At 38.4% G+C, this 288,358-nt stretch overlaps 1 protein-coding gene across 1 annotated transcript; it reads left to right on the top strand.

Moving 5' to 3' along the window:
- Positions 1-81,644: 81,644 nt before the first annotated feature.
- ASXL3 (ASXL transcriptional regulator 3) lies at positions 81,645-265,146 on the top strand. Its single transcript, XM_065934983.1, has 13 exons — positions 81,645-81,790; positions 82,166-82,196; positions 115,425-115,507; positions 153,505-153,613; positions 154,855-154,963; positions 172,294-172,415; positions 183,682-183,799; positions 184,759-184,878; positions 196,157-196,320; positions 247,928-248,024; positions 250,097-250,202; positions 256,142-258,104; positions 260,923-265,146. Exons 1-13 carry the CDS (start codon positions 81,645-81,647, stop codon positions 264,652-264,654), a joined length of 6,900 nt encoding a protein of 2,299 aa, XP_065791055.1. The 3' UTR covers positions 264,655-265,146.
- The last annotated feature ends 23,212 nt before the right edge of the window (positions 265,147-288,358 follow it).

The raw sequence follows: 288,358 nt of genomic DNA, 5'->3' as shown, positions 1-288,358 counted from the left end.
TTTATTTTTACAACATAGTATTTCTTTATATTCTCAGAACTGGATTAGAAGTTTCAAGCCTTATTCAGCTTACCTTTAAATCACTAAGATAATAAGCTTTCCGGACTTTTAGCAGTAATACTAGATGACAGAATAAGTGGAACTACATCAAAGTTTTGAGTGAATGTAAGTTAGAAACCTAGTATTCTGTTCATGCTTAGTCACTCCGTCATGCCTGACTCTTTGTGACCCCATGAACAGTAGCCCACCATAGGATTCCCCAGGCAAGAATATTGCAGTGGGTTGCTAGTCAAAATATGCCTCAGTTTGTCTTTTAACAGAGAGAACTGTTCCTAATCTTTTGAGCTGGAAATGTGACTAGCCTTTTTAGCAGCAGCAGTGGTAACTGCCACACAGTAAACAAATTATAAAATTAGAATGACTGATATTCAAATTCAAAGCAAGTTCTTTTCAACCACTCAGTGTTGGAGTCAGATAGGCTGGAGTTTGCATCTAGCTTGACGAGAAGCTCTGTGACCTTGGACAAATTATATAACTTCTCCAAACCCTAAGTTCCTTATCTTATAAGGAATCTTATAAGGGTGATTATAGTATTTCCCAAATAGAAATGTGGGCAATAAATGATTTAATACATGCAGAGTACTGAAAAATTCCTAGCACGTAGTATTTTAAGTATTAGCTCTTATACTGTTACACTTCATTACTTCCCCATTCCTGCTTTTCTGCTTTCTTTCTGACAGAGTTACTAGCACTTTAAGTATGGTGCTCTTCCGTCCTGTTGTGACCATAACTGTCATCTCACACCTCTGTCACTGACACTAGTGCAGACCCGAGTGAGCCGCATCTTGGTTTGGGCACGTCACAAGGTGGGTGGGGGCTGTCAGGTCCAGACAGCTGACACATTCCCAGCAGACCACCACCAACTAGCCCAGTGCTTACACAGCTGACAAACCTGGTCCTAGAGCCAAAACATATCACTCAGAGATGCCCCTTTCCTAATATGGGGCAGTGACAGTTCATGGCACTTTGCCTTTAAAACTCTACCCCCTTTCTCCTACCTTGAATTTCTGCCAAGATCCTACCTAGACTCTGTGCTGGGTTAAATTCCCTGCTTGGGAGGAAAAAGTTTTACTCAGTGGTCAATGTTTAGTCTCTAATAGATTTTCTCCTTTTAAACAGTATGTGTAATAATAACAGATTCTTGACATATTTATTTTTCTCCTTGAAAGCTGTGTTAGATTGGTATTGCTACTATTAAAAATTTCCACAAAATCAGTGGTTTAAAAATCACAAGCATATGCTTATAATTCTGAAGGTCAGAAGTCAGAAGGCAGTTTCACTGGTCAAGATGTTGACAGGCCTGGTTCCTTCATGAAGCTCTGAGGGGAGAGTTGGTTCCCTTGCCTTTTTCAGCTGTAGTGACTTCCTGTATTCCTTGTCTTATGGCCTCTTCCTCCACTTCAAAGTCCATCTCTCTACTTCCATTTTCACAATATCTTCACCTCTAACTCCTGTGTGCCTCTTATAAAGACCGTTATGATGACAGTGTGCTGGCTAAATAACCCAGGGTGATCGCTTCATCTCAAGAATCTTTATTCATTCATATCTATGAAGATTTTCTTACCATATCAGGTTATACAGGTTCAAATTGTGATGCTGGAGAAGACTCTTGAGAGTCTGTTGGACTGCAAGAAGATCAAACCAGTCAGTCCTAAAGGAAATCAACCCTGAATATTCATTGGAAGGACTGATACTGAAAGTGAAGCTCCAATAGTTTGGCCACCTGATGCGAAGAACTGACTCATTGGAAAAGACCTCAATGATGGGAAAGATTGAAAGCAACAGGAGAAGGGGGCATCAGAGGAAGAGTTGGTTTCACCAACTCAATGGGCATGAGCTTGAGCAAACTCTGGGAGATAGTGAAGGACAGGGAAGCCTGGCACACTGCAGTCCGCAGGGACGCAGAGTCAGACACAACTTAGTAACTGCACAACAACAATACAGGTTCCAGGGATTATGAGATGGACGTGTTTGGGTGGTCATCATTCAACTAACCCCACATGTATTTCACCTAAGAGAACAAAATAAAAAAGGAAAAAGGGGGGAGAAGGAGAGGAAGGAGGGAGGGAGGAGGAAGCGAGAAGGAGGGAAGGAGGGAGGGAAAAGTGAAAGAGAGAGATGGAACAATAAAGGAGATTTTGCATCACAGGACAAAATCAAATCATACACAGCTCTTCTTTAATGAAGCATAGAAAGAAGCGACCTTCATCATGACCAGATGGATTTCATGTTTTTTTAATAAAAGAGATATGATTTTCTAACATAAAAGAAGAAAGAGGGCAGATGGGGGAGTAAAGCAGATAACACGAAAGCTATCCAATTTGAGAAGTACCGTCGTCAAGGACAGTATGAATTGCTTAGGGAAGAATTTTAAAAGAGCCCCACTGCAGAGATTCAGAATGAAGGAGAAAATAAAAAGCCTTGTTTTATTGTAACTCAAGTGAAACCCTAAATGGCAAGAACCCTTCAAGTAATCCTTTTCCTATCCATGCTTGCTGCTCACAAACATCCATCTGGTTGATCCTGTTGAGAGTTTAGTGGAGAAGAGTGCCACCATCTGCTTGATTTCAGTAATAACAAGTCCAGCAGGATGCTACAGGGGAGGATCCTGTTGTGTGTGGTGTGGTGTGGTGTGTTGTACTCCAGGTAGTCAATGCTGGGTTGTTTGATAACAGCCAATTTTAAGAGATGTAAACGAGTATAAAAGTAATAGATAGATTCACATTCTAGGGATAATTTTCTTATAAAAATTCATTCTTTCCTATGTGGTCAGGCAGAGAAAAACCTCAACAAAAATAATTATAGCATATTAATTTACTCATTGTGAATCCTGGCTAGAAATTTTGGGGGGTTAAACTTGTGTGTTTAATAGAGAAACAGTGTTAATTATTCATAATAATAGGTATCTGATTTAAGCTATCTTGTCATGTCATTAAATTAATCATGAATATGTATTTGTGAAACATTTTCATCATATCTCATGATTTACAGATGCTTCTGCAAATGCCTATAATGTAGTCTTTCATTAACATTGCTGAGCTAAATGCATTTTCAAGAAAGAAGTCTTTAAAATAACATGAGATGTAAGCAAAATAACTAAACTGAATTTTAACATGGAAATTTGTGTAATAAGGATTATGAGAAAAATATTCATGAAGCACAAAATGAGGAGACTATTATTCAAATAAAACAGAAAGAGCTTCTATTTTTATATGCAGGCAAATGCCAAAAAAGGAAAAATAAAACATTTGAAAGAGGAAATAAAACAGCTTCGGGTTTTTCCTCTCAATATAAGCAATAGTTTAACGTCTAGAAAGTTAGAAGAGTTTTTCCCATTTCATTTAAGTCATATTTGTTAATAGAATGAAAGTAGGAATTGAATGGTTATAATTCACATGTATATTAATACATACACATAGTGCTGCCAATTTCAGTTAATACTATTAGTATTTGAAAAATGGACAAGAATGAATTAGACTATCTACTAAACTAATTCACTCTAAAGCATTTGGTTTAGATAACTTCATTCATGTAAATCAATTTATTTCTGAGAACCCAAAGAAAGGGAGAGAATGAAATAGAGATGACATTTTCTGAAATATCTTACTAATGAAAATTGAAAAATGAATGAGTTATACACCTTTATTTTCTTTATTGCCCAGTCAAATACTTATCAAGAACCCATTCTGTGAGTAATGAATAGGTGAGACATCTTGTTAGGTTCTGTTCAGCATAATTGTGTGAAACATAGGGAAACCATCTCCTCTGGACCATCTTTAGGCAAAACTACAAAATACATTAAACTGAAATGCTATGAATACTATCACTACCCAAGTCCCCAGATTCTGGGGTCTCTTCAACCCTCCCACACTCAGGTCAGGCCATAGTCTCAGGCGGTTTCCTGAAGTTCTTTCTCAAATCCAGCATTTGTAAATTTGTCCCATTTTCTCTGGGAGGGGGTGGCTTCCTATGTCACTGGCTAGTTAACTGAGAAGATTGATTCCAGCTGTGACAGATAATACCAGGCTTGTTAAATTTCATTCTAGGCTGGGAAGGCGGCCAAAGCCACAGGACAAATATGGAACATTAGCATTGATTTTAAGCACTTTCAAAATACTTTCATATATATAATCCCAATTTTTGCCCCAGAAAAATTTTGTTAAAGACTGATGTCTCTCCTTCTTGAAAACCTGACTTCAAATTGCATTACCTTAAATATAATGCACTGATGCGTGCTTGCATGTGTGTTAGGTCACTTCAGTCATGGCCAACTCTTTGAGACCCCATGGACTGTAGCCCGCCAGGCTTCTCTGTCTCTGTGATTCTCCAGGCAAAAACACTGGAGTAGGTTGCCATGCCCTCCTCTGGGGGCCCTTCCCAACCCAGGAATCGAACCTGCATCTCTTTTGTCTCCTGCATTGGCAGGAGGGCTCTTTACCACTCGCACCACCTGGGACATCCATAATGCATTAGTATTTGTCTTTAAAATACTCACGTATTACAAGCTAAGAACAAAAATTGTTTCAAGAAATTATAGAATTATTTTTTAGTATAAATTTTGGTTTTTTTTTAAAGTAAAAGGATATTTGATAAGGTACCTATGAACTATAGGAAAAGTTTTGTTTCTTCTGAGAATATCTGCTTAGAAATTACTAAGAAATAACTCAGGAATAACTGCTCAGTTTTATCCTATATTAAGCCATCAGTTGAGTGGTAAATCAGAATCCCAGTTGGAACGACAATAAAAAATACTGGAGAAGAATGTTCAATGAACATTGATAAGTAATCACAAAATAGAATAATTTCCATTTCATAAACATATTTGGAAGAAGTACTGTACTCCAAGAGTATACACATTTTAAAGTTTTGCAGGGACAAATAAATAAATCTTCCCCACATTACAATGAGAAAAGACCAGATTCAAATTTGGACAATTTGGAGCTATCTTAATAGTCCATTCAATCACAGCACAGTTCATTAAGTAGATTGTGCCACGTTAGGATGGACTTAGAAGGTAGATCAACTGAAAAACAGCTGATTTGTTGATATGACCAGGCACAGGCTTTGAATATGTAGTAATTTCCCCAGACTTTTATAAGGACTATTTCACTTGATAGAACTTTGCTAATCCAGATTTATGGAAATTATACTAAAGCTCATATTTTGCATTATCTGCGAAGAAAGGACAGGCTTAGCAAATTCACAGCTGAAGAAGATCCTAGAAATGTTTCATCTATTTGCAAATGTTTTCAAATATTGTGGTAGTAACCATTTGTACTACTGAGGTAATTAATGTGCTATTAAATAATTACAGATAGAAGTGTCTTTCTTCCTTGGAATCAGCAAGATCTCTGTTTGGTAGGGTTTTTCACTTAGTTTGAAGGACTGAATGTCCTTAGAAATAAGGTTGAGTTTTTTAAACAAACAAGGAAAACTTCAGTTTCATGTGGCTGATTATTCCCCAGATTTGGGTATCTCACTCATTAAATTCACCCTGTGGAACATAACAGCACCTAGCATAAAGCTCTATTGCAAAATAATTAATTTATAAAACAGGTGTAACGCCTACTTCTTCTATTCCTCAGTCTCACTATTAAAAAAATAGGCTCATATGATCTATAATTCAAATACTACGCCAGTTCCCTAAGTGACTAAATTTTACCAAGCTTTACTACAGGAGGGCAAAATTGGTTTATGTAATGTTTAAAAGTGATAAATTATTTATCTTTAATGTTAAACACACTACACTCGCAAGCATCACTGAAGATAGAAGAATCCAGGTGGGACAGGAGTTTTTTGTTAGTTTAAATACAGTCTGCTATTTCCCTGTTTGCTGTTTTTGGCAGTGTATGTGGTTTTCTTCTAGTTATATGGGATTTCATTCTCAAAATCATATTTGTAATGCCAACTTCCATAGAACTCAGGTGCTTAGTAATATTGGACTTAGATGAGCAATTAACATTACTGTGATTGTGGCATAACCTTGAAGTGTTTTTCTTCTACATAATAGTTCTCTACTTTAGTACCTATTTTCCTTTATATTGGCCCAAATTTATTAAGAGTAATGGAAGAAAATATTTAGTCAATGGTGGTAGCCAAAGATAAAGGAATGAAGGGAGGGAGAAGGAAAAAGAAGAGAAAAAATGGGGCAAGTGGGAGGGAGGAGTGAAAAACAGAGAGATGAAAACAGAGAAAATAGAATTGGATATTGTTAGTATCATTATGGGCTTTTGAGAGGCACCTGCAGATTATCTAAATATGAAAACCGATTTTACACTATGGGGAGAGAAGAGATTCATGACTGGAAGGGACCTTAATAGGACTTCTGAGGTGCTGGTAATATACCGTTACTGTATCTGCTTACTGGTTATGTAGGTAGATTCAATTTGTAACAATTCATCAAGCCTACACATATGATATGTGTACTTTTGATATATTATATTTCACTAAAATACTTTAAAATAAAACATGTGCTACAGGGGAACATGTATTACTTTCCATCTGTTTTAAGTTTACCTGGACAAAGTGACTTTGAAAGTGACTTAAGGCCATTGATCAACTTCATAGTTAAATAAGATCTTTTCTTATTGAAGAAAACTGCTAAGCTTAGGTTTCAGTTAACTGGCTCTAGCTTTTTCATAACTTAGTTTTCTTAGACAAGTGACCTATGTGTGCAAAATCTCAGTTTTCTGTTTTGAAAAATGTTATAGGATCATTTAATGAAATATTAATTCTAATCTTGTTTTTCCTGAGGTAGGATGGACAGTCATATTCTAGCCTTCCTAACCACCTTCTTTAGATTTCAAGATCCATTCTTAAGAAAAGTTCTCAAACCAGTCCTTGTTTGAAAGAACCAAATTGTGGGGTTTTTTTTTTTGTTGTTGTTGTTGTTTTAAATAAAGGAACATGCAATTACATCATAGTTGTGAGGATGGAGGGAAGCTAGAGCATTTTGAGGTAGAAAGAAGAAATAGTTGGAACTCTGTCTAAATCAAGTGGAATCCTAGCAGGTTCTGTGATCTGCTGAGTTCTGGTCATACTCCTTAGTTCTCAGCAAACAGCAAAATCCCCATGGTTCTGTCCACAGTATCATTGCTAACCCTCAGAGCAGTTTCTCAGCCTTGGCCTGTTGATATATTGGGCTGGATAATTCTTTGTTGTCAGGAGCTGTTCTGGCATTGCCAGATGTTTAGCTGCATCTCTGACTTCTACTCACTAGATGCCATTAGCACCTCCCCTCCAAACTGTGACAACTAAAAATTATTGCCAAATGCCTCCTCAAGGGCCAAATCCCCTTCACCCTGTGGAGAACCACTGGCTTACAGTAAATGTCAGAAGCTGAATTCGGCATTCTTTAAGCTGCAAAGTCACCTGCCTTTAAATGGGTCTCTAAAATTGTGTAATAAGCACATAAAATGATGTACATACAGACTAAGTCCAGCTTCTCTAGACTAAACCTCAACTTTATATCAGTCCCAAGGGTTGTGGGTGGAGGACTAGTCAGATGATTCTTCAAACCCTGGCAGTAATTAAGCTAGAATTGAGTTGATTTAGAAAACTAAAGAAATGTAACAATTATTATATGTAAGTGTTATGGTGCCAGTTTGTAACTGTTATGTGTTTAAAAAAAAAAAAAAAAAACCGCTTTAGCAATGTTCCTAGTGTATTGCAAAAAGCCAACAAAGTAAATGTGTTAGTATCATCCCTACTTTATAGATGAAAGTGAATGACAAAGAGCGTAAACAACCCTTCAAAGAAACAGAGCTAATAAGCAAAATGGATACTGAAATGAATTACTTCTTGTGGCCTTACTCTTTGTACACTGTTGCCCATGTTAAAGGCTAATTTTGTTGGAGAGCCTAGAAAGTACCACTTTATCTCCTCTCAGTTCAACTCAGAAAATATAGTCATCCATTATGATCCTAACACCAGTTTTAGTGATTTCAGGATACATGGCAAATATATAACCCAATTTAATTTTTTTGGAATTGAAGACACTTAAGTAGTAAAATGATGTATATAGACTACAGGCACTAAAAACATTCTGAAAAACTCAAAATGGATTGAGGTAGGTGAGGAAAGCGCCATGGGATTTTAGGTAGAAACTTAAGAATAGGTAAAACAAGTAGAGAAAATTTAGGGAGAGGCTTAGAGATCAGGAAAACAACGTATATACTTCTGTGCAGAAAGACCCCATAATCTGGCACCGACATTTAATCTCTAGCCTCTGCTCTCTTTACAGCCCCCACAACTTCCGCTCTCCATGCACAGTCAAGCCTGCAAATACCATCCTTCAGACATATCAAACCCTCTCTAGATTCATATCTTTGGTACAGGCTGCTCGCCTGACCTGCAATCATTCTGCTCACTCTGAGCTCTTAATTTAAACATTTTTCCCTTTCAAATCCAAAATTCAAATTTACCTCCTCATGTTTCCTAAGAAAATGCCAGCAACTTCCTCTTCTCTGTTCCCAACACTGTCATAGCACTTACTGTATTGTTTGGTTGATTTATATGTGCTATATGTGCCTATATGTGCTCCTAACCATGTGTCTAATGCAAATCTCTGGTAAGTATACCTGTATTAATCCAGCATGACCCATAATTTTGTTCTACCTTTTAACTGAGCACCATCAAAGTCCACTTGTACAAATATTTACCAGACCCTTTGAATTCATTTTTAATTGCACAACTAAGATATAATTACAATTTCCTTTTACATTTTCAAAAACATCATATCTAAATCTAAAGTCCACTTTGACCTCCACAATCATAGTATCATTTCCCTTTCCTCTAGGTAATTAATATTATGTCTTTGGTGCATATCTCCTTTTTAAAAAAAAACCTCAGTGTATATGTGTGCGGTTTTAAATTATTTTATCTATTTGTTTTTATTTAAAGGTTATCATATTCCATGAACTGTACAATATAAAACTTTTAGTGTAATCTATGTTGATAGTTATAGATTGTATATTTTAATTCATAGACAGTATTCCGTAAAATGTACATTTTTTGTCTTAAACTTCTTTGGAAAGATGTGTAGTTTGTTTTTAATGTTTTGATAATTTAAATAATTCTGCAGCAGACATTCTTTTGCCCTCAGGCAGATATCTAGAAATAGAATTGCAAGGTCACAGACTGGAAAATTTACTTTTAATTATACTTCCAAATTTCTACCTAACGTGAGTAAATCAATGTTTTCATACTCTAAAAATAGCTTAGAATGAATTTGTTTTCTACATTTTTTTCCTGACACTTATTACCAGACTTTTTAAAACTTTTGCATAAAATAATCTCACTTTGTTTTCATATACATTTCTATGACTAGATTGATTTGGAGAGGACTGATATTTTTCCTCATGTGAAGAGTTGACTCATTGGAAAAGAACCTAATGCTGGGAGGGATTGGGGGCAGGAGGAGAAGGGGATGACAGAGGATGAGATGGCTGGATGGCATTACCGACTCGATGGGCATGAGTTTGAGTAAACTCCGGGAGTTGGTGATGGACAGGGAGGCCTGGCGTGCTGCGATTCATGGGGTCGCAAAGAGTCGGACACGACTGAGCGACTGAATTGAACTGAACTGATATTTTTCCTAATACTGAATATTGCCATTTATGAACATAGCATATTTCTCCTTTTAGGTATACCTGTATGTATCACTGAATAAAGTTTTATTACTTTCTCCATAAACATCTTGCATTTGTTTTTAAACCAGGGATCTTAACTTTCTGTCACTATTGTAACTATTCTTATAATATATTTTGATTTTTAGTTTTTTACTGATGAAAACTAAATTGATTTTGCATGGGGAATTTTGTCCAGCCAACTTGCTGAGTTCTTTTATCAATTCCATTGTTTATTAGTTGATTCTCTTAAATGTTCTAGGAAGAACATTATCTTTGTAATCTTTGAGCCATTTTTTTCTTTTGCTATTTTAGTTTTATTCTCTAGTATAACAATCAATAATAGAAATGGTCAAAGAATTTCTGTTCTTCTTTCTGCTGTTACTGAGCATGTGTTCAATATTTCATTATTAAATGTGATTTTTGCATCAGTTTTTACCAGATGGTACTTAATGAATTAAGAAACTTTCTACTTCTCATTTTTTGAGTTGTTACCATGAATGTATGTAGATTCTATAAAATTCTTAATCAACATCCATGAAAACAATCATATAATTTTCTCCTCAAGTCTGTTAACAAAGAAAGTTACCTTGATAGAGTTTCTCATTTTGACTCATCTTTTCAACGCATGGATAAGCTTTCTTGGTCAGTATATCATAAAGTATTGCATTCAGCTACTAGTATGAGAGACCTGGCTATGGTGAATTAAACACACGAGGGCTCATATTCCTGATATAATCAGGTCTAGAGTAAAGCAGTTGCTGGCATTGGTTCAGCAGTTTAAGGATATAAGAGGGGAAGTCTCTGTCTTCTTGTTTTTCCTTGTAATCCTAAGATTACCACTAGAAATGTAAGCATCATGTCCTCATTAGAGGCAGGAAAAATGAGGTGGGGAGTTGCTGGGAAGGGATTTGAGTAATGGTAGTTTTCCCAGAAGTCCTAACCCCAAGTTTCTCTTTGCATTTTGTTATCAATTCAACCTCCAAAAGATTGAGAGAAATATAATTTTTAAGCTGGTTATATTAGTCACTGAATTAAAATGAGGGGTTTGTTACTAGGGAAGAAGGAAGCTAAGTATTTAATAGATAGCTGATTATCCTCTTTATGTTTGTAATACATCATCCTTTTAACACATTGCTTGATTTGATTGGCTAATATTTTATTTGTAATTCGGCACTATCACTGGTACAACCCCTTAGAGCTTATTCAGATTTCGCCAGTTATGCACACATTCATTTATGTGTGGGAGGAAGAGGGTATAGCTCTACACAGTTCTAGCACATGAATAAATAATCACTACAACAATCAAGATACTTAATTGAACCATTATGATAAGACTCCTCTCTTCAAGTTTTTTACAGCCACACTCACTCCTGCCTCTGCATCTTAACCTTCAAGAATCACTAATTTGTTTTCCATCCATGTGTTTGCTACTTCACAAGTGTTATATGAATGGAACCATGCAGTATATATCCTTTTGATATTAGATATTTTTCTCAACATAATGTCCTTTACGTTCATGCAAGTTATTGCAGCTTTCATGCAAGTTATTCCTGAGTAGTATTCTATGACACAGATGCATCTTACTTTATTAATCATACAGTAATTAATTGGATGTAGGACATTTGGATAGTTTCTGGTTTGGGACTACTGTATTAAAGCTACTAAGAATATTCATGTCCAAGTTTCTACAAGGAAAAGAGTTTTCATTACTTTGACATATGTACACAATACATATGCCATTTCTAGATCATATGGTAATCCATTTTTTAATTTTTAAGGGAACTAGGAGACTCTTTTCCAGAGTGCTTGCAATATTTTATATTCCTATTAGAAATGTAGGAGCGATTTGGTTTTCAACATCCTCACCAATATTTGGTATTATCACTATTTTTAACTTGGTTCTTTTGACAGTCGGTTGGTTTTAATTTGCATTTATTTAACTGACTAATGATGTTGAACATATTTTTATGCACTTATTTTCCATTTTCATATTTTCTTTTGAAAAATGTCATTTCCAGTCTTTTGCCCTCTTTCTAATTTGATTGATGTTTTTTAAATATTGAAGTTTGAGAGTTCTTTATGTTCTAGATGCAAGTCCTTTATCAGGTATGTGCTTTACAGATATTTCTCTCACTGTGTGATGTGTTTTATTATCCTCTTAACAGAGTCTTCCACAGAGCAAAAAATTTAATTTTGACAAGTCTCAATTTATCCATTTTTAAAATTTTATGGATCATGCTTTTTTGTATCAACTCTAAGAACTCTTTGCTGGATGTCAGCAAGAATGGTGTAATAAGGAGCTCCAATAATCTTCTCCGTCTTAAAAGCAGTGATAACATACAAAATTGTCAAAATCAACATTTTCAGAAATGTGGAAATTAGCCAAAGACATTCAATAACCTGTATGTTGTTTATTCAAGAAAATTGGCTGAATCTTGATAACAACAGTGAACTTTGTGCTATTTTTACTTCTCCTAGTCTCATGACTCTTCATCAACCCCACAGTAGCTCTGAAAATCAATGCTCCATCAGCTTATTGAAAGCAACAGCCTAACAGCCTAGAAGGTGAAATAACAGAGTGAGATCACATTTAAAACCCAATTCCCAGATAAGTGTCATTATTTGACCTGTCTGGCAGTTTTCTGGGCAATCCCAACAGTAAGGCTTATCTTTCTTTGGCCTGACACAGAGCTGGGCCAATGTAGAGAGCCTTTTCCCTAGAGATATTTGTCAGAAACAATCAGCCACAATTGTTTAATGTCCCAGCTGCTTAGGGAGCAATGGAAATTGACACAAACATCAAACAGATAAAAAATCTTAAAAGGGAAGGTTTTGAATGAGATATATGTAGATGACTTTGAAAAGCTCTGAAATATTCCTAGAAATCTGGAAGGCCATGTGCATGCAAAAGGCTCTGGGAACAGCTATGAAAGAGCTGAGAGGGCCCTAAGCTCTCCTCCTCTGAATGTGAAGTTCTGCACAAATAGGAAATGAAAGTTAAGGTAGACTTGTAAACTTCATGTCTGAACATTAAATCAGTGCCTCCCCCAAACCACACAAAGACTTTGTTCATAATCTGAAAGACTTGTTGCTTCATGCATTAAAAGAAATCTTTGTCCAGTCATTAGCTAGCCATTAAGCTAACTGAGCACAGACTTCACTGGCCACACACTAAAAAGAATACAGACCAAAAAGAATTTATCCAGGAAAGCTGTTAAACAAGCAAACAACAAAAAGACAATAACAACAGCAAACAGCAACAATGACAAACTTTTTAATGTTTAAATGTCCAGTTTTCAAAAGAAATTAATAAAGCATGTAGAGAAATGAGAAAGCATGGCTCATACTTGGAGGAAAAAAGTCAATTGATAAAAATTTCCCCTGAGGGTACTAAGTCATTGGATTTACTGGACAAAAACTTTAAATGAGCTATTTTATAAATGTTTAAAGAACAAAGGGAAACCATATCTAAAGAATTGAAGGAAAATGTGCATCTGTGCATATCTCATAAATTTTTGTTCTACTCCAGACATTGTGTGTATAAGGACAATGGAGACTGAGTGTAGGATTTTGCAGAGTTTTTTTTTTCCTCAGAGACTATGAAAGTCTTTCTTCTGTGGTAGCTGATTATTATTGATTATTTAAATTCTTCTTAAGAGTCAAGTTGATCTTATGCTATTCCTTAGTTTTGATTAGGTTAGTTTCTCCAGTTGAGTTCTCTGCATCTAACCTCTCTCACACATCTGCTTTTCAGTATAGTCACTTTTTGACCTGGGAGAGGGTAGCTGTACTTTTCAGTCATTTAGTTTACCTTGGAATTCAACTTAGTTAGGGTCTTAGAATTCAATTATCACATGAATGCATGAGACAGTGTCCCTCCACTTTGAACCCCCTTTCCACTTTTATTTTCTTTGTAGAATTTGGGAGGAGAGAGCATGTGTTGATAAAATTCTTGGACTAATCAATTCATTTGGGCAATTAGGGCTCCAGATCTTAGTATGTTTCCCTCACCCTGTTGACTCTTCCTCATTCCTGATGCTGAGGAAGACTGAGGACAGGAGGACAGAGGATGAAGTGGTTCGATGGCATCACCAACACAATGGTTATGAGTTTGAGAAAACTTCGGGAGACAGTGAAGGACAGGAAAGCCTGGTGTGTTGCAGTCCATGGGATTGCAGAGTTGTACACGACTTAGCAACAGAACAACAACAATCCATCTCAAGCAGACTGATTTTTGACCTGCCTGAACTCAGGCAAGATGTTCACCTCCAGATGTAGAATTTTCCTCAGCTCCGTACACACCTGTGAAGGGTTTGTTCTTCACCTAAGAAGTGGCTATTGCTGTTGGTGTCACCACAGAAGGAAAATTATATCTCAAGCATCCTACATGCTAATCAAAAGAGAACTCTCAGTTTACTTATTATTTTTCTATTTTATAATATATCTAAGTTCTACAATTTTCTCAAGGCTAGAATATCCCACACTGTTCATACATAAGTAGTTAGCCATTATTTATTCTAAATCTAAATGTTAACAATTTCATTTTGATGACCTACCACTTTTTTTTCAAGTTTATAACACTGCTATTGCACAAGATGTTTGGCTTTCATTTTGTTGTCTGAGTAACTGAGCACACACACATCAGACCTTTATATTTATTGCATTTTGATCAAGGCATACAATTCATTGGTTGTTTCTCAATTTTTGGAATAATTTTTCAAGCTCATTATGATTCTAGCACATGATTACTTTTGTCTTGTAAAATTCTTGAATGTTTAAAAAACTATAGCATCTATTTTATGTGCAAATAATTCTGAGTAACTCCCAATTAGGTCAAGCTCATTTATAATATCTAAAACATGTAGAGTTTTATTTACTTCATGGTTGTTAATCTGAGAGATATTTTAAAATCTCAATATAACTTTTTTTGTCATTTTTTTTCATTGATTTTATGAGTTTATTTTGTAAAGACCATGGCTATTGTATTATTTTAAGGCATTGGGTTCCTTTTATGGAAAAAAAGAATGCCTTACCTTGATCCTTTTAATGCTTTGTACGTTAGGTTATTTTCTCTATGTTAGTACTTGCTAGATTTTTTTTTCCATCATCCTGTGTCACTTTGTTTCAGACATGTGTCTGGAAAATAAAATGTAGCTTTATTTCTGACACAAACAAGAAATATCCTTAAGCTAAACACTATTTATTGTTATTGTTAATTTATTTGAACTTATTCTTGCCATTTTGTTTCATGTTTCATGTTTACAGTACTCTTTTCCTTCTCATTTTTAACATTTCTGTCTTTTATTGGCCTGATTACATTTTCTTTGTTCCATTTACTTCTCCGTACATTTTACAGTCCATTTCTATAATAGTGGTTTGCTTTAAAATGTTAATACACACGCAGGATCGGAATTTCTAATACATCAAGATTTAATCTGTTTTCAGTCTCCCTCGTATACTTGTATGCCATCTTGAAGCCAGATGTCTTTCCCAGATATGTGAGGTTATACTTCACTGAAATTTGGGGGGAGATACATTTTATTCACATGTCAGTAATCATTTATGCCTTTAAAATTCTCTTCCTCAGATCTGCATTTCAGCTCCCAATGCTTTGCTGACTTTGTCCTTTGGTTCCTGAACTGGTAAAAATGGCAGTGAGATAAGAGGGAAATGTCTCACCCACTTAGTGAGATAGATATTCTGAGCCAAAATTGTGACAATTAATAAAAAGGAAAGAAAATGAGTAAGTAGTTTGACAAACAAATTTTCGGGTTAAGATAATTCCTTGCTACATGCTTAAAATTCAACAGGAAAATGTTTCAAGGAAAATATATCTTTCCTGCAGGTTGTACATAAGAATGACCGTGCAACAGCCCTAATATTCTAAGAAGTAACCCAAAACTGAGAGATTCAAGATACATTTACCAAATACCTATGACAGTCCAAGGACTGTGCTATGGCTGGTTGTATGATCTAAACAAAACAGGCGTGGTTTAATAAGTACACAAATGCATTTGTAACAGGATGCCCCAGCAGAGACAGAATGTTTCAAATTTTCTACTCTTTTCCATAAAGAAAGATGCCAGAAAAACAAAGCAGAATCATGGAAGAAAGTGCTTCCTTTCCCTAAACAATAAAGTTGGGGATCTCAGAAGCAAGGAATTATTCAATTCAGTTTCCTGGGGGAAAATAATTAGACCTTTTGGTTCTAAGACTTGAGAAAAAATAGTTGTCTCACTTCTAAAGCATGAATTCCCCCAGAGACATGTTAAAATACATATAATCCCACATTCTCCACTCCCCTCCCATGGCTAATGCATGTTCATCAGAGTTACTAAAGGAACTCCTTTTCAGTAGTGGAGTTGATGTCTGTGCATACCAAGACAAAGCTTACTAGATGTTAGTCCTTTGGAAATGTTTAGACTGAATAAAAGGATGAAAAATGAAATGGTTATAGCACTATTTAAAGAGTATCAAATTAGCACATGACTGCAACATGAAATGGTGACAGGTGGGCCATGCCTTGCATTGATAAAAGATCTGCTTTCCGGGTGGGCTTATGAAGAGCTGTGAAAACAGGAATCATATATTTGTCGACATGAACAATTAATTAAAGTAATGTCGTTAGCAAATAATTAAACCAGGAAAACTAAATCCAATTCATTAATCATTTTAAATTAATTATGACAATGATGTTAATAGCAATTTATCATTTGCATTTGTATGAACATTTTAGAAAAGATGTATGTATATATCCCCAGACTTTGAAGTTGTTGCTCACAAGAGGTAATATGAATCAGAATCTCCTTGGGAGAGGAGACTTAAATGTAAATTATTGGGTCCCACCCCCAGAAATTTAAATTCATTAGTTGTGAAAGTGGCCCATGAACCTGGATTTAACAGCCTCTCTCCTCCCTGTATACACACACACACACACACACACACACAGAGAAATGATCATTCTGAGGCAATTTATTGGGTAGATAACATTTGAAAACCATTTTTCAAAAACAAAACATTGATAAAAATAAGAATTGTTACATTATCATGAGTTAGCATTTGTTTGAATATTTATATTTTATTTTAAAATATTTCATTGTTAGACAATGAGCTTTAATTATTTATAGATAGTTGTTTAGTCACAGAGTCATGTCTGACTCTTTGCAACCCCATGGACTGCAGCACACCAGGCTTCCCTGTCTTTCACTATCTCCTGGAGTTTGCTCTGACTCATGTCTATTGAGTTGGTGATGCTATACAACCATCTTATCCTCTGCTGCTGCTGCTTCTTTTGCCTTCAGTCTTGCCCAGCATCAGGGTCTTTCCCAAGGAGTTGGCTCTTCACATCAGGTGGCCAAAGTAATGAAGTATCAGTCATGTCCAACTCTTTGCAACCCCATCGACTATAGCCCACCAGGCTCCTCTGTCCATGGAATTCTCCAGGCAAGAATACTGGAGTGAGTAGCCATTCCTTTCTCCAAGGGATCTTCCTAACCAAGGGATCAAACCCGGCTCTCTGGCATGGCAGGCAGATTCTTTACTGTCTGAGTCACAAGGGAAGCCCTCAAAGGAAAAGAAAGTAAGGATTAAAAAAATAATAATCAGATTTCTTAGTAAAAAAAATAGTCAGATTTATTACTCCTGATTTTAAGGAGGTATTGTTGTCACCTGAGCTGTCCATCTGTAATTGTGGCATTCTTCAATAATCTGAGGTAGGTGAGAGCTTTATGGACTCCTTGAACAAATTTTAAACTAGGTTGTATATCATAATAAAAACTTTTTTCAAACAAATTCTGCCATAATTATGTATTAGCAGGCAATCATAAATATACTAAACAATCTATTCTTTCCAAGTTAATTAAGTCTATTTCTCTATCCTTAAGAAACTGTGATAAGTACTTTGTATGAAACTTTTATTGGAGGCAGATGCTTCAATATTCTAGCAACATGATCAGATATTTAGTCAGATGGGGAACAGAATTCTCATGCCTAACTATACCAGCAATAACAACTATAATAAATATTTCAAGATAAAATTATAACGGAGATTTTTTTAAATTAACTGATTTCTATGCTTATTATGTTGGTGAATAAAAGCAATCTGGTTGAAATGACGGGTAAGTAAAACATAATTGTAAACTATATAAAAGGCAAAGCAAAAGAGTATCCTTGGAGGTGAGATCTCCTTTCTGAAGAATCTTAAAATGCTGTTCAGGCAACAGGCCAGATATTTGTATATTGCTTAGCAATCTGATTTAGGATTACAAATATGGATGTCAGAGGTAACAGAAATTTTAAAGCTATCGGTTTCCTTACCACAGGCTTCCATATGTACCATTTCCTAAAATCATGTTGATTCTTCCTTTTTCACCTGCCCTTCACCCATCTGTAATCTAACATGGTGCATTGCCCCGAGTACATCAAATCTGGATATTTAACAAAGAGGCTGTTATACAGAAGTGTTTCAGGGAAGTGTCCTTTAAGTATAAATCAATGCAACTGACTGTAACATTCTTTCTTTCTTTTTTTTTTTTTTTTTTTTTTTGTAATCCAGTTTTCTGGTTTTGTTATCAGGGCAATGCTTCCTCATTAAATGAGTTGGCATGTGTCCCCCTTTCCTCTATTTTCTGAAAAATTTTGTATGAGAATGGTATTATTCCTTATGGAATGTTTCACAGAATTTACTGTTGAATCCATTTGGGACAGAATCTCCTTGTGAAAGACTTTTTACTTATAAACTCAATTTTTTTAATAAGACTTAGGTATTGAGATTTTCTATTTTTTAATAGAAAGCTGTTTTAAGACATTTTTGGTGCATTTATAGTGCTTTTTTCCTGGAATTTAGCCATCTACAATGCCTCTTTCAAGGGTCTCTTTTGAATGCTTAGGGTATTTTCCAGAGATTCTCTATTTTAACTGACTGGGATGCACATGTCCAGCTCTGTGTGAGCTTTGTGAAATATTCGGTTTACACCTTGTTGGTTACTCTTTGAGCAAGCATGAAGATTTCTGGAGCCATTTTTCTGTGTAGATCCCTCTTCTTTGTGACAATGACGTCCAGATTTCCAGCTACTCTGCCTCCCAGAGCTCTGATCACCTTCTTCTCTTGCTCATTCTTAACCACTTCCTACTGGTTTGGTTCCACTTCCTTGTGTCATGTGTCAGAAACATTTCCACACAAAAAGCTGGGCAAATAGTAGGACGTGCTAAGATAGATTATACCTTGTTTTACACAATACTAGAAGATTTTAAGTACACTTTTCTAATAGTAGTTTACCTAAACCAGTTTCGGTTACTATTTATCTGTTAAAATGCTTTCACTTATTAAAAAGTTTCAAGTCTTGTATGTCTTTATTCTTTAGCTCTTTCTCTTGTAAACAACATATATCTTATCCAATCTGAAAATGTGTCTTGAATAGTGAGTTTAGAGAAACTACATTTAGATTAATTTTTCATATATTTGTATCTAATGCTAATATTTTGGTTTAATCTATATCTCTGTATCTATTTTAAAACTCGTTTCTACTTATTGTCTTCAACTACTGTCTATATCTCTCATTTCAAATAGGATGGTATACACTTTCTCATCCTGCTGGCACACACACCCTCCTTCCTTCTTAATTTGATGTGATCTAGATTTTAATTCTGGGATAATGTGCATCTATTTTCTTTTCTCTGACACTTTTCACTGTGATTTTAAAGAAAATAAACTTCACTGACATATTTTATTTCTTCATATTTCTTGTAGCAGCTCATAGATTTACTGAAAAATAAAAATGTTATTATTTAAAATGCTATTTTTAAAAATAGCCAAAAATATTTTCAATGCAAATCTTTTTTTGGAAAAACTAATGCTTTGAATTCATGTGAATTTTTTTTAATCACATAATATTTGAATTAGTTTGGTTGGGTCTAAGCATCTATGTTCAATTTTTTTTCTTTCAGTGTCTTCAAAATACTGTTCCAACTTCATATGGCTTTCAGTAATGTCGTTGAAAAACGTGTTGCTAATCTGATGACTTTCTTGATATGCTCCTTCTTTCTGAAGCTTTTAGAAGTTTCTTGTTGTCTTTGATAGATTCTTTAATTCCCAGATGGTTTTCTTCTATTAATTTCTCACTTTTAACAATCCATATATGCTTACAATATGAATTTTTTTTCATTTTTTTTTAATTCCAGGAAATATTTTTCTATTACTTCTTTCAGTTTTTGTATGGTTTTCTTGAGACTCTATTATCAGTATTTTTTATTCTTCTTTAATTCTATTTCCGAGATAGCTTAATATTTAATATTTTCTTATTCTTTCTCTTTTAGTTCTTTCTCCTGGATAATTACTCAAGTGGGTCTTCCAATTATTAACTTCTCCCTCAGTTGTGTCAATTCAAATCTTATAGCCATTGTGTTCTTTACGTTGACTATTCTATTTATCAAATCATTTTTTTCCTGTTTGTTCTTTTAATGTTGTCTTACTCCACATTAAAAATACCTTATTTATATTTTACTATACTTTATTAATTTAAAATTTTGTCTGCTCTGATGCTTCTATTTCTGAAGAACTTTTATGCAATGTGTTCTTTTTTCTTTACAAATCATTCTCTTCAAATAGCTTGTTATTTTATTCTGTGAGGACATTTCCTCTGGGGGTATCAGATATCCTGTCAGATAATAAGTATGGGAGGTGAGATCTCAGGTTATAAAGCCTAATAGGTTCCAAGGGAGGAGAGTGGATATGGTCTGTGATTACAGAGATATAGACACCAGAAAGAACACAAATAATCATTCTTCATTTGGGAAAACTTCTCACTAGAGTTCCAAGCTTTGTCTTTTGGGTATAATATAAGTTTACTTAAGAGGGATGACTCCTTATATTGTCCTATTAGCTATTGAAAGAGGCACAATAAAATCTCCTGATATGATTGTAGATTTGTTTATGTCACTATTTACTTTCACTAGGTTTTGTCTGATGTATTGTCAAATATGTAACTGTGCACACATATACTTATGGTTTTTATTTCTAACCTCATTCCTTGAGGTTCAAAAGTTCTGTGCCATGGAATTTACTTCTAATTACTATGTTATATTTAAATCCTGAGTCTGAGAATTTGACTGTTCTACTGAAATATTTTTTCCATTTATTTTAATTATTGATTTACTTGGGTCAATGTCTGTCACCTTGCAATCGACTTTATATGTGACTGATCTCTTTTCTATCCCTTCTTGTATTCTTTGAATTAGCAAAATATGTTAAATTATTTTATTTCCCCATCTTTAATTGGTTAAACATTCTTTTGCTATTTTTTCCTGTGTGTGTGTGTATATCACATTGATGTGACATATTTCAAAGCAAGTGTGGGATTCACCACATTACCTTCCCACTGCTGAGGTGATTGCTAAAGCTGCTATCAAGAGGAGTTATTTAATGGTCACTTTAGAGATCTTTACTTTAGAGGACAGATATGTGGCCTAATGCATCTAGTAAAATGATTAATTTTGTCATTTTCCTGATAATGCTTAGATCCTAGAATGGTTGAATTCTACTTTTGTGCCTTTCATCTTTTGCCCTGCTGTTGTCATGCATGTCAGTTCTGGATGTATTTTGAATTCTACAACATATTGTTATTATCATCTTGTGCAGTCAGTATACATTTGTGTTTACCATTTATTGTTTTTCATTGCTTTCTCTGTTTCCACATAGCTCTTTGGAATCATTTTCCTTCTGCTGAAGGATTTTTTCTTGGTTAGTCCAGCTAGAGGTTTATACAATTTTCAAAGTACCAACTTTTGGTTTCATTGATTCTGCCTATTGATTTCCTGTTTTCAATTTTATTGATTTCTGCTTTAATTTTTCTTTTCCTTTTCTTTCTTTTGACTTAAATTGCTTGCCTTGGCATAAATTGCTTTTCTTTCTCTAATTTCCTAAGGAAGAAGTTTAGATTTTTAATTTTAGATATGTTTCTTCTCCAATACATACATTTTATACTATAAGCTTTCCTGTAAACTTTGTTTTTGCTGCACGCTGCACATTGATAAGTTTTATTTTCACTTTTATTTAAATATATTTTAAATATAACTATTTAAAAAATAGTTAAAAATATTTTAAAATCTCACTTGAGACTTCTTTGACCCCCATGTTATTTACGAGAGTATTATTTACTGTCCATTATTTTTGTTTTTCAGCATTTTTCTGTTATTTTTCTGATCTCTAGTTTAACTCCATTGTCTATGAACATACTTTGAGTGATTACTATTGCATTAAATTTGTCAAGCTGTGTGTTGTAGCCCAGAATATGGTCTATTCCATTTGAGATGGAGGAGAATGTGTATTCTGCTGTTGCTGGATGGAATGTTCTATAAATGTCAATTAGAACAAGGTGATTGAAGCTGCTCTTTCATTCAACTCTATCATTACTGATTTTTTCACTATTGGAAGTCCTAATAAAGAGGTGTTGAAGTTTCCAATTATAATAGTGGATTTGTCTATTTTAATAGAGGCTGCTCTGGGTATATTTAAAAATGGATGCTTTCTTTCATCTCCTGCCATAAATATGTGGAGATTTTCACTCCACTGCTTTACTATTAGAATTTGGCAGAGTTTTTAGAGGAAAAATCCAGGAAATGTGGGGCCCCAGAGTCTTTCACTCTGAAATTAATCTATCCTTAGCCTCCTACAATTCATCAAAATTGTCATTAAAGCATTTCCACCAGAATGTGGCTTTAGTAATTTTTGCTCCAGACAAACCAATCTCAGCTGTGAGTCCTTCTAGATTTCAGGGCGGCAGTTTGCCTTGTGACCCCATTTCTCTGATGAATCTAAGAAAAGTAATTGGTTTTCAATATGCTTAGCTTTTGTCTTATTTTAAGGACAGGAGTGATGACTTCCAAACTTTTACATAGCAAATCTCTAGAATTTTAACTGCTTTATATTTTTCGGGCAAGTTTGTAGGCAACATATTTTTGCAGTTTCTGCTTGTCTAGAAACCTCTTTATTTTACCTTCATGGAGGTATACTGAAGAATATTTTTACTGGGAAAGAATTCTAGGTTGGCAGTTTTTTTTTTTCAGTTCCTTAACTGTGTGTCATTTCACTGTGTTCCAGCTTCCATCATTAGTATTATTCTTCCTTAGAAGGTAATGTGTCTTTTCTCACCTCCTACTGCCTTTAGGACTTTGCCTTTATTCCCAGAAGTTTTATGGTGACATGCTGTGGATAGGTTATCTTTCTATAGATCCTTCTAGGGATTCCTGGCTTCCCTGGTCGCTCAGCTGATAAAGAATCCACCTGCAATGCAGGAGACCTGGATTTGATCCCTGGGTTGGGAAGATCCCCTGGAGAAGGAAATGGCTACCTACTCTAGTACTCTGGCATCTATGGAGACGCCAGAGAATTCGTCCATGGGGTCGCAAAGAGTCAGACACAACTGACTGACTTTCACTTTCACATAGGGATTCCTAAAGATTTTTAAGATACTGAGCTATGACTTTTTCAAGTGTTGCTTCTGGTCCATTCTTTTTCTTGTTTTCTTCTGGGATTCTCATTACACATTTGATAGGCTTTACTTTGTGCTTTATGTTTGGGTTTCTATTGTCCTTCAATTTACTAATCTTGGTGTATGCTACTTCTGGTTTGATGTTAAGCCTAGTAAATAAGTTTCTAGTTTCAGATAATGTATTTTAAATTCTAGAATCTCTGTTATATATGTTTTCCTTGTGTAATCCAAGTATCTGATGAAACTCAATATTTTCATGTGTTTTCTACAACTTTTTCTTTCTTCTCCTGAATGGATTAGTTATAATTGTTTTAAAGTTTTTGATAGCTTCACTATCTAATCTGCACTTTATTCTTTTATTATTGTCTATGTATTCCTCCTTAGCCTGGTCAAATTGTCTTGTTTCTTGGCTAATATTATTTTATTGACTCTTTATGACAATATTATCATATCCTGAGAGTATTTTCCCTTTTTTTATGCTAGGCAGATGGAGTTGGCTGCTTGGTTGACATTTTAATAAGGCTTGGTCTGCATCTGGTTTGTTGTATCATTAGGGCTTAGCCTTCAGAAGCTTTTTGATGAGAGTATGCTTATGTTTGGGCTTCCGTGGTGGCTCAGATGGTAAACAATCTACTTGCAGTGCAGGAGACTTAGGTTCGATCTCTGGGTTGGAAACATCCCCTGGAGAAGGGAATGGCAATCCACTGCATTCTTGCCTGGAGAATCCCACAGACAGAGGAACATAGTGGGCTACAGTCCATGGGGTTGCAACTAACACTTTCACTTTTCATGCTTATATTCATTGGGGCTTCTCCAGTATTTGGTCTTTGTCCTCTCAGCAGTCCAGAATGAGATGAGTACTATGATCCTTTCAGAGATTTGGGGTGTAACTTTTTCATTTTCTGCACTGAAGTGCTTTAGAATTGTGTAAATGTTTAAAAGAAAGAACGTCTTCTTTTGAAACTCAGTTTTCTGTCTTTCACAGTTTTCTATCTTTCTCTCCATCCCATATGCTGGCTAAAAACCCAGCTTTCTCTGCAGAGGCCCTCTGTCCTGTGAAGCCAGAATTCTCAGTCCATAGCCTCAATTCCCCCAAATTAGCAAAGTACCCTCATGGTAAAACTGGCTTCATATCATCAGTTCACTGGTTCTGGTGTATTTGCTGGAGTCATTCCCCCTGAAAGGTCTTTGTTTCCTGCAATTGCATTTGATTCATCTCTGGTTTCCATTACAGCTTGTTTGCTTCACATGCCACATGAATTAAAACTTCAGCAAGTGTGCCATGTCTCCTCTTGTCTCCACTTTTGGCACTTCAGCTGATTTGATGATCCAAAGTTCTGCTATTCCTCTAATGGGAACTACCTCCTGCAGACACCTGCACCAGAATTCTCTATCACTCCTGCTGTGGACAGACATTCTTTCTACCAAGGCAATAGTTGGGAGGAAGCAACAGCAGAACTCTAGCTCCAGCGTTGCTACCTTCCCTCTCTCAATAACCCCAGGCTGCCAATCTTGACCTGGTTAAAGTCTAGAATTGACATCTCTCAAACCCACTGTTTTGCAGTAATTCCCCTATTACCCAGAATTTTACACTTTTCCTCTTTATTTGGTATTTTCCTGCCTAGCTTCTCAGTGGTTACTTTTGGAGAATGGAATCAACTATCATGCTGTTTTAGTATCTTGGGGCTTTTTTGATGGCTTGGACAATAAAGAAGCTGCCTGCAATGCAGGAGACCCAGGTTCCATCCCTGGGTTGGGAAGATACCATAGAGAAAGGAATGACTACCCACTCCAGTATTCCTCCCTGAAGAATTCCATGGACAGAGAAACCTGGTGGGCTACAGCTGATGAGGTAGCAAAGAGTTGGACACGCTGAGCAAATAACACTTTTACTATTCACTTTTCTTCTTCTTTGTATTCCTTCTCCTTTCCTCCTCTAAGACAGATATTCCAAAGTATGCATAGAGATATCCCAACATTTTTAATCCCCACTAAATAAGTCCTTAATGACTTTTCTGGCTGTGAACAACCTCCTCAGAATTACAGCATTTTGATCATTCATAGCTGGGCCATCTCTGCAATGCTGCAGTAGTCTAAAAATATACCAATATTTGTATTAATTTAGAATAGTTAAGCATTAGTAAAATGAATTTTTAGATGTTGATTAATTGCATTGATTTTTCAGTCCCTCATGTGCAGTGATGCTCCTCCTTCTGGTAGAAATATTTCTTTACAAAAGGACACATGCCACATCTATTTCTTCTTTGAAACTTCAACTTAGCTGCCAGCAGAAGTTCCTCAGGGGTTTTAAAAACATCAATCAGTTTCACAGCTGGAGAGAAAGTACCTTCTTAGAGAACAGTTTTAGGTATAAGAATAGGCTTTGTCATTTTTGAAGGCACATAATGAGTTAAATTGAAGAAATTTCAAGAAACAGCTTTTTACTCACAGCTGACTTTATTTGAAAAGAAAAAAGCTAGAGCAGACATAGTGACTAAACACTTTACATCCCAGGTACTCTCAGGAAGCACAGAGTGGACCGTGGTGAGAGCTACTGGGCGCGCTGGGCCTGGGAACCCTGCAACTCCCACCCTGCAGAAAAGCCCGGGCGGACCAGTGCTCAGACAAAAGCACCCTCTGACTCCCGCTTCTCCCTGAGTCGAAAGGCATTCCAGTCTCAGGTCTGAGTCTTAACAAAGGAAATCTGAAATCTCAAGTGGAGTATTGCCTTCAGTTAATGTGCGTGCTCAATCGCTAAGTAGTGTCCAACTCTTTGCAACCCCATGGACTATATAGCCTGCCAGGCTCCTCTGTCCATGGGATTCTCCAGGCAGAAACACTGGAGTGGGTCGCCGTTTCCTTCTCCAGGGGTCTTCCCCAACCAGGGATCAAACCCGCCTCTCTTGGGTCACCTGCATTGGTAGGCGGATTCTTCACCACTGAGCCACCTGGGAAGCCCCCTAGTTAGTTTATTACTTGTACCTTTCACTGAAACTAGATTGTTTTTACTCACAAAAGTGATGAACATGGAGATAATTTTATAAAGAGATCTTGATTGTAATTTTACCTTTCAAATATTTATTGTAGTTGTTATTACTGGTTTGTTTAGGCAGAACATGCAATGAATTAATTGTATCTTGGTGGCATTTTAAAGGAAAATATAGTTTTTAAAAATGGATAATTATTTGACATATCTAATAAAGCTTGGTTTCAGAGTAACTTTCTTTTTACCAGTATTTTAAATAGAATAATTTCCTTCCCTATGTCATTGTCACAATATTTTGATCCATATGCAAAAGAATCAAGGGGATACTTTTAGTCTGTTGAAATAAATGTAAGAATGTACTATTGAATAAACTTGTTCATTTTATACTGGTTCATACATATGAAAGACAACTACCAGTGCTGTATAACAATTGAGCTATTGCCTTTTAAAAAGTTTATAAATCTGTGTGCAAAAATGCATTCATCTATGGCTAAATGTGAAATAATTTGGTAATTAACATTTAATTTCACTCAAAGAATTGTTTTAAATAAACCCCAGAGATTTCCCTGAAAAAAATCTATCAAAAAGCAAAAGAGATGCTTTATTTCTTTTGTAGCTTTAAATACCTTCTAAATGTCTGAAAATGGGGGGGGGGGGGGAATAGCACAATTTGTGAAGATGGATTAATGCTAATAAGATCTCCTGAAACCCTCATGTTTACATTGATTGTATAAATATAAAATTGTGACTAATAAGAAACTCAAATGTACTCTGAAAGAACAACTTGAGACTTTCAGTTCTTTATTGCAAATGTTCATTCGTATTATTTGCCTTGTGTTATTTGTTCTGACTGGCTTTAGTGTTTGAAATTATCCATTTTATCCAGAACATTTTTTGCCAGAATTCTCTTTAAAATTCATATGTGCTGTAATTGTTATCATTTATTTAAATAGTTTACTTTTTCCATTAACAAACGAAATATGGACCGAACTGGAAATCAAGTTAGCTGATGTTGAGTGAGGAGGCAGTGGGGAAGGGCAGGAAGAATAGCAAGTGCTATAAAGAAGAAGAAAGCCTTCCTTGTCATTGAAATGAAATGATTCTGGCCACTTTATTGTTAATCCTCACAGATATATTCTCAGATAAATATCATTTTCTAGTTTTAAAAATAAAGGGACTTGGGATGAAGATTAGGTAACTTACCCCATAGCTATGACATGTGAATCCAGGTCCAGCCAACTTCAAGGTCTATGAGGTGACTAAACACAGAGGCTTTTTTTTTCTCTAGACCTGTAGAGATGAGCTAGGCCCCTCTCCAGTAAAGTCTGTGAAGTGGACAGAACTTTGATTTAGTATCTCAAGGCTTTTTAATGTTTCAATTCCTATACCATGCCATAAATACAAGCATGTCCATCCTAACAGTGACTCCAAGAACCTACAGTCCAATCCTATTTCTTCTTGCCTATCCTCCACTATTCATTTATCTAATGTTCATTCATTCATGTGTGCATTCATTCACCAAATACTGAGTATTTGCTATGTGCCAGGGCTGTCTTGGCACTGAGGCTACAAATGGACTAAAGGAACCCCATCCATGCCTTCATGGAATTTCCTCCTAATAGGACCTGAGAACAACTTTATGGAGGTACTCTAATTACACAATAAATATTTAAATTGTAGTCACCCCGTTTCCCCCGATCTCCATCACCAACCCAGTCAGTGTCATCCCTCAGTCAAACGAAAACTAAAAACTCAAAGTCACATATAAATCTCTAAATTTTATCCTGCCACATTTTCATAAGAGTCTAGATACCAACTGAAAGTGCTAAGGGTAAGGGACCAGGAGAAGGGGAAGGAGAAGTGGAGATGAGGAAGAGCCTCTAGAGAAGGACAAGAAAGGCAGTAATAACCAAAGAAGCAAGAAAGAGAGAGAAAATGCATGGATAATTGGTCAGGGATGAAAGAAAAAGGCAGAAATAGAGCTAGGCTAGAGAAGTGGAGCAGCAGCAACCTAACTGGCAGAATGAGCCATGTGACATTTGTCTCTCTGCAAGGCTCTGAGCCCTTTGAGAGAGGAACTGGGCCTTTTAACTATTTCACTGTGCTTCATGGCCATGTCACCTGGGATTCTGTCTCACACACCGTATGCATTCCATGATATTTGCTGACTGAAAAATGAAAGGAAGAAATCTATTATGTTGCCATAATCTGACTTACAATTTTTAAATTCTACTTAGTGAGAGGGCTTCCCAAGAGGCACAGTGAAGAATCTGCCTGCTAATGCAGGAGACACAAAAGACTTGAGTTTGATCCCTGTGTCAGGATGATCCTCTGGAGGAGAGCATTCCAGCTCACTCTAGTATTCTTGCCTGGAGTATCCCACAGACAGAGGAGCTTGGCAGGCTACAGTCCATGGGATCACAGAGTTGGACATGGACATGACTGAGCAACTAAGTACACACACACACACACACACACACACACACACGTAGTGATAAGTGATGGGCAAGTTGTTAAGTGCATATAACTTCATGCCTTATGACTCCCACAAGCAACAAAGGTTTAAGGAATCTGTTTGTGGCTTTCAACTCTTTGGCCTGGTTTTATGATAATGACAAAGTCTCTGAATTAGCCAGTGCTAAGATTTTTAGCCACGGACTCAGCAGAGGAACACGAATATCTATCATGTGTAAATTTCATAAAAGCCATGATCAATACAGGAATCTCTTGACTCTCTACCCTGACTTCTCAGATCTCCATATGTCCAGCTGGATACAGTGCTTTTAAATCAGGCTGACCCACTCAAAGGGCCTTCCCAGCTGGCTCAATGGTAAAGAATCTACCTGCCAATGCAGGAAACGTGGGTTGGATACCTGGTCCAGGAAAATCCCCTGGATAAGGAAATGGCAACCCACTCCAGTATTCTTGCCTGGAAAATCCCGTGGACAGAAGAACCTGATGGGCTATAGTCCATAGGGTCGCAACAAGTCAGACGCAACTGACCCACTCAAGTGCGTGACCCACTCAAAGGCATCCTAACCTTGTTGGGAGTGATCCCTTTGCTACTCTGGTCTTTCCAGCTGCCTCTGCTTTCCTGTACCAATCCCGTGCACGCCGATCCATGATCTCTTGTCTCAAGCCCATGCTCGGGCATTGCACCAGACAGGACTCAGCAGTCATCCTTGGACTGTAGCACTTGCTGTAGGTCTGGACTTGAACTTGCCCTTCTGTTCTTCCTTCTCTTGGTTGCTGCGGATATCTCAGTAATGTAGAACCCAGTGTCTGCTCCTGAAATTTCAGTGTCTATTCCTGCATTTCAGCCATTGTGACCTTATATCCAACTCAGACCTACTCTAACTCCTCAGGAAGAGAAATTAAACCCTCACACGCGTAGGCCTCTGTATAGTTCTGCCTATGTGGATGAACAGCTTGAATCTTGACTCTGGGTTTGGACTCCACTGTTGGATTCCCTTACCATGGAGTAAGTTCATACCTGCCTTTGTGCTCAAATGCCCACTTTTCCTCTTTATCCTTTTATCTCCTCAGGTTTGACTTAACTGTTCGGGTCAGCTTCACAACAAGTGGCCAGCTTTCCTCAGTCAGAATTTTTTTTACCACAATGCAGTCCTTCTGCTTCTTAAACCTCTGCCTCACATCCTGTGAAAATATCTGGAAAACCAATTGACTCTCAAGTTGAGTAGAGTCATCCAGTAGAATTTCTTGTACCTAAGAAATTCTAATCTATCTGGCAGAATTTAAGATAGATCACGCAGAACAGCATCTTCAGAAAAATCTCTTAGATCTTGAGGATTGAACCCAATCCTCCTAGGAAAAATCTAGCAAAATTACAGAGTAGTTTCTACAAATTTAGAAGAATACAAATACGAGACTTTAGCCTTAGAAAAGTACTTGATAGCTGTAGGAAATACAAGAAGCTCTGTGCTAACTCTTCTCTCAGATGGTATCTTGTGAACTTTCGATTAAAAAAAAAAAGGCATAAGAGAAATATCAGAGATTATCTCTTTCATGACTCTCAATATCAGTGAGTTGAATGTTGGCGTAAATATCTCTAACATCACTGTTATCCCTTCTCTATCTCTGGGGGTGCAGGAAATGGAAAAGAATGGACTCAATTCAACTGCTGTTTATTTCAGTGATGCTGGTACAAATTTATTAAGGTGCAAAAATTTCTTCTAGTCCTAACTGGCATCAGAATTAAGATATCAAATTACTTACCTAAAGACTTTATCAACTAAGAAATATTTGCTTACAAAGAATTAATCTCAAAAATACACAAGCAGCTCCTGCAGCTCAATTCCAAAAAAATAAATGACCCAATTGAAAAATGGGCTGAAGAACTAAACAGACATTTCTCCAAAGAAGACATACAGATGGCTAACAACCACATGAAAAGATGCTCAACCTCACTCATTATCAGAGAAATGCAAATCAAAACCACAATGAGGTACCATCTCATGCCAGTCAGAATGGCTGCTATCAAAAGATCTACAAACAATAAATGCTAGAGCGGGTGCGGAGAAAAGGGAACCCTCTTACACTGTTGGTGGGAATGCAAACTAGTACAGCCACTATGGAGAACAGTGTGGAGATTCCTTTAAAAACTGGAAGTAGAACTGCCATACGACCCAGCAATCCCACTGCTGGGCATACACACCGAGGAAACCAGAATTGAAAAAGATACGTGTACCCCAATGTTCATCGAAGCACTGTTTAAAATAGCCAGGACATGGAAACAACCTAGATGTCCATCAACAGACAAATGGCTAAGAAATCTGTGGTACATATATACAATGGAATATTACTCAGCCATTAAAAAGAATGCATTTGAATCAGTTCTGATGAGGTGGATGAAACTGGAGCCTATTATACAGACTGAAGTAAGTCAGAAAGAAAAAACACCAACACAGTATATTAATGCATATATATGGAAAGATGGTAACAATGACCCTATATGTGAGACAGCAAAAGAGACACAGATGTAAAGAACAGTCTTTTGGACTCTGTGGGAGAAGGCAAGGGTGGGGTGATTTGAGAGAATAGCATTGAAACATGTGTATTATCATATGTGAAACAGATCGCCAGCCCAGGTTCGATGCATGAGACAGGATGCTCTGGGCTGGTGCACTGGGATGACCCTGAGGGATGGAATGGGGAGGGAGGTGGAAGAGGGGGTTCAGGATGGGGAACACTTGTACACCCATGGCTGATTCATATCAATGTATGGCAAAAACCACTACAATATTGTAAAGTAATTAGCCTCCAATTAAAATAAATTAATTTAAAAAAATAAAATAAAGGCAATGGAACTTACAAAAAAAGTAGAGAAATATTTGCTTAAAAAAGAAAAAAAGATGCAAATTTATCCCAAAGAAACTATTGTTTTGAATTGTAGGATATCATCGTGCCTGTGGAAAAGTTGCCATTTCTTCAGTATATATATACATTTCTTTATTGCCTCAGGGGAATGTTACGTCTCCTTTTCCATTGAATACATGCATATTTAGTTGTGTTTATATAAGAACAGAAGAACTTTTGAGCAGAAAAAAAGGAGGGACTCGAGGACAAGTGTGACTTTCTGACCTAAGATTTACAGTCTCCCCTTGATGTGGAGACAGTTATGCATGTAAATCTTTGAGCACTAAGAAGTGAATCTATTCCCTATGCTCTGTGCTATGTGGGGGGAAAAGAGAGCTCAGCAAGAACAGATGTGGCCATTCGCTCACTTACCCAATGAAAACAAGTAATTGCCATGGCAACTGGAGAATATTATGGGGGGCACAAACTGACCTCTAAGACTCAGCATGCTTTATGCTGTAGGAATCACATATGTATACTTGCTTGCGGTGTAGATTTCCTTCCTATGTACGCTACTACAGTATTAAAATACTAAATTTTTTTCCTGCCTCTAATACCCTCTAGTTTTATTTTGATCCCAAACTGAACAAACTGGAAAGAACATTTAGTCCTTGATGTCAGAACTACAAAATGTGCTATTAAAAGATGTAAATAAATGGTGAACTATCACAAAAAGATGAAAGGATGCCTACTTACAAACAACTCAGGAAATAGAAAGCTCAGGTTATGTTTGAGAGCGTTTCAGCTACCCTTTAAAATAGCTGCACACTGATCTAAAGGTGTATTCTTAGTTGTATTTGTTTAATCCCTTTGCCAACCACAGGTTCTTTCTGCTTGAAAAGCAACAACAAAACTGAATGGTTTAACTGATTCCTGGAGCAAATGAAAATGAATGGTATTGATGCACTAAAGGTAAAAGTAAGTAGTTAAGCATCTGCAGTGTTTACTGCTTTTCCTGTTATAGGAACTTGGAAACACACAACAAACATAATTACACTGTAATTACTCTATGGTCAACAGTCTCTATATTGTGAGCAATGTTTAAAACTTAACTTTGGCACATGGAAACCTGGGATTAGTTCAGCCCTACTAGAGAATTTCTCTAAATGTGAAAACAATTTTCTAGGAGCTGGAATGGGTAAAACTTCTGCAAGTTAGATTTATTTCCAGTCCCTGCCACCTGCCGAGTGGAGTCACCAGGAAGAGCGATGTATGTGGTGCGTGTGCCCCCTCACTTGTTTAGAAGAACCTAACTGAATCATGGTCCTACCTTCCCCCATTACAAAGAAAGTTGGTGTTATCTTGAAATATGAGAACTGACTGTCAAATGTTACTCTTTTCTGGAAGGAAAGGAAACATGCTAGTTAAGAATACCAATTACTTTAATTCTGAAACATGAGATTATATCTGTTTGCTCTTGGAGTTGCTTTGTGGTTCAGGGAAACCACCCCAAACTAGTAATAAATAGGCATTGATTTTGGCTGAATGTCCCCATAGATACTGGGTTTTTGGTCACTACATTTTCTTGATTTTAGTTCCAGCTTGTGTAAAGCAAGGAAAAGCTGATCTCTAAGATCGCTTTCAATGCCAAAATGTAGCAACTTTGGGAATCTAGTCCTTAATCAGTACCATATAGTTCCATATATTTTAAGAATTCAAAGCTCATTGATGTCATTGATCAAGGAAACATAATAATTATAATATATTCCCAAGGAGGTCAGTTTTCCAAATATGTTTTTCTTAAAGGTTAAATATTACTTCTCAGCTTGAATATTTAATTAGAGCTGTAAGTCAAGGAGAACTGGAACACAAATTATTGATATACTTCTTGGTCAATCAGAGGAGACATTATATTTAACATTTTTAATAATTAAGATGTTTTATATATATAATCAAAATTAAAAGATAAACAACTGAAAGATATTTGCAACATAGTAAATATATTATTTAAATCTAAAATACATAAGGTTCTCATGTAGATAAATAAGAGAACAAAAGATGCTATAAAAATATGTATAGGGAAGTCACAAAATAGAAAGTCTGAGTATCAGAAACAGTGCAATTAATGTTATAAGAAAATCTCTCACTCATTATGCTAATGTTTTACATCTACTATGATTATACATTGACTAATAAATGAGGAAACTGAAATTTCATTCATAGATTGTGGAAATGTGCATTGGTGTAATCACTTTGTTCAACACTTTGAGGGAATCTAGTCATGTTGAAAATATCCATACCCTATAACCCAACAACTGTCATGATGTCTACCTTCTAACAAGGTCATAAACAGACAGATATGAAGTTGTTCACTGAAAACCTTTTTATAGCAGCAAAAAGATGCTGTCAGTATGGAAACAGGTTTTAAAATATAGAAGATTAGCTGAATGGAAGAGTATACACTAATAAACTGAATAAAATAGGTCTATTTTTTGGCACAATAAATTTTTTAAAAGCCAGTAGCAGAGTGATTGAATAATATGCCATTTATATGCAATTTTTGAAAGAGCTACAAATTGTATTGTATTCATTGATGCACATCTATATGCTAAAATATAAAATAAGAACTGATAGAATAAATATCAAATTCATAATAATGAAGAGTGAAATGGGAATGATGGACAATGGACATTTTTTCTGTTTTTTGGAAATGGAAATGTTAAATGTACTTATAATTTTGCTTTTATTATCACTTATGAAGCAAATAATAAAATGCTAGTGTTTATTAATTTCAGCATGTAATTGTCTATAATACTTGTACTTTTCTGTTTTTAATTTTTTCAAAAATAATTTTGGAAATATGTGGTATTTAAGTACATCTAAATACTTAGGTACTTCAAAGTAAGTAAGGATATTTAGGAATTGAAGAATATATTTAATTGAGTCAGTCATGAAATCTGTACTAAATTCTCATGTATTTTTTGCTCATGCAAGTGACAACAAAAACTAAAATGAACACACTGCCTCTTTACTTAACATAGGACAGAATGAATTTATTCAACAAAATTAATGCAAATTAAGCATTAGCTTAATATATGAAATCTAAAGAATGCTAACAAAGTGTCTAGAATTCCCAACTCCTCTGAGATGGGAGAGAGCTGCAGAATAATCTCCCACATATTTGCACATTAAAAGAGCACCTACAAACTGAAGGACCAAAGAATTCATGTTCTGATAAGTGAGTGTTTCATATTATTATAGTATTTCAAACTTAAAGAACTGATAGATGTGTGACATTTACATTGCCTAAAATGTAGAGAGAAATATTGTGATTATTTGTAGGGTATTCTGGTATTAAAACAGAAAATTTTAAAGTTTTAATTTGTATATTAAAACAGTAGAAATTACAGCATTTCTTGAATGTTATGACCTTCAAAATAATCTGAATAATGTTTTTTAAAAAAACAAGTAAACAATTACCAGTACTTTGTAAAGAATGATAAACAAAATGACAAGAGGTGGGTCGAAGCTCACTTGAGGATAGCTTTAAACTTTTCTGGCTTTAAAAACTTACCTTTAAAAAGTTATAAACCATCAAGTAAGCAAAGGGGAAAAATCCAGCAGATCTTTTTGTCAATAGGGCAAGATTTTTACTTTCTTGATTATCTGAAACCAGGACCAATAATCTTATTTCTAATGTCAGTAAGTGTTTCTTTGAATAGCAGTAGTCCATTTACAAAAAATGTACTTATCTGTGAAGGAGCTTGATTTCAAATATGAATCTTAAAAGAGTAAATATAAGGTTTCTGTAAATGGAGCCAGTCCGTGTTCCTGACAAAGGAACCAGGATAAAACTAGGAGAATGAAATGTAGTAGAGTCAGAACAAGAGAGAAGGTGGAAAATAAAGATTAACTTGGGATAAAATAGAGAAAAGTGGCTTGGGAAATAATTCAAGCTGGAAACAAAGAAAAATATCTGGGAAAAGAGAAAGGAGGAAAGGCCTAGGGAACCTGAGCTTTGTTGACCCTATGAGTTATTGTGGAGACTGGCTTGTCTTACATAGATGAAGCTAGTATTCAGGAAATGTTCCCATCTTCAGCTAACCACACATGCAACAGAGTACTATTTTCGTCTAAATCAAGTTCCAAATGGGGCTTCCGGGGTCCATCAGCTGTAAAAAATCCAGGTGCAATGCAGGAGACCCTAGTTTGATTCCTGGATTGGGAAGAGTCACTGGAGAAGGGATAGGCTACCCGCTCCAGTATTCTTGGACTTACCTTTCCCTCAGTTGGTAAAGAGTCCACCTGCAATGCAGGAGACCTGGATTCAATCCCTGGGTTCAGATATCCCCTAGAGAAGGGAAAGGCTACCCACTCCAGTATTCTTGGACTTACCTTTCCCTCAGTTGGTAAAGAGTCCACCTGCAATGCAGGAGACCTGGATTCAATCCCTGGGTTCAGATATCCCCTAGAGAAGGGAAAGGCTACCCGCTCCAGTATTCTGGCCTCGAGAATTCCATGGACTACAGTCCGTGGGGTTGCAAAGAGTCAGACATGACTGAGCAAATTTCAGTTTCCAAATATTTGGCAACTAGTGTGTTAAACTACAATACTCTGAAGAAAAGGAAAAAGAGGAGTTCACTATTCATTATGGGACTTCAGTTCAGTTCAGTTCAGTCTCTCAATCGTGTCCAACTATTTGCGACCCCATGGACTGCAGCTCGGCAGGATTCCCTGTCCATCACCAGCTCCTGAAGTATACTCAAACTCATGTCCATTGAGTTGGTGATGCCATTCAACCATCTCATCCCCTGTCGTCCCCTTCTCCTCCTGCCTTCAATCTTTCCCAGCATCAGGATCTTCTAATGAGTCAGTACTTTGCATCAGGTGGCCAACGTATTGGAGTTTCAGCTTCAGCATCAGTCTTTCCAATTAACACCCAGGACTTATCTCCTTCAGGATGGACTGGTTGGATCTCCTTGCAGTCCAAGGGACTCTCAAGAGTCTTCTCCAACACCACAGTTCAAAGGCATCAATTCTTCAGTACTCAACTTTCTTTATAGTCTAAACTCACACCCATACCTGACTACTGGAAAAACCATAGCTTTGACTAGACATAGCTTTGTTGGCAAAGTAATACCTCTGCTTTTTAATATCCTGTCTAGGTTGGTCATAACTTTCCCTCCAAGGAGCAAGCGTCTTTTAATTTCATGGCCTCAGTCACCATCTGCAATGATTTTGGAGCCCACAAAAATAGTCTTTCACTATTTCCACTATTTCACCATCTATTTGCCATGAAGTGATAGGACCAGATGCCATGATCTTAGTTTTCTGAATGATGAGTTTTAAGTCAACTTTTTCACTCTCCTCTTTCACTTTCATCAAGAGACTCTTTAGTTCCTCTTCACTTTCTGCCATAAGGGTGGTGTCATCTGCATATCTGAGGTTATTGATATTGCTCCCAGCAATCTTGATCCCACCTTTTGCTTCCTCCAGCCCAGCATTTCTCATGATGTACTCTGCATGTAAGTTAAATAAGCAGGGTGACAATATATAGACTTGACATACTCCTTCAAGGTTTGGAAACTGTCTGTGTTCCATGTCCTGTTCTAACTGTTGCTTCCTGACCTGCATACAGATTTCTCAAGAGGCAGGTCAGGTGGTCAGGTATTCCTATCCCTTTAAGAATTTTCCAGAGTTTGTTGTGGTCCACAAAGTCAAAGGCTTTGGCGTAGTCAATAAAGAAGAAGTAGGTATTTTTATGGAACTTTCTTGCTTTTTTGATGATCCAATGGATGTTGGTAATTTGATTTCTTGTTCCTCTGCCTTTTCTAAATCCAGCTTGAACATCTTAAAGTTCACAGTTCACGTACTGTTGAAGCCTGGCTTGGAGAATTTTGAGCATTACTTTGCTAGTATGTGAGATGAGTGCAATTGTGCAGTAGTTTGAACATTCTTTGGCATTGCCTTTCTTTGGGATTGGAATGAAAACTGACCTTTTCCAGTCCTGTGACCACTGCTGAGTTTTCTAAATTTGCTGGCATATTGAGTGCAGCACTTTCACAGCATCATCTTTCAGGATTTGAAATAGCTCTACTGGAATTCCATCACCTCCACTAGTTTTGTTCGTAGTGATGCTTTCTAAGGCCCACTTGACTTCACATTCCAGGATGTCTGGCTCTAGGAGATAATCACACCATCGTGATTATCTGGGTCATGAAGATCTTTTTTGTATAGTTCTTCTGTGTATTCTTACCACCTCTTCTTAATATCTTCTACTTCTGTTAGGTTCATACCATTTCTGTCCTTTATTGTGCTCATCTTTGCATGAAATTTTCCTTTGCTATCTCTAATTTGCTTGAAGAGATCTCTAGTCTTTCCCATTCTATTGTTTTCCTCTATTTCTTTGCGTTGATCACTGAGGAAGGCTTTCTTATCTCTCCCTGCTATTCTTTGGAACTCAGCATTTAATTAGGTATATCTTTCCTTTTCTCCTTTGCCTTTTGCTTCTCTTCTATTCTCAGCTATTTGTAAGGCCTCTTCAGAGAACCATTTTCCTCTTTTCATTTCTTTTCCTTGGGGATGGTCTTGCTCCCTGCCTCCTGTACCATGTCATGAACCTCTGCCCATAGTTCTTCAGGCTCTCTGTCTAACAGATATAATCCTTTGAATCTATTTGTCACTTCCACTGTACAATTGTAAGGGATTTGACTTAGGTCATACCTGAATGGTCTAGTGGTTTTCCCTACTTTCTTCAATTTAAGTCTGAATTTGAAAATAAGGAGTTCATGGTGTGTGCCACAGTCAGCTCCCTGTGTTGTTTTTGCTGACTGCATAGAGCGTCTCCATCTTTGACTGCAAAGAATATAATCAATCTGATTTCGGTATTGACCATCTGTTGATGTCCATGTGTAGAGTCTTCTCTTGTGTTGTTGGAAGAGGGTGTTTGCAATGATCAGTGCATTCTCTTGGCAAAACTCTGTTAGCCTTTGCCCTGCTTCATTCTGTACTCCAAGGTCAAACTTGCCTGTTACTCCAGGTATCTCTTGACTTCCTACTTTTGCATTCCAGTCCCCTGTAATGAAAAGGACATATTTTTGGGGTGTTAGTTCTAAAAGGTCTTGTAGGTCTTCATAGAATCGTTCAACTTCAGCTTCTTCAGTGTTACTGGTCGGGGAATAGACTGGGATTACTATAATATTGAATGGTTTGCCTTGGAAACAAACAGAGATCATTCTTTTGTTTTTGAGATTACATCCAAGTACTGCATTTTGGACTCTTTTGTTGACTATGATGGCTACTCCATTTCTTCTAAGGGATTCCTGCCCACAGTAGTAGATATAATGGTCATCTGAGTTAAATGCACCCATTCCAGTCCATTTTAGCTCGCTGATTGCTAAAATGTCGATGTTCACTCTTGCCATTTCCTGTTTCACCACTTCCAATTTGCCTTAATTCGTGGACCTAACATTCCAGGTTCCTATGCAATATTGCTCTTTACAGCAATGGATTTTACTTCCAACACCACAACTGGGTACGTGTTTGCTTTGGCTCCTTCTCTTCATTCTGGAGTTATTTCTCCACTGATCTCCAGTAACACATTGGGCACCTATGAACCTGGGAAGTTCATCTTTCAGTGTCCTATCTTTTTGTCTTTTCATACTGTTCATGGGGTTCTCAAGGCAAGAATACTGAAGTGGTTTGCCATGCCCTTATCCAGTGAACCACATTTTGTCAAAACTCTTTGCCATGACCTGTCCATCTTGGGTGACCCTACACAGCATGGCTCATAGTTTCATTGAGTTAGACAGGCTGTGGTCCATGTCATCAGACTGGTTAACTTCCTGTGATTGTGGTTTTCAGTCTCTCTGCCCTTTGATTGGGAAGGATAAGTAGTTTATGGAAGCTTCCTGATGGGAGAGACTGACTAAGAGGGAAATTGGGTCTTGTTATGATGGGAAAAGGAGTACCTCAAGGCTGTATATTGTCACCATGCTTATTTAACTTATATGCAGAGTACATCATGAGAAACGCTGGGCTGGAAGAAGCACAAGCTGGAATCAAGATTGCTGGGAGAAATATCAATAACCTCAGATATGCAGATGACACCACCCTTATGGCAGAAAGTGAAGATGAATTAAAGAGCCTCTTGATGAAAGTGAAAGAGGAGAGTGAAAAAGTTGGCTTAAAGCTTTACATTCAGAGAACTAAGATCATGGCATCTGGTCCCATCACCTCATAGGAAATAGATGGGGAGACAGTGGAAACAGTGTCAGACTTTAATTTTTTGGGCTCCAAAATTACTGCAGATGGTGACTGCAGCCAAGAAATTAAAAGACGCTTATTCCTTGGAAAGAAAGTTTTGACCGACCTAGATAGCATATTAAAAAGCAGAGACATTACTTTATCAACAAAGGTCCGTCTAGTCAAGGCTATGGTTTTTCCAGTGGTCATGTATGGATGTGAGAGTTGGACTGTGAAGAAAGCTGAGCACCTAAAAATTGATGCTTTTGAACTATGGTGTTGGCGAAGACTCTTGAGAGTCCCTTGGACTGCAAGGAGATCCAACCAGTCCATCCTGAAGGAGATAAGTCCTGGGTGTTCATTGGAAGGACTGATGCTGAAGCTGAAACTCCAATACTTTGGCCACCTAATGGGAAGAGTTAACTCGTTGGAAAAGACCCTGATGTTAGGAGGGATTGGGGGCAGGAAGAGAAGGGGACGACAGAGGATGAGATGGCTGGATGGCATCACCGACTCGATGGGCATGAGTTTGAGTAAACTCCGGGAGTTTGTGACGGACAGGGAGGCCTGGCATGCTGCGATTCATGGGGTCACAAAGGTCGGACATGACTAAGTGACTAAACTGAACTGAACTGAACTGATGATGTGAGGGGCCATGTTCAGTAAATCTCTAATCCAATTTTCTGTTGATGGGTGGGGCTGATGGGTGGGGCTGTGTTCCCTCCCTGTTATTTACCTGAGGCCAAACTATGGTGGAGGTAATGAAGATAATGGCAACCCCCTTCAAAAGGTCCCATGAAAGAACCTCTACACTCAGTGCCCCCAGCCCTGCAGCAGGCCACCACTGACCCACACCTCTGCCAGAGATTCCTGGACTCTTACGGGCAATTATGGGGCATTATGGGACTTAAATTTAGCCTAAAGGACCCCATCACATAAAAGTGTTCAACCAGAAATTTCTGGAAGGGTCCTCTCATCCTTTATTAACTACAAAATAAACACCTCTCTAAAAGCCCTAAAGTTCAAATCAACTTGTGGTCTGTTTAAAGTAGAATTAAGTGTAATTTAAGTGGTCCAGACGTCTTAGAAGAGTCAGTTAGCTTTTCCTCGATAGCATGAGTTTATTCCATCACAGAAGTTAATACCAAAGGGTAAACAATATTTGAAGATTTTGGTTAAGAGAAAAAATTAGGAAAAACATTACTGAAAAGGAAAGAATGTTAAGAAGAAAGTAATTGCCCATCTATCTTTCTAGAATTTTATTCATTAAATCAATAGGGGGGGAAAGTCCTTGTGTGTTAAAGATACTTGTCCTAAGAGTGATTTTCAAACTTGAACCTGAATCAGCATCATCTGGAGAGCATATAAATTCCTGGGTTCCACCCATAGAATTTCTCATTCAATAGGTGCCAGATGTGGTGGAGAATCTATTTCCATGTGCTGCTTCTTCTACACCAAGAATCTCACTGTGAAAACCATTGATGTATGAGTTAAACATGGCCAAGTTTGTAACTGGAGTTTTGTAAGCTGGAATCAAAACGGCCAGGAGAATATCAACCATCTCAGATATGCAGTTAATACCACTCTAATGGCAGAAAGCAAAGCGGAACTAAAGAGCCTCTTGATGATGGTAAAAAAGGAGAATGAGAGGGGTGAGTTGAAACTCAACATTCAAAAAACTAAGATCGTGCCATCTGGTCCCATCGCTTCATGGAAAAAAAGAAGGAGAATAAGTAGAAGTGACAGATTTTATTTTCTAAGTATCCAAAATCACTGCAGATGATGACCACAGCCATGAAATTAAAAGATGCTTGCTCCTTGGAAGGAAAGCTTTGATAAACCTAAACAGTGTACTAAAAAGCAGAGACATTTCTTTGCCGACAAAAATCCATAGTGTCAAAGCAATTGTTTTCCCAGCAGTCATGTACCAATGAGAGAGTTGGACCATAAAGAACACTGAGCACTGAAGAATGGATGCTTTCCAACTGTGGTGTTGGAAAAGACTCTTGAGAGTCCCTTGGACTGTGAGGAGATCAAACTAGTCCATCCTAAAGGAAATCAACTCTAAATATTAATTGAAAGGACTGATGCTGAAGCTGTAGCTCCAATACTTTGGTCACCTGATGCAAAGAACAGACTCACTGGAAAAGATCCGTGATGCCGGGAAAGATTGCAGGCAGGAGGAGAATGGAGCAGCAGATGAAGAGGTGGTTGGACAGCATCGCCAACTCAGTAGATGTGAGTTTGAGCAAACCCTGGGAGGTAGTGGAGGGCAGAGGAGCCTGGCATGTTACCGTCCATGGAGTTGCAAAGAGTCAGACATGATTTAGTGACTGAATGACAATTTTGTAATGGAAATTCTAAGAATATAACCTAGATATTTCAACGATTTTTGTTTGCTTCTAGCCTTCTCCTTTTTGGTGGTGTTAGTAGAGGGAACCAGATGGTCACCTAGACAGGATAACTGAAGAGTAGGATAAATTCTCCTCATTGAAGGTTATTTCTCAATAATTTGACACAAGACAGCCCTCCCAGGTGGAGAGTATAGTCACTTAGAACAGATTTATTCACCAGACCTTCCAGGAAAACTCTCACCAGAAAACCATTTGGAATTGCTGTGGATTGTCATCACATAGGATCATCCAGACAGAGAAGAGTCAATTTTTAATAACTTGTTGAGTTAAGGAGCATTGTTCCAGTTCACATAAAGTTATCATTCAGAAACAATGTGCCAGCCTAATCCACTGTTAGTGTTCATAAAACATGTTGAACATATCAATTCCAGAGAAAAACCTAAATTAATTCCAATGATCACAAGTAACTCATTGGTCTGGGTGAAAAGAAAGACCAAGAAACATTAGGGACATTCTTGGTGGTCCCCTGGCTAAGACTCCCTGCTCCCAGTGCAGGGGCTACAGGTTCAATCCCTCTAGGGATCTAAGGAACTAGATCCCACTGCCCCGACTAAAGATCATGCATTTGGCAACAAAGATTGAAGATCTCACATACCACAACTAAGACCTGGTGCAGCTAAATAAATAAATAATTTTTTTTTAAAGAAAGAAACAGACTTCAAAAATTGATGTCAAGTGAGTAGGCAGTTAGAGATTTGCTACATCAAAGCTATATAGACTTAAAATGCTTGCTCTTAAAGACATGCATTATTGGTACTTCTGTTTAAGTCCTTCTTCCAGGTAGACTGTAGACCCCTAGAAAACAGAGAGCATGCCTGACTTGTCTAATATTTTTCCATGACCACAACTAAGTTCTGACTTTTAAGAGGGAAATCCTACTTGTGAAACACAAAGAAGGTCTCTTTTATTCATTCAGACTCAGAAAATATACACTCCTTTGGAGCTCTGTGGACTATCATATTTCCTGTGGTACAATTTCGACTAAATTCTTAGTTGACTCATTACATCAGAGCTCTACTGAAAGTTTTCTGGTAAAATGGGAGAGGAAACATTCATCTTTGTGCTTTTATATTCCTCCGGTCTTAAGATGGCTGTGGATTAGGTGAAAATATCAAGTGATTCAGGTAAAATACAGAATTTAATCTAAATACAAAAGTACATTCTCCACTACCTCTTTTCCAAAAGCCACACTTCAGACACTTGGAAATTAATGGTGACTTTCAGCCAGTGATATGTTGGGTGGGGCTGAATCACATCTGCTGATAAGAGTGGATGGTGCCTATCCCTTCCCAGCTCTGTTCAGTGATGTTTGAAGTTTGAAATTAGCCTTGGTGAGAATATTTACAGAGATGGCAAACCCTGCAAATCAGGACTTCTGGTTTCCTAGAGAGCCAGTTGCTAGACATTTGCAATATATGACTGCTTCCAGCTCAATACAATAGTACAGCATGTGTTTGTGGCAAGTCAACAAGTTTCTGGACTGATTGCCCAGAGGGTGTCCCTGTTTCTTATCTGTGTTCAGAGTCATAATGTTTGGTGAAAGTACATATGCACTCCAACTGATGCACTGCTGAACCCTGCCCAGCAGTGGTAGAAATATCAGGGAAACTCTTCCCTGAAGCTTTTGTTGATTTGGTAAGGATATGATAGAATCTAAATTAAAGAAGCCAATGCCAACTGATTGTTTTCTGCATGTAGCAACAGCTTTTCCCCAGACCAGTTAATAAATCAACTTTATTTTACATAGCAGCACTTTAGAAAGTGTTTGTCGCTCAGGCGTGTCCAACTCATTGTAACGCCATGGACTATAGCCCACCAGGCTCCTCTGACCCTGGAATTCTCCAGGCAAGAATCCTGGAGTGGGTTGCCATTCCCTTCTCCAGGGGATCTTCCCGACTCAGGAATCGAACCTAGGTCTCTCACATGGCAGGCAGATTCTTTACCGTCTGAGCCATCAGGGAAACCTTTAGTTTATAGGAAAAGTTCAGCAATATCAGCTGTATGATCTTATGTCCTTAACCTCTTTTAGATCCTTTGTTTTCCTGTCTCTAAAATGGAGAAAACCCTTCTTTGTTTACCTTGAATGTTTGTTGTAGGAATCAAGAGATAATGCTATGTCAAATGCTATGTAAACTTCAAATCAGTATGCCCATATTTAGTGTGAGAGCTATTTCCTAAAAGTAGGAAAGATAACCATGCAATTCTTCTTATCTCTAATGACATTTTGAAAACAACACAAGTATTTCTATGGTTAATACAAGTAAAGATTGCAGCTTTTTCTACTTTACTATTCAGATACATCTGTCAAAGTTACATAATAACATCATGCACTTGTTTTATATAGTTTACATGAAATCATCTTGGAACAAAATCTGGGGCCCTCCAGGCACCCCTGTCCATAGGATTTCCCAGGCAAGAATACTGGAGTGGGTAGCCGTTTCCATCTTCAGGGGATCTTCCCATCCCAGGGATCAAGCCCACGTCTCCTGCATTGCAGGCAGATTCTTTACCATATGAGCCTCCAAGGGAAGCCCCAAAATAGCAATAGATAAAATAAATTTATCAATCCAATATTCAGGGAGATAAGACATAGAAGGAAGCGATTAATGACAACAGTGACCTTTTCATTTGAAGGATTTCAAAACACTTTGTAAACAATAAAATTGTGATTTTTTTTACTTTACAGTATTTATTGTGTTTATTCCCTTTCAACTTGCCTCATTCAATGAAATAATCCGCTTAACTTCCTAGTGCACTTCATTAAATTAACTCTAAAATATCTTGTTAGAGGTAATTTAGCCAACAAAAAGCTCAATATTGTATTCATTAACATCCATTTAGTCAAACAGACTGTGGTGGATTTACCCATGGATTCATCCAGAATGTGTAGTAAAACTTCAAAGACAGAGCAGTAAATTGATTAGGGGATGAAGGAAAGAAATTTGTTTTTAAAACCTGAATCACCTGGCCAATTAGCATAAAATCAGGCTGGGGATATGACTTCTGCAATCAAATGATTCTCAGTTCAATTTGCCAAAAGACAATTTTGCCTAAGGCACTGAATTTACACCTACATTCTGTATTCTGGGTTTAGTACTACACTCATATGTAATTCAAATAGTGTATGCTTTCTTTTAAACTACCACATGAATGATTCTATATGAAAGGCATAATTATGACAAGGAAGTTTCATAAAGAAAGTGAATAATTGCCCTGGTCCTTCTAGACAGTCACTATGAAGCTACTGGTCGTTCTTTATATATTAGGGATGTGTGTGTGTGTGTGTGTGTCACTCAGTTGTGTCCGATTCTTTGTGACCCCATGGATTATACCACATGAGGCTCCTCTATCCATGGAATTCTCCAGGCAAGAATACTGGAGTGGGTAGCCATTCCCTTCTCCAGGGGATCTTCCCACCCAGGGATCGAACTCGGGTCTTCTGCATTGCAGGCAGATTCTTTACCATCTGAGCCACGAGGGAAGCCCATATATTAGGGATACTAGCCTTTAACTATGCTGTACACTTAAATTTTTCTCCAGTTTCCTTTGTTTTTAGATTACTTTATTGTGTTTTCATCACCCAAAAGTTTGGCTTTTTCTAATATAATAGAATTTGGCAACTTTTCAATATTGCATCTGGATTGTGAGTCATATTTAGAAAGTCTTTTCTCCACCCAAGTTTTTGAGGAACTTGCACAACTTGTCTTTTTCTATTTGTATGCATTTTTTATATAGATGTCCCTGATACGTTTGAATTCTTTTTTACATATCGTGTCTGGTAGGAATCATCTTCATCTTTTTTAAAATGGCTAACCAATGATCTCAGCATCATTGAGAAAAAGCCTATCTTTGCCCAATGATTTGTGATGCCATGTCTGTTATGTATTTAATTTCCATATGTACCTTGGTCTGTTCCTGAAATTTCTGTTATACACTGGTTATATCTGTTTATGAGTTAATACTATACTGCCTTCATGGTGGGGGCGATTTTGTGTTTTAATATCTTGTGAGTCTATTACAAGGTTTCTTCTGTTTTTTTTTTTTTTTTCTTGTTATTCTTACATTATTATTTTTCCCATGAAATTTAATATCAAATTTTCTAGCTGCATAAAACTAGTTTATTGGTTTCAAATACTTTAAGAATTTAAGAATACTTTAAAGAATTGTATAAAATTTAAAAATTACTTTAGGGAGAACTGACATCTTTGTGATGTTGACTTCTTCTGCTGAGGAAAAGGGATGTGTTTTCTTTGTACAAATCTACATTTGTGTCTTTTAGGACTATTTTGGTTTTGCTCATTATGTGTTAAATTAATTTCCAAGTATTTTAATTCTCTTTAGTGATTAAAAATGAGGTGCTTGCTAACATTTTTGCTAGGTGGCTACTTACATATATGAAAATCTGATTTTTTTAAATATCATTTGTATACCTTGCTACCTTACTCATTTTTTGTGTTTGACAATGTGATAATTGATTCTCTCATGTTTTCTAGGTATACTATAGTATCTTTGCTAATGGGGAATTTTTACTTCTTTTTAATTCAGATGTCTCACTGCTTTCTTTTATCAACTTACATTAGGTAATACATCCAATACGGTGTTGAATAACTAAATAACAGAGAGACAAGAGAGGGGAGAGTAGGACTATTTCTCTTTACCTAACATATGTCTATGTCTGTATTTGTCTCTAACCTACATAAATAATCAACCTTGCTTTCCTGAAATAAATACCACTTACTCACTCCAGTGCTCTTGCCTGGAAAATCCCACTGACAGAGGAGCCTTGGTAGGCTACAGTCCATGGGGTCGCAAAGAGTCGGACACGACTGAGCGACTTTACTTACTTACTTACCTTTCATTATGCCTGTGTGTGCGCGTGCGCGCGCTTAGTCATTCAGTCATGTCCGACTTTTTACAACCCTTTCAGCTGTAGACCACCAGGCCATACGGTGGGTAATGAATATTCTATTTACTGGTTTGTAACTTTTTGTGCTATCTTTATTTGGTTTAATTATTGATTTTAAACTAGTTTCAAAAAAATTGGGGGCATATTTCTTCATTTACCCCACTCAAAACATTTTATTTGGCATTGTGATTATCTGTTCTTCAGAAGTTTGTACGTTTCTTTTGGGAAACTGACTGGACTGGGTGCTTTATTATAGAGTTGTTGCTGTTTAGTCACTAAGTCATGTCTGACTCTTTTGCAAGCCCATTAACTGTAGCCCACCAGGTTCCTCTGTCCATGGGGGTTTCCAAGCAAGAATACTGGAGTGGTTTGCCATTTCCTGCTCCAGGGGATCTTCTTGACCCAGGGATCGAACCCACATCTCCTGCATTGGCAGGCAGATTCTTTCCCACTGAGCCACCTGGGGTGCCTTTATTGTACAGTAGTTTATTAGTAATGTTTAAAATACCTTCTACAGAAATTAATGTGCTAAGCTTCTTACCTCTAAAAGAGCAGTTTTGTTAAAAGTTATTTTCCTATATGTATTAATTTAAGCAAGGCTTTCAAATCTATTTTCATAGAGGCTTTCAAAGAATCCTCTTTCAATATTTTATTAAATGCTTCTTCTATTTCAATGTTATTACCTTTATGCCATTTCTTACTTTGTATGTCTGTGTTTTTTCCATTTTCTTTATTAATTAAGTAGAAGTCTACCACCATTAGGTAGAAGTTCATTATATTAGGTAAATATTCTGCTGTTTTCCAAAGAACCAATATATTTATTAGTCAAAGTTATCATTTTTTTGTGCTGTGTCACATTAAGTTCTTTTTTAAAAATACACTTTATTAAAGTATGATCATCACACAAAAGGCTATTCCTATTTAATACATACCAGTTAATGATTTGGAGACACATGTACACCATGAAACCATCATGATGTTTGTCCTAAATATGCCCATCACCTATATAAATTTCCCCTAGCCCTCTTTATTTGTTGTTATTATTATTTTTGTGATAAGAGTACTTAACATAACGTATACACTTTAAGGCAGTTTTTAATTTGCAAAAAATTAGCAGACACAAACCTCACTTAAACAGAGTTGGGAGATCAGAAAGGGAAGCTCTCACATCCTGGGATAACAGAGCCCAAGGGGAAGAAGAAAGACTCCTCCTTCCTTGCAAGGACTCAACCAATGAAAAGCCATGTACTCTTTGTGTACTAAAGTCATCCCACCTCTCTTTCCCTCTCTGTATAAGTGTTTTCTTTTGCTGTGCGGCGGCAGCTAACCTGTAGCTTGTCACCAGGGCTTCCCTGATGACTCAGTCAGTAAAGAAACTGTCTGCATGCAGGAGACCTGGGTTTGATCCCTGGGTGGGGAAGATTCCTCTGGAGAAAGGAATGGAAACCCACTCCAGTATTCTTGCCTGGAGAATCCCATGGACAGAGGAGTCTGGTAGGGTCGCAGAGAGTTGGACATGACTGAGTTACTAACACTTTCACTTTCACTTGTCATGGTTGTAGACTCCAAACTGTAAATCTCTGCTGATCCCAAATAAACTCATCTTTGCTAGAGACATACCTAGCAGGCTGTTTGTTTTAGGTCTACATTTGGTGGCCCCTGCAAGGGATGGAAAGAACCCCCAACAGCTCTGAGCCCAGTGAGAAAACAGGCCTGTTACTCACAATTGAGCCCATTGCTGCTCACTGCTTGTCTCTCCAACCCTGGATTTTGAAGGTACCTCTTTTTTTTGGATCCAAGCTCCACTCTCTGCTTCTGGAGCTCTCCAGGCTTTGTTTGGGATCTATTATAAGGTTTTATTATTCTAGGTAAGGCTTTGATCTGTAGGCAAGTATTCATTTGGCACTTTGGTCAGATTTTGAAATCAGACTGTTTCAACCAAAGCTGGCTGAAAATGCTTTTCACTCTTTCCTTCTGGAGCAGGGCTACTTCTCTGAATCTGTGTTGGTTTTTCACCCTTGGCCTATAATTTTGAAAAGGGCTATTCTCTGAAAACTGGCTGGGAAAAAAAGCCTTTAGCCTGACTTCTCCAGGACCAAGCTGTCTCTTTAGAACTGGCTTAGATTAGCTGGTTTGAATTGAGTTGTTTGAGCTGTAAATTGTTTGAGCTATTTGAAAATTGTTCTTTAGAGAAAACTGTCTGAGAAAAGAGATCCAAGTTATATAAATATTTTAAGGATGCTCCCCTACAGGGACTTGGCAGATTTTATTTTTAAAAGCTGCAGTCATTCCTGATGCATGCTTTCAACAAAATGGACAAAGGAGACCAAACATAATTTAGAATATCAATAGTCATTATGGGAAATTTTTGAAATGCACAAACTTAATTTCCTTAAAACCGAATTGGACTCCAGAAGCTCAAACATTTCCAGGACTGAATGGGATGCTTATTTCATTTGTTTTTTTCGAGGCTTCCCAATGTTATCAGGAACCTATGATTGCCTCTCCACAAAAGATTTTGAGATTAACTGAGGCAAGCAAAGTATTAAAGGAAAATAAAATTGATCCCAAAGCTGCGAGTTCTTTTTCCTTGGCTTCTCTGTCTCGGGCTGTGCCTCCCTCACCATCTTGAGTCTCTTCTTCAGCTCCTTGCCCTCAGACTCACCTCTGGCTCCCTCTTTGTCCTTCCCTTCTCCACTATCTATGCCTTCTCTAAACCTCAGCTTCCCCAAGCTAACTATCTTGTCAAACTTCGCTTTCTCTCAGAAACTCTCTTCTACTCACTTTTCCTCTGAACTTGTCAGAACTTGCCCCTTTAAAAGTAAGCCTTATGGGGATCCAGAGGGGAAACCCTTAATTTCTTGTATTTCCTGGGCTCAAGCTGAACTGTGAGGCATAGTCAAAGATTTTCCCAAAGTAACCAAAGATCTTCCCAGATCTGATAAGGATTTTAATAGTCATTCAAACTTATCAGTCTGGTTTCCTTCACTTATATCGTCTGGTTCATATACTTAGTGAAAGTCAGGCCTAGCATTAGATGACTGCTAATTGGGAAAATCCTGAAGAGTTGTTCAAATTACAACCGGCAGACCAGTCCATGAATTATTATCTGACTAGGCTCCATTATTGCGCACTTCTGAGGGCTTTTCAAGAGTCTGTTGATTGGAACAAAATTCAGGCTTGCATGCAAAAATCTCATGATACTGTTCATGAATATTACAATCCACTTCAGAGAGTTTTTAAGGAAACAACTGGGTAGCTTTTAATTGTTATGTTTATTAATGGACTGAACCATGACCTTTTCCTTCTAGTAAAAAAGACCAGGATGGAATAGGAAACTGTGTGTACTCCAGATTAAGTTAATCTGGCAAACGAGCCCACTCCCAGTCTAGATGATTAATCTCAAAGGAAGACCACCAAAACTCTTGATCATCAACTGCAGTAAGTGAAGGCTCCTAAATGAAACCCAAACCCTCCTAATTTCTGCTGTTATTGCAAAGAGTCAGGACATTGAAAATGAGATTTTTACAAATTTAAGCAGTTTAGTAACTTTTAAGCCCCCTAACTATACTTTCCAGTGTCCTCCCAATTCTTGGTGATAGGGCTCTGAGAAACTGCAAGAACCTTCCTAGTCTTCTCTCAAAATCAGTTCAGAGAAACGTTTCTCTAACTGGGGATGAATCTCTTTCAGTCCTAATGTATATCAGAGCCACACTTTCGATGTTCAACCCCACTGCTATAAAGCAGCCCCTGCCTCAGAGTACTCAAATAGCTAAAACAAACCTCACAAAGTTCCTGTCTCTGATCCTATTCCCATTTGTTTAGGCTCTTTGAGATAGACACATTCTTTTCTCCTTAGTTTCTCCACCCATGATCCATTTATTAGGCCAAGAGTTCTTTGAGAAGTATCATACTGGAATTTATCCCAAAAGAGAACAGTGGGTCTAGAAACTGGTGATAGTTATCGAAGTAACCAACCAGGTGAATGAAATGAAACTTGGACATATGTTATTTGTTCCATCTCTGATGATACTGAGCAGATTCAGAAAATACCAGTCATTTGTCCCTGTTGAATTCACTACCACCTTTCTTATGGGCACAGTCTTTAACTGATATTGGCCAAAGTCACAGAGCACCTACCATCAAGATTGAAATAGATCTGTCAAAACCTCTTCCCAAATTAATCAATACCCTATAAGTAAATAAACCCATTATAGGAGATTACTAGTGTCAAGACCTCATTATCCATTGTACTGGCCTTTGTAACTATTCTCTTTTACTGGTGAGAAAACTTATAGGCTGAGGGTGGAGGTTTGTCCAGGACTTCTGAGCAATAGCACTGTTATCCCTTAATACCCTATTGTTCCTAAACCTCATACATTTCTAACATCCTTGGGAATTACCAGAAGTAAATTCTTTACTGTAACTGATTATGCAATGCATTTTTTAGTATTCCATTTGATAAAGCTCACCAATATCTTTTTGCCTTCACTTGGGAAGAAAAGCAATTCATCTGGGCAGTAATGCTTCAGGGTTTTCTGAGAGTCCTTTTTGTTTTTTTGCAAATCCTGAAGGCTGATCTGAATGATATAAAGTTCCCCAGTGGTTTGATTTTGTTGCAATATGTGGATGATTTGCTTCTTTACTCTCCTTCTCAAGCCTCCTCACAGAAATACAGCGTCCGCTTGCTGAAGCTTTTAGCCTTAAAGGGACATAAGGTCATCAAAGAAAATTGCAGTTTGACCAAACCTAGGTTCGATATTTAGGGCATGTGCTATCAAAACAAGGGCTATATCTAAATAGACTTCATGGTGTCCTAAGTTTTTCAAAGCTCAAAGCTAAGAAACAGGTGTGAGGTTTTCTCAGACCAGTTGGTTACTGCTGAAACTGGATTTCAGTTTTCTCTCTTATAGCCAATCTCCATATGTTTTATTAAAATAAAAATGACCCCAACCCAGTTTTATGGGAAGAACCAAATGACATGGTCTTCAAGATTTTAAAGGAGAGTTTGATGAAAATACCTGCCATTAGGCATACTGATTATTGTATTCACTTTTCCTTTTTGTAGATGAAAACTACCTTTGGGGTATTCAAGCCAGCTTGCTTCCTATGAAGTCTTTTTGTTAATTGTTCCTCACACAACTCTTTTACATTGTAAAAACCTTAACACACAGACACACACCCACCTCATAGATCACAGCCTTGTTGTGGCGAAGGGGCTTACATAACTCAACAAAGCTATAAGCCATGCCTGGCAGGTCCACCCAAGACAGAGTGATCATAAGTGGAGAATTCTGACAAAACGTAGTCCACTGGAAGAGGGAATGGCAAACCACTTCAGTGTTCTTGCCACAAGAACCCCATGAATGAAAAGGCCAAAAGTACAAAAACACAAAAAGAAATGACCCTGGAAGATAAGCCCCCAGGTCAGTAGGCATCCAATATGATACTGGGGAAGAGCGAAAAGCAGTTACTAATAGCTCCAGAAAGAATGAAGTGGCTGGTCCAGAGCAGAAACAACATTCAATTGTGGATGGGTCTAGTGGTGAAAGTAAAGTCCAATGCTGTACAGATCAACATTGCATAGAAACTTGGAATATTAGGTCCATAAATTAAGGTAAATTGAATGTGGTCAAGCAGAAGATGCAAGACTGAACATCAGAATATTAGGAATCATTGAACTAAAATGGATGGGAAAGGGTGAATTTAATTCAGATGATGATTATGTCTATTACTGTAGGTAAAAATTCCTTAGAAGAAATGGAGTAGCCCTCATAGTCAACAAAAGAGTCCGAAATTCAGTACTGTGTGCAGTCTCAAAAATGACAAAATGATCTTGGTTCATTTCCAAGGCAAATCATTCAGCATCACAGTAATCAGTCTACGCCCCAGCCACTGATGCAGAAGAAGCTGAAGTTGACCTGTTCTGTGAAGACATACATCACCTTCGAGAACTAATATCAAAAAATGATGTCCTTTGCATCATAGGGGATGAACCCAAGGAAACACGCCAAGACCCATGCTAATCAAGCTAACAAAGACTAAACATAAAGAATATTAAAAGCAGAAAGGAAGAAGCAACAAGTAACATACAAGGGAAATCCCATACGCTTAACACCTTCTCTCTCAGCGGAAATTCTGCAGACCAGAAGGGAATGGCAGGATACATTTAAAGTCCTGAAAGGGAAAAATCTACAACCAAGATTACTGTACCTGGCAAGGATCTCAAAATTGATGGAGAAAGAAAAAGCTTTTCAGACAAGCAAAAGGTAAGAGAATTCAGTACCACCAAACCAGCTTTACAACAAATGTTAAAGGGACTTATATTGTTAAGAAATACAACAAAAGAAAAAAGATCTACAAAGTCAACCCCAGACAACTAATAAAATGGCAGTAGGAACATATATATCAATAATTAGTTTAAATGTAAATAGACTAAATGCTCCAACCAAAAGACACAGACTGGCTGAATGGATGCAAAAACAAAACCTATATGTATACTATCTACTAGAAACCCACTTCAGACCCAAAGACACATATAGACTGAAAGTGAGAGGATGGAAAAATACATTCCATACAAATGGGAAACAAAAGAAAGCTGGAGTAGCAATCCTCATATCAGACAAAATAGACCTTAAAATAAAGAAGACTGCAAGAGATAAGGAAGGACACTACGTAATGATCAAGGGATCGATCCAAGAGGAAGACATAACAATTGTAAGTATCTATGCACGCAACATAGGAGTACCTCAATACATAAGACAAACATTAATGGACATAAAAGGAGAAATTGACAGTAACACAATAATAGTAGGACACTTTAACACCCCACTCACACCAATGGACAGATCATCAAAAAAGAAAATTAATAAGAAAACACAAGTTTTAAATGATACATTAGATGAAATGGATCTCGTTGAAATCTTCAGGACATTCCATCCAAATGCAGAAGAATAAGCCTTCTTCTCAAGTGTACATGAAACTTTCTCCAGGATAAACCACATCTTGGGTCACAAATCAAACCTCGGTAAATTGAAGAAAATTGAAATCATATCAAACATCTTCCCTGACCACAATGCTATGAGACTAGATATCAATTACAAGAAAAAAAAATTGTAAGAAACACAAACACATGGAGATTAAACAACACGTTTCTAAATAACCAACAAGTTACTGGAGGTATCAAAAGGGAAATCAAAAAATTTCTAGAAACAAATGATAATGAAAACATGACAACTCAAAACCTGTGGAATGCAGCAAAAGCAGTTCTAAGAGGGAAATTTATAGCAATACAATCCTACCTTAAGAAACAAGAAAAACATTGAATAGACAACCTAACTTCACACCTGAAACAACTGGAAAAAGAAGATCATAGGGGATTGCAATATAAAAGTAGGAAGTCAAGAGATACAAGGAATAACAAGCAAGTTTGGCCTTGGAGTACGAAATGAAGCAGGGCAAAGTCTAACAGAGTTTTGTCAAGAGAACATACCAGTCATAGCAAACACCCTTTTCTAACAACCCAAGAGATAACTCTACACATGATCAACAACAGATGGTCAATACTAAAATCAAATTGATTATGCCCTTGGGAAGTCATTTAGAAACTCTATACAATCAATAAAACAAGACCTGGAGTCAACTGTGGCTCAGATCATGAGTTCCTTATTGCAAAACTCAGGCTTAAATTGAAGAAAGTAGGGAAAACCTCTAGGCCATTCAGAGATGACCTAAATCACATCTCTTATGATTCTACATTGGAGGTGATGAATAGATTCAAGGGATTATATCTTGTAGACAGAGTTCCTAAGAAACTATGGACAGAGGTTAGTAACACTGTACAGGAGGCAATGATCAAAACCACCCCAAAGAAAAAGAAATGCAAGAAGGCAAAGTGATTCTCTGAAGAGTCTTTACAAATAGCTGAGAAAATAAAAGAAGCAGAAGACAAAGAAGAAAGCAAAAGTTATACCCATCTGAAGGCACAGTTCCAGAGAATATCAAGGAGGGATAAGAAGGCCTTCTTAAATAAACAATGCAAAGAAATAGAGGAAAACAAGAGAATGGGAAATATTAGAAATCTCTCCAAGAAAATTGGAGATACCAAGGGAACATTCCATGCAAGGATGGGCACGATAAAGGACAGAAAGAGTAAGGCCCTAACGGAAGCAAAAGAGATTACACAGATTACAAGCAAAAGAAGTGGCAGAATACATGGAAGAACTATACAAAAAAGGTCTTAATGATCCAGATAACCATGATGGTTTAATCCCTCACTTAAAGCCGGACATCCTGCATCCTGGAGTGTGAAGTCAGGTGGGCCTTAGGGAACATTTCTTCAAGCAAAGCTAGAGGAGGTGATGAAATTCTAGCCGAACTACTTAAAATCCTAAAAGATGATGCTGTTAAAGTGCTGCATTCAATATGTCAGCAAATTTAGAAAACTCAGCAGTGGCCACAGGACTGGAAAAGGTCAGCTCTAATTCCAGTCCCAAAGAAGGGCAATGTCAAAGAATGTTCAAAGTACAGTACAACTGTGTTCATTTCACATACTAGAAAAATTATACTCAAATCCTTCAAGGTAAGCTTCAGCAGTATGTGAACTGAGAATTTCCAGATGCACAAGCTGGGTTTCAAAGAGGCAGAGGAAGCAGAGATCAAATAGCCAACATTCATTGGATCATAGAGAAAGCAAAGGAATTTCAAAAAAACATCTGCTTCATTGACTACTCTAGAACCTTTGACTATCTGGATCTCAACAAACTGTGGAAAATTCTTAAAGAGATGAGAATACCAGACCACCTACTTGTCTCCTGAAAAATCTGTTTGCAAGTCAAGAAGCATTAGTAAGAACTCAACATGGAATGACTGACTAGTTCAAAATTGGGAAAGGAGTATGACAAGGCTGTACATCATCACCCTGCTTATTTTTTTTTAATTTATTTATTTTTTTTCATCTTGAATTCTTTTTTTTTTTTTTTAATTAGTTGGAGGCTAATTACTTCACGACATTTCAGTGGGTTTTGTCATACATTGACATGAATCAGCCATAGACTTACACGTATTCCCCATCCCGATACCCCCTCCCATCACCCTGCTTATTTAACTTCTGTGCAGAGTACATAATGCAAAATGCTGGGCTGGATGAATCACTGGATGGAATCAAGATTGCCTGGAGAAATATCAACAACCTCAGATATGCAGATTGATACCACTCTAATGGCAGAAAGTGAAGAGGAACTGAAGAGCCTCTTGATGAGAACGAAAGAGGAGAGTGAAAAAAACTGGCTTGAAACTCAACATTAAAAAAACTTATATCATGGCCTCCAGTCCCAAAGGTTCATGGCAAATAGAAGGGGAAAAACTGGAAGCAGTGACAGGTTTGATTTTCTTGGAGTTCAAAATCATTGCAATGGTAACCACAACCATGAAATTAAAAGACTTCTGCTCCTTGGAAGGAAAGCTGTGACAAACCTAGATAGCATATTAAGAAGCAGAAACATCACTATGGCTACAAAGGTCCGTATAGTCAAAGCTATGTTTTTTCCAGTAGTCATGTACAGATGTGAGAGTTGGGCCATAAAGAAGGCTGAGAACCAAAGAACTGATGCTTTCTAATTGTGGTACTGGAGAAGACTCTTGAGAGTCCCTTGGACTGTAAGGAGATCAAACCATTAATTCCTAAAGGAAATCTACCCTGAAAATTCTTCAGAAAGACAGATGCTGATGCTGAAACTCCAATATTTTGATCAACTGTTGGGGAGGGCCAATTCATTAGAAACGATTCTGATGCGGGGAAAGACTGAAGGCAATAGGAGAAGGGAGCAGGAGAGGATGAATTGGTTAGATAGTATCACTAACTCAATGGACATGAATTTGAGCAAACTCTGGAAAATGGTGCAGGACAGAAGAGCCTGGTCTGTAGAGTCGGACACGACTTAGTGACTAAACAACATCAAACCTTAACCTAGCTACTCTTCTCCCTTCTTCACTGACAAAGCCCCTCATGACAGTTTTAAGTTGAGGTATCATCTCCTGATTCCTCATGCTGATCTGCAGGAAATTCCTCTGGGTAATGCTGTCTTCTCATGGATCACTGATGGTTCTTGTTTAAAAGGTGACATGGCAAATATTGTGTTACTATTCCTTTTGATACTGTTAATGCAACATCTTTACCTATGCCTACTTTGGCTCAACAGGCTGAATTAAGTACTCTTACATGGGTTTCACATTAGCCAAGAGCAAAGCTGCCAATATTTATACTGATATTGGATGTGCTTTCAATGTAGCTCATGATTTTGGAATGTTGTGGAAACAGCATGGCTTCCTCACTTGAAGCAGATAAAAAATTTTAAATGTCCTTAATGTATCCGAATTATTAGACCCAGTACTTTTACCTGCTGCTTCAGCTATTATTAAGATTCTAGGGCATTCTAAACATGACCATCTGGGAACTGGGGAAATCACCTTGCTAGTATTTCTACAAGGAATTCTTCCCTTAAAGGAACCAGTGGCAGCCAAATCTCTGTCATGGCCCAAGGGAATAGTTCCCTCAATGATAATTTTTAAAAACTGTCTAGAGAAGTCCAGAAATTGACCTCAAAATATGGAAAACCAAGCCTGAAATTCAACAATTATTAGTTTGATTAAAAAAAAGAAAGCTTTGGTTATGACCAAATAACAACCCAGTCCTTCTGGAGACTAAAATCACCGCTCCTTGCCAGTGTACATGCATTAAACCATTTGTCTACTGACAAAATGATATCCTTCATGAATTAGTACTGGTGGGGTAACATTAAAAAGGCCATGAAAAGTGCCTACTTCATTTATTCCACTTGTTCAAAGTACAATCAAAGGATGCCTATTTGTACAGCCCCCAGGCATTTTTAACTGCCTAATGGACCAGTCAAGGTGTGGCAAATGCATTTTATACAACTTCTTCCTTCAGATGGATATAAATGTTTTAGTCATGGTCTACATGTTTTCACCCTTGCACACAGGCTCCTGCCTCTTGGTTGACTAAAGTCCATTTGGAAAAGATTATCCTTACATACAGAACTCCTCTTAAACTTCATAGTGATCAAGGTACCCATTCTACTGATAAGGTATTTTGACAAGTCTGCAGAGTTTGGACAGTTCTACTCTTTTCCTGTTTACCACCCTCAATCCTCTGATTTAGTTGAATTCATCAACACCATTATTAAGACTCATTTGGCAAAATGTGTATAGGCCCTACAAATACCTTAGTCAAAAGCATTGTCATTGGTCCTTCTAAATCTCAAATCCACTCCCTATTTATAGAAAGATAGTTTATATAACTTTCTACATAACAAAGAAAGATGTAAGTTTCATACTTCATGCAAGTTGTAAATGGTGGCATTTGATCCTAAATCCAGGTCAAAATCTGAAGTTCTTTTTATCCAGTAGCCCCTCTACCATGGCTTCCCAGGTGATGCAGTGGTAAAGAATCCTCCTGCAATGTAGGAGATGCAAGTTCAATTCCTGGGTAGGAAAGATCTCTGGAGTAGGAAATGACAATCTGCTCCAGTATTCTTACCTGGAAAACCCCATGGACAGAGGAGCCTGGTGGGCTACAGTCCATGGGGTCACAAAGAGTTGGATGTGACTGAGCAACTGAGCGCACACACACAGATAAAGATAACCATGAAAACTTAATAGTTTTACTGAATATGAAGCTTGACTGAGTTGGTAGCTTTCACCAGACTTCCTTCCAATGGCTCACAAACATTTATAGTATCTTACAAAATGTTAGTGCATTTAGTGTCTATATTTTAATCAGCCTCCTCTTGTTCATTCTCTCACATGCTGTAGGCATAATAATCTCCTTCAAATTTGGAGTAATCCTGACTGAGGAAAGAATTGTATAGCACAGCTGCTACTGCAACCTCCAGTGGGTCTTGGACTAGTCAAACTCATCCTCGGGATATAATGGCCTGTCATGGCTACTGTGTTCCTTCGTTCTTCCCCACTCCTCTCCCATCAGGCTTCTCCAGAGTTAATTAAAGCCTGATCAGCTATGCCAGGGCAAGCCCACGTGCACACTTGGCTTCTGGTTTTCAGTGCGCTCTGTCTGATGCCCTCGTCTTGATTTCCAGGCCTTGAGTTTCCTGGTGTAATGCTCTGTCGTAGCATAAACAACAATTTCCTTGAATGACGATCCTTGCTCTTTTTTGCCCTGCCCTCTTTCCAAAGGGCTGGATCTGCCCGGTTACTGCTCATCCTGACAGATCTTCTGGAAAGATGCCTTCTTGAACCCTGACCCAGTGTAAGACTTCCTGAAATAGATGTTCTTCAGGACATACTGTACCTCCTGTTACTAAAGACTGAAATCACACCCAAGTTTGAAATATCTTTCATATTTGTGATCTCTAAAAGAAGGATACACATGTCCCAGGGAACATGTAAAATCAAGTATTGAGGATCTGGAAACAAAAATTAGGTTGTCCATATTTATAACTTTTTATGATAAAAGAAAAAATAATGGGTACATTCCTATTGCTAATACTCAGAGAGAGACTGGGATACATGTCATGAAGAGACTGTCAGGTATCCTGAGAGAAGAGAATGAAAAATTATATGACACATAGGATCTCATAGAGGCCTTCTAAGTTATTGATTCAGTTTCAAATCATTCATTCATTCACAGTGTACTGTGAAGTAACTGATTGATCAAAGAGAGTCACCCTTGGTATACACAGGGAGTTGGTTTCAAGACCCGCACTGAAAACAAATTCTGCAGATGTGTAAGTCCCTTATTTAAAATGGCATAGTATCGTAGATGACTCTATCCACAAGGATGTGGAAGCCACAGAACAGAGGGCCAACTGTACATGATTTTAAATAGAATCTTTAGAACACCTTGTAAAGAAATCAGGAGGGACCATGAAAACCTTTTGTACCATACAGGAGTTTGAAGTTTATCCAATAGTGAGATACTTAAAGCAGTCATTGAGCTTAAAGAGTTATGTATTTCTTTTGTTTAACAAAAATACATTTGTTCCAATTTTTCATATTTTTATATGATATACATGGCTGTCAACTGTTATAACTGTATATATAGTTACAGTTATTGCTTTAAGGGAGAAATGCTATTTAGCAATACTTGAAAAAATAGCTGCTTTTCCAAAAGAATCTTAAGAATAAAAGAGAATGCTGAAAATAGATGTTTGAAAATGTTACTGTCATTATGTGAATTTTGTGACTGATGTGATATTAAGTATTTCAACTCTGAATAAAAGATTTTCATGTTTGGTTGTGTTAATAAAAACACTTGGAAATAGACTTTTCTAACCTGCTAATATTGCAAATGAAGAATTTCAGTAATTTACTTATAACCAATTTGGTAAAGTGATCAATCAAAATCCAACATCTTCCAATTAGTTTGCTAAAGCAAATCATTGGCATTGTATGGAAATACATTAACTGAACTAACATACATTTTTGCATTCATTATTGGTGAATGTGGTTGAAAATGTACATTATCTTGCAATTGACATGTACACATTTCTATATTTAAAACAGATAATCAACAAGGACCTGCTGTATAGCACAGGGAACTCTGCTCAATTTGAAAAAAAAAATAGATACAGGTATATATGTAACTGAATCACTTTGCTCTACACCTGAAACCAACACATTGTTAATCAACTATTCTCGAATATAAAATAAAAATTTAAACAAGAATAAATTAAAAAGAAAATGTGCTTTATCTTTTAGTAAGTACAGTAATTGAAACTTTTCTTCCTTTAGTTTTATGTATATTTGCAAGTTCAATAGCCACTAGAAACAGGACTTGAAATAAAGCTAATTTAGAACTTAACTATCTTTGTTTCTAATTTAGTTAATTAATAAGTTTAATTCAAATTTAAACTACATTTTTAAAAATGAAATATTTTATTACATGCTGTCACTAAAACCCAATACTGATTATTTGACATTTCAATGAGAACAAAAATGTAGTACCTTAATGAATTAACAAAATGAAAAATGACAAGTATCTTATTTAATCTTTAGAACCTTCATATTTTGTGATTTGTGTATGTTTGATAAGATATAAATTGCTACTATTCTAGAGAGTAAGTATAGCAGTGCATGTAGTTTTAAGATTTTTTTAAATTCTTTAGGATGTGCCCTTAGGAATCTATATTGTAAAACCACTCCATTTGACCTTGTAGGTATCCTCTAGGTGTTTCCTGAGGTTAATTGTACCCTAGGACTCTATACCAATGTGAACAGAAGACCAAAAAAAAGTTCAATTCCTCATCACAAACTCACAAATTTATGGCTAAAGTTATTTATACATAAAGACATAAGCACATACACAGAGAGCAAATTCAGAAGTGACAATACAGTAACAACAATTACTGAATATAAGTGAACAATATATGCGTTCATTCTTCCCAGTTTTAGCCTTATGGTAATATTTTAAGGTAAAAGGTTTGAAGAATAAAGCTCTCTATGTATACTTCATGAAAAATTAATTTCCACTTTGAATTATCTCCTAAATATCACTTCTAGTGAGCAAATAATTATTTGACTCCTGTGATACGAAGACACATATTTGAAAGGAAATTTTTCTATTTGCCTTAATTTTTCACTTTAATCTGCATACATATTTATGTGTGTATTTATATATACAGTTCTAAGTTTCAACTACAGCTGGAGAGGAATCTTTACTGAATAGGAAATATCATAAAAAGCATTTTTTTCTCTGTAAAACAGTTCTAATACATTAGCAATTCTAAGACAGGATTTGTTCTTGGCAAAATACATTCTACAGCTGCTATTTATATTCATTCCATTTTAATATTTTCTTTATCAATTTGTAAACAAGAGGCCAGATAAAAAAGATGAAAAATTCAAGAGGGTTGATGTTGCCTGAAAAAAAAGGTGCTGAATACCCTTCACCATGGGAACCATCCAGAAGACAAAAATGTACACAGATTTCTAAAACGGCCTTCCAAACCTTCAATGGCATTGAAGTTGAATTTTGTAGCTTTTCTTCCTTCTGCATATGTATAAACTGAGAATAGAAACCATCCCTTGTAAGGAGGTTTCTATACATATATCAAAGGATTTTGATGACATTATAATAACCAATAGAGTGAAGCTGGGGCAGTTTGTGATGATTTTGGATTCTCAAGACATTTACCTTCTGTTATAAAATATTAATGAAACAGCTGACAAGCCAACAAAATTCTAAAGGAGCTCATCTCACAGGAGAGAAATTTGTTGACATTGATTTGGACTGCGAAGTGGGCTTTATGAACTCCCAGATATGTACGTGCCTACTGTTACCTTTGTGTTAATTGTGTATTCAAGGGAGAGATGCAGAGCTTTCAGAGGTGGACATCATCATAACCTCTTTCATTATTCAATGCATTTCAAAGCTATGGGGCAAGACAGTGCTTGGGCTGTTGCTATTTTTATTTGCTTTTAAATAGAAGTGACTTATCTTGCAAAATGAAAGTGAATAGGTTATTGTTGTTTCAGTATTAAATATTTGTGGTTTAATTTTTTTATTGCTGCAAGAATTTCAGGGCATGGTGATTTTTATTAGGTAGAAAAATCTAGGCAATGATGATCAGAAACACTTTCCTCTAATAGTAGTAAAATTTGCTATAACTGCAAAGTTTAGGGCAGTTGAAAAGTGCTGGGAAAAAAAAGCAGCAGTGCATACATACAGAGAGAGATAATAGTAGGGCTTTCGGTTCAAGATGGCAGAGTAGAAGGACATGCACTCATTTCCTCCTGCAAGAGCACTGAAATCACAACTAGCTGTTGAACAACCATCGACAGGAGGATGCTGGAACCTACCAAAAAAAGATTCCCCATGTCCAAAGACAAAGAAGAACCTGCAGGGAGATGGTAGGAGGGGCACAATCACAATAAAATCAAATCCCATACCTGCTGGGTTGGTGACCCATAAACTTGTTGTTGTTGTGCAATTGTTCTGTTGTGTCCAACTCTTTGTGACCCCATGGACTGCAACACGCCAGGCCTCCCTGTCCCTCACCATCTCCTGGAGTTAGCTCAAACTCATGTCCACTGAGTCGGTGATGCCATCCAACCATCTCATCGTCTGTCATCCCCTTCTCCTCCTGCCTTCAATCTTGCTGAGCATCAGAGTCTTTTCCAATGAGTCGGCTCATAACCAAAATATTAGAGCTTCAGCTTCAGCATCGGTCCTTCCAATGAATATTCAGGGTTGATTTCCTTTCGGATTGACTGGTTTGATCTCCTTGCTGTCCAAGGGACTTTTAAGAGTCTTCTTTAACATCAGAGCTTGAAAGCATGAGTTCTTCAGCCCTCAGTCTTTTTTACTGGCCAGCTCTCACATTTGTACATGACTACTGGAAAAATGATAGTTTTGACTATACTGACCTTTGTTGGCAAAGTAATGTCTCTGCTTTTTAACATGCTGTTTGAGTTTATCATTGCATTTCTCCAAGGAGCAAGGTCTTTTGATTTTAAGGCTGCAGTCACCATCCACAGTGATTTTGGAGTACAAGAAATGTCACTGTCAAGTCTGTCATTGTTTCCATTGTTTCCCTATCTATTTGCCATCAAGGGATGGAACCAGAGAAGACTCTTGAGAGTCCCTTGGACTGCAAGGAGATCCAACCAATCAATCCTAAAGGAAATCAGTCCTGAATATTCATTGGAAGGACTGATGTTGAAGCTGAAACTCCAATACTTTGGCCACCTGATGGGAAGAACTGACTCATTGGAAAAGACCCTGATACTGGGAAAGATTAAAGGCAGGAGAAGAAGAGGACAACAGAGGATGAGATGGTAGGATGGCATCGCTGACTCAATGGACATGAGTTTGAGCAAGCTCTGAGAGTTGGTGAAGGACAGGGAAGCCTGTCGTGCTGCAGTCCATGGAGTCACAAAGAGTCAGCCAAGACTGAGCAACTGAACTAAACTGAACTGATGGGACTGGATGCCATGCTCTCTGTTTTTTGAATGTTGAGTTTTAAGCCAGCTTTTTCACTCTCCTCTTTTACCTTCATCAAGAGGCTCTTTAATTCCTCTTCACTTTCTGCCATTAGGGTGGTGTCATCTGCACATCTGAGGTTATTGATAGTTCTTCTGGCAATTTTGATTCTAGCTTGTGCTTTATCCAGTCCAGCCCACAAACTGGAGAGCAATAATACCAAAGAAGTTATCCCACTGTTGTGAAGCTTCGGAACTCCATGTCAGGCTTCCCAGCCTGGGGACCTGACAAAGGGACTGGGAATCCCCAGGGAATCTGACTTTGAAGGCCAGCAGGATTTTATTAAAGACTTCCACAGGACCGGGTGAAGCAGAGACTCCTGTCTTGGACAGTACAAACAAAACCTGCACACACCAAGACTCAGAGGAAAGGAGAAATGATTCCACAGGAGACTGAACCAAAATACCTGCTAGTGTTGGCGAGTCTCCTGTGGAGGAGTGGGTTGGCAGGGGCTTACCACAGGGACAGGAGGCTGGCAGCAGCAGTCTGGGAAGGTCCCCTTTGATGTAAACCCTCTTGGAGGTCACCATGAATCTGAAGGCTGGGTCACCTCAGGTCAGAAAACTACCAGAGAGGGAGCCCAACCCCACCCATCAACAGATAATCGGGTTGCAACCTTACTGAGCATGGCCCTACCCACCAGAACAAGCCCCGGTTTTTCCCACCACTCATCCCTCCCATCAGGAAACTTACACAAGCCTCTTAGCCTCCTCCAGCAGAGGGCAGACAGAAGAAGCAAGAAGAACCACAATTCCACAGCTGGTAAAACAGAACCACATTACAGAAAGTTAATATATAATATATATAGATGTGTGTGTGTGTGTCTGTATGTGTGTGTGTGTGTATGTGTGTGTGTGTGTGTGTGTGTGTGTGGCTTCCCTGGTGGCTCAGCAGTGAAGAATCCGCCAGCAATGCAGGAGACACAGGCTCGATCCCTGGGTCAGGAAGATCCTCTGGAGAAGGGAATGGAACCCACTTCAGTATTTCTTTCTGGGAAATCCCATGGACAGAGGAGCCTGGCAGGCTCTAGTCTATATGGTCACAAAGAGTCAGACATGACTGAAGCGACTTAACATGCATGAATGCATATATATATATAATTTCTTCAATTCTTGGCATCCCTTCCTCTAGCCCTAGGGCCTAGAATGCTGCTGCTGCTAAGTCACTTCAGTCGTGACCGACTCTGTGAGACCCCATAGACGGCAGCCCACCAGGCTCCCCCGTCCCTGGGATTCTCCAGGCCAGAATGCTGGAGTGGGTTGTCATTTCCTTCTCCAATGCATGAAAGTGAAGTCGCTCAGTTGTGTCCGACTCTTAGCGACCCCATGGACTGCAGCCTACCAGGCCTCTCCGTCCATGGGATTTTCCAGGCAAGAGTACTGGAGTGGGGTGCCATTGCCTTCTCCGAGGACCTAGAATAGTGATCTGCAATATCAAAGGTAGCCAGCAATTCTGCATACTGAGAGAGAACAAGATGTCCAGGGTATTTAATATATATTGACTACTAATCCAGCACCTGGTTGCTTATCTCTGGATATTTTTTGTTATGTTTTGTTTTCTATCAACAGAGTGATAAAGACTCACCATTTTATAATATTTTCTTTGTGGCATCGGGTTTCATCTGAGTAAGCTATCTAGAATACTTCATCATGTTGTAATCAAGCATGTGCATCTGCAAGTCAGCAGGCAGAGTTAGAGTAAAAGGCTGGACAACTCTCAGCATACAGAGGCACATGTGTCCAGACATTTAGTGTGTATGCATCCAAAGTGTTTGAGTAAAATTTAACTTCAATATTGACCTCTTTAGCACCAACTTTTCAACAGTCAAATTAGCTACATACACATATTAAATAATTGTCTCTCAAATGATCTTTGACAGAGTTTCCAAGATATTTCAATGGAAAAGGAATAGTCTTTTCAACAACTGGGCATGCATAGGCAAAAAAAAAAAAATGAACTTAGATATTATTCAAAAATTTTTGAATTATTCACAAAAATTAATTCAAAATGTATTATAGATTGAAATGTAAAATGTAGTACTATTAAACTTCAGAAAAAAAAAGAAAAAATCTATCTGACCTCGAATTTGGTGGTGAATTTTTTTAATTAATTAATTTATTTTAATTGAAAGATAATTATTTTACAATATTGTGATGGTTTTCATGGTGGTGAATTTTTAACAACACACACACAAGACCTACAATCCATAAAAGAAAAATCAGTTTGGATTTAATTAAAAATTTAAAGCTCCTGCCCTGAGAAATACTCTATTTAAGAGAATGAAAAGACATGCCACAGACATGGAGATAATGTCTGCAGATCATATCTGATAAAGCACTTGCATCCAAAATATACACAGAACTCTTAAAACTCAGTAATAAAATAACCAATAAAAATTGGGCAAGAGGTACACACAGAAAATTCACCAAAGAAAGTATACAGATGGCAAAAAAGCCATCTGTATATACTCAGTCATTTGTCATTGGAGAAATGCAAATTTAAACAACAATGAGATAACCACTACATACTTATTAGAATGTCTAAAAGCTAGACAAAAACTGACAACTGGTGATGATGCAAAGCCACAAGGAACTCTCATTTACTCCTGGAGGGAATGAAAATCTTACAGTCACTTTGGAAGACAGTTTGACAGTTTCTTACAAAGTGAGAACAATAGTCTTACTGTTTGATACATCAGTTGCATTGTTAGGTATTTACCCAAATGTGTTGAAAACTTATGTCCACACAAAAACTAAGTGTTTATATCTGCATTCATAATTACTGAAAACTAGAAACAACCAAGATGCCTTTTGATAGTCAAAGTATGGTACATCTGTATAATGGAATATTATTCAGCAGTAAAAAGGAATGCATTATTTAACCAGTAAAAGAGAGGAATGAAACTTAAACACATATGGCTAAGTGAAAAAATCCAATCTAAATTGGGCGAATGCTGTGTGATTCCCATTAAATGGCATTCTAGAAAAGGCAAAACTATAGAGATAGGAAACTGATCAGTGTTTGCCAGTGGCCCAAGAGGCTTGGTGAAGACAGGTTTGAACACATGAGGCACAGGGTGTTTTTTTAAGGCAGTGAAAATATTCAGTATGATTCTATAATGATGGATACATTATAGAATGCAAAGTGGAATGCAGAATGTGACAAAAGAATCATAACTTTATTACAAACATGTGAAACAATATCATTGAAGGGGCTTAAAGTAGACACTGGTAACCTAACTAACCTAGGAGATATGTGGAATTTGTAAGATTAAAGGCAAACTGAACTATACGTGAGTATTGCACTCCACCTGTTGAAGTATCTTTTCACATGGGGGTGCTGGTTAACGATTCAAATATAATTATGTATATGTCAAGTTGAACAATTAAATAGATGGCAGATGGTTGGAGTTGTTTCTAACTGTTGTACTGGAAGTCTATAAATAAGCAAGAAGAGACCAGAATGATAGATGTGGTAACGAATTAGTTGAAGACCAATTATATGAACTGGTGTTTACCTTAAATAGACACAGATGTGTACATTTAGAAATATAGAGAGCTGGTATTTATAAATAGTATATACATTAGTATTCACACATGTATTTCCTTGCTCTTTCAGCTGAGAAGGGCTGGAAAAAAGACCTGAGGAGTAACAAGCAGAGCTAATGCTAATCTTCATTTTGAATACCTTTCTCTGAGAAAAGAACCAGGGCTTCTTGGAGAAATGGCTGATTCTAAGATTGGAACAGGAAATATACAAAGTGAGCCTCAAGCACCTTGCGGTGTCAGAAGGTAAGGAGGTGTTTCTTAAAACAACACAAAGCAAAATATTTTTAAAAGCAAAAAAATAGGAGTATGTTAAAAACAAACAAACACTGAAGCCATCTGAAAGAGTTCTCAATGGCTAAAACTGGAACAATTTGAACATCAATATAAACAAAGTTTTATGACTTGTAACCCAAAGCATAAAATATCCATTATTCTATAATGATACTAATAATGATTGAATAAGTAAAACATGGAGAATAAAGCAAATATCTCATGCAGAAGAATTCAGTAATATATGCCACCTCTCCTTAAGTGTGGGCTGTACACAGTAATGACTTCCCAAAATGTACAAGTATGGATGGGAGCAGGGAGAAAAGGGAATTTGCAGTGGAGAAATCTGACAAACACTACCTCAGCCAGGTAATCAGTAATGTTGATAGCATATCAACATGATCCCCTGGACTGCAGCCCATCAGGTTCCTCTGTTCATGGGATTATCCCAGCAAGAATACCAGAGTGGATTGCCATTTATCCCCCAGAGGATCTTCCCCACCCAAGGATCAAACCCGTGTCTCCTGTGCTTCCTGCATTGGCAGGCGGATTCTTTACCACTAGCGCCACATAGGAAGCTCCATATTTTTTGGATACAGTGTGTTAAAAATGGCAATTTACCTCCGTGGTCTTAATCACACAGTTCTGTAACAGATTCCAATAGAGGGACATCCTACAAAATACCTAAAAATATTTCAGACCAGAAGTCCTCAATACTGCCAAGCTCACCAAACCCAAGAGTAGTCTGAGGAATTGTCACAGTTGAGAGCAGTTAAAGGAAATACGATGATTAAATGTAAAACAATATTCTTGTTTGGATTCCAGAAGAGAAAAAGAACATTAGATAAAACAATGAAAATATTTTTTAAAAGTATTTAGTTAAAAACAATGTATCAAAGTTAATTTGTCAACTTTCACAAATGTACCATAATAATAAAACATACTAGTAGCATGGGGCATTAGATATGGGCTATAGAACTCTGCAGATCTTTGTGATTTTTTTCTATAAGTATAAAATGTTTGAAAATACAAGATTTACTTAAAAAGAAATTTCTTAAAGGTCTTCAGGAAGTTAAACACATGTTGGGTATGCTCTCTAAATAAACATGGATATTCACACACACATGAAGAAAATGGAGTCACATATGTGGATAAATTTTACAAACATATGTGGATAGACTGTGTTAATAACTTAACTGACTCAGTATCTTTATTTGTGAGATATATATATATCGGCAGAATCCTATATATAATAAAAACATAACCTGAGTTTCACTTTTTAACAAAAGAAGAAGTATTCTATACTAGAATATTTTGTACTTTAAAAAATCACCCATCATTGTGCTGAGGTGTGCTTTGTTGGAAGAGGTGAAAGTAAGAAATTTTGACTCACATTGCCTGAAATTTCATCTCAGCTCTGTCACTTGCAAGTTATATGAACTTTTGCAACTTACTGGGTCCCTCTGCAATCAAGCTTCTCATCTGTAAAAGAGACATGATAATCATATGTATAACTCATACTCTTCTTGCAAATAGCAAGTTCTTATAACAAGGTCCTATGGCACATGTGCCCAATCTATGTTGGTATTGTCACAGTTGGTATAATGCCAAGAACTATTGCCACATATATATTGTCCTTAACATGGACAAATATTTGACACCATTGATACATAAAAATAAGTCAATAAAATTTCTCTAAATATAGCATTGTAGATGTGACAGTCAGAAAATTCCATATTGATCATTAAGGGATTCAAAGGGAGAATTCAGATGGATCTCCTCTCTTCTTCCCATCCACCCCTTTCACTCTGGTTGTTTTTTCCTTTCTTTTTCATGCTCCTTTTGAAGGTGGGAGTGACAGTAATTACAAAAGAAATATAAGGAAAAATGAAGACGTTGTATTAGAGTGTCCTGGCCTGAGATGGTTGGACTTAATTGCACAAGTTTGAGAAATATGTTAATCCAAATTTGTGGATATATAATCACTTAATTATTTGTAACTAATGCAGTTGTATTCAGAGACACACTGTTTAATCAAAGTAAGTGCTGTGTTTGTTGCTTGAAAGTTCATGCAATTAGTTCATTCATATATTAGTTAAAAGCTAATATGTACTGGACCCTGGGCTAATCATGGTGCTACAATGCTGGCAAAAGAAACCGCATTGTTTCTTTCCTTATAATGAATCCAGTTAGAGGGGAGAATGGCAAGGGTTAAATACTAAACAGAAAAGCCATTTGAATGCATGGTTGAATCACTTCCAACTTTGGTGACCACTGTACATTCAAATGGGCTTCCCAGGTGATGCTAGTGGTAAAGAAGCCACCTGCCAATGCAGGAGACATAAGAGACATGGGTTCAGTCCCTGGGTCGGGAGGATCACCTGGAGGAGGAAACGGCAATCCTCTCCAGTATTCTTGCCTGGAGAATTCCATGAACAGAGAAGCCTGGTGGGCTCTAGTCAGGGAATGGAAAGAGTTGTACACGACTGAAGAAATTTTGCACACATACATTCAAATGGAAGGCCTTCAATGGATGCCACACACAGGAACTATGAAGTAACTATACCAATAAAATTTATAATAAGGTTGCTCAAAATTCACTGACAAATTTTAAAAAATTTAAAACCTCCAAGGAATAAAAGATTCCTTATGAAGAAAGAAACAAAGATACAGACTACTTCAGAATCCTGAGCAAAAAATAATGCAAAGGAAAAGACAATGGAAGAATTTCATAGAGATTGTGTACTAGTACCCTCCTCCCAGTCCTTTCTTGGCAGAAATTGACAAACTGATTCTACCATTGATGTGAAATCTGAGAAATCTTGAATAGATAAAACAGTTTTTATAAAGGGGAAGAAAACTGAAGATCTTATACTACCTGGTTTCATGATTTATAATATTATGGTAGTTAAAGCAGTCTGATATTGGTATAAAGTATATATCTATATATATCAGAGCAATATATTAGATAGCCCAGAAAAATAACTACATAACTGTGGCTGATTGATGTTCAACAAATGTGTCAAGATACTGCAATAGGGGAAGGAACTTTTTTTCAATACAAGGTACTAGAAAAATTGGATATCCATATGTCACAAATAATAACTGATATCTTTTCCTTATACCATATTCACACCATAACTCAAAATTAGTTGTGTACAAATATTTACAAGCTGAAACTAGAAAAACTCCTATAAGGAAACATAAGAAAATTGTGATCTTAGGTAAGACAAAGATTTCTCAGCTATGATGCCATTAAGGATACAACATTAAAAACTGGTATATCAAATTTCATCAAAGTTGAAATCTTTTGCTCTTCAAAATATACCATTAAGGAAATAAGAAGATAGATCATAGACTAAGAGAAAATATATATCTGATAAATAATTCAAATACATATTATATGAAGAACTCTTAAGACTCAATGATAAAATTTTAAGTAACATGATTTTTAAAATGGCTAAAATATTTGAATACACATTTCATCAAATAGAGTGCCACTTTGGAAACCAGTTTGACAGTTTCTTTAAAATGTAGATGTATACTTAAAATAAGGTACAGTAATTGGAAAACTCAAACATGTTCTTAAGATATAATAATTCCACTCATAAAGAAAATCAAAACATGTCTACCCAAAGATTTGTATACAAATAGTCATAACAGTATTATACATAATAGTCAAAGGCTGGAAACATTCCAGTTGTCCTTGAACTGGTGAGTGGATAAACAAAATGTTTATGATGAGATGGTTGGACAGCATCCTTGATTCAATGGACATGAGTTTGAGCAGACTCCAGGAGATAGTGGAGGACAGCGGAGCCTGGTGTGCTGCAGTCCATGGGGTCGCAGAGTCAGACACAACTTGGGAACTGAACAACAACAGCATCCATACAGTGTGGAATACCATCTAGAAATGAAAAGAAACACACTATTGATACATGCAACAAGACTGACAAATGTAAAATAGATTATGTCTACATGAAAGAAGACAGACACAGAAGGCTACACACTGTGTAATTCCATGTCCCGGAGGTAGAACTGGGGTTTGACTTCAAGTGGGCATGAGGTTAATTCCGGGGATGACCAAAAGTTTCTAAAATTAGACTAGGTGATGGTTGCACAACTCTGTAAATTTTCAAAACTAAAAACATCAAACTGTACAATTACCTTGGATTCATGTGTGGTATGTAAATGATACCTCAATAAAACTGATAAAACTTTAATAAAATAGAATTCAAAAGAATCAGTGGAATGCTTTAATGAACCGGTTTTCATGTATTATTGTTGCTGTTCAGTCATTAAGTCATGTCCGACTGTTTGCGACCCCATGAACTGCAGCACGCCAGGTTTCCCTGTACTTCACCATCTCCTAGAGTTTGCTCAAATTTATATCCATTGAGTCACTGATGCTATCTAACCATCTCATTCTCAGCATTACAGAAATTGAATTTGTTCTCAAAAACATTTACACACACAATTATAAGTCCCGTTCCAGGTGGTTTTATCAATGAATTCTACCAAACATTTAAGGAAGAAATAACATTAATCCAAAAAATAATCCTCTTAGTATTCTGGCATACAAAGGATGAAGAAACTTTCCAATTTACTTTATGAGTTCATCAATACCATGATAGCAAGATAACTCAAAACATTTCAAGGAAATAAAATTAAAGATCAATATTCCTCATGAGCATGAAGACAAAATTAATTCACAAAATACTAGAAAAATGAATTCGGCAACATATAAAAATATAATAAAAAAGAACAGGTGAGATTTATTGTAGAAATACAAGCTTGATTTACTTTTAGAAAATCAAGGAGGCTCAGTAACAGCTCTGCCTGCCAGTACACTAGACACTGGTTCGATCCCTGATCCAGGAAGATCCCACATGTTGCAGAGCCATTAGGCATATGTGCCACAACTATAGAGCCTGTTCTCTACAGCCTGGAGCTGCAACTGTGGAGCCCGCATGCCACAACTACTGAGGCCCACGTAGCCTAGAGCCCATGCCCTGCAACAAGAGAAGCCACCGCAAAGAAAAGCCTGTGCACCACAACTAGAGAGAAGCCCCACTTGCTGTAACTAGAGGGAAACCCACACAGCAATGACGACCCAGCACAGCCAAAAATAAATAAAAATTAAAATAATAGGAAATCAGTGTGACACAATATAACGGAATGATAGAAAAAAATCTTTTGATTATTTCAATAGATGCAGAAAAGATTTAAATAAAATTTAAAACTCACTCATAATGGGAAAGGGAGGGACTCTTAGTCTTCAAGGAAAAGAAGAAAATTTTCTCATTCAGAAATAAAGGCATCTTTAAAAAAATCACACAGCTAACATGATACTTCAGGGAAACATGAATCTCTTTACTCCAAAGTTTGGGGATAGAGTAAGTGTGTTTACTCTCATAAGTTATATACAGAATTGCTGCAGAGGCCCTAGCCAGCGCAATAAAGCAAGAAAAAGAAATAAAAATATTAAATCATAAAAGATGTAGAATGTCTATTATTTGTAAGCAACATAATTATAGACACAGAGACTCTACTTGACTCTGTAACATCATAAATGAATTTAGCAAAGTGACAGTGTACCATATCAATATTAAAAAACCAATTTTATTTTTATATGTCATCAGCAAATAATCAAAAAGTAAAATTAAAATACTATTTCCAAAAATGTAAAAAAATATCAAAACTGGAACTAAAAGATAGGAGAATATCTTCTTGAAGTTGGAATAAGCAATGATTTCTTGCACAACACTCAAAAGCCCTAATCATAAAAGAAAAAACTGATAAAACTGACCTCATTAAACAGGCCATTACAGAAAACAAATAGACAAACTACATCCAGGGGAAAATATCAACAGTCCGTTAAAAGGGCGAACTCATCTTTGGTGATTGAATTCTGAAAGTGGTTATTTCTGTGAGGGACATTCTGAGAATGATGGAAATGTTTTATACTTTGTTGTGGATTATAGTTATTGAGATGTATACGATTATCAAACATCATTAAACAGGGCACTTGAGACGTGTGTATTTTATTTTATGATGATTATATTACACCTCAAGTTTAAAAAAAGCATACAATTTTTTAAAATATTTAAAATTTACAAAGCAAACACTTCTTGCCCAAGAAGTGAAATTAGCAATAAACCCACATATAGAAAGGGGGAAGGAATTAGATTTATGAAATGGAAATTAAATAAATGATTATGGGTTAGGCAGAAGAGTTGTGATCTAGACATTTTGGATCTACTACAGAGTTAATCACCTCTGGGTGATTAAGGGGGAGAGTCTCTAGAGAAAAGAATTTTCTACTAAAAAATGCGCATTGATCAAATTCCTACCAGCAACTCAATCCAGGTATTGTTAAAAATGCATGATTCATTATTTTGACATCTAAATGTCATAACTATCTTTGATCATTTTCCTAGGGGATACCTTACTTAAATGTGATAGAGTAACAGAAAAATCAGGGGGAGTGGGTGAGTAAGAATCTCTTTTTCTGCATCTCTGTGTTCTCACAAAAAGGTAAATATGCTTAGCTCCACCCTTCCCCCAAGCCTCAGGGGGGCTGTGAAAATCCTGGACAGATTTCAGACACTTCAAGATCATTGTTCTCTTTTCTGAAATGCATACTGCTGCTTTCCCTCACTGCTAGGTGGGTCCCTGAGTGGAGGTGGAAATTCCTGTGTGTGCATACGCACGCACACATACACACACACACTTCTTTTCTGTCATCACATAAACTGGTAAACAATTAGATGGTATTTCCCTGGCTAAATGGGCTCCTAAGAGATCTTCCAGTTATTCCTGCTATTTAGCTAATCAATCTTGTCACCCCATGGTTACTGGAAATGTGTTGGCTAAGATGATCAGCCGTGTCCCCGGCAATAAAACTCAATGGGAAAGCAATAAGAATTCTTCAGTTACAAAAGGAGTCCTATCTCCCCATCACTGCAGTCCGTCCTTGTAAAAGTTTCAGAATGGCCTTATATCTTCATTTGAGCTTTTGGTGCTATGAATGGAATAGAGAGGAAGTCCTACCACTAGATAATATCCACAGTGTATACTTTATATACCTTACTGTACAACTTAAAATAGCAGCTAGGTGAAAAATTATTGGAATAAATTGCTTGTTTGTGATTCCTCCAAAGTTCTTTTTCTAGGAGTCTCAATCACAACAATTATTTTTCTGGTAAACATAGAAACTGAGGCAAGGGGAGTATCAGAAACATGCCCAAGATTCCTTTGAATTAGAGTCTGAGATAGTAGTTGTAATCAGAATTCTAGTCTTCTCCCTTGTGAACCAAGAACATTCTTTCCACACAAAGATGAATTTAGCAGCATGTAATTTTCCTTCTTATCCACTAAATGTGGGATTGAATTAGAGTTTACCTAGAGAAATCTAATTTGTAGTTTGGAAAATAAGCAAAAAGCTGTTAGACTGCAATGTTGATATTCTGATCACATTACATATGCATAAGAAGATAGTATCAAGCCAAGCTTTATTTACATTTCCTAAGTGTCTTTTTTTTTTTTCACTTTGTATAAACTAATGAGTGTTGCTGTTAGGGAATATGTGTATCCCTCTTTGTGTAATGGATTAAGTGTGAGTCCTGTTAAACACTAGGTCATAAATCAGACTGTGTTCTCTATGCCTAATTAAGGGTTTAAAGGGGGAAAAGGTAAATTCTTGAATGAAGGGCTCTACTCAGAAGCAGAGTTTGTAATTTCACAAAGGAAGTAGAGAGATAAAGCAGAAAAATAGAGAGCAATTTAAGATAATGGAAGAGGAAAACTATGAAAGTGCTTTAGCCATTTTATTCTACTTTTCCTCAGATTTAAGAATGCTTTACCTGCTAAAAGGACTAGATATAAAGTGAGCATTTTTTTAAATTTAGTGCACTTAAATGAACAATACTACAAACTGACCAGATAATTTAAAATGAGCATCAAACCATTCTAATCAACTAAAGAAGGAAAACTATATATATTGACAATGCAAATAAAATTAGTTACAGAGAGGTTTTGATGAAAATTTACAATCTTTTTTTCTTTTTAGCTACAATATTTCTATAATGAGAGCACATTGAAATCTTAAAATATTAAGCTGTTGTAAATTTCCAAAACAAAAGCAACCACAGTTAACCCACTTATTTCCTAGTAGAAGAATTGTCAATAGTTTAGATAAAATTAGTCTCAGACAATATTTTTAAAACACTTCTGTGTGTTCTGGAGTGAAGCTAATGTTTATCAGCATTTTGACTATACGTAATTAATAATGCTGATACTTGGCTCCATTTCACTTTGCTTTGTATTACTCCAAACTGCTCAGTTGAAATATTTGGGGAGGGAACATTTTGCTATCAAGAGGGAAAAAAAAAAAGCAAATATCTTGATTGGCTGGATTTTTATCATATGTACAATGAAAGGAATTATTTTACTCAGTTTCCAATAATTTATTTTTTACTCAGTAAGTATTTATTGTGGCTTGGATTATGACAAGTAATTTGCTTTCTGCTGGAAATTCAGTGAATGGGGCAGGGGACAAAGAAGATAAGACACCACTTTCATGGAATTTCCAGACTACTTAGAACTTAATTGATCATTAACAAAAGATATGTAGGAAAAAAATAGGATTATTAAATATTATTATTTGTAGAATTCAGAGATTCTCAGCTTCTGCATTATATATATATATATTTAAGAAATAAACATTGCATGGTCATCAAGACCACCTAAGACTTCTCTCATCTCCCCTGCAACCCTTGACTCTATTCTCTTCAACTTTTATTACTCCTTCCCCACCCCACCTTCTGCTCTGTGCTGTGTCTGCTGGTGGGCATGTGTGGGGGAGGGGTAGAAGAGATTTCCTTTCATTCCAGACGTCCACAGGCAATGGGATGTGGGATGGCTGGGGAAGCAATCTCAGTCCCTTATTCCTGCCTCAAACACCTAAATTTTCTCATCTATGGTCAACACTTTAATTAGCATCCATGGTGAAAATTTGTATTCCCTAACAGATCAGTCACGACACAACAACTTCTGTCCCCAGATTCTGAAGTCTCTCTTGTGTTAGTGTTGGATTTTCATATGACATGAACCCTTTTACAGTACAACATTACTTCTGTTTTGTTTTATTTCAAACTGATATTGATTACTGTTTGGATTTTATCAGTACCGAATGCTTATCAATGGTTAAATATCTTGTAATATAAAATAAGGGCTTCCCTAGTGGCTCAGATGGTAAAGCGTCTGCCTACAATGCAGGAGACCTGAGTTTGATCCCTGGGTTGGGAAGATCCCCTGGAGAAGGAAATGGCAACCCATTCCAGTACCCTTGCCCAGAAAATCCCAATGTCCTAGGACATTAAAGGCTCTGCTGGGATTGATGAGGGGTGACATGCACACATGAGGTTGAACTGTTGACTTCTGAACCTAGAAGCAGGAATGGGATTTTATTTTATTTATTTATTTTTTTAAATTTTATTTTATTAGTTGGAGGCCAATTACTTCACAACATTTCAGTGGGTTTTGTCATACATTGACACAAATCAGCCATTGAGTTACACGATTTTAAAAAGCAGGGAAACGCAGGGAAGGTGCTATTAGATGTCAAATGAATTTCCGCGCTATCCCTATTGCTATGTAATTGGGATGGAAATCTTAGAAAAAGAACAATTTATAAGGCAGTTCTGACTGGAACCTGTACTCTTTTTGAGTTACTCTTCTCTCCTCATTTGAAGGAAGGGTTCATGTGATCTTATATGAAATTTAAATGAATGCTAGCAGTGCTTGGTGGATGTCATCTTTCTGTTTGAATATTTTCCTAGCTCTGAATTGTCCTGACTTTTTACTGTACTTATATTTGGAAAAGCTTCTCTTAATTCCTACAAATTTGAACGTTCAAATCCTATCCATCCTTCGAATCCCATTTCAAAGAACATCTTTCTTAAAGCCTTCTTTAATCTCCCCAGTAGAGTTCTCTTACTAATTTTCATAAAATTTCACTTTACTTCTTGTGACATTCATCACATCACATTCATCTGTTAAAAAAGATACTCATGGAATTTAGCAAGCTATAAAAGATCTATATTGATCCATATATTCCCTCTTCACAGCACATTTATTGAGAGATTGAGTTAGTCATAAGGAAAAGTAAGGTTGAATGTAGATAAGTATACACAGAAGAAAAGAATGTAACAACAGCAACAGCATCAGCATCTCTGGAAAGGGGCCCACCTCTATTCTGGTGCTATGTGAAACATATGCTATTTGGGTAGAGAATACTGATCAAATCTTTAATCAGACTTAGTTTCTATAGACTCATTGTTGTTTGGTTTCTAAGTGTTTGACTCATTGTGACCCCATGGCCTGCAGCTCACCAGGCTCCTCTGTCCATGGGATTTTCCAGGCAAGAATACTAGAGTGGGTTGCCCTTTTCTTCTCCAGGGGATCTTCCTGACCCAGGGAACCCCTGTCTCCTAAGTGGCAGGCAGATTCTTTACTACTGAGCCACCTGGGATAGGTAGAATCTAAAGTGTCAGTTCATAATACTTTGCTCACTGTCAAAGAATGGATGTATAAACAACTTTTGTTTTAGTTTTTTAAAATATAATCGTCTACATCTGCTTAAAGTGGATGATGGACTTCCCAGGTGGCTCAGTGATAAAGAATCCGCCTGCCAATGCAGGAGATGCAGGTTCAGTCTCTGGGTCTGAAACATCCCCCGGAGAAGAAAATCACAACCCAGTGGGATTTCCGCTCCAGTATTCTTGCCTGGGGAATCCCATGGACAGAGCCTGTTGGGTTACAGTCCAGAGGGTCACAAAGAGTTGGACATGATTTACCAACTACACAACAACAACAAAGTGCGTTGATATTTTTTCTTTAATGATCAGAATTGGTTATTAAAGAATAACAATTTGCTGCAAAGGAACTGAATATGTACGTTTTCCAAAAGTTCTTAAGCACTATTTCACAAACAAATAACAAATTATATGTTTATATATATATATGCTATGGTCTGATTGCTTTAAATAAGTATTTCTGAATGGAAGAGAAAACATTGGGATGAGCATACAGATGCAAATGTAATATGACTTTAATGTATATGAAATGTAAAGTTTAAATGTAATACACAGGAATAGAGTTATACAAAGGGCTTCCCTGTTAGCTCAGATGGTAAAGAATCCACCCGCAAAGCAGGAGACCTGGGTTCAATCCCTGGGTCAGGAAGATCCCCTGGAGAAGGAAATGGCAACCCACTCCAGTAATCTTGCCCGGAAATCCCACGGCCAGATGAGCCTGGCGGGCTGCAGGCCATGGGGTCACAAGAATCTGACACGACTTAGAGACCCGACTACCACTACTTTCAGTCCAGGGATAACTTCAGTGTGTTCTCTAAATCCATTTTTAAAAAGAAAAGGAAAAAAATGGAGATAATCTTTTGATATTTAAAAACAATGAATAGATTTTTATTCTAATGAATTAATAAGGTAAATATTTTTAAACAATTAACATAATCAGTTCTTTATGATTAAGTACTGCCTCTGCTTAATTTCAAATATTTTTATTACTTCAGTCATTTGACACTGTTCTCAAAGGAATCACCTTACTATAATTGTTTCATTCTTAGACATACATCTTTTCATTAGACTTTCAAGTTAGGAGTATTTATTTTTAAGCATTGCAGTTTAGAGTAATAGAAACAATATGGGATTAGGGTCAAAAGACTTGAGTTTGATTCAGAACTGATTTAGCTAGAGACCTTGAGTGCAATGTAATGTTTTTAAGCTTCATTTCCTCTTTTGTGCAGTAGAGGGAAAAATATATGTTTAACTGCGTTGTTTTGAGGATGAAATGAGATAATGTATATGAAAAAACAAGACTACTATTTAGATACTTTATTATTAGAGTCAGGAAATAACCGTACATAAATCATCCAGAATGAGTGCTCCTTTTGTTTTTTTAGATACCCAAGATAAATACCCACATAATTAATGTGTGGGTCACAGAGCCATTTCTTTCTTGGCGTAAAAATAACTTTACTGACCTAAACACTTCACCAGCGATCTAAGAAGTTGGAAAGGTTACAATAAACTTTCAAGGCTTAACACTTTTTTTTTTTTTTGGTAGTTCACTAGCAAGGTTAACAGTCCAACTCTTCACGCACCCCAAACCTGGCCATTACAAACAATTTTCAAATACACAAGCGTTAGATGAGCAGTTGTTTAGATTCTCATCATGTTTTACGCTGTAGAATGATGACTGGACACTATTTAAAATAACTACTGCTAAGACAACGCACGGCACTGATCCACGGCCACCGCGCTTTGGTCTCACATCGATTTAGATGATGTAGGGGCTCAACATTGTGTCAAGTTGCACCTTCAGTATTAGTTCTATATTAGAAGAGCCCCGCCCCACCCTTGCAGGCTCTAGGAATCTACCTAGCCCAGCAGAAAAGGGTTAAAGGAGTCTAGCAGAGGGGAGCAGTGCAGAGAGAGAGAGAGTGAGTGTGCGAGCGAGTGTGAGCGCACAGGACAGAGGCGTCGAGTTGTGGAGCGGACTCGTACGCAAGTTCCGAAGGCCCGCGTGTTCGCGGTGGCTGGCCCAAAGGGGGCCGGAGAGGCTCGGCCTGCGCGGAGCGGGCAGCGTCCGGAGGGGCTCGGAGTCTGGGTGGGAGGGAGAGGGGTCTCGCGAGGGTTTCAGGGCGTGGCTGGAGTGGGGGGCGCGCGGCGAGTGTGCGCGGGTGTGCGCGCGCGAAGACGAGTGTGAGCGCGGCGAGTGTGAGCGCGGCGAGTGTGCGGCCGCGTCGCCATTCCCCGTGACGTCAGAGTGTATTGTTGTGAGCGGGGCCGAGCGGAGCATCCCCGGAGCTGTCACCGCGGCGGCGGCGCAGTACAAGCCCCGCACGAGCGAGCCCGGCCGGCGCCGCCCCCGCCCCCGGCCCCGGCTCCGGCCCGGCCCCGGCCGCGCCGCCGCCGCCGCCCCCGCCCCCGGCCCGCCCGTCGCGCGCCGCCGCCGCCGCCCGCGCGCCCCCACCCAGCCACCCCACCCCCTCGCTCCATCCCTCCCACCCGCCGCCCGCGCGCCTCCCCCCGCGGAGCGAGTGCGGGTCACCGGGTCACTGGGTCATTGTCTCGGCGCCCGAACCCCGAGCACCCCGTGGAATCCCCCACGTCATCAGCAGAACCATCAATGAGATGCAAACATGAAAGACAAGAGGAAGAAGAAGGACCGCACCTGGGCCGAGGCTGCCCGCCTGGTACGTACCGCCCCCCGCCCGCCGCCCCGCGCCGGCCCGCGCCGGCGGAGACGGCCGCTTCCAGCCCGAGCCGCCGCCAGCTCGCCGGGCTCCCGCTCTTTGTTATTCTGCGGGAGTGGGCTCGCCCGGGGGCCCCAGTGTGTGTGAGTGTGTGTGTGTGTGTGTGTGTGTGTGTGTGTGTGTGTGTGTGCGTGCGCGCGCGGAGGGGCACAGCGATTATCTCGGGGAGCCCGGCGCCCGCCGCGCCCGGGACCGCCCGGGACACTTCTCCGGGTACTTCGCTCTCGGGGCTCGGCCGTGCCTCCTCCGCCGGGGAATTTCCGAGCGCTCGGCCGCGCTCCGCTTCGCTCTGCCGCTCCAGAGACCTTTGTGTGGCAATTACCACTCCCTCCCGGCCCCTCCACCCCCCGGAATTCCATCGATAACTCTCCGTGCACGGTCTGTGTGGGTTTCGACGTTTGTGAGTGCATACATTTCACACGTGCATGCCCGGCGTGTGTCCCACCCGGACTTGTGGGGCGTGTTGCATGTGGGCTCCGTCGTGGCGCCTCCGTGTGCCGTGTCGTGTGCATTATGTATGCACACTGATACGTGCAGGTTTTGTGTGGCTCAAGTTCGCTGGTGTTTGTAGGTATTGTGCTCAGCCCGATGTTTGTGTGTACATTCCGTGCACGTGTGTGTGTCCGGGTGTGTGTGTCTGTTCCTTGAAGTTGAGTCAGTGTCATTTGTAGTGGAGGGTTATTAAGAGTGTACAGCTAGGTGTGTTTCGCTGCTGGCTTCCTGGGCGGTGTTACTTCGCTGCTTTTCCTTTTCTTTAACCTTTCGGAGCTTACGTTTTAATCAGCGAAAGAATGTCTCTATAGAAATGCTGGTGGGCAGAGGGGCGTCGGCGTCTTTGGTTTGATGTCTGTGTACGTGTGGGTTTCTCTATTTTTTTTTTCTTCATCTTCTTTTAACGGACAGCTGTAAACGGCTTTTTGTCTTTTTTTTTTTTTTTTTTTTTAAGGATATTTCTGTACAGCGTGTCTCACGGGAATGTAAGGCATTACATTTGAAGCTTAGCCTTTCAGGCTTTCGGTTGCATAAATTAAATATTTATTCACCAACTTAGTGTCTGTTATAAATTGACCAAAAGAAAGCAGATTGCATGCAGCGGGGGTGGGGGTGGGGGTGCGCGGAGCTGAAAACCCCAGGATATGTTACTGGGTTGACTTCGTAAAGATTGTTTTACTATAACTGTGTTTTGTTTTGTTTTGTTTTTTAAGCTTTTGAGTAACTACATCATGTTCAAGGAGAACATTTGTCAAAAGTAATTATCTGAGTTTGGTTGAAGGGCCTTGCTGGTATGTTTCTGGATTCTGGCAAAGGGTTTTAGATAATTGGCCCTATTGCCCTGCGCAGAAGTGACAGAAGTCCTTCTTAATTGCAGTCTAGTTATTGGTAGCTGAAGTGGCCGGGCCCCTTTATTCATTTTTAGTTTGTAATAGTGTATGCTATGATTTCACTCTTTATCTGCGGTCCTGTTAATCGCTAAATCACTCAGTCTCCGTGGATGAATGGGCAGGTAATAGTCATTCTCTAATGAACTGCATCTGGGAGAGTGAACTTATTTGTAAGGAATATGTGAAAAGTAAGCAGTGTTAAGTAAATGCCAGATTGATGTTATCACTGGATTTTTGCTAGAGGAGAGTAGATTATTTATTGTTTGCTCAGCCATTAATTCAGAATTGTATGGGGAGTGTGCACCGCTTCTGAAAATGCGTTATTCCACTTCCTTGGAGTGGCAGTCAAGTATTATTATAGAGCTTCAGTGTATGTATTTTAAACAAGTGAACAATGAGTTGATTTATAAATATTTTAGAATAATGGTTCATGAATTAGCTATATCTGCCTGCAGAGAATTCTTAATAAATAACAGTATTCTGATGGAATTTAAAGCTAACCATTTGTATTCAATCAGTATATGTTGCTATTCTTGAAAGTGCTACACTTTATTTGATTTAATTGTCTTGTAGTGGTAAATCTCAAAATAGGTTTCAGAGTTACATGTTTTTTGTTAAAAGTTTCATTTTCCTCTTGCAAAGTTCATTGATGGGAAAAGACACACTAGGAGTCATCAACACAAAAGAATTAATGATAGACCAGATGTCTGTTTTAACCAGACATATTGAACTAGTAGTTATGGTAATTTTTCAATTTGGTTCAAGTTATTTTTCCCCTGGTAGTTGTACAAATGTGTATGTATTCAAAATGTGACAGTTGAAATAAAATACTGAATAAAGTAGCAAATAATTGTTACTGTAAATATCTTTTTCAGAAATTTGCCATTTATAATAGTGACTTATGATCATTCTTAACTTATTTGGTAAAAAAGAAGAAATGATTCCATTTGGGTAATAATGACAATTTTTCATATTTTCTTTATAGTTATGTGAATGCATATAGACAAACTCTCTTCCAAACTTGCATGAAAAATATTTTTACTCTTTAAAAGTGGTAGTATTATACTCAGTGAAAAAGAAATGCCTTTTTTTGTGTGTGCATTTCTGTGATAGAAGTCCTATTTTATATTTCACACTGCCACTGCTGATTTTGCTGTGGTGGTGGTGAAGAATTTTTAGCCTTTTCTCCATCAAATGTTAAACCAGATGTCTGATTTTAAAACTAAAGACTAAAGATCGATAGAAAATATGCAGCTCAGTGTGTGGTTCTTACAATATATGAACTAAAGAGAAAGTATCCAAATTAACATTAAGAATAATCTTTGAAAATATGCCATGTATACTTTTATATATCTATATACATATGTGTGTATATCTATATATATGTGTGTGTGTGTATATATATATGTACATATATACATCCTACTGGTGTGTATGTATGTGTGTTTGCATGTGATTATCTTGAACGAAAGGATATCAGGGCAGAGGAAATGCAAAATAGATTTTTTGAACTGAGACCAAAAGCTTATATTGAAGTGTAACTTGGTATTCATTTTTAAGAAAAATGTATATGGAAGAGCAGTTCTTTCCAGAGTAACTGAGAACTTCCCTTCGACAACAGAATTTTGGTTTTCTTTCTTTGTAAGAAAAGTATCCGGCATCCAAATCTGTAAACTGAGTGGCAGCTCCAGGGATTTTCTTTTAGATGGAGATGTAGCTATCAAGCTTCACCAATTTTCTCATAGAAGTATGTCCTGTTTGGATGTGGTGGGCTTGTTTATCTTAGGAAAGAAGGACTGGTAGCATAATTCCCCTGTATTTTCAGGAATGTGGTGATTATTAACAGGCTGCCATTTTAAAATAGTAATATGACATCTTTGCCCCCCCCCCCTTTTTTTTCTTTCTGCCCTGCATCAATTGCAGAAATTTCAGCCTTCAGCCTCTCCCCCTCCCCCTCGGCCTTCTGCAGTTGTGGTTGTTACTTAGCGCAGGGCCATTTAATATGGAGTCTGCTCCCAAACCAGATGCATTTTCATCTGTTTTATCTGCTCGTCTAAGGTTGTAGAGTCTCAGAGGATCCCACAATCACTGGAAGTGTCTTCTGTCTTAATATTTGTAGCCCACAATAAGAATAAAAATCAAAACCATAACTCATGTCGAGCTGGGGCTTTGACTTTAATCCTTTTGACTTTTATCTCAAGTCTTCACTCTGTTACTATAAATACAGTTTAAACCATTGTGAAAGGATCTTCATGCTTCTTTGTAAAAAATGGGAATTTGACAGGACTTTGTTTTACTGCACTAAGGGGTTTCTTTGTTACTGGCTTAACACAGAACATACTGTTATTTATATATTTAGTCTAGGTTAATTCTTTCTTTTTTTTTTTTTGACATGCAAAAATGTTGTTGCTTTGAGAAGTGCTTTTTGATAGTTTCATCAGTTTGTTCTATAGGGAATGCTGCTGTTAAGATAATGGTTCAATGTATTAATTTGTTCCCTGAGTTTCCTTCTATTTGTTTTGTTCCTTACAATCTTTGTTTAGTCTCACTGGCACCTGAAAATAAATCTTAACAATCTTCAATAGCTTTGTGCTTGGTAACATGGCTGATTTATTTGCTTGTGGTTTAGATACATTCACACAGATAATGAATATCGGTGGGTTTTTTTTGGGGGGGGGGGTTCAAGGTGACCTTTGGAAAAAAATTTTAATGGCAGATTTACCTCATTGTTGGGAAAAAAGCAGGCACATACTCCTTTATGCCCTAGCAGAGTTACTGAAGGTTTTAAGTAAATTGAACTTTTGTAAATCATACTGTATTAAAAATTAAGTAGGGGTTTATTAATTAAAGGAAATCTGTGTGAATCTTTTGCACAGTGAAGATTCTTTTGCATAATGCATTATATTCTAAATAAACTGTTAGGGTTTTTATCAAATAAAACTGAATGGTAATGGTCGCTGTTAAACTAGAAAAGAATTCATAATTGTTAATTTACAGATTGCCTTGCCTTTTGTTTTTGTGGTTTAGAAATAGGGGTAATTTTTCAGGGGTGATGAACATAGTGTAGAGCAGAGAGCATTGGTCTTGCTTTTGGCATTTTCTCACTGTGTTAGTGGTGCTTAGATTTTAGGTTAGGACCAGGCCTTTGTAACAGAGGAGAACATTTTGGCTTGTGATTTGGGGTAAGCCCCAAAGGTGTCCATGAGCGTAACTGTGACAGTGCTTACTGGTGTAAGAGACTGGCTGATGTGTTTGGCAAATGGAATTTTATTTTCAATAGCTTACATTTCAGTTGGCTTACTTCAGCTGTTTTCTGTGATTCACACATAGCATCATTTCTTTATGTCTATATCATCATCTTTCTTTCAGATATGGAACCTAAATTTTCATTTTGTAATTTCAAAGATGGAAAAGAGTTAGCAAGCTCTGTGCCTCTCTGAAAAAAAAAAAAAAAGGAGTTTCAAGTTGGGGGGGGGAGGGAAATGTGTTTGAAATAATGAGGGATGTGAACTTGGGGCAGTGTATAGGTTGTTAATTTTTTATTTCCTGCTGACATGAAAGAGAATTTTAAGAATTCTTTCTTTTTTTCTCTTTGACAAATTCTTTGGTCGCAGATGAGCAAATGGTAGCTTTTAGATTTGTAGAGTTATACCTGTAAAGGAATTTCACCACAGAACAACAAACTGAAACAGTAATTAAATTTAATTTTTAATAATGTAGTCATTTAACATGTCACTGAAATGCATTGGAAATGTGAAGTTTGGTCCCTAAATGTTCTGAGGACTCCTACATAGCATATGGGCCAAATGCCAGGGGTGATACAAACTTATATTCTGAAGACGTGTAGAGTTCAGTGGGGGAGATGAGTGAACCTGGAAGGTGACTGATCAGACAGACACCATCCATGGGCATCACATGGATGATCAAGAGGTGCTAGTTTATAGATTTACAGAAGGGAGAAATTGACTGAAGAAGGCTTACTGGATTAAGTGAAGCTTGATTTGTCCTTGGAATATGAGTAAGATTAAACAGGTGATGATAGAAACTTTCTAGGAACAGAGAACTATATGGACAAAGGTATGGTGTCAGGTGAGAGGAAGTATTCAGGGGACAATGAACAGGCCAGTCTAGAAATCTCAGAAGACTTGAGGGGAACTTGCACTGCAATAAAGTTGAAAATTAGATTGTGACTCAATTGGGGAGGGGTTCAAAAAGTCATTTTAAACTAGTTGGACATTGTCAATTGTAGTATGGGGCTGATGGGGTAGTGGGGTAGTAGAAACACAGAGTGTACATACATACTCCCAAATGACTATTCCTTATAGAGAGGGAACTCCGTCACTTGGAGAATCTAAAACCAAAATTGATGTTAGAAATATTTTATTAAAAAAAACACAACTTTGTTCTGTGACATAGTCTTCCAAATGAGGAAAAGTAAACATTAGTAAGTACTATACATTGCATTTGTAGAAAACGTATGCAGAACACTCATTTACCGAATATACTCCCTTGAGATCTGTGGGTAGCAGGGGTTTGCTCAGTAACTCATTCTCCTAGTGTGTGGTTTAATGATGGGTCCAGTATCTTCACCTTGTTTTTTAAGGAGCATGGCTGGCATAAGTCCTTTGAAAAATTCTGTGCTGTCTGATATTTTAAAAGTAATACAAGCATTTTAGCTAATGTAAATTTAACTGATTTGTAGCGTGGAGGCATAGGGAGGATGCCAGCCTCCATCAGACTTACTGACCACCTTTCAGATTGCCTGTCTTTCATTTCTCTCTCTCCCCCCTTTTTTAAGCATCAAAACTTTGCATGGCGACTACTGCTGCTGTTGTTAATTCATAATTTAAAATACACTCTCCCCCACCCCTGAGGTCCTCTGGAGCAGATCCTGGCTCCTTTCTGGTGGGACCGGGAGGGGAGGCATCTTATAGAAGGACTTTCTGTTATTTGCCAGCACTGAGAGCCTTGATTGTTCTGCCTTTGTCCAGGCACAGTTGGTAGCTGTGGAAATCTAGCCCTGACCGAAACTTTCCCTGAAGAGCCCTTGGGGAACAAATAGAAACATTATATGATTAGCCACATTGTTTTCATTATTAAACAAATCTACATAAAAGGGTAGCAATTAACAGCTTTATCTGCCTGAACTTAGACACCTATCTCTTCTCTTCCCTCCCTAGTCCCACTTGAAACGGGTAACAATTAACTGTTGCTGGTTTTAATGTCAGCAACTGACAACACCAAATTGGGAATAGGCACTTCTCCTGGTTGATTGACATGTAGCCCTCTGACACATTCTTATGTAGTTTTAGGGCAAATTCATGCCCTGAGGTTAGAGCCAAAGGGCTTGTCAGAACACTGACTTTAATAGCTGCAATATACAACTTAAATGACATCTAAGACCTTAGCTTCTGTGGAACTTTTAGAACCTGAGAAATTTTCCAAGGCAGTGGAATTTATACTTAATGGACAAACTTAGAACTTGTAAGATTTTTGTCTAAGTATATAGATGTATAATTGACTTTACGATAACAGTTGTTTATTATCGGTTTGTCTGTAGCATACATTAGTCCATGAAAAACTTAATGATTTTTAAAATAATTCCAAAATTGATTTTTGGGGGGCAAATGTTCTAATTTTTTTTTACTAATCCAACAGCTGATTTCTGAGTGTATGATTTATGACTTAACAAAGGGAATGGGAGGGACCCTCTTCATCTTATTCAGAGGACAGATGGCATTTTCAGGATTTTGTTAACTTTCATGTAGTGAAACCTGTTTTAATGAATTCAAGAAATTAGAAATTGAGATTGGGTCTTTGGGCTTGTTTTTCAGCTTAGTCATGAAGAAGACATGATATATAGTGAGGCTGTCGGTTTTTTAAAATTTTTTTTTTTTTTAAATTTCGGGAATAAATGACTACACATGTAATTTGTGCATGTATAGAAACCTTGTTGACATGGCTGCAAAACTAAGTCCGTGTCTGGACCATCAGGACTTTGTATGCCCCACCAATACCCTCCCCTTCCTCCCCCTCCTTACCATGCACACACAACAGACAATCATTATTTGAAAAATTGTTTATAAGAAAATCTCCTTCCTTTACAATATGTGTTGTCATATCTTCAAAATCTCACAATCAGAAATTGTCATTCCTGAATTCCCTGTTTAGTCTACTTTGGTCCTCTTAATCTCTTTTGAGTCAGTTCTGGAAATTCAGTTGAACTTTCTGAATTAAACTCTTTCGATATTTTGCTTGTTTTCTTCGCATCACTATTGCTCTTTCCTGCTTGCTGTAGGGTCTCGTCTCAGTTTCCCTCTTCATGTTGCTATATCTCAGAATTACGTCTCCCTCCTCCTTTTTGTTCTCAGTTTTCTCCTCTCTGAGCAGCCTCACCCACTTCAGTGGCAGGTATCCCATGACAAGAACTCTAGCCTTGGTTTTTTCTTTAAATTTGGATTTATGCTAACAATTTTTATTGTTTATCTCCTTGCACTATGGATATTCCAAATGAAATTCATACAGTTCAGTTAAATATTCACTGGCGACCTCCCACAAATATGCACAGCAGGAAAGGGTATCATTCCTGTCTGGAGGGCACTTATTTGTATGAGCATAAATAATGTCTGTGAAGGGTGGGAATTCTAATTATAGCTCACATTTAGCTCCTCCTCTTTTCATTCTCTGTTTTACAGAGCGCTGACCTTCCAACTAATTCTGAACCTAATTTGTTTCCCAAATTTTTACTTCGTGAAACTGTATTAATCTTTCTAGAACAGATTTGATCTTAATCATTCCTCTACTTATAGTTTTGTGATTACCTTTAAGTTAAAGTTCAGTAGGTCATGGGAAATTCATTTTAACCTTAGAAATCCTTTTTTAAAAGTGATATATGAGTGTTTTCCCTAATAGTATCAAGAATTTAACATGTTCTATCCATTATACATCACACCAACCTTCTGATCATGTAGTAATTTCTGCCTCCTTACATTTATTTTAAATTCTTTTAAAACACAGCAGTTATTTTTAATATGACATAAATTAATAACATATTTTATTAACTTCCATGCTCAACTTTATTTATTATATTGCATTCACTCTAAATTGCCTCCTCTAACAGCTTTAAAAAAAAATTAATTGAGGGTCTCTGGGTTCACGGGCTTCACATTTCTGAAATGTTTTTGTTTTGTCCACCCCTTAAAAACTTGATTAATAAGCTTTTGTGTTTTAAGGTGGTTATGAAGACTCATATGAAGTTATAAGAATGAAGAAAAAGTGAACTAGTGGCCAGTCCTTCCTAATAATCCATAACCTCTCTCCCTGTTCTCATAATTTTAATCTTAATATAGTCAAGATTGGGTGTCCAAAAAAAAAAAAGATTGTGTACAAAAGTGATCAACATTGGCCTTTAGGAAGTATTATCCATCAAATGTGTGGATTATAATTCAAAAAGATTTTTATTCTCACAAAGTTCAGCTCATCTTCCATTAGAAAATAAATGGAAAAACTTGATAGGAAAAAATTAAGATATTCTATGTTGCTCTCACCTTTGAGTGATAATTTAACTAGTTATAAAAGTCTTACTTGACAGTTGCTTTATCCTTAGTACCTTGGAGATGTTTCTTCATTATGTTCTTGCATCAGTGGTTGTAATGTCTTGTCTGTGGTGAGTTTCACTGTTACTTTTTAAAGAAGTAATATGCTTTTTGCATTTAGAGTTTTTACATGTTCTCTTTATCCTTGAAGTTATGAAGTTTTAATGTTTTGTCTTAAATGCTTGTCTTTCTGTTGTTACGCCTGGTTGGTATCTAGAGTTTACTTTTTAGCCTGTGTGTTTAGTTGCTCAGTTGTGTCCGACTCTTTGTAATCCTGTGGACTGGTGCCAGCCAGGCTCCTCTGTCCATGGCATTTGCCAGGCAAGAATAGTGGAAATGGTTGCCATTTCCTTTCCATACTTTTCTTAAAGAGTTAACTTTTTATACTTTTTAAACTTTTAAACTTTTTATACTTAAAAATTTTAATCATGTTTTGGTATAGAACTTACATTGTCTTGTGTCCCCAGCAGGCCATGAATTCTTTGAGGTCTTCTAAGTGTTCCCACAGCATCTAATAGTTTAGTTTATGGGTTAGCAGTGATTTAAATACAGTGTGGAAAGGACTTCCCTAATATGGAACAGTGAATATGCTGGCTTGGCTGGTCAGAATTGTGGATTGCAAGCAACAGAAACCACTTCTTGCTAACTTAAGTATAGAAAATGAGATTTTTTTTTTTGAGGCCATTAAGTAGTTTATATAGTCATCAGGAAGGATCTTTAAAAAAAGAAGGTTGGAAAAATCAGCAGAGATCAATAGAGGATGAGCAGCAGAAATACACACAGTCATGCTGCAAGAACAGTCTACTTGGACTGTGGCTGTGGGCACCGCTAACACAGTAATGGTCACCTCTGTGACTTAGTGCTGACATTGGACACTGCTGTTGCTCCCAGCATGTCATATGAATGTATTATAGTCGACTCTGTCTTTGCATCCAAGGCTCAAGAGTCAAATTCACAGGCTGTTGCTGCTGCTGCTAAGTCTCTTCAGTTGTGTCTGACTCTGTGTGATCCCATAGACGGCAGCCCACCAGGCTCCGCCGTCCCTGGGATTCTCCAGGCAAATTCACAGGCAGATGCATCTAATTGTCAGACTCTAGTTCCCAAGTCTATACCTTAGTTGCTGAAAGCTGATGAGAAGGTGTATATGGCCCCTTCACCACTGTAGTGGAAGCATCTATGTTTATATATTCATAGTGGCAGTAAAGCCAACTAAAGATTAAAACTGAATGTCCCACCTCTTTCCACCACCTGCTCTCAGCAATTCTGCTCCCCATTTTCCTTCTCTCAGTGAAAGCCATCATCCTTTCTGTAGTTCCTCAAACCAGAAACCTTCTTGTCATCATTAATGCCCTTATGTATTTTTTTTCTTTTTATCCAATAATCACTGAGTTATGCCAGTTTTATTTCCTTTTCTTCAAATTTTCAAATCCTTGTCTTTACATGTTACACATGTCCATTTCCACTGTAATTTATCTTGACTCAGGCAGTGTATGGGTTTGGGAAAGAATATAGATTAATGACAGGCCTAAAAGTCAGGCAGATTTATGTTTGAGGCTCATTTCTGCCACTTACTATGTGTTTGACCTTGGGCAAATTATTTAACATCTCTCAATTTTAGTTCAATTGTCTATTAAAGGGAATAATGGCATTACAGAGTGGTTGGAATATTTAAATAAGATAACGTGCATAAGGTACTTAAGTACAGTGTCTGACATTAGAAGGTGCCAGTTAATGTTAGTGCCTGGAAGTTCCCATCTTCTCATTAAGTTGATACAACAACCTTGTAAGTGGTTTTACTGACTCCAGACTTGCTTCCACTCAGACTCATTCTCCTTATTACATTCACAGCTGCTTCTTTAAAGGTAGAACTGGTTCATGTTATCCCCTTGAGCCTGACTAAGTTGCTATAGGAAACAGATGGCATGATTTTATAATGGGTGATTAAAGAAAGTTAGGGCACAATAAAAGAAAAGAACAAGAGATAGACAAATCAGGGATATTACCAGCAGAAGGATGTTACTAGCCTTAGACTTGAAGGGCCAAGGAGACCAGAGAGTGGTTACTACAGAGGTGTGGGCTCCGATTATAGAAGGATCAGAAGTAAAACATAGCCAGTGCCATCCCTCACCCCTGCAAGGGGGAAAAGCATGCTCGTTGTCATTCTGACTCCACTCTCCTTCCATCTTCTGATCTCCAGTTGGTGCATCCTAAGGCTGAATCCATGTATAAGTCAGAAGACAGAGGACTTCCACTGAGAAAATTCATGGTTGTCAGCCTACTGGGTCATGAAGCTGAGTCAGTTCAGTTCAGTTGCTCAATTGTGTCTGACTCTTTGCAACCCCATGAATCACAGCACACCAGGCCTCCCTGTCCATCACCAACTCCCGGAGTTTACTCAAACTCATGTCCATCGAGTCGGTGATGCATCCAGCCAACTCATCCTCTATTGTCCCCTTCTCCTGCTGCCAATCCCTCCCAGCATCAAGGTCTTTTCCAGTGAGTCAACTCTTCGCATGAGGTGGCCAAAGTATTGGACTTTCAGCTTCAGCATCAGTCCTTCCAATGAGCACCCAGGACTGATCTCCTTTAGGATGGACTGGTTGGATCTCCTTGCAGTCCAAGGGACTCTCAAGAGTCTTCTCCAACACCACAGTTCAAAAGCATCAATTTTTCGGCGCCCAGCTTTCTTCACAGTTCAACGCTCACATCCATACATGACCACTGGAAAAACCACAGCCTTGACTAGACAAACCTTTGTTGGCAAAGTAATGTCTCTGCTTTTTAATATACTGTCTAGGTTGGTCATAACTTTCCTTCCAAGGAGTAGGCATCTTTTAATTTTATGGCTGCAATCACCATCTGCAGTGCTTTTGGAGTCCAAAAATATAAAGTCTGACACTGTTTCCACTGTTTCCCCATCTATTTTCCATGGGACCAGATGGGACCAGATGCCATGATCTTAGTTTTCTGAATGTTGAGCTTTAAGACAACTTTTTCACTCTCCTCTTTCACTTTCATCAAGAGGCTTTTTAGTTCCTCTTCACTTTCTGCCATAAGGGTGGTGTCATCTGCATATCTGAGGTTATTGATATTTCTCCCGGCAATCTTGATTCCAGCTTGTGCTTCCTCTAGTTCAGCGTTTTTCATGATGTACTCTGCATAGAAGTTAAATAAGCAGGGTGACAATATACAGCCTTGACGTACTCCTTTTCCTATTTGGAACCAGGCTGTTGTTCCATGTCCAGTTCTAACTTTTGCCTCCTGACCTGCATATAGTTTTCTCAAGAGCAGGTCAGGTGGTCTGGTATTCCCATCTCTTTCAGATTTTCCACAGTTTATTGTGATCCACACAGTCAAAGGCTTTGGCATAGTCAATAAAGCAGAAATAGATGTTTTTCTGGAACTCACTTGCTTTTTTGATGATCCAGCAGATGTTGGCAATTTGATATCTGGTTCCTCTGCCTTTTGTAAAACCAGCTTGAACATCTGGAAGTTCACAGTCACATATTGCTGAGCCTGGCTTAAAGAATTTTGAGCATTACTTTACTAGCATGTGAGATGCGTGCAATTGTGCAGTAGTTTATGCATTCTTTGGCATTGCCCTTCTTTGGGATTGGAATGAAAACTGATCTTTTCCGTCCTGTGGCCACTAATGAGTTTTCCAAATTTGCTGGCATATTGAGTGCAGCACTTTCACAGCATCATCTTTCAGGATTTGAAATAGCTTAACTGGAATTCCATCACCTCCACTAGCTTTGTTCGTCGTGATTCTTCCTAAGGCCCACTTGACCTCACATTCCAGGATGTCTGGCTCTAGGTGAGTGATCACACCATCGTGATTATCTGGGTTGTGAAGATAGAGAAGGGTAAAAAGTGAATCTGGAGCTGCTAATGGGGAATGCAGAAAACATCTCTTTTTCAAATACCTTGCAGTAGCTTCCCGTGATTCTAAGAGCATCATGTCCCTTGTTTCAGGGTCCCTCAGGTTTGTCCTTTGCATACATCTCCAGTTTCATTGCTTGATTCTCTTACCATTGGCATTTTAAACACCATAATATAAAAGTACTGTTAGATCTTTGAACTTATCATACTGCCCCATATTTTGTCTCAACTTTTTGCATGTTCCTTCTCTTTGTAAAGCTTCCCTCCCTCCCCTTCTATTCCTTTTCATCTGGTAAACTCTTAACATTTCCTTCAGATTTCAGCCTCCTTTAGGAAGTTTTTGTATGTCCCCAAAGCACTTCATAGTTGGGAAGGTTATTATAATTACTTGTTTACTTTCTTGTTTATAACTGTTTCCTGAGTACCTGATGTATCGTATCAGGTTAAGAGGGTGCTGATTATAGTTGAGTAAAGTGAATGAGTCATAGAAGATTTTTCAGAGGCGCTCTTATAGCTAACTTTTTTTTTTAAGTTTTCAGAAGATCTGTAGAACTATAAAACTTATGTCTTCTTTATTTATTTCCATTTCATTGCTGAATTGTCATTGTACAGCCTAGAGAAGGGGTCTGATTTTCTGAGACTCAGTTGGACAACTGATAGGTTTTGAAAAATCTTTGTGTGCTGTCAGTTCACTAGCCCCTTTATTATTTTGGGATAATTCGTTGAAGTTAATGGCAATGAAAAAATATTCAGTTCCTGCCATTAATATGTTAGGTATCCTGTGAATAAGATGAAATATGGAACCTGACCTTTGGGAAATTAACATTAAAAAAAACCCCAAAAACCCTTAGAGCCCAGGAGATACTTTTCTGTAAATTTTAAGTTGCAATGTGTAGTAGAAATTCAGTAACATAAAAGTAATCTTTTATGTTTGATTTTACTAAGATACAATGATGTATCTTACTTTATAAAGGCTTTCTGTGAGTTACAAACCTAGAGAAGAATTGTACAGTATATTTATTACAACACAGATTGGAAATGTTTACAAAGTAAATAATCTCCTTTATACATGTAAGTAAAACATTTATAAGGAATTCCCTAGTGGTTCATGTAGTAACCTGGTAGAAAATTCATCTGCCAATGTGGGACACATAGATCCCCTAGAGAAGGAAACAGAAACCCACGTCAGTATTTTTGCATGAGTAATCCCATGGACAGAGAAGCCTGGCGGGCTACAGTTCATGGGGTTGCGAAGAGTTGAATATGACTTAGTGACTGAGCATGCATGCAAAATATTTACAACTTGATGTCACAGTTTCCTTTTGAGAGTATAGAAATCTGATACAATGATGGAACAGTCTTTGTGTATCAGATATCATAAAATATTACTATTACTAAAGTAACTAATAATTAAAATCACTATTGCTAAAGTAATGACTAAAAATGGCTAATAAGAGTTTTTTAAATGATGTTTATTGGGTACTTACATGCCTGATAGCACACTAACTGATTACATACATTGTATTGTTTAATCCTAAGTGCAAACCTGCAGCGTAGTCCATCTTCTTTAAATGAAGAAACAGATTTAGAGTGCCAGTTTAATTTCTCTCGGTTGCAAGTGAAATACATTTAGAGAAAACTAGTTTAAGCAGCAAGTCCCACTTAACAGAGAAATCCAAGGGTGGAAGTCAGTCAGTTGTAAGTGGGTGTAGAGATATAGAGACTGCCATCAAAATATTTGCTTTCTCTCCATCTTTTATCTTTGTTTTTTTCTTGGCTTAATACTGCAGCCGGTATCTGATAGAAGTCTTGGTCAAGATAAGATGCTCATTGGCACCCCAGACCTGCATCCTCCAAGCATAAAAAGAACCACTTTCCCTCCTTCCTCCTCCTCTTTATTATTGTTGTTGTTATTTTAAATGCCCTCTCAGGGTAGTCTTTATTTTGTCCTACTTGACTGTTGACTCATCTCTCACCAACAGCAGTGGCCAGGATCAGGTAGCATGATGGATTACCATGCAGCAATGACTTGGAGCAGAAGAAAATTATGCAAAAGCACCAATAAAAAGGAGATAGAAAGTATGCCAGAAAAACAAATTATACATGCCATTCCCTGTGCTTTCAGAGAGGGCGAATTAGCTTGCTAAGCTCGTCAGTAGGAGAAGAAAGTGAAAGTCTCTCAGTCATGTGTGACTCTTTGCGACCCCATGGACAATACAGTCCATGGAATTCTCCAGGCCAGGATACTGGAGTGGGTAACCTTTCCCTTCTCCAGGGGATCTTCCCAACCCAGGGATTGAACCTAGGTCTCCTGCATTACAGGCTGATTCTTTACCAACTGAGCATTCAGGGAAGCCCAGTCAGTAACAGAGCAGTGATTAAAACCCATGTCTGCCCATGCTCAGAGTTCTAGACATTAAGCATATTAAAGTTAGATACTTTCTTATTCCTTCTTCCTGGTATTAGTTTTATGATTATTTGTTTCACATTTTCAAGATGTTAAAGCCAAGACAGCCATTGCAAAAATTCTAAAGATTTCTTTGGAGCGTTTCCTCTGGAACTTACTTTCCTGATTTAGAGGCTAGATGTTACAATGGATAGTTTCTGTTCTGTTTTTCCTCACAGACCAGTTTCTTTAAATAGCACTCTATATGAATGGTCGTTATATAATATTTATAGTTTAGCACCATTCATGACCTGAATTCACAAAATATGTAATTCTGGATGAGGCTTCCAGGTTCTTTCTGGATGCAAGTAAATACTTTCATTCACTGACTAAATACCAAGATTTTTTCACAGGAGCAATTGTGACCCTAAGAGAATGTTAGTTTAATGAAAGAGAGCAAACTTTTCTTCTCCCTAGTGTAAACCCACACTCATTTCTCTGAATATTGAGAAAAGCTCAGCATAAGATGGTGACTCCCTGTTTTTCATACAATTCTGTATCTTATGACTGTCACCTCTGATTTATTTATTTGACGGCATTTCTCTTCTAGAACTTAAGTGAAACAAAGTTGTGCTTAGAAAATTTCTTCTTCTCCTTCTTTCTTTTTCTTTCTCTTAGCATTGTGGAAATTTAACCATACCTTTTCAGTTTGGATGAAGGTGAATTGCACTGAGCTTTCTGATGTTTATTCGTGGTCTGTTCTAGGAAGAGATGCTACTGTGTATAAGGAGATAAACACGTTTAGCCCACCAGGATCTTTAACGAGGAAATGAAAAAGTAAAAATAAAACACTATTAAGTATAAACAAAAATACTATCTGACTCCTGTTCTCATCCTTCCTCCAATTTTTAGATATCTGTTTTTATCACGTTTAGCTAATGCTGTCTTCACAAACCAAGTACTAGTAATTAAATGGGAATCGAAGGACTGTCAGTAGGAAAAACAAAAATCAATGAGCAAATACAGATATTGCATTACCTTTTAGTCTCCTAATGACTGTTTTATTTTTCCTTGTTCCAGAACTCACTGTTAAGTGAGCTCAGCTTATTGGTAGAGAATGCAAGATTCATAAAGTTATTTTCATTCGTTAAAAGCTTCAGTGGAGAAGGAGGCCCATTAAAAATAGTCTAGTCTTCCCAGTCCATTCTTTTCATGAATTGTGTCTTATTTTCCTGTTGTAGTTGATAGCCACAGGCAGCTTTTCAGAAAGAAGCAACCTGAAGCACAGTAAAGGTGTCATCCAGAAAAATGACTGATGAAGGAACAATAGTAGGACTTTGATAAAACTTAGTGCTTTAATTTTGTTTCTGTGTGTTTTCAATAAGCACTTGATCCTTGAACACCGCAGAGGTTGGGGGCACTACCATCTGCACATTCAGAAATCTGTGTAACTTAGAGTGGGTGCTCCCTACCCTCAGTTCCCCTTCATCTGTGGTTCCATATCAGTGGACTCCACCAGCTATGGGTGGTGTGGTACTTACTGTTGAAACATCTGCCTGTAAGTGGACCTGTGCAGTTCCAACCGGTGTGGCCCAAGAGTCAGCTGTGTTTTCAGTTGTGTTGGAGAGACTCAAAGAGATGAAAAGATAGTTTTCTACTAAATTATGTTTTAAAATTTCTTCCTTCATTTTTAATGAATGGTTGACTGGCTCTTTCGTTATAGGCAGTAGGTTGGCACAGGGTGGCACCTCTTGCCCCTTGAAGTAGGTGTTACCAGGTGCATGGTCTTGTTCCCGCTAGCCAGGGTTTGATTCAGCTTTTTTCTTTCTTGAATGTGTTAATCACAGAAGCTGGTAACAAGATGAAATTTCAGTCACCCTGCTTCTCGTTTGGACATACAGATGCGAGTGAGGAATCGGCATTTGCTTTAATCCACTAAGCTTTGGGGGTTGGTTTTTACTGTTTTGTATCCCTGCCTCCTGACAGATACAGTTCTGATAGCAACACTGAATGTTTTTGTACCAGGCCACCCTTCCCCTTTGTTTATGAGACACTAAATGCTTAATTACATGCTTAAGAGGTAAGTAAAGCAAACAAGGTTAAGTCCCTATTTACTTCTTCATTACATTAAATTGTTTTGTAAAATCACCCTCTCCTGTAAAAAATATCTTTTATATTTGTCAAACCAGAAACCGATAGAGGATTTTCATTGCAAGGAAAATTCGTTTCTATTCTCTCTTAAGATAATTGTTTATGTTTTTTATTGATTTAAAAAAAATGCTTTTCCTTCCATCTGTCTACTCAAGAGGACAGATTTCTAACCAGAAAGAGTGAAACAATTATTGTTAACAAGGAATTGAGTTCCAAGATAGTTGAAGAGATAGAAAAAGGGCACCTGGACATTTTCAACAAGTTCAGGTTCCCAAGTTCAGACAAAGTGTGTTTCACATTGCAAAGGTATGACCAGATTTCCACACCATTGAGAAGAGGAAAGCAGACACTGTAATAACACCTCTTTCTTTCTTTTTCTTTCTCTCTCTCTCTTTTGGCCTAGAGGAGAGCTGGTGGAAAGGAGTGCCCCCACTAAGGGATTGTATTTCCCAGTCTGTCTCAGAGCGTCCTGTCTCCATTTCCCGTCCATTGAGGGCTCGGTCACCCTCCGGCCGTTTCCCACCAGTTTTCACTCTTTTCTAGATACAGCACACAGAAACTCCTGACAGCTGACAGACTCCCCATTGAGCCCTACCTTTTCATGTAGGGAAAGGGGGAGAAAATGAAGAAAACTTGTCTTGAAAGCCTGCAGATTTTCATACCCAAGGAATGTGTTGACCATATGCATCTTACACCAGACGAGCAGTGTTTGTTCAGCCCTTCGACTTGCCAGTGTGCAGCCCCGTCTATTCCATGCTTGGAAGCAAAAACTCAAAACCAGATTTTCTAGATGTTTCTACCAGTCATCTGTTCAAATAGCAGTGGAGTTGTTTGTGCACAGTCCCTTACATATTAAATTTTATTTTTCATTATGGCATAATTTATCTGTAGGAGACATTGATTTTCACAATGAACTCCTTATCTTCAAAATTTCTAGTCCTTTACATGGAAGTGTAGCTACTTAATTATGATTATTATATGCAAGGCCATGATTGAATTGTTAGGGTTACAAAGTAGACTTTCATCTTCTCATATGATTTCCCAGTAATATGGAGATGATGCATTTTGTGTTTATCTTCCCTTTGTACCAGGTTACTAGGATATTCCAGAGTTTGTTCTTCTGTCAGTTCTCTATACCTGATAGCAGGTGTGGTTAGTGCTTAAGACCTGAATGTCAAGGTAGTTAGCAGAACTCTCAAAACTTTTCCTACAGAGCATTTCCTCCGGGAGAATTTGATTCCTTTGGAGCCTAATATCTACTGCCCATAGTTGAGTGAATCTAGGAGAAAAACATCTGGCCTAATTTATATTCACAACTTATGGGAAAAATCTAACTGAGACTTCATAAAAGCACTAATTTAGAGTTGGTTAATAGGTAACTCTTATTTGTACTTCTTTCAAAGGGATAGATACTTTGATCATATTGGAACTAATCATTTTTCTTCATTCTGACATCTAAAGGTGGCATTATGGTATAATGAGCTTGCCTGGTTGTATGCAAAACTCAGCTGGTAAAATCAGGACTGAGGAAGGCTAAAAAGCAAATAGGGACTATCTGATTTCATAAAGAATCTTTTGTTGGCAAAGGTAAGTTTTAATGTTCCATTGCCTCCTTGAAGAGACTCAGCCTATACTTCATATCAACAAATACGGGCTGATTGAAACCAGTTCTGTTTGCTCTGTGTCCTGGTAAATATGGCCTTCATTTTTCTGGCACATGGTTTCAGAAATAGGACCAGAAAGGAGGGTTGGATGGAAAATTGGAAAACTTGGCTAATTTTAAGGTAGGTAGAATCAAGTAGAATATTAAAGTAATTGCCCCAGGAATGTATTTAGTGTAAATTGTGTTGCAATTTTAATTATATCTTAATTACTTGAGTACAATAAATCTGGTGGGAGATCTTTGACTTGGCTTTTAGTATAAATAGTTATGGTAGATTTTTATGCATGATTTCATTTGCAGACAGGAAAGCACATATCACATAAACTTTTGGTCTATAGAAGGCCTGTAGGTTATATCATTAAATATTGGTGTACCTGCTTCATATTTTTAAATGTTGGCCCTCTTTCTGAAGCCTGGGATTCAGAAATTCTTTTAACTATTATTCATCAGAGTTGAGTTCTGGGTAAAGACTTCTTATTGCGAGAATTATTTATAGCTTTGCCTGGAGAGTTCCTAATGTTATACAATTGTTTAATCTTTTAACTATTGTCTCTGGATGATCAAAGTGCATGCCTGACAAAGGACTAACTCTGAATTTCTGAGTTTTATTTGGGTAAGAATTGGGGTTACCATTGGAAAAGAAGTAAGTTTTCATAATAGCTATTCTGCTATGGAGAGTCTTCCCAGGTGGCTCTGGTAAAGAATCCTCCTGCCAGTGCAATAGATGCAGGAAACATGGGTTTGATCCCTGGGTCAGGAAATCCCCTGGAGGAGGAAATGGCAACCCCACTCCAGTATTCTTGCCTGGAGAAACCCATGGACAGAGGAGCCTGATGGGCTATAGTCCAGGAGGTCACAGAGAGTCAGATACAACATAGTGCTAAACAACAAAACTTCAGTATCTGCAGGAATAGAATGTTCCCCATTAAAATCAAGGTAGAGAAGGGTATTTTTCAAAAGAGAGTAGTATGTTCACAAAACAAGAAGTCTAATACATCACTTCTTCCTTACCATTTATTTATCTTGTTTTCATTCATTAGGTACACGTTTTTCCATGTGCCAGGTAATTGGATATAAAGCAATGACCAAAAAGAAACAAAATACCATGTTGGCCATAATTACTGCCATGGACTCTGATTTATAATATCATCACTGGAATAGGATAGGGAAGGGTCATTTCTGTGTAGACTAAACTAGCATTTTGAATGAAGATTTAAAAAAAAGTCAAGGATTAGTCTCCTTTGTAAGTCATTTCTAAATAAATTTGATGTTTCCCACCCTCCCCTCCTCAGTGATAGTAAACCAAAGGATAAGTGTCTCTAGAGATGATGATGGCATGATTTATTGTGTTTCATTTTGGTGTGCGTGTGTGTTTGGTAAATATTTGTTAAATCAATGAATTATTGAGGAGGTGATGCTGTTGTCTAGCTCCAGTCAGGAGAAGAGTTACTATTAACTGTGACAAAGCAAGCATCATTGTTTTTGTCATTCTTCAACATTTAAGAGGTCAGAATCAAATAATCCCATATAACAAAGTCATTTTCTACAATTATCTCAAGATATATTTTGCAACTAATTCCTTCTGGCAGCTGCATCTGGGTGCTGTGTCATTTCAGGCTAGTCTGTAAGGATAACACTGAAGAATTCTGACTCAGATTGAATGATGAATATGTTTGCTTTGGAAAAAATTCAATATACCTGCATTTTATTTTCTCTACTGTGCTTTACGGTAGAGGGTATATAAATGTGTCTGCTGTTGTTTGAATATACATTTTTATTTTGTTTTGAAATTGATTAAATACTACATAATTTATATTATATATATATCCATTATATGCTTCATGATATAAAGATTATCTTAATATACAATTTAAAGATTATGGAAGTAATTTGTGCTTCTAAATACAAAAATACTTTAAGAATATGAAATTTCCTCCTTCAGCTTTTGCTTTTCTGCCACTCTCCAGGGTAACAATTGTTAGATGTTTGAATATTTTTATCTGGTGTGAATGTGTGTGGGGGGGGGTTGTGGGTGTATTTGTATGTATACCACGTGTACTTGTATAAATGCCTTTTCTATATGTATTATTTTTCAACTTGCTTATATTTTTTACTCATCACTTTCTAGTGGATATCCTTCCATATCAGTACGTGTTTTCCTTCTAATGTCTGTGTATTATTTTGTGGGATGTATGTGCCTTCATTTATTTAACTTTCTCTCTCTTAGATTGTATCTTTAAAAAAAACAATTTTAGAATGATGTTTTATTGAATATGCAGGATGAGCTGAGGATTTTTGTATGATAAATACCTAATGATAGACTGAAAGTGGAAGTCTCTTAGTCTTGTCCAACTCTTGGTTAGCCTTTCCCTTCTCCAGTGGATCTTCCCGACCCAGGAATCGAACCGGGGTCTCCTGCATTGTGGATGGATTCTTACTAATTGAGCTATCAGGGAAGTCCAGAATGATAGACTAGATTTGAAAAATGGGACCACTTACCTTTTTACCTTTTAAGAGTACTGTTCAATTACCCTTTAAGAGTACTGTTCAATTACCCTTCAACTAAGTTTTGACTTTTTGCTACAAGGTATCACTATGGTGGTGAAACACTTGGAGTTCAGGAGCATGAGTTTGAATCTCCCCTTGGGAGTTACTTGGGACTAGCCTGGAATAAGTGAATTAATTTATCTGTATCTCAGTTTTCTCATGTACAGAAAAATAAAATACCTACCTTGACTGGTGACTGTGAAAACTAAATATTTTACTGTAAGTCAAGTTCTTATAAAAGTGTCTCATGTATTTTTATTAAAAATTCTTCCCAGTATTATGTAAGTACTACCTGCTATTGTTAACATGAGCACCTTGTAAGGATTCCCATGATAAGGAAACTTTGGGTCTCAGCTGATTGCTTCTTCATAATGTTATGCTGAAGAGAACACTGACCTTGACCAGAGACTTCCATATGGTTCTCCTACATGTGGACAAAAAGACAAATTAATCTTCTTAATTTTTGTATTATCTTACTCTGCTGCTGCAAGTCTGCTTTTCAGAGTTGTCGTATCTATCTGTAGTGCGTGCATTCTAAGTCACTTCAGTTGTGTTCGACTCTTTACAACCCCATAGACTATTGCCCTCCAGGTTCCTCTGTCCATGGGATTCTCCAGGCAAGAATACTGGAGTGGGTTGCCATGCCCTTCTCCAGGGGATCTTCCCAAGCCAGGGATTAAACCCACGTCACTTATGTCTCCTGCATTGGCAGGCAGGCCCCATACTGCTAGCACCACCTGGAAAGTCCATCTACCTGTAGTAGTAAAGTATAAACAAACTCCAAGTTGTCGTTAGGGTATATACTCTTTAACTTAATCATATTAGATCTTGGGAATACTGTCTACCTAATAAGTCTCACGTATTATATTTTTGAGCTTCCCTAATGGCTCAGACAGTAAAAAATCTGCCTACAGTACGGGAGACTTGGGTTCAGTCCCTTGGTCTGAAAGATCCCCTGGAGAAGGGCATGGCTACCACTCCAGTATTTTTACCAGAAGACTTCCATGGACAGAGGAGCCTATTGGTCTACAGTTCGTGGGGTCGCAAGAAGTCAGACACGACTAAGCGACTAAGCTCAGACACACATTAAATTTTTTTGTTATGCTTAGATTTTGTGAGATGCAGCAATATGAACTTATGTATGTTCTGTGTTTGCTTTTGTGAAACTCTCATTGAGGATCCGGCCTATTACCACCCTGTGTCTCTGTATGAATTCCACTTGACATGATCATCTTACTTTAGGGATAGGAAACTTTATCCTCTCTGACAAACCAGTGTTTCTTTCATGAAGCTAATAGGACTTAACTGGTTGGTTGTCTCTACATTTTAGCTGCCTTAGAATTAGTACCGTATTCTAGGTCAGAATCACAACAGCTTGATCACAGGGCATGATTTCCTAGTTTTGAAATATTCCCTGTATTTTCTTCATTAAATTAGTGCCTATTTCTAAAAAGAACATATAATAAAGTAATAGAGAGGTTATATCCTATGTTTTAGATGAGATAAGAAATGATAAAATAGGAGCTTGACAAACGAGATACTGAAAAAAATCTGCAGATATGACCGGGGTGCTGCTCATAACCGTGGGGAAGACCACAGAGAGCAGGGGGGTGATTTTCCAAGAACTGAAGCACTGTGTGACCGTGTGACTTTGGGAGAGTCAAATGAGCATGCCTGCATTTTAGTTGCCTCACCTCTCGTAAAATGAGGGTGTTACTACTTCCCATGATGATAAAGTGGGGGTTGTGAGGATCAAGTAAGCTTGTATTTATGTTAGAACAGAATTTGATGCAGAGTGGGGACTGAGTACTTTCTATTGTTATTATTATAAAAAAAGAAAAAAACTTTTTGAAATTACAGACTGTAGAGCTTTATCTCAACTCTCAGTAAAATTCTACAGAGCATTATTAAACAGAAATGGAAGTAGTGATCCCTGGAAGGCATTATGGATTCTCTAAGTTAATTCATGTCAAACTAAATTAATTTATTTTTGATAGGATTATTAGACATACAGCAGGAGGATGCGCCTGGTGGAGCTAAATTTCAGCCAGTCATTTGACGTATTCTCTTGTGGGACTCTTTTAAAACTGATGGGCAAATATGAACTGGGCGATAGTATAATTAAATGAATTTTTAGCAGATTGAGCTTCTATAGGCAAATTATACTGATTGGCTCATCAGTATCATTTTGAAAGGAGACTCCAGTGGCAGCCACATGGTTTGTGGCTTTGCTTTTCCTTGCATTATCCTCCGGTCAGGAATAACTTGGAGGAACCCATCAAATCATGCTTGCCACATGTGTGGATATCACAAAATAAAAAGGGAAACTGAACAGTTGGACAAGGGAATAAAGATTCCAAAAGAAGTTTGGAAGCTTGGACAAACAACCTGCACCTAAACAGATGAAATTCAACTCAGATAAATATTTCTCCAGTTTGTGGATAAAGCAAAATGTACCTCTTACCTTAAATAACCAGATATTAGAGGGTAATAGGATTTCAGAGCCTGCGAAAATGGATTGAAACAAACGCTAGTGCATAAAGATACATTTCTGTCTGGCGAGTTTGGAAAATATACCACAGAATTACGCATGTGGTTTCAGAAGCAAATGTTGAACGATCTGGAAGTTTTAGTTGATTGACAGTGTGAGGACTGCTGAAAAAGAGCAAGTGTTCTGTTAGATTGTATTAATGTAATTATATGAGCTAGAGAAATGGAAGTAATAGGTTTACTATACAGATTATGTTTCAATCAAACTACATTTGGAATATTTATCAATGGTATTCAACTAATTTACTTTAATTAGGATAGTTCTTAAAGATGTGAATTACAGATGACATTAGCAAATTCAAGAATATTCAAGGAAGGATGATTTGGGAGGTAGTCTGCAAGCTATGTTATGAGGATGGTTGGAAGAAACCAAGGATCCATTAGCCTGAAAATAAAAGGAGGCTGGGACTTTCCTGGTGACTCAGTGGTAAAGCATGCACCTGCCAATGCAGGAGACCTGGGTTCGATCTCTGGGTCAGGAAGATCCCCTGGAGAAGGAAATGGGAACCCACTCCAGTATTCTTGCCTGGGAAATTCCATGGACAGAGGAGCCTGGTGGGCTACAGTCCATGGGGTTGTAAAAGAATTGGACACGACTTAGCGACTAAACAACCAAAGGGAGGCGGGGTCCCTAATAGTGTTTTCAAACAGGTGGCATTATACCATGTGAATAAATTATTGGATCCCATTTTAGAAATTCATATAGCACAACTACCTTCCTTTACACTCCCGTGGTAGCCAAGTGGTTGTAATTGAATATTAAATATTTGTCACATTCAAAGGCAAAAACCAGGACTACATAGCAGAAGTAATAGGAAACCTTCTGCTTGATACACAGAAGAAACATTTTAATAGTCAGCAGGTTCTGAATAGGCCATCTGCAGATTTCTATGGTATAAGACTATTTCTTCTTCACTAAAGAGATGTCTGACTTTTTAAGACAGGTTTCATATGTATCTTCATTTAAATAATGATTAATGTATTTCTTTTACATTTTTTGGAACATTGTGGAAATGTCTGTCACTTGTGTTTTCTTTCTGTGTGTAAAAGGAATGTCAACTGTTTGTCAAGCTTAGAAGATTACTAAGGTAGAACAAGCTTGCCAGAATCCCACAGGAAATTAGAAGTCATCTCTGGGTTGCATAGAATTTTATCTGCAGATTTAGGTAGTGGTCTCTGTCTGAACTGTTCCAGGCTTCAGAAAACCATCTCTGTACTCTGAGCCCTTGCTCAGGTTTTATGAAGCTGAGCCACCAAAATAATTTTACTGTAAGACAGATTTTCCTTCTGATGGACATTCTATAATACTATGTATCGTAATTGCTGGAAAGTTAATCTTTAAGTATATGTTGATGGAAGTAAGTTGCCGCTTCTGGTATTCTCTGTTTTTGCTTGATTTGTAATACAAACGCACTGGATGATTCGTCCCCACAGGGTGCTTTTCTTCCTAGATAGCAGAGCAGTGTCTGAAAGAGTGCCCTAGTGGATAATCCCTCTTGTTAAACACCGGGAGGAAGACTTTGGGTTGGTGAAAGCAGACACTGGGTGGTGCAGGTTTACATCTGAATCCACAGGAAATAAATTTGACCATGATTGGGGGATGGGGTTGGTGATATGTGTCTAACCTGATTTGTAGAAACCCTAGTGCAGTTTAGGCAGGAAATTGCAAAGAAAGACACCATCTAATGTCTATTATTATTATTATTTTTCTGTACCTCCCTTCTTTGTGTTGAAAAGATTCATGTTTCTAGGCTGTGCTCAAAGGAGGCATTTTTCCCAGCCAATAGTATTTAGCTAATGTTTACTAACACATGTTGCAGTAGGCAGTCATTTGGCATCCGGAAATAATCAGTGCTTTACACTCAAGCTCCCATTTAGTCCTCACAATATTTTTCTGAAAGAGAAAATTAAGAAACTGAGTTCAAGGAGGTTAAATATCTAAGATCAGACAGCTAGTGAGTAGCAGTTCCTGGTTTATCTGACTTCCTTGTTATGCTATCAAAATTCCTAATGTGCAGCAACTCAAAACTAACGGTCTCCATCGAAGCCTGCTTAATGGTGCTCTAATCTGATGCTACAGACGTGAATGAGGATCAGGGTCTTCGATCGCACGAGCCTTGCAGTGTTGCTGGAAGAATATCATTAAACAGATAATGCTAATTAAGGACAGCTATGACAGGCGCTGCCATGGGAAAGTACAGGTTAAACCGTTATCTGAGAGTTCAAGGAAATATCTGATTTGTTCTGAAGTGGGAGATTGCTGAGAGGGGGATGATGAACTGGATGTTGCGTATAATGTCTTGACTCCAGGCATTTGGTTTCTGTGAGAGCCTTGTGCTCAAGATGAGAAACAATTGAACTTAGTAGAAGGAGCAAACTTCTGTTGGGTAGAACCATTGACTTCCTACTGCCAGGTCTCAGAGACTCCTTATCTTCTTGGACACCTTTTCTTCTAGGTGAAGTTGGCCTGACTCACAACGCTTTTATAAGAAAATTTTGCATGTTTTAAGCCACACATTCACAGATACTACTACAGCATGTGATTTCCCCATAAAATGCAGGCAAGTAGAGTAGAAAAATTGTGGGTGTCATCTTTGGGGCTTCCCTGGTGACTCAGTGGTAAAGAACCCTTCTGCCAATGCAGGAGATGCAAGAGACGCAGGTTTGATCCCTAGGTCAGGAAGATCTCCTGGAGAAGGAAATAGCAACCCTCTCCAATATTCTTGCCTGGGAAATCCCATGCACAGAGGAGCTGGTGGGCTACAGTCCATGGGATCGCAAAGAGTCAGACAGGACTTAGCAGCTGAACAACAGAGTATCGTTTTCATACCCTTAGCTAGTAACCACATATGTTAGAAGTGAGAACCACCTCATTGAGGTATAGATATTGGGCTCTGGGCAAGGTGCTGTCACTTTTTGTGTGATTCATTTTCTTATCTGAATACTGCCAGCCATTCAAATTCATGTCTCATGAAAATGACATGGACCTTTGAGGTTTCTCAAGAAGAGTGGAAATAGGGAATGTTAAATATATGAAGGCGGGAGGATAAGGGGACAACAGAGGATGAGATGGTTGGGTGGCATGGCTGACTTGAAGGACATGACCTTGAGTAAGCTCCGGGAGTTGGTGATGGACAGGGAAGCCTGGCATGTTGCAGTCCATGGGGTTGCAAATCGTAGGACACGACTGAGTGACTGAATTGAAATATATGAATCCAGGAGTCTATTGTAATACAGGTAAAACCTCTGGAGACTTAGTAGGGATGTGGTGTCTAACATATATTAGCTGCTTTTAATTATATTTAGACATTGTCATCATCAATATTATCATGTGTGAAAGTCCTGTCCTTCTACAAAGTAGCTTTATGACCTTGGACCAGTTACCTCTCTTTAGTGCATTTCAGTTCAGTTCAGTTGCTCAGTCGTGTCTGACTCTTTGCGACCCCATGAATCACAGCACGCCAGGCCTCCCTGTCCATCACCAACTCCCGGAGTTTACTCAAACTCATGCCCATCGAGTCGGTGATGCCATCCACCCATCTCATTCTCTGTTGTCACCTTCTCTTTCCTTCAATCTTTGCTAGCATCAGGGTCTTTTCGAATGAGTCAGTTTGTCTTAGGGTACTAGAAATGACTTTTCTGGGTAAGCTTTAAAATGTTTCACACATGGTATTCCTGGACCAGAAAAGTGCTGAAAGAATGAACCTAAACAGAAATCATTATTAGCATGGCCTGTGTCCTCAGTGATTCAGCAAATATCCATTTCCATCTCTTTCCTCTATTGCTACCTTTTTTTTTTGCAGATTTTTTTTTTTTCTCTTCATATGGGGTATGTAGATATCTGGGGAAGAGCAGTCTGAGATAGACTCTTGTCTGTCTTGTCTCAGAGTTGCATAAATGTTCATGTCTTTGAGATAGGCTCTGATATAGTTGGGCTTCCTAGGTGGCACTAGTGGTAAAGAACCCGTCTGCTAATGCAGGAGACATAAGAGACATGGGTTTGATCCCTGGGTCAGGAAGATTCCCTGGAGGAGGCTATGGCAACCCACCCCAGTAGGGAGGAGTGCTAGAGTGGTGGGCTACAGTCCATGGGATCACAAAGAGTCAACCACAAGTGAAGTGACTTAGCACGCATGCATATACGCTGATATAAGTTAGTCACGTCAGTAAGGAAGGTGACATCCAGTGGGTTGTCTACCAGTTCTGCACGTCTGTTCATGCCTTCTGGAAAATACAAGGGAATCCATTGTTAGGGAGGCCATTGATAGTATGCGTGCTTTGTGTCCTTAGCCATGGAAATTCCACTTTGGTTTGAGCAGTGCTGAGTCTGCAACCTGTTGGGAGTAGCAGTGCAGGAGACAGAAGGTAGTTGAAAATTGAAAGGACTTTAGTACATGAGAAGGAAGTATGAGAGGTGTAAGATCCAACTCTTAGGGAGACAGAGTCAAGTGGAATCACAAATGTAGCTCTAACACAGGAGAGCAATTTGTTTTACGAAGAAAGAAAGGGCATTTTATGTAAAGATTGAACACTGTGACAGACTCTGATTTGTATAGAAGAGACAGTGATATCTGGCCAAAGGTTTCTAATTACAGCCTTCTCTTGGCAGCGTTCTCTCGGCTAATAATTCTAGCTACAGATTTTCTTAGGGAAATGGCAGTTTTAGGGGCCTGTTTTTGAGGAAATAAATTATAAAACAGCTCCATTTTCAGCAAAAAGTTTTTTGAAAGGGACTAGAAAAGATCATTTTTTAGCCAAAGTAAATAAGGTAGGAAAAAGAAAACATGGAACTATTGGAAAGGAGACACAATTCATAGTTTTTGTAGAAAATGTGATTTTATTCTTCTATGCTATTAGAGCTATGAAGAATTCAATTAGCTGTTCATATAGATAATAATTATCACAGCTCAGTGACTTTTGTATGTAGCAATAAAATGTGAGAATATTTTATGAAAAAGTATACTCAGAGTTGCAACCCAAAATATAAAGCACTTAATAAAAAGCCTATTACAGTTTATAAAATAAAACTCAAACACGGAACAATGTGTGTACATTTCCTGAAAGTTTAATTAGAATGTCTCATTTAATTCCAATCTAAGTTTCATTTAGAAGTATAAAGAAGTGAGCAATGAAAAATTTAAGAAGGAATAATGAGAGCCGTGTCCTATCCAGAGAGTGAAGTGTACTGTAATGTCACAGCAGTTTAAATAGGGTAGTGTTGGCACAGGCATTGACTGAAAGTCATGCAACATAGGGGCTTCCCTGGTAGCTCAGTTGGTAAAGAATCTGCCTGCAAAACAACAGACCCGGTTCGATTCCTGGGTCAGGAAGATTCCCTGGAGAAGGGATAGGCTACCCAGTCCAGTCTTCTTGGGCTTCCCTTGTGGCTCAGCTGATAAAGAATCTGCCTGCAATTCGGGAGAACTGGGTTTGACCTGGATTCTCTTCGGTCTGGCCTGGAGAGCAACTCCATGGACTATACAGTCCTTGGGGTCACAAAGAGTCAGATACGACTGAACGATTTTCACTTCACTTCACAGGGGAACATAGCAGGACCTCTGGGTGAGCCCCAGAGACAGTGGTTTGCACTTCATTTCAGAGACCCTGAAAATTCCCAGAAGTGCCTTTGGCCATTAGAGGGAGTAAGTGCTGGGGGTTCTGAGCACTGTCATCACTACCTCAGCAGCAGCTCTGCTTTGCGTGCGAAGTCCCTTCAGTCCTGCCTGACTCTGTGCGACCCCAGGAACTGTAGTTCTCCAGGCTCCTCTGTCCATGGGATTCTTCAGGCAAGAATGGGTAGCCACTGGGATGGGTAGCCATTCCCTTCTCTAGGAGAATCCTCCCTACCTAGGGATCGAACCCAAATCTCCTACATTGGAGGCAGATTCTTGACCACCTGTGCCTTTTATATTGGGTTTCCACATTTTTATGTTGTTTCACATCCAGAAGTGTTTCCATTGCTCTAATTGTAATATATGACAGAAGATGGCTCACTAACCATAAACTATAAACTGGCTTATGAAACAAATTGTGTTGGGGAATCTTGACCTATATTAACAGTAGGTGGGGGCTTAAGTTAATTCTTCACAAGGCTGCAAACAGATGCATTCTGAATTGATTGATGGGATTAAAAATGAAAGCATAAAATACAAGAAATATTTGTAGATAATTACCTACTCCCTGGATAAAAGGAATGTCTAAACATAAAAGCAGGTAAAGCCACAATGGAAAAGTCACATAAGTAGTTATGTGAAAATAGAATACTTTATGTGTCTTCATAAATATCCAAAAATAAGTAACATAAAGAATACAAATCTGTTATTAACATGCCCAATAATGAATATTATTTTAATATATAAATAGCTTTTTACACATTAGTAAGAAAGACGGAGATATCCCATATGGTATTCATTTGAAAAAAACTTTGTTCTCATTAGTATTTACAAAAGTATAATTAGAGTAACAATGAATTACAACTTATTTGACCTACCGAGTTGGCGAATATTGTGAAAAAGATAATGTTTAATCCTGGCAAAGTTGTGGAGAGAGGCAGGTTCAGTTCTGCTTGGTGAGAGTATAAATTGTTAAAATATTTTTCAAAACAGTTGGCAGTGTATGAAGAGACATGACAGAGCTCATATCCTTTGACTTAATAATATTCTAAGAACATTACATTCAGTGTATTCTTTGGGAAATTATTTTTGGTCATAAACTTACTAGTGCCATTTTGTTTTCTATAATACAGGTATGAATTTGTATTTTTTCAGCTTTTCTTCAATCAGAAAACAGACTTTTAAAATTATCATTATCCATGGTGAACTCTAAAATTGGAATCTCTATATTTTGTCATAATTGTATTGTTATTGCCCAAGACAGTTTGAACCTGTTTTGATTATCTGAAATATTTATTGGCCCTCTTACTAATCTTACTAGGATACATACTCTTAAAAATTGTATATAATCCCACTCTCTTCACTGCTGTATTGCATCCTTCACCTGTTTCTAAGAGGTAGGTACAAAGTGGAAAACAATTGGAAGAATATGTTAAACTCAGATTAAGTGTTACATATCAGCTCATTCACAAATACTAGTTGTATTTGAACATGTCGAGAGAGGTAATCCAGGAAGTGTGATTTTTAAGGACTTAGGGAACACTGCATATCCAAGACATTGATTCCTGGCATGTGTGGGTGCGTCCTCAGTCTGACGTTTGGGGCTGTAGTTTCCCTCTGACTGTGGCTCCTTCCCGCTGTTGTGTCTGAGTGTGGCTGCCTGCTCGTCTGATTCATGTCTCTGCCGTGTGTCATGTTTTTTCAGTGCTATCCATGGTATTGTTCCGTGAAAGTAATTCCTCTCTCTCTCGTTCTCTGAATGTTCCCACAGCCAGTTCAGTGAAGCTCCTTCACACCCAGGACCCCCTCCTGCTCTGTCCCCTCTCTCTGTCTTGCAGGAACTGAGGGTGGCTTCTGGTGTTCTGTGTGGCTCCATCATTTCCTTCCTGCCTCTCATCCACTTCGCGATGTAATTCTTCGCACTTTTACTTCCTTTGTAGAGTAGGATGTGATGTCATAGAGAAGGGGACAGGGCTATCCAGATCCTCTCCATGGCTGGGAGGAGCTGCCAAGGTGTGCTGAGGGGCCTGTACTCAGGAAGAGAAACAGGGAGTCCTCCACCGTGAGTAACCCCGCTTTCGAGTGCCCCTAACTTTCCATGAAAACCTTACCCAGTACACTGGACTTTCCTCTTCCGCCTTTCTAGGTTTAATCAGTTTGCCTTTTGGACATTCCCGGTTCAGCTCAGTATGCCTCCTTTCTCTCCCTTCTCCTCTGCCCACTCTCATTTCTGCCATCCTGTGCCTCTCCCCTCTAGTTTCCCGCTTCCTTGCTTGCTTCCTCGTGTATGTGTGTGTCTGTTGACCTTCTGCCCATACCTTCTATGAGCGACCATTGGTGTCCCCAGCATTGCCTGTCCTTGGGGGTGATGCCCACCTTGCATCTAGTCCGTGTGACCACAGCATCGCCTTTCATGAGTATGAACTGTTCTGCAATACTGACGGTTCTTTTTATTTTAAAAATTCTGTCGGCTTTTTTGTTTTTGTGTCCGTACCTTTCCTGCCTTTCTTTGTGACCTAATCTTTCCCCCTTTTCGACTCTTTCATGCAGTTTCCTTCTTGCTTTTTTTAAGCCAATATTTTTACACTTTAGTCCTCTTCCCTGTACAGCTGTGCCTATGTTCCCCCCGCCCACCCCTGATAGTTTTCAGTCCATCCCTAATAGTCTCCTCTCTGAGGACAGTTTTCCTTCTTTCCTGTTGACATACTTGTTGCTACACTCTTTTCAGTGTAGCATGTTTCGATGTTCTTTAAAGAATTGTCATCTGCAACTAAGGGACTGACCAGATTGGGAAAAACGGGGACATTTTCTGGGAACTAGAGGTGAGAACAGAAAAGTGGCCTTAATGGTGAGGAAGGGCAGGCTGTGTGTAATTCATTAGATAGCCACAAGGAGCAGAGCCCCAAGGAGCAGAAGCCTTGCCAGGGACCTTTTTGAAATTTAGCCATTGATAGTAGAAGAGATCACAGAGCTCTTTTAAATGTGTTTGGAAGCCTTTTCAATTTAAAATGTGCCTTAAAAATTCTCAATTAGTTCTCAATTATGATAATTCTGGTCTGATAATCATAGTAATCATAAATTAGGACTCTAGAATCATTAAGTTGCATGGGGCCTTGACTTGTGCAGAAACTCCTGTACAGAAAATTTAAGTATTGGGTTGACCAAAAGGTTCATTTGGGTTTTTCCATAAGATGTCCTAGAAAAATGAACTTTTTGGCCAACGCAATAGGTGTCATCCACCCTTGAAAGAAGTCATTGTGAAGATATGTGTAGACTTGTACCAGATGTGGTCCTCGTAGCCCTTGTTCGTGAATAGTGTGGGGACCATTGTGTACTGCTTTCGCTACATGTAGTTCAATCCTGGGGTAAATAAAAAGCCTTCATTTCCAGGGCTGATGGTCTGATGCCTGTGGAAATAATTAACTGTGTCCCATGTTATTTCCGGAGAAGGCAATGGCACCCCACTCCAGTACCCTTGCCTGGAAAATCCCATGGACGGAGGATCCTCGTAGGCTGCAGTCCATGGGGTCGCTAAGAGTTGGACACAACTGAGCAACTTCACTTTCACTCTTCACTTTCATGCATTGGAGAAGGAAATGGCAACCCACTCCAGTGTTCTTGCCTGGAGAATCCCAGGGACCGGGGAGCCTGGTGGGCTGCCGTCTATGGGGTCGCACAGAGTCGGACACGACTGAGGCGACTTAGCAGCAGCATGTTGTTTCCCATACTTTGTTTAAAACATCCCCTCCACTAAAAAATAAGTAGGACAGATGGGGAGAGAAAGAAAATAGGACTGAGTTCATAAAGCTGAGATGGGCTGAACCGTAAGAGGAAGGAATTTACTTGAAATGAATTGGAAAAGGCAAATGAAAGGAAACTGAGCTGAACTGGAAGACACGCTGTAATGGGATCCTTGGGTTTTTGTATGCTTTTTCTTCGTTTTGGCCACGAAGGGTTTTTGTTGTTTTTTAATACAGAAGAAGTTGATCAAACTATGAATCCAGTGAGGTTATTTCTGACCAGTGCTTTGTTATCTGCTGTTGATGGTATTCAGGCTCATGTTTCCAAGGTTTTAGAAATTTAGGAAACATTTTAACAGCCTGAAAACATGACTTTAACCATAAAATGTTAGCAAGTTTAAATAAAGGAAACTATCTACATTTACTAACTAGGTGTTTTTAGGTTTCACATTACTTTTTTTTGTGGTGTATGCCTTTGTGACATTTTTGCAGGATGGCCTCCATATGTTGCAGAAATCGCCATTAATGTCCAGGATAAAATTATATCCTATCACTTGCACACCTGACATGTATCATGTAACCTAATTTTGGCATAATAGCCCCTTCCCCTTTAAAATTTGCATGATTCACACACATTTTCATCTTGTATGCTTCTATGCAGTAATCTAGAAGTCTTATGTCTGTCTTTATTTTTTAGGCACTAGAAAAACACCCCAACTCACCAATGACAGCAAAGCAGATATTGGAAGTCATTCAGAAAGAAGGGTTAAAAGAAACAAGGTCAGTATTCATATTTACATTTTCTCTTTTCTTTGATTAACAATTGCTACTGATTGCAAAGCAACAGGTGTATCTAGGTTTTGATGTTGTAGTTGATTGCGAATTAAGTAGCTACCTGCAGATTCTTGGTGACTGCCAAATATTTGAGTGACCCAAGATCTCCTTGGAACTACTTGTTCACTTAATAAATTAGACAGACTGATAGAGAATATATTTCATTAACAAGGAGCAGCACTGTGTGAATTTGCCTATAATTGGAGTTACTCATCTTTCTTGTAAGAGAAGATTTTTGTTTCTGAAAGTGAGTACTGAAAGAGAAACATTTTACAGTCTTCACAGATAAGATTCCAGAATGTAAGATGAGCTCATTCTGATAAAATTCAAATTGCCAGTGAACGTAGTTGAAAATTTAGTCCTCTTATATTTAGAATTACTCTACTTGGATCGTCATTAATCAATTATTGAGTCTTTAAAAAAAATAAGTTTTATTGATATAGTCATATATCATAACATTTGCCCTTTGAAAATGTACAATTCGTTGGTTTTCAGTATGTTCCCCAAATCTGTGCGATAATTACTGATATCTAATTTTAGAACATTTTCACCGCCCTAAGTGAACCCCCACACCCATTAGCAGTCACTCCCAATTCCCTGTTCTCCCCAGCCCCTGGCAGTCCCTCATGTACTACTGTCTGTGGAGTTGCCTATCGTGGACATTTTGCATAATTGGAATCATACACTCTATAGCCTTTTGTGACTGGCTTCATTTAGCCTCATGTTTTCAGGGTCCACCCATGTGGCACCCTGAATCAGTACTTCGTTTCTTTTTGTTGCCAAATAATATTTTATTGAATGGATGTAAACTACATTTTCTTGATCTGTGGTGATCCCTTATTTTTGTTTAGTTATGAATTTTACAGTGTTGGCTTTATCCAGCAGTTTAGGGCCATATAAATGATATTACTCGAAGAGAAGAAAGCAATTTGTTAAAAGGTAAAATAACCATAGAGCTATATCATGTGTGTATCTACTCATTCATGTTACATAGAGTAAATTTTTTTAATTGTATGATGTTGCCTACCTGTAAGTCATTGACAAGACAGTGGTCTCAGCTTGGTAAAAATTTAATCCGCTGAGTTACCTTTTGAATCTGGTAACTGAGAGAGCATCTGCAGAGAGCGATCAATGTCCTCCCAAGACTGACTTTTCCTACAAAATTGGTATTACCTGAAACTCATTACTATAACCTGTGAGTCACATTGGCTTCTAGCTGTTTAAAATGTATCTCTTGCAAGTTTTACCCAGGAACATCACCATTTAGTGGTATGCAGGACTCCTAGGTTCAGTTTTTCAACTCTGTTTTAGAGGCTTTATCTGTCTGTCCTGAAGAAAGAGGCTGAGCTAATGTAACTACACTGTTTGCAATTATTGTTCCCCACAAAGCGGAGGTAACATTGGGGAGGAAAGTTGCTGACAGAGCCTAACAACTCTCTTAGAGGGGTCCCTTGCTTCTAAGCCAGACATCAGTATAAGGGGCTCAGGAACAAAACGGGGACACCTGGAAATTAATATTCTCCTGACTGCCTGTCGGAAATGTCTGGGCTAGAGCCAGAAGGAAAGAAGGGGTACAGTCCTAAAGATCTGAACTCGTGTTGAATGTGGGCTGAGCCAGCGCAGTCTACCAATGCAAGCACACGAAGCTTCTCCTGTAAGCAGACACTTGAAATGTGTTCATCATGATCTTCTCCACAGGAGTGAGCAGGCCACTATCAGCTGTTATGTATCTTCAGATATAAAACTCCTGTATCATGGCCATGAGCAGCATTTTAATTACTTACATTGTAACAGCATTTTTCTTCCCCATATTTTTTCAAGATGCTCGTCTTCCCAGAATGGTACATTAAAGGGCTTTAAGTATATGTTAACAAACAAAACACAAACAACTTCTTTAAAGAGTAAGAAAATTGAAATGGAAAACATACCCTGTTTCTCTGAATTCAATGCTCCTTCATCATCCCTGTCCTCCATTATTGTGTCCTGTGAAGGAAAAAAATGTTGCAAGTATGGATGAACCTGTGTAGGACTGTTTAAAGTTACCTACAAGGAATTCACCAGTTAAATAGGAAAGGGAATAGGCCAAGAAAGAGACCATGGTTCTGTTTTAAGTTCTACTTTATAAAATCAACTCTGTGCAGAGGGCTTCAAACTGTGCATTTTATGTCCCCGTTTCTTTCTGTCTCTTTGAATTCTCGCTCCTGTCAGTTGTGATGGTTCCTTACAAGTCCTGTATCTGTAACCACTCTTCCCTTCTTTTCTAGTCTGCTTATTAGAATCATCCCTAAAATAAAGGTAGTTCTCAGATTTTTGAGTTTCAACTTTCCTACTGTATATTGCTTTAGGGAACAGATTCTGACCTTTATTTTTATTTTGTTGCCTTTCAAATTCTTAAATAGTTTCCAAGTATTTATGGGAGCTGAGTAAATGAAGTGTATCTGTTTTTCTTAAGTAAAGTTACATTTAAAAATTCCATCATCATAAGGTCAAGCATAGCTGTTTCATTTCTAGGTATTTATTAATGATGTGCTTTTCAAGATGTGCAGGCTTTCAGATATGCCTGATTAACTGCAGGGGAGTGACTGTGAAGGTTACTGATGCGCCCATAACCTCCCGGGGGTCTCTATGAATGAGAGGTCATGTTAGCGGCCCTCCCCCAGTCAACCGCTGCGCCTGGCATTTCTGGAAGAGAGAAGATTGGCCCTTTATCCATCATCATTCCAATGCCATTTGTTTTAAAATAACGCCATTTCTTTCATGAACTGGGTTGATGGCGAGGGGCGGGGGTGTTTCTCAGTTCTGTGTGTAAGGCAGGTTTCCTATAACACTGGACCTCACTGGACTCTAAATCTGTCCTTGTTTGTCTTCCCACTGGTCTGTGAGCTTCTTACGGGGAGGGTACCACACACTCCTGGCACCCTGAAGATACTCAGTAAATATTTGTTGAGTAAACATTCTTCCTCAGGATGTTAACTTGCTGGTCCTCTGTGATGCCTTTGGCTTGCATTTAAAGTTAGAAGCTTCTTTTTGGCATTACAGGTTGTATTTTTTAATCCTATTTTTAATTGTTTTAGTCAAAAAGAATCTACCAGTTTTGAGGGAATCCCTTTAAACAGATGCATGCCGATCGCCTCTGATAGATGAATGGTGAACATGTGAGCTTATTGTGCTGTTGCCTATTCTCAAACACTCTAGGTGCCTCTGGTTGAAACTTAAAAAATAAACCGATAATTTTGGTAAAGCTGATATATTTGTGTTCAATAGATGTAATATTGTTCATTTATTTATTTTTGACATTTTATGGTACCTTTTCTTCTTTTCCAGGGACACTTCAAATTGCATAATTTTCATACAGACAGGAAAAAAAGAGAACAGCTCTTTTATATCATGTTCTCTGTCTCTTCTTCAAGTTATTGATGAAATGTGTAGCATTTGGTTGCACTCTATTTGGGAAAGCTAGACTGAAATAAGAACTCCCCGTGTAGTTTTTAAAAAGGTATATAAATATAGTAAATTGTCAGAAGAACATACAGTTTTTGTTAGAGAAAATTAATAATATGATCATGGCAAGATTTCCTAGAATTGTTTTTAATGAAAATATATTTGATAAGTTTTAATTCCCTTCTGTATAATAACATAGAAGATCTTTATCAATTTAATTTTATTCTGGTCCATCTATATTGTACTTGCTCTACTGATTGAGTTCTTTCCAGGCTTCTGTTACTTTGTGCTAATAAGTTGTCAACAGTTGATAAAACAAAGCTGTTTGGAATGCTTTTCAGATGATCAGAATCTTATAATCAATCAAAGAGCCATGTTGCTTGCACAGAGAGGATAGAAATGTGCATATTCCAGCCTGCAGCTTTTATGGATGGACATTTGATATTCCTGTTTGAACTGCTTGGCTAAACATTCCCACTTCCTGAGGGAGAGAGGGTGCTACTGTGGACTCTAGTCTTGTCTGCAGTAATTAAACATATGTCCATAGAAAAAGAGAAAGCAACTGCGGTGACCATGTTGGTTTGGATGACTTTGGTTGCCCTAATTCTGATTTTCTGCTTTTGACTTGCTTATTCAGAAGTTATAATTCCTTTACAAAGGGGACTGAGGGAGTTTTGATGCCCAAGGATATGTTTTTCTCCGCTCATGTAATTTTTAAAGCGATGCTTCCAGAGAAGCATATGCTGCTTTAGTGACACATCCAGGAGTGGTAGGTCAAGGAATGAGGTCTGTAGCATTTACCTAACAAGAGTGGGGCCGACACTTGTCAGTGGGGGTAACTGCTTATGTGCCAGGCATTATTGTTACAAGATACTGGTCATTAATGGAGCATAAACTGTGATGTAGTTGGCATATTATTTGATAGTAGGTAAATAGTTTTCTAATGGAGGTGAGGCAGTCTTAAAATAATGGTCAAAAAATCACAGCACGACCAAAAAACCCTCTGTTGGGTTAGGGGCAGGGCAGTATTTATAAGGTGCACTTATTTGTTTTAAAAGATTTATTTATTTATTTTTGGCCAGGCTGGGTCTTCAGTGTTGCTCATGGGCTTCCTCTAGTTGCAGAGAGCAGGGGGATCCTCTCTCGTTGCATTGTGTGGGCTTCTTATTGGGGTGGCTTTTCTTGTTGGAGAACACAGGGGCTTCAGTAGTTGCGGTGCATGGGCTCAGTCATTGCTGCTCCCAGGCTCTGGAGTGCAGGCTCCATAGTTGTGACTCTATGGCATGTGGGATCTTCTTTGAGCAGGGATCAAACCCATGTCCCCTGCATTGGCAGGCGGATTCTCAACCATTGGACCACCAGGGAAGCCCTATAAGGTACAGTTTTACAATGCTATAGCTGCCTTACTTAGAAAAAAAATATATGTTCAATTTCATCAGCCATTTAAAGGGCAGCAACCTATAATTACATATCACAATAGGGACATTTGAAAAGGTTTATAAACAATCTCTTTTGTGCTTGGTATTACTCAGGACTTTGGCATATTTTTGACTTTGTAATGTGGAGCATGCAGTTGACAACCCAAGATTTTGTAATTATCCTGCTATCAATGAGAACTTTTTATTCCCCCTGGGAATTCTGAGACTAAATTTGTTGTTCGCTCCTGTCTTAAGGTCTTCCGTGTTTTCTGTTTTGCAGTCTTTGTCATGATATTCTGAAATAAGTGTCTTCACTTTGTACTGGGGTTTATTAAAGATGTTGCATTTTTTCCAGGGGGATAAAATGTCAAAAAAATTCCATTACCATGTACAGTGACAACCAATAAAATTCCTTGGCATTTCTCTTGGTGAGATTTACGTTTCTAATTAGTGCTATAGGAGATGCTTCTTTCTCGCTGCTGAAATGTTTTGTCTAAAGATAAGAAAGAAACACAAATAATTTCAACTGCAAAATCAATTCTTATCTCCAGACTCCATGTTGGCATCACCCCTTTCATACTGAAATGGTGCTCTAGTTAGTTTGTCAGGGCATTTTAGAATTACAGTGTTAACTCACAGTGTCACCCTGCCATCTGCTAAGATCTAATTCTCTCATTGTGTAAATGGTGTGCACAGTCAGCTACTTAGGAAGGAATGAAGGAGACAAGGATGTTACTAATCAGAATCATAGAAAAATCATGTATAAATCATGTATTTATGTGGGAGTCTAGGTGTGTGTTCATGAGAGTATGTAAGGAAGCCTTTAGTATAGTTTCTCTCTTAGTTGACGTAAAATTTTACTTGTATTACTTGGATTACAAATCTCGGTCAGGATTATTCCTAATTCTCTTCTCCCATTCCCATCTTGGCCAGTTGGTTCTTGGGTAATGTCAGTTCTGTGTTCTAACTCCATCTTTCTTTCTCTGTATTCCTAGTCTTTGCCATTCATTCTTTGCACTTAAAATTTTTCAACTAGGTTAATACAGTATCTTCTTAATTCATCTCTTTAAACCTGGTGTCCCCCTTTTTAAATCTGTTTTTTTCCTTAACGACCATCCCATTTATAGTAGCATTTCTTAACTGATAATCCAAAATATTGCAGGGAATATATTGCACCTAATAAACTCTGAGTCAAAAGCTGTTGCTGGTTGTGTTTGGATTTAATTAGATGAGATCAGGCGTGGTGCTTTTTTTCTAGTCACATGGTATCTGAACAACACGTGCTATTCTGAAAATGTAGGGTTTATGATATGAATGATGAATACATACATTATACCTTACATTTAGATATAAGATTTGAAATTTCTAATTTGGTCATTTTTACAAACATTTGGTTCTTCCCAAAATACATCATCTAAAATGTTGTTTGTTAGAACTGTGTGCTTTGTGCATTATTAATTAGTTTTAAATTAAGTGGTATAAAACTGATTAAGTATTCATAATTTATATGTGGGTATCATTCATTGTTTTAAAGCAACTAATCTCTCATAATTAAACTTTTCTTAAAGTTACTTCTTTTTATGATGACACAGTGATTGGAATAATTCTTCAAGGGGATAATACGATTATATATTACTGTGGAAGCATTTCCTGAATTAGGTAGATAATTGTGTGAAACATTACCCTACAGGGTCAGATTTTAACTCTTTCAGCCCAGCCCTAATCAACCTGGACTTTGGCAGCTTTAAAGCCTTTGCAGTCACGCTTTTGATGTTTCAGCCTCAGTTGACTACAGCTGACCCTTGCACAGCTTGGGTTTTTGAAATTTGTGGATCGACTTATACACAAATATTTTTTCCATAGTAAATCCTACAATATTACACAATCTGTCATTGGTTGAATCTGCAGACATGGAAGAACTGCAAATACAAAGGGCTGACAAATTATATGCAGATTAATTTCCATGTTGCTTAAGGGTCAACTGTACTTTCCTTTGCTGTGAAATTTCTCTCAGAATCTTTTTGTGATTTGGAAAGTAGAAGTAAAGCCTGTGAGACAGTAGTGAGCAATGTTGTGTGTGCATGTGTGGCACTCTTCTGGTAGTTTCCACATTGTCCCATAAGATTGGGTTGCAGAATGGAAAGGAAGCAGTGTTTAGGCAGAAAGCCTCAAACCAATGGAATAAATTTGCATCTGTAGCCCTCCTGGTTCCCAAACTGAGGTCATCATAACAGTGATTGGTTACTGTGCCCAGGCTGCCACAACAAATCATCACACACTGGGCGGCTTAAACAACAGAACTGTTTTTTTTTTTTTTCTCTCTCTCATAGTTCTGGAGGCTAGAAGTCCTAGACGCAGGTCCATCAGGATAGGTTTCTAGTGAGGACTCTCTCTTCATGGCTTGCAGACAGCCAACTTCTCACTGTATCCTCACGTGGCCTTTTCTGGGTGTGTGTGTGCATAGAGAGTGAGAGAAAGCTCTTCAGTGTCTCTTCTTCTGAGGACACTCCCATCAGATCAAGGCTCCATCTATATGACTGCTTTCAACCTTAATTCCTTCCTGAGAGATACCATCCCTCATAGCCACACTGGAGAGGAGAGCTTCAACATAGGAATTGTGGGGTGGGCTGCACACACGTTAAGTCTACAATAGTGTTTCAGAATGTGGGACTTTACATTTCTAGAATTCATGGCATACCATAGAATTTTTCTAGAATTTTGAGTATCTGATTAAACTTGGAAGTTATTCATAACAGTATGCTTAACACTGTACTGTGCTTCTGTCATTGCATACTCCTAATATGTGTTTTCATATGTTATTCCTCACATATAAACTGATAGAATACTTGGCTTAAGTTGCATGTTCAAATATAATGTATATAGTCACATAACATAAATTGATTTGGATTTTATTTGAAGCCTTTGGTAAAAATAGCTGTGGTGACTGCACATAACCCTCAAGGCATCAGTATTCACTAAGGTATGCAATTACAGCTATGAAATGGCCATTTCTTAATACAACATTTTATTCTGTCAAGCTTTCTTTCTCCATTCTTCCAAATAATTGAACAAAAGAGGTAATTTAGGTGATTTCAGCTTTATCAAGATCTTGGTATAATTTATTCCAGAAATACTGAGCACTCTATAAACATTTCAGTGCAGGAATAGGAGCAGAAATGGATATAAAATTATATTGTATTTGAGTCTTTCTAAGTATCCTATGCAGGTGAAAATCTTTCGGGAGAAATACACGTTTAACTGGGATGTTGTTATTTAATTTTTTTCTAGGTGGTGTTTTTCTCCTTATCTCCTCATTTCATTGCTTGTGCTCTTAATTGCCACATGCCTAAATGATTTTAGTTTTGCTTCCATGTTTTGAACTTGACAACATAATTCAAATGCAAAACAGTTGATATGCTGACATGGGGACTTCTTTTTATAGTTGATTTGTTTTCAGAGGAATAAAAATCATGACATTTTGTTAAGACAGGTTTTCTAAAAGCTACAGTGCATAATTCCTTAGACGAAGTCCTCGTTCTTTCAGGACAATTAAGGACTATTTATCCTACCTCCTGAATGTCTTATACAGAATCACATTGATAATTTTCTGAAATTCAGATGATTTCTATTAACATTTTTTAAAAAGTTAGTTAAGTCCTGCTTTAGGTGCTGTGCAAGGCTAGTATTTGGGCTCTGTTCTCTCTTCAGTTTGTTGGTAACTGTCTTCTGGCCAGGTTCGGGGGACTCCCAGGTGTTTATTAGTCAAATAAGTGAACATCAGAGAAAAGAAAACAAGTGTGGACATGGAGAAGTTAATTAAATACCTATAAAGTGTGTCCTTTTTTGCTATGAAAAATCGGGGGGGGTTTGTGGAAGCTTTAAGACATATCCTCATTCCAATAACATTTATTAAGCATATGCTATGTTCTTGAGATCATGGAAGCTGCTGAATTAATAGATGAGTAAAATGAAGTTCCTTCTTTTGAAGATTTAACAATGTGATTCCAAACATTCTTCTCTAAATCATTCAATTATATCTTTTAACCTCTCCTCTGTGGAGGCTGTCTTCAGCCTAGACCATAATGGGTTTTTATTTTTTATTAAAAAAATTAAACTTAGGAATTTCTAAATTCTTTATAAAATATATGATATCCCAACCTATCAAGAAGTATTGTCTTTCCATCACAAATATAAGCTCATCAAAGATAGGAACATGTATCTACGTATCCATTAATTTATTTTACCTAGAGCTGAGATACATGCTTAATGCAGCATGTCAAACAGATTAATGAGTAGGGGCTTGATGAGTAAAAGAATACCTAATTTTTTTTAATCATTTACTTTGATTAGGCCCAAGAGTAAGGACTTGACATGAGTTATCTTTTTAAACAGGTGATAGATATTATATTTCCAATTTTACAGATAGGGAAACTAAGGCAAATGAGGTTAAGTAACTTGAGATAGTTCATTTAGCTAGCAGGTGACAAGTCTGGAGTTTGATGTCTGATTCAAATTGCACTTAATCTTTTAAAATATTTGTTGCCAGAACCTAATAACACTTTGTTTTTAAAAGTATTGTTTGTATAAGTCTATCAAGTAGATACTCTCCCCTCCCCAACTCCTACTCCATTAACAGCTTCTCTGGCTAACTCTTGATTGTCTATATATGTGTATAAAATTCACTGAGATTTAAGTCAAGCCTGCAGGTAGGTGTGTTGAGACTCTCAATTTAGAGCCTATTTGTAAACAAAAATTGAAAGATTTTAAAAAATTCTATTTCCAGAACCCAGATTTGAAAGGTTCAAAGCCTTTCCCAAACTACCTGTGATGCTTGTCCAACATGATGGGGGTGATCTTTAGTGAAGCCTGCGGCTTATGGATAGCAGCAGGATGTTATTTGCATTATAACTCTTTACTGTTTTATCTAGAAGGTGATGTCATAAGGTGGGATACTTACTTTGTATAATGGAAGAACCATGGCTTCCACAGGACTCTCTTTTTTTGCTGTTGAAGTTGGACTTATAGATTGTTTCTGGGGGAATTGTTTCGCTGTGGCCAGAGCATATTGTTAACAAAAGGCAACTTTAGAAAGTGGCAGTCACTATTTTTATGAAATAACTGAATGAAAATAGGTGAGGCTGACTAAACCATGGGGATGGAGGAGGCTGTTATTAACATTGTTCTTTTTTAAGATACACGTCTCGGGAAAGGAAAGAAGGTCCAAATGAATAGATGAGTATGGTCAGGACCAGTGTCACTGCATTCATTAGAACATTTTCTTAACCAGACCAGTCAGATAAACTTTACTGTTACTGGGAATCTATGTCATGACCACTCATCCATCCTCCCTCATCACATCCATCCATTGTATTTTCAGTGGGTGGTATAAAAACACCACTCATTCCTTTTTACTTTTATTGCTCATTTTTACAAAAGACGAAAGTAAAATTTCCGGGTAGAGCACTTTCTCCTTCAGACCACTGCAGATAGCCCAAATCCATAATTTCATTCCTCTCTAACCAGTCTGCGTGAAATACAATTTGTGCAATGATTACTTTTCAATTTGTTGCTTAATTTGCATTGTTGAAGGTGACCTACTGATTGCTAGATATAGAAAAATACCATGCATCAAGATTTGTTGGAATACATTGTGGCTAGTGGGGTAGTGTAAAGAGCTCAAGTCCTGAATTCTGAAGTTTTAGGATTATCAAAGGTCAGTTTGGAATCACCCTGCACCTTCATGCCAAGAAGGCAAGTGCTGAATCAGGTAAACAGAAAACACTATTTGACCGGCGAGAATTCTACCCCTGAACCACTAATGCTCGAAAGTACTATTTGAAATTACTTAGAATAGTTTTTATTGCCCACTTCTTTTACTTGTCCTTAATATTGAAAATATGAACTTGGTTTTTAAAATTAGGATTTATTTGATTGTTTTTAAGCCCCATCCTTTTGAGTCAAGCCACTGAAAACTTTTAGTTTTCAAAGTTTTATAAATCAGTTTGTTGGGTACAGTGGCACATTCTTTTTTCTCTTTATTTTTTTATTAATTATTTTTAATTGAAAAATAACTGCTTTACAAAATTGTGTTGGCTTCTGCCATGCAACACACAAATCAGCCATAGGTATACATATGTCCCCTCCCTCTTAAACCTCCCCCCACTTCCCTCCCCATCCCACCCATCTAGGTTGTCCCAGATCACTCCGTTTGAGCCTCTGTGCATCATACAGCAAATTCCCACTGGCTCTCTATTTTACCTATGGTTGTGACTGTTTTCATGCTCTGAAATGTCTCAGTGTGTCCCACCCTCTCCTTCATCCTTATCTCCTTTTTTTCCTTTGAGAGGGATGACATATTGTGAAATGATGTCTGCAGAATTTTGAGTAGGAGCATGTGATTATCTAAATTTTAAACCTAGTCTTTTCCTTACCCAATTTTCTACCACCTGGTGACCCAGGAAATTCCCAGCCTTTATTAGAAGTGCTTCTTGTGGTAAGAGAGTAACAGAATCCCTAATTCCTAGAATCCGAGGAGTTAAAGGTAAAGGTGCACGCTCAGTCATTTCTGACTCTTTGCAACCCCATGGACTGTAACCTTCCAGGCTTTGCTGTCTATGGAATTTTCCAGGCAAGAATACTGGAGTGGGTAGCCACTAGACCCTTTGGTAAAATCAGGTCTAGTTTACACAAAGGGCCATTGGCTGTGGTCATTACTCTCCTAGCTTTTAGCCACGCTTTTGAGAATTTGTTTGAAAGCAAGTCTCCCTAAAAGAAGGGCATTCAGAGCAGCATTATGATGCAATCTAAGATGTGAATGAAGTTTAACTCAGAACAATAACATTTTGTTCCTGTTAAGGACTTTGTAGATCATATCATCTTAAGCTTTTATTTTATAAATCAATAAACTAAGGCTTAGAGAAGATGAATTGTCCACTGTAATAGAACTGGTAAACATGTGACTCATCTTTAAACTTAGAAGAGGATGATCATTTCAGAATTTGAGAAGAATGTGCAAAAAGCCCAGTACAAGGACAGACCACAAAAAAAAAAAAAAAAAAAAAAAGAATATAAATCTTCTATTCTAAGGTTCTATTAGAAAGGACATGTCTTTCAATCGATTTTCCTGAAGTGATGTGTTTTCATTGATCCAGTCACCCTCTATTACCTGGTTTTATTTGCCTCCAATAGTACATATTTTGGCAGGAGATTGGGGTGCAAGAGAATATTCTGTAATTTATACTTCAGGTGGTTATCTGGTACTCTTGATTCCGGACTCACTAAAACTCACTCGCTTTTAGTTACCACCGAGACCTTACCCAAAGGAGGAGTCTGAGGACAAGGGGAAGGGTTGCGACTGCCTCCCACTCCTGCCTCTGTGGGCTGACACAGAGAGCCGGTGCGCTCAGTGAGACAGTGCCATGGATCATTTTGTTGGACATGCTTATTCCTGTCATTCTCTAGAATGTCCATAATATAAGTCATTTGTGAAGCAAGGGTGAATAGATTTGCCTGCAGACGATTTGATGCACACAGGCCTTCCAGCCTCTATTTTCTCTTTTCCTTTTAGACTCTTGCAGCCTGCTCTGTTTCTTCATTCACATCATGATAATATATTTAATTTATGTTTACTTATTAAATTTTCCTCTCTTCTCTATAAAAAATGAATAGAAATATTTAGAGATAATCAAAATAAAATTGAGTGGCCTGAGAAGTCCTATGGGTAAATAGAACATTGTCAACTAATGTGAACTTACAGTAAAAATCTAGTTTTCATTTATTGATTCTTTTTTCGGGCATTAATAACTCATTTGACTTTTCTTTATAAACGGATCTTTAGTATATCAATATAGTATGAAATATATCTAATGATTATTTTATAGATTAAATGAAGTTAAACCCAGTAAAATTTGAAGCTGTCAAAGATTTTTTGTAATGAATGTCTGATCTATTGTTATATTTTTCACTTGTAATAGTATTGATCTCTGACCTTTCCACTATTTAGGGGTTATATAGATTCAAATTTAAAAACAGATTTGAAAGCCTATTATGACAACTGCATATTGCTGATTATAATAAATCCTTTGTGAGTAAATATTTTCAGATTGTTTTTCCTCAGGTTTTGAGAATACTTTTAATTTGTGTTTATTTATGCTTCTCTGATAGCTCAGTTGATAAAGAGTCTGCCTGCAGTGTCGGAGACCTGGGTTTGATCCCTGGGTTGGGAAGATCCCCTGGAGAAGGGGACGGCTACCCACTCCTGTATTCTGGTCTGGATAATTCCAATGGATTGTATAGTCCATGGGGTCTCAAAGAGTCGGACACAACTGAGTGACTCTCACTTTCAGAGCATAGATATTTATACAAGCTAGTATATAGGTTTGCATGGGTGTCATGGAGTCCCAAAATAGGTGGTTAATCAAACAAAACTTCATTTCTCACATTACAGTCTGAAGGTGTGGAGTCCCAGAAATGATGGCATAGCTTTGTTACATCAGGACATGCAAGCAGCCAGGGTCCTTTTTTTTTTTTACTGCGCTGTTGTCCCTAGGATTGAGTCCTTATCATCATGGTCTGACATGACTTGCCACCAAATCCGTGTTCCAAGCAGCAGGTGGAAGAAGAACTAGATATAGTCCCTCTGTAGATACATTTTAAGCGTTGAGTGCATCCATTTTCCTCATGTCCCATTGACCAGATATATATTTATAGTTAACTGAATGAGAAACAGGAGAGTGTAGTCTGTTGCAGGAAGCATGTTCCCAGCTAAAATGTGGGAGTCTTAGCTGTAGGGAAAGGTAATTTTGGAGGAACAACTATCAGCCTTTGTTGTATCTATTTTAAGTCAAATCTCCTGCTTAGACATGGTTTAGTTAAGTATATGTTGTAACTTGTGACATTTGAAAAAATTACCTGTATATTTGACTTTTGCAAACATTAACATATATTTTCGATTCTCTCTGACTCTGGGCAACCTGTTAATGAACTTCACTATTTCTTGTCCTCTTCCCCCTGTCTCCAGAGCCCAATTCACATGTCATATACCACCTCCTCAGTGAAGAGTTCTTTAGCTTTAATTCATCATTTTATCCTTACTGTTTCTTTATAACTTGAATACATCTATGCCTTTGTCATAGTAGCTAATAAACTCTCTCAAATTTTCTCTTGTTATAACAGGACTGCAGTTTCCTTAATGGTAGAATTTATGTCCCATTGATTGTTCTCTTCCCCCATAGTGCCCTTCATATAATAGACTCATGATATTTTCCGAATGGAAATTTGAATTCTAGCTCTATTTCCATTTCCAATGCAATGTGTTATCCTGGATAAGTCACTCAGTCTTTGTTGGTTTCTTTTTTTGTCTTTTGTCTCCAGTGAAATAGGGAAACTAATGGATCTTTATGTGTATTGTAGGGCTGAAATGAGGATAAAATAATTTTTTAAATGTACTGTCAATCATATATTTGATTTGTGAGATCTCATACCCTAGTGCATTAGTAGCACTTTGAAAAAACTAATCAAGATGGAATGGGTTATCAAGTAAATTTGTATTTGATCATATTTCACAGTAATATTTTGGCACACTGGTGCTAAAAGATTCATATTTCACTAAGAAGTATATAATATTATTGAATGGGCTTCCCAGGTTGCTCTAGTGCTACAGAATATGCTTGCATGCAGTATTATTTAATACATAATTTTTAATCTAAAATTTCGTGAGAAGTTAGCAAAGGGATTCTAATCAGTTTGTGTTCTTAAATTCAGATTCAGTGATTAGATTTAAAACTACTGTTACCTGATGAAGCACAGCCTGAATTGTTTTTAGTATGATGCCTGCCAGTGACTGATTTTGAGATTCCAGGATCAAGGATTTTCCCAGTTTACAACATACCAGTGGGTAGATTGTTTTTCATTAAATGAAATGCTTTGAGGATGATCTTATTTGTAACTAAACAGGTGTATTTCTCTATCTTGCTCTCATACTTGGACCACTTGGGCCACTTTAGCCTTTTGAATGTACAATAAAGATGTAGTATTTCTTCTGCTTTTCCACTCTCCAAATTTATATGTTAACATGTCATATCCTGACAGTACCTCCTGCTAATTATCTAATTGGTATGTTTTGGGGGGGTGGGGGGAAGGTGTCTCAGAGTCCTGTATATTTGTACTATCATCCTAATTTTGCTTGAAATTTAAGTTTCATATATGCAAAATGAAATTTTGGAGAAGAGACTTTAGTAAACATAACTGCTTTGCTGTCTCTGGAGGTCTGCATTTAAGTATGTTGGGATTATTAATTTTTAGGAAAAATCTACATCATTATTTGTATGCTTCTGTCGTTAAGGATCTCATAACTTTGGCTTGGTTAGTATTTACTGAACGTTCCTATTACACTAGGAGTTTTTTCACTATACTAAAATATTTCTACTGTCCACAAACTAAATACCGTAGAATAGAATATATTTTACTTTTGAGTAGTGATCTTATTTCTAATATTCTTGTAAATTACATATATGCTAATACCTTAGCTTCTGTTTGTTATTACCATCACTGCCATCCTAATAACTATTCATCATTTAAGATGTGGATCACCTCCTCTGGAAACGTTCCCCGCGATTTCCAGGCAGAAATATGATCCCTTCTTTTATATTGCAAGAGAGGTTTTTAAATGTAACTTTATCACAGTTCTTTTAGTTTATATGTCTTTGTCTCAACTAAACTATGAATTCCAAGACAGCTAGTGACATATCTTATTCATGTTTGCATGTCCTGTATAGTCCTTAGGTCATGGCAGACATCTCAGTGGGTATTTATTTTCTTGAACATATATTACTTATAGACATTGTTGTCTGACATCTGTAAATGGGATGGTTTGAGAAGACTTATACTTACTGTACTTGCAGTGAGATTATGCATAAGAGGGTCAATATGTCATATACAAGGACTTAAAATTTTAGGAGGAAAAGCATTGTATTTTGCTAAGCACCAAGAGGATTGTATGTCTGACCTAAGCAACCAAGAGATCTGTTTCTTTCAATGTAATATTTTCTGAGCCCTTTGTGTAGGTGATCCATTCCACATTTTCTTTGTGAGAGACATGCCATATTTTATGAGATACAGTGAAGTTAGTGGAGAGTGTCCAGAAAAACATAATGAGTGTCATGTTTGGTATAAATCTCAGGTCCAAGCCTGTCTACAACGTTTCTAGATATTTCATGTCAAAGGAATAATTGACTTGAGAACCAAAGTATATACTGAGTGGGTAGAGGAAATAGTACACCAGATGGACATCACTACATTTTTTCATTTTAGTAACTGGCAAGGATTGGATGAGTCTGGCCAGTAGAGTAAATGAAATGGAGATTAGAAAACAGAATTTTATTAATTTCAAATGGAATTAAATATGATGAGCATCTTATAGGTAGACATTTGCTTGATTCAAATCATTTAGGCCCAGCACATAGAAAATAACACTGTGGTGATTTAACCCATTTTTAAATTTTATTTTAGACACACTCTGGAGATAGAGAAACTTAGTAAAATATTGCACTGGTGTTGAAAGTTTTAGTTTTAAGTATTAGTTTAGGAGAAAGGGACAAGTGAATGGGAAATAGTCTTAAATCTTATAATAGAAGTCTCAAGGAGATAAAAATAGTAGATTATCTGTTTAAACTTTGAAAACTTTATATAATGTGAGTTTCTACAAAAGCCTATTCATTAAGAAGTGAGAAGGAAAACTGGTATTTTTAAAGTTAGTTTGTTCTTGTTCTTTAACATATAATACCTCTTGGGGCTCATTGATCATTTTTTAAAATTATTGCTACCATTAAAGTTGTTGTTCATTCAAAGGCTGCTGGCTGTGTCTACACAGTGAGCAAATGTAGTCGGTATAGACTTCCTGCATCAGTAGAGTCTGGTAATGCAGTCAAGGCAGTGGTAGGTAGGATTACAAAAGTGGTGAGTGACCACACAGTGGGAATTCAGGAAGAAGAAGGTACCTTGGTAATACCAAACAAAGCGTCAGTGGTTAATACGGCATTGCTTTCCCACCTCCTGAAAAAAATCAAGATTTGTTGTTGTTGTTGTTTTGCTTTGTAAATACTGGAAGAGCTTGATCCTATATACCAAGTTTAGAAGACTAGCCTTGGAAACCAATATTGTGTTTTCTCTTTCCCCTTCAGGACAAAGTATGTTCCGTTTGGGACCGCCTCAACCACCTTACCAGGCAGCACCAGGTCTTCATATACTCTCAGTTTCCCTTCTACTGTGGAAAAGATCTTTCCTTGAATGTTCATATTTTCACCTTGAGAAGGCAATATATGTGTTTAGGAGGGGTTAAGCAGCTGTTAATAAATGTGACGTAGGAGAAGAGTGGTTTGTGGGAGTTTTACTATATATACACATATATAATATTTTCCAGTCTGGTTTCAGACCCCGGCATGGCTTGGAGACAGCGTTGGTGTGTATGAAGGATCTTCCTCGAATGAAGGATTTGGGACAACTTTCCATGATGATTATATTAGAGCCTCAGCTGCTTTCGTGTTGGTCATGAGGTGATGCTGAACCGAATGCTTGAACTAGCAGGAGTGGCTGGGATTGCATTGGAGTGGTTCCGTTCATTCCTTCCGGGTAGGTACCAGATAGTGATGTTGGATGAAAACGGACATCGAGGGTCCCCCACATGGAACCCCGTCGTTGTCACTCATTCCCCGGTTCACGTTTAGTGGGTTTGAGGAGACAACTGGCCACCTGGAGGCCAGGCAGTGATTTGAATGACTGTGAAGAAGGTTATGAGGGTGGTTCCCAGTTTGGTGTCGCTTACCTCCGTTCTCTCTGTTTTGTCTCTGTGACAGGGAAGACTAGAATCGAAACTGAGAAAGCGTGACTTGTTGGAAAGAGAAAATTTGGGAGGCCCCGTTGTGCTTTCTGGTTTCTCTGTCTGAATTACAGTTTGTGTAAACTGTGGCCATATTTTGACTCCAAATTCATCTACACACAAAAATCCCATTGTAACATTAGCTAGAACTATTTTATTTTCCTTTCTGGTATATATCTGGAGCCTTCTTCCCTGTGAACACTGACTGCATCTCCATGACCCTTCTTGCTGAAGTTGTAGTCTACTTGTTCACTCTTTCGCTTGGGGCTCTTTCAAGCAGTCTGCCTACATTAATAAATATTGTTGCGGGTGATGGCTGACTTTTCCCAGTGAATGTTTTGCTTTACCTTCACTGAGGGCACTTCGTTTTCCTAACCCTGTTTTATTAAGAATCAAATTGGGTTGTACTTTTTAATAAATACTGCCTCTCCTCTTTAAACCGCTCGGGCATTTTGTTTTTAGAGAGAATATACTAGAGTTTCTTTAATTTTGAATATGTTCTTTAGAAATGTGGTGCTCCCTCTCGGCTGCTATTTATTTATGTAATATTATTTCAATTATTTTCCTTTATGGTCATGAAAAGCTTGCTGAGTGTTGAACATGCATGAAGTTTATTAGGTCTAAGAGTAGAATACAGGTAAAGAGCAGAAAAGAACAAACACGGATGCATGTGTCTGTGAATATCATGAGAACTGTCTGTTGATTGTCATTTTGGCTAAAGGGCAATAAACAAACTTTTATGCAGTAACTGGTCAGTGTTAGGTGTTGAGCCCGGCAGTTTCTATCTTTTAGCTTATTTAATCCACACAGTAACTTTGAGAAGTTGAGTGTTATTTCTTCATTTTACAAATGAGGAAATCGATGCTAAGAGAAGTTAGATATCTTCCCTAACTTCACACAGTTATAAGTGGAAGCTCTGGTTTTTGAGCCTGGGTTTGGCTGTCTTGAAATCTCAATCTTTCTATCACAGTCAAGTGTTAAGTCACAGGCAAGTGTTAGACTCGAAGAGTGGGTCCTGAAGAAAAATGAAAAAGAAGAAAAAGAATGCCTATTAGAACAAACCAAGGAGGAAATGGGAGACCTAGGAATGCACTAGCATAACATTTATTTTGAATATTTCCCGAGTTTTCTTAAAACTCACTTTAACAAGTCATGTGACAAAAGGAGCAATTTTATGATCATTAAATATTTACCATTTACAGGATGGAGAGGTTTAGAATTTCAAATTTTATCTCTTTGGACATTTTTTCATTCTCTGTTTAGAAATAAAAGTAATGATACCCCACTTTGGACTCTAGGAAATAGACGAGTCCGTGCATGGAAGCCAATCAGGTAGTTAGTACTTATCTGGGGAGAGACAGCAGTTGAAAACCAGTACCAGGTGTTTACTGTTTATAAAAGTTTATTTTTTCCTTTTAATGTGCTTGTGAGCTTTTCTGTGTGGAACCTCAGCTTCCTGTTGCCTTTCATGTATAACATCGTGCTTATACATGACTGAAGATGTGGTGATTGTGTTTTGCTTAAACAATAATATATGTGGATTTCACTAAATACTTATTTACATCTTTGGATGAAGTTTGGATCAATATTATTAGTTTTCCTTTTTCTATTGGTAGATAGATGTCTCCCACCATCCCAATAAATTTATTTTAGGCATAGCCAGAGAGAATGTTGTTTCTGTGCTTATAAACTAACATTTGGCAATAGAAAGGCACTATATTATATATTAAGTTGTTACTCTTATCCTAACATGATATGCTTTTATTAATTATGTTAATGGTACCTTAGAAAACACCCCACTTTCCCAAAGAGGTAAAGCTCTTTAACTGTAATGATTTTCAACTTCAATGCTGTGCTTTATCTACTAGCAGCTCATGAAGTAATGGTCATAATTGAATTCAACATCTTAAGATTTCCTGACTTAGCTTAAGTGAAATATTGATTTCATGAAATTAGGTGGCAGGTGCATCGAAGAACTATTTCCTGGAAGTTTTAAGTGGGTATTTAAAGGCTCAAGAATATTAATTCAGATTAAATGAGTGGTTTGGCGTTGTACTTACTTAAATAAGACGTTTGCCAAATGGCCAGAAGCCATCATATCCAAAATTTTATTTTTTAAAAAACACTGAGGAATGAAGGCAGAAGACTATTTATTGTTACATAAGCATATATAGTTCTCTATAATTTTCATAACTATTTGGTTACCATTTAGTCGTTTAAACAGGGCTTCAGGTTTAAAATAGTTTTTCTTGAATTGGCTTGTGAATTCTTTTCCTTTCCACCCCACCCAGTTGTATTTACATATTGTTCTCTCATTTTGTTGCTGGAGTTGTTGTCCGGAGAGTCTCTGTGTGCCTAGATGGAACACTGATATTACTATAAAATAATGTACAGGAAATCTTGTTTTGTCTAAAGATACATTTCTTCCTCTGGGTCATCAAAATGCGCATTTTTCCTAAGGAAGATGTTTATTTCCATAAAACAGAGGTAATACATATATAACATATTAGTAGCATTACTTTTGGAATTTATTAATATGTATGTGAATATAATTTTATAGTGTTCAACAAACATTAGTCTGAAACAGTATTATTTATCCTCTTTTTGCATTTGCATTAATCCTAGCCATTGCTACATTTACTTTACTCTTTTTCTCTGTTCGGGAGAGATCTAATTTGGGTTGCTTTTCTGCAGTCCCTACTCCCAGCTATATCTCTCATGAATCATATTTCCCAGAGGGTGAAATTAAAACAAGAACTAGGTGTATTAAATTTCTTTTAGGCCTACTGCCAGATTCTCAGAAGTATTTTTAGGTGTCGAATATTAAGTTTGGGGAAGGGAAAGACGCTTATATTCACTGATCTTTGTGTTTTTCCTTTCTCAAGTTTGTTTTTACTTTATAATTCGGTCTGAATTTTCTGGATGTATTTCATGCTATCTGAAGTCATTATGATGTTTGAATTTGCTAACACTTGTATTTTTATAGCAGAAAGCTAAATTTATTAAATATCTTTTTATGGGAATACTTTTAATCAAACCAGACAACTGCCACTGAACAAATTGACTTGAGAATGCAACTGGTCAAAGAAAGAAGAGGGGGAGGAAGGAAGGGAGAAGAAAATGAAATTAAATTGACATTTGTCCTGTGGTATGATTGCCAGTCTTAACAGTAGTGGTTGGTGTAGTTATTTTTAGACATTTCCTTTATCAAACATTTAAAGGTAAAATTTTTCCCATAGCCAGCAAAACTCTGAGTTGAGTTCTTTTGACATTCTGCTGATCAAGGATTTTCCCACGAGTAGTACCAGAGTCTTCTGCAGAGAAGGGGTAGGAGAATGAATCAGAAATGAAGTAATGGACAAGAAAATGTTTATACACCTTAAAAGTGTTTATGGAACATGTAATGTGTTAGTTATGTTTTATATTGAGGAAGAAACAGACATGATCAAAAATTTAAACATGAAAAGTCATACCACTGGAAAAACAGAAAAATTCAGATTTAACATTTGAATTCACCTTTGAGACAGAAGAGGCTTCCCAGGTGATGCTAGTGGTAAAGAACCCGCCTGACAATGCAGGAGATATAAGAGATGTGGGTTCGATCCCTGGATCAGGAAGATCCCCTGGAGGAGGGCATGACAACCCATTCCAGTATTCTTGCCTGGAGAGTCTTGCAGACAGAGGAACTTGGCAGGCTACGGTCCGTGGGGTTGCAGAGTCGGACATGACTGAAGTGACTTAGCACTTCACACATGGAGAGGGGATTGACTCTCTTCACAAAGGCTTTACAATAAACAGAGGAAAAGATGAATGTATGTGACTACATAAAATTTTATGTGGTTGTATATAAAAAAAACGTGACAATGGAGAAAATAGTTTTAGTTAATATTTCTAGTTAATATAAGCTAGAAGTATTATTTAAAGAGATTATGAAAACAAAAGAGGTGTTGACCTTAGAACTTTGTGGTCAGAGGTCATGAACAGAGAACTACGGTGCAAAAAACCAGGGAATAAACAAATACGTAGATAAGATTTGCTTTTCCTAGTAATCATAGAAATGCAAGGTAAAGTAGCCACTGGAGATTGTCTTTTGGTTTACCTAATAAATTAATCAGTACAAGCATTTCTCCCTGACTCCAATTGATGCTTTCTGCTTTCTCACTCCTGGTGAGAGTATAAACTAAAACAACTCATTTGAAAAGTCAGTTGGCATTATTTGCAAAAGGTCATTAGATAACATATATCTCCTGAAATAATAATGCCACTTATGCAAGCCTACCTTAAAATATTCTTGAATGTAAGGGAAAAAAGTATCATATACACTGAAATATTCAGATCAGTTCTATTTCAATTATAAATGAAGAACATAATTTAAACACTCACCAGTCATATCAGTTATTCGCAAACTTGATTATGCAGTAAAATCATTTAGAAAAACATAAAAGAGAGTGCCAGTGCTTTGGCTCTACCCAGAGATGTTTATTTAAGATGTTTGGAATTGCCTCAAAATTTGCTTTTAAAAGATTGCCCTAAAAATTTTAATGCATGACTAGATTGAAAACCACTGACTTGACACATGATGATAGAATATTTCTAACCACTTGATATATTTATTATGGCTGTGTAGTAGTATGGACAGGGTATAATATAAAATAAAATGTGGTGATTGAACATTTAGGTAAATCATAACTTTAAAATAGAAACCTACCAGAAACATAGACTAGTAGAAAGTTTGTAAAATGCTCAGAGTTGCTATAAGGAGTTGAGATTTTTTTAGTGATTTTTTTTTCATCTTTTTTTCACTTGACAGATATTTTAGTAATGTTCTTATATTACTTTTTAAAAGAAAAAATCATATTTAAAAGAAAAGTCCCTGCTGGTGAGATCCTCTAGATAATTTCCTACTTACAGGTTGTTTCTACCTGTGATTACAGAGATTTGTTCTGACTTCTAAAATAATCATATCCTCAAGTTACATTTCATATTATTATAATGAAATTCCTCATAGGATTCTTTTTTTTTTTTTCCTTTTTTTCATCTCAGAAATATCTTCTCATGTAGTTTTCTGACTTAGGAATGTAATAAGCTCAAGTCAGTCATTTTTCTCTTATCACTCCACATCTGTGCCTTTCGATTTTCACCTCTCCAAATACCATCTGTAAGTGATGGTTCCCCAATGTTTGCCTCTAACCCCAGCATTAACTCTGTGATACGTGTGTATCTGAATTTTGTATGCATGCACACCTTTAAGTTAGTGAGTCCAGAACTACATTTACCATGTTTTTCCTCAAACCATCTCTTTTATGTTGCCAATTTTAATTAATAACACCACTGTTTACCTCCAGCCCCTGAAGCAATTCTAACCCGCTTCTACTACCTCATCATACACAGCTAGTCCGTTTCTGTGTTCTCCTGATTTTTGTCCCCCACATTTCTTCTCAGGTATCTCTTTTTAGTTTTTTACTTTTTATTTTGATGGGGTATAGCCGATTAACAAACAATGTTGTGATAGTTTCAGGTAAACATTGAAGGGACTCAGCCATAAATATACATGTACCCATTTTCCCCGCAAACTCCCTACCCATCCAGGCTGCCACATAACGTTTAGCGAGTTCCCTGTGCTATATAGTAGGTCCTTGTTGGTTATCCATTTTATATACAGCAGTGTGTAAATGTCCCTCTCAAACTCCCTAACTATCCCTTCCTCCCATTCTTCTCAGCAACCGTAAGTTTGTTCTCTTCTCATGTATTTCTTGAGTCTTTCTCTGCGTCCCTTCCTTGTCATCATCGCTTTGATGAAGCTCAGGTTATCGTCCCTGCAGTCAAGGACGGCAGGCTCCTAACTGATGTGTCTTCCTGTAGAAGTGTCTCATTCTGGATCTGTCCTCATATGACAGCAGAACAAGGGCATTTCCTTCCTGAAAGTCCCTTGGGGCTCTCCATTATGTCCTGCATGGAGTCTGAACTCCTCACCATAGAGTTTAAACTGAGGTATATTTCCAATATTCTGGGAGGTGGGTCATAGAAGATCTTGCTGTGATTTATGTCGGAGAGTGTTTTGCCTATGCACCCCAGTGTTCATCGCAGCACTGTTTATAATAGCCAGGACATGGAAGCAACCTAGTTGTCCATCAGCAGATGAATGGATAAGGAAGCTGTGGTACATATACACCATGGAATATTATTCAGCCGTTAAAAAGAATTCATTTGAATCAGTTCTAATGAGATGGATGAAACTGGAGCCCATTATACAGAGTGAAGTAAGCCAGAGAGATAAAGATCATTACAGTATACTAACACATATATATGGAATTTAGAAAGATGGTAGCGATAACCCTATATGCAAAACAGAAAAAGAGACACAGAAGTACAGAACAGACTTTTGAACTCTGGGGGAGAACGTGAGGGTGGGATATTTTGAAAGAACAGCATGTATATTATCTATGGTGAAACAGACCACCAGCCCAGGTGGGATGCGTGAGTCAAGTGCTCGGGCCTGGTGCACTGGGAGGACCCTGAGGAGTCGGGTGGAGAGGGAGGTGGGAGGGGGGATCGGGATGGGGAATACGTGTAACTCTATGGCTGATTCATGTCAATGTATGACAAAACCCACTGAAATGTTGTGAAGTGATTGGCCTCCAACTAATAAAATAATATTTAAAAAAAAAAAGAAAGAAATGCGGCCAGTTTTGCTGCTATACTTTTAAGTATAAAGTACTCACTGAATTTCAGAGACTTATTATGGATAAAAAAAGATATGGATATAAAATGTCTTGCTAGTTATCTATACTGATTATATTAAAGTAATAGCATTTTGGGTATATTGAATTAAATATTAAAATGAATTGTTTTTCAATGTGGCTTCTACAAAAATTTAAATTACAAAAAAAAATAAAATAAAATAAAAAAATAAACTGAGGTATAAACGTCATGCATGGGCTTCCCTGGTAGCTCAGCTGATACAGAATTCACCTGCAGTGCAGGAGACCCCGGTTTGATTCTTGGGTCAGGAAGATCCCCTGGAGAAGGGATAGGCTACCCCCTCTAATATTCTTGGGTTTCCCATGTGGCTCAGTCAGTAAAGAATCTGCCTGCAATGCAAGAGACCTGGGTTCAATCCCTGGTTTGGGAAGATCCCCTGGAGGAGGACATGGCAACCCACTCCAGTATTCTTGCCTGGAGAACCCCCAAGGACAGGGGAGCCTGGAAAGCTACAGTCCATGGGGTCGCAAAGAGTCGGGCATGACTGAGCACCTAAGCACACATAAGTGTCATGCACTGGCATGGTATATACCTTGCCTTTGGAATCTGATCCCAGCCCTGTTCTCCCTCCCACTCACTGGTTGGAAATACCAAATAGTTCTGTTTCTGCAGACATGTTCAGTTCTTTCCCTGTGTGCCTCCTGCATGCTGCTCTCTCTACCTGGAATGACCGCTTTACCTCCATTTGATTAGATTAGCAAAAATGTAAAGATTCATACTGTCCACCCTTGACTGAGGTGGGGAAAATAGTTACTCTCAGGGAAGATAATTTGGAGATAGCTATCAGCATTTTTAAAAATGCTTTTTTGATGTAGTAGTTCTACTGTTTGGAATCTATCCTAGAGGAATAGTTATATTATACCTACTGTCTTAGTCTGTTCAGGCCGCTCTAATTCCCTGGTGGCTCAGATGGTAAAGAATCTGCCTGCCAGGCCGGAGACCCAGGTTTGATCCCTGGGATGGGAACATCCCCTAGAGAAGAGAATGGCTACCTGCTGCAATATTCTTGCCTGGGAAATCCCATGGACAGTCTCTTTCATAACAGCACTGATACCATGGGTGATGGCTCCATCTTCGTGATATGGTCACTTCCCAAAGGCCCCAGCTTCAAGTAGCATCACATTGGGGATTAGGTTTCAACATATGAATCTGGGGAGAACCCAAGTATGCAATCTATAGCACATATACAAGGAGACGTATATATTGGTTCTTCATTGCAGAACCAATGAGTTTTAATGAGTAAAATCAGATGCAAGCTACATGTTAAATAATAAAGAAGTTTAAAAATTACAGTACAGCTTATCTACTCTATAGGCCAGTGGGAACATTGCATGATTATTAAGAGCATTTAATAGTCTGTGCAACATTAAGAACAAAAAATATATTCTATAGGAAACTTTATCATTAAGGTTATTAAGTAAAAAAGCATGCATCTACTGTTATGCAATAACAGCTCTCACTTCTGTTGAAAATAAATTTAAAATACAAAAGCATAGAGTTGAATCTGTACATATATCTGAATAAAAATAGGAAAAGCTCTGGGAGAAAAAAAGCATGGTACATCATTAATAGTCATTATTTCAGAAGCAATGGGTGTCGTTGGAAGAAGTTGACAGTGACTTATTACTTTTTACTCTGTATAATAATGTACCTTTACACTTCCATATAATTTCCATGTATATATGGATTTACGTGTGGAAAATGTTTAAACCTTAATATAAGCTGAAATAGGGAGAAAGATTTAATAGAATTGGAGAGAAGATAAACTGTGGGTTAAAGAACAAAATTATCAATAGTCTTTATTTTTTCTGTTCTGAAAATTTTTAACAATATAGCAAAATACCGTAGACCAACAAGCACCAGCTGGAATTAACAGTTGTAGACATACTGTCATATTTGCTTTGGATTTCTTTTAAATAAAGTCTGGCAGAAAAAGCTGGAGTTCCTTTCATTTCCTTTTTTACTCAGAGTTAATCATTGTTATATGTTTGCTGTATACCACTGTGGCTCAGAATTTTATAATTTCACTGTGTATATATAGATTAAGTATATCTATGTCTATAGTTATTATGTTCTGGTGAACATTTAATTTACTGACAGTTTTTTTTACCTCCTAAAAAATAAGGACTGTGAATGTGAGTTGAGTTTTTCTAGGGACTATACCAAAAAGTGGAATTGCTGATCTGTAAAGCATGCACACCTGTTTTGTTTTGTGTTTTTTTTTTCCCCTCTAGATATTGCCAGATGTTTTTCAAACTGGCTGTGTCAGTTTATATTCTCACTAGAGTATTTCATAGTTCCTATTTCTGGATGTCCGCAGCCAATTTCTGGTATTGCCATGCTTGAAATTTTGTTCTGTTCTGTAGATTATGAAATGTTAAGCTTATCACCAGTCCCTGAATGTTTTCTGAGCATCTGAGTCTGACAGGGCCCTTATGAGGGGTCACAAAGAGTCTTGATGAAGCCAGCGTCTTATGGCGCTTATTGCCTTTGAGCCATGAGGTATTAGATAGCCCAGAACTAAATGCTACAGTCACAGGACAGGCTGTGATACCTACAGAAGTTCAGAAACCATTACTACAGACTAGAGAGTTGATTAGAAGTTTTTAGGAGGTGAAGGGGAGCCTTCTTTGACAAATAAGTAGGAAGAGAGGCGAAGAGACAGGTGGCATGGCTAGAATGAGCAACATGCCAATTGTCCAACCATTTGTAATTGCCCTTGAAGCCTTAACCAGAAAGATATTAGTAGAACTTTCATTTTAAAGCTATTTAAAACTCATCACATACCTTTAAAAATATTTATTTAATTTTAATTGATTGATGATTGGTTTACAGTATTGGTTTGGTTTCTGTCATACATCAACCTGAATTAACTATAGATGTATATACGTCCCCTCCCTCTTGAGTCTCCCTCCTACCTCTCACCCATTCCCAACCCTCTACGTTATTACAGAGCCCAGTTTGTGTTCCCTGAGTCATCCAGCAAGCTGCCATTGGCTATATATTTACATATGTTAGTGTATGTGCATCCATGCAGGCTACCCTCATGGCTCAGCTGGTAAAGAATGCACCTGCAATGCAGGAGACCCCAGTTCAATTCCTGGGTTGGGAAGATCTGCTAGAGAAGGAATAGGCTACTCACTCCAGTATTCTTGGGCTTCCCTTATGGCTCAGCTGGTTAAGAATCCACCTGCAATGCAGGAGACCTGGGTATCATCCCTGGTTTGGGAGGATCCCCTGGAGAAGGGAAAGGCTACCCTCTCCAGTATTCTGGCCTGGAGAATTCCATGGACTGTATAGTTCATGGGGTTGCAAAGAGCTGGACACAACTGAGCGGCTTTCACTTTCCTGCATCCTGGCTACTCTCTCCATTTATCTCACCCTCTAACTCTTCTCTCCCACCCTTGTCCATATGTCTGTTCTCTGCGTCCACGTCTCCATTGCTGCTCTGCAAATACCATCCTTCTGGGTTCCATTATATATGCGTTAATATACTGTTGGTGTTTTTCTTTCTGACTTACTTCACTCTGTATAATAGGCTCTAGGTTTATCCACCTCATTAGAACTGACTCAGATGCATCATCATCACCTATTTTAAACTCATCGTTTTACAGAGGAGCACATTGAGGCTTAGAAAAATGAGGTCAGCCTCTCAGTTAGCCAAGTGTCAACAATAAAATAAGCAGGGGATTTGTTGGGTTATTTAACGTGGACATCCAGTTGGTTGACCTTCAACATGACTAGAATAATGCAGGAATCCAAGTGATGCCATCGTTTCCCCCATGTTTTCTTCCTCTGTTTTGCTCTGCTTGGCTGTGGTTAGTTTTGTTCTTGGTCGGCTCCCTCCTTGTCGAGGCGAAGGTAGTCACTAGTTAATTTTTTTTTTGTCCCCTTACAGCTTATGTTTCTACTGAAAATAATGTATGCTCATTCCTTTTATTTCTATATGCTTCCCCAAAGATACCCAAACTCCTACCATCTGGCCAGATAGTTACCAAGGCTAGCCTTTCTGATGAAGTCAGGACCATTTCAGTGATGGCTAAACTAAAGTAAGGAAACTTCCTAGGAGAAAGGAATGCAGAGCATGCAAATATAATATAATATGGCTACTACGTAGCCTGTGTGATATGTTGGCTGTTTGACACACGTGATTGTAGTCAGGAGTTTAAATAGACTATAGAGGCTATTCGGGGTGTGGGTGTTATGTCCACAGATCCGTGATTGCAACAGTTTTTATAGCAGTGATTACGTTCATTTCAACGAGCACCTTCTGAGTGCCTTGGAATTGCTTGTCAACTTATAAAGGATAGATAAATATATGTCTGTTCCCCGTGGCATTCCCAAACTTGTTGGAAGTTGTAAGGGCAGGAGACTTAGACGCGTAAATGGTTGTCCTGAGAGGAAGCTGCGGGATATGCAGGGTGTTGAGACGGCCGTACAGTGAGGTAGGCACCCTGGTATCCCGGGAGATGTCACCATACAGGTGGTAGCTAAGCATTTTATTCTGAGTGATAAATGGAGCAAAGAGTGGGATGCGTTTCCAGGCAGAGGATGCTGGAGGAGCCAGAAAAGAGAGATGGGAAGCTGCAGAGGCACATGGTTTACTGAGTGGCATCAGGTTAGAGGAGAGTAGTCTTGGGGTTGGGGAGTGATCTGAGAGCTGGGGAAGGTGGAGATGAAGGAGTCGCCCATCCTGCCCCTACCGTGGCGGATCCTAATGACTCTGAGCTTCCTTGGAAAGGGAGCGAGAAGTACTGATTGTAAAGAAGCAGTCAGCCAATCCGGTGTATGTCATGGCCTGAAGCCTGAGCAATGTTTTATTTGTTTTTGTTTTTTAAATAGGAACATGGCCCTGGCACCAGTGGGTAGATGGAATTGCAGCAGGCAGATATTGAAGGCAGGGGTAGGGGTAGGGTTTCTAAAACTGTCCTCTTGTGATGTAAAGATTGTTTGAATTAGGATGTGAGGAAGGAAAAAATGTAAATTGACAGATGAACTTTGTTGAGGCAGAATAATTCTAATAGTCTAAGAAATACTTCATTTCTGGATGATGAAGAGGAAGACCATACTCATTGAGTGAGAGTCAGGAGGAAGCTCTGCACTGGGAGAGATGAGTATGATGATTTTCATTTCAGATAATATAATATTGCAAATATATAGTATTTTCATTTATATATGGATACTGTTTGTAAATTTTTCAATGCTGTTTACAGTACCTGGATGCTTTTCAATTTTGTAAGTCTACACAGGGAAGAATAATCACACTCTGTTATTTTTTTCACAGAGAAACAACTATTTTATATACCTTTCAAATAATTTTTAAGCATCTTGCTAATAAAATTAAATGTTCCTGGGAATATGACCACTAGGTACTATTTCCTCATGACCCTAACCATAAATATAGTTCAGCATTTCCTCAAGTATTTTTCTTGGCATACTATAATCAGAGATGTTGCTACATACTATTGTGGAGAAGATTTTTAAATTATATATGCTTAGGAAACAGTGAGTTAAGCAGGTTTCTGGAGTTATGTAAGATTTTTCAGAGATTTTAGTATACATTGTTAATGTATTTGCTGAGTTTGCAAGAGGAGAATGCATTTTTTCCTGAAACTCCTTTGAAAGTTTTTTTGAGCATCACTTGGAACTAACATCCCATAGCACACATTCAGAAATTGAATTGTAGTAGTATTGGCCACTACTAACACACTGAGAGAGTGTGAATATAAGTAGCTACAAGTAGAATACAAAATACAAAATACAAAAATTAACATTTCGATATGAACCTGTTTTATCATACCAATTGTACTTGCAATGCTGTTCTTTAATATATGAAATCCGTTGTTTTTTTTTGGAAGATATGTGGTTTTTCTGGCTTAAGTGAAACTACTCTGTTTGAGACTACAGTTGTAGGGAAATAGTATAAAGTCCTAAAGAGCCATCAAAGACAATGGGTTGGCTGCCTCTGCGCTGGAGTTGGTGATAGAACAAATCCACTAATGATTGCATCTCAAGTGCCTCCTTAGAATAAATTAGGGATAACATCTAAATTCCAAATGATTTTCTTCATTTTGTGGCACATGCCTCAAGGCTTCTTTCTCCTGAATCCCTTGTCATTTCATATGTATTCAGAGAATTCAGTTCAGCCCAGCCTACATTTCTGTTCTGTGCAAAGCACTGTCAAGAGTGCAAATTTATTTCAAGATTAGCTTCACATATATAATGTTCTCAATAAATATTTATTCAACTAATGGATTGTGTTATTCTTTAATGATCTAGTTCCGCAAAGAGGCATCTCAATTATGGGTCTGAATTCTTAACCATATTCTCTCAAAGGTGTTTCTTCCTTCGTTTTCATAGGGTAGCATTACCTGAACAAGACAACCAACAATGTCATCTTCTGTAACCTGGTTCTTTCTTTATATTATTTGGAATTTACCCTAGGGGAGTCATTGTTATAGACAATATTAAGTGAAGATGAACCCAGCATCTTATTCTTTTCTGGCATCTGGCTTTCCTTTTTGTGTTTCCCTCAAGTGTTATATACTTGTGGTATCCAAGGTTAGTAAAGTGGAAGAAACAACTCTGTAGAAAAAGAATTGGGCATTGTCCAAAGAGCATGGGTGTTGGAATCAGAGTAGAATTTGGATTTAAAATGTATCACTTAGTTGTTATTTGATTATACTCTGAGTCTTAACCTCTCAGCCTTGGTTACATCTGTAAAACTAGGGATCATGCTTACATTTTATGGGGACTGTAAAGAATATAAATAATAGTGTAAAAAGCCCAGTCACATTAGAGATGCTCAATAAATGGCATCTATAATAGTAGATATTTTTAGCATCTTTTCTCTCTACTAAATAAGTTATTTTCAGCATTAATCACATGTGAAGGGCTATGGGAAAGAAATGTATATACACTTGCATATCTTCACTTATTTTTGCTAATGAAACAAAAATGAAATTAAACAAAATTTTACCTGAATCAATTCTTTAAACTACAGAATATATAATTTCTTTCCATTTGCTATCCTTTGTATCTCTAGATGTTGACTACTTTGAGGCATAGTAGTTATCATAATTGTTGTTGTTCAGTTGCTAAGTTGTGTCTGATTCTTTGCAACATCATGGGCTGCAGCATGCCAGGCTTCCCAGTCCTTCACTATCTCCTGGAGTTTGCTCAAACTCATGTGCATTGAGTCAATGATGCCATCCCACCATCTCATCCTGTCTCTCCCCCTTCTCTTCTTACCCTCAATGTTTCCCAGCATCAGGATCTTTCCAGTGAGTCGGCTCTTCGCATCAGGTGGCCAAAGTATTGGAGCTTCAGCTTCAGCATCTGTCATTCCAGTGAATATTCAGAGTTGATTTCCTTTCATAGTAATTCATTATTATTATACACAGTAATAACTATAATTTTTAAACACATATAATATGCCAGACACAATTCTAGGTGTTTTATGTATTTCAACTCATTAAATCTTCAGAATAATCCGCTATGAAATAGTGACTTTTGTTATCCACATTTTGTAGTTGTGAAGCCTGAGACCCATAGAAATGAAGTCTAAAGTCATAGAGCTAGTAAATGGTCTAGCCTCAGCTGAATTCAGGCTAACTGGCTTCAGAAGCCAGAGTCTTGTTCATTGTACCGCATTGCCTTTCCTAGTGTAGCAGTGTAATGTGGCCTGTCACAACACGCATACAATTGCTGGTATCCAGCTATCCATGGGTATAACCTTCCCTTAATGTCTATAATCAAAGATAACCAGTTCACCTCATATTTTACTTTGAGGTCTTTAAAAATTATAATTTAGATTATATGCTTTAGCTTACATTTTTATAGGACTATTTCTTAATTTTCCTTATAGATACTATTCTAAAATAATACTGAGCAAACTTTTGTCCTTGAATTGATGTTTTGAAATTCTTGTCTCCTAAAACAAAAAGTCTGTTTAGTGAATATGACTATAGGAATCACTGTAGTCTATCTAGTGGTAGCTTCTCTGTGTCCATAAAGTGGATAAAAGGTCTAAGTTCAAATGCCTGTTTATATTCCCCAAAGAATATAATTTTGCATTGTTCAAGCCAATCAGAGATGCGTGTTTAGGTTTGGAGTCTGAAACTGTTTCTCTAAATTTAAGAATTGTACAACATATGTCACTTGATAATTATTTTTTGCTTCAATATCCATACCTAGTCAAAGAGTACTTGGGACTATGTTTCCAATTTTACCCTACAGACACATTGAAATAATGAAAAGCATGTAGGTATTCTTTATAAAGAAATATGCAAAATATCTTCCTTTTAAATGACTCATCTCTTGAATTAATTGGTTGTTCCTGTTTATTTTTGTATGTTTATGTGGGGTTTGAAATCAGAGTAAAATTTAGATTTCAGCTGTATCTCTTAGCTAGTTGACTACAGTGAGATTCTTAACTACAGTCTCAGTTACACCTGCAAAACTTGGAATCAAACATAACATTTTGTAACTTTAATCTTTGTTATTTGTCATAAGTCAGTGCCCATTAAAAAACTTTCACTAGTGATCTAAGAGGTACTGTGATTTGAGATACTGTCCTCGTCATCCAAATCAAATTTCAGACTTTCTGTAGGTCCTTTTTTTGGTCTAATATTCTGTGTGCTGAGCTTCTTCAGATAATGTATATGTATATAGGACTCTAACTTTCAAGTTTTTTTCCCAATTATTTTCAAGGGTTCCAGACTAACAATATTGTTTCTCAGAGTAAGAAGTTAGTTTGCATATACACCCATGGCTGATTCATGTCAATATATGGCAAAAACCACTACAATATTATAAAGTAATTAGCCTCCAATTAAAATAAATAAATTAAGTAAAAAAATAATGATGTACTCAGTAAATGCTTAATATATTTGCCTTTCAAAAAATAAAAAGAAGTTCGTTTTGGCCTTGACTTTCTAGGATAGTTTTTAATCGTCTAGGTTACTGATTTATCAACTGGTATAAACTGCGTGTATGTGTGGTTAGGACTTTTCCACATTCCATGGTAGAAATAGCTTTTTCTTCTCTACTAGTAGTGACTTGCCCATTGAATATGTAAACACATGCATAAAGCCAAGGGTGCTTTACTTGTTTTTCAATATTTTAAAAAACATTTTTGGGAAGTATAACATATATAAAATGAAATGACCAAATCCTAAGTAAACAATTAATTTTCACATAATGAACACTAATGTTCTGTATAAAGAACTGAAACATTACTTCCATCCAAGAGGTCCACATAACTTCCTCTTAAAAATATATTCTTTAAAATTAAGACATTTTCTCCTGCCTCTCAACACTGAAAATACTTGAAGCATTATTAATTTATTTTAAAGAATGAATATAAAATTGGTTCAGTTAATTTGTATTAGTAGGACTTAGCACAATAGCTGATGAATAATGCTACTTAATAATCACTCCTTAAATCTGTTGAATTTTTAGACTTAACGTTGTTTAGGATTACTTTTTTCGATGTTCCCCAAATTACAAACCAAGATTTAAAAATGTTTTCAGGAAATAGCTTCATCTGAAATTTTTATGAAGAGATGCTTAGTAAAATAAAGTAGCTTAAGATTTGGATTACTTAATTATTGCCTTGTAAAGCATTATTAATTTTCTATGGAAAGGAATGACGTTTTCTTTGTCGTATCTAAATATCCTTCCAATTGCATTCCCCAGGTATTTTCTCTGGTTTTTAAAATTATTAAAATAGACAGGCTATCCATTCTCTTCACCAAGTGTGCACTATTAGTAAAATTTTATATGTTCTGTCAACAATTTGATGTGATAAACCAACGGTTTTTCTGTAGTTCACACAGCACTGGGGCTCTGCAAAGCATCTCTGGGGGTTCTTTGATGTCTAGACAGTTTAAATTATGCCTGCTCCCCTGCCTCCAAATTTCACCCCGTTCTGCTTCAGGGGTTGTGGGAAATGAAAACAAGCCAGAAGGGTTCCACAGCCCTACAGCCTAGGGAGGAAGACAAACAAATAGAAGAAGCTGTATATCTACCCTGGCAGGTGTATAGGCAAGGGCCCGGTTACAGCGCATGGCAGAAAGAAAGGAAGTGGGGAAAATAGTGTCCTGATTGTTTATTTCTAATTATATTCCCAATCCGGAGCTATCAATATGTGAGCATTGTGGAGAAAATGAAAACATTATGGAAGTGTAGGGAAGAAAGTGGAATTCACCTTTTACTCCAGTCCTCCAGAGTTTACAGCCAAATCTAAGAGTTTGGTGTGTTTCTTGTATGCTGTCTTATTTAATGAAATAGTGAGATGTAGAATTGCATTTTAAGCTGGAAAACTAACTTTTTTTCCCTTTTTTCTTTGTTTTCTCGTTTTATAAATTGGGATATCGCAATTCTTCCAATTCATCCTTTTAGAAAGTAAGTAACTTTTGAAATTTTAGAGATTTTTGAATTAAAATGTTGATGTGTTATTATTTCATATACAATATACACAGACACATAGTCTATTCCAGAATTTTTGCTTTTAGATTCTGACTTAGGCAATTAACTCACATTGTGAGCAAATATTTTTTAATTTAAAAATAAGGAATGTTACATAGAAGATGTCTATGCTCTCTAAGAATACAGACTTTTAACACATATTTGGCTCATCTTTTTTCATACCCACAATAAGACATTGTGTTTTTTAATATATACAGATATAGAAATATATAGTTATATCTTTCTTAAAGCTGGCCTAGGTATACTTGCTGAGTCTATTTTTTCTGAATATTAAAATAATAGAAATACATCAATGAGACTTTTATTTATTCTTGTTTAATGGCAGTTACTTAGGACATTCCCTTTTTCAGGGAAAGCAGTCCATAATTTCTAGACTCTGTGGAAATGTTGAGAATGATAGCAATAAGTAATGGTATGAAAGATTTTTAAAATTCACTTTCCTATATATATGCAGTGGATGAAAGTTACTTTCTAGTAAGTACTTCATCTTTCAGTGCTAAAGTTTTGCAGTTTTTAAATGAATGGGCCATTTAAATTGATTTTTTTCTGTGAAGAAATGCAATTGTTATGTTTAAAACTAAGTGACTAATCAGCCTGAGTAGTAAAATTTACATTTGATTGCAAAATATTTTTAATTCTTCTGAAATGCAAATGTATAGCTTTAAAATAAAGTGGATTTCTTGTTTGTTTTGGGGAAAATTACAGTAGTCTTTGAGACTTTTTGATATCTGTGTCATGTGATTGTAAATTATATATTTTTAAAATATTTCCACAGTAAATCTTGAATTTATTGAGTTATTAAACAATATAATTTAATAATATATTCATATTCAACAGAACTTATTATTTATATGAAACTGGGTATTACCATTTATATTTGAAGCAGGCATAGCATTAAACCGCTATTTAGTAGTCAGTTTATCTTCCACAATTATCTCTGGTTTACTGTACCTTAGAAAGAATATGTAAATTATAGTGATATTAAATTATGTTTGTTCAGTATCTTTTAGTTGTCTTTAAATCTGTATTCTCTAAAATGCTAAATCTGAGTTCTTGAAATTGTGTGTATTAGGACCTTAGCAAAGAAGAACAGGAAGAATGTGGGTGAGGTTTGAAAGGTGCACAGTTAGTATTATTAAGTTTTATATTTTAAAACCAGCTACATTGTTTCATTTATATGTATAGGGTTCTATTTTACTTGTAGTGCTAGCATTTTCTTGCCAGGTCCCTACAGAAAAATTTGTGTTTCTGACAGTTTCGCCAAATTAAAGCTCCACAAATCTGGTATAATAATTCCCAGCTTCAAATTGTCTGTGCTTTTTCTGAAGAGAATAATGATAAAAATACATATTTTACAGTGTTCAGTGTAACATGTATAGCCTTGTTTATCTGAAATTTATTCATGGACAGCTATTTCTGGGAGATGAATGTATTTTACTTTATAAGGAAGACTTGGCCCACTTTACATATGCACAGAACATCTTTTGTGAGGAAAAATAATGAAATGAGGTCCGTAGGCTTGTAGAAGCTTCGAGAGGAAAGCTTATTACATAAACTCCCAGCATTGTTTCCATGTGTACCTCGCTGTTCTGTGTTGTTCTATGACCAGATTTATACTAGGGCTCTTGCTTCCTGTCAGACCAGATGGAATCATACTGATGTGTTGGCATAGAGAAACTGTTTCCTAAAATAATAAAGTGTTCTTATTAGAATACTTATAAACCTTTATGACCATGATGTGTATATATGCTGACTGGCTATTAAGTGTGTTGTGGCAACTCAGCAAATTTAGCTTTTTTCATTTTATTAGTGAGCATTCGTAGTAAGAGATGGGACAGTCTTGGTTTTTAGAACACTTTTAGTTTAGTCACGTAAAAATATGTTTCTATCACAGAAATTCAAACTTCAAAACCTTGATATCCTAAAGGTTCTCTTGTCCAAGGACATCTTGGATTATATATCCAGAACCCTAACTAGGTGAATGAGATGGGGAGTAGGGTTTCTAATCTGTATTGATTCAACCAAATATTGATCTTATAGCGTATTAGGAAGTAAAGTATATATGGAAACATAAGTAAATGCAAGTAACAGTTCTACCTCTAAATTCAAATATATAGAAATAACAATTTACAAACAAAACACAAGAGAAGTTCTAAAGTTACCCCAGAAAATATATATGTATTGTACATTTCATAAACATCTTTTTAATTATATGAATACATTTCAATGATGTTTGTACATATGTGTTTTGATATTTTAATCAATATTTAATACTGTTTGATTCCTTTAAAAAAAAAACTGTTTTCATAGTTCAGTCACTTACTTCTTTACGGCAGAACATCATCATTAGCTGGGTAGGATTCCCAAACACATATTTTCTTTATTTGACAAATAAAGAGCTGAGGAAAGAATGTCACTGAAGAAGCACAGATATAGATTTTTATTTGGCCTTGTGAGAAGTGCAATCCCATGAGTAACTTAAATACTTGTAATTTTAAATCAGTTCTTCCCTGGTTTCTTATTATTCTTTTGTTGCTTTTCAACCTATAGGATGGAACTGTCCTTGAACTTGGTTTATTTGATCATTCAAGTGCAACCATCAAGTTGTCTGTAATATTTAAAACCTGAGGCTTCATGGTATTATTTGCAAAATAACACCACATAAACGTTTGGGCTTTGGTTTCTTTGAAATATAGTGTTGGTTGCTTTATGAATAAAAGCATAATTTCAATTCAGGAGACTTTTTGCCTGAAGCCTATAAGACAGATGCATCTGATTAACTTTGGCAAAACTGGACTGGCCTGTTATTGTAATGTAGATGTTTTCGGGGTTGGGAGGATATTTTAAAAAGGCATGCAAGAGGGTCTTTTTTTTTTTCCCCTAAGAGACTGAGAACGGTTTTGCCCCAGAAACTGCATCTCAGACTGCTTCATTTTTTGCACACTTTTATTTTCTAGTGGAACTTCTCCATTAGCCTGTCTGAATGCAATGCTTCACACTAACACGCGAATCGGGGATGGAACATTCTTCAAAATCCCTGGGAAGTCAGGCCTCTATGCTCTCAAAGTAAGTTGGACTGTTCTGCATATCATGTCTATTATTACTCTGTATCATGCCTTTATTCAGACATGTGAAGGTAAACAAAATTAGATTTGGGTGAGGGGTAGAATGACCCCTTTGCCTTTTAAATGTTTTCAGATGTCTTAAAAATGATTTTGTATTAAGAATAAACAATGACATTTTTCTTTAAAGAAAGCATATCTGTGGTTTCACTCTAACATATAGTAATGGAAAATGGTTGTGGCTTCCTTGAAATTCCTGATTCTTAAAAATTTACATGGAGAAGCGCCATGGTTCATCAGCCAAAAGTTTTAAGATAATCACAGTTGCCAAAAAAAACTATTTGATTTGATGATTACACACTGATATACCGGCTTCACACCTGTATGTCTGTCTTTTATAAAAATAAGAAATGTATCCATTCCTCTTGAAAATCTGCTGTTTTAAATGTTATTAAAATTTGAAAGAAACAGTGATCTCAAGGAAGTTTTTACTAATAAAAGCTTTTACTTGCATGAGAACAGAGAAATTAAAAGCTTCAGATAACCAAGTCTTAATGGTTTTAGTAATTTACATTTACATCTGGAATGAAAATGCCATGTAAGATGCCAAATTCCAGAGGACAAAAGCCGATACAAATGGCTGCATAACTTAGAACATGCAAAATCAGTGTATTTTCTTATAAATTAAAAAAAGTATCAGCTTTAGTAAATGATGAGTTACGTTTAAAATTCATTAATTTCCTTTGAGAAGTCTCTTCTGTTTTATTTTTAATGTTAAAAGTTATACCTGGCAAAGAATTGGGGATTCTTTCTCAGCTCTTAAGCATCAGGCTCTTGTTCTATGTGTGTGTTTCAGAAAATAATACAAGTTAATCAAAAGACTTGTATTATTTATTATTTTTTGTAGCTACTTGGGGGTTAATTTATGATTACATCCAAGTTGTAAAGCCATTTTCTAAAAGGAAGACGGTAGAATTGAGAAGAACAGAAACAACATATGGCAAAAAGAAACCTTTGTCTTTTGTGTAGATTTTAAAGGTTATCTCCTCCCAAAATTAACTATGGCAGTGTGCTTTTCCCAGTAACCCACCCCCCTCCAAGGAGTGGTTTTAAATTAAAAAATAAATCAGTATTGCAATTTAAAATCACAAGTAACTTTGATAATTCCTTAGGGCTCTGGAAGTATTTTGAGTGTTTTCTGTTGCTAATACATCTCCATAAATCATTATTTTTAAAATAATATAGAAAGAGGAGTCATCATGCTCAGCTGATGGAACTTTGGATTTAGGCTGTGAGTCTGAATTGGATGGCTCAGAGATGGCGGAGGCCAACGCCAATGGGGAAGGAAATGGAGGTAAGTGTGGCAGATTTCAAGACAGAAATCCTGTTCTCTTAAAGGTTATATAGAGTTCCAATAACTTGCTAATTGAGTTCCCTACCATTATTGATATAATTTTAAGTTTTTGCCACCGTTTATCATTAAACAATTCTGATTCTAAAGGTTAGTGCCTAAGAAAAGTATTCAGTTGTTTGCTTTTTGTTTTATTTTGCTTTTTAACAGTATGGATTGCCCTGCATAGTACTCTTGAGTGTTATCACTGTATTTCTTGTGCAAGGTGTGAGTCTTACTGAGGTTCGCTGTGGTTTAATCCTTATGTGAGGCTTGAGACGGCTGATGTTTGGTTTCTGATTGTGCTGATTTTTTCTGTGAACCCAAGTAATTTTATAAGAACTTTGTTCCTAGGTTTGTCTTTAATAAATTAAGCTTAATGTTAACATTCCTCACAGTGAAACAGGGACCAAATGAGTTATATTCTTATGAAATGCTTTTGAAAAGTGAACAACCCTTCTGGAATTCTAAGGGGGCATTTTCCACTTGAATTCTGTCCATGTGGATTCATTTTTAACTTTCTCAAGACATTTGCATTATGATCTGTTGGTGTATGTAATTTCTGTACTGCAGTTTTGGCAAACCTTTGCTCCACAAAAACTGCTGTTCTTTTCTATTTTTTAACCTAACTCACTGGTCCCCCAAGTGGACCCAGATCGTGATTTGAGAGGAAGACTGTGTCATTAATGTCTGTGTTGGTGGACTCATAGAAATCAGTAAATTACCATTAAACAAACAAACCTTAAAGGATCCTTGCAGAAATATCGTATTTCAGTAATAGCCCAAAGCCATTCATTTTATTAATGGTCGTAGGAGTCCCTTTGTATTCTGACTAGCCACTCCTGCCCTTTAAACTGGTGTCTTTCCGATAGTCCCCTAGAGGCTGATTTTGCTCCAGAGCCATCTGACCTGTAGCCAAGGTGCTGAATTATTATAGGAAACACAGATTCTTGTCTTAGTAAAATGGCTGAAATCAGCTTTGTAGACTTTTTTTTTTTAACCAGCTTTTATTTAATTTGGTGTCCTTATTCCTCCTGTACCTTTGGAAAACTCAACTAAACCCCCCACCACTATTATGGTAGTGCTGTGAACTTTGGCAGGTCCTTGTGGTTAGAAAGAGAACAGAGCAGAGATGCATGACAATTTCTGGATTTTTGGAAGGGCTAGTGAATGGGGCACACCCTTCTCCTTCAGTGGCTGAATGGGAATCTTATTGGGTTCTCCTGCTGTACTGCATGCTTGCATGAACACTTGCATCCTTCCTCTCTCTCCACCTCCTTTCGGTTAATGTACATCATCATATATATTGAGTTTCTGCTATGTGTTGAGTACTGTTCTCAACATTATAGTTGTTGCAGTTAAAAAGAAGAACAGAAAAAGACCTCTCATGGATTTTATATTGGTAGACAGAGAGACAATAAGCAAGATAAATATGTGAAATTTACAGCTTATTTAGTGCTGTCAAGTGTTATGGGGCAAATCAATTAAATAAGGAGATAAGAACAAGAGAGAGGTACATCTGAGAAAAGACCCATGGGAGTGAGGGAGCAGGCATTTGATGGGAGAGAGTTCTGAACAGAAGAAGCAGCAATTATAAAGGCCTTAAAACAGGAGAGTGCCTAGAATGTTCCAGAAACATTAGGTCAGTGTAGTTGGAGTCCAGAGTGAGCAAGGGAGAAGATGGTAAGATACAGTTTCAAAGAAGTTATGGAGTACCATGACACCAAGCTTTGTTTTGAGTGAGATGTTAAACCACTGCAGGGTTTTGAGCTAGAAGGACAATGATCTCAGGCCTTTGTAGGATCACTGAGTACAAAAAAACCATATATAAGAGAACAAGGACAAAAAGGAGGAGACGAGTTAGAAAGCTATTGGTGTAATCTAGATAAGAGATGATGGAGTTCAAATAACAGGAGTAGCAATGAAAGTGATGAAAAGTAATTGAATTCTAGGGTAGCCCCAATAGGAACTGCTGAAATTAGGGTAGTTATGAGATAAAGAAAGGAGTTGGAGGTGACTTCAGAGTTTTGAGTGTCAGCAAGTAGAACTATTTAACTTAGATGGAATACCTGCAAGAGTGTTTGGGGTGGGGGATGGTGACAAAGGAGCTCAGTGTAGGGCATATTAAACATGAAATTAATTTTCTGCATCCAAGTGAATATGTTAAATAACTGGACTTATCTGTCTTAGATTAATGGGAAAGACTTTGCTGGAAATATACACTTGAAAGTGGTCAGTTTATAGATGAGCTTTAAAGATAAGAAACTGGATGAAATCACCAAGAAATTGAAGGCAGATAGAAAAGAGGAGAGGCTCAAAGACTGAGCTTAGAGTACTTGAAATTTAAGAGGTTGGAAAGATTATAGGAACCAGCAAATGAGACAGAGGATAAGTGGACAGACAACTTATGTTGTCTGTTCTGAAAACAAAGTGAAGAAAGTGGGTCTGGGGAGGATGTAACTCAAACATGTCAATTGCTCTCTCTGTGTCAACTTACAGTGAAGGCCGAGGGAAAAACATTGGATTTAGTTTTGTGAGGTTATTGACAATGACTGTTTTTATCATACAGTGAGACCACAAGCACGAATGGAGTGTGTTCAAGAGAATAGGAGAACAGAAATTGGGAAACCCCAAGTGCAGTCAGTTCTTTCAAGGTTTTTTGAGATAAAGGGAAGGAGTGAAATGGGGACATGGCTGCAAAAGAAAGTGGAAGAAAGGAAAGTTTTCTGAATATGAGAGATAAATGTGAGAACAGTCATGTACTGCTGGGAAGAAATGCAGTTGAAGAGGTTTCGATGAGGGTGTCCTGTTGCCATGTACTTGATTGGATGAGAGGGAAGGAGATCTGTGAAGCAGATGAAGAGATTGGCACTCTCCAAGAGTATTGACTAGTGCTGTAAAGAAGCAATAGGAAAAATGAGGGTGCTGGATAGAAATGAAGGTAGGTGAGTATATGGGGAGGGGCTGCACAAGGTCACTTCTTAATGCTCCATTTTTCTCCGTGAAACAGGAAATCAGTTCTTCAGCCCTGGGTGAAGATGGAGAGGTAGTGCCGTAGATCTGAGGAGAAGATAGAAAATGTTTGTCTTGGGTCTGACATCATTACGGACAGTTCTGAGACTGCTGATCCTGAATTTAATGTGAGAACAGCCAGCATGCTTGTGCATTTTTCTCTGGTCATGTCCATGACCACTCTGTGGGTGCAGAGTAGACACAATGTTGAAATGGACCAGAGCTGGGGTTTTGCCAGGAGTGAATGATGAAGCCAGGGAGGGGCGCAGGAGTTGAGGGTGCATGACATGAAGCATTAAGATCCATCTCTGTGGAATTTAAGCCGGTTGTGGGGGTTGATCAAAGGCACATTTGTGTGAGGAATGGCATGAAGGAGGAGGTGGAGGTCTCCTTAGGGAGGAAGAATTGTTTGATTTGGTGTTCAGGAGGAAATGAGTTGGAAGGGTAGGTGATGTAAGAGTGGAATATGTGAAATTGAGGTTGTAGTTGTTGTTCAGTTGCTAAATCATGTCTAACTCTTTGCTACCCCTCGGTAGCCCGCCAAGCTCCTCTGTCCACGGGATTTCCGAGGCAAGAATGCTGGAGTGGGTTGCTATTTCCTTCTCCAAGGGATCTTCCCAACGCAGGGATTGAATCCCCATCTCCTGCGTTGGCAGGCAGATTCTTTACCACTGAGCCACCAGGGAAGCCCCTGAACTTGAGGTTAGGGTGGATTATGGGAGGTGTGTCTGAGCTGAGAAGAAAGAGGGAGGGGAGGTTGGAGGCTGTTACGAATGGCTAGGTAGTGTGGGCCCTCCTCAGAGTGTCCTGGCCGAGGTGATCATCAGTGACTGAAATTGAGCAGCCCTGCCTTTGCCCAACTTCCTGTCATGGAGCAGGGTCAACATGGAGGAAATATGGCCTTTTCTTATCCGCACAAGGATGTTGTAAAGGCTGGTGGTAACCCTGCCTTGAAATAGTAGAGAATCATCTGTGTGGATATTGAAACAGACAGTTATGATAGAACTAGCATTGAAAGGGTGTGATATTTAGGAGCTAAAATCTTCCAGAGATGAAAGGGAGTAACCCAGGAGTTGGTAGATAATTACAGTAAGGAGGAACAGTCTGTTGACGGGAGATGCAATGCTGGAGGCGTTTAAGGAGCAGGAAGGAGCGTAGAGGTCACAGGTCCCATTTTCAGGCCCAGCAATACAAGCTGTGTGGGAAAGACACGGGCTGCTACCTGAGAAGGTTCCAGGGGAAGTAGTGTCCATGGGCGAGGGCCAGGTCAATCAGATTTTGCCAGTGACTAATCCCAACTTTCAGAAGAAAGAGTGGGAGGGTTTTAGTGGTTCTGAAGGGGTCCAGGGCAGGGTGAAAGCACTTAGGCAATAATTAAACCACAACAGGGATAAGCAAAGTCCCCTAATGTGAAATGTGAATGAGTATTTCACCAGAGAGCGCATGCCCACACAGCTCCAGCTAATGGGACCAAACCGGATCTCCTGGCCTCTCCTTTGAAGGTGTGCTAATGAAATGGCTTTGAGAAATCACTGAAAGAGTGGTAAATAGCTTATTTCCTTGAGTGTTCCTTGACTTGCCCACTTTTACATCTTATTGCAAACCACAATTGCTTCTTGTAGAACGAGTGTGTTCCCTATCTATATGAATACCATATACTTCTGTGTACAGTCCATTAACCCCAGGATAGATTTTCAAACCTCGGTACTGAAAATATGTTGAGTGCTCACAACGCCTATCCTTTGTGAACTGTTTACATGTAGACTGATTAATGCTGACAGTGCTCCTGTGGGATAATCAGACTTCCTAGGCTCTGTTGCTGTATTTTATTGAATTTTTCTATTTTTGATTTTTATTTTGTTTATTTATATTTTTAATTTTAATTTTTTTTTTTTTTTACCAGCAAGGAAACAGACTTAGAGGTTCAGTGTTTCATTCAGGTGGCATGCTCAGGTTGATGTGAGTGACCCCAAAAGCCAGGCTCTGACTACTCTACGACCCTGCCTGGAACCTTGGGGAACTCTCTTAGCCCGGGAGTAACTGGTGCAGTTTAGCTTTGCATCAGTTGTCCAACTCTGTTCTGCTGCTAAACTTGAGAATTTGACAAAGAGGAACCACCGGCTTATCCAAATGAAGGAGTGGGCTACCACATGATTTCTTACAAATCAGTAATAAATGCAATGAACCTGAACTGGTTTAGATGATTTCCTTACTTACTCTATTTCTAATAGGTGTTTGAACCAGCAGTTAGATTGGATATAATTTCCACACTTCTTACAGCTGTACAAATACGCTTTGAAAATATAATTGGAGAGGGAAGGTGGGGAAGTGTGGCGTTGTAGGGGCCATGGGAGAGAGGGCAGGGGGAGAGGAGGGTCCCACCATCTGTTTTTTAAATCTTTATTCTCTTCTCCTTTCCCCATTCCTCCTTTGGGATATGAAAGAGTGAATAGTATTGAAGTGAATAATAACTATCAATTGGTAAGATAACCCTTGTGATAGTCCTGAGACTAAGCCTCTGCTACCATAGAGTTATTTCAGATGAACAGAGATTAGCTGACATGTGTTACAGCACTAAAGGGAAACTCAGAAAAGTATTTGAAAAGAAAGTGCTTTACAAAAGCTGGTAACCGGAAAGAAGTCTTGCAGCTTGATTCCAGTGACGTGTGGATCTGTAGGTAAAGATAATAACAGCAATGCTTTTGCTTTCTTCTTGCAGTCCGTTGGCCAGCAAAACGGTTTTGTTTTTAAACAATAGACATTTCCCCAAGTTCTTTTGTTTTAAAGTCTAGTTGCTTTTTTTTTTTTTTTTTTACAGTATGTGAAAAGTAATATATTCTCAATTCTCGAATTGACAAGACACAGAACTAGAGCTGTGCATTAGGTTTCTTTGATTCCTAAATAGTTTTTCAAGTTACTAAGAATTAGAGACTCAAGAAAGTAAACTCTTCACATTTTAAAGGCTTAGCTCGAGAGGTGAAAGAGTGATTTAGGAGAATCACTTGATATATATATCTTTGTTGACAAGCCATGACCATTTATGTCTGTAAAAGTATAGATCTATGTCACCCAAAGAAAATATTTAGAATTTTGTGGACTATTTTAGTCTTAGATTTATGCTTATGTTTGTGTCTGAGTTGCTTTCTGAACATAATACATTGGTATATTATGAGTTTGCTTACACATATAAGTTGACTTGCAGTACGTGGCTGGCTGTGGAAACCATACATATTTTATAGAAACGATATCATCAGTAGATCGTCTTCACCTCCTTCCCCTTCTGTTCATAAATTGTTATTAACAAGAAAAAAAATGAGCTTCTCTTTTTGTGGCCCTAATATATTTCATGTTTAAAATCCAAAGCAGCCATCCTACTTAATCTTTTAAAATGAGGAAACTGGAGAATGTACAATTTTCATCCATAGAGATCAAAAAAGGTTTCGCTTGTTATTAACCCTAATGGCTTTCAGGGAGGAAGCAGCACTCTAGCTGGAGAATTAGTATTTTCAAAGTCTCTATTTAAGGAATAAGATTATAGAGAACACACATCCTATGTTTTAGTCCTTAGATCCCGGGGTGAATAATGATTCCAACGTTCACAGAATTTTATGTGGTCCCTTTTCATTATTCCTTATGGCCAGTTTTATAAGCGGGTTTCTGATTGTATGATTCTTGGCAGAGTCATGTTAACTTAATGAAACATTATTCAGCTCACTCTTTGTTTGCGTTGGCTCAGAGGCCACAGTTTGAGGGGCCTTTTTTTCAAAAGTGAAAAGTGCTTTAAGATGGCCTGAAGTGTGTGGATAGGATCTCAGTTGAGACATCAATTACACACAGATGAGCAGCTTCCTGGAGGAAGTGAGAAGGGTACTAATGAAGGTTTCGGCGCCCTCTGGGAGTAGTCACACTGACAGTTTATCGCTGGCAGTTTTATACAAGGGGTGGGAAAGGAGGATGTGTGCACCCTGGGGCTGTGAAGGATGTGTGCAAGTAACTTTTGAAGAGGTCGCCCAACAATTGGGTGTCTTTGCTCGCGGTGGTATTGGTCTGGTGTTGCTGGGCTTTTTCAGGAGCTTGTCTGTGACTGCTCACATGTGATTTTACATCAGATGACACATGAGCCTTCTTTGTGTTCATCATCCATCTCTCCCTGACAGCCATTCCTGAGAATCTTGTAGGAGGGAAGGAATTCTTTCAGCAACTGTGTCAGGTCCCCTGATTTTTCTCAGGTTGAGCGAATTTGTCTTTTATCCAATGTCTGCATTATCGTTAACAGCTTTGTTGGATCCTAGAGACACCTGTTCTACACTGGTGGCCCAGGGAAACTTAAGTATGTGAAAATGATGTTGTTTTAGTAACACATGGAAGAAAAAACAGAGGAAAAAGAATACTCTTCACAGTCAGAAATGACCATTGGCAGGATATAAAACTTCCTCTGCCCACTCTTTCTCATTCTCCTTTCTTTCATCCCAGCCCACAGCCTTCGCAGTTCAGGGGAAGTATGAGGAACTTCAGAGGTTCACGCAGGCCTGGATCCTCTCTCATGTCAGCATTTTACTTAAACCAGTTGATTCAAGTAGACATTATTCTAATAGTAAATGCCCAGAGGGATGGGAATCCCACAGTCTTCTTTATATTTGTGTCTCTGTGTTTCTGATAACCTTTGTAGTCAAGAATTTTTTCCTTATGCTGAAATCTCTGGAGCTTTTAATTAAACCAATTTTCTCCTTTTTTTCCCCTCTGATGATGGAGAACAGCTGGGCATCATCTTAGCTCCCACCCCCTTCATCTTAACTTCTCCAAATAACTTATCCTAGCTCTTTCAAACATGACTTATAGATACTATTTTCCATTTCTTTTACCCATTAGGGACCTCTTTTTCTTACATATTTCCCCTTGAACCGTGAACTTTGTTCTTGTGTAAATGGATTTTGGTCAGTTTTAACAGTCCAAGAGTCATGGAGTTAAAAAAAAAAAGTTTTTAAGGGCAGATAAAGTGACCCATTTAAGTGTACTTTCCCATCTCTTCTTGTTCAAGGAGAGAAATATTTCATAATATAGAGATAAAAATTGGAAATAGAGTACGATCTCATGATAAAAGCGAAGTCCCTCTCAAATAAAACCAAAATTAAATGTATTCTCACAATTACTCATCCCGAAGAGTCCGATTTCTTCTTGATTGATACAGTTTGTGATTGATAGAGAGGAAAGAAGAATCCATGCTTTTAAAATGAAGTACTTTTTTCAGTCATGTCAGATAATTAATTCTTTCTTTTTTCTCTAAAGTGACAGTGTATAACCATTTCTCAAACAGTTAGCCATCTGTTTGTCTAACTCCCTTTTTTATACACTGGAGTTACCCTTTATATGTTGAAGTATGAAGTCATTAGTAGTGCCCATGAATGAAGCACTTATCCTTGACCTGTACTAACCTTTTAGTGATATTCTTTCTGGCTGCTTTTTTCTATTTCTCATTTTCTAGATGGGTTGCTATATTTCTGAGCAGATGTTGCAGGAACTTGCTGCCATGTAGATTACATGTGTTGGGTTCTAAGAGAAATAGCTTCTAATATCCGCCCCCCCCCCCCACACACAGCAGCTTATTGTGTTATTTTCCATAATTCTAAGTGGATTCTGTATCGGTTCTATGATAGGAGGGATTAGGTGGTTAAAGGCTGGTACCTATAGGATGTGTATGCTTTTTCTAATAACTATTATTATTTCTGGTTTTGTCTCTCTTTTCTTATCTGAGTGTCTTGTCTAGATATACAGAGGTACTAATCCAACTAAAATGTCCTGGTGATAAATTGAGTGCTGGTTAGGAGGGATTCCTATACCTTCAGTGAGTAAACTGTTCTTCCTAGTTACTTGTAGAAATTCATTGTTTGGTCTGATACAAACTGATGTGTTTGTGAACTATTTGAGGACATTGCAATGAAATTGCAATACATCCAGGTCTGGGATATCAGAAGACCATTATTTGTAGTGTGTGATGTATGCCACCCAAATCATTAATGTGTCTGGCATGATCACATCTTGTAGAGCACGTTCTTACTGATACACGTGACTAGTATAATTGTGAATCCATCTGATTCGTTCTTCCTCATAGTTTATTTTGCTCTCCTTTCTGCAGACATCTTCTGACCAAGTAAAGAACTTCATTGACCTAATGTAGCAGACTATATAGTAAAATTTTTATAGTTTGTTATTGTTGTTGTTCAGTTGCTTTGTTGTGTCTGACTCTTTGGGACCCCATGGACCTACCAGCCTCCTCTCTCCTCTACTGTCTCCTGGAGTTTGCTCAAACTGATGTTCATTGAGTCGGTGATGCTATCTAATCATCTTTGCCGCTCCTTTCTCCTTTTGTCGTCAGTCTTCCCTAGCGTCAGTCTTTTCCAATGAATAAGCTCTTCACATCAGGTGGCCAAAAAATTGGAGCTTCAACATCAGCCCTTCCAATGAATATTTAGGGTTAATTTCCTTTAGGATTGACTGGTTTGATCTTCTTGCAGTGCAAGGAACTCTTAAGAGTCTTCTTCAGCACCACAATTTGAAAGCATCAGTTCTGCAGTGTTCAGCCTTACTTATGGTGCATCTCTCACATCTGTACATGACTACTGGAAAAACCATAGCTTTGACTATGGACATTGGTCAGCAAAGTGATGTCTCTGCTTTTTAATATGCTGTATAAGTTTGTCATAGCTTTCCTTCCAAGGAGCAAACGTCTTTTAATTTCATGACTGAAGTCACCATCCAACTTATACTTAGTTGTATTTTATTCATAGAGAATGTTGTTCAAATACTGTCTAATACCAATACTTAACAACGTTTAGATAGTCTCCCTTGAAAGTCTTAGGGGAAAATTGCTGTTTCCATTATTTTATTGCTATTATTTCTCTGTTTAATTTCTCACCTCTTGTACCCTTTGTTTCTTTTAATGCAACAAGGGAAATTGTTTAAATCTAGATACCTAAATGTATCTTGGAATAAGGACTTCTCGGAGAGGAGCGGTTCTCCTCAGTCTGGATCCAAAAAGGATTAAGGAGTTGCCTTTTTCCTGAAAGAAATGGAGTCCTGGAAATATTTAGTTGGGATCAAATGAGTTTGTCTGGTTGTCATTAAGTCATCTTCAACAGTTTTTGGCATGTATTTTACTGCTGTGTATATCCAGAATATCTGATATGCACAATTTCAAATGTAAGTGTGATACATAAAACATAGCACAATCCAAACGTAAACTTTTGGGGTTATTTGCCAAACTGGGGATAATTTTGAATTACCCACTTATTGATCCTTTAAAACAAATTTTAGTTATCACTGCTAGGTCTTCCTAGGGTTGATTTTTCTCAGGCAGAATGACTAGTTCTCAGCCTTCTTTTTTTTTTTTATCATTCACTTATTTTTGGCGGTGCTGGGTCTTCATTGCTTGTGAGGGCGTTTGTCCAGTTGCAGTGAGTGGGGGCTGTGCTCTGGTTGCCACGTGCAGGCTTCTGTTTAGGGTGACTCCTCTTGTGGTTCCCAGGCTCCCGAGCACAGGCTTAGTATTTGTGGTAGGGGCCCAGTTGCTCCATGGATGTGGGATCCTCCCAGATCAGGGACAGAACCCATGCCTCCTGCCTTGGCAGACAGATTTTTTCCCACTGAGCCACCAGGGAAGCCGGATACCATTGTTTTATGAAAAAAGTTACTTTTAAGAAAACTTAAGGGCTCAAAGTCAGGTCTTAGGTCGTAGTCACTGTATTACCCCTGCATTTTATATGGTCCTTGGCATGAAGGTGTTCAGTAAAAGTGTTGCAATTGAATAAATGATTAATAAATAAACAATTAAGCTCCCTCTAAGATCCATCCCGCTTTTGAAATTGAATTCTAACAGTGTGCCACGTTTTTAATCCTCACGTACCGTGTGCTATTTAAGTTTTTGTAGTTTAGAAGAACTCTGCTAAGCCTATAGTGTATACAGGATCATTTTGATGGAAAACTGTTTTGATTTGAGAGTGTCTGTTTGTTGAGAAAATTGAAAGGAAGTATTTGGAGGAAGAACTGAAAGAAATGAAATCCATCAAGGGATGCTCCTTTCCCTGCCTTCATTAGCCCTTTGAACCCTGGTTACCTCAGGTAGCCAGTCACTTTGTGTGTAGATGAATGAGACATATGCCAATTAATATCTTTGTTGCGTTGACTCTCTTGTGCCCGCATCCTGGGCTGTTTTAAAAGTGATTCTGCCCCTGCACAGCTCCTGCCATTTCAAGTAAGCATTGTCATTTCTAATTTTGACTTTTCAGTGATACTTATTTTTATTTCACCACACAAAACCTCCAGACTGTGAGGTTAAAGTTAAGACTTAAAATTAAGTCAATGAGTAAGGATGGCAGAAGGAAATATATCTATATTTAGTGACAGGTCGTGGGGCTTCTCAGGTGTCTTAGATGGTAAAGAATCCACTCACAATGCAGGAGACCTGGGTTTGATCCCTGGGTCGCGAAGATCCCCTGGAGAAGGGAAAGGCTACCCACTCCAGTATTGTTGTCTGGAGAATTCTATGAACAGAGGAGCCTGATGGGCTTCAGTCCATGGGATCACAAAGAGTCAGACATGACTGAGGGACTAACACTTTTAGCTTTCACACTTCACAGACATCTCCCACTGACTTGTATAAGATTTTTTTTTTTTTTCCAGTTTGGTTTTCATATTTTCCCTAATTGACCTTAGGATAATTTTCAATTTTTTAATAAAGATTTGTTTTCAAATTTTAAAAATTCATTTTTGTACATATGCTTTTCCACAATAAAAAAAACAAAACTGTGCTTTGCTGACTTTCCCTTCCATGAATTCTTGTTAAAAACAGAAATTGAAAGTTAACTTTAGAAAGAAATACTTGAGAATGTCCCTGATGGTCTTGTGGTTAAGAATACACCTGCCAATGCCGGGGACAGAAATTCGATCCCTGGTCCAGGAAGATTCCACATGCAACAGGGCAGATGAGCCCGTGGACCACAGCTACTGAGCCTGTGCTCTCGAACCACAACTACTGAAGTCCGATTGCCTAGAGACCATGCTTTGCAATAAGAGAAGCCACTTCAATGAGAAGCTCAAGCACTTTCAACAAAGAATAACCCCCTACTCACCACAACTAGAGAAAAACTTGGACAGCAATGAAGACCCAGTATAGCCAAAAAAAATTTTTTTAATGGAAAAGAAATAGATACTTGAGACAAATTTCATGAAAATCAAATCTGACAATTTAGTTTAATTAATATTCATGGATCAACTGCTCTGTGCCTGTATTTGCACAGAAGTAAGTATTCAAGTTGCTGGGCCTGTGAGTGATAAGGCAGATGCAATCAACAGTATCTCAGGGACTGACATGAATTCATAACACTGCGTTCCAAGAAAGCTTAGGTTGGGGAAGAGTAAGTCTTCCTCAGAGAAGGGGGTAGTCAGGAAAGCGTGGAGGAAGCTGTTTGAGTTCGGTCTGTCAAGATGAGTTTGCTAAGGCAAAAAGATGAAAGAGGGACGGTCAGAGCAAGTGAGACAAATACAGCGAGTATTATGTGCGTTCAGGAAACGCCACAAGATCTCGACTGGTTGAATCAGAGAGGTGGGAGTTGGGAAGATGACCAGATGTTAGATTGGAAATAAAGATGAAGTCAAGATTGCATTCTGCTCAAACATACGGTTATCGGGGGAACGGAGTTTGGGATGGACAAGTACACACTGCTATATTTAAAGTGGATAACCAACAAGGTCCTACTGTATAGCACAAGGAACTCTGCTCAATGTTAGCTGGCAGCTTGGATGGTGGAGGGTGGGGGCGTTTAGAGGAGAATGGATCCATATATATGTGTGACTGAGTCATTCTGTTGTGCACCTGAAATTATCACAACGTTGTTAATCAGCTATACACTAATGTAAAATTTTAGAATATTAATAAAAGAGTACATTCTCCTTTCTCCTGTTTTTGTGTCTTATGTAAAGTTCAGAGCCCTCTTGTATACCTGTCAGGGGCTTAGTACTTAGACGGGGGGAATGTCACCCATGCCTTCATCTCCGTGCTATGCTTAGTCGCTCAGTCATTTCCCACTCTCAGCAGCCCCACTTACAAAGTATGAGCTTTAGTCCATATTTTCCAGTTCTATCACATTGTTGGGTCTAATGGTGAATGAAAAAGAAGAGGGGAAGGGACAGCTTGGGACCCTGAGAAAAGAGGCTGCCATCCAGTCTTGTTGAGACACACTCAACAGTTCCTCTAGCCTTGAGGGCTGTCTGGTGATCACCTGGAATCCCTTTGGTCCCGAGCCTTCTAAGTAAAATATTTTGGTGGAGGGGTTTGGGAATCTGAGTGTGAATGACAGTAGAGGTGGATGAGTCACAGCGACTGAAAAATCCCATTAGCTGAATTGAAAACAGGCAGATTAGCTTTTAGCTATGTTTTTAGCTTGCCTAGTTTTAGCAGGCAAGCAAAACATATAAATAAAATTCCTGTGCCTTTTAAAACATTTTTTTTTTTTCTAGTCTTCAGTTTGTCCAGCTACAAGTAGGGCAGGCAGTCTTGTGGGGTTTCCAGGTATAAAATCCTAGCATGCATTTTGTGACGGTGCCAGTGCACAGTTATAAAAGAAGAAAAAGAGAAACAGTTTCTATTCTGTCCTGAATGCCAAGAAGATATCACTTCTAAGCTGCATGTCAGAGTTAGATATTTATTGGCTAAAACATCTGTCCTAATTCTTCAGTTTCCTGGCTCCTGTTGTAATTTCAACATACAGGGGATTTCCCCTGGCCCTTTCTTGAACATTAATTTTTTTTTGGCTTGTATTTCAGAGGCCAAATTCAGCCCCTTAGATAAATATTCAGGCAACTGTTTAAAATAAGCCCTGTATTATTTATTTATCACATCTGTTAAGAAAGCTGCAAGGATAAAGTAAGAGTGAAAACTGTGTGTTTTGTCAGAATATGAATCTTGCAAGAGTATGTTCAACTGCTGCTCCATCTACACAGTGAGTGTTTTTAGATTCAGCTACCCTCATGGCAAAGAACGAATAAATCACTTAGATACCCATGTTTAGGGTCTGTGTGGTCAGGACACACACACACACAACGAGACACACCCTCTTTTAAGGCTGTGCATGCAATATATTGTGTCCTACTCATTTTTATTCTTGAACTTTCCCTTAGAAACAAGTTTTAAGTTCACAGGAATCCTCATTTATATATTTTATTTTCTATTCCATTTACTTTCTTTAAGATTCTGCACTTATTTTATTAGCAATAAATAATTACAGGGAAACCAGTTTGGCCCAGAGAAATAGGATCAAGTTCAGAAAGAAGAACTGGGGAGGAAAATGACTCTGTAGTAAAGGAATTCTCATGATGCTTCACTTGGGTCTGGGCTGGAACGTAAGATGAAGTAAAACAGAATTGAGTTAAAGAGAACTGAATCATATTGAGGAAAAACTTCACAGTATTTCTTGAGGCTGTTTCAGTTTTACTGTCATTCCCTCCAACTGAAATTCCGGGCTATGTGTTGACGACTCTTTCTTCTGGAAACACTGTGCGTAAATACTTGTGACTCACTCTTACCACAATGCGGTAGTGAATTTAAACAATCATACAGCGTGTGCACTGACACCAACATAGGTATCACAATACCCTGTGGTTTCCCAGGTCAGAAGCAAATAGAGCAGGTTGTGATTTAGATACCTGTTATCCCCAGGAAGTGACAGCTGATTGTATACTGCTTATTGTAGCAGTCAGAACATAAAAGACATAAGGTTTTGATTACACCCACACTGATTCAGTAATTGTTGCTTTTTTGATCCTGCTCTGCACTGACGTTTACCTTTGAAACACTTATGAATAAAATCATTTCCTGAGAAAATTGGTAAATGTGTTTTGATGTCCAGTAGGCCAGAGGCATTCTGATGCTTTTTACAAATTCCCTGAAACCCATGTGCTGCATTTTGGTTGTCTTTTTAAACTACCGTTAGGTTTGTATTTTTTAGGTGGTGATACTAATTTAAGAATGTGAAAGTAGTAAAACGTATTTGCTAATGTGCACTTTTCTTTTGGCTGGGCTCACATTCCATCCATTTGGCTCTGTTCAATTGGGATTGTATATCGTATCCACCACCTTCCTCTCATCTCTCTAGTTTGTCATACTTCCTATTGACTCCAGAATATTGAAAAAAAAAAAAGCCATCCATATAATCAGTATAAAAATAAATTTATCTTTAGAATATAAGCTGATAGTTATTCCTCATATTCCTTGATAAGTAAGCTTTGGCAAAGAGGTACAAATAAGTGATGATTTTAAGGAGAGCCCAGGAAGCCATAGTTTATGTAAGCAATATTATAAAATGTTTCTTTACTGGAACATTTAGATTGTTTTAAACAAAAAATGTCACAGTGTATCAGAGAGAAAAAAGTCACCCGATCTTTAACTCAGGCATTACTCTCCCTGGATATCTGGGCACATCCTTTTGTTACTTCGACCTTAATGTTTTCTGGGCCAGTTGACCTCAGTTTTTTCTTATCAGAGCTCAACATCTTGTTCCTTGTGGCCTTATTAACTTCCTGTTTCAGGTCTTCCAACATGATGCAACATGTTCTTTAGACATCAGATTTTCTGTATCAGTTCTTGGCTTTGAAGCCAGATATTCTAAATGGAAGATTATGGACCTGGCCTTGGACCCCAGCTCTGCTGGTCTACTGACTGTGACTGTGGGCACATGAATGACCATTTCTGAGCTGTATTTTTCTCTCTCCAATGTGGAGATGACACTTTCTCTGTCTCACAAGGAAGCTGTGAGGATGAAATGAGGTCACGTATGTCAAATGCCTGGCATTAATAACTAACAGTTATTTTCTAAAATGTGTTCATTTTGTCTTCCTAATTACTTTCTGTCCTTAAAACAAAACTCGATTCACTCTTTTGCCTGGGCCTCCTCTTTCATGGGTACATTTTCCATTTCTAGTCAGTGTGAGCTTTAGTCTACCCGAAACAGTGCTGTCAACACTGCCACATGCATATGTCTCCATTTTTTTGTTTGTTTGTTTTAAATTTTATTGGAGTAAAATTACAGTGTGACTAGAATCAGATTTAACTCATCCACCCACCTTTCACACTCAGGTCAGAATTGTCCCGAGCTCCGGTTCCTTGGAAATTTTTCTTAGATTAGTGTTAACCCTGGTGCCCTTAAGAAGGCTTATTTTAAGCATTTACAATATGTTCTCAAGTTATTTTCTTCCATATGACTTCCTCTTGCCTCCTGCCTTTGACATATGCCTCCATTTGCCAATAATCACAGTGCTTCCTCATGTGGATTTTCCACATAAATTCACCCTCCCCGGGAGTACAGAGAAAAGGCCTTCTATCTCTGCTGCTGCCATAGTCACATCGGTGTGAAACCCAGTCTCAGGCAGAGTGTCTGAGGAGGACGGAAAGAAGAGTTGGGACTTCAGCACAGGTGTTCCAGAGCAGAAATGACAGTGAACTTGACTCCAGAGATGAGGCACCTGGAAGGCATGGCTGTAGTAAAAATGGGTAGATTATATTGTAATCTGCAGAGTCCATGATTTTCTTAAAAATAATTACCCTCAGTTGACACTCAGCAGCTCACATTTCATTTTCCCTTCTCCATGCTATGTACTTTGGCCCATAGAAGAGGATATACACACACCCCAGTGTATAGATTCTATAGACGGAGGGCTTTTAAGGGAAGATTAATAGTACCTCTGAGGTTGAAAAGTGAAAGTGTCAGTTGGTTAGTTGTATCTGACTCTTTGCAACCCCATGGACTGTAGCCCACCAGGCTCCTCTGTAAATGGATTTCTCCAGGCAAGAATACTGGAGGGGGTAGCCATTCCCTTCTCCCGGGGATTCTGAGGTTGGTAGATTGAAAATAATTTCGTTAATGTAGATTCCTTCTTCAAAATGTTATGGATTGCCCGATCTGCCTACTCACCTCCAGAAAGTACCTACTGACTCCCACCTCTTGAGACAGATACTATGCTCTTTTTTATGTCTGTACAGTAGCCCAGAACATTGAAATTATCATCTATTAGTGGGTAAGGAAACTGAGGCTTAGAGAGGTTCAGTGTAACCGTGGCCACAGTGTTATTAAATGATCCGTTCTTTCAGATTGAGATACTCATCTTTATACTGTGCTATTTTGCCTTATTTTAGGTATCCATTTTCAATTGGAGAAAAGCTCCAAGTGAGTTAATTACAGTGGATATAAAAAAAGGAATTCAAATTAGTAATATCATTATCTCTCTGTGTCTAGTGTGTGCGAAGCAGGTAACCGATGAGGCGTCTTCCACCCGAGATGCAAGCCTTCCTAACACAGCAGTGCAGAGCAAGTTAGTGTCTTCCTTTCAGCAACACACCAAAAAGGCTCTCAAACAGGTAAGGTCGCTGCATTTCTTCTTTGTCTCTCAGTTCTGCCTACTTAAGATAGAAGGTTATGCATGAAAAGCAAAATAAATAAGAATGTAGTAATCCGAAAGCAGCAGAGATGCCTTAGATTCAGCCAACCCCTAATATCCAGTACGCTGACTTTATGCTGCAGACTACGAGAGGCTTGGCTGAGAACTTTGATGTAAAATAGAAGAGGGAAAGTGTGTTTGGAAACATACAGAACTTAAGTGTGTGTGTGTGTGTGATTTAGAGAAAATATATTGCTTGTTCACACACATATTTTGAAAATAGTGTCTCTACTTATGGTCTCATGTTTATCTGATAGTTGACGTCAAAAAGAAATGTAATTTCTTTCTTGTTACCGAAATGCATTGTTATAAATAAGAAAAACAGCAGTTGTGGCTTCCCTGTATCTTGACCATCCATCAGTGTGTTTGGTGGTGAATAGTATCATCCCCACATTACATAAGCAGTCTTGACCTGTGTGTCCTTGTCCAGAGATGGTGGTGAAAAGTGTGGTTATGACAGTGGACTCGAGAAAGAAAGAAAGTGCTCAGTCATATCCAACTCTTTGCAAGGCCATGGACTGTAGCCTGCCAGGCTCCTCTGTCCATGGGATTCTCCAGGCAAGAATACTGGAGTGGGTAGCCATTCCCTTCTCTAGGGAATCTTCCTGACCCAGGGATTGAACCTGGGTCTCCTCCATTGCAATCGCATTCTTTACCCCTCAGACATAACCTGGTTTCAACCCTTGCTACTCACTGTGTGACGCTGGGTGAGCCACATTTCTCCTCTGAATCTTAAACTCCTCCTCTAGAAGATGCGAAACAAAGGTGCCCTTCACCTGGGAATGATCCAAGAATTACGCGAGGTGATAAGCTGAAAGGAGGTGGTAAAGTGCATGTGTAGCCCATAGTAATCACTCAGTAAATGTTAGCTACAGCTGCCACCCCAGAAATGCTGCATGTGTCCAAAAGAAAAGAGAGAGATGCTGTGGGCAGAGGGGAACAGTGCATGATTATATTACTACTAATGTCAGTAAATGCAGAGCTCATATATTTAGCCCTGAATTCATGGTTTTCCTTTGTTTAACTACTTTGCTGATTTTTTATTTTCATCATTTTGGGACAGCCACCTCCACCTCCCCCCTTGCTGACCCTTACCAAGTCTAGTAATAGAGGTGTCATTCTAAAGGATAGATTTATAAGAAGGAAAAAGAGGCCATGTTTTTAAATAAACTTAGAAACATTTTTAAAGTCTCACAAGCGTATAAAGCTACTTAATATTCACATCCAATCTCTTGAAGTTAGAATGTCTCCACCTACTCCTCTATTTCAAACTAGGAAACTTTAAGAAAGAAACAACATTTTTATACTGCATTCTGTTACTTTTTAATTCTGTATTAGCTACTGAAATCACAGTATCTCCCTTCACTGGTATTATATTTAAGGTAGTAACAGTGTTTCATCCTACAGAGGTCAAATACTGAGCTCACCATTTGTGTCCTTGCTCTTGTGAAATGTTTTAGATGCCAGAGAACAAAATTAAATTCAGTGTGGAGATCCCTTTTTCCCTGATGAAATAAAGTAGGGATGATGGTAGGGAAGCCTGGGGAAAAGGCTGATTCAAGTGGGAAACTGGATGCAGGTACTAAGATACCAACCAGGATGGAACAAAAGATGCAAAACTGGGTACTGCTAACTTGAGCGTTTAAGAAGTGTAGATGCAAACATAAACGGAACTCATACTTCTGAAAAACAATGATTTAGAAACTGTGTACACTGTGAATTCGTCCTCCGTGTGAATGGAAAGCTATTCATTCACATCTCTTTATTGTCATGTCACATTATTTTTAACTTTCTTCATGTTAGTTTCATATCCTTTGAACTTTTTTTTTTAACAATTACTAAAACATGACACAGTTTTGAGTTCCTAGGTGTTTTTTGTTTGTTTGTTTCATTTTTTGTAGATCATGTGTCCATGGGAAGTACCACTTGCTTGATTAGCATCTAAACCTTACTTTAAGAAGCCAGCCCTGTAAGCTGCTTAATGACCTGAGAGAGCTATTTGTTAATGTCTTAAAACTTCCTGTTTTAAAAAGTTAAGTTAAAGTGAAAGTTAAGTCACTCAGTCGTGTCTGACTCTTTGCGACCCTGTGGACTGTAGCCCACCAGGCTCCTCCGTCCATGGGATTCTCCAGGCAAGAATACTAGGGTGAGTTGCCATTTCCTTCTCCAGGGGAATCTTTCCGACCCAGGGATCAAACCCGGGTCTCCCGCATTGCAGCCAGACGCTTTAACCTTTGAGCCTGTAACCAGGTAACAAATAAGTCACCTGGACAGTGTGGCACAATATATAGCAGATATGCTAATGGTTGATTAATAATCAAATTTGTATTGAAAATACATTTAGAAGAAAAGCTGTTCTTGTAGAATTTTGCCAGATTCCTTGTAATTGCTAAGCTTCTTAAGGCAGCATTTCAAAAATTGACTGAACATGTGGCATTTTGAATTGCAGCAGCTTCAGCAGATTTGCAGCTTTCTTTTTGATAGTTGAATGGCCATGACCATGTAGAATTCTTTGTAAGTGTATATACTGTTATATATTTATATGCATGTGTTCTGTGGTTGTGAATATGTTTTGTGTGTACACATAAAACATAATCTTACAGCATGAATCATAATCTTAAGAACCTAGGGCCAGCCGAATAACCCTAATAATAATTATATTAGCTTGTCATTTATTTTTATGCTCTGCATTTAACAGGCACTATGCCATTTAATCCTCACACAAATCTTTTAAAGTAATCCTTTAAACTATGTTTCAAATGAGGAAGCTACAGCCCAGAGGAACTAGAAAACTTACCCAAGACTGTCCAGTGAGTACATCTTGAAGATGACATTTGAACCCAGAATCATAGTTTCAGATTCTGCCCTCTCAACTATTAGTTCCTTTTAGAATATGCTTCCTAGGTGCATCAGTGGTAAAGAATTCCTCTGCAGTACAGGAGGTGTGGGTTCAATCCCCGGGTCAGGAAGATCCCCTGGAGAAGAACATGGCAACCCCCTCCAGTATCATTGCCTGGAGATTCCCATGGGCAGAGGAGCCTGGTAGACAGTCCATGGGGTCGCAAAAGAGTCAGACACAACTTAGCAACTAAAAACAACAACAACAGGAGTGTAATAGGGTACATGGATTTTTGACATTATCCAAGGAAACCTGCATTCCCGAGTATTTGTATAATGTAAGGAAAGCATAGCCATTAAGAATATTATTTCTGGGCTTCTCTGACAGTCCAGTGGTTAAGACTCCATCTCCCAATGCAGGAGGCATGCATTCAGTTCCTGGTCTAGGAACTTAGATCCCTCATACTGCACAGCGCAGCCAAATTAAAATAAGTTTTTTCAAAAAAGAATATTATTTCCTAACAAAGACTGCTTGTGTTCAGTATCAGCACATATTAAAGGTAGATCCTTAAATATAGTAGCTTTTATCATTTTACTAGGAGTATATTTTGAGTCAGTAGGGCTTTTGTATTTCAGCTCTATATTGCGGAGTATAGATTCTTAGAAAAAGAAGGTGAAAAAAAACTCCATTTTTACACATAAGTATAGTGAAGAAATGGCTTCCCTGGTAGCTCAGCTGGTGAAGAATCTGCCTGATACATAGGAGATCCCAGTTCGGTTCCTGGGTCGGGAAGGTCTCCTGGAGGAGGGCATGGCAATCCACTCCAGTACTCTTGCCAGGAGAATCCCCATGGACAGAGTAGCCTGGCGGGCTTTAGTCCTTGGAGTCACAAAGAGTCAGACAGGACTGAGCGACTAAGCCCAGCACAGCACATAGTGAAGAAAATAGTTTAAAACAAACCTCAGTCTTCCCTCGTGGCTCAGCGGTAAAGAATCCACCTGCCAATGCAGGAGACACGGGTTCGCTGTCCGGTCCGAGAATATCCCACATGCCACAGAATAATGAAGCCCGTGTGCCACAGCTACTGAGCCTGTGCTCTGGAGTCCACGAGCCACAACCTCTGAAGCCCGAGAGCTGTAAACTCGTCCTCAGCAACAAGGGAAGCCACTGCATCTAGAGAAAAGCCCACACAGCAATGAAGACACCCAGCACGGTCAATAATAAATAAAAAAAAATTTTTAATTGCTTCTTCTAAAACAAACCTCATGCCAAACAAGCCAGATAAAATTCGCCAGCTCTGAAGCCCCCACCCCCACCCCCAGCATGTTGCCACCGTGAGTGGGTCCTTAACTGTGCACTGCTCTTGATTGCAGTGTAATTATAGGCTGGACATTGTGAAAGCTAGAAATGCCCCTTGTCTGTTGGTGTAGGGTATTTTCATTGCTCCTAATATTTGGGTCCCTTTAACTTTCTAATCATCAGAACATTAGTTCATATCATATGCGGAATTTAACTGCATGAATAATGTGTTGTTATTTCAGTAGTTATTTTTCTGAATAGCATCTTCAAAATAATAACCAGAAGCCTCTGGAGAATAGCAGATTGCTGATGATTACCTTGTTGCCTGTCTTCTTTCTGCCTTGATATTTTAGCTGTAATGATCCTAAAAAGTGTGAAATGATTATATTTTGAATTTCAAGGAAGCATAATTAAGGAAGATTAAATTTTGGAAGTTTCTAAACAGCAGAATCAAAGGCAAGATTAAAAAAAGATGAGCTGTGTTACAAGGGGAGGTAACATGACGGTCAATAGAACCTTTCCGTCTTGTTCCTGTTGGTTTCTTTGACCGTCTTCATTATTTATTTAGGATGGTAGAATTTATTCATAAAGTTGCAGATCCTTTTCCCTCTTTGTATCACATAGTAGACATATTCCTGGTATTTTGCTTCCACTTTATATGTTTGACCAATACTGTGAAATTCCAAAGGTTGTGTTGCCCGATAGCAGTTTCTGAATGTGGGTGTTGACATTTAGCGTACCAGCAACAATGCCCGTTGGTGGTGCCTGACACAGCCAGCTGTTTCATATGTGTGTATTTCTCATTATTTCAGCATTCGCAGCATGTGCTGTTTTCAGATTTTTCAGTGAAGGGCTTACCGCATCCAGTGCATTCTTAAATTCCACTGTTGCTCTTCTTTCTCTGTGAAAACAAAAGAAGGTATTACTTCTTTATGTAAATCCCAAGTTAACATAAAAGCCTCTGACTTTAGATTTTACTTTATTTTTCATTGAGGTGGAAATGAGAATTGTTCCATACTTTTAGAGTTTTCCCAAGCTTTTTTCTTTTAAAATAAAATGTTTATCTAAAGATTTTCTGTCTCTTTTTACAAGAGAATATTGTAATACATCTCAAGAGGAAAGAATACTCACTCAGCATCTTTTGATTTCTCTCTTTTCACTTAAAGCCAGAATTATAATTGATGTGTGATATGATCTTTACTTTCCTAGACTGACTTTGCTCTGTTATGTTGGTTTCCTTTAATAAGTAAGTCTATTTCCAAGTGTAAGCCTGTAAGTTTCTTTCATGTTGAATGATACCTGGAAATATTAAACTTGGCAAGCTCAATGTACCCTGTGTAGTTTGAACATGAGGACATTACATGTATGGGCAGCTTTTATAGTGGACTGTATTTACACGTGCCATCTGCTTTTTTGTTTAGTTTCAATATTGCTTCTTTCTAGACTTTAAATTAGGATTTAAAGTTGTTCAGTGAGATAATTCCATTAGCATACCAACATATACCTAAGAGTTGAGTAGTTAGAGGCACCTCATTGACATCTTCCTCTTAAAATGAATCTAGACTGAGACAGTAAGACTTATTGTATAATATCAATGACAGATTAAAACCATGTTATAGGTTGATCAACAGGGCCACCACTAGCTAAGTAAAACTTACGATGTGGAATAGAAATAGCCATCCAATCCTCATGTTGTCACAACAAAATAATCTCCCTTCTCAGGGTATCCTTGTGCAGAGCAGATCTTCCATGACCATTGAAAGTGGCCTTCCTAATCATATTTTCTTGATCTATTACGTGAATGTATATTTCCAGGTTGGGATACCCAAACTTAGACAATTACGAAGTAAATTTCATTTCCCTTCTATTGTATTTCTAGTGTAAAATAGGCAGTTTTCTTGTTCTCTTGGAATTTTAGCTGAAGCTAAAAGGATAATGGATGATGTTAAGGATAAATGGATAAAGTTAAGGATAATGGGGTACACGAGTATCCTGTTGTGAAGGGGGTGCTAGACATAGCCTCCGAGGACTCACTGAGAGGAAGCCAGGTGGCCATCGACCATCCCCCAAAAGCCTATTAAACCATAGCTCTGTGGTGTTCCTATTTAAGATATCTTACCAACACTGTTGTCTCTGTCTTGCAGGGGCATTTACCCAAGTAATTTGCCCAGCATTACTCAGCTCATGAGTTAAGTCTTTCTCTGACTCTGCAGCCTCATACCTCACAGGCATTAAGACAACTCTGCAGCCCCTGTTGTGCTGTAAGTCATCCCAGTAGAGGAGGGGAATTCGAATAATTCAGGCAGTGGGTCAGACTCATTTATTCGGGGAGGTTGAGAAACCCTGGGAATGATGTTTAGTAAGTATCAAAAAGCAGTACCCCTCAGCTGAATTTGGCTCAGAATCCTCTTTGTCAGGCACATTGTTTAAAACAGGAAACCTCACCAAAAAGTCCAGTTGCATTTCTTCTCTTGAGTCATTACTCCCCTTCCAGCGGGTATGTGCTTTTGCAGTCCGCAGTCTACCCCTTGTCATCATCTTACCCTAGCCAGCATGGTCCAGAAAGCATTGCATGTTTTTCAGAGGAATGTCAAGAGACATGCAGCATGTGACGAGTGACCGATGTGCACGTAGTTGCAGAAATATAGTTATATAACCAAACCAAACAAACCTTGAGCAGCTAACTTCTTTATTTGCAGAATTTATGCCCTGCTGTGGGGGACTCCAAATCACTTTACTGCCCACCTCATGCACATAACAAACACTGGAGTTCTACCGTTGAGAGTCATCCCAAACCATCCCAGACATCTCATTTAAGTCAGCATTGTTTTTTTCTCCTCTATCCATATTCTGATCTGCTTGGAGGGTATTCCCAGTGTCCACAGCCAAATAAGTCCTGCTTTCTAGAAAATGAATTGGAATCTGCAGGGTATCCTAAAATGACACCCTGAAATGGCTATGGATCTAGTAAACGTAATCAAGATGCCCTCTCTGATAGCTGAATCTCGATACTAGATACTAGCATCATAGTAAACAAAGGCTTCCCAGTTTTTGCTTATTTGACCCTAGAAATGTTAGTCGGAATAGAAAATAATGCCTGTTTTTCAGAGGTAAGGCAAACAAAGTGTATATTTTTAATACACTTAGAACAGTATTTTTTTTAATTGATTTTTACTGGAGTATCATTGCTTTATGGTGTTGTGTTTTTGCTATACAGCAAAGAAAATCAGTTACATGTATACATATATTTCCTGTTTTTCAAATTTTCTATCCATTTAGGTACCACAGAACAATGAGTAGAGTTCCTTGTGCTATGCAGTAGGTCCTCATTAAATATCTATTTTAATACATAGTATCAATAGTGTACCGATGTCAATCCCAAACTCCCAATTCATCCCACCTCTCTTTCTCCCCTTGGTATCCATAAGTTTGCTCTCTACATCTGTGTCTCTATTTCTGCTTTGCAAATAAGTTCATCTGTGTCATTTTCCTAGATTCCACAGATAAACTGTATTATACAATGTTTGTTTTTTTCTCTTTCTGACTTTATATGACAGACTCCAGGTCTATCCATGTCTCTGCAAATGGAACTGTTTTGTTCACTTTTATGACTGGGTAATAGTCCATTTTGGGCTTCCCAGGTAGTAAAGAATCTGTGTGCTAATGCAGGAGACGCAGGTTCCATCTCTGGGTTGGGAAAATCCCCTGGAATGGGAATGGTAACCCACTCCAGTATCTTGCCTGGAAAATTTCATGGACAGAGGAGCCTGACGGGCTATAGTCCATGGGGTTGCAAAGAGTCAAACATGATTAAGTGACTGAGCATGCACACAATATTCCATTGTATGTATGTACCATGCCTCCTTTATCCATTCCTCTGCTGATTGACATTTGCTGCTGCGTGTCCTGGCTATTGTAAACAGTGCTGCAGTCGACATTGGGGTGCATGTATCTTTTTATGGTTTTCGTCAGGGATATCCAGGAGTGGATCGTTGGATTATACAGTGGTTCTGTTTTTAGTTTTTTGAGGAACCTCTGTACTGTTCTCCACAGTGACTACCACCTTACATTCCTACCAATAGTGTGAAAGGGTTCTCTTTTCTTCACATCCTCTCCAGCATTTACTGTTTGTAGATTTTTTTGATGATGGCTATTCTAACTGATGTGAGGTAATACCTCACTGTAGTTTTGATTTGCATTTCTCTAATAATTAGTGATGTGGAACAACTTTTCATACACTTATTGGCCATCTGAATGTCTTCTCTGGAAAAATGTCTATTTAGGACTTCCGCCCATTTTTTTCGTTGGGTTGTTTGGTTTTTTGATATTGAACTTCATGAGCTGTTTCCATATTTTAGAGATTAATCTTTTGTCAGTTACTTTGTTTGCAAGTATTTTCCCCCAGTCTGAGGGTTGTCTTTTCATTTTTTTCTATGGTTTCCTTTGTTGCACAAAACCTTTTAAGTTTAATTAGGTCCCATTTGTTTATTTTTGTTTTTATTTTCATTAATCTAGGAGGTGGGTCAAAAAAGATCTTGCTGCAATTTATGTGAGAGTGTTCTGCCTATATTTTCCTCTAAGAGTTTTATAGTATCTGATCTTAGGTTTAGGTCTTTAATCCATTTGAGTTTATTTTTGTGTTCTAGTTTCATTTTTTACATGCAGCTGTCCCGTTTTCCCATCATCACTTACTAAAGAGATTTTAGCAAACACATAGAAGAACTAAAGAGCAAAAGTCATTTCAATGGTAGGCATATTGGGACTTCCCTGGCATCTAGTGGTTAGGACTCCATGCTTCTACTGCATGGGGTGCGGGTTGTACCCCTGGTAGGCAGGGAATAAGAAGATTCTGCATTGCCACACGGTGCAGGCAAGAAAAAAGAAAGATCGACAAAGTTTTCATCACCTGCAAGCATGTGGTGTTGCATTTCAGTATTTTAGAACATGCTGTACCAAGAAATAATGTACAAATTTCTGAGTAGGAAATATATATTCAGAAAAAATCATTGAGACTGTTGAAATGGGCTCGATATTGACTAACATTCCTTATCCCTACCTTGGCTCCAGCTTGACTATTTAAAATTCAAAATAGCCATGGGTTTTTCTTTTCATATTATTGATATCTTGGTTTATTTCTGTCTAACTGCTAATTTTTCTATAATAGAGTCTTAGCTCTAAGACTTGAGGACAAAATTTTTGTTATTTTAATAATTATTTACCACAAACACTATAAAAAGACATCTCACCTTTGACTTTGTGGTTCTGGCTTCTAAGCCTCTGACTGTATCATCTCTTTTTTCTTTAAGCAAGATTTTCCAAAATATACTGCCCCACCATGCCATTAAATGAATATTTTTTAAATACCTATTAGGATTGCCAAGGGGAAAATTTGAAATCTATGTAGACTCCTAAAAAAATGATCACTCTTTATATAGGTTTTAATTGCTTTAGGAAGTCTTACCTTACATAGTGGGCAAAGGTGGGCTTAATTATAATTTAAGGTACTGTCTTGCCTTATATTGTTTTATGTTGAATTGTAGGTTAATGTCTATAAACTACTTGGAGTTCTTACACAGGGCTAGAGAAATGTATGCATTTATGTACACACCTTAATGAAAGAGTAAATGTTTTAAATATTTTATGTAGCACATGAACTCTCATGAGAAGGATGGCATCTTTCTCATCTTTGTATCTTCTGTCCCCCATGCCCCACCCCTTGCCCCTCCCCAAGTGGCTGATACTTTATAAACTCATTAAATGTAAGAATTGAAGGGAAAATGTCTCCTATTATTGTTAGCAACAGTATCATTTATAAGAGATTTCCTAAACTATTTACTTCCCCATCTGGTTTTAACTCTCATCTGAATATGCTCTCTGTCATTTAAGTGATACTTAGTTTTATACACCTGTAATTATTTGATTGCTAAAGTTTACGGTCAACAAGTTGGACATTCAGGTAAAACACCTTGCACATAAAATAGTGTTGTTTCTGTCACCTGGGGGATATAGAGTCAATATAGCATTTCAGGAGACAGTGACAATTATTGGTCAAAGAACATTAATCAAGTAACTGAGATGTTATAAAATTGGTAGAAATTACCCAGAAACCAGGAATAAAGAGGTTGGAGACTGTCTGTGGTCAGCCTTGTACCCTTCTGAGGAGTTTTAGCATTCCTGGAACCATGAATTTAATGTCTCTTCAATTGTGTATGCTTAAGCCCCTTTTTATTACGGGTAATTTTCTGCGTAAAACGATCAGCTAGATAAGCTGTATTTCAGAACTTTTCAATGTCTCTTTATTACATTATCATCACCACGGCCGATTCATTTATGAAACACAAGCACTCCCATTTGGAGCAATTTATTCTCGTATCAATCCCCCCCCCCCACCCCCTCCCCGCCCGGGTTTGCCAGAACGCCGTCATGTTCGTGTTCTGAAGGTTAATGCCCAAAGTCAAGCAGACAGGAGCCAAGTGCTGCAAGGTTTCCAAGATTAGGACTGATTCCCTTCACAGAAATAAATGATTCCTGCCATGTTCAGTGATTTTGTGCGGCGCTCCCCACGGCTGAGTGAGTGCATCAATACTGGAGTCCTTACCTGCCGTACATACTGATGACACTCGGTGTTAACTTGATTGACTGAGCAGCCCACTGGAGAGGACGCACCTGCGGGAGGAGTGCAGACACATATATTTTTATCCCGGTTGCGAAACATTTATTTTACATTTCTTTTCTTTGGGAGTCATGGTTTCCAATTCCATGGGCTCTCAAGCCACTGCTCGGGTGCCACAAACCTCCACATGCTGTTTGGGTTTCAGAATTCTCCCGAAAACGGTCTCAGGGTCTCTGCCCTCGGCCAAAGCCCGATTTTATGCTTTTGAGGGAAAAATGACAGGAAGGTGACGCTGAAGAGTCTTGACATATGAGTGACTCTGTGGAATTTTAAGTCTGAAAGGTTCTATCTAGTGATAGACAAGTGGATCATTTAATTCAGTTATGAGAAATCATTTTGACTATATGTTTCTGTTCTATTATCATGTTTTTGTAGGCTTTGAGGCAGCAGCAGAAGAGAAGAAATGGAGTCTCAATGATGGTAAACAAGACTGTCCCTCGTGTGGTTCTGACACCATTAAAGGTGTCTGATGAGCAGTCGGATTCGCCTTCAGGTAAAGAGCTAAAATATTCTGTGCTTGGCCAGTTACTTCCCGGAGGAGAGTTCCTCACCGAGAGAGAGAGAGAGATGTCATGAATTTTCTCTGAAACTGAATACTATTTCCACTTGAGGTTTCATTTAATTTTTTTTTTTTTTATGCCTTCAACTCTTTCCGTGATTCAAACCTAACAGGGCATTTTGCTCTTAAAAAAAAAAGCAAAAGCACGTCTTGCTCATCATCACAGGACTCCATTTGCGAATGTCAGTAGATGTAAGGAAATGTGTGGTACTGCTAGCTGGGTTTCTTTTGCTTTGGCTTTTGTGTGAACGCTGAACTTGAATGCTGGACCACATGCTGATATGTAATGCCATCAAAAGCCGTTCTTCTGTGAGTGTGAATTTGTTTTGCCATCCTCTGCTGCAAAATCTAAGAATCGTTTATTAGTTTTTGTGTTCTGGCAGCATTCTTCTCACCTCAGTGCAGCCCTGACCTTTTCTTCTAATTTACCTTCTGTCACTTTTTCAGCTATGTACCATTCTATTTATTATAGATTGATGTTTGCGTTTTCTCTTCCTGCTTCAACGTAGTTATTCATAAAGGCATGATCTCTCCCTCTCTTCATCCTTCATCTTTCTGTCTTGGCCTTGCATCATCTCCAAGTGGCATAGTATTGTTGAAGTGTATTCATATATTTTCACAAAAGATCTGAGTGTTTCTTTTAAAAGCTATCAGATCAGTGAATGTGTTTTTGACTCCACTATTAGGCCATCTGTTCTTGCTTTTTGTTCTGTTTGATTGATTTATTGGACTTTTCTCTTTATATCCAGTAGAGGAATCAGATTGTGGCCAAAGGCAGTGTATTAACTCTTAGAAAAGGAGATTATATCTATGGTTGGTAAAACAATTTGAGATTTTTCTTTTCAAGGACAGCAAGAGGAAGATAATGACATAATAACTATTTCCTCTTTTAGGATCTGAATCTAAAAATGGTGAAGCAGACAGTTCAGATAAAGAAATGAAACATGGGCAAAAATCTCCCACTGGAAAACAAACAAGTCAGCACTTAAAGCGATTGAAAAAGTCTGGTTTAGGTGAGTGTTCAATTGACTATAACCTTTCTCATTTTAGAGATTTAAATCTTGTTGAATGAAATAATAGGAACTTTCTTTTAATAGTTAAACAAGGAAAATTTTAAATCTTCCCAATTTATCTAAACCACAAAAAGCTGCTAAATAAGGCAACATATTACAATGGAATGATTTTAAGCATGTTGCTAAATTTGTGAATGATATTGTTGGACGGAGCAGAGGCTAAAGATAAGGGATTTAAAACGATATACGCATTCAAGCAATTATCTGCCAAGTCATGATTCAGTCTAATGTGCAGTGTTTGTTCTTGCTACTGGGTTTCACTTTATTGGAATACACTGTACTGGGGGGAGGGTGGAAATGCAACTTTTATAAAGTGTTCATGGAACTAAAGAGTACACTGGCGGGATACGCTGCAGTAAAACTACTCTGCCTTGCTTTTCATCTCATGCTGCTTGAAATACTCAGTACTGCTTGTCTGAAAAGCAGTGTGCAATTGCTGAGAAGTGTGGGACACATACACATTGGGTCCTGCAAGGCAGCCCCAGTTTTCTTCTGAAGACTTCCTTCCTGATAACTTTTCATCAGGAAATCAACAGCAGCATTAGAGGGAAAAGAAATATGAAAATTGAAAAAGAGGAAAATATACATATCCTAGGCTGAACATTAAAATTCTAGACCAAACCTGCCCTGTTGGATGTCTGGACCTAATGGCTTCATTTCTCTCAGTTATTTTATCTCTGAGTAAGGGTAATGATCATTGTAACATTTTGTAAAATGGTTGGTAGAAAGTACAAATTTATTGACCTGAACATTATTACTGGTTCTGCCACTTACTTTCTTGGCAACTTAGGGTAATTCTTATTTGCAAAGTTTATTTGTTTATAAAATTCAAGCAAGATTTTAACCCATGTATTTATTGATTGAGTAAAGGTATATTGATTGCCAACTCTATACCAAGATTTTGTTAAATTCTGGGAACATGTTTTCAGTAAAGTCTTTATAATAGGGTTTAGATAGCCTTATATCAGAGGTCTTTGGGAAAACAGAATTTATTTTTGCTTCAAATTCTTTAAATACAGAATAATTATCTTTTTCATTGTTTCCAAGGCTAAATCATTTTATAGTTATTGTCTGGCCCCATGTGTAAGTTAGCGTATAACCATACCTACATATATATTGACATTTTCCCCCTAATCTTTGAGTTTTCTAAAGTATTTTAAGTAGCTTCTGAAGTTGAAAAGTGTAATGGGAGAGGGATCACATAAAGAATATCCTAAAAAGGAAACAAGTCCCCCAAAACATCGTGTTATGATACCTTAAGTAATTAAAAAATCAGTGACCGTCTGTTAAATCTGTGTGCTACCAACCTCAGGAAAGTCAACACCATATCATGAGTTTAAGAAAATTCAAGGCACAAGGACCTTTTCATTTCTTTGCTTAGCTGCCTTCAGGGGTGGGAGGTCAGCAAGGCTTGTACTACTCATATCAGGATCCTGTCAGATGCTCAAGTCTTCAGTCAGGATCTCTTGTTTTAATTGTCATAACCTAGGAATCCTGCATGCCACTAAACATCTTATATGTAAACAAAATACAGTAAAGGTATTTTGGCTCATTTGCTAGCAAATTTAAAAGGCGGTAAAGGAGACCACCATGTTCTTTTTAACCTGCTTTTTGTTGGACTACAAAATACTAGAAATAATGAAGCTACTTTAAGGGAGGAATGGAAAAGTAAAATCTTACCCACTCCCTGTATTTAATGCAGTGGTTTAGGTACTGAGGGGCTTCCCTGGTGGCTCAGTGATAGAGAATTTGCCTGCCAATTCAGGAGACCTGAGTTCGATCCCTGGGTGGGGAAGATCCTCTGGAGAAGGAAATGGCAACCCACTCCAGTATCCTCGCCTGGAAAATCCCAGGGACAGCAGAGCCTGGCAGGCTACATTCCATGGGGCCGCAGAAGAGTTGGACATGATTTAGCGACTGAACAACAACTAGATACTCTGCCATGTTATCTCATTTACTCCAATTATGTACAGTAGGATGATTTTTATTTTGCACCTGAATAAACTGAGGGCCAGAGGGTGAAGGAGGTTGTCCATAAATGACATGGCTAAAGATGCAAGCCAGGGGCCGGCTGGCTCCCAGCATCTAAACTGTTATCTGGGGATATGTTCTGAATGTCTAGTCTACCTAGACCTGTGGGCACCAATGCAAAGCAGCATAGCTTCCACGGTGTGGTGAGCCTGCCATGGGCGTTAAAATGTAGGGACGCTAGTTACACATGCAGGGAGAGCTAGCAACTGACGGATTTGCTGGCTGATCCTGTAAAATCAGACAGAGGAAGAAGGTGGGATTTAAAACAAGTCATTTAATGTAAAAATCTGTCCAAAGTTACCTGAAGGTGATTACTAGGAAGGAACTCTGGCTGACTGACTAACCCAGCAACCAGCTGAGGACAGTGGCTTCTTTTGTGCAAATGAAGTCGGTAGTACTGATTAAGCCTCCCGTGTATGCCCAGCACTACAAAATGATAAGTGAAAACATGTCAAAGGAAAGTAAAATGGCCTTAACTGTAACCATCTCCAGATAGTATCCCATGCCTCTTTTAGGAAGTGATGTTTCCGATGTTCCATGACCTTAGGGATATTTTAGAGTAAAAGATTCTGTGTGCTGTGCAACATTGTAGAATCAGGATGGTTTTTGTTTTTTTTTTTTTAGGATGCTTTTATTACTTCATATATATATATGTACATTTTGCTCCCCAGTCTTTGCCATGAAGTTTTTACTTCCTTAGAAACAGTGACTTCCCATCTATCTTTGCAGTACTTTTTGCACCCATTATATCTCTCTCATTTAGTAGGTGTTGAATACGTTTTCAGCGAGTTTTTTATAAGTAACAGGATGGCAAGTGTATTTGTCTTGATGAGTGAGGGATCCTGTAGTTTTCTGCAAGGTAGGGTAGTTACTTTTATGTAGTTGAATAAGAATGACCCTGTGCTTCTTGGGGAATGTCTTTCTTTGTTGAACCGACACAGGGTGAATGCAGAACCAGATGAGCCCACCCAGCTCCTTAGCCAGCCAGCCTGAGAGTCATCTGCTTCTCCTACCAGTTAGACATCTAATTCACATAGTTTTAGAAATGTAACTTCAACCTTCTTTGTCTTCTCTATGGGGAGATAGCTATATAAGTCCTAGCCTGTTGAAATCATTCTGAATGAAAATAAATGCTCTAAGTCTATTCTACCTTCAGCTGGTAATTCTGAAATTAAATCCAGTCCAAATTAGGCTTCAGATTGTTAAATCTAGAGTTTGATCCTCATTGTTAGATTATCCTCACAGGACATAAAATAGTCCTAGTTGTCACTGAATGCTTCCTTTTGGTCTTTGGCAATTACTTCATTTGTCCAATAGCGGAATATTCACCCTGTCCAAGGTAAGAGGTTTCAACAGGATCTTGGAAGCTAAATGCATGTAGCCCAGGACACAGTGAATCCCAGTGTCTCCTGAGGACGGTGCAGTAAAGGACAGGCCACCCGTCCTCGGGTTCCTTCCCAGGGCAGCTTTCTGGGAGGTTAGGAGCACACAGTGAAGCAGTCGTGGTGGTGGTGCTAATAGTAGTAGTGGTGATGGTATGATAGTAGTAATAATAAAGCTTCAGTGTCCCTCAGCTGTTCCAGTTCTGACAGTGATCTTAAAATTCTTATGAGAAGTATTGATACATCACTCAGCTTGGGAGCCCACTACTTTTGGCATAGATTTTTTTTTTTTTTCTGTTTTATCTTATTTGTTCTTGGCCAGGGTTTTGTATAAAAATTATAAGGCTATTTTCTCTGAGTAGCTCTCTGGCTGAGTAGACATAGTAACGTGGGTTACTCTGAGTGAATGCAGTTGAGAAAGAAAATGGATCTAAAGAGTATTTTTCTGATGACGTTACATTAAAAAACAACCAAAACCTTGTTGGTCCCTCTCCCATTTCTGAATCATGCATGGTAGAAAATACTAATCTGACATGTATGAAAACAAACTTAACAATATCTACAAGGGCCCTTTTATTATCTCAGGGCTTGAAAATTAGTATAGTATTAGACCACCAAATGACTAGGTGGAAAAACCACATCAGTGAGATAGATGTAAGGTAGGTTCTGACTGAAAATGGAGTTTGAAGTATGTGGGGGTTTTTTTGCCTAATCAGTTGTTTTAATGTCCTTTATCATTATCTTGTTGGTGGTTTAGTCGCTAAGTCATGTTCGACTCTTGTGACCCCATGGACTGTAGCCCTCCAGGCTCCTCTGTCCATGGAATTTCCCAGATAATAATACTGGAGAATGTTTCCATTTCCTTCTCTAGGGGATCTTGCAGACCCACAGATCGAATCCAGGTCTCCTGTGTTGCAGGTAGATTTTTTACTGACTAAGCCACCATGGAAGCCCATATCCTTATCTTAGCAAAGGATAAAACTCATATAAAACCTCACCTATGGAGTTTTCTGAGAGATGGATTATGAAATTTACAAAAAATTATTAATGATAATCTTTCTTACCACTTTTTTGGTATTAATTTCTTGTATATTTCCATAACTGAAATGAAAGTTCCTTGACTTAGAGGTCGTTGACCTATACCATTTATAATTATGCTTCATCCTAGTCACACAGTAGGAGTTTAAAAAGTGCTTGCTAAACAAAATCAAGTTTCTAATGGATGTCTCTGAGGGGATTTTAATAAATGTCCTCGCTGAGCCCAACTTCTGGGATTCATTCCAGTATATTTTATTTGGTTTAATCTTTTTGTAGTGAAGAATTACAACTTTGCTGGTTTCATAAAATGTTACATATTTTTAAAATAAATTAATACAGGAAAGTAAAAAAATTGAATAGTAACCCGAAATCATGTCATCAGCAATAACTTTCCCTGTTGTTTTATAAATACTACTTGACATGTCCTAATGGGTAGCCATAGTCAGAGGTCATCTTAGAAAAACCGAATTATACCATTTTAATTAAAAATACAAATTTAATTAAGTTTGGGCCTGAACAATAGAAAAGAATGGAAATAAAACCAAAAACAAAATCGCTAAACATTGCCACAAGATGTATTCATATCTGAAAGTTCTCTCCAAAGCTGTTAAAATGTGACAGACTGAAATAGAAGTGATAATTTTTTTAACTAGTCAAACTTTGGATAATGTATTTTGAAGGAAGGGGGGAGATAATTGCCCTTATAGTCCCTCTTAACCTCCATGTTTTTGTTATGTTATTTTTTAAATGGGCTTCCCTTGTGGCTCAGCTGGTAAAGAATCTGCCTGCAATGTGGGAGACCTGGGTTCAATCCCTGGGTTGGGAAGATCCCACTACAGTATTCTGACCTGGAGAATTCCATGGACTGAATAGTCCATAGGGTTGCAAAGAGTTCATCAAGGTTATTAACATTTTAAAAATCTTTTTTTTTTTTAAACCATAATCCCTGTTTGTCACTAACCTCATGGCACTATATTGTAATTGAGTCAATGCTCCCTGATAGAATTTTTACAGTCTCTTCATTTTGTGAAGGGTCCTCAGATTTAGGTTGTAGATGACTAGATTTTGCCCTCTGATAATTATTTTTTCTTTAGACTTCACTCTTCAAAAGCCTACTTTTCTTCACTGAGCTCTTTCAGAATCTATTCCTCTGTAATTTTTTTGAGACAACGAAGAACTCTTTGATTTTGAACTCTTTCTGTATTTCTTTGGGCAGTTCTTGTAACATAAGGCTTTGGTCTCCCTCTTTGATGGGCTCCTTCCCTCTGCTTGAGTGTATGTCCTGTGGACCTTTTATGCACTAATCCTGTGGGGTTTCCCTTCTGGAAAATAGAAAATTTTAAGCCAACAAGAGCTCCAGAGTCTGCTGCCTTTACTCAGATTGATGCTCTTCAAACTCCCTTTGGTTAGGGTAATTTCCCTGACCCGGATCAGATGCTTTCCCATGATTTTATCGATTCCTAATGTTGTCTTCTGTAGTATAGACACTTAGTGTGGCAATTTGGCAATTGTCCCTTCTCTTTGCTTGTCTGGACTTCAACTACTTTATACTCTCTGTAAGTTTAAGTTTAGTCGCTCAGTCATGTCCGACTCTTTGCGATCCCATGGATTGTAGACTACCAGGCTTCTCCGTCCATGGGATTTTCCAGGCAAGAGTACTGGAGTGGGTTGCCATTTTCTTCTCCAGAGGATCTTTCCCCACCCAGGGATCGAACCCGGGTCTCCCACATTGTAAGCAGACACTTTACCATCTGAGCCACCAGGGAAGTCTAATACTCTCTAGTGTCCAGGAATTAAACTCTAAGATAACTGCATCTTTTCTTCCTCTGATTAGTGTAGGGAGGTGAAGTACCAGCTTTGATAAGGTAAGACAGGTTTAAGATAAGATCAGATATAATGAGCTTGTTCTTAAGCCAATTAAGAGTAAGTATGTTAGGATAATTAAAATGGGATTAAACATCCTGTGTTGCAACAAATTTAGCAATAAATTCATCTGCACTTTGTTCCGAGATTATAATGAATATTTTTGCTTAGATGGACATCTTTGAAATAGATCTTGTTTTTTGATTCTATCATAAAAGCCTACGTACCTCTGAATCTTTTTTCCCCTTTGATGCTCTTAAATATTTTGAACCATGCCAGATAGTAACAGACAGCATAAGTTTGACTTCTCACATTGTCCATAACATGTTTCTAAATTTTACAATTTTCCCATTTCCCCAATACTCCCTCCCAAAGTCACCCTTGGTAAATGACCCCAACTTCCTCTCATGGAGAGTAGTTCAACCACTGATTAGAATTAAGCAGATTCCTTTTCTATGTTTTCAACATTTCTGTGTCTAAGTTCTACCTTTGCCTCCCCTGCTGAGAAAAAAATAACTTCTTCCTAATTCCTTTCTCCTGGTAGTCTATTTTATTTTCCTGTGAAACACTTTAAATATGTAGAAGACTAAAGATGCTAATCAAACATACATCTGTATCACTTTGACTTCACTCCTAAAAAATGTCAGGAGTTTTTTGGGAATCCTTTAGATTTTTTCTTTTTTAATTGTTGTACATTTTTGTGTTTATAAGTGAGATTGGCCACAAATTCTCTTTCTCGTATTATCCTTGTATGTCCTTATTTTGAAATAGAAGTTATATTAACTTCATAAAGTAAATTTAAGAGCTGTCTTTCTTTACCTATTCTCTGAAATATATATATAAGATAAGTGGTGGGAGAGTTGCTTGATGTATTGGTAAAATTGGTCTTCAGAGCTGTTTGTAATATGTGATGTGTGTACACTTTGAGTAGGAGGGTTTTCTATTTATTTTACAAGAATTTACACAAATTTATTGAGGTTTGCTATTTTTAATATAATTTGAAAATTTGTGAACTTGAAATATTTTAGTTTATCTGTCTTCAAAGGTGTTGGCTAAAATCATAGTAGTATGCTTTTTATACCTGTCTCAGGTGGCACAGTGGTAAATAATCTGCTTGCCTGTGCAGGAGACACAAGAGACACAGGTTCAATCCCTGGATCAGGATAATTCCCTTAGGAAGGAAATGGCAACCCACTCCAGCATTCTTGCCTGGAAAATTCCATGGACAGAGGAGCCTGGTAGCAGTCTAACATGACTGAGCATATGCACACACATACTTTTTTAAATCTAATTTTCATTGTAATTATATTTGCCTTTGAATCTATACTATACCTCAAATTATGTGCCTACCCTTTATTCCTATTAATGTTTATTTAAGCCATCTCTCATTAGAGGCATACCTATTTTATTAATGTTAATGAGAAAAATCCTTTTTCTGTTCTTGATGGTTATAATTCTTTTCTATTTATGAATATCCATTCTGCTTTTTGACAATCCTTCTTCTTCAGTTTTTATTCTATAGTTCATTCATTAACTTCTCAATTTGCACACTCAACTCTTGAATTTTCAGTATTTTTTCTACTCTTAAATATGCACAATTTATCTTTAAAACCAATTTAGCTGCTTTTTACACATTTTGGCATGTCACTTAGATTCTAAATATTTTGTAATTTCCATTACTTAGAATTACTTAGAAGTTTGCTTCCAAGTTTCCAAACATATAATGGGTGTGGGAAGACCAGAGAGTTGCTACATTTCTGTTATTGATATCTAAGTGTACTTCTTTGTGGATAAAGATAAGATTTTCTATTATTCTTCAGTATTTGTTGAGACTCACTGGTCTGTTTTGGATGTTTTTTTTTAACTGTTCCTTGAGTGCTGACTAAAAAAATGCCTTATCTCAGTTCAGTGCTGTATGTTAAATTCATTGGCTTAAGATTGATTATAGAGTTTTTAAAGTCCTCTGTATTCTTAAGACAAGTTTTTTACCTGTCATCTCAGTCACTCAGTCATGTCCAACTCTTTGTGACCCCATGGACTGTAGCCCAGCAGGCTCCTCTATCCATGGGATTTCCCAGGAAAGAATACTGGAGTGGGTAGTCATTCCCTTCTCCAGGAGATCTTCCTGATCCAGGGATTGAACCCAGGTCTCCTGTATTGCAGGCAGGTTCTTCACCATCTAATGTCTGATAAAATATGTTCAGATATCCCACTATCATTATAGAGTACCAATTTCTCTTTTTAATTGTCTCAGTTTTAAAGTTTGAATGTTATGCAGTTTAAATGGATGCAGGCTTAAGGTCACTGTATTTTCCCAGTGAATTATTCATTTTATACCTAAGGAGTTACTTTCTTACCCCCAAAAATGTATATATTTTTTTAAAGCTTTGTTTATCTTTATCTGATGTTAATATTGTGGTATTGCTTTTCTTGTTGTGTTGAATGTCTGCCTGCTGTTTTGAGTTTTTTTCCTCATTTTCTTCTATTCATGTGCTCTTTAAGTGTATCTCTTGTAAGGCAGCATATAATTGGATTGTGTTACTTTTAAAAACTAATATGAAAATCCACTTGTATATTTTTTTATTGTGTTGGGGGACTTAATTAAATTTTTTTTTCTCCTTTTATGACTTCATGTTATTGAGTTTTCTTTCCAGGAATTTATTTGGAAGTTCTAAGTCTTTCATTTTTCCCAATGGCACCTATAGACTCTACCTATAGAGTTTTAACAAAGTTAAAAACTAGATGGTATCTCTGTTCCCAAACAGTGCCAGAGTTATTCAGAGTCTCAATTCAGGCACACTGTATCATCTCTCATGCAAGTGTGTACTGTTTTTTCTTTTTTCCATTTTAATTCCTGTTAGTTTTATTTTCCACTGTTAGTATTTATTTGGAGTTATATCTATTCATCTTCTAGTTTTTTATTACTTCTGCAAACCCCCCTTTCATTCTTTGAGTTAATTTCTTTGTTAAAAGCATGCACTAAAAAAAAAAAAAAAAAAAAAAAAAAAGCATGCACTAGTGATTTTTCAGCATGATTCTCTAAGGGATTATTGTTCAGTTGCTAGTTTGTGTCCGACTGTTTGTAACCCCATGGATTGCAGTACTCCAGGCTTCCCTGTCCTTCACTATCACCCAAGTTTGTGCAAACTCATGTCCATTGTGGAGAAGGCAATGGCAACCCACTCCAGTACTCTTGCCTGGAAACTCCCATGAACAGAGGAACCTGGTAGACTGCAGTCCATGGGGTCGCGAAGAGTCGAACACGACTGAGCGAATTCACTTTCACTTTTCACTTTCATGCATTGGAGAAGGAAATGGCAACCCACTCCAGTGTTCCTGCCTGGAGAATCCCAGGGACAGCAGAGCCTGGTGGGCTACCGTCTATGGGGTCGCACAGAGTCGGACACGACTGAAGCGACTTAGCAGCAGCAGCAGCAACAGCATGTCCGTTGAGAGAGTGATGCCATCCAGCTTTCTCATCCTGTCACCCCTTTCTCCGCTTGTGCTCAGCCTTTCCCAGCATCACTATCTTTTTCCATTGAGTTGGCTCTTTGCGTCAGGTGGCCAAAGTATTGGAGCTTCAGCTTCAGCATCAATCCTTCCAATGAATATTCAGGGTTGATTTCCTTTAGGATTGACTGGTTTGATCTTGTTGCAGTCCAAAGGACTCTTCAAGAATCTTCTCCAGCACCACAGTTTAAAAGCATCAATTCTTCAGCACTCAGCCTTCTTTATGGTCCAGCTCTCACATCTGTACATGACTACAGAAAAGCCATAACTTTGACTATACGGACCTTTGTCAGCAAAGTCATGTCTCTGCTTTTTAATACACTGCCTAGGTTTGTCATAGCTTTTCTTCCAAGAAGAAAGAATCCTTTAATTTTGTGGCTGCAGTCACCATTCTCAGTGATTTTGGAGCCCAAGAAAATAAAATCTGTTACTGTTTCCACTTTTTCTTCATCTATTTCCATGAAGTGATGGGACCAGATGTCACCATTTTAGGTTTTTTAAAATGCTGAGTTTTAAGCCAGCTTTTTACTCTATTCTTTCACCTTCATCAAGAGGCTCTTTAGTTCCTCTTCTCTTTCTGTCATTAGTGTGGTATTATCTGCATATCTGAGAGAATTTCCATTTTGGATAGTACTGAAAATATTCTTATATCATTGCTATCATTGCCATTTAGAAGGCCATTTTTGTTAATGAAATTCTAGATCAAAACTTATTTTCTTTTGGCCGTTTGAAGATAATTCATTGTCATCTGTTACTTATTGGTAATACGATTCCTGGGTCTTACATTGATCTCTTTGCAGGTAATCTGTTTTTGCTCAAAATAATTTCAAGATATTCTTTTTATTTTTGACATTTTGCTGTTTCAGTGCATCAAATGGAGGAATGAGTATTTATCCTTTTTGTGATTTGGTATGTTGCTTTTTCTGAGGACTCTTGTCATTTTTTAGTTCTTATACTTGGAGAAACATTTGCTCTTCAAATATTGTCCCTCTGCGATCTACCGTGTTTTTTCATTCTCAAACTCCTATAGATGTGCATCCTGACTACTTAATCTATTCCCTGTATTTTTGCTCTATCCTGCATTTTTGACTCATTTTTAATGCTGCGTTCCAGATATTTTTATCAACTTTATCTAGACCTGGTGCTATTTTGGGTTAAATAAACAGATGGTATTGAGTGAAGTAGACGTTATGAAGATTAAAGACAACTAAGGCAAGACAGAAACGCAAAGAAGCTTTGGAGATTTTCTTCTGAAATATCACTGCGCTGAAAAGAGACTCAATTAAATACATTATCGAATATATATATACCTTCAGTGTACATTTTATGTGTGTGTGCAGGTGTGTGTTTTCCCAATGTGTAGTGAATTCATACCTCTTGCTTATTTGTCACAGGACACTTGAAATGGACCAAAGCTGAGGACATTGACATAGAAACCCCGGGATCTATTCTTGTCAACACTAACTTGAGGGCACTAATAAATAAACACACATTTGCTTCCTTACCTCAGCATTTTCAACAGTACCTGCTGCTTTTGCTCCCAGAAGTGGATAGGCAGGTAAGTAGAAGTTTCAGACATTTGATATCAGTTACCAGCTATATCATTATGAAGTGGCAGGTCTGCTATCGAAGATGACTGATACCTGAGTGCATGGTTTTGTAATAACCTAGTACATTTATGTAATTTATATACTTATTGCTGGCATTAGTATGTTTGCTTAATCTGCCAAAACAGACTCATTTTTTGTTATCACTAGTGAGCCAATTCAAATTTTAAAATATAGCACACTGCCATAGAGTGGAAACAACAGACCTACCCACACTGGGAAGGAAAAACAAAGAAATCAAACGTTCCATTATCAAATAAATCTTTGAAGTAGCTGCTCCTTTGCCCTGAGGGAATATTGAAGTGCAGCAATAAAAAGCCAGGGTTTCTAAGAAATTATGTAAATGTTTTCATTCTCAACTCTTTCCAAAAAGCATTTAAAATTTATATTTGGAGTTGGCTTCTGAGAGTCTATCATCATGAATATGATTGCCTATAAATAATCACCTTTTTATCTTTATTTTTAGTTGAACTGGATGAATGAAATGCTTTAAGTGTATTTTTGTATTTTTGAAAAGTTTCTAAAATAAGGAAGTACAAATATAGACTCATAATAGCAGGCATCAATCATCTTCTAAAGCTGTTTCCTTTGAAAAGAAAAAAAATACTTCATCACATAAACTTTTATTAAATTTCACAAAAATTATTAAATGGTAACTAAGGAAACATTTCCTTGCAATTCTCATTTCAATAAGGGTTGACACTGTATGTAATTTCCAGTTGATGGACATATTATGCCTGTGTTTATAAATTTGCATCTCAAAACTATAGACACATCCATAAATTGATATGTGCAAGGTTGATTCAATATTTCCATATTATTTTGAACAAATATTCTTAGCTTTTTATTTGATTCTATTTTCTCCTAACTTACCAACCCTTTCATACATACTTAAAATTTGATGAGCTGCTGTTTTTACCATTCTTTTGTATCTCTTTGGTGGATATTATTGTTCATTTTAGAAAAATACTATTTTGATTTTGTGCGTTTTTGTTTGAAAATTTATTCAATATTTACTTCTGAATGTAATACATATTTGGTGCTTTGGAATAACAGAAATACAGTAAGTGCCTATTACTTATTTATTGAATCAGTGATTAAATACACTCTAGTTGGATACAGAAGCTATATTCCTAAATAATGAAAATATGAGTTAGAAACAGGTGAACTTAGAAAAGCACAAAGTAAATTGAACTTTTATATGTATAAGGGAAAAACAAAATCACAGACAAATTCAAGATCCTTGAATTGGGCCTAGAAGTATATAGGCAGAATTTGAATAAAATAGATGGAGATGTGTTTTATGTGAAATATTCAATTATACAAAATCAAAAGCAAATTGTGAGCGGAGTCTGGATTATAGGAACAACAGTACCAATGCGTCTGGAATGACAAATTAGAAGTCAGTTTCAGAAGATGCCTTGAGTATAAGGCTAAAAAGTCTGAACAGTGTTCTGCTGTGTTTGCAGTGCAAAGCCACTGAGGGCTTTTGAGCAGAGCTGTGTAATAAGATCACTACTTCTTAAGGAAATTATTCTGGCAATACTGGAAAGGGAATGTTAGAGATGGGAAGTATGAAAGTGGAAAGGGTTGTTGGAAAGCCGTTTTAGTTGTTCCAGAAGGCAGAATGAGGGCTTGAATGTGAGGAATAGCATCGAACTTGGAAAGGAATGTGGTGTAGCTGCTATTTGTGCCCAGCTCTTACAACCCCAAGGACTGTAGCCCGCCTGGCTTCTCTGTCCTTGGGATTCTCCAGGCAAGAGGACTGGAGTGGGCTGCCATTTCCTTCTCCAGGGAATCTTCCTGACCCAGGGATCAAACCCAGGTCTCCTGCATAGCAGGCAGATTCTTTACCTACTGAGCTACAAGAGAAAAGGAGTAGGATAATGCAGTCACCACTGCCACCATCGTCCTGTGACAGCAGTTTTACGTTTTGCCAAATAACACTTGAAGCAGGATGTCGGGAGAAGTCACTGATAATTCTTGGGTTTCAAGTTGGTATGACTGAGCATTGCATTCATGTGTTTAGAAAAACTTTGTTTATTTGGGGACAGTGAACTTATTAGCTATACAACTATTCCCTCTACTTCAAGTTATGTGTGGTTTATCTTGTTTACAGTTCTGCCTCCTGTTGCTGGAATGAGATTCAGCATATATAAAATAATCTTTTTACAATGAAGAAATGACAGATTGTTTTAGTATTAACCAAATATTTCACTAACCCAGAAGGCCACTCTGAATAAGTCTAATATTTAAACCAACCTGTAGCAATTTCTGTTACTCAATATTTTCCAGTCACTGTGAGGCATATAAATGAATAAGGCACAATATCTGTCCTCAAAGAACACATAGTTCATTGGGAAATTATGTATTCAAGAAATATTTACTGAGCATGTATTATTACTTTGCTAAATACAGAGGCTTCAAAAATGAATCTTGCAGAAGAATAGCAGGTGGAGGAGAAAGACAAAGCTTATCCTGAAATATAGCTTCCTGTTTACTAGGAAAGAAGTCTGATAACTGGATAGATCTGTGGGAAATTTAGCATAAGACCAGGCAGAGTCCCATAAATAGAAGTATAAAGAAAGTCCTCAGAAGGCAGAGAGAGTGAAGAACTTTAATCTGAAAGTAGTACTGAAGAAGATTTTATGATGAAACAGATGCTTAACTTGCACGTTGAAGGTGTTTTATAAGTAGTGTCAAGAGAAAGTGCACATTACAGAGGGAGAGCTTGTCATTTACAAAGACTTGCTGTGTGTATGGTAGGATGCTGTGCTAAAGGACAGTGTGGTCTACAACCTGGAAGACTTGGTTGCAGAGTCAACTCTTTATAACTTTTTCTGAAACCAGGGGGGTACTCAAGAGATTTCTCAAATGAGAAGCAGCAGACATAAAATAATTTAAATAAATATTTTAGTGCCTGGACCTAGGGCAGGAAAAGAAGATCCAAAGGATAAATAAAGTCAGTCCTTATTTTCTCTTAAAAGCCAGTAGCCCTGTAAATAATGTATTGGTCAGGCAGAAAGATAAGACCCAGGGAGACGGGGTAAGAGATAAAGACAGTAGTTGAGATAAGAGATTAAGAGTCTGCTTTGATTTATGTCATCTAGTGTTCTGCCTATGTTTTCCTCTAAGAGTTTTATAGTTTCTGGTCTTTCATTTAGGTCTTTAATCCATTTTGAATTTATCTTTGTGTATGGTGTTAGGAAGTGTTCTAATTTCATTCTTTTACATGTAGCTATCCAGTTTTCCCAGCATCATTTATTGAAGAGGCTGTCATTGCCCCATTGTATATTCTTGCCTCTTTTGTCAAAAATAAGGCAATCATAGGTGCATGGGTTTATTTTGGGGCTTCCTGTCTTGTTCCATTAATCTATATTTATGTTTTTGTGCAAGTACCATACTGTCTTGATGACTGTAGCTTTGTAGTATAATCTGAAGTCAGGAAGGTTGATTCCTCCAGCTCCATTCCTCTTTTTCAAAACTGGTTTGGCTGTTTGGGGTCTTTTGTGTTTCCATATGAATTGTGAAATTTTTTTGTTCTAGTTCTGTGAAAAATACCACTAGTAATTTGATAGGGATCACGTTGAAGCTGTAGATTGCATTTGGTAGTATATTCATTTTCACAATATTGATTCTTCCCATCCAGGAACATGGAATATTTCTCTATCTGTTTATGTTGTCTTTGATTTCTTTCATTAGTGTCTTATAATTTTCTGTGTACAGTTCTTTTGTCTCCTTAGGGATGACATAAATCAAAGCAAGATCCACTATGACCCACCTCCTAGAGCAACAGAAATAAAAATAAAAGTAAACACATGGGACCTGATTAAATTTAAAAACTTTTGCACACCTAAGGAAACTATAAACAAGGTGAAAAGACAGCCCTCAGAATGGGAGAAAATAATAACAAATGACACAACTGACAAAGTTGGATTAATTTCCAAAATATACAAGCAGCTCATACAGCTCAATATCAGAAAAACAAACAACCCAATCAAAAAATGGGAAAAAGACCTAAACAAACATTTCTCCAAAGAAGACATACACATGGCTAGCAAACACACGAAAAGATTCTCAACATAGCTCATTATTAGAGAAATTCAAATCAAAATTACAGTGAGATATATCACCTCACATGGGTCAGAATGGCCATCATCAAAAAGTCTACAAACAATAAATGCTGGAGAGGGTGTAAAGAAAAGGGAACGCTCTTGCACTGTTGGTAGAAATGTACATTGATACAGCCACAATGGAACACGGTATGGAGATGCCTTAAAAAACTAGGAGTAAAATCACCATAGGACCCAGCAATCCCACTCGTAAGCGTATACCCTGAGGAAACCAAAATTGAAAAAGACACATATATCCCGTTGTTCATTGCAGCACTATTTATAATGCCTAGAACATGGAAACAATGTAGATGTCCTTCAACAGATGAATGGATAAAGAAGCTGTGGTACATACACACAATGGGATATTACTCAGCCATAAAAAGGAGCGTGTTTGAGTCAGTTCTGATGAGGTGGATGAACCTAAAACCTTTTATATAGAATGAACTGAGTCAAAAAGAGAAAGATTAAATATTGTATTCTAATGCATATATATGGAATCTAGAAAAATAGTACTGAAAAATTTACTTACAGGGCAGCAATGGAGAAACAGACATAGAGAATAGATTTATGGACATGGGGAGAGGAGAGGAGAGGATGAGATGTATGGAAAGAGTAACATGGAAGCTTACATTACTATGTGTAAAATAGACAACGGGAGTTTGCTGTGTGGCTCAGGAAACTCAAACAGGGGCACTGTATCAACCTAGAGAGGTGGGGTGGGAAGGGAAATGGGGGGGAGGTTTGGAAGGGAGGGGATATATGTACATCTATGGCTAATTTATGTTGAGGTTTTACAAAAACCAAAATTCTATAAAGCAGTTATCCTTCAGTAAAAAAAATTAATTAATTAAAAAAAAGAGATTAAGAGTTTGACCTAAGACATCAGGCCTTGGAGAAGAAAAGAAGGGACTGAATTCCCTGCATATTTTCAACCCTGAAGAGTGGGAGTAAATGACACGGCCTGTGGGGTGGGTTTGTAGAAGGTCTGGAGGCAACCGGAGATGCTATCTAGGGTTATTTGGGAGGACAGGAAGACTCTGTGGCCCCATCCACATTCAACATTGAGAAATTCAGAACTGTGTCTCTGCCCTGCTGGAGCTGAGCTCAGCCCTTGCTCCCAGCAGCAAGGAACAGGTGACTGGATGCAACAAGCTTCCAAAACTGCTCTATTTTTGTTCAGTTTATAAAAATCCAAAAGGAGGTGAATATCACCATTTTCTGGGCCAAAAGGAGTAGGAAAGGCATGGAAATGTGAATCTGATTACACAGATTTACTTGAGTCATTGGAAGGTAGTGCAGTTATGTGAAATTTCATTTGTATGAAAGCCTGATTTTACATATTTTTACAAAATTTGAAATTCTCAGCTTTCTTGTCATCTTCCTTTGACTGCCCAGGTTACCGCCTGAGTTCTCTCCTAAAGCAGTCCTGCAGGCTCTCCTATTCTGGGCCATGTGAAGCCAAAGTGTAATTCATTATGACACCTTTAAAATAAGGGAAGTTGGGTTCCCCATTTATCATTAAGTCAGCCTTTCTGGTATTTTTTTTTTCCATGTTTGTACTTTTCCTTTCTTTTTCTAGAGGACTGTTTATCTTAGATTACGTATTTTACATATTCCTAGTTGTTTTATGGCCTTGTCACATTTGGTTTATTTTAATTTTACCTTGCACACATTAGGCTGCAATTAACAGAAAACTGAACTCAAACTTACTTAAATGTACAGGGGGTTTATTGGCTCAGGTAATTGTAAGATGGAGGTCAGCGTAGGCTTCTAGTGTTAGTCCAAGGATTCAGTTATTATCACAGGCCAGTTTAACTGTGTTTAAAAAATTCATTTAAAAAATCCTTTCCCTTGTAGTTGGTACTATTCTAAACCTGAATCCTTTTGTGGTGAGAGGGCTACCTGAATTTTTAAAAACTGGGTATTTTTCTATTGGTTCACATTCTTAGGGAATATATTTGAAGCCGTTTACCTCAGACTGGGACTTGAACCCATATGCTGGGACTCCTGCCCAGCCAAAACCCAGGGTGGGACACAAACCCATGTGGCCAGGACTTGAACCCAGCCCAAACCCACGGTGCTGGTTTCAGGACCTGATGGAGCTCAGGTTCTTCATGTCTCATCACAGAAAGAACTTAGTGAGAGACAAAGTGATAGGTAAGACGTGGATTTTTTCAGATTCAGGGAGAAGCACACTCCACAGAGAGAGTAAGGGCCATTTCAGAGGGTGAGTCTGGAGAGAGAGTGAACCGTCACAGGGTGCAGAGTCTGGTGGCCTTGAAATGTGGTGTGGTTAGTTTTTATGGGCTGGGTAATTTAATATGCTAATGAGTGGGAGGATTATTCCCACTCATTAATTTGGGGAAGGGGTGGAGATTTCCAGCAATTGGGCCCACTCCTTGTTCTTTTGACAGTGCCTTGGAACTGTCATGAAGCGTCTGGGTGTCATTTAGCTTGCTGATTGAGAATCAAAGTCTAGTCAAAGTCTACTTGTCTGCCATCTTGGGCCCATTTGATTTTAATTGGTTTATGTTGTGTCCTTGGACTATGTCATTCCTTCATAAGTTGTGCCCTGCCCCTTTCCTTCCTATTACATATTGATACTTCCGTCCTAGTATTTCAAAAACAAGTCACATGAATGGTACTATATGGATCACCTGTCCACTTAAACAGTGACTCCAACTGGGGGGGAAATGGAATATTAAAATTGGTTTAAAGTAACCAGGCCTATTCTTGAACTTTAGAGTGCGCGTCATCTCCAAAAGTAAAATAGTGCACTGTGAGGAATTCAGGAATACTTTAGAAATTTGGTTTTTAGGAAGCTCTGTTAGAGGCTGTTCAGTGGGGGTTTGGGGGGAATGTCAGCTATCATTGTTCACCATAATGGGGTAGGTATGGAGTTTTATTTTTAACGTGTTGGGTTGAGATGCTTCTATTACAGGAAACATCCAGAAATGATTATGTAAGTTTTGTAACTGGAGAAAATGGAATTAATGATTACAGTCTACATAGATTATAGTGTCAGCTATGGGATTTGATGATACTGTGAGATGTCATAATCATTCCAGCAAAGACATATATTTGTGAGGAAGTGCATATTACAAAGGGTATGGGAGGAGCCAGGGAATAGATCGAAAAACAGCAAATCTGTGAGATCATCAATGAGGAGATTATGTGCAGGCAATAGTGTCAAATGGACTTTAGCAGGTCACAGGGAGTAAGTGGGACATCTTTCCTTCTTTCCTTTAGATCCATCTTCTGCCTCCTTTGCTCTGCTTTGCTCCAGGAGGCTGTCTATAAAGACTAATGTATATATGGACTACTGCATCAGCAAGAACAACGCCTCTGTCTTCCTTTGTTTTTATTTTTGCTGTTGTTATTCAGTTGCTAAGTCGTGTCCAGTTCTCTGTCACCCTGTGGGCTGCAGGATGCCGGGCTTCCCTCTCCTTCACCATCTCCCAAGAGTTTGCTCAAACTCACGTCCATTGAGTCAGCGATGCTATCTAACCATCTCATTCTCTGTCTGCTTTTAATCTTCCCCAGCATCAGGGTCTTTTTCTATGAGTTAGTTATTCGTATCAGGTGGCCAGAGTATTGGAGCTTCAGCTTCAGCATCAATCCTTCCAATGAATATTCAGGATTGATTTCCTTTAGGATTGACTGATTTGATCTCCTTGCAGTTCATGGGACTCATCAGAGTCTTCTCCAGCACCACAATTTAAAAGCATCAATTCTTTTGTACTCAGCCTTCTTTATGGTCCTCAGCTCTCACATCCATACATGATTACTGGAAAAACCATAGCTTTGAAATAATAACAAGCTATTAGAAGACTTAAAAATATAGTAGAGAAGTTTCAAGCCTCATTACCCATCACACCCCCTGTCCCCAATATATTATGACTTTAAGCCTGTATTTTTTTTTTTTCCCTGCAAACAAGGACCTCCTCTTACATAAGCACAGTGTAGCCAATCAAGATCAGAAAGCTGGCATTTATGCTTCTTACTATGTAATCTTAGACTCTGTTCATATTTAGCCACCTGCCCCAGTAATGTCACTTTTAGCAACAAGATCCTTTTAGTATCAAATCTGTCATTTTATTTAGTTGTCATATCTTTTTAATCTCCTTCATTCTGAAATAGTTCTTAAGTCTTCCCTTGACTTTGTGATTTTGACACTTTTGACGATTATAAGCCAATGTTAGTTTCTGTGATGTTCGCTAGTGATCAGATTCAGATTTTACCACGAGGAGGAATATGACAAATGATGATGTGTTCTCCTTGCGCCTATGAGGTGGCACAAATTTGATTTCTCCTGATACTGATGTTGATCACTTGAACATTCTATTAAAATGTATCCCCCCAGGCTTCTCCAGGGTAACATTACTTACTGTTTCTTTGTAATTAAATAGTATTTATAAGGACTTTCTTTAAACTGTGCAGATATCCTGTTCCTCTTCAACCTGTCAGTTTTCCCACTTATTCCTCTCTCTGTGGTTTCTTCATTGTTCCCTAGTTTTTTAGTAGGTTATTAGGCTCAGTTGTCCACATTTGGTCACTAGGAGCCTGTTCAAGCTGGTTCCTCTGTCTTCTGAAGTGTTTCCATCACTCTTTGAGTATCTCATTACTTTGAAACACATGGAATTGTTCCAATCTCATCTTATACTTTCCCTGCCCCAGCCCTGGAATGCACCCCTTCTCCAAGGAACCTTAGTTCCCTTCACTGGAAGGTAGTATTTAGAAATCAAGATCTCACTATACATATGTTCTTTGCTGTTGGGGTATGGCTGCTCCCAGATCTAGGACAAACTTATGAAATATTATACATATCTGTATATGCAGGAATGCATGCATCCATACATGTGTGTGCATGTTTGTGTGTGTGACCACCTTCTTCTGTGTCTTGGAGACTAGGAACATCTTACAGGAGAAAGAGTATGAGCCTATTCACAGTCCATAACTGTAAAACAGTTTCCATCTACATTTATTTCTAGATGCACCTCTATAGCTTGTAAGCTATGAATTCACACTAAAGCTTCAAAACTAACCTAATGCCTCCTGGTTCATTCTAGCTTTCTCCCTTCCTATAGCTGTCCAACACTGACAGTAAGAAATCACTTTCTGTTACTCTTAATATATCTAAATAGTTCATGAACTCCCCCCGCCCTTGGAGTCAGTCAGTCTTCCATCTTGGCCACCTTACCTCCCCATGTGGATGGTCTCCTTACCAGTCTGAGGCTCTGACTCTCCATGGCTGTCCACCTCCCCACCCCCTCTGCACCTTTCCCTTCCTGCTTGACCCCTCCGTCACACTGCTCATCAGGCCCCTCCTGTGCAGGCGCCCCCCCCCCCCCCACCTGCTCTCTCTCCCCTTTCCAGGTCTCCCCTCCATACAGTCACTCACCTTACCCCTCTGGGCTCTGTGATCCCACTCTGCACCATCGTGAGTCCCTCCACAGCTTCTCTAGCTCAGAAGCCCATGTTAATATAAGCTTCCGGCCTGAATCACTCAGGAGGAGGATGAGAAGGCCCCGGACTCTTAATTGGTTTCAACTGTTGGGAAGCCCCAGCAGGGGAGGAAGCAGAGTGAGACTGAGCCCCTCACCTGCCCTTCATGGACAACAGAGGCCACTCCCATTGACCAGCTTCTATCAGAAAGTCCTCGCCACACATCCCTCTCTGCCCAAGTTCCAGTCACTCCCTTATTCCCTCACACTTCAGGTCAAATACTTGCTCCCATCATTGGCTCTGGCTTACTGCACTGTCCTCTGTGGTTTGGCTGCATCCTGCCCACATCTTTATAAATAGTCCCTTTAATCTACTTTCTTTGAAGAATGCTAACTTGAATGATCCACCTGTACCCACTGGGTTCCTGACTGACAGACCCTTTGAGGAAGTAGAATGATATGGATGGAAAACCAATTCTAGTGGTTTGGGGAAGGATATATGGTTCATTCATTCAACTAATGTTTATGTAACCTGTGCGTGCATGCTAAATCGCTTCAGTTGTGTCCAGCTCTTTGTGACCCTGTGGACTATAGCCCACCAGGCTCCGCTGTCCCTGGGATTCTCCAGGCAAGAATACTGGAATGAGTCCCCAGGCTGTCCTCCAGGGAATCTTTCTGATCCCGGCATCAAACCCGCATCTCTATGTCTCCTGCATTGGCAGGTAGTTTTTTACTACTAGTGCTTCCTGGGAAAGCGTTGATGATACAGATGTTAATACTTACAGTTCATATCCTGAGGGAAGTAGTGGTTAGAGAAGAGACAGAAAAGCCTGCAGGTCATAGCAGTGCTATGGTGGTAGCATATGCATTGTGCTAAGGGGACATGTGCTACGCTTAGTCACTCTGTCATGCCTGACTCTTTGCAGCCCCATGGAGGAAAGAATATTGGAGTGGGTTGACATGCCCTCCTCGACGGGCCCTTCCCAACCCAGGGATTGAACCCAGATCTCTGCGTTTCAAGTGGATTCTTTACCTCTGAGCCACCAGGGAAGCCCAAGAATACTGAGAGTGGATAGCCTATCCCTTCTCCAGGGTATCCTCCCAACACAGAAATTGAACTGGGGTCTCCTGCATTGCAAGCGGATTCTTTACCAGCTGAGCTACCAGTGAAGTCCCAAGGGAACATAGAGGAGGTGATTATATTCTGTCTGTGGGAGTTAGAGAAGATTTCAAGAGAAGGTATTGTTGAATGAGGTCCAAAATGATGGAGGAAGTTTCCCAGGTTAAGAAGTAAGGCGGAAACAGTGTGTACCAGTAATACTGATTGCCTACAGTGCTAGGCCTCCTACAGAGATGATAACTAGTCCTTACAGGAGCTCTCGGAAGAGTCTGTATTCCCATCTTATATACCTGGAAACTGAGGATAAGGGAAAGAAAAGTCTTACTCAGCCTCTTCCAAGTAAAAAAATGGGAGCCAGAATTTGAACACAGATTTGTCCACCCCCAAGGTGATGTTATTTTCCTACATCATGCTCCCTTGCGGCCAGGACCAGCAGAGAAGTGTATGGTGTCTGTCCACACGTAATTTGAGATGGTTGGGGTGAAAAAGTTGATGCTAGAAAGGTAGGCTGGAGTGAACTTTTTAAAAAAGGCCTCATAGGTCAGTAAGCAGTGTAGAACATACCAAGATTTTACATCTGGAGTGTGATGCTGTTAGATTTGTGTTACAGAGAGAGAGTTCTGTTGGAGGAGCGAAGCGTGGTAGAGGAGAGATCCCGCCCTCTCCATCTGGGTACCATGTAGCCACACTGCCTTCCTTCCTGAGCCTGACTCCTCAGCCTTTTCTTCTCCCACAGCTCTGCCAGAAATGCTTCCCCAGCATCGTTTGGCAAGGTCACCTCATTCTCCACCACGTCTCAATGTCAGCTCCTCACAAAGGCTTTTCTTCTCTCTCCTCCTATCTAAAGTACTGTCTCTGGTTGTTTTCTAAGTTTTCTATGTTTCCTTTCCTGTATGTATTAAAGTCTGTGATTACCTTTGTTTATGTATTTTTCTTTTGTCTTTCCCCATGGAAATAAACAGCCCCAGGGCATAGTGGCTCTAGTTCTCTTCCTCACTGTGCCTGGCCTGAAGTGAGTACTCAGTAAATGTTTTACGAACGAATGGATGACTATAGCCTGGGAAACCACTTATAAGGCTAGTTTAACATGTCTGATAAATAAGAATTTTAGCCCCTATATTGTAGAATGGAAAGGAAGGGCCTCATTCAGAAGACATTGTATTAGTTTGCTAGGGCTGCTGTAACAAAATACCACAGACCAGGTGACTTAAAAATAGCAATTTGTTTTCTCCCAGTTCTGGAGGCTGCGAGTCCAAGATCAAGGTGCTGGCATTCTTGGAGTCTCCCTGGGCCTCTCCGCTGTTTTGGCTTGTAGATAGCTTCCTTTTATATGTGTCTTGACTTGTGCTTTTCTTTGCATGCCCCAATCTCTGATGTCACTTTCTCTTCTTATAAAGACACCCCTCATACTGCGTTAGGGCCCCACCAGTATGACCTGATTTAACCCTAATTACCTCTTTGAAGGGGGCTTCCGAGGTGGCACTAGTGGTAAAGAACTTACCTGCCAATGCAGGAGACATAAGAGACATGGGTTCGATCCCTGGATTGGGAAGATCCCCTGGAGGAGGGCATGGCAACCCACTCCAGTATTCTTGCCTGGAGAATCCCATAGACAGAGGAGCCAGGAGATCTACAATCCATAGGGTTGCAAAGAGTCAGACACGGCTGAAGCAACTTAGCACACATGCGTTTACCTTTCTGAAGGCTCTGTCTCCGAGTATTAGGGAGACATTCAATTAGGGAAGTCATTCAATTAGTATTAGGGAAGCCTTCAATTAGGGCTTCAACCTATGAATTCAGGAGAGGGGGCCCCCTTCTGCCCAATACAGGCATTTTAGAAATAAAATCATCATGACTTGGTAATTGGATTTGAGGGAGAAGGAGAAATGGAACACTCCTTTTAGGTAGTATTTATTGTGCACTTGAGAATAGCAATAAATACTACCTAAAAGGAGCGTTATTGTGCTCTTGAGAATAGCAAAGGGCTTCCCTGGTGGCTCAGAGGTTAAAGCATCTGCCTGCAATGCGGGAGACCTGGGTTTGATCCCTGGGTCAGGAAGATCCCCTGGAGAAGTAAATGGCAACCCACTCCAGTATTCTTGCCTGGAGAATCCCATGGACGGAGCAGCCTGGTGGGCTACAGTCCACAGGGTTGGAAAGAGTCAGACAAGACTGAACAACTTCACTTTCACTTTCTTTCACTCTGAGAATAGCAAAGTATTGCTGTATTTTTTAAAGCTAGGGTGAATTTAAACATGATTTTGTCCTAAAAATTGAGGCAGTTCAGAGAAGAGATTGAAGATAGAAGAGCGAGGATTTGATTTATGGCCCCAAGTCTTAGAATAGAGGGAAAGGGATAGACTTCTTGGTGAAGAAGCTGGTTTAAAGAAAAAAAAAAAGAGAGTTCTAATTTCTGAGCTCAGAGAGATGATCATGAAGGATTAGTGAAGAAATAACTTAAAGTAAAGGGTACAGTGCTTCCCTGGTAGCTCAGAATCTGCCTGCAATGCAGGAGACCCGACTTCTATCCCTGGATCAGGAAGATTCCGGGAGAAAGGAATGAATGGCTACCCACTCCAGTACTTTTGCCTGGAGAATTCTGTGGACAGAGGAGCCTGGTGGCCTGCAGTCCATAGGGTCACCAGAGAGTTGAACATGGCTGTGCGACTAACGCTTTCTTTCAAAGAGCATGGTGTAGAGTGAAGGGTTTTCAGCTGGGTGGTGGTTTGTCTGCTCAGAAACTAGAGGATTAGGGATTTCTTGAGAGTTAAAGACCTTTGTAAAGCAGTTAGATGGATCGTCCTATGAATTCATCCTGGAGAAAAATGCTTGCTGACCAACACGAAGGCCCCATTTGAGTGTAGATGGTGGCAGACATCCTTGGTCTTCTTCTTTGTTTTCCACTCAACACTGCTAGATATTGGTACATTAAGCTTGGAGCCAGGAGTTGAGTTTTGCCAGAGTTGTTGAAGATTTAAAAAGGAGCTGAAAGATTTTAGGGGACTTGTGAGATGCTTGCTGGGGCAACTGATTATGGGGTCCAGGCTCCATAGGGAGAAAAGTTAGGTCAGAGGGGCTGGTGTGAGTGGAGGTCTCAGGGAAAGGATAATGTAGGTTAAAGGTTAAGAAAGATACATTGTTGAAAGAAGAGTCTCAGAATAACACATTGTCAGTATAATCTGGTTTGGGAAAACACATGAGTCAAATGTCATCTCCTTGGCCACAGCATATTGGTTCAGAGATCAAACACAAAGAAACAGGGCTTCCCCAGTGACTCAGTGGTGGGGAATCCACCTGCTGATTGATGCAGGAGCCGCGGTTTAGGTCCCTGGTCCGGGAGGATCCCACATCCCGCCGAGCAGCTCAGCCCATGTGCCACAACTGTGGCGCTTGTGCTCTAGAACCTGCAGCTACCGAAGCCCCCACGCCCTGGAACCTGTGTTCCACAAGAGAAGGCTCTGCAGTGAGAAGCCCGCACACCACAACTGGAGAGTAACCCTTGCTTGCTGCAACTACAGAAAAAGCCCGCACAGCAACGAAGATCCAGCACAGCCAAAAATAATTAAATAAAATTGCCAAAAAAAAGGAAAGAAGGGGCGGGCCAGGGCAACACTGGTTAGTGCCGGTGGGCAGGTAGAACTGTAGCTAGTTAGTTCTTGTTCAGTCCCCATGATAAGCAGGATTGCTGGCTTATTAAATTCAGTGCTTTCATTTATTTCAGACATGGCTTTTTTGCTTAGCTTTTTGCAAGATGTGCTTGGAGAATTTTTAGAACCTTCTTGATTGTATATAACAGATCCCTTCTTTCTTTAAGAATTTGTACTTTATAAATGATATCTACATAGGACACTTCTATGACCTTTTTAAAATATATGGCAGCTGGTAGAATAAATGTCAACTAAAGTGGAGTCGTATTTAGGTTTTTATTACACTTTCAGATTGAACATCACTGATGAATAGATAGATGGTTGTCATTTCTGGCATCTGTATCATTTTTAAGTGATGTTCATCAGTGGCATCAGGCTATCAGACTGTCTCTCCAAATACTTACAGGACCATCCCCCAGCTGCTTCTAAATAAATTATGCCTATTATTCTTTTTTGTCCAAATGGTAATTGCAGTATTTCAGTCCATTCTTACTGATCTCCCCATTCGGTTCTGTGTGCCTATGGTCTGTTAAATGATGGGCCACTGAAGGATATGGACTATGTAGGCACTTTAAAATCCGATCTAGCTTTGTGCTCTTCAGGTTTTTGAACTCGCTGGCAATAATGCACATAATTTTAACTGTGGAGAATGTCATTAAACCAAAATGGAACATTTACACAGTCCCTTTTGCAGAGAATTTCGGACCGGGAAAATGAATGCGTGTGTCAGATATTTTACAGCACGGGAGAATGTGATTTATTGATTTCTGATGGCTCTGTTGGCATCAGTGTATATATTTAAAGAAGTCACACAGCCTTTATAAATGCAAATGGGAAGGGCTTTCCATCTTTTTCCTTCATGGGAATAGCTCATACATTTGCAATAACTCAGGCTCCTCTTAGAGATTACTCTATGTACTGTATATATTGATTTTAAAATTATACCATTATTTTATTCTACAGATAGCATATATAATGAAATGTCAATTTACCTAACAGATTATAAAAATTTGAACGTATTAAAGATATTAAAGAAATGCTCATATCTTAAGCCTTGAGGTAAAAGTAAGTGCATACTTGAGATGTAATTATTTTAATGGAACTGACACTTTGGCTTTTTCCCTGCTCCTGAAAGCATATCTTAAAGTACTTAGGAAATCCAATATTCCTTCTCTCCTGACTCAGTTACTGGTGATTGTAAATCATACACGGTCAGAGAGATCCATGCAGACCGCGCTTGCGTATTTCCATTCTGGCCATTTGAGCTTTATGCTCATGGAGGGAAGTGATTTCCTCTGGATATTATTCATTTCTTAGCTAACTGGATAGTTAACATCAACTTCTGTTTATCAGGATCTGCTTCAGTGTGTATCAAATAATGTTTAAAGTGGATTGAGTTACAGATGTGCAAGTAATTGCACGTAATAGGCAATCCCACAAATGGAGCCTCCTTCCATCCTGAGTGTGAGGTAATTAATTGAAGAGCACAAACTCATTTAACCTGGACAACGTCCCATCCTGTGCTTTAAACCACTTCTTTTCTCCTTTATATTAGATACTAAGTGGCCGCCCTCCAGACCTGAGGGGGTATCCTTGGCCCTGTATGATCAACGGCCACTGGCATATCAGATTGATAAATATTTAATATTGTCATCTGATATTTTCATAATTACTTTTTTTAACATAAATTATTTAATAATGCATGTATGCTCAATTCCTAACTACCAGGTTATACAGGAATGGGGAACAAGGAACTTGAACAACTTGTCTTATCATACAAATGACTAGATTTGAAAAAGAGTCATGCACGTGGCAGGTTACATATTAGTGCCTCTTCTTTTAATAAGGGGTATTGTAATGCCAAGGTCACTGTGGACGAGTAGGAACAGGTGTCATGCAGTGACTTACTCTTATAAATTAGGCTCAAGAGAAGAAGAGAACAGATTTCACCTTTAGAACTCATAGCAGTTATTAAGCCCTAATCAAAAAATAAAATTGCCTGAGAAAATATTTTCATTCTATTTGTCAAATTTATTAAAGATCACTGTGAAAGAGTAAAGAATCAATTATAAGCAGGATGGGAACAGTCTAATTATGTTTGAGCTTCTGGATTAAGCTGGCAATATGTCTGCATATTTAATGTACTTCCCTGCTTCTAAAGTTCCCATTAAAAGGGCGCTGGCTTTTACCCATCATTATATTTCTTTAAGAGTCCTGGAACCTTGATGAAGAATGCCACCCAGATTCCAGAAACTGTGAGAAGTTTCTGCTGGAGATAATGAAGATGAGACTAGATGGAGTTACATGTGTATGTGCTGTCATGTCCTACTGTTTGTGACCCCATGAACTGTGACTTGCCAGACTCTTCTGTCCATGGGATTTCCCAGGCAAGAATACTGGAGTGAAGTGCCATTTCCTACTCCAGGGGACCTTCCCAACCTAAGGATCTAACCTGCTTCTCTTGCCCCTCCTGCATTGGCAGTTAGATTCTTTACCACTGCATCACCTGGGAAACCCACATGGAGTTAAGAGATGACCAGACTAAAAATGACTGCCTGCAGCAGAGAACTGGTATGGGATTTGACTGAAAGAGACTATAGATTTACCTTAGCAGGAACCAGGCTATGTTGGCAGGGCCAGAAGCAAGGGTGGAGCCTTTGGGAGGAGGAGCAAATCTCTACCTGGCTCCTGTTCTCTGCAAATTCTTTTAGGATTTAATCTTTCAACTGTGGACCTTCCCACTGAAGAACATGTTTCCAGTCCATGCTTGCCTAAGGGGTTAGCTGGCTTTCTGTGTCCAAAGACTGGCTGTTTTGCCAGCTGAAGGGAGGCCTAGACTCAGGGATATATCTTTAAACATGTGGTTAGTACATTCTTCTTAAAGCATCAATTGTTACTCCCCACAAGTACAAACCTTTACTTGAGGAAGCATCAGTAGGGTGAGCATGCACTTTTTCCTGATCCCTTATCTGGATCTGAAAGACCTGAACGAGGTGCAGCTGAGTTTCTGAAAAGACTGTCTCAATAGCCAGTAATGATCCAACACCTATAGACCGCTCTGTCTTAGGATGAAGAGAGAGCTCAATAAGGCGATGTAGGATAGACCTGGCAGTGCAGAAACTGGACCCAGTGTGACAATTCAGAGAACAAGGTCTTCTGTGTCATACAGAAACAGGGTAAAAATGATTTCAGCAGTATCAGTTAGCAAGATAAAGATGATTCAGAAGAAATTAGTTATATTTACAAATATTAATTGAAGTTTAGTGGTGAGCTGTGTGTAGTGTGCTAGTCATGGGGGATACCCAGTTATATGAGAATCCCCTGTATCTGCCTTCACTGAGCTTTTAGTCTGGTAGGAGAAGCAACAATTGGAGGGAATGTACAGGAAACCACTGGGAATACATTTTTGAAGAAGAGAGAGGAAGCTTATGAGCAGGCAAAGAAGTGAGCTTGATGTAGTTATGGCATCTGTTCTGGACCAGCACTATAGTAAGTGCTATATTAAGTTTGACATCTTACATGGGTATAGTTGATGGTCCCCTGACACAATTATGATAGTGCCATCAAAGATCACTAAACACAGATCACCTTAGCAAATGTTACAATAATAATAAAAAGTTTGAAGTATTATGAGAATTCCCCAAATATAATACAGAGAAGCAAAGTGAGCAAATACTGTCAGACAAATGGCTCTGATAGACTGGTACTGCATATGGTTGCTACAAACCTTCAATTTGCAGAAACACAGTATCTGATAAGTGGAATAACACAGCAAAATGAGATATGCATGTATCTGTAAACAGCTTGGTATTGGAACCCTAACATATTTTAAGCCGAATCAGAATTGTTCAGTCTATGGCAGATTCTTCCCCGTGACTGAGGTCTGTGTTTTTTCAATCTCTTGGTGAGAACAGACTTTGTGAGCAGTTCTTGCCGAGCCCCTGATTATTTTGTCCAAGGAGAACTCTAGATTTTCTGTCTGAGGTGCTCTGGTTCTCTTCTTTGGTTCTCCGATTCTCTCCATGTGAACTGTAACTGCCTCAGTTTCCTCTGACAGCCAGCTTCAGTGTCTTGTTAGCCCATCTTCAGTGGATGGATGGTTGGTACCATTCACTGGAGTAGGTAAAACTGGAAGAAAATAATGTTTTTGGTTTTGGACATGTTGCATCTGAGGGGCCTTTGAGAAGTCTGTAGGGAAATTTTGAATTTAAAAATTGGCTCTGTCAGCTTGAAGGTTAGCGTTCTAAGCAGAAGGTATTAAAAAAAAATTGGAAACCACCAACCTATAGATGTTAAGGCCATGGATATGAATGACATGTACTAAAGGGTAGAATGAGAAGAAGGCTAAGGCTTAGGCTTGAGATTTCCATGTCTTAATGGCTGAGTAAGAGATTAAGATTGCAAATAAAACTGAAAAGTAATAGCCAATGAAGTGACATAGAGGAAAACCAAGTGTTTGTATCACTGAAATCGAGAGTAAATATTTAAGGAGTGAGTGAGTTATATTAACACTCAAATATCAAAGAGATGATGATGGGTAGGTACCCATCGGACTTCACATATGTATTTCACTGGTGATTCTCACAAGAACAATTTTGAAGGTACAGTAGGAAGGAAAAACCACTGGGGAGTGGCTTTGAAAGAGAGTGAGAGGAGAGAATTTGGAGAGACTGCTTCGTTTTTCCATTCATATAAGTCTTAGAATTTCTTGTGTGCATGTCTGTGCTAAGTCACTTCTGTCATGTCCGACTCTTTGCAACCCTTTGGACTGTAGCCCGCCAGGCTCCTCTGTCCATGTGATTCTCCAGACAAGAATACTGGAGTGGGTTGCCAGTCCCTCCTCCAGGGGATCTTCCCAACCCAGGGATCAAACCCACAATTCTTACATCCCCTGCATTGGCAGGTGGGTTCTTTACCACCAGCACCACCTGGGAAGCCCCAGAATTTCTTAGATCTTAGAATTTCTTGTTAAAAGATTTCTAAGATCTTAGAATTTCTTATTGAGTACCTTGAGGCCATTGTTCTCTTAAAAATTGCTATTGTAAATGGAGTCTTTTCTTCTGTAACAGAATTGTTGTCTTGTGTATGTGAAAGCTATTTTTTTTCTTAGCCATCTTACTCAATTTTTGATATATTTTAATTGTTTTTCATTTTGCACTCTTGAATTTTTCAGATAATTATATCATGAACAATGATAATTGTAATTCCTTTTTTCTCGTTAGTGTACTTTTTAGACCCAGTTCCTTTATTTGATAGTGAAGAAAGCCAGATTGGAAGAGGGTAAGGATTAAATTGAAAAAAAGGAAGGGAAAAAGTAGAGACAGGTATATATCATTTAAGAAATTTGTTCTGATGTATAAATAGTCATAAGGTTAACTGGAAGAGTATAACTTAAGGAGAGAGGCGGGATTTTGTCTGAAATTTTTTCATGTATGGGAGGATTGAATGGAAGTTGAAATAGTCACTGAAGAGCGAGAAAGTGAGTTCATTGAAAGCAGCAGAATAGACAAGCTGGAGAGAGAGATGTGTCCCGGAGTTGAAGTCTGCCTTATCAAACCTGTCTACTTTATAGAATAGATTTTTCCAAAATATACCAGCTGTACCGGCTGTAGAATAGCAAGGGCTTTCTACCATAGATTGGGCCTTTGTCATATGGGTGTATCCAGAAGATGAGAAGGGCAAAGTCATCTGAACATGATGAGCCAGAAGATCTAAAGTTGACAACAAGGAGGATGATGAAAGGAGAGGAACAGTGGACTCAGTTCAGTTCAGTCGCTCAGTCCTGTCCGACTCTTTGTGACCCCGTGAACCACAGCACGCCAGGCCTCCCTGTCCATCACCAACTTCTGGAGCTTACCCAAACTCATATCCATTGAGTCGGTGATACCGTCCAACCATCTCATCCTCTGTCGTCCCCTTCTCCTCCTGCTTTCAATCTTTCCCAACATCAGGGTCTTTTCAAATGAGTCAGCTCTTCGCATCAGGTGGCCAAAATATTGGAGTTTCAGCTTCCACATCAGTCCTTCCAGTGAACACCCAGGACTTTAACTCCTTTAGGACGGATTGGTTGGATCTCCTTGAGTCCAGGGGATTCTCAGGAGTCTTCTCCAGTACCACAATTCAAAAGCATCAATTCTTCGGCGCTCAGCTTTCTTTATAGTCCAACTCTCACATCCATACATGACTACTGGAAAGACCATAGCCTTGACTATACAGATCTTTGTTGGCAAAGTAATTTCTCTGCTTTTTAATATGCTGTCTAGGTTGGTCATAATTTTCCTTCCAAGGAGGAAGCGTCTTTTAATTTCATGGCTGCAGTCACCATCTGCAGTATTTTTGGAGCCCCCCCCAAAAAAGTCAGCTACTGTTTCCACTGTTTCCCCATCTATTTACCATGATGTGATGGGACCAGATGCCATGATCTTAGTTTTCTGAATGTTGAACTTTAAGCCAACTTTTTCACTCTCTTCTTTCACTTTCATCAAGAGGCTCTTCAGTTCTTCTTCACTTTCTGCCATAAGGGTGGTGTCATCTGCATATCTGAGGTTATTGATATTTCTCCCGGCAATCTTGATTCCAACTTGTGCTTCTTCCAGTCCAGCGTTTCTCATGATGTACTCTGCATAGAAGTTAAATAAGCAGGGTGACAATATACACCCTTGATGTACTCCTTTTCCTATTTGGAACCAGTCTGTTGTTCCATGTCCAGTTCTAACTGTTGCTTCCTGACCTGCATACAGGTTTCTCAAGAGGCAAGTCAGATGGTCTGGTATTCCCATCTCTTTCAGAATCTTCCACAGTTTATTGTGATCCACACAGTCAAAGGCTCTGGCATAGTCAGTAAAGCAGAAATAGATGTTTTTCTAGAACTCTCTTGCTTTTTTGATGGTGGGGCAACAGTGGACTGGGAGCGAGTAAAGAGGTGTAGGTCCAGGAATGGTTCTTGTGGGAGTATGTGAACAAGTTGGCAAGACGAAGCTGGGTTAACATAATAGATGTTTAAATGCTATTGTGATAGAGCAGTATTGTGCTATTGCTGTTGTTCTATCATGATAGACTTTGGGGGGATTTTCCTGGTTTTCTCCAAATGCCTGTAGTGTTTTTTAAGCTACCCTTAGCTCTATAGAAAATTTGATTTTTCCTGTATGATGTGGGGTTTCATGTCTAGCTTAGTAATATATTGCCTATGTCAATATTATACTGATATACCCCAAACTAGTCTAGTCTTTTAATATTAAAAATTTTTTTCCTTTACATTTTTAAAAGTGTAAGTCCTGAAGTTTTTGTTTTTCAAGGTTGTTTTTTCTGTTCTGGGACCCTGAATTTCCAAATGAATTTAGAATCAGCCTGTCAAATTCTGTAAAGAAGCCAGTTGTCATTTTGATAGGAATTGTCTTAAATCTGTAGATCACTTTTGAGACTATTGCCAGCTTAACAGTATTAAGTCCTTCAATCTATAACTTAGGATGTCTTTTCATTTATTTAGATCTTCTGTGATTTCTTTAAATTTAAAATTTTTGTTTGTTTGTTTTCAGAGTATAAGTTTTGCATTTCTTTTGTTAAATGTACCCCTTACTACTGTATTGTATTATTTTATTTTATTTTGACCACTGCCATATGGTATGTGGGAGTCTTAGCTCCCCAACCAGGGATCAAACCTGGACCCCCTACAGTGGAAGCATGGAGTCTTAACCAGTGGACTGCCAGGGAGGTCCCCTATTTTATTATTTTTAATGAATGTTATTATGCTCTCTTTGTACATAATCAGTCTTTTCTTTCTTATTTCAGAATTTTCTCTTTGGTTTCCAGCATTTTTATGATGATGTGTCTGAGTGTGTATCGCTTTACATTGATCTTATTTAAAGTATGTTGAGCTTCTTCAATTTGTAGAGCACTCTCCATTCAGTTTGGGTTGGTTGGCCATTATTCCTTTGACTGTTTTCTGCTCCCTTCTCTCTCTCTCTTCTCTTTGTGTTACTCCTGTTACCTATTTGTTTGTTCACTTAATTGTGCCCCACATTTCTCTGAGACTCTGTTCATTCATTTCATCCATTTTTTCTCTGTGTTCTTCAGAATGTGTAATTTCTATTGCTCTATCTTCAAGTTTGCTGATTTTTTCTTCTGCCAGTTCAAGTTAACTATTGAGCCCCTCTAGTGCAGTTTTCATTTTATTTTACTTTTAAATCCAGAATGTTCACTTGGTTCTTTTTCATAGTTGTTATCTCCTTATTGATATTTTCTATTTGATGAAACATTGTCAGCATACCTTCCTCAACTTATTTAAGCATAATTTTGTTTGATTATTTAAAGGTGGTTATAGTGGCTGCTTTGAAGCTTTTTTGTGTTAAATCTAACATCAGTGCTTCTCACAAGCACTTTTCTTGCCTGATTGGTTTCCAGCCTATGGGTCACACTTTCCTCTTTCTTTATGTCTCTCTCACTAGCCCCCCTCCCTCTCTCAGTCACCCTCTCTAGATATTGTAGGTTATATCTTGCAGCATCTGTATACTGATTCCACTTCCAGCCCTTCTCTAGGGATTGTTTGTGTTGTTATTTTCTTGTTAATTTGATTAGAGACTTGGCTAGATTGTTTTAGTGAAATTGATTTTTCCTGCAGTGTGAAGCCTCTGCTGTTTCTTCTTAAAGAGCACAGCCTTGGCCATGAACACAGTCATGCTGGAGTTCTTTGTCCCTTTCCCTGATCTCTCTGCTAAACCATTATAATTATCTGCACTAAATCTAATAAGTGCTTAAAATATTTTTTTCTCATTAAAGAAGGAGGATAGTTCTTTTGATTGTAACTTTATCATTATTTATTATAATCTTGAGAAGTTTGTTTATATTTGCTTTGGGGAATGGGAATCAATTTTTATTAGGTTTTCAGTCATCATAATAAAATTACATTTGCCATTCATACACATTGTTAGCCTCTTTCTAAGTGTTCTGTTTCCTTGGTGAGTAAGGGGGATAAGATTATTCGGTAGATATAATGTCTGTGCTAAAGGATTTTACAGTTTCATATGGTATTACACTCAGCCCTTAGGCTCTATTAATTGCTACCTAATTGCTTTATGTTTTTAACAATGCCCTGGGGCATACATTTCTCCACAGTCTGATCCAGTTAAATTAGAGCCCTTTTAGGGATGGTTTGGAGGCTGCTTTTTGAGGTTTGTTTAAACTCTAAGAGGGCAACTCTTAACTGTCTCTTTCTCTGGTTCGCCGATAAATTTAGCTCGTTGGTCTCAGAAAGCTACCAGTCTCCTCTTAATTGCCCACCAGCAAAATGTCCATTTGTTTCAAGAGCACCCTTTAGCTTGAACATCCCTGTGCTCTGTTTTAAGTAAAATCAGCCTTGGTGGGGGGAGACTTTAGAAGGTCTCTCTTCTTATCAAGTCCCTCTTGACCTTGAAAAATATCCAGGGTCACTGTTCCAGAGCTGGGGACAGGAGTGACACTCCTGCTTTAGGACCAAAGATTGGTGGGAGTGGTAGTCTCTGGTTTTCTCATATTGTCTCTGCTGGAATGGAACCTCCACCCTAGAGGTGGGCTTAAGAACGTTCAAGGTCCAGTATTCCTGGCTTTCCTCACCTGGAGTGGAGCTACTATCTGTAGTGTGAACCCTTGACCTCTTGGTTGTACTTGCCAGGAATCTGGCCCCTGCACTTTAGGGCTAGAAGGGGGTGAGATGTGCTGTTGGCCTGCCCCTCCCATTGAGTTTCTGGACCCCTTCACTGGGCACTGAGGAGAGAAGGGGTCCCCTCTTCTTGGCCACAGCTACCTTGGGAGGAGCTTCCATCACAGGAACCTGCTGGGTGGAGGCAGTGGTTTGGTGACACAGGCTCTTGCTGTGGGTACCAAGACTTAGTCAATTTTTTGGATGACTCTTCACTTGCTATATTCCCTTAAGACAAATTCCAGAAAATTTAAATGGTTGTATTTTTTCAGAATATTTTTTACTATTATAGTTGTTTCACTGGGGACAAGTTCACAAAGTTCTTTTCACAAGCATTCTGAAAATGGAACTCCACTGCATTTGGATTTAAGTGTAACTTTTATAGATGGTAATAAATATCAGTTCAAATTGTTTTCTTCTGCTGGATTACCAAGTATCCTAGAACCATTTATTGAGTAAGCCATCCTTTTTCTAAAATTGACATGTTGATAATGCATGGCTATTTTGATATGTGCTATAATGTGGTAGGTACTCAATAAGTATTTTTAAATGAAATTTAAATTAATATTTCTGTGGGTAAAAACACCTCAGAAAAACTGCTTTATAGTTTTCCTGTCATCTTAGATTATATTTCACATAAAGACTTCAAAAGGAAAAGTTGCAGTTTTGCTAAGCTCTTTTATTTTACAGAAGCTTGTAAAGAGAGGATTGTACTAAAGTATAAGATTACCTAAAAAAAAACACAGCTTGTCAGTTTCCATTATTAATATCTATAGTAATTAACTATAGTAATTGTTTCAAGTACTTTTCCCTCAAAAAAAAGGAGAATGTTTCTTTTGATTGTATCTTTGTCATTGTTTTCCATAATTTTGAGGTGTTTGTGTCTATTTGCTTTGGAGAATGAGATAATTTATACCAGATCTTCTTTTTTTAAATTTTTTTAAAATTTATTTTTAATTGGAAAATAGTCGCTTTATAGTATTGTGTTGGTTTCCGCTGTTCAACACTGTGTGAATCAGCTGTAAGTATACATAGATCCCCTCCCACCTGATCCTCTCTCCCATTCGGCCCATCCTACCCCTCCAGGTCATCACAGAGTACCCGGCTAAGCTCCCTGTGTTATATGGCAGCTTCCCACTAGCTATCTGTTCTCCATGTGGTGATGTATACATTTCAGTACTACTCTCTCAATTTGTCCCACCTTCTCCTTCCCCTGCTGTGTCCACAAGTCCATTCTCTATATCCGATTTTCAGTGGTCACAATACTCATAAATATTGAGCCTGATTCTAAGCATCCTGTTTGGTAAGCAGTGGGGTACAGTTAATAAGTAGATGCCTGAACTCAAGGACTTTACAAGGTGGAAGAATCTTCGAAAATGGTAAGGTCCAAAACAGAAGTGTGCCACAGAAATATGGCAGTTTGGAGGTGAGAATGACTCATGGAATATATGTTTTATTTGTTTTTCCTGCCTATAGTAATTTTGCATCAAGCCTTTTCAGATTTGTTCTTATTAATTGATGTTTCAGTGCCAGAGTTTTGGTTATTTAAATCTGGTGTTTGGTACATAACAATATCGTTAAATAAATGGTGAGTGAAAGAAAGAATGAAGGCATTCATGGAGGGCTGAGGAAATGCTTCAGGTGGTTCAGTTTCCCCGTTTTCTTAAATTGTGTCTTGGGATTCTTTCCAGAATGCTACTTTTTGTGCTCTGTGTTCTTATTTAAATTATTCAGCTGAGACTTGTTTTATCTGTTCAGAGATTCTATTGAAAGCAAAAGAAAGAAGCCAGAAAAAACTATTAAGCAGAATTGACTAAGCTCTTACTGATGCACAGGTTTTATTTGATATGTTTAATAGCTTAGAGATATTTATTTTATTGATATATTTCCATATATTGATACATGTTTGATTCTTAAGAAATAAGGAAAATTTTTGCCTTCTGCTTATCTTAAAATGCACACACCTACACTTAATGTTACAAAAAACAAAATAACTTTATAACAATAATGAAGATAATGAATTTATTGTATTTTGAATATCAGAGTTATTTCATTGGGGAAGAAAAAGTATTGGAAAATACTAGCCCACCAACTTTACACAGATCCACTTTCAAAACTTGAGCTATGCTGCAGTTTTTGAAATTTAACCGAAAATGCTTTCATTATACCAAATGTGTTTGATAGTTTTACTTAAATTTAATAATGTAGTCAGCAAAGTACTGTAAGCTTTTTCTTTATATAAAAGAAAACATATTTAGCAGCAAAATCAAGTTTTTTTCTCTAGCTTTTTAAAAACATATGCCAAACTATAAATAACTGCAGACAATGTTAAACTTACATTATTTTATGAAAGCCCCCAAATTTACCGTGGCAGTTTCTGATTTTATCAACGCTAGGTCTGTGTCATCTACCACATTTCTCTTACTTGCTGTCCTTCAGGTCAGCTGTCTCTTAAAATGAGGGAGGAAAACATACTTACTTCATGTTTACATGTAAACAAACATTTTATTGAAGCACAACATGCAGACAAATGAATGTCCATCTGATATTTGTATATTTTATGAACTTTTGAGAAGCACACCCTTAAAACTGGTGTGTAGTCTTTCTTACAAAGATGAAGCATATCCTACCATTTCAGAACCCTGTTTGGCCTTCTTAACCCTCCTGCAGAGGAACCACTATCCTGATTTGTGTCACCATCAACTACGTAAATGTAGTCATTCCGTGTATACTTTTTTTTTTTTTTTTAAGGTAAATATGATGTGAGAGAGATTCATACATTTCGTTGTGTGTGACAGTAATTAGTTTATTCTTTTGCTGTGTAGCATTTCCTTGTGTCATTACATCATTGTTTTCTTATTGAATCTTTTGATGAACATTTGGGTTGTTTTCAGTTTGGGCTCTTTTGAGTAGTACTGCTCTGAACACTTTGGTATCTGTGATTTTTGGTTTACCTAAGTACAAAGTCTTTGGAGTATATTCCTATGGGTCTAATTGATGGTCATAGAATTTGTATATATTCAATTTTTTAAAATAGTATTAAACAACTTCCCAAGTGGTTACCCCAGTTCTATAAGGAGTATGTGAATATTCAGTCTATTCCACATCCTTACCAAGACTGGAAATTGTCAGTGTTTATAATTTTATATTGTGGGTTTAACTTGTATTACTGTGATGACTAGTGAGGCTGAACAGTATTTTATTTTTTTGGATATTTGGATAGCCTGTTTGGTCACTTAGAAGTTCAGAGTCTTTAATCCACTTGAGTCATCTCTTCCTTGTTGATTTGTGGGGATACTTGCTGATTTCTTCTCTCACATTGTGGCTTGTCTTTTGATTCTCTAAATGGTGTTCTTTGATGAAGAGAAGTTCTTAACTTTAATGTACCCCAAGTTGTTGATTTTTATTACTGTGTTAAACCTTTTGGTGCAGGGATGAGAAATGTCCTAAAATGATACCTTTAGATCTACAGCTACAAATCATTGGGGTTAAATAAGAGTGTCATATGAGATACAGATTTTTTGTTTAAATGATATCCAGTTTGCTAAACATAGTTTACTGAAAAGGCATTCTTTCCCCCATTGAACTGTAATGTCAACTTTGTCAAAAGCTTCTTGGCCAGAAATCTTTGCTTCTTTCATAAATGCTGTTCTTTTACATTGGTCTTTTTGTCTACTTTTGCATCCAGACCATCTTATTTTGATGATTGGTAGTTTGAGGTCTGATAGAGGCAGTCCACCAACTTTTTTTTCCCCTTACCTTTCAGAGGCCTTTTGTATTTCCATAGAGATTTTGGAATAGTATCAATTTTCATAAAAATACTTGGATTTTGGTTAGGGAATGCATATATAGACTAATTTAGGGAAGAATTAAAACTTTGCACATTGAATTTTCTAATCAATGAATAATAGTTTGACCTTCCATTGATTTAGGTCTTCTCTAACTTCTCTCAGTAATTTGGCAATTTCCTTAGGAGAGGTCTTAACATCTTTCAGTAGATTAATTCCTCCATAGCTGCTGACTATTCACTGTAAATTTCATGTGTTGATTTTCCTGGTGAATCTACTAAATCACTTATTAATTCTAAAAAGTATATATAGTTTTTTTGATTCTCTGAATATACAGTTATATTTTCTATACTAATTGCAGTTTTACTTTTAAAAAATTCTTTATTATGGCACTGTATTAATACCTTCAGTGCAGTTTCAATAGAAGTAGTGTTAGCTGCCATCTGTATTTTGTTTTCAGTCTCAGGGATAAAGATTTCATGGTTTCACCTTTATTGTTGTTCAGTTGCAAAGTCATATCTGTTTGTTATTCCCTCCTCCAGTGGACCATGTTTTGTCAGAACTCTTCACTGGGATCCACCCATCTTGGATGGCCCTCACAGCTCACAGTTTCATTGAGTTCCACAAGCCCTTTTACAACCATGAGACTGTGATCCGTGAAGGGGCTCACCTTTTTGCAGGAAGCTTATTGCAGGTTCTTTTTAAGGAGAAGGGTTTTTTTAAATCATATTAAGGAAGTTTCATTCCTAGTTTTATGAGTTTTAATCATAAATGATAGTTTATGCATCTATTAAGATGATTTTTCCTTTTATTTTATTAATATGATAAATAACAAATTGCTTTTCAGACATTAAAAAAATTGTATTCCTAGAATAAACAAAATACACACACACATACATACATAAAATTGTAATTTGTTTGTCGTTTCCTTAGGATTTTTATATTTATGATCAACAGAGAAAATGACTTGTAGTAATTCCTTTCTGGTAATGTCTTTGTCAGGTTTTCCCAGTAAAAGTAATGCTTGCCTCTTAAAATTATTTAGTAAATACCTTATTTGATGAGAAAGTTTGAATAGGCTATTTTTTCCCCAAACTATTTGGAAAAATTCACTTACAGAGTTAGCTGGACATGGAAAACTCCTTATGGAAAACTTTTAATTACAGATTCAGTTTTTTTATAGATGTAGAATGTCTCTTAAATTCAGGTTTTTTTTTAAATTATGTTAGTTTGGAGAATTACAAATAATTTAACAGCTCCATTGAAGTATGGTTGGCATGAAATAAACTGCACACCTTGAACATGTACAAGTTGATATCATATTCATCCCTGAAACCAGTACTGCAGTTCAGATAATGAACATACTCATCAGCCCAAAGAAAATCTTCATGCCTTTCTGACATCTATACTTTGTTAAAGTCTTCTAATCCATTAAACAATGTATATCCCACTCCCTGTTTACTTATCCTTTAACTTTTCCAATGTTTTATAGTTTTCCGTATACAGCAGGGTTTGCCAACCTTGGCACTAATGATACGTTGTATAAGATAGTCTTCTGTTGGGGGTGGGCAGTGGGGGACGGGCTTGGGGGAGGGCTGTCCTGTGCACTCTAAGACATTTGCCAGCACAACAGATCTCTACCCACTAGAGGTCAGTAGGATCCCACACCTTTTGTCCTAACAATGAAAACTATTCTCTTGATATTGCAGAATGTCCCCAGGGGGAAGAATATCTTAAGGATAAGAGGTTGAGTCAAAGGCTTAAAGGCTAAGAGGTGTAGTCAAAGCTCTGATTTTTCTAGTAGTCATGTGTGGAGGTGAGAGTTGGAACATAAAGAAGGCTGGGTGCCGAAGAACTGATGCTTTTGAATTGTGGTGCTGTAGGAGACTCTTGAGAGTTCCTTGGATAGCAAGGAGATCAAACCAGTCAATCCTAAAGGAAATTCTGAATTTTCATTGGAGGGACTGATGTTGAAGCTGAAGCTCCAATACTTTGGTCAGCTGATGGGAAGAGCTGACTCGTTGGAAAAGACCATGATGTTGGGAAAAATTGAGGGCAGGAGGAGAAGGGGGTGACAGAGGATGAGATGGTATCACTGACTCAGTGGACATTATTTTGAGCAAACTGCAGGAGATACTGAAGGGCAGGGAAGCCTGGTGTGCTGTAGTCCACGGGGTTGCAAAGAGTCAGACATGACACAGCAAGTGAACAAGAGGTTGGGAACCTGTGTTATAGAGAGTCTCACATTTTTCATTTCGATTTATTTATTCCAAAGCAGTATTCATGCTATTGTTTGTTATTGTTCAGTCGCTCCATCATGTCCAACTCTTCATGACCCCGTGGATTGCAGCACACCAGGCTTCACTGTCCATCACCATCTCCTGGAGCTTACTCAAATTCATGTTCATTGAGCCAGTGATGCCATTCAACCATCTCACCCTCTATCGTCCCCTTTTCCTCCTGCCTTCAATCTTTCCTAGCATCAGGGTCTGTTCTAATGAGTCAGCTCTTTGCACAAGGAGGCCAAATTATTGTAGCTTCAGCTTCAGCATCAGTCTTTCCAGTGAATATTCAGGACTGATTTCCTTTAGAATTGACAGGTTTGATCTCCTTGCAGTCAAAGGGACCCTCAAGAGTCTTCTCCAACACCACAGTTCCAAAGCATTAATTCTTTGGTTCTCAGCCTTCTTTATGGTCCAGCTCTCACATCCATACATGACTACTGGAAAAACCATAGCTTTGACTAGATGGACCTTTGTTGGCAAAGTAATGTCTCTGGTTTTTAACATGCTGTCCAGGTTTTTCATAGCTTTTCTTCCAAGGAGCAAGCATCTTTTAATTTCATGGCTGAAGTTACCATCTGCAGTGATTTTGGAGCCCCAGAAAATAAAGCCTATCACTGTTTCCATTGTTTCCCCATCTACTTGCCAGGAAGTGATGGGACCAAATGCGACAATCTTCATTTTTTGAATGTTGAGCTTTAAGCCAGTTTTATCGTTCTCCTCCTTCACCTTCATCAAGAGGCTCTTTAGTTCTTGTTTGCTTTCTGCTGTGAGGGTAGTGTCATTTTCTATTTGGTGCTGGCACTTCGTAATAACATTGATCTCTATGAATTACGACAGAGGATGAGATGGCTGGATGGTATCACTGACTCGATGGGCATGAGTTTGAGTACACTCCGGGAGTTTGTGATGGACAGGGAGGCCTGGCATGCTGCGATTCATGGGGTTGCAAAGAGTCAGACACGACTGAGTGACTGAACTGAACTATGGATTATTATCCAACAATTTTGTTAAATTTCCTTGTTAATGCTAATAATTTTTATAAATTTAAGAAAAAAAACCTGAGCTGGCACTTCAAAAGTGTGGTATAAAAACAGCCAATAAACATAGAAAAGGTTCTCAGCATCCTTGTTCATGAGGTAAACACAAATAAAACCATGATGAAATACAGCTACACATCCAGGAAGATGGTTAGTATTATAAGCAAATAAACATAAAATTTTTTTCAGAATCATTTATAGATAGTAACAAATACTGGTGAGGAAGTGAAGTACATAGAACTCTTGCTTTGGTAGTTTTCAACGACTTTTAAGAAATGGTCTGACAATACTTATTAAAATTGGTCAAGCCTTTAAATTCCTCTGTTTATACCCAGTGGGGTCATATATATGTTTACCAAAAGACATGAGCAGAAATGATTATAGTCATGCTGTTTCAACACCTAGAAAGATCCAAAACCTGGAAACTACTGAGATACCTGTGAACAAGAGAATGGATAAATCAATTGCTGGGTGGTATTCCAGTGCTTGAATTCACCACAGTGAGAATGGATGAGCTACCTCTGCTCACAACAATCTGGATGAATCTCACAAGCATACTGAGCATCTGTACTGAATACAGAAGTATATGGTACTATGTCGTCAGTTGCCATTAAGGTCAAGCCAGATGCAACTAATCTGTTGTGTTCTATTATCTTTGGGGATTAGTATCAGGGAGGTAGAACTTCTGTTAGCATTAACTGTTCTCTTTCTTAAAGTGGATGCTGATAACACAGAAGTGTTTAGTTTGTGAAAATGGATCAGGCTATATACTTTTGATTTGTTCTTTTTCTATATATGCTACCTTTCAATGAAAGGTTGTAAAAATTTTTTTAAAAACACATTTTTTCTTTCCATAATTTGGCTTTGCAATAGGCAATCTGTCCTGTCATACATGCAAGGAGAATTCTTTTGCTGTTCCTTCTCACCACCACATTTCCGGTCACTCCACCCCCACCACTACCCCCAGCTACAGTATCATGAGTTTGGTAGATGTCTTAAAAGCTGAGTCATAGCTTTTGATATGGATTAAACATGTTATTTTCCTCTTCTTGTTGTACCTTGTTTCATTGATAACTCATTAAGATCAGCTAGGAAACTGTAATTAGCATTACTGTCAGAATAAAAAAATTGGGTCCACCCAGTTTCATAGTTAGAATGTCTTGGCTAAAGAAAGTTGTTCATAATTAACTTTCTTTTTTTTTGTAGTTTGAGTTTCCTCTTTCACTTGGAAAAGGATGCCTATGAACTTCTGAATATATATATTCAAAGAAACAAAATGTAGACTCTCCCTATTTATCTTGTTGAAGACATATCTCTACAGTTACATTTCCTAAATGGTATCGATTACAACCAATATAAGTTTTCCTTGAGTTTCTGTCCTTGATTTGAATATCTAATTTATAATTCCCTACTTGTTTAGATATGATCTATTGGTGAAAAATTTAGCAATCTTTTTCATTCAAACATAAAATAATTTCTGCATTAAATTATTGTCTTTAGTCATCATTTAATGAAATATATAGATTTTTCAGTTTACCTAACCGTATGGCACTTCTTTTTTTTTCTATATGGCACTTTCAGTTTTATTTTTTTATTGAATGTTTGGGAAGTTTTGTTTGATTGATTGTTTCTGGGAAAAATATTTTACCAAGACTTTATTTTATAAAATGTTTATAACAGTTTATGATGGAATAAATTTATATATAAAATACTCTTATACATAGCTTTGTATTCTTTTTCTAATGTTGTTTAAAGATGCTCTTGACTTTTTGCATTTTACCAGATTTATTATGTCATTTAGATTTTCTACTTTGTTTCCTGTATTTTAGCCCAAGAGAGCAATTTTGTCATTTTAGAATCAATGTAGATACCATGGTTTTTCTTGATTTCTACATTAACTAAATTACATCTTATTTTGTAAGCAGATGTTTGAATTTACTTTATTGCCATAATTTTTCTATCCATTTGGGTGAAATAATTTTTTTTTTTAATTTCTGATGTTGATGGCATTCCCATTTGCTCCCCTTTTTGCCTTTATATGCACATTTGGTGAACATGCTTCCCATTTAATATTTGAATTGATTTTATGCCATATGCCTCAAACTGCTTTTCAAAATAGACATAATTTTCTTTCAAAATTTAGTTCAGCTCCCCTGACCTAATTGTGTACAATGTTTATATAACTGCATTTGAGTGCTATTTATGAGGTCAAAACCATATATTGTGGGCTAGCTGAATTCCCAAATGACTGACTGCTCACTTGTCAGTATATGGTTATTATTTAATTAGATGGAAACATTTTTCAGTTATTACGATAATGAATTGTGTCACTGGTAACTGATTTTTAAACAACTTGGAATTTTAAAAGCATTCCTGCTTTTTTATCATGAGCACAGTTTGGTGGCTCAGTTGACTGTTTGCATGTAGGTCATATGTGTCCCATGGGTGAGAACATATGGTGTGATTAGATCACTCTGCTTTTGGCATGGGGGTGGGGGTCTGTGGGTATCTCTTGCAGATATCTCTTGAATTTCTACAGTATTGCTTCCCTAAAATTTCCTCTCTGGTTTCCCATGTTTTCACGGTTTTGATATCATCACTTGTGTGTTGTTAAGCAATACAAAACTTCTGTCAAAAAGATTAAAATTCTATCCATTCCTGTAGTTGCTGGAAAAACAATGATACAGTCATAAAATGTGAAATCCTTGTTGTCCTATTTTTTCATACTATATGAAATTAATTAGTTTTACATATTCCTGCACTTTTTAGTTTATGGACAAAATATTATTCTTCAGGCAATACTATTTGCTTTCTAAGAAGAGATATAGAATTAAAGGGAAAATAGATAATGTTGTTTTGGAAAACACTGAGAACAACTGTTGATCGTTCAGTGGCTATAATTTTGCTAAATTCTTGGGTTTTTTTTTAAAGTGTATTTGTTCATAGGAGTTAATTATAAAGTATGGTTTTGGTTCTTTGCTTTCCACTTTACATACTTACTGCAAGATATTCACTTTAGTAATTTACCCTGTATTAATGACAGAAAGAGAATATGAACTATGATATGTTAGTGATCTCTTTCATTTAAAGAAGAGCTATATTATAGTCTTGTCTAAATGATTATTGCTTCTGATACTTAACATTAGCACACCCAAGTGAGCTTGACATTCAGCACTGGCTTGCAGTCCTGAACATATAGAGAAGAGATATGAAAGAATTTCAGTTACGGGGGGGAAGCCAATCATTTACCATGTTTTCCTATTTCAGAATGCTTTCCTGTTTCACCTGTCAATTGCAATACTACAAAATGAGTTTTCCTGTGACTACGCCACAACAAATGCTCATCCGAGGTTTTCAAAGCTGATTTTCCTAAGAGACATTTTAGCTACCTAAGAGAGATTAAACTACCTAAAATTTAGCTACCTAAGAGACATTTCCTAAGAGCCATTAAAACTACTACAGAATATTTGGTTCAGAGCACCAAGGAATGCTTCCGGGTTCTGTCGGATTCCTGAAATTATGTGCGTTACGTTGCATGTGTGTGCTTTTGTTTCTTTATTTCCAGGGTGTGTTAGTCAAGGTAGAGACTATACTGCTGTGTTAGAGAGTTCCAGAGTAGGGCAGCTTAAATGTGGTAGCAGAGTTGTTTTTTTTTTTCTTCCTCTCACGTCATAGTGCACAAGTAGAGAGTTGGTCTGTGGAGATGGGACAGTTCTATCCTTTAGAGCTGTCATTCCCGGAGGTTGAAGTTACCACATCTGTGTTCTAGTTCAAGGATTGTGGACGGCAAGCTTATAGAAATAATGTACAAGATACACAGATTATGTCTGCTCACTTTCCTTTGTGGAGGACTCAGTCTCATGGCCACACCTTACTGCAGGAGAGTCTGGAAAATATCATCTCTACTGCTGCCCAGACTCAGAGGGAACGTTTGTAAAGATGAAAGAATGAAGGACAGGATGAATGCTTGGAAATTAGCAGCTTGCCACACAGTTTGCATCCACAGATTCGTTCATGCTTGTGCTGTGCTTGGTCGCTCAGCTGTGTCCAACTCCTCTGTGGCCCCGTGGGCCCTAGTCCATCAGGCTCCTCTGTCCATGGGATTCTCCAGGAAGGAATACTGGAGTATTCTGCATACTGGAGGTCTCTTGCATTGCAGGCAGATTCTTTACCTCTGAGCCACCAGGGAAGCCCAGGAATCCTGGAGTGGGTAGCCTATGCCTTCTCCAGAGGATCTTCCCAAACCAGGAATCCAACTGGAGTCTCCTGCATTGCAGGTAGATTCTTTACCAGCTGAGCTACTGGGGAAGCCCAGTTTCTTTCATAGTTATTATGTAATGTAGAAAGGCCTTGTGAACCCAAAACTTTTAAAACCAACGATGTAAAGTCTTCAGAAGCAGTGACCCTATTTTAAAATGCATATTTTGTAAAGCTCTTTTACTGCCTTAAAACAAAAATCACAGAAAAAACAATTTTTCTATACATGTAGTTCTAAATACTATACGAATTATATAATTATACAAGAGAAATTACCAGAGATTATTATTAGTCAAATATTACATGTTCTGGTATGTAAATGGTCAGACATCAGCATCTGGGTAGGCTTGCTAGGGAGTAGAATGATGCACATATATGTGGAATGACTGGGAGTGCCGTGGCTGCAGTTGGAGATGGATAAACACCATAGCAGACTGTTGATAAAGGTTTGGAGTTAACTTCAGTGATGCAGTTTTCTGTGAGTGACCTTCATAAAAGTTCTGAATGCAGCAAGTTGCGGTTTTCTTTCAAAATATGTTAGGTGTATGCCAAGAAAGAAAACTCAGTAGATGCCAAAACCCATTCAAAAAGGTGATTTTCTATTCTAGCCTTGGACCAGCATAGCAGGTGTTTTCCTTGCATGCACATCCATTGAGTCATCTGTAAGGCATATGGGGTGTGTGTGTGTGTGTGTGTGTGTGTGTGTGTGTGTGTGTGTGCACTCGTGCACGCACATGCACGTGCGCTCAGTCATATCTTGATTCTTTGCAGCCCCATGGACTGTAGCCCACCAGACTCCTCTGTCCGTGGGATTTTCCAGGCAAGAATACTGGAGTTGTGTGCCATTTGCTACTCTATGGGGTCTTCCCAACTCAGGAATTGAACCCATGTCACTTGCAACTCCTGCATTGGCAGGCAGATCCTGTACCACTGTGCCCCCTGGGAAGCCCTAAGGCATGTGAACGGCAGGCATTTCTGCATTATGTGACTGTGGGTGCATTGCTGGACCTCTGTATCTTTCCACTCTGCCCCCTGTAGGCCAAGAATGTTCCCATAAATGTGAAAGGATCTCCCTACCCCCACCCCAACATGCACACTTCAAATGGCATTTCTTATCCTTAGAAAGCTTTTCTCCTGGACGTCATCTTTGTCTCTTGCTCTTGAAGTTCTTCAGAGGTAACCCTGCCCATGCACGCGCACACACACACACACACACACACACACTCTCTCTCTCTCTCTCTCTCTCTCTCTCTCTCTCTCCCCCCCATACATACACACACACACACACACACACACACACTCTCTCTCTCTCTCTCTCTCTCTCTCTCTCTCTCTCTCTCCCCCCCATACACACACACACACACACACACACACACTCTCTCTCTCTCTCTCTCTCTAGTTCTTACATCTCAGGGGGATCTATTCACAGCTTTTAGGGCAGCGACATTCAGGGACTCAGATGGCCTTGAGGTGGCCACAGCCCATGGGATCAGGCCACTCCTTGAGCTTGTCTGCACCTACTTTCTTCCATACTTCGTTTTACCCTAATTTCATTAATAGGCGTGCCTTTGGGTTAGATCGCAGGGATCACTGTCATTCCTTATTCCTTCCCTCTTCCGATGTCAGAGAACATTGGGTCTGGAAGAAACATTCAAGGCCTTCTATTTTAATCACTTCATTTTACAGACCTTGTAAATGAGTTTCATATGGTTCCAGTAACTTGCCTAAGGACATATGGTTAGTTCTAACTCTAAAACAGGCCAATTATTGCTCCCATATTTCCCTTGAGAAGCAAGCATCCTTTTTATTCTGTCCAAGTTTCCTTTCACTCGGCTTTAGACCACAAGTCATTTCCTGAGTTGGTGGTATTTTCTAGACCCACAGTGTATGCATCTCCCCACATCTCCCTCCAGTCTCCCCCATTCCCCATCCTGCTTATCCTGGTCCTTCTTTCTATGTGAGTGAGTGAGTGAAAGTCGTTCAGTTGCGTCCAACTCTTCGCCACCCCATGGACTATAGAGTCCATGGAATTCTCCAGGCCAGAATACTATAGTGGGTAGCCTCTCCCTTCTCTATGGGATCTTCCCAACCCAGGGATCAAACCCAGGTCTACCCACATTGTAGGCAGATTCTTTACCAGCTGAGCCACAAGGATAAGCCCAAGAATACTGGAGTAGGTAGCATCTCCCTTCTCCAGGGGATCTTCCCAACCCAGGGATCAAACCCAGGTCTCCCACATTGCAGGAGGATTCTTTACCAGCTGAGCCACAAGGGAAGCCCTCTTTCCATGTGACCCATGGTGAATTTATACTGGAAGCACTCCTGGCAGCTTTACTCTCGTTTAGTTTTGCTTAAACTTGCTTACTAATGTTGAATTCATTTCTTGGAAGGGACCTTTCCAAGCCTCTTGTTCGTTTTGTGGTGGCAAGTTTAGTTACAATTTACAATTGGTAATGTTTCCTTACCTGGAAACAAGTTGAGTGCATGGCTTGAAGTACAGTGAGCGCAAATGAAGGTATAGGATTATTCCAGTTGGTGGGGGGTTCCTCTTCCCCTCCCCCCGGCACACCCCACAACAGCGAGTGACTCAAGTCGACAGACGTGAGGGCCAAGTGAGGTCTCAGTGGTTTACTTATTTTTATTCCCGCTTTCCAATGCCAGTGAGTCTGTTTGTGGTGACCATACTCTGGAGCTGACTACAAGCACAGAAAGTCACACAGACTTCATCTTTAAAAAAACAGAATAATTGGTTTACATGTAGGGAAGACCTGATAGCATGTGAATTATGTTTCAATGGCAATTTTATAAGAATGAGCAGGACATGGTTCACAAAGGCCTCTTTTATTCTGGCGTTTGACAACAGGCTGAGAGTTCACTGAATTGGAATTTCAAAGACCAGTCAATTGAAGGATAGAGTAATAGAGCCTCAGTCTATAATTCTTTTTTTTTTTTTTGGTATGTGTGTGGGGTTTATTTATTTATTTTTTCACAAAACGAACAGTGGTTTTTTGTTTTTGAAGTATAATTGCTTTACAATGTTGTGTTAGTTTCTGCCACACGATGAAGTGAATCAGCTCTATGTGTACATATATCCCCTCCCTCTTGGACCTACCGCACCTCCCCCTATCCAGTCCCACCCCTCTGGGTCATCACAGAGCACCGAGCTAGGCTCCCCGTGCTTCCCACTAGTTGTCTGTTTTATCCATGGTAGTGATACATGTCAATCCCAATCTCTCAATCCATCCCACCTCCCCTCCCCCCACCCCCATCCCCATCCTTGCCCCATGTCCACATGTCCATTCTCTACATCTGGGTTTCATTCCTGCCTTGGAAATAGGTTCATCTGTACCATTTTCTAGATTCCACATATATGCATTAATATCAGATGTTTCTCTCCTTCGGACTTGCTTCGCTCTGTACGCCAGACTCTGACTCTGTCAGTGCTCTGACTTGCTGTACTTTAGATACTGCAAGGCAACCGTTCCTGTCGTGAGCACAATCTTCAGTCTCATTCCCCCAGAATATTCCATGGGGAGCCACGTTCTGAGCTTTCAGGAGTTTGAGAAAGGCCATACTTATTGGCATAGTTAAAGTCTCCAAAGCTCTGCAGAGAATGAACTTGTCGAACTTTGTGTAGATAAAGTTAATCAACCATAAAATTATTTATTTCCCTGGGAATAATATCTCAAGGATTCCTATCAGAATGTACTGGGGAAACGAGGAAGTGAAGAAATGGAGGTTAGGTGTGCCGCCATCTGACAGACGTAATTTAACTATCTGAGATGGACAGGCATCCTCCGTTACTGACTAAGGGAGACTTGTGTGTCTTAGGATTTTCACTTAGGTGCTCAGTGTTGGTTTGATTTAAGTGGCATGTTTGGCATTTTGTTATAAAAATTTACAAGTTGATTCAGAGTCTAATCTTTATGAAACTCTCCCCTTATAACATGCTGTGTAAGTTGAACTGCTAGCTCGTTATTCATTTGCATTGCCGTTCAGCTTTTTTCGTGGTCATTGGCTCTCTTTGCAAATGGAATTTCTTTCTCCAGTGAACTGCACCCTCTCTTCAAAGTAGAAAATGTTTAATAGATTACTCAGCATAATACTTTCTAGTTGTATTCATCTGGCCTGGCTCAGGTTGCAAGAAATAGAGATCTGATGAGTTGGTGGGGAGGATTTTAAGTAATTACAGGGGAGGAGGAAGGAGTTAGATGTATAGACCTCTCCATTCTCTTGTTAGATGATCTGGTATATCTTGGTTCTTCTAAAGACATCTCTTATGGTGTTTCAGACCTTATTTCTTTCTGTGAAATAGGGAGGGCGTAATTAATTGGTTATCTCAATTCTTAGCATGTCTCTCTGTGACAGCTTTGTCTTTGACACTGATCTCTGGGCCAGCCAGCTTTGGCCTGGGTAGCAGGACTAATATTGCTCAGGGTTAAGGGACTGATTACTCAGACGGGAACAGCAGAGTTCAGGTGACAAGCCAACAGGAAGACAACAGTATCTACCTGGTACACCTCTCTCCAGTTATGATACCTAGTTTCAAAAGCAGCTAACTGCTTCCAGATGTTGCTTCTTCGGTATCAGTGGTGTATGGGTTCAAGTGATGTCAACTGAAAAAGAACATACTTAAGAATTCCCAGGTTTAAAAGATCATAGCCTAACTACTCACTAAATGATGGTTAGTATTATTAGATAGTGATCTTTTAAAACGTCACTTTTCATAAGTAGTATCTTTTAAAATCTCACTCACTAGAAAGTGGTTGAGATCTTTCCATTTGTTATTTCTAATTCATGTAACAGCTTTGCAAGTTTGTTTACTTTCCCAGTGAGTAATGAGACAGACTGGAAGCTGTTAAGAATCTGGAGCATCTTCAGACCTATAGGAAATGCAAAACTGGGATGAGCAGCCTGATTTTCTGACTTTAAGTTCAGCCCTCTTTCCACTTTGATAGGCTGGATAACTTACCTAAGGAGAATGCTACGGAGCATCTTTCAAATATCAGAAGTCTGTTGTAATGTTTTTTGTTTTAATTTATTACAGTAACCTCTACATTCTACTCCGGAAGCCTTTAAAGCCTACCAGAGTATTCCTTCCATTTTCTGTTTTGCTGCACAACTAATTGATTTAATTTGAAAATATACATTGGTCTCACTTTGGGAGGTAACATAACCCTGGTGTTGATAACCCCTTGGGTGAAAGTTAAAATCCATTGTCTGCTTTGTTTTCCTCTTTGTGACTTTACATCAGAAACAGTACCTGAAATTAGCTCCTGCTCTCTGTATGTTCCTTATAAAATCAGTTGGGTTTTTTTTTTCACCCCTAACGAAAGCATCTTTTTGGCATTGCCATCGAAAGACTGGATAAGGTTACATAGATGCATCAAATAGTGAGACAGCTAAACCACAACAAAATACAAAAGTATTTATTAAGTACCTACTCTATCATGGAATGTGAATGCCTATCGCCATGGAGATTAGTCTGTTCTTTCTTTTTAATCCATCTTCCTTGGTAATGCTGCTTAGAGTCTTGTATTCTCTCTTTTAATCCTCTGAACACAGATACGTAAGGGCTTTCCTGGTGGCTCAGTGGTAAAGAATCTGTCTGCAGTGCAGGAGATGCAGGTTTGATCCCTGGATTGAGAAGATCCCCTGGAGAAGGGAATGGCTACCCACTCCAGTATTCTTGCCTGGAGAATCCCATGGACAGAGGAGCCTGGCAGGCTATATAGTCCATGGGGTCGCAAAGAGTCAGACATGAGTTAGTGAGTGAACAGTGACACCAGCACACAGATACACAGCACACAGACACACACACATGCACGCGCACACACAGACACACACATGCACACACACACACAGACACACATGCACGCGCGCACACACATATACGCACACGTGCACACACACACAGAGGCACATCAGGGGTACTCTGGGGTGTGTCTGTCGCATCTACTAGTAGTTATTATTACACCCAAACTTCTTGAGATGTTTCCCTAAATGAGCCCTAGTCAAAGCATTTTATACATATTTAGGGATTTAATCCTCACAAAAACTCTGGGAAGTAAATAGTTTGTTACCTTAGTTTACAAGTAAAGAAATTAAACCCTGTAGAGGTGGATCTTTCTCAGCTAAGAATACCCATTTTAAGAAAAGTAAATATGTACAAACAACAACAACAAATCTTGATGCTCCATAATCCTTCAGCTACCACACTCTCAACCCCATTTCTCTTCAAACCATATCCTTTACCTCCCTTTTCAGAGTTTTGATGAAAGTGAAAGTGCAGGTCACTCAGTCTTGTCTGACTCTTTGTGACCCCATGGACCATACAGTCCATGGAATTCTGCAGGCCAGAATACTGGAGTGGATAGCCTTTCCCTTCTCCAGGGGATCTTCCCAACCCAGGGATCGAACCCAGGTCTCCCATCTTGCAGGCAGATGATTTACCAACTGAGCTATCCTTCACCTTTTACAGGGCTTACTCATCCCTGCCTTCACATACATCACTGCCTAGAAATTAGTATCTCAGAGAATCCTTCCTACCCACATGGACCTGGAACATTCTCTCATTGTACATGTTGCACAATTTTTCATTATAATGTTACAGGACAGGACCTATCTTTTTGTTTATTGTTGTTTTTGTCACAACACCTAGCACATAAAGGTTTTGAGTAGAAGAATAAATGTCTGCATGTTAATTAAAGGAAGCCTCATGGTAGAATAGAAATATATTCATTTGAGTGATCAAATCCTGTTTTACAACTTACCTGCGTAGGTACTAAATTAATTATACTTATCATTATAAATATAGCTATAACTGAATAATAGTGGGCTGGGCTGTTGTTTAACTGGGGAGAGGAGTAGACTTCAGGCATAGATATTAACAGACTATAAAAGGGGAACCTAAAAGCATACTAGTTAACCAGGCCTGGAAGTTGTTATAGCATCTTTTCCCTCCTCTGGGTACTTATTGTACCATTATAATGAACATTATTTTTTTTTCCTGTCCTATCCTAGATATTAATAAGCTCTTATGGCAGCAGAAGCTATCTGTCCATTTCACAGTCCCTGGCAAGTAGTAGCTTCTTAAGAAATGTTTGTTAAAGAAATGAGTGACTAATAGATAGTCAATTAAACACAGCTGTTCTGTGTAGTACAAGCAGAAACAGTGATTCATTGATTCCCACTATATTATGACAGAACCTTGTTTTATCTGTACAAGAACATGAACTTTTTTCACTACGTAAAACTTTAGTATTATATGGTTGCATTGGAAGTTTACTTTTTCATTTCCCTCCCACAGAGGGAACATTGATAAAAATACAATTATAAGGGAGAATGTCTTTTAAGATATACACACATTCTCATATTTGCTAAAATATGTTCAAATTTTGTTTATCTGCATTTGGATCAAAAAAGTCACTTCTCAAGGCCTGTCAGATTGTCCCAGTATGTGGCCAGGAGTTGTTCACAAAGTTTAATGAAAAAGATGAACAATAAGGATCAAAACATACTTCTCTAATTTTGAAAGGGTGATTAAAGCTTGATCTGTCCATGACTTGACTTTTGCCTTTAGATGTCTGTATTTCACTGTCTTTACCTATTTCACCACAGGCTATGTATCTTCTGGGTAGGATGCTGAAGAATTAGAGACATTATAGCACTTTGAATAGAGAGATTCCTCCCTTTGCAATTTAAAATAGGGTGATTCTTAGAAAAAGTGGCAGAATGTAAATGTATAAAACAATGTCTTTAGAAAATGATATTTGCTTTTAATACTGTATATAAGATTAAGGTAAATCTCATGTAAGTAAAGTAATTGAAACTCAATAATTGAAGTCTTTTACGAATCAATACCAAAATGCTGTTTTCCTATGTTTTTAATATCATACACATCCCTCAAGTGTAGATCTTCTGATTGTAAATGCTGAAATTCATAGCAGCAATTATGAGAAAATATTTTTCTCTTATTTCTAGGGAATTCCTTTTGCTCCTTAATTGGGACCTGAGAAATTGATTGCCAGCAGGTCTTACCCTGGGGCATGGCCTTCCTAACCTCTTAATTGAAGACCTCCTCTGTCGACCTGGAGGCTTGAGGAGGTTGTCTGGTGAACAATTCTCTTGAGAGGTGCAAGAGATTTCATTCCAAAGGCAATGCTTATGTGAGCCAAGTCATCGGATTGTTAAAGAGTGTTTCCAGATAAAGAAAATGAAGAAAACTTTATCACACACACATAGTTACACATGAGTATATAGGTATATGAAATAAAGTGAAAGTGTTAGTTGTTCAGGCATATCCAGCTCTTTGTGACCTCATGGACTGTGCCCTGCCAGGCTCCTCTGTCCATGAAATTCTCCAGGCAAGAACACTGGAGTGGTAGCTATTCCCTTCCCCAGGGAATCTTCCCGACCCACATATATGTTTACATGTATTTTTTAATGAGAAGGTGAGAATCTACTCCCACAAGACTAGCTGTTATTTTGTCATCTTATAATCTTCTTTTGTTTTCAAACCCCTTGGCAGTTTACATACTCGCACATCTCATTTAATAATTAAATGTTACCCACACCTCTGCCTTGGGAGCTTTGTTCTAGTTAACAGTTACACCTGCCATCACCCTCAGTAGAGTGGATCTTCCACCTCCCAAATTCTTCCCTGCTCAACTACTTATCTTGTGGTTTCCATCATAGCATTCAGCAGGGATTTCCTGAGGAGCGAGTGGTAGGAAGAAAAGGAATCCGCTTGACTCAGAAGAGAGGCTTTTATTATAAAATCAATTTTAATGGCCCATTATGACAGTGATGACAGAAAAGCCTTCTGCTTTTCCATCTAAATGTTGACTTCTTTGGTAATGTTTTCTGAGATTTCTTTTTGTTCACATTAGCTTAATTCCATGCACATTTTTAAAAAATTAGGTGGAGGAAAGATGAAAATGTTGCATTTTTTTTCTTTGACATCCATATAGTTCCAGATAGTCTTTATTACAACTTTATAATGACAGTTTCAGTATATTTAAAGAAAAGTTGTTATATGCACTTATACTTTGATATGGGCTTCCCTGGTGGCTCAGTGATAAAGAATCCACCTGCAAGCAGGGGACACAGAAGATGTGGGTTTGATACCTGGGTCAGGAAAATCCCCTGGAGATGGGCATGGCAACCCACTCCAGTATTCTTGCCTAGAGAATCCCACAGACAGCAGAGCCTGGTGGGTTACAGGTCCCAGGGTCATGAAGAGTCCAATGTGACTGAAGCAACTGCGCATGCACACACATACTTTGATATGATTTTTAAAAGTAACGTGAACTAATTGTTTCTTGCAGTGGGCTTTGAAATTGAGATTTTTAGACTTATAGCATCATCCTTTACTGTTTTTGCTTTTTTATTTATTATGAATATTTGATTTTTGCAACAGACAGAAAATTATCCCATGTCCAGATCTTAGAAATTTTCGTTCATTTTGCTTAACAAGGATTTAGTACCTAGTGTGTGCAAATTCACTGTGGAAGATTTATCTCTTTTGACTGCTTCTGACAATGACACTTTCAGAACTTTTAATACTGAGTTGGCCAAAAGTTCATTCCGTGTTTTCCTTAAGATGGTATTTTTTTTTCTCCATAAGATAGTATTATAGAAAAACATGAATGAACTTTTTGGTCAACCCAATACATCATCTCCCAAACTGTATTTTTGAGAACACTTGTTTTTGTTCCATGAGATGTTGATAATTTTCTAGAAGAGGAATGCAAGGTTTAAAAGTTTGGGAAATACTGCATGATGCTTTAAAATAAATCCTAACATATTCAAGAATACATGCAGTAAAGAAAATCATTCTATCATATTTAGTAAGTATAGGCTATATTTATTGGATAGTAGAATCAGTTTCCTCTTAGATAGATTATCCATTAAAATTGTAATTCTTTATTTGAAAAATCCCTGTTTTGCAAAGCACAGTTTAGAAAATGTTGTCTTAATGCAGTTTTAGAAATAGCATTCAAAAATTATTGGCCAAATTGTCTTTAGTATACCGTTGATTCTCTCTCCCTTACTAATCCATCTCTCTCAGCAGCCCTCTTTCATTTTTTATGTCTAACTTTATGCTTAAAAAATTACATTTTCTCTTATGGATAAAATTTGAGCCATACTTATAAGAGAGTCTCTTGAGCCATCTGAATCATACTTAATAGTAAGGTAAAAAATGAAAAATTACCATTTAGAGAGGATGAATTCCCCAACTTTAATTCTTCCTGGAGTATAGAATACAAGGGCACTGGATGCTTGTTCCGAGGTATAAGAGGGTTAGTAATAATTGCTTATAGTCTGTCTGCTCATTCCTCTTTTGCTGTTGCATTAGATTCTTGGTTGATCTCTCACTGACTAGGTTGTCCTTGCTCTAGAGACCCTATTGATTGTTTTATTGGACATAACAGCTAGTATAGTGTATTATACACAGTGTTGACCTGAGGAATCTCATATGGCTCGGTAGATATTAGTACATACACAGTACAGCTCATCTTCTGGAAACTTTTTCTTTCAGCTGTGATGCCATCTGCTTCGATTTTCTTCCCACCTGTAACTGATTTTGCTCAGTCTTCCTAGCAGGATTTACTTCTGCCCATTCCTTCTGCGTTGGTCATCCTCAGGACTCTTCTTTACACCATCTTCTCTTTTGGTTAGCTCTTCCTGGGTGTTCTCATTCATATCCATGTTTTCAATTACACTTTCTTTGCTACTAGTGACAAATTTTCTATGCTTGATTCCTTCCTCACCAGTGAGCTTCTTCCCTGAGTTTCCAGTATTGATTAGATCACCTTTACTTGATTGCCTTCTCCATACCCTTATATTAGCATATCCAAAGAAAATTCCATCATTTCTTTGTCTAAGACACCACTCCCCTTGTGCTTTTACCTGTCCTAATATCTCTTTCCAGCATCCACCAAATTAGCCAAGCCTTCTTCTTGGGAATCATCTTTCAAGCCTAGTTCATTCACTACTCAACACATGCTCATCCAGCCCCATCATTTCTGATTCCCATACTTCTCCTGCATGTCATCCATCTTTACTCCTGCTGCTGAGTAGTCTCAATACTTTTCATCACTTGTTCCTTGGTCTTCTCTTGTTCCTTCTTGACAGAAGTCCTTGTTTTTAGTCCTGCCTTTGTCCAGGGTATTCTTTACACTGTATGCAGAATGATAAGTAAAAGACCTCAGTTGGAATTATAATCAGCATCTCAACCTTAATTGGTTCCAAACTAAACCTGCTCCTCCCATTTTTTTCCATTGTAATAAATACCAATTCATAATTTTAATTGCCAAGGCCAGAAGTCTTTGGCGTTATCCTTGCCTGCTCACTTTCTCTCATACCACACACCCAGTCCATCATCAAGTGCTATTGGCTCAACCTTCCGAATATAATTGGAACCCAACCTTTCTCACCGCCTCTGTAGCTGTCAACCTACTGCAGCTACCATCTAGATTATCTCAATAACTACATCCTCAGGTCCCTGGTGGGTCTCTTGTCTTCTTAAACTGTGCTCTCCACAACAGTAGCTGCTAGCCAGCAGTTACTGTACTGTGGAGCTTTAGAAATATGGGTTATCTAAACTGAAATATGTTCTAAAAATACATAGTGGACATCAAAGAATTAGTATACAGAGAGGATGAGAAATAGTTCATTAACAATATCTCATATTGATTATATATTGAAACAGCATCTTGGGTAGGTTGGATTAAAACTGTTTTATTAGAATGAGTTTCATGTTTCTTTTTACGTCTTTCATTGTGATTATTAGAAAAATTAAAATCACATATGTGACCCGGTATTTATATTGCTCTTGGGCAACTCTGAAGTCTTTTTTAAACACAGCAGTCAGAGCTCTCCATTTGAAATGTCAGAGCTTTTCATTGTTGGGCCCAAATCCCCCAGAGGCTCTCCAGCTCACTCAGGAGGGACAAGCCAATCTTTTCAGTGGGCTGCTAGGCCCAGTATGATTCTGGTCTTTGAGCCCCTGTTCCTCCCACTATTAAGGTCTCTCCAGCTCTTAGGGCCTCCTCACAAGCCCCACCTGAGGGCCTCTGCAAGTATATCCATCCACTGAGCACACACAGCCCGCCCCCCCCCCCCCCCCCCCCGCCCCCGATGGCTGGTGGCTTCTCCTTCACTCCTTCAAGTGTCGGCTCTGGTGTCCTTGATCAGCAATAAGCAGAGAGGCCCATCCCGGACACACCATCTACATCGACAGACTGACAGTCTGCTTCCCCGCACACACTCAGCATGAGCGTTTTCATCTTGTTTTGACTTCATTTTGAGTGACTCCCTCCCCACTACCTGTAGAACAAATTCCAAACTGCTTGGTCTATCTAGATGCCCCATTAGGATTTAGCCACTTTCTGACTCTCCAGCACATTTCTCACTGTTCATCTAGGCAGCCCACGTGCCATCCATTCCAAATCACTTGCGTGCTAAGTCGCTTCAGTCATGTCCAAGTCTTTGCCACCCTGTGGACTGTAGCCCTCCAGGCGCTTCCGTCCATGGGATTCTCCAGGCAGGAATACTGGAGTGGGTTGCCATGCCCTTCTCCAGGGGATCTTCCCAACCCAGGGATCAAACCTGCATCTCTCATGTCTCCTGCATTGGCAGGCAGGTTCTTTACCACTAGCACCATCTGGGAAATCCAAATCACTTGCAGGAAATCCCAAATTAGAAAAAGGGATAAATAATCTATCAGATGTGCAAAGGATTATTATTAACCTAAGATATAGTCTCATATAGAACATTATTAATTGAACGTCAAACATTGGATGGCTTGTAAGTAGCAACAACTTTTTAATCCTTTGCATTCCACTGACAGACATCCCATAAAATGTATGTTAATGTAATCAACCCCAAAGGCAAATGATATACTCACCAATCAAGACTTAAATCTTCGTGAAAGAATTTCTCCACAAATAAGATTTCCTTCCTCACACTTACTTTCTTCCATAGCAGTGAGCACACACAGAGTTTTTCTCCTTCTAATTAAAAACAAAACATAACGTATCAATAACTTCTTTAGATTCTTCATTGTAAGAAAGTTACACAGAATGAATGTTTCTATTGTGGGTAATCAGAAAAAAGCAAGAATTTATAGTTCGGTGATAAATAAGTAAACCTTTCAGAAACGTTTATTGTTCCAGCTCATTAAAATGCCATGTCTTTTGGACAGTATTTCTTAAAGGCCATAAAATTAATTGTGTATTTCAAAAGTTTTATTGGCACGTATTTCCTAAGTCGAATTCAGCCCTCGTGTTTAATTGTGCTGTCTCATACAGGCTGGAAGCCTGGCCATTAATATTATTTTTCTGTTTTAAAAGAAAAACAGTTTCCTCTAGGGATAGCTTCCATATTCTTGAATGTGGTCATTTCACACTGTCGTGCATTTTCATGTGTTGAAATCTTGAGACTCTGAGAGCTAATCTGGATCTGGTATTTCTCTGTGTCTTAAAATTATGCTGAAATGTCAATTAATAACTCATCATGTCCCCTGGCCTGACAAAATATACCAAACTAAAATCCTGCATGTCAGCTACTGAAGTTCAGTTTTAAATCTTTCACTTACACAAAGCAAGGAGGGTGCAATAAACGTTTATTGCATACCTGCAATATAACAGGCATTGTGCATGAACTCCAGGTTGTTCAGCACATGCGTATGCTCAAATGTAGAAAATCCAACTTTGTTCATCATGCCTTCCGTAAATGCACCTCATAGTAAACTACTTCATTTTTCTCTTCAAAGCACTTGCCTTCCACCCACTTGTTCTAAGTGTTGGGGACACAGCACCAAATGGCATCCTTTGGTTCAGTTCGTAACAGCATCCCAAAAGGTGGTGTCCTAGAATTGTCCAGTCAGAAGGCGAAAAGGCAAGGACATTTATCCACTCCCATTCTGGGGCTGTGGTGAGACCCTGAGGCAGGGACTGGCATGGCAGGATCACCAGACGTCACAACTGTGCTGAGCCCAGGTGGGTGGGAGAGATACAGGGACCAGAAGCATCTGCTGTATGTGGAGTATATTCGAACATGAGGTTAGAGGCTTTTCCTTTTACTGCCACTGTATTGCCTGCACCCAGACAAATGCCAGATACACGGGTCCATATAAGTGGCTTAATAAGTGTCTGGGCTTCCCAGGTGGCGCTAGTGGTAAAGAACCCACCTGCCAATGCAAGAGACACAGAAGATGCTGGTTTGATCCCTGGGTCGGGAAGATCCCCTAGAGGACGAAATGGCAACCCACTCCAGCATCCTTGCCTGGAGAATTCCATGAACAAAGGAGCCAGGAAGCTACAGTCCATGGGCTCGCAAGAGTCAGACACGACTGAAGCAACTGAGCGTGCACGCGTGCAATCAGTATCTATTGGATGAAGATGAAATCATTGGGAGGAAGTGGTGAATCCATGAGTGAACAGTCTAGTGTGAAATTTCCCAAGTGGATTAAGTATTTTAGTGTGTCTATTGGTATCTTAAGAAATTCAAGATCTCTAATCTGTGGCTGTTGCGATGGCAGCATTCAGCTTATGTCCCATCTGTTCATGCCTCTCTTCTCTGGATTTTTTGACCATTAGTCCATTTAGGTCAGGAGGAAAAGGGGGTACCAGAGGATGAGATAATTGGATGGCATCACTGACTCCATGGACATGAGTTTGCGCAAACTCCAAGATAGTGAAGGACAGAGGAGCCTGGTGCTGCAGTCCATAGGGTCGCACAGAGTCATACATGACTGAGCGACTGAACAACAAGAGATTCCATTTAGAGTGGCTAGTATAAGGTTTAGTTTTAGACTCAGTTTTCTCCTTTGCTCCTGAATGATGGTTTAGCTGACACATTCATGAAGTCATGATTTGACTTAAATTTTAAAAGAGGGACAGCATTTCTGTGAGTGAAAATGGAGTGTAAAGAAGACAAAAAAAAAAACAAAAAAAAAAAAACCAAATACATGGGGATAAGAAATCTGAGTGTGTTTTCAGATGGCAGAGACTTCTTAGAGCTTAGGATATGAGTGTGTTTGTAAGAATAAAAAGAAATCTTTGAAAATATAACTGGAGCTACAGTTTGCCAAGCCTTTGAGTAGCAGGCTAAAGCATCTTCACCTCTTCATGAACCGTGCAGTTACTGATTGCGACATCCTGCGTCCACAACACAGTCTACACTCTGTACTGTATGCTTTATATAAAATCGTCCTGTCCCAATCCTGTTACTCTCCCAAGACCCTAACCCATTTCACCTCTGGCATCACGTTCTTCTCAAATACTCAGGTCCACCTAGATATCTTCCCTAACTTTTTTTTTCTTTTTGCCCTTCTTAATTCCTACTCACCTAATTTTTGGCATTGTTTAACTTTTTATATTTTCTTTCTTCACTCCACAGCTACTTACAAAGTCAGTCAAGGACACGCTAGTTCTTTTTATCCCATCTCAGCAGGCAGAATATATACCCAGAAAAGATGTTGTAAATAGTTGGAAAGTTAAAAAAAAGCATCCAGTTTGATGATGCTTCTCTGAATCTCTTGTATACATGAATTTTAAAAATATTTGAGAGAAAACATTAGTGGCATATACTGATTTTAAACTTTGTATACCTGTTTTCTATGTGCATCCAGAGAGGCGAGAGGAATAGAGGGAGAGGTCTGTATGAGAGTGCGGGTATGTTTTAATATGCTCCAGAACTTTCTGTTGTCTAAACCTCACACAGTGGAAGAATCCAAGTGATCAGACTAGAGTTCCTTAGCTTTCACAAAAAACTTAGAAAATTTAATTTTAAAAAACTCAGTCTAAAGGTGTGCACATATCTTGATTTTTAACTTGGTACCACTTAAAGCACATTAAAATGATAAAGTTATAAAACTTCTTTGGTTAAACCACATGCATTTGTTATACTCACCACTGATAATGGAAATGCCTAATACAGATTTCCTTTCAGTTGTTGTATTTAGTCATTATAATAGTTGACTGTAAACAGTGCAGTTTTCCTACTAGGAGATTCATCTTTTGTTAAATTCCTTCCTTTCCTCCTTGCCTCCTGCCCTGCTGTTTCTCTTTCTCATTTTCTCTTTCTCTCTCTCACACATACCCTCAGTTTTTGCTTCTTTCCTGCATACTTTTGCTTTGAATTATTCTTGATGGAATCTTGTTTTTGTCGGCTTATTTCCTAGATGGGAAGTGATGGAATTTTACGCCTCAGTACTTCAGCTCTAAATAATGAATTCTTTGCATATGCAGCACAAGGCTGGAAACAGCGACTGGCAGAAGGTAAATTTCTATTTTCCATTATATTATTTGACAGATTTGAGTACACATACTGTTCTGAGATTTGCACTCTTCTCTGATTCCCAAGTCATTTCCCCCACTGAAGTATACTTGAATTAAAACTCACATCCTATTTCAAATGACTTCATTAATTCTGTTATTATACTTCACAATTTTGATATCCAGGATTTTTGAAGAAAGCATGGCCTTATCTGGAACATAATAACATTTTGATATAGCAAGATATTCTTTGGAATAATCATTTTAATTATATGTTTGATATATTATGTATTTTCTTAATGCCTAAGACTCTGAAGAATCTTCTTTTAATATTGTCTTCCCCTGAAGCCACACTTTGCCTTATCCTTCCTTTAGTCATCAGTCGTCTTGAAAAACTAGAAAATATCCAGTGTTACCACAATTTTACTCCCTTCCCCATGCACATTGTAATGGCTGAGCGTGGCCCATACACAGTGGAAACAGTTCTTTCTAGAGAATACGAATTGCTTTCTGATTTTAAAGTCCAGTTTCCTTTCCTCTGTCCTACTTTTCACGTTCCTTCTCCAATATCTCACTTGTTTTCTACCCCATCCAATACTATTCGTATCTCTGGGCCTTGTGAACTAATTACTTTATGAAAGCTTGGTCACTTTTCAAAAGCTAACTCAAGAATCAGGCTCTGTGCATGGTTTTCCCTAATTGATTTAGGCAGAATTAAGTGCTTTTCCTTTTTGTACTTCTACTACATTTATTCTTGTGACTTTTTACAGGGTTTTCTACATTATAGTCAACTGTGTGCTTTTTCTTTCACCAGACGGGTTGAAGCCATCTCTGTTAGACATTCATAATATATCTTAAGTTGCATCCCAGGTACCTTTCTGACAGCCAATTTCTCAGCTTCCTTCAGGAGTTCCTGTTCTTCCACCTGCCAGTAATGGTGATGCCTCCACCATTCTCTTCCCTGTTCTTCGCTTTTATAACTCTTCATGTGCTCTGAGCAGCCTGATTCAGCACCAGGATTCCAGCTATGCCCCATATACCAAAAACATCCAACATTATCTTCAGCTACTTTTTCCCAGTCCTCAGTGCTGCATTCCACAAGTCTGCAGGATCTTCCTAGCATCAAGCCCCTTAAAACCAAAATGCCAGCATTAAATTCTCTTCCCTTTAAATGTCTACCATTTCTTCTGCCTTCTGTCTGCTAAGGTCCTCCCTTTTCTCACACTCCTAACTCTGAAAACCGTAATGATATCTTTGTTCCTCTCCCTTCTTCCCAGGTCCATCTGGTTAGGAACTTGAGTTTTTGAATCTGCATCTTCTTCAACGTTCTCAAGATGTTGGCCTGACTGTAATCTCCATCCCTCATCTGTGCTACCTAGTAGCCTCCCTGCTGATTTCTAAGTTGCTTATTTGGACATTTTCCTCCCTCCCTGAACACCGCCAGGACCTCCCTCAGTCTCTTACAGAAAAAAATCCAGGGCTCTCTGTAAAACGTGTATTGGTTAATTGACCACAGCCTATCTTTCCTATTCCATTTCATCCTATATTTTATTCATAATTGGCCTCTTAAAAGAACATAAATATATATATATATTCATATCTCTGTGCCTTGTGAGCTAATGACCTTATGAAAGCTTGGTCATCCTTCAAAGGCTAACTCAAGAATCAGGTTCACTAGATAGTCTTTCTTAACCGATTTAGGCAGAATTAAATACTTTCCCTACATTTATGAATATTTTTTCTTATGGCCTATATAGGGCTTTCCGCCTTGTATGATTATACTCAACTGTGTGCTTTTGCTTTCACAAAACTGGTTTCATCAAGGACACTGAATATACACAATTACATTTACTGCCTCTAGTACACAGTACATTTACTAAATGCTTTCGAGTCAGTCTGTGACTAAATGACGGAGTGATGTTCATAAAAAAGAGAAGCCATAGAAATATCATTAGCACTCAACCTTTTACTTTTCAGTATTCATAAACATTTACTCATATTAGTTACATATTTTCTTTATTAATTGGCAAAAGATATGACAGCTTTTCCTCAATATCTAAGCATTTTCTTTCTAGGAGAGTTTACTCCAGAAATGCAATTGCGGATAAGGCAAGAAATTGAGAAGGAAAAGAAAACAGAACCCTGGAAAGAAAAATTCTTTGAAAGGTTTTATGGAGAAAAGTAAGTACTAGAGCATTTTTCTTCTCATTTCTCTTAGAAGGAAATGAAAATGTAATTCTCTTGCTTCACATAGCACACTCATGTGCTGTAAAACTTAATAAACCTGTGATAAAAGGCAATAGTCCCTCAGTGTAAGAAATTGCAGGTAAAATTATAGTGGCATATCAGCACTTAAATTTTTTTAAAAATGCATTTTCAAGGGTTTATAACTTGTCCATGAAAATTCATTTTGGACTGAAAATAGCACATGAAAATCCAGAGAAGTCAATTTTGTCTTTCTTAACTGGATTTTAGTAAAAATCTCCTATTTTTTTAGTCTAAGTATTTTCATTAATAAATCATTAGAGATAAGCAGCCTTAAACACATATTTATTTCTCACATTTTTCCAAAAATGTTGACTCTGAGTATACATTTGTTTAGTCCTTATTTTAAGGAAAACTTGAAGTACTATCTATTGCTCTATCCATTTTCCTCTTTCTGTATAACCAGTTTTTAAAAAAAAACAAAAAACCTTTATTTTACTCAAGGGTAGTTGATTTACAGAGTTGTAATAATTTCTTCTCTACAGCGGTGATTCAGTGTATGTATGTATAATAAATATATATTATACATTCTTTTTATATTCTTTTCCATTATGGGTTATCATAGGGTATTGAATATAGCTCCATCCATGTGATATATGGGCTTCCCTGGTCACTCAGTCAGTAAAGAATCCACCTGCAAGGCAGCAGACTACTTGCACGTAAGAAACTGAAGTTCTATCCCTAGGTCAGGAAGATCCCCTGGAGAAGGAAATGGCAACCCACGCCAGTATTCTTGCCTGGAGAATCCCATGGACAGAGGAGCCTGGCAGGCTACAGTCCATGGGATCGCAAGAGTTGTACACACTTAGCAACTAAACCACCACCATGTGATACAGGAAGACCTTGCTGTTTATCCATCCTGTATATAACGCTTTGCATCTGCTACTGTCAAACTCCCAATCCATCTCTCTCCTACCCTCCGGCAACCACAAGTCTGTTATCTATGTCTGTGAGTCTCTTTTGTAGATAAGTTCACCTGTGTCGTATTTTAGATTCCACATATACATGATAACATATTGTAAATGTCTGACTTAATGTTTCGGGTGATAATCTCTAGGTCCATCCATGTTGCTGCAAATGATATTATTCCAATGGGTTTTATGACTGAGTAGTATTCCATTGTATTTATGTACCACATCTTCTTTATCTGTTCATCTGTCAATGGGCACTTAGGTTGTTATCACATCTTGGCTGTTTTCAACAGTGCTGCTGTGAACATTGGGGGTGCATGTATCTTTATGAATTATAGTTTTGTCCAGATCTTTGCCCAGGAGTGGGATTATTGCCTTATTTGACAATGGTGTTTTTATTTTTTTGAGGAATCTTCATGCTGTTTTCCATAGTAGCTGCACCAATTTATATTCTCATCAATAGTGTAGGAGGGTATAACCACTTTTTAATTTATTATTTTCATGTGTGTGTGTTTTAAAAGATAATACCAGACATATATAAGCGTGGTAGTGACTGAACTAAATTGAAAGCATTCTCTCCTTTGCCTCCCAGTTAACAGGGACACAGTCTCCTTGAGCAGAATTTGAGTCTCACAGACAATCAGATTTGTAAGAAAAAAAGAGGGATTTAAGAGCTGACAGTTGACAGTAACTTTAGATAATCTTGGGCTTCCCTAGTGGCTCAGCTGGTAAAGAATCCACCTGCAATTTGGGATTACAACGCAGGACCTGGGTTGGGAAGATCCCCTGGAGAAAAGAATGGCAACCCACTCCAGTACTCTGGCCTGGAGAATTCCATGGACTGTATATAGAGTCCGTGGGTCACAAAGAGTCGGATATGACTGAGCGACTTTCACTCACTTTAGATCATCTTAGGTAGAAGAATTTGTGCTTTAATTCTCACAAACACAACTGATGCTTGAAAGTGGTGTTTTGTGTAGAAGACACTAAGGTGATTGTAGGCAATACAACTTGTGCCATTTGATCTAATTTCACAAAACTTGCCTGTAAATGAGGAAAAATGTCAGAGGGAATCTCATGAGTGCTCCTCATCCCTGGTGAATTGTCCTGAGTAGCCATCCTCAAGAGGAGGAAGGCTCCTTTTCAGTTGCTGCCCTGAGACCTCGGATGTAAAGACATATTTAAGCGAAACTAAAAGGCTGTAATCTCCTTTCTCAAAAATTAAAATTGTGGCAGGCTAGTTACCAGCCTTCTTATATCATTACTAACACTATTACTCAAGCCTGCCAGCATCACAGTCCTCATTGCAGCTCTTAAAAACTAGATACAAAACTTTTCTGGTGGTTCAGTGGTTAAGAATCTGCCTGCCAATGCAGATTATCCCTAGGCTGGGAGGGTTATCCCTAGGCTGGGAGGGTTCCACCTGCCGCAGGGCAATTAAGCCCTTGTGCTAGAACTGTTGAGTCCACGTGCTACAACTAAGGAAGCCCATGCACCTGGAGCCTGTGCTCCACAACAAGAGAAGCCACCACGGAAAAGCCTGGGCCCCATAACAAAGAGTAGCCCCTGCTTGCCAGAACTGGAGAGAGCCTGCACACAGCAACAAGGACCCAGTGCAACCATAAATAAATTAATTACATTAAAAAACAGATCAGATACAGATTTAGGACACCCACCCCAGACATACTGATTGGGGATCTCCAGAAGTTGAACCCTGGAATCTGTATTTTTAGATGCTTCTCCATCATGCTGATGTCCAGCAAGATTAAGAACCCTACCTTCCTTGTCTTTTCTGACAAAGGGAGTGTTGGGAGCACGCTTGTCAGTAATGGAAGAAGCCTAAGCAAGTTAGTCACCTCCAAAGAACCTGTCCTTAGTTTTTGTTGCATGTTGGGCCTATTCTTTTATCAACTCAGTCTTCATCAAGCCCTGCCTTTGTGCCACATATACACTATGTCAGACAGCCCATGTTGTAAGACCATACACTTTTCCTCAGTCAGCACATAATCACTGAGCATACTCAGGCTCTAATAGGTTTCTAAGAGCTTTGCAAATATTGTTTCACTTAATCTTCTCAACTGTCCTATAAGGTGGAAACCATTATTACTCTTAAAAAAAAAAAAGGTTTAGGAAACTGAGAGGCAGTGAAACTAATTTCCCCAGGTGTACACTGTATGGTTAAGTAATTTGCTCAGTGTCTTAATCCTGCAGATCCTTCTCAGAAAACTTCACACATCTACAATTTTTGGCATGAGATTTGGGGGCTCCATGGGCTCTCATGAAAATCAGGTTAAAGACCCCTGCCCTGGAAGCAGATAGCTACAATGCTGGGAGTAAACACGACTCCCCCGCAGCATCACTGAGTTCTGAATACAAGTTCTTTTATTTCATTGACACTTTCCTTACTGTAGTTTATCCATAGAGTTTCTGTCCCATTACCTCCCTGGACTTCTTGCCTATCTTTTCTGATCTTTGATTACATACAGGATGACTGATGCATTTTGAACATTTCATTGACTGCCCTTCTAATTACCTTACTCTGAGATTGCCTATGTTCCCTCAGTACAGGAGGGACACTTTCCTCGCATCAGATAATTTTCAGTTGACTGACACCATGTGCCTTCTCGTTGCTCTGAGTTCTCCCAAGAATGTTACCATTGAAACTTACCTTTAGTTAAGATCTGTATGATTCAGTTTTCTGCTCTTTGTGATCTTTATTTTGGTTCTTACTGGTTTATTCTGCCTTTAATCCAGGGTTGTTGTTCAGTCACTAAGTCATGTCTGACTCTCTGCGACCTCATGGGCTGCAGCACGCCAGGCTTCCCTGTTCTTCAGCATCTCCTGGAGTTTGCTCAAACTTGTGTCCATTGAGTCAGTGATGCCATCCAACCATCTCATCCTCTTCCACCCCTTTCTTCTTTTGCCCTCAGTTTTTCCTAGCATCATGTTCTTTTCTGATGGAATGAGTTAGCTCTTCACATCAGGTGGCCAAAGTATTGGAACTTCAGCTTCAGCATCAGTCCTTCCAATGAATATTCAGGGTTGATTTCCTTGAGGATTTTTAATACAGTACTGTCTTAAATTTGTTTTAACTACTTATGGAGATGCTATGAATGTGCTAACTCAAAATTATAGTATATATTTAATAATATCCTTGTGAATCATCTAGCTGAAACTTGGATGCTGGTGGGTAGGTTCTGTATGTTCTCTATCTACTCTAGTATCAGTGATATCTCTGCTTGATCTGGCCCCAGGAGACCTTATACCTAGCTAATTTTTCTGTTCTAAATTCATCTGTTGTGTAGTTATATTATTCTTTCCTTCTTAGTATAATATAAATTGTGGTTTAATTTGAACCCATCTTAGGGAAAGTTGAAAGAAGAGAGACTAATTATGAAGGAAATATCTTCTATCTTTCTCAGCTTTCTGAATTTTAGTGAAGAAGGCAATGATCAAATACCCAAAAAGCACATTCTTTCTTACTTCCTTTTTATTTTGAGGATTTAATTTAAGTAAAAGGTTGAAGAAGATTTTACTGAGGTATCTTCTTGTTACAGCTCTATTTGCTCACTCAAATATGTTTCTTCCTCTGGGAATATTCTCTCTCCTGCTCATCCTTGTAATTGCCTGCACTCTAATTTAACTTCATTTAGAACAGCATATTTCCCTACCATCTGATGCTAACATTGTAACTTAGTATGATAGGAAATAGTGATTTACAATATTATCAGTTGTAATTCTGATGAACTTTGTCTTATGACCTGAACATTAGGCTGGGCTCTTTCTTGATATTCGATACTATCTTTTTATGGAATATTTTTACTGTAAGAGATCTACATGAAAGAACTGAAATGTCTTGCCTCACAGAGATGTAATCTAGCAGAATCAACTTTGATGACCCCAACCATATTTATTATTCTTTAATGAAATTTCCATCATATCTTAGGTTAGACATTTAGATACTAAAAGAAGGTGATAGACATCTTTTACATTGGGTTAAGAGAACTTAATCTTTGGAAGTCATTTCAGTTACAGAATTTTACAACATATCCATCTTCCATTTATTTTAATTATTTGGTTATGTTGCATCTTTTGAGGACTATGAGATTTTCTACTATAAGGATATATTTCTACTTTCTGAGTATAAAAGTTTAGATTTTTTTAATATTATTTTGCCTTTCAGCCCATATTTTTTTAATCTTATGTACTATGTAATTTTCTTATTACTAATACTTGGTAAAGTTGATATTTCCTTGCTTATAGAATAACAGTCAATACTTTTTTTTAAAACCAAAAGTTTATTTTGGGGTTTCCCAGGTGGCTCAGTGGTAAAGAATCTGCCTGCCAAAGCAGGAGCCATAGGAGACACTAATTCAATCCCTGGGTCAGGAAGATCCCCTGGAGGAGGAAATGGCAACCCACTCCAGTATTCTTACCTGGAGAATCCCATAGACAGAGGTGCCTGGCAAGCTGAAGTCCATGGAGTTTCAAAGAGTCAGATATGACTGAGTGAGCATGCATGCAGAGTTTATTTTAGTTATGATTATAAAAGCAGTTTTCCCACGTGGCTTAATGGTAAAGAATTGCCTGCCAGTGCAGGAGATGCAGGTTCGATCCCTGGGTCAGAAAGATCCCGTGGAGAAGGAAATGACAACCCACTCCAGTATTCTTGCCTAAAGAATACCATGGACAGAGGAGCCTGGCAGGCTGCAGTCCATGGGGTCGCAAAGAGTTGGGACACAGCTGAGCAATTGAGCACATGAAAGGAGTAGAAAACCTAAACCATCATAAACTAGTTTACATAGGCTAAGCATGCTGCTTAATAATAATAAAATTAATTTGATGCATTTACTTCTATGAATGCTATATTTGGTGAGAGATCCAAATTGTACCTTTCATGTTTTGTGGTTGAACAATAATTTAGTATTTCTAATTTCTGTTCAGGTTGGGCATGTCAAGAGAGGACTCTGTAAAGCTCACATCTGGACCAAACATTGATGGAGCTGAAAGTAGTTCTTCATGTGGGACCCCTGGCCTTCCCAGTCTTTCTGCACAGACTCCCTTGAAAGAACAACAGCCAAAAAGCATGAAAAGCCCAACTTCTCCAGAGCCTGAATTCTGTGCTACGCTTTGTCCTATGGTAGATGTAGGCAAAGATGTAATGACAGAGTCAGAATCAGAGGACATCTTGATCCCTGAAGAATCCGTGATTCAGGAGGAAATTGCAGAAGAGGTCGAGACCAGCATCTGTGAGTGCCAGGATGAGAATCACAAGACAATACCTGAATTTTCTGAGGAGTTGGAAAGTCCAGTCACCTCTCATGAAGAGCCACAAATAGCACCTCCTGAAGATCACGTGGAATCTTGTGTTATGATGAATGATGTTTTGGAAACTTTGCCTTCTATCGAAGTTAACGTGGAAGAGAAATCAGAATCTCCCCAGGAAGAGATGTCTGTTGTCATTGATCAGCTGGAAGTCTGTGACTCCCTCATTCCTTCTACTTTATCTGTGAGTCATGTTAGTGACACAGAACATAAAGAGCCAGAAACTGCACTAGAGACCAACACTCCAAAAATTAAAACAGGGTCATCATCCCTAGAAGGCCGATTTCCAATCGAAGGAATTGCCGTGGACATGGAGTTGCAGAGCGAGCCTGATGAGCAGCTTTCTGAAAACGCCTGCATCTCTGAAACGTCCTTCTCTTCTGAGAGCCCAGAGGGAGCCTGTACCAGTCTGACATCCCCAGGAGGGGAAAACCAGTCCACTTCAGAGGAGTCGTGTACCCCAACCTCCCTTGAGACAACGTTTTGTTCTGAGGTGTCCAGCACTGAAAATGTGGACAAATATAATCAGAGAAATTCCACTGATGAAAATCTTCATGCATCTTTGCTGTCAGAAATCTCTCCAATATCCACCTCACCTGAGACATCAGAAGCATCTTTGATGTCCAATTTGCCTTTGACATCGGAAGCATCCCCAGTGTCAAATTTACCTTTAACATCAGAAACTTCGCCCATGTCTGATTTACCTTTGACATCAGAAACTTCTTCAGTGTCTTCCATGCTTCTCACACCCGAGACCACTTTTATATCCAGTTTGCCACTTCCTTCAGAAACATCTCCAGTTTCCAGTTCTTCCATGAATGAAAGAATGGTGCAGCAACAAAGAAAGTCCACTTCCGTATCTGAAGAACCACCCTCCCCACAGAAAGACGAAGGCTCTGCCTCTGCCAAGCCCTTGGGAGAAGGTGTTACCTCTCAACAGAAGATTCTGTCAAATGCTCCTGAACCCATCAAAATGGCTTCTTCTTCAATTGCTCCTGAAGCGTATTCATCAGAAGAATTGCACAGTAACACCCTGAATCAGCAGCCGGGTAAATCACACGTTGAAACTGAGAAATCCTATCCCACTTCAATTCCGGAACTTCCTTCTACAGAAATGATAAAAGTGAAAAATCATAATGTCCTGCAAAGAGCAGAAAAGAAAGGGATGTCTTCACCATTGGACTTACCCGTCTTTTCTGAAGAGACAGAGAGTAAGGGAAATGAGGTCCCATCAGCTAAACTACAGGACAAACAGTATATCTCCTCGGTAGATAAGGCTTCATTTTCAGAAGGCTCTAGAAATAAAATGCATAAGCAGGGGAGCTCACAGAATCGGCTGGAGAACTCACATTCTTCCAAGTTGTCAGAGCCCTCCAAGTCCCCAGATGGGGTAAGAAATGAAAGCAGAGAATCTGAAATATCAAAGAGGAAAACTGCAGAGCATCACGGCTTTGGGATTTGTAAGGAGAAGAGGGCCAGGATAGACGATGACCAGTCATCTGCTGGACGGAACATCTCGTCCAGCAGCCCACCTGAGAAAGAGCCGCCCCCAAGAGAGGAGCCAAGGGTCCCACCTCTCAAGGTATGGTACTCTTTTTTTTTTTTTAAGGAAAAATTCCGTAGATAGGCTTTTCCTATTCAGATACTTCATTTTTCAAAAATAAATGTCATAGTTTATAATCCAATACTCCCAGCACCAGTCTGATACTAAGTGATTCTTTTTCAGACTGCATTGAGTTCATACAGTAAGTTTAGATACATGTATATATTTAGACCTGGGTATTTAAGGGGAAAAAAAAATGAAGAGGGAAAACTGGGCCTGGAGGAGCCCAGAAGGCCACTCAGATACACGGCCTTTGGGGGACTCCAAGATGGAGGACAGAGATCTGCATAAATTTGAAGGTTAATTCAGCATTCTATAAAACTTAGCAGACCTAGAGACAGTAGTGATCAAGTCAGAGGCATCCACTCAAGAAATGAAGGTATGTATTATCCCTTCATTCATTTGCCAACAAACATTGAACACCCTACACATCACACTGCCCAGCACAGAGGGCCTGGCTTCTGAAAGACACTCATTAAATATTTCTTGAATAAATAAATGAAACTGCTTTGCAAACCCAGAGGAAAATGCCATAGATATACATGTATACAAATGCTACTATTTTATTTCCAAGATAGTTAAGAAGTATTTGGCTTCACAAAATAATAAAGCCTATAGACAGACATTCTTAATTACACTTTTTATTTTGATTCCCAGGTAGATTTTAGCTCTCAAAAAACAAACCTTTTATATAATTGAATCTGCCTAAGTGAACTGATAATTAAGATTGGTTGAAAGAATTATAAACAAACTCAGCCTTTGTTTTTCTTCATGCCTTTTTATTTTATTCTGCTCTGACATCTACTTGTAATAGGGACTCTTAATCTCCCTAAGGTTAACTTTTAAGGGTGTGATTGTAGTTCTTCTGTATAATGAATCATTCCCTATTAAATAAGATTCTAGAGATATAAAAGATGAACATTAAGCTCCCATTAAAACCCTGCTATGCATTTTAATTTATGAAGCAATGGAAAGACAAATATAATAAGCATGCTTCCCCTAGGAAATACTTTTAAGTATAATATATTTAAGTATATACATATATACAAGTATATAATACATTGAAGTATCCTGTTTTTTGTCAAAAGCTGTTTTTCAAAGGGATATTATACCTTTATGTAAACATACGTGGATTAGTTAAAATAAATTTGTTGTTTGTTAGGCTTGATGTTTCTAATTTTTTAAATGAAGGGCAGTACTTAAAAGGAAAAGCTAAAATCCTTTTCTAAATTTATCTTTCTTTGGAGCCTTTGGATTAGAAGAGAACCAACACATGTTTGAAAATGGGAAATGAGAGCTCAGGAAGATAATTCCACCTTCCAGAGTTCTAAAGGATAATTCCAAGTTGAAATGATCTTGTATATGTGTCACATGTTTATAATGTCAACATATGTAAGTGCGCAAATGTTAAGAGAGATGTAAGTTTTCTAGGAAAAATCTTTTTTCTAGAAGACAGACTAAAAGCATAGTACATGTCAACAGGAGAGAACAGGGAGCTGAAGGTCTCCATCATGCTCTGGTTCGATGAACCCAGAGCAGCCTATCTCCAGAGGCTCAGTTTTGCATCTGTACATGAAGGGCTTTAACTAGATCACTTCCAGCTCCACAAATCTGTGACTCTGAATATTCTCAGTGGCTAGCACATCACAGGCCATTGCTTTGGGATATTGGTTGTTAGGTCTTAGGCTGCATGAATTCGGTGATAACTGTGCATCTCTTGGGCTTCCTTGGTGGCTCAGTGGTAAAGAATAGGCATGCCAAGCAGGAAACACAAGTTTGATCCCTGGTTTGGGAAGATCCCTTGGAGGAGGAAATGGCAGCCCACTCCAGTATTCTTGCCTAGAAAATCCCATGGACAGAGCGAATCCTGGCAGGCTACATTCCATGGGGTTGCAGTCAGACATGACTTAGTGATTGAGCACTCACATATATGTGTCTCAGTTAGCGTGAGTAAGTGAACAGTGTGTGTTGGGACATGTATGACATTCAGCACACTGTGGATTTCCAAAATAAACTGCCCAACCCATGTTATTTTGGAGGCAGAAAACTAGAGTTGCCCTTGCTTTCAATAAAACATACTGCTAATAACAAAATCCCTTTGGAAGGCAGAGCACTCTCACAAAAACAGTCTCATTCCCTCTTTATAACAGTTCTGTGAAGGAAATAGACCGGAAACAGCCAGACTCATTTTACAGCTGAATTTACAAACTCGTATTGTGTGCTTATTATACATATAAGGCAGCGTGCTAGGTGATAAGGGACCACATAAAACCTACAGTCTTTGACTTGGGAGGTTGTTGGAAAAACTGAAGTACATAGCCTGGGATCACAGCTGAGAATTCTAGTCTTGAGCCGTCCTTGGGGCTTTCTCCTTTATGTCAAATTAAGACCAGTAAATTCAGAGTCGAGGTCCCACTTTTTCATGCCAGCCAGGAAGACAAGTCGAAACTATTTTTTAGTTCACCTCATTTGAAGAAGGGCTTCCTTTCCATTCATATGATGCTTTAATATGTTTGATTTCCATGTCAAATGAAGTCACTGTTTGATGTTTTGTAGATTAAAACAGAGGTTAAAATTTTTGATTTTCACATTCATGCTGCATTTATTGCTGCTTTTTTTCTTTTTTTTTAACCCCCAAAAGCGCATTCCTGGATTTAGGTGTTGGCCCCTTAAAAGATGCGGTTATTCCCTGCTCTTGCGTTCCCATGGTCCTCTGGGATCATGTGCACATGCGCCTCTTCGGTGCTCCTTATGCTTACTTTATCTTTTTATTTCCGCCTCCTCCCCCTTCCTGCAGATCCAGCTATCCAAAATCGGGCCACCGTTTATCATCAAGAGCCAACCCGTCTCCAAACCAGAGGCTCGTGCGTCCTCCAGCACCTCGGTCAGTAGCGGGAGGAACACGGGGGCCCGGACGCTGGCAGACATCAAGGCCCGAGCCCAGCAAGCCAGGGCCCAGCGCGAGGCGGCGGCGGCTGCGGCTGTGGCGGCGGCAGCCAGCATCGTCTCAGGGGCCATGGGGAGCCCCGGAGAGGGCGGGAAGGCCCGGACCCTGGCGCACATCAAAGAGCAGACGAAGGCCAAGCTCTTTGCTAAGCATCAAGCGCGAGCTCACCTCTTCCAGAACTCGAAAGAACCCCGGGGGCCTCCCCCGCTTGGCCCAAAGGAAGGGCCTCCAAGCTTAGACGTCGTCTCTCCTGCCCCTGAAACGAAAATTGAAGGCTCACCTGGCGTCATCATTGTTAACCCGAACTGCCGATCTCCCAGCAACAAGGCCGCACACCTCCGGGACACCACCACGGTTCTCCAGCAGCCTCTCACCCCGGTGAAACTTCCAGAAACCGCCACGGACTTATCTGTGCATAGTTCTGACGAAAACACACCTGTGTCACACTTATCTGAGAAAATAGTTTCAACTACCTCTTCTGAAAATAGCAGTGTGCCCATGCTTTTTAATAAAAATCCCGTCCCCGCGTCTGTCTGCAGCTCCGCTCTGTCGGGAGCAATTAAAGAGCATCCCTTTGTGAGTCCTGTTGATAAATCCTCCGTCCTAATGTCTGTTGACAGTGCAAACGCTACAATTTCTGCTTGTAACATAAGCATGTTAAAAACCATCCAGGGAACGGACACCCCATGCATAGCCATTATACCAAAATGTATGGAGAGCACATCTCTCCCTGCCCCCTCGGAGGGCGCAGGCTCGGCCAGCCCCCACAATGACCAGCTGGCACTGGTACCCAGCAGTGGAGCTGGCAGCCTCGTCTCTGCTCAGTACACCGCCGTGCCAGCTCCCTCAATTGGAAGCAGCTTGCCCAACCATCTCTCCACTAGCTCTGTCTTGATGCCCCCAATGGGAATGAACAACAGATACCCTTCTGAGAAGATAGCCATGCCTGGGAGCGAAGAACCGGCCGCCGTGCCCATGGGCACCACTGTGAGAACCGCCCTCGGCTGTAGGGACCCCATTGCCACCGACGCCCTGGTGGCACGCCCACCCGTGGCAGTGTTTTCTGGAAGCATGCTGACCATCAGCTCTTATGATAGCCCTCCCAAGTTAAGCACCGAAAGCCTGGACAAAACTTTAGGGACTCGGAACAGGGGAGACCCTTCTGGGAAACCTCAGCCAACCCCGGGCGGCTTCACACCTGCAGCCGTAAATCGATCCATCCCATGTAAGGTCATCGTGGACCACAGCACTACGCTGACCTCCACCCTGTCTCTGACCGTTTCCCTGGAGAGCGCGGAAGCCGGCTTGGAGCTCCAGACCCGGGCCGGGAGGACGGAGGCAGCCGGGCCACCCGTGGCCTGCCCGCAGGTGTCTGTCATCAGCAGGCCTGAGCCGGTGGCCCCTGAAGGCGGAGATCACGGTTCCAGTTTCATCGCGTCTTCCGCGGCCGAGCAAGATAGTCAGACGATGAAGGCCACTTGTCCGGGTCTTCGCGAAGGACTCCTGGTTGTTCCTGATAAATTAAAAGAGGGGGCTCCCCCGAATCACAGCTTTGCCGAGCAGGCGCGTGGCTCAGCCGCGTTCAAGAGTGAAGCTGATACCACCTGTAGCCATCCGTACAACTCGGGCAGCCGGATCTGCTGGAGCGAGGACGGGATGCGGAGCTCGAGCCAGCCTCCGCCCAGCCACCCGGCTTCCAGCAAACAGAAAGACTATCTGGAGCAGAGCTGTCCCAAGTCCATCAAGACCGAGCACGCCAGCTACTCGCACGTGGCGGAACTTCAGCCCCGGAATCTCATCACAAGTGTCACGCTCCCCATGAAGTCCGAACCTCATGACGTGGACAAGGGCTTCAGGATGGACACGGAAGACTTCCCCGGCGCCGAGCTGCCTGCTCCCACCGCCGAGGCAGCCCCGAGTGCGCAGCCGCCGCAGGCCGTGAAGGCCCCCGCCTCCGGGGCCTTGGAGGAGGCCGTCTCTCTGGCCACAGACAACCTGAAGCGGGTGCCCAGCGCTGGGAGCTCCAGCTGCCGTCTGTCCTCGGTGGAGGCCAACAACCCCCTCGTCACACAGCTACTCCAGGGGAACCTGCCTCTGGAGAAAGTGTTGCCGCAGCCCAGACTGGGAGCCAAGCTGGAGATCAACAGGCTCCCCCTGCCTCTTCCGACTACCTCAGCGGGTAAAGCAGCCCCGGAGAGGAACGTGGTTGAAATGCCCCTCAGCTCGCCCAACCCAGATGGGAAGGGCTACCTAGCCGGAGCCCTGGCACCGCTCCCAATGAGGAAGCGAGAGAACCACCCCAAGAAGAGGGTGGCCAGGACCGTAGGGGAGCACACGCAAGTCAAGTGCGAGCCGGGGAAACTGCTGGCAGACCCCGACGTGAAGGGGGTGCCCTGTGTCCTCGGCTCCGGCCTGAGTCCGCTGGCACACAGCCAGCCTCTGAAGCAGGAGTGGCTGAACAAGCATCCCGCACAGAGCAGGATTGCTCACAGCCCTGAGGTCAAACAGCAGAAGCGGCTGCTCCCCTCGTGTAGCTTCCAGCAGACCCTGTTTCACGTCGACAAGAATGGGGGCTTCCATCCCGACCCCGGGACCTCGCACAGACAGCAGTTTTACCAAATGCCTCTGACACCCAGGGGCCCCCTTCCTCCTGCAGCCCTGTTACCGGCCTCTGCCAAGACCCCAGCAGGCTGTAACGCCTTCGCCTTCAACAGGCACCTTGAACAGAAGGGACTGGGGGAGGTTGGCCTTTCCCCGGCGCCTCACCAGCTGAGGTTAGCCAACATGGCACCCCCCAACGTGCCCATTAAAGAAGGTGATGACGTCGGGGGGACCCCACACGGAATGCCGCACAAGGCCCTGGTGCATCTCCCGCCGCCCCCGCCTCCGCCTCCTCCCCCTCCCCCCTTGGCTCTGCCCCCGCCGCCCCCGCCGCCCCCACCACCGCCACCTCCGCTACCTCCGCCTCATCCTAACCCAGAAGTCCCATCCGAGCAAAAACAACCGCCGGTTACCATGGAAACCACTAAGCGACTCAGTTGGCCACAGTCCACGGGCATATGTAGCAATATAAAATCGGAACCTCTTTCTTTTGAGGAAGGTTTGAGCAGCAGCTGCGAACTGGGCATGAAACAAGTTTCCTACGACCAGAGTGAGATGAAAGAACAGTTGAAGGCCTTTGCGCTGAAAAATGCCGATTTCTCTTCCTATTTGCTTTCCGAGCCGCAGAAGCCTTTCACCCAATTAGCTGCTCAGAAAATGCAGGTGCAGCAACAGCAGCAGCTCTGTGGAAATTATCCAACCATCCACTTCGGGAACACAAGCTTCAGAAGGGCCACGTCTGCCATCGAGAAGTCCATTGGGGTTTTGGGAAGTGGCTCCAGTCCCACCACGGGCCTGCCTGCTCAGAACGCCCAGATGCCTGTTCAGAACTTTGCCGACAGCAGCAACGCAGACGAATTGGAACTGAAATGCTCTTGCCGGCTGAAAGCCATGATTGTGTGCAAAGGCTGCGGGGCCTTCTGCCACGACGACTGCATAGGGCCTTCTAAACTCTGTGTCGCTTGCCTGGTTGTGCGATAAAAGCCGAGTGAAAGGTGCAGTATCCCTTTTCCACTACGGAAAAGCCAAACGGCATCATCAACAACACATTGAGTCACTCCGGGGTCTATCCCGTGCTAATTTATTTTAGTTTGGAACAGAGGCTGTTTTCTCCATCTCATAATGTTTTCTGGCGTTTCTGGGAGAGGCGAGATCGCATCTCAGTCGAGGGGCTCAGCAGCATGTCTTTTGCATATTCAGTTGCCATTTGCAACTCCTGGAAAATTTCTACGCGTATGTGTGTGTATACAGGTCGCTCCTTCCCAATTTGTTGCTTTAAAAAAAAAAATCCAGGTGTAGCAAGGAAAAGGACAATGTAATTACTTCATGGTAACCAGAAATGGAGATGTAGAAAGAGATAGGTAATCGCAGTTTTGAGGTGGTGATGCATTCTTCTCCAGGTAAACCATTCCAGTGAGGGTTCCCACAGTTGGCTGCTTTGGATCTGCCTTCACCATAAGTGATGACTTTCTATTTGGCAAAGGGAATCTGATTTAAGTGTATGATTCCTTGTATTTACCCATATCACAAGAGATATTAAAGGAGGTATACCATTAATGAACTCCACTGTCCTTATTCTCTTTCCTCTCTTTTGACTCTTCGGAGATGGGCAGATTACCTGGATCTGCCTTGGACATGGTACACACATCGTAGTGAAATGTCTTTTCTACCTGAAATTGCAGTGTGGTTCTCTTGCCCAGCAGTCTGGTTCAAGCCTCTTGACACCTGAGACTAAAATCAGTTGGACTACAGAGCCATAGACCCAGAGGATTTCAGAGCTTTGTGCATGGCTTCTAAGAGCAAGTATGAAAAAAGATACCCTAAAATTCAGAGCAAACAAGTAAAATGCTGTGTATGCAAACACACCTAAATGGGTTGATGATGTAAATATTGATCCATTCTATTCACTCTAGTACAGTTACTGGATATTGAGATTGGGGGGAAATAATCATACCCTTTATTGATGACACCATTGCATTCTGACTTCTGACTCTGCAGAGGTTGGCCATTTCTTTTTTAAAGTGTCATTGATGACCAAAGGGACTCTAGAAGGCTGAAGTGTTGACATTTTTCCAAATAAGTTTTTTCCTCATGAGTCACGATCTCTGTAATTGCATTTGACTCTGAACTAGTCCTTTAGAATTGTTCTGCGTGTTCCATGATTTGGCTTCCCCCCACCCTCAGGTGAATTCAGTGCATTCTTCACATTTGGGGGAGTGGAGCTACTTTTGAAAAAGGGATACTGCATCTTATAACTGTTCTCAGTGTTTAGCCAAGAGCCTGGGTGTTGAGTATTTGAGTTGGATTCCGTGTACTTCGGCCACCCTCGTGCCAGAGGACAGCTGTAGTTTCAGCAGGCTCTGTTCCCTAAAGCAAGTTCAAAAGCACATGCACATTGTGGGAAGATGAAAGAACAAAGACCATGTCCATTTTAACTTCATTTTACAGAGCACAAAATGGGGAGTACCTGTAACCCACTGGTTGATTGTGACTGTAGAAAATCTGGGTGTGGGTGGAATCTTCTGTATTCAGGGTAAGAATGACAAGTTGTTTTCACAAGGGATCGTCCTAATCAATGTTAACTTTTGACATTCCCTTAAATTACGTCTTAAAAATCGACTGAAATGAGTGGAAATTACATTCCTGGGGATAAAAAAAAAACATGCAATTTTTTTATAGTAGTCAACCATGGCATATTTTTTCCTCCATATTTATTACTGTGATGTTGCCAAATTTTAGTAAGTGATAGAGATGTCATTTTTACTAACGAATTGCTGATAATGAAAGATACTTAGGAAGAAATCAAAGCAAATAAGGCCTACTTCTGTGGCCGAGATTCAGTGCTTCAGTTACTGTCACTTTTGTTTTTCACATTAAAATTAGCAGAATTAATGGCTGAGAATATTAGCAATGCACTTAACCAGCCCTTCCCAAGAAAGGCAGCATTAGTTCCAGCGGATCCTTAGTTCACTCTGCACCAGGTGGTTTGAGTGGTATCCTCATCAGTGGGTCTCTATGGTCTGCTTGGCTCTGATGTTGGTTCGGAAGGGCATGTTCACAGAGGGGCACCCCGAAAACATAGACACTTGCATGCCACCTCCTCCTTCCAAACTTAGTTGCTCCTCTACCAGTGTCAGATACTGTCCACACCAGCAGATTCAACGTTACCTAGTAACTGACACCTTGTTGAAACTCCGGTCTACAAAACCTTTGCACTCTGCATATGAGATACAATTGAGGCTGATATGATACTGAGCTCATTATCAGTTCCATCATTGTGGAATATTGCCCCCAAGTTGCTCACTGGGAATAAAGAAAAGTGTCCTTCTCTCTTTTCTGATTTCTCACATGGTAAGTTTGGAGAATCAGTTGCTAATCACATGTGGATTCTATCACCCTGTTCCAAAGAGCATAATATTTCTCTGCCCTTGCTCTTTTTTTGCCCTTGTTTAAATTCCCAGTGTTCACACATGGATTATATTACTGAAGAATTAAAGCTTTGTGCTCAAAAGATGGAAAGAAAAATTCACAGGTAAAACATAGGTCAGATATGTTATGAGTGGCCATTTAATATATATACAAAAGCCAGTATATTTGGATTAGGTGAGCAAGTTCTTAGTGTCCTGATTTCCACTGATATCTGCTTATGGGCAAATGGAGTATATTATTTACTACATGTTTACCATGATATAATGTGCAAATTTTAGTGTGTGTGTTATCTGGTGATTGGACACTGTGATACTCATATCAGGAACAGAGCTTGCACATCTATCATGGATTTTTTTATTATTATTTTCACAAAGGTTGTGTTTCCCTAAGTAGCACTTTTGAAACCAGGGACGGAAGAAAACTGCTATTCCCTGATCCCTCTCCTACATGATGTACATCTGCCTGAAGTTGTATAAAGACATTTAGGTAGTTAATGGGTATGCTAATATGAACGTTCTCATGCAAGAGTCATTTTCAGAATGAAAATATTTTTCCTTCCCCAAAGTGAGAATAGCAGAAATGTTGGCGACCTGAGCACCATAGTTACATAGGCTGTTTCCCTGCTAAGGTCTAGTTTGAAGGAAAAAACTTGAAAACAAACCTATGAGGTTGAGCCTGGTTGCTATAAAGACTTTGTGTTTATAGCTCTGTGTTTCTGGGATGAGCTGTGGAAGGTTTAGTTGACTTCTAGAGATTGGAGAGTCTCACTCGTTCAAAATAAACAGACACACGCTGGTGCGTATGGTGCTTCACAAGGCAGCTGAGAGTAAAAATCCAAGATGCTACAGCCCCATGGCCTTTACAAACACTCGCTCAACTTCTAAAGGGGAAATCACTGTGGCCTTGGTTTCCCGGTTCTCCTGGGTCTGGTCAAATCCCAGGTAACAGAAGCTGAAGCCAAGCTAAGGGTCGTATCCGCTCTGTAGTGTGGAGGCCAGCTCTGGAGCGGCCTGGAGGGAGTGAGCCCACCAAACACGCAGAGCCCAGTCACTGTCCATATTTCTAGAGAACAATGTGAAGAGTCCTAGAAAAGGAACTCATCAGACTGTCAGGGGCCGATGTAGCCAAAATGTCACTGAGTAGAAAAAAAATCTTGTCTTCAGTCCTCATGCTTTGTCACTGTAAAGCGAACAAAAAGCATTTTTACTATAATTTAAAGGAGCTGCTTTTTTTATAGCACATACTATTTCGCTTTGTACGCTCTTTGATAGTTGCAGAATAATTTAGACTGTAGAAAAAACTTTGTTGTATTTGTACTGTTCATGAATGTTTCAAAGAAAGTGCTTTACTTGGTTGCCATAATTTTTCTTGTACTGCTGTATTTTTCCCCCTGGCTTCATGGAAACCTAATCTGACTCATATTTTCAGTACACTTTTTTAACGTGTGTTTGTGTGTATTTTTTTTTCCCTTTGGTCAGTATTCTAAATGTTTACATCTGTTTGACATTAGCCATTTAATGCCTTTTTTAAAAGGCGGTATTACTCTTACAGTGTAACAGCAAAATGTGAATCAACCCAAACATAACATGCATGACAAATACAGATTGGGGGGCAAAGGCCCGGAACGTACACAGACATTTTATCTCAGCATACAGCAAAGTCCAACCCTCCTTCAGCCCTCTACCAAAGAATATATTATTCCCACAGGAAAAACTCAGAAAAGGTGTGTAAAATCCTCAGAAGGGGGAGCAGTTGAATCAGTAAGACTGCGACAATTTAATACTGTTATGCTTACTTTGATACCTGACTAAATGTGACGGAGTGCAACAAGCATTGAAACAATTTTTAGGCAGTGTTTTGTTTAGAATTCAGGGATCATGCATTCTTTAATGGTGCTGTTTGTTTTTTATTTCTTTTCTACAAAGGAAAAAAAAAAAGTGTTGCCTAAAAGTGACTGCTCACGATACCATAAGTTAAATGAAATGTTTGTCTTTTCATGTTTCTGTTTTTCCCTTTCTCTAAAGTAATGATTTGGGTTTCAATATTAAAATATTCTGGGAGAAAATAAAGAAATTCAACCTTAAATTATTGTCATTTCTAATTTTTAATATAAATTTTAAATTTTTAATGAAATGAGATGGTTAATATACATACACATAAAATGTACTAATAAATGCATTGAAAATATTACTTAACAAAAAGTTTATAAGGAGAACAAACCATATACTCTTGAATTTTTTACCCTTATTGGTATGGTGAATTTTCAACATACAGTTGTAACTATTACTACAAAGGTTTCCTCTTGAAATTAATCATATCTATTATGCTTATTTAAAAATATATTTGAATCTTCTTGTTTTCATACAAATATTGTTAATTCTTTATACCAAAAGACAGGTAAGTCAAACAAATTGTTACTACCATATTTAACTTTAACTTTCAAAATGAATTACCTCTCAAAATTCTTTTTTAAAATAATTGCTGGTTAGTTTTCCTTCTTTTGCATTAAATATTACAGATAGATTGATATGAATAAAATGCTCTGAACCATTGAAACAAAATTGCCTCAGTAATATTTACATTGGTTAAGGAAATATGCATATCTTTACAGTAAGACAAAGCTGAAAGCATTAAACCTAATTAGCTGTTAAATCTCAGTTCAGCTATTTTCATCTACACAGAAAATGCGGTCTTTAGCCACCAGATGGCGAAAAAGGTTGTTTACTTCTGGAGGAAAATAAAAACATGCTTCTTCCTTCTCATAGATTAAATGATTATAGTAATGAAAATACAACTCACTCAAGTAAGGCAGTGGAAGATAAATACTTGTAATTGACACTAAATTATTTTAATATAACACTGGCACCCTTTTTTGTCCTGTTTTTCTATTACAATGTTACAGAATATTTTCTTAATTTTGTTTAGCATTGTGGAATTTTTCTTTTATTGTTTTCATTGCATTACTCCCCAGGCATCGTCTGTTCCAAAATTCATCACAGAAAATTGAACCACCAAGCATTCTCTAAGGTGACATTTCTTGAAACTTATCTGATTATATTTAAATTCATTGATTCTCATAATAGGTATATTAAATAATTTTCATATAAGTATTTATTATTAATATATTAATGTGACCTAATTTGAGTAGCCAGTGCTCTTAGGACCTAAAGTACTTATTTGTATCTATCATGATCTTATCTGAGAACAAATGATTTACCCAGAGATTCAACAAGCTGTTACATACTATTTAGAAAGAACCTCACTGGGAGAGTAGTTGTTAAAACAGTTTTGGACTTCTTCCTGCAGGATAGAGTTGAACATCAGTCCTAGAAAGTGTGTTGCCGTGAATTTCTTTGAAGACAGTGGGTGCAGTTGGCCTGAACTTATTACTTCAAGTTCAGAGCACACTTAATTATCCACAGTGAAACAGAAATCAGAAGTTGGGAGTCCTCTAGTGTCACAGCTAGTCTGGAAATCTAGATTGACCAGTGAACCCAGTTTTTTTATCTGCAGAAACTTTTCTTCAGTTGCTAGTCAATAAATTATATACATTCTCACTAACTGGAGGAAGGTCCCCAGATTTACAAAGCAAAGGTTGATTTTTTTTTCCCTGCTATTTTATTTAAAAGTTTTATTATGTTTTTCAGCTATATTAAATAATATTCCATTTTATACCTATCAGTAACGCTGATAGTATATTTAGCAATCCTGCAAAGCATAGGCAATCCAAACTGATGCCAGACAAAAAGAGATGGCCCTATTACAACAAATTGATGAAGATTGGCTGAAGATAGGTTCTGTGAACAAAGGGACTCCCTGAGTCTGCTTCTATCAGTACTTAGGATTTATACTTCATATATCCATTGCATTTATGGGGAAGTTTGTTTTTTAGTATCTAAGCTAAAATTTCCACCTACAATCTGTGTTTTTTGTTGTTGTTTTGTTTTTTTTAAGGAAATTGTTTAGAGATGGTTCAAAGGTGAGCTTTAACCCAAACACAACTAAAAGTCCAGGCATTTCCCCCTTTTGCTGTTTACAAGTACCTTGTTTGGTGGACGCCCCCCGTAAACAGCAACTTGGCTAAAGGAAGGAACACCTGCTGCTTCAACAGAAGGTCCTAGACACTTGAGATAAGTAAGATCATTTCTTTTTCTGGGTACTCATCACAGTGTCTTGATTTATCATAAGCTTGTTAAATGGTACATGGAAAGTAGGTTTCACCTTTGATCCAAATGTATCTGTAGTTTCATATTATGGTTTTATTTTAGAAAACTGCTTATTTCCAAATCCTCATTCTTTTAATGAAGAGAGAACATGGAGTTGGTGCAGAATTTTGGTTTTATGTTCCTTGATTCATTTGGCTTTCAGTGAAAAAGGTCGGCCTCAGTGACTGTAGGAACCATGGGAGTTTCTCCTGGATGTTCTTTTTCTGTGAAGGAGCAGTAGCATTTAATGCATGTCCATTTATATAGAAATTTTAAAAACATTTCTTCCTGTTATGTAAAATTCATTTGCCAATTGATGAATTTAAATCTCATAGTGAGAAATTGAAAGGCTTAAGTGGGGAAGTTCTCCTTGATGCTTCTAAAAAGAAGTCACTGATACCTTTTATACCTCTTCCTGCTTTAACATGTGAACTCAATGTGGACCTTTTTTTGTATCACATAGGTTTTTGGCTTTATTTTTATTTTTGGTAAAACGGTCTTTACATTTGCAGGGAAAACAGAGCTATGGGAAATGAGTTGGCATCTTAAAAAAATCAGTAATTCAAAAACATTATCCAAACTACATTTAGAGTAGGACTTTATGGATAGCTCATTATCTCTCATCTTCATGTCTGTAGTTTCCTCATTGTTAGAGGGTCCGTTGGAGCTTACCAGATACTTTTTGACCAAGAGAAAAACAGTGTGAGATTGGTAACAGCTTCTTTTTTTTATCTTCTGACATTGAAATGATTCTCTTTTTTTTTTTTTCTGTTTTTGAGCTGTAATTGGTATATAACACACTAGTTCCAGGTGTACAACTTAATGATTTGACATTTGAATATATTTTAAATTGATCATCACAGTAAGTGGAGTTAATACCCATCATAATACATGGTTGCAATTTTTTCTTGTGATAAGGACTTTGAAAATCTGCTCTCTAATCATCTTTCAGTTCAGTTCAGTTCAGTCACTCAGTCGTGTCCGACTCTTTGCGACCCCATGAATTTCAGCAAGCCAGGCCTCCCTGTCCATCACCAACTCCCGGACTTTACTCAAACCCATGTCCATCGAGTCAGTGATGCCATCCAGCCACTAATCATCTTTAAGCCATGCTCGTCAGTGCTGTTAAGTATGGTCACATGTTGTACATTGTATTCCAGGCTCCTCTGTCCATGGAATTTTCCAGGCAAGAAGTCTGGAATGGGTACTTATTTTCTAACTGGAATTTTATGCCTTTTGTCTCCCTTCACCCATTTCACCCACCTCCCTCTACCAACCTCTGACCACCACCTGACAGTCTGTTCTCTGTATCCAGGAGCTTGGAAACCCATGGGATCTTTCTTGTCCAAAAAGCTTTCCTTGGCAAAAACTTGGAGTAATCAAAGACACCACACTCTGCAGTTTTAGTTTTCTACTTGTGATTCTCTTAGTAATAAATAAATCTTTTTCAAATCTTTAACCTTCATGGTCTGAATATGAAGATTTTATAAATTCTCTTCATGGAAGTAAACTTTTAGAAATTTAGCTATATACTATGCCAAATATGGCAATTTCTCAGAGTTGTTCTTAAAAGACACATTGTCTTTATTAAAAATAATAAGAAATGTGAAATACTATGTACCAAGTACTGCAAAGCATTCCATATGTGTTAATTACCACAATTACCACATTGTAGAAAAATCCTATAAGGGAAGCCCAGCTATTATATCCATGGAACAAACAAGGAACCTGAGGCTTAGAGAAGTTAAAGAAAAGAATACACAGGTCAGATCTGGAGTCTGAAAGAAGGTTTTTCGGAGACCGAAGCACATCCTCTTCTTTGTCTATGAAACACAGTGGCTGCTACCCATCCTGCTGAGTACTGGGACCACTAAGAAAACAGAGGATCCCAAAATCTTAAAGAAGTATGCGCTAGTGGGAAAGGTGATCAGTAATTTTATTATGGCAAGAGTATAGCCAAGACATGTGCAAGGTGCAGTGGGGAAAGTGAACTGAGTAGATGAGGCCATTTAAGATTGCAACTGGACAAGACAGAAACCTCCACAGGGGCATCCACTGCTCACAACTGGCAAAGCCTCAGGGCCATCCCCCTGGGAAAGAGGGCATGCTCTTCCATGTCAGCGTCCCAATGGTTTCTCTTGAACAGGACTCAGCAGTGTCAGTCCTCCTGGTAATGATCTCTGCCCAGTGTGCAGTTCTTGACACATTTCACAGCCATGTCCCCAGGACCTTCTTACATGACTCCAGGAACTCATTTGGATATGGGTAATGGCATCTGGTCCCATCACCTCGTGGGAAATAGATGGGGAAACAGTAGAAACAGTGTCAGACTTCATTTTTGGGGGGCTCCAAAATCACTGCAGATGGTGACTGCAGCCATGAAATTAAAAGACGCTTACTCCTTGGAAGGAAAGTCACGACCAACCTAGATAGCATATTAAAAAGCAGAGACATTACTTTGCCAACAAAGGTCCGTCTGGTCAAGGCTATGGTTTTTTCAGTGGTCATGTATGGATATGAGAGTTGGACTATAAAGAAAGCTGAGCGCCAAAGAATTGATGCTTTTGAACTGTGGTGTTGGAGAAGACTCTTGAGAGTCCCTTGGACTGCAAGGAGATCCAACCAGTCCATCCTGAAGGAGATCAGTTCTGGGTGTTCGTTGGAAGGACTGATGCTGAAGCTGAAACTCTAGTACTTTGGCCACCTCATGCGAAGAGTTACTCATTGGAAAAGACCCTAATGCTGGGAGGGGTTGGGGGCAGGAGGAGAAGGGGACAACAGAGGATGAGATGGCTGGATGGCATCACCGACTCGATGGGCATGAGTTTGAGTAAACTCTGGGAGTTGGTGATGGACAGGGAGGCCTGGCGTGCTGCGATTCATGGGGTCGCAAAGAGTCGGACACGACTGAGCAACTGAAGTGAACTGAATATTGACAATGGACTTTGTAAACATTAGCAACGTAGTAAAACAATGTGGTGCCCAACGTTGGTGATACTCATTAATTTTTTTAAATGAATGTAACACATATTCCTATATTAAAAAGTCAAATAGTATTACAGAGACTAGTTAAAAAAATAGCAGTGCACTGATGTACATTGCAATGTGGGCTACTTTTTTAAGGACATGACTTGACTTCTGACTCTTCATGCGATTCAGTAGGGTTCTGATAAGAAAACAAAAGGCAAGTCCTGCACATGCAAGATGCAGGTTTGGATTGAAGTCAGGGAACCCCCAGTGCCTTGCCCAGTGCTTCTGGGGAATAAAAGCATCCTGATTTGCTGGTGATCACAAGAGAGAATTATTTTGACCACTGGGGAAAATGAAAGAGCACAGAAGGGGCAGTCAGCAGATAACCACAGGACATAGTGCCAGAGATAAACATCACCAGTATTTTTCCAAGCTAGTCTTGGTTGGTTGAGTCCTACTGCTCCACTCATTCCAGCCCAGGTAACATCAGTGATTAACTGTCACTATATAGAGAAAAAGATTCAGGAGCCCCAGTGGCCTCTGTCCCCCTGTCTGTTATGCTGCTGCTGTAAGAACATGAATGAATTATTCACAGTCTGTTCAGTGTCTGACTTACCATCTTCCCCCTATGGCCAAGCTGTCTTTTAAGACGTCTAATTCATAAATATGTTTCTTAAAGCCCTCTGGCAAGCTAATATTTTAAGTATTTAATAAGCAATTATTTGAAGACATATCAAAGTAACAGTTTATTTGTGAGGCTAGATTGTGTGAACACATGCATTTTGCTGTTTCCAAAATGAGATGCTTTAACTTCCCTTTCTACCTAAGAGTGTGTCATCTCACTGATGGTGAGCAGAGCTTCCTCCTTGACCGACAATATTAGTAAGGGAATTCCAACAACTGGGCATTTCCAGTTCCAAGCCCCATCCAGCACTCAATGAATGAACGTTTGATTGGTCCACACTACTATACCGGCTGTTGAATTATAGGAGACAAAAGTTCTTACTTATGACTTGATTCTTCAAGAAATATAAAGTTACCAGACTTTTTTGTTTTAGTGTTTTGTGTCTCAGTATTGTCATAAGATTGAAGGAATTTCCTTAGAAAATGTCATTCGAATGTAACTTTCCAGGAAGCATCTTATTTCCCAGAACAGCGTGGATGTGGATGGGAGGAATAATGAGAGAACTGAAGTTTCAAATAGCAAAATCTTTGAAGTCATAATTTAATTTATTGGCTAATTTATCTAGGTTCAGAGTCAAAATATTTAGGCAATGTAGTATGAGAAGCAAACTATATTTCTGCATCTTGTATTGAAGGAATTACCCTTTCTCACTTAAAAGAGAAAGATGAAAAGAAAGAGACCCCCTTTGTTTGGAGAATGATTTGTCACCAATTCGACTCATCTGGAGAAAACAGCACAGATGGTCTGGTTTGCTTCAGGTTTGTGGTTCCGTGCCCTGCATGATTCACCAGCGAAGGTAAACCAGCATCTCACTGCATTCTGGGTTCACTGTCATTATAATAGATAGTCATGTCAATAACATTCTTCAGACTTCAGGAGTAAAATGAAGTTAGAGATTATTTTTCCTACAGTTCTACATTCACGTGAATGAAGTGATGCTTAAAAAATACCTTTGCTTCCCACTAGCTAGCTATTTTATACACACTAATGTGAATGTGCCTGGGGGAATTCAGCTCTGCCCTCCCTGATGACCTGGATGGGTGGAGGGTTGGGGAGAGGTTCAAGAGGGAGGGGATATATGTATACATCTGGCTGATTGACTTTGAGGTACAGCAGGAACTAACACAACATTGTAAAGCAATTACTCTCCAATAAAACACATACACACACACATAGCTTGGCAAGCTTAATAAAATTCGGGATGACTTAAAAAGCTCTCTGGCTCAGATCAAGTAAATCATCCTTTTATTTTAAGAAATGAATATCAAACTAATTTATCAGAAAGGAAAATCTGCACCGGGCATTTGGCTATTCTTATACATGGTCATTTCCTTAACTGTTTTTGCGGGGCTATTAATGTGTATAATTCACCTGCAAGGATGGATATTTAAAATGTACTTTAGCACAGAGATTTGATATAAATATAATGTAAATTTACTAAGAATGAATGATAACTTTAATAATGGGAAATCTGATTTCCTAACCCCTAGTTCAGCAAATAGATTTATGCAAATCCAAAGAGGTTAGATCCCCTGTGAGAAGCAGATGGCTCCCTTTAGACTGTGCACAGCACAGATTTCTGCTTTCCTTCTTGGTCATGTCCTGCATTAAAGCTTACAGTTAGTTCATTCATCTCCAGTGAGCCCCACGTTTGTCACTGGACTGACCCCTACTGAAAATTAGGTTGTAGCATGTCATCTGCTTTGGTATCTCTAGCAGGTTCCTTTGTGCATCCGAGAGAATAGTCCATCCGTGGGCAAAGCTGTGTCTGTATTGTTGGCTTTCTCAGTGCCAGGCTCTGTCGTGGCTGCTACAAACACAGAGCCCCAAATCCCTGAATGTTTATTTTGGTGTGGAGAGACCACACCAGAGAGTTGAACATATAATATATACAGTATGTTTGAAAGTAGAAAGTGCCATGAAGGAAAATAAAGCTTAGTAAGGGCATAAGGAGTATTATGGCGTAGAGGTCATAAATGTAGATAGGTTCCCAGGGAAGGCCTCGGGCTTCCCGTGTGGCTCAGCTGGTAAAGAATCTTCCTGCAATGCAGAAGGCCTGGGTTCGATCCCTGGGTTGGGAAGATGCCCTGGAGAAGGGAAGGGCTACCCACTCCAGTGTCTGAACTAGAGAATTCTATGATCTGTATAGTCCGTGGGGTCGCAAAGACTCAGACACGACTGAGCGAGTTTCACTTTCACTTCCCAGGGAAGGCCTCACTGAGAAAGTGCCATGGACTGAATTGCATCCCCTCAAATTTATATGTTGAAACCCCCATCCTAATTGTGACTATATTTGGAGATAGGTCATATAAAAAGATAATTAGTGTTTAAGGAGGTCATAAAGGTGGGGCCTGATACTGTAGGATTAGTATTCATATAAGAAAAGGTTAGAGTTGTCTGTCTGTCTCTATCTGCCATGTAAGGACACAGCAGGAAGGAAGCATCTTCAGGACAAGAATTGAGGTCTCACCCAGAAACTGAATCTACCGACACCTTGACCTTGGACTTCCCCGCCTTCAGAACTGTAAGAAACAAATTTTTGTTGTTTAAGCCACCAGTCCATGGTCTATCATTGTGGTTTCCTAAGCTAATATACAGACCATAGTGGAATGGAGAACTGAAGTAAGTATGAGGGTGCAGGAGGGTGCCACGTGGACATTCATCTGATGGAGAGCCTTCAAAGTGTAGGCAAAAGCCAATGTTACACCCTGGGTCTCTGTGCTGTGGTAGAAAATTTACATATAGATATCCTAATTCTCTGAGTAGCTCTCAAAGAAGGGGAAGCTCTTATAAATGGCAAAGTAATGAACTTCTAGGCTTTCCATTTATCGAGACTCTTGCATCCTGATGGGATCAGATATTTCCAAAGGTCCAACTTGAGAAGAAAGTATAACTTTCTCAGTAAATTATTAAAGTATTTTCCCTTTGTCCATGTTATTAGACTTCTTTAAAAAGTTGTCTTATTTATTTTCCAAGCATGATATTAAAATTTCATCTTATATCATCTAGTGCCTTGCTAGGTCTAATGCTACCAGTAAGAGCTAAGAAAGAGCTGGCTTAAAACTAAATATTACAAAAACTAAGTTCATGGTGTCTGGTCCCATTACTTCATGTCACATAGAGGGGTAAAAGATGGAAGTCGTGACAGATTTCTTCTTCTTGGGCTCTAAAATCACTGCAGATGGTGACTGCAGCCATGAAGTCAGAAAGCATTTGCTTCTTGGCAGGAAAGCTATGACCAACCTAGGCAGCGTGTTGAAAAGTAGAGACACTACTCTGCCAACAAAGGCCCACATAGTCAAGGCTATGGTCTTCCCAGTGGTCACGTATGGTTGTGAGAGCTGGACTGTAGAGAAGGTGGAAAGTGAAGTTGCTCAGTCATGCCTGACTCTTTGCGAACCCATGGGCTGCAGCCTGCCAGGCTCCGCTGTCCTTGAGGATTCTCCAGGCAAGAATACTGAAGTAGATAGTCATTCCCTTCTCCAGGGGATCTTCCCAACCCAGGGATCAAACCCACGTCCCCCTCAGTGCAAGGAGATTCTTTACCATCTGAGCCACCAGGAAAGGTAAGAGTTATACATATTAGGTCACCTGGAAAGGGCCCTCTGTGTCCAAAGGCCATACCCATTGTAAAAGTGAAGTTCTGAGTATGTGTCAATGCGCATGAACTACCCCAGAATTAGCTCCTCTGTCTCAACCCCCTTCCAGCTATGAGTAGATGTAAATTTTAAAGAAACCCCATTAGCAGGGATATGTTTTTGTCTGCTGGAACACTTTATTACACATTTCTTCAAAACCTCTGAACAATATGCACACTCCTTTCTGACCTGTAATTGATGATAGCACTATCTAAAATGCAAAAGCTCACAAAAAGTCAAAAGAATAATTTTTACCTCTCAGTCATCAGCTCTGAAGGAGGAGGAGACAGAGTAATAATCATGCAGTACCTTTTTTTTTTTTTCTTTTTTTGCATGCAGTAACCATGGAAGACCTTCCCTGATAGCTCAGTTTGTACAGAATTCACCTGCAATGTGGGAGACTTCGGTTTGAACCCTGAGTTGGAAAGATCCCCTGGAGAAGGGAAAGGCTACCCACTCCAGTACTCTGGCCTGGAGAATTCCATTGACTATAGGGTCACAAAGAGTTGAACACTACTGAGCGACTTTCACTTTCAACCTTTTATTGAACCAGAAAGAAACTTCATCTGCCTACCTATACATGCACCTTTCTGTGTACATAGACTAACAGGGTCCTAGACAGGAATGAACACAGGTCATGGAAACCAGAATGACTTCTCTGAATTCAGATTTTTGATATTGATAAACAGTGTAACCTGAGTTAATGTACTTAATCCATCTGAACCTTTGAGCTTATCCATGTAACCTGGAAAATTTGTTATCAGAGATAACAATACATATAAACTGCTTAGCATAATGTTTGTTGCATATTGGACCCAAGATACATGACCTCTGGTATTCAAAGAGGCATATTCTTCCCCACAGTCTCAAAACCCTGCATATTAATTGGAAATGGGCTCTTGATAAATACCAGAATTCAACTGACTTCATGCTAACCTTAGAATCATTTCCATTTAATATAGGCAGAACTGGAAACAAGTGAAATGTAAATGCTTCTAAGCTTGTGCATTTCCTCTTAGCAATATTACTGAGGCTCTCTGACTATATAGTTTTATTTAGAGTATGAATGATGCTAGTATGCATTTAAATAGCTCCGGTAGCTTGTTAAAAACTGCAGAAGTCTGGGTCTCAGCCCTGGAGTACTGATTTAGAACCCATCCAAATAATTCTGATCAGACTTTCTGATCACCTTGCACCAGGATCTCTCACTGTATGAATTACAAATTTACTATCGCACATTGGAAGACTGAGAACCATCAGGTATCTAGCTTTCAAAATTAGCAACAGTTAGGGGTTTCCCTGATAGCTCAGTTGGTGAAGAATCCGCCTGCAATGAAAGAGACCCCAGTTCAATTTCTGGGTTGGGAAGACCTTCTAGAGAAGGGATGGGCTTCCCAAGCCAGGTATTTTGGGGCTTCCCTTGTGGCTCAGCTGATAAAGAATCTGCCTGCAATATGGGTTGGGAAGATCCTCTGGAGAAGGAAATGGCTACCCACTCCAATATTCTGACCTGGAGAATTCCGTGGACTGTATAGACCATGGGATCTCAAAGAGTTGGACATGACTGAGCAACTTTCACTTCATTTCACTATCAGTATGAGTAAATATTAGAAAAATTGGTAAATAGTTGACAGAAGGAATTGGTTATAAATTGTTCTAGCATATGAGGGAATATGTTCAGTAACTAAATATAGCATTGCAAAAGTTGGAAATAATTCATACTATATTAAATGAAGAAAAAGAGAGCAGTTTAAAGTGTTAGGTAAGAATAGACATTATTGTTACTGAAAAAACCAACTACCATATATTGAAAAGGATCAAATCAATAATAGTGTGACTGTCAATGGCTGATTTAGGTTTGGAGATTCTGAGTAATTTTATTCTTTCTCTTTTCTGAATTTTTCAACTTTTTTTCTTTGAATATGTAAAGCTTCTATTAGCAGATTTTTAAAGCTATTGAAAGTAATGGCAATGTTTAATTATTAGGAAAACAACATATATCCATCTACAAAAAGAACACAACATATATCCATCTATATATCCTGAGCAATGTTAAAATTTTATATTCACAGAATAATGGGTCATAAGGTTTAATGTTTTAAAGTTTTCTTTTCTCATAATTGAATATGTTTATTTGCATTAGAGAGTCAAGTTAGATGACTTTTACCAAAATTTATTTTGTTGAAAATTTTCTTGTAATATGCCAAACAGCAAGAGATACAATAAAACAGTAAAAAAGTATATTTATCAAATTTCTGCTGCCACCCAGTGGCTGCCCAGTCTGTTTTATTTTGTTCATCTGTCTAATTGACCAGTAAAGTTAATCTACATTTGTAGGTAAAAATTAGCCTGTCTCAAAAAAGCAGTGATTTTCTAGCTCTGAAAATGACCAACTAACCATAATATCAAGTAATAAAATTTTTTCCCAATAGATCAGCACTAAGATGTTTTGAATCCATATTAAGCAACATGCTAATAACTGTTTGTTTCACAAATTCTAGAATCTTTTTCTGGCTGTAACAGAGTCCTTTTAAAGCTAACATTCTGTGAGTCCCATGCAAGGGACAGTTGCCACCCAGTAGCAATTATCACCTGCTCACTGAATTGGATCCAGTCACTTTTAACTCTTAGAGAAGAGAAAAGTTGAGGGTGAGACCGAATTACGCTTGGACGTCTCCAGAGGATGGCCACCTGCGGTTCAGTAAGGATTCAGCTAAATAAAACAGGACTGGCAGGTCTGCTGAGAGCTGAAGCAAGGTCCCCAGAATGTGATATAAATGAAAACGTGTGAAAAAGAATGAAAGGAAGACAGTATTGAATAAGTTCCAGTTCCAGTGCAAATAAATTACAGAAAACAAGCCACATCTAAAATATCAAATGAGAAATATAAAGGTCAGATATGTAAATCAGTGTTACATAGGTTTGTAAAACACCAAAATAATATCATTGGTTACATGATGCAGGTGGAATAAAAGGAGAAAACTACCTTTCTACCTCTCTCCATTTTTAATCATTACAGTGAATGTACATAACAGTAAATGTAATTTTTTAAAAATCTATGGAATATTTATTGGGAAATGGAGGAAAATATAATAAGTACTGGTCTAGTGACTCCTTATTGTATTTCTTTGAGAAGAGAGAAGAGCAACCTGAAATTGCCTTCAGAGCTGTAAAAGGGTTATTTCCCCCCCAAAAAGACATGAATGTAAGAAAAGGGGAAACATTGAGAGGCCTCCACACAAAGCCAGGCAATTAGGGGCCCAATTAGAACTAGGTCAACAAATGTAAAACAGATACATCTTTTGAGTGAAAGGTAATTCCCAAAGTTGAAGCCAATACTAAATCAAGCTTATGAAGGGGCAATATCAAAAAGTAACTTAGTTCACCCTGTATGACACTGTCTAGGTCCATCCATGTCTCTCCAAATGTTCCAATTTTGTTCCTCTTTAAGACTGAGTCATATTCCACTGTATATATGTATAGCTGATTTATTTTGCTGTACAATAGAAACTAACATGTTATAAAGCAACTAGATTTGCATAAAAACTAATTTTTAAAAGTAATTTAGGAGCTAAAGGACAATGACTAGAAAAGCACTTGTATGGAATAACAGTGTATTTCAAATTCTAACTGAACCACAGTGTTTGCTCTGAACAAGGCAGACTGGAAAACCCTATAGTGATTGTGAAAATCATACTCATGACTGTTACCTATGGGTCATTAATTCTAAATCAGGGGAGTGGCTTTGGAGGTTTTCAAGGATAGAGCATGGATTGGTCAGTTGTAAAGAATTTACATCTTGAAGCTTTCATTCATGCATAGTTTTTTTTTTTTTTTTTTTTTTGGCCCAAGTAGCCATTATAAGTGGAGAAGGAAATGGCAACCCACTCCAGTGTTCTTGCCTGGAGAATCCCAGGGACGGGGAGCCTGGTGGGCTGCCGTCTATGGGGTCACACAGAGTCGGACACGACTGAAGTGACTTAGCAGCAGCAGCAGCCATTATAAGTCTAGAGGGATAGGCATGATTTTCACTTGATTTTCTGTTGTATATGTGTGTCCCAGGATTCTTGTCTTTAAGGCGCCCTTTTGGTTTGAATTGTTCCTGACAGACTTATGATTTTGGACCACTGTGACCTCAAAGACATATATGGAGATCTTTTTTTTTTTTTTCCTTCTGTTTTCTTGGAAAGTTAACTCCTTACAAACCTAAAAGAGGTAAGCTTTTGATTGCCATTTTTTGACCAGTTTATACTCATAAGTGATTTATATTGTTAAGAATATGTAAGGCACTTCCCTGGTAGTCCCGTGGCTAAGACTATGTGCTCCCAATGTAGGAGGTTTGGTTTGATCCCTAGTCAGGGAACTAGATCCCACATGCGCAGCTAAAGATCCCACATGTCACAGCTAAAAAAAGATCCACATGTATAATTATCATTACCAAAGACAAAGCTTGAAGAATGGCTTAGGATAAGAATAAAAGTGTAACACTCAGTTCTACAACATAGATATTGTGCTTTTGTATTTTTCTGAAAGTTAGCTCAAATGTGAGGTTGGTTCATTTTTTCTTTAGAAAGAAAGGGGAAAAGGGACTATTTTTTAACCCAATTTAACTTAACTTCAATCAGTACTGAGTACTGATATCTATCTGGGGTTTGATCTCTATTACTATTACTTAATTTATATTGTGATATTCCAAGATATATTCTCATTTATCTTTGTAAACAGACAAATCCAGGTGTTAGTGCATTAAACTTCCATATCTTATTTCCACTTTTAGTTCCTAGTTTGGTAGTTATATATCTTATGCCATAATCAATTATATTAGCTTGAAGCAAAGTTCTTAAGTATTAGTGTGGCAACAATCAACTTGGATGCTCACTGAAAGTAGATTTTGGGTCTCAGCCATCAGAACTAGCATATCAGCAATAGAATGCAAGAATTTGCATATACAACAGGCAAGTCAGGTGATTCTGATACGTATGGTGTAGAGATTTAGAGTATGTGATTGTCATATGCTTTTATTATATCCTGATATGTAGTGTAACTCTATTAATTCCTTTAGAAGTTAGAATTCTTGGAGAAAAGTAGACAATGAAAGCCATCATATCAAATACCTCTGACAGGTAAGCTTACATTGAAAAGGACGATTTGTTGGATTTGGGGGAAAAATAGATGGACTGAGACTTTCCAAATATATGAAATGAGCTCATTTCATAGTTTCCCACATTGGCAAATGATTTTTCCCCTTTCCTTTGCTTTTTCAATTTAGTTTCAGCTTCAGGGTTCTGTCTCTTCCATTTTACCTTTTTAATTTATTTGACTATTTGCCCCATAGGCTACTTGAGTATGGGGATAAAAGTAAATTTTTGACAAATTAAAATCCACTCTATGAGTTTTCATGTACTTATATTATTTTCTTAGCCTTTTCATGCAAGAATATTTTACTTGAAAAGCAAATATTTCCTGCTGATTAAAAGTGAAGTCTATTAGCTTTATTTTCCAACTTGTAATCAGCCCTTATGTTGGTTCAACTAGAATTATGTCATTTATCTCTTCTTATAGAAACCAGAATTATGTATTTCTTGCAGTGAAATTTCCATCATTGAACAAGTATGTGCTATTCTAAATACATTGTATCATCTTTGTTTAAATATACCTAGGCTCATATATTACATATTTAATATGAAGTTAACTTTACTGTACTTCATTCACAGAATTGATATTGTTATATTCATAATATCCTCTAGCTAACTTTTTAATTTGCTCAGAAAATCACTAAACAAGATTTTGGCTAATTGTGTTAACACTTGCCTTCATGAATACTAATACACAATTTAAAGTTTTGTCTTCTCTACTTTTCTGAATCTTGCTGTGGAAATAGGTAGTACCGATGGTCAGAATTTGACGAGTATTTCAGATATTGGATAATTAACTGCTGCAATGTTAAAAAAAAAAAATTGAATGTTGTAAAGTGAACTGATTACATTTTCTCATCCTCTAGATTATAAAATAGTAACAAACCCTAACAAATTAGATTACAGGTGAGGCCTTTAAGCTTTTGATCCACAGAAACCAGACGACTCCAGACAAAGCTCATAAAAAACACAGCGAGAAAGATTCTTTGATGTGAATGATTGAATTCACTTTGTTCTCATTTTATTCTTGAGTTTGGTTCTTTGAACCATACAGACATGAATTTGACTTATTGTCTTCAATATCCATCTTACATGTTCTGTGTCGACACCATGACTCTCTTTGTATCATCTTCCTGAAGTATATTGCCTGGTTTTCTCAGACTCTGAATTTTACTATTTCTCACATTCAAGTGTGCTTTTCATAAGCAAGGTATATATAGCTTGTTTGAAAGGAAACAGTGTGTTTTATTTTGGGGTAACTTCCCAGAGTGCTTTTTTACATGTAAAGTGGGAAGAACTTGGATTCTAAGTCTGAAATCTGGAGTTTGAGTCACAGCTCTGTCAGTAGTAGCTGTGTGATTTTTAATTCTCTAATTCTTAATTTCTTTGTCTAATTTACACTCATTATATTCAGGAGTGCAAAGAAAATGTGTCATCTTACATTCTAGCTGAAGATTGCATTAGGATTTGGAAATTAAATTTAGTAAAATCTGGTAACCTCATTCTGATCCAATTATTTAAAGTTATTTAAGTAATGCCTTCATTTAAAAAAAAAATTGACTATTTTTTAGAATAGTTTTACACTTACATAAAAATTGAGACAATAGAAAGAGTTTGCATGCACCCTGTGTTGTTTTGCCTATTATTAATAACACCTTATGGTGTATTTATTACAATTAGTAACAATATTGATACATGATTATTAACTGAAGTCCATAGTTTATTCACATTTCTTTAGTTTTACCTAATGTCTTTTTCTGCTCCAGGATCCCACTTAGGATGACATTACATTTAGTCACTGTATCTTCTTAGGCTCCTGTTGGCTCTGACAGTTTCCTAGACTTTTCTAGTTTGAGGAATATCGGTAAGGATTTTTATAGAGTCCCTTTCTGTAGGAATTTCTCTTATATATCGGTTCAGGTCATTTGTCCACTTTTTAGTTGAGTTGTATGTTTATTGTTGAAGTTTGAGTTGTTTGTATGTTTTTAATACATGGACAGTATCAACTTTGTTATGAAAATATTTTCTCCCAAACCACAGCTGACTTAATTCTCTTACCATGCTGTGGAATAGAATTTTTTTTTTTTATTTTAATAAATCAACTTTTTTTCTTTCATTAATCATGCTTTAGTGTTGTGTATGAAAATTCACCTGCAAACCAAAAGTCATATAGATATTCCTCTATGTTTCTTCTAGATCTTTCATCATTTTGCTTTTTTGCACTTAGGTATGTGATTGATCTTGAATTATTTTTTGTGAAAGGTATAAGGTCTATGACTAGTTTTACTTTTTGCACATGAACATACAATTCCAGCATAATTTTTTTCGAAAAGACTGTCCTTTTTCTATTTACTTTCCCTTGTTTCTTTGCCAAAGATCAGTTGACTATATTTGTGTGGGTCTGTTTCTAGACTCTTTATTCTGTTCCACTGATCAGTGTATCTCTTCTTTCATGAACCCCATGCTGACTTGGTTACTGTAGTTTTTGTATGGGTTCTATGGCTTTGTTCTTCCTTAGTGATGCGTTGGCTCTTCTGGATCTTTTTCCTTTCCATATAAACTTTAGAATTAGTTTATAAATATCTACAAAATAGCATTCTGGGATCATGATTGAATTTGTATTGAATGTATAAATCAAAGTGAGTAGGATTGGCAATAATAATAAATGTTCCAGTCCATGCACATGGAATATCTCTCCATTTGTTACATATTGTTTGATTTTTAAAATCAGAGGTTCATGTTCTGCATATAGATCCTAGTCATGTTTTGTTAGATTTGCACTTAAGTGTTTCATTGATTTTAATTCTATCGTGAATGGTACTGTGTTTTATTTATTTATTTTTTTATTTATTTTTTTATTTTTCAGTGGGTTTTGTCATACATTGATATGAATCAGCCATAGAGCTACACGAATTCCCCATCCCGGTCTCCCATCCCACCTCCCTCTCCACCCGATTCCTCTGGATCCCCCCAGCCCAACAGGCCCGAGCACTTGACTCATGCCTCCCACCTGGGCTGGTGGTCTGTTTCACCACAGATAATATACATACTGTTCTTTTGAAACATCCCACCCTCCCCTTCTCCCACAGAGTTCAAAAGTCTGTTCCGTACTTCTGCGTCTCTTCTTCTGCCCTGCATATAGGGCCATCGTTACCATCTTTCTAAATTCCGTATATATGCGTTAGTATACTGTAATGTTCTTTATGTTTCTGGCTCACCTCACTCTGTATAATGGGCTCCAGTTTCATCCATCTCATTAGAACTGATTCAAATGAATTATTCTTAATGGCTGAGTAATATTCCATGGTGTAAATGTACCACAGCTTCCTTATCCATTCATCTGCTGATGGGCATCTAGGTTGCTTCCATGTCCTAGCTATTATAAACAGTGCTGCGATGAACATTGGGGTGCACGTGTCTCTTTCAGATCTGGATTCCTCAGTGTGTATGCCCAGAAGTGGTATTGCTGGGTCATATGGTAGTTTTATTTCCAGTTTTTTAAGAAATCTCCACACTGTTTTCCATAGTGGCTGTACTAGTTTGCATTCCCACCAACAGTGTAAGAGGGTTCCCTTTTCTCCACACCCTCTCCAGCATTTATTGCTTGTAGACTTTTGGATAGCAGCCATCCTGACTGGCGTGTAATGGTACCTCATTGTGGTTTTGTTTTGCATTTCTCTGATAATGAGTGATGTGGAGCATCTTTTCATGTGTTTGTTAGCCATCTGTATGTCTTCTTTGGAGAAATGTCTGTTTAGTTCTTTGGCCCATTTTTTGATTGGGTCATTTATTTTTCTGGAATTGAGCTTCAGGAGTTGCTTGTATATTTTTGAGATTAATCCTTTGTCTGTTTCCTCATTTGCTATTATTTTCTCCCAATCCGAGGGCTGTCTTTTCACCTTACTTATAGTTTCCTTTGTTGTGCAAAAGCTTTTAATTTTCATTAGGTCCCATTTGTTTATTTTTGCTTTTATTTCCAATATTCTGGGAGGTGGGTCATAGAAGATCTTGCTGTGATTTATGTCGGAGAGTGTTTTGCCTATGTTCTCCTCTAGGAGTTTTAGAGTTTCTGGTCTTACAGTTAGATCTTTAATCCATTTTGAGTTTATTTTTGTGTATGGTGTTAGAAAGTGTTCTAGTTTCATTCTTTTACAAGTGGTTGACCAGTTTTCCCAGCACCACTTGTTAAAGAGATTGTCTTTTTTCCATTGTATATCCTTGCCTCCTTTGTCAAAGATAAGGTGTCCTTAGGTTCGTGGATTTATCTCTGGGCTTTCTATTCAAAACCTATGGGACACTGTAAAAGCAGTGCTAAGGGGAAGGTTCATAGCATTACAGGCTTACATCAAGAAACAAGAAAAAAGCCAAATAAATAACCTAATTCTACACCTAAACCAATTAGAGAAGGAAGAAATGAAGAACCCCAGGGTTAGCAGAAGGAAAGAAATCTTAAAAATTAGGGCAGAAATAAATGCAAAAGAAACTAAAGAGACCATAGCAAAAATCAACAAAGCTAAAAGCTGGTTTTTTGAAAAAATAAACAAAATTGACAAACCATTAGCGAGACTCATTAAGAAACAAAGAGAGAAGAACCAAATTAACAAAATAAGAAATGAAAAGGGT

This window comes from Muntiacus reevesi, chromosome 4 (genome assembly GCF_963930625.1).
Source record: "Muntiacus reevesi chromosome 4, mMunRee1.1, whole genome shotgun sequence".
Taxonomy (NCBI): Eukaryota; Metazoa; Chordata; class Mammalia; order Artiodactyla; family Cervidae; genus Muntiacus; species Muntiacus reevesi.
The sequence above is the reverse complement of the archived record's forward strand: the minus strand, read 5'-3'. Positions and strand labels throughout refer to the sequence as shown.

What these genes read in the sequence shown, in the direction of transcription:
- ASXL3 (XM_065934983.1), top strand. Translation starts at nt 81,645, where the DNA reads ATGCCCGGCGTGTGTCCCACCCGGACTTGTGGGGCGTGTTGCATGTGG. An exon ending in GCAGTCGGATTCGCCTTCAG is followed by an intron (nt 183,800 to 184,758) that starts GTAAAGAGCTAA and finishes TTCCTCTTTTAG; the next exon opens with GATCTGAATCTAAAAATGGT. An exon ending in TCCCAGAAGTGGATAGGCAG is followed by an intron (nt 196,321 to 247,927) that starts GTAAGTAGAAGT and finishes CTTATTTCCTAG; the next exon opens with ATGGGAAGTGATGGAATTTT.